This window comes from Aedes aegypti, chromosome 2 (assembly GCF_002204515.2).
Source record: "Aedes aegypti strain LVP_AGWG chromosome 2, AaegL5.0 Primary Assembly, whole genome shotgun sequence".
Classification (NCBI taxonomy): Eukaryota; Metazoa; Arthropoda; class Insecta; order Diptera; family Culicidae; genus Aedes; species Aedes aegypti.
In genome coordinates this window covers 336468315-336733995 of record NC_035108.1, presented here as the reverse complement: position 1 = coordinate 336733995, position 265681 = coordinate 336468315, and the positions used below count along the sequence as shown (strand labels likewise).

The window sequence follows — 265681 nt, the reverse complement described above, 5'->3', positions numbered from 1 at the left end:
TAGTATTGAGCCACGGATGTGGTAATGGACGTCGAGGAGCTGGAGATCGATACTGCAGAAGGGATGCGACGGGTTGTTAAGCCCCAAACACAATGTGAACGGCAGCACGGTACAACGGCAAAACAGTAAGCCCATCTTGATCTACACTCTGCTTGTCAAATCCATGTTGAATCTGATAGAGTCGACATAGATCAAAACATTTATATGTCATTCAAGTCGGTGTTGCCGTTTTGCCGTTCTTGCCGTAATGCCGTTGCATTGTGTTTGACCCTTTATTGCGGGCCGCCGACTGATGTGGCGAGATGAGTGCGGCCCTGGGCCCTTGATGATGCGAACTGCCGGTGGGAGCGGCCCTGCGTGCTGCCGCGATATGCTGGCTGGTGTAGCGGGTAGATTTTGGTCGCTGGTGGTGATGGTGGACCAACCCGGAATGGTGCTTCTTTCGGGGCTGCCTGTCCGGTGTGACGGGGAGGGAAACCACCTGGTGTTGGGCGGCGTGGCGGTCAGAGCAAAGCAGCTCTTTGATTTTGTTCGGGTGCGTAGCGGCTCCGATCTTACAGGCTTCCAGGATCTACCAAAGATGCCAGCCGATGGGAATTCGGCCCTTCGAAGCACTGTGGACCTACAACTGGGCGGTATTTGTCGAGGTCTACACGACCACGATTGCTATCCGGTCCGGTGACAGTAATTTCCGGGGATCGAAAAGGTGCTTTTGGAGATGCCACGCGGTGGCGAAAAAAACTTTTCCAACGTTTTGCACAAGCCACTTAATACTTCGAGCTCTAAACCACAACTGATCATCAACCACTGTCGACGCTTTCGCACCTTCCCTTCGGTTTTTCTGTTTCCGCGGTCATCTCAGCCAACTTCACGCGCTCCAATTACTAGGCCATTCATCCCGAACGCAATTTTCACAGTCGACATACAATTTTAAATCCACCGTTGACTGCTTAACAATTTCAACTCCCTAATTCCACACAAAAAAAAACTAGCAAAAACATTGCAATGGTACTCGCCGGTAACATATCCCCCCTCTGGTCGGGTAAAGTGAAGCGTTTACACTAAACATAATAACATTTGTAGTCGGCAACCTACGAGTATATCACTTTTTGGATATTCAGTAGAATTATCATTTAAATTATAACACCAAAAAAAACAAAGCAAAACACCATTCTCTCGAAATCAGTGGGCAACAATGTAACTGCATCATCATTAGAAACTAACTATATCGGAACAAAACATGCATTATTCTCTCCTCCAAATCACGAGTAGATTATATTTACTATATTGGTCAAAATCGCCAACCATCATCCAATCAAAACAATAGCACAAAATAAATTGGGGCTTTTTCGGAGAAGCTCCCAAACAAAATGAACAATACGCGACACTTATCTTTCCACGCAATACGCACTACTCCGACCGGGCCAGAGAACCAACGAATGCGCGCCGCGCCGGATAATCACATGTCGAGCGGACGACGGTGCCGAATAAACTAAATTGATAGCTCTTCCACTACTGTGGGCCTATCCTATCCATCGGAAAAAACTTTCTTGCCAACACCAATCCGTTGCGAGACCATGGACACTTTCGTGTTTTTCGTCTTTGTCCTGTGGATTGTTTGGACCAATTTCGCCCCACCGGGGCATTCACCAATACTTTGAAAACATTCAATTCAAATTGGACTTTCGTGCAGTTTCACGAATTGTGATTCAGGTTACTGACCTTTAGAATCTATATACGCTTTGACGCAGAAAATGATCAGTTTGCCGGTAATCCTTGATTGGTAAGGATCCAAGTGCGGTCGCGCGAGAGTAAGTTTTCGGACGTCTCCGTAAGTTTACTTTGATGTTATTAAATGGAATTAATTTACTCAGTCACGGTGTACTATATTTATTTATTTTGTTAATTTTTTATGCCGTGTTACTCAGTGATGCCTACAAACTCAGCGAGTCTCGTTCTTACTCCGCGGAAAGTAGAACAGACTAAAACGCTTATTTCAGGCCGAAGGTTAGATTCCAATGAAAAGGTCAACTTCAAGGGGTCATTAAAAGGTCAAATTTCAATTCAATATTTACAGCTCTACCATTCAGAGACTGGGGTCGTTACAGTTGCCCGAAGAATTGGAAGCGATTTAAGCCGACTTCAGTAAGCACGCCGGCCAAACACCGATGTTCTTTCCTCCCTGATCAACGAGCTCGTATGATGACGACCCATGCTTGGCCACAATTTTGCAAGGTAGGAACTGTGGCCCTAATTTTGCATTGTAAAATTCGTTGGCATTTGAGATTTTCGTATTTTTTTTTGTAAACGGTTGCCCCAACCGCAAATGGTTTAGCAGGCTGGCGAACTCTCAAATTATATGTGCGCGAAGCCTCTCTGTAGACTTTCTCGAGATTTTTTCGGACTAAATTGAACATTTTTGGTGACTCGTCTTTAATGCGTGCTAGGCACTAGAGATGGTCGGGTTTCACATTTTTCAAACCCGAACCCGACCCGTACCCGACTTATTTTATTCCTTCAAACCCGGACCCGACCCGAACCCGAGACAAAAATTTAAAAGCAAACCCGGACCCGACCCGAACCCGAAAAATTTTCGCTGTTCAAACCCGAACCCGACCCGAAACCCGAGAAAGTTTTCTAAGAAAAACCCGAATAGAACCCGAGATCGAAAAGATGAGAAATTCATCGGTTCTGATGCATAGGGAAGCTTTCCGGTTGTTACTTTGTGAACAATTATCCCCAAACCCGACCCAAACCCGGCAAAACCCGACTTTTTTCAAGCCCGAACCCGACCCGTACCCGATATTTTTTTAACCTTCATACCCGACCCGAACCCGAACCCGAAAAAATAAAAATTTTCAAACCCGAACCCGACCCGAACCCGTCGGGTTCGGGTTCGGGTCGGGTTTCGGGTTTGAAAACCCGAGACCCGACCATCTCTACTAGGCACGCCTCTAGAGACGTTTCGTCTTCATTTTCGTAGTTGCTGTGCTCGTTTCCGTCGAGAACTACTTCCTCTCCCCTCGCCACCCGAAACGGGGTAAAGCCAGTAGAGGAGTGAACTGTGGAATTAATTACCACCTCAACTTCCGACAGTCGCGTGTCCCATTCACGTTGGTTGTCTCGTGCGTATGAGCGAATAGACGTGTTTATCGCCCGATTCACTCGCTCTACAGGGTTGGCCTGAGAGTGGTGCCGGGACGATAGCCAGTGCTTGATCTTGAACCGATCAAGCATCGATTTAAACTCTTTCGAAGTGAAAGTTGTGGCATTATCGGATAATATTATCGCGGGAACCGAGTTCCGATGGAACCAATGACGCGTCAGTTCAAAGCAGAGCGTTTTCGCACTGATTTTAGAGAAGGGGTGCAGTTGAACCCATTTCGAGAATAGATCTAAGGTGACCAAGACATATTGGTTGCCCGATTTAGAACGCGGCAACGGACCGATGAAATCGATAGCGATTATTTGCCACGGTCTCGCTGGAAGTCGCATATCACCCATCGGGGGTGTCGTAGATGAATTGGGTGGCTTAATCATTTTATAAACCGTACACTTTTGAATGTAGGATCGAATTTGGCTAACCATTTTGGGCCAGTAGTAGTTTTGACGAACTTTAGCGAGTGTTTTGTCCGCGCCGACGTGCATGAAATCATCGTGACATGCCTTAAGTATCGCCGTTCGCGATTCAGGACTTGGAATAATTTTCCAATCGTATCGGTGATCGGAAAGATCGTGATTGAAGACGAATTTCTTAAGTTCATCTCCGTCAACTTGGAAATCGGGGTAATCGTCAGGTCTGTTCAAAACCGACAGTTTTAAATCACTGTACCAAGAAGATGAAGCACTGCTCGATATTGCCATTACGCTACGGGAAAGTGCATCGGGCACAACGTTGTCTTTTCCGCGGCGGTGTACAATCGTCATGTCGTACATTTGAAGTGAAAGGCTCCAACGACTGAGTCGTGAGGACGTCTTCCACTTTGTACGCATGATAAATGTTAGCGCGGAGGAATCGGTAACTAGGACAAAATGACTGCCCTCAATGTATCCTCGAAAATGTTCTATGGACAACAGAGCCGCCAGACCCTCCTTCTCGGTGGCATGATAGGCTCGCTCTTGAGTGGACAGCTTTTTAGAAAAGTACTCGATCACTCGCTCCTGGTTATTTACATTTTGGGTTAATACCCCAGCGACGGCGTGATCGCTCGCGTCGGTGTGTAAAATGAATTCTTGTTCAAAATCGGGACTACAAAGCACGGGGGACGTTATTAACTTCTCTTTTATTGCCTGGAAAGCCTCTTCCGCCTCCGGAGTCCATCTAACTGACTTCGATGTTGTCTTTAGAAGCTCTGTGAGGGCTGCGGTCGTCTTACTATAGTCGGGAATAAACCTCCGATAATAGTTTGACATCCCGAGAAAGCGGCGAAGTTTTGTGATCGTTGTAGGGCGTTCATATTCTACAATCCCCGAGCAACACACATGTTATAATTGTGTATTATCAACTTATATATGACTAGCTTTGGTCATATATCAGTTGATAATACACAATTATAACATGTGTGTTGCTCGGGTCGGTCTTATCTTCTCAGGATTTATTCTCAAACCCTGAGAGGAAAGAGTGTACCCCAAGAAGGGTATTTCACTCAGGCAAAAGTGAGATTTTTCGATTTTGATTGAAAGGTTCGCCTCTCTCAACCGTCTCGCCACCTCCTTGAGAAGCCGTAAGTGTTCCTCGAATGTCTCCGTTACTATAACGATATCGTCTAAGTAAACGAAGACATTCGGTTCCAGTGCACCATGACCTAACACTCGGTTCATCAATCGAGCCAGTGTGGCTGGGCTATTGATCAAACCGAATGGAAGCCGGGTGAACTGGAACCGGGTTCGCGTGAAATAAAATGTTGTGTAGTTCTTTCGTTTCAATAAACGTTTAAGTGTTTAAATGTAAATACGGATTTGTTAGTGCAGTGTCCGAAAGACCGTAAAGTGCGCGCGAACAGTGGGAAAAAGTTGATCATTTCTGTACACACCTTTAATATAGATATACTGCCCATATTCGCATAACAGTCCCATGTTTATAAGAAATCTCATAGAACATGATACCCTTATGCGAATAAGGGTAGGTCCTGTATAGTCTGACCATAGAGCTATACTGCCGTTCAACAAGTAGGCATAGAAGGGCAACATAATTCGATTTCAATTTTCAAAGTTATTAACTGTGATGTCGCATTTTCAAATAAATGCACTTGATTATCTCAAATTGAGATTTACATTGAACATAATTATACCTTGGAAAAATAGGATTTTCAGGAAATGTTCGATGAACTGTTGAATAGATCTTCTCTAAACAATTAACTTTTACCAAGGCCACATAAGGACACCATTCAAATAAACTGTCTTAAACATTCCAGATTTGTTTTCTGATTTCGAATTTGCAATAAGGATAAAAATCATTTACAGAGAATAAATAAGTTCTTTTCTTCACTTAAAGAGTACATTTGTATATATCTCTAAGATAAGTTTGGATAAGTTTGGAATCTACGTCACGCTCGAAAAGGTAGGGAGAGGGGGTTTAGTCAAGCGTTACAAGTACGAGGAAAAGGACGGGCCTGGGATTAAAGCCACGACCTTCTGCTTCTGAAGCAGAAGCGGTAGCCATTAGACCACCAGCGGAATCTGGTGCACTGAAGGTAATTAACACGCAGACTACATCAAATATTAAAAAGCCTTAACAATCAAAACATCTAACTTAAAGCACGTCATCACGTGACACGTTAAAATCAAAACTTCAGCACATATTTATAAATGCGCCATGATAATTTGTTTGTAGAATATTTTGAAGTCCATCAAACAATCAGGTTTCAGAAAAAAGATCTTACCTGAAATTATTCGAAGGATTCATCTACAGTTAAACTATTCTGATATTTTTTCGAAAAATTGGTCGAGAAATCTTTTCAGCGATAACTTTAAATATTTCCCCAGGAATTCTACATGAGTTTGTCTAATAACTACTTCACGTAATTTAAAAAAAATGTCTAATAAATTGAAAATTATATTTATTTATTGGTATTATTTTGTAAAACTGTGATGTATTATCATTATAAGCATAAACATAAGCATAGATGACCGTACAATTTATAGTTGTAACTCCGTGATTGACCAGAACAATCGAAGTTGCACAGAGATTCAATGAATGGGACTTGGGATTAGTTTACCATTCTCAATATGCACAAATCGAGAGTTCAAAATTTAAAAGTCAATAACGGCGCCGGTCACGGTCATCGGGGAAGGGAAGAAATGTTAGCTAGACAACTGTTGTTACTAAAGACCGATAACACCTCTGAATCTCCACAGTTACCATGAATAGATCGAACATTACTAACGATACGCGGCGCTTTTTCATTTCCCTACGTGAGTGACGCGCAACATGTTCGATCCTGCCCTCATCGCAGCTGTTTAACACGTTGGATGGCACAGAGCGTTTTTTGTCAAACTACAATCCTGAGAGAGATGAGAAACAGGCCCAAGTTCGGATGCAGGTTCTAGATGAGCTCGCAGTGGATGAAGAACCAGACGTGAAGGCAGAAGAAACTCAACAGGCGAAGAATTTGGAGACGCTGAGCAACTTTGAAGATCGTTACTTCATCGCCAAGGCAGAAATTCTGAAGTTGTTGGAGAAGAATGCGGTTCAAGTACCAGTGGAAACCGGTGCAGCTGCTCAGTGTAATGATCGGGAACCAGACTTTCGGAGAATAATACTGAGTGTTTCAAGATGTTTATAGTTAGCTATCTGAACGTAGAAAGACCTCATCTACGTGTTTATTTTCAGTTTTAAATCGTTTGATGGCGTTACACGCATTACATGTGATTTGAGTGAGATCGAACCTTTGTTCGCCATCTCTGTCATTGGACAGGGATACCACAGCTCTTCCTCCTTAAGAACTAAAATACACTTAAAATGAAATCTTAGCTTCTTCTTCTTATATAATAATCACCAATTCAGAATTCGATGTTTGAGTGTACCATTCAATATAATTCGACTGAATTTTTGATTCAATTAACTTCGAAAGAACATTTGTTCTAAAATACATGTAACAAATTCAGTTATAAACATAGTCTTTGTCAATATTTTCCTTCCGCACTCTTTTGGATCTCCGAGGTTCCGTCGATACTATTTCGGAAGATAACACACTTTTACGTTTTCTTCTCGGCTGCTCAGCGGCTGCAGGACTTCTCCTGGCACCCCCCGAACTGCCATCTCGATGATTCATTGGGCTTCGTGTCCTTTCGGCCGACGTAGTTATCATTGGCCGGATAGGAGATTCCGAACGTTTCGGTAATCTAAGTTGGTTTCGATGTAGCGTAGTTGGCACGCTTCCAATCATAATCTGGAATGTATTTTTAGAGAATCTTTTAACAAAATGTCCTTTGATCCATCTTGCTGGAACATGGGGGTTATGATTCTTGCACCATACTTCCTCTCCCTCCATTAGATTGTTAATGGGATCGTTTGCCAAATCAGCATTAAAATTAGAAATTAGACAGTTATCATTAGTTATAGCGTGTGGTTGGGACATTTGTCGCTTGTAATGTTTCTTAGGATTAATTAGGTCAATAAGTTGTTTAGGTACAAACGAGAAAATATTTTGTGATGGAAAACGTCCATCCTCCGTCAAGCAATTGTTTCTATAATTTAACAAAAATAAATTTATCTGATCCCCCAGATCCATATCTAAATAATCCTTATCCAATAGGAATTTTTTTAAAACGTCTTTAACTGTTCTGACCAGTCTTTCAGCTTGCCCGTTGCTAGCAGGGTTGTATGGAGGACTTTTCAACACCACTATTCCCTGCCTTTCTAGAAATTGTACAAAATTGATAGAATTGAATGGGGGACCATTGTCCGATACCAAAACATCTGGCAAACCGTACCGCGCAAAAAATTCAACTAAAACTTTCAAGACTCTTCCAGCATCCGTGCCTTTGTTCATCTTTTCCACTTCTAGCCATTTGGAAAAGCTGTCAACTATCAACAAGAACGTTTCATGCTGAAAGTAAAAAAAATCAACATGGATTCTACTGAACGGTCTTAAGGTAGGGGTCCATTGAAATGTAGCTTTAGGTTTCATATTTGCTGCCATACCATTACAAGCATCACATTTACTTACTAAATTTTCTATGTCTTTGTTGATTCCATACCAATATACTGTACGTCTTGCCAGCTGCTTCATCTTGACAGTTCCAGAATGATTTGCATGCAACAGTTTCAAAATTTCACTGTGCATTTGTTGTGGTACTATTACCCTATCCTGATACAATAGACACTCATCAACAATTTCTAGCTCTTGTTGATTTGAATGAACATCTATGAACTGTTTTTCTAATCTCTTTGGCCAGCCATTTTTCAAATAGTAAATTATATTTTGCAGATACTTATCAACCTTTGTCAACTCTGCTATTTTCTTATGATCCATAGGTAGTTCCTTACCAAAATTAATGCTTCTCACAACATCGGTGTCATATACTGCCGGAACACTCTGTTCTAAAGGAAATCTGGAGCAAAAATCTGCATTTCCCATTTTAGCCGATGGCCTGTATACAATATCATAATCATAAATTGACAATTCAAGTATGTATCTTTGAATCCTAGTAACAAATATTGAGTGTTTTCCAGATTTACCGAAAATTCCCACTAAGGGCTTATGGTCCGTATAAACAGTAAAGTGCTGGCCATATAAATATTTATGAAATTTCTTTATGGTGCAAACAAGAGCTAAAGCTTCAAGATGGAGAATAGGATACGATTTTTGTGCGTCATTCAACGTAAAAGATGTAAAACATATGGGCTTTTCTATGCCCTGGACCACATGTGCAATAACTCCTCCAAGGCCATATCCTGATGCATCGGCCACAACAATTATTGCCTTTTTAGGATCGTAAAACTCTAGAAATTGTGTATTCAATAATGCAGTTTTTGCTTCTTCAAATGCTTTTTCGCAATTTTCATCCCAAATAAATTTCACATCATTCTTTAGAAGTTTATACAAAAGGTAGAGCTTTGACGACAAGTGCGGAATGAATTTGTTGTAATAGTTTATTAAACCCAAAAACGATTTTAATTCCGTAACGTTTCTCGGAACTTTTGCCTTTTGAATGGTAGAAATTTTCTCCTCACACGGTAACAAACCTTTTTCGCTTATGATGTGCCCCAAATAGGGTAATTGTGAAACGAAAAATTTGCACTTTTCCCAGTTAATTTTTATATTTGCATTTGTTAATCTATTCAGTACCATCAATAATCGATCTTTGCATTCATTTAAATTTCTACCAGCTATAAGAACGTCATCGAGATAAACATACACGTATTCAATGCCCTCCAAAACTTTGTCCATAATTTGTTGGAATATAGATGCACTCGATGTTGCTCCTTGAGGCAGTCTATTATAAGTATAAAGCCCTTTGATTGTATTAATGACCATGAAACGCTTTGACTTTTCTGTTAACTCTAGCTGGGTGTAAGCGCCCTCCAAATCTAGAGCACAGAATACTTTGCATCCCGCTAAACCAGCGAAAAGGTCTTGAGCAACTGGCAAAGGGTAAGTATTAGGGATAATAACCTTATTAATGGACACTTTGCAATCAATGACCAATCTTATTTCGTTGTTCTTTTTAATGACAATAATCACCGGAGATGCCCATAGGCTAGTTTCAATAGGAGTAATTACTTTTTCCTTTTCCAACCGTTCCAAATAGTTTATAACTTTATCTTTTAAGCGGTAGGGAACATCATACGCTTTTTTGAAAATGGGTTCATCTGATTTCATCACTAAATCCGCTTGGAATCCCTTAATAGGAGTAGAAAAATCTTTCAAAAAAACATTAGGAAATTTCTCCTTGATCTCCATCGCTTCCCTTTCAGTTTCCGTCGTCATGTTATTTACAGTTAAGGAATTTGAGAAAAATTGTCTCCAATCTTTGAAAAAAATATCTAACCAAGTTCGTCCCATTAGTGGAAAAAAGTCATTACTACAATTAAGTACTAATAATTGTAGTTGAGCTTTCACACCTTTAAATTCAACTGAAACATTTGCTTCCCCTTCAACTTTCAGCTTTTCACCATTGACAACTATCAACTGTTTATCATACTTGGATAAAGGATTTTTGAAATGAGTAAAATATTTGTCCTTACTCATAACTGTCACAGAAGAACCACAATCAATTTCCATAACTAAGTTTTTATTTTCTATTGTTACTTCAACCAAGCATGGATCGTTAATTTTGTTAATTGAGGACACCATCATGCATTGTAAATCACCTGAGTTATTTTCCTCGTCATCAGACTCGTCCGTTCGCATCCTATTCATTAGATTACTCATCTGACAATCTACATTACGTCCGGTATCAACATCGTCCACCAAATTTATTGTATCTCTCCTCATATTTTTAAGCTTGAAGCATTTCCGCTTAACATGCCCTTTTACGCCACAAAAGCTGCATATAATATCCGCATAATTTTGCCGTTGCCTATTATCCTCCTTTCTCCAATCCCTAGATTTATATTGATCGTTATTATAAGCACTAAATCTCCTATCCTTGTATCTCTCTCCTGAATTTTCTCGTTCAGTTGCCCTAAATCCAAGCCTGTTTTTCACTGGCCCTCTATAGGAACCATTTTGCGTCGTCATTGTATTGCTGTTATGCGCCATCTGGAAAGTGTTCGCGAGCCTATTTAGACTGGAACCAATCGGTCCTCGTCCTCGATTTCTCAGATAAGCAATACTTTCCAAACCTACTGCTGTACCCGTAAGATTTCTATTGTTTGTACCTGCTAACTCCCACGTAGCTATGATTTTCTCCGCGGATTCTAGGGTTAAATTTTCTTCAGTTAATAGCCTCTGACGTAAAGAATTGTCTCTTAGCCCGGCCAAAATTCTGTCACGAACAGCAGTGTTTTTAAAAGTTCCGAAAGTGCAGAATTCTGCTTGCAATTTAACGGAAAGAATAAAATCCTCTACCGTCTCATCTGGTTGTTGAACTCTATTGTTGAATTTAAGACGTTGAATTAAATCGCTTTCTGTTTTATCTAGCCTTGATTTAAGTTTACTAGTCATTTCTTCATACGGAATCTCCTGAACACTCGTAGTAGGGAAAAGTAACTTTAACTCGGAAAAAATAACGGGTCCTCCAAGAGTTACAAAATATCCCCTCTTCATATCAGGCTGGACATTATTTACCGAGAAAAACAGCTCAATCCTTTCAAACCAATCCGCAAACGAGGTTCCTTTGCGGAAAGGTTCAATTGTAGTCGTTATATTTCTCGAAAACTTATTCATACAGACTCAAGTCAAAAAAGTATACAAACTTACTTTATCGATCCTACGTGTTAAGCAGGCGGAAATCTATACGTACCGCTTAGTACCAACTCAACTTTTCACTTTTAGAACGTTTAATTTCCGGATTTACAAAACGACGAAAGTAACATTTTCAAGTTTCGCAACCTAACCACTACTTTCGCCACCCCGCTGTATGGAGAGACAGAATGACTTAACCACGAATCAAAACAAAACACTACTTGAGCCGATTTTACACTGGTAGAAAAACGTCGAAAGTAACTGAATGAAACGGCTTATCATTTTCTTATAATTATTTTTGTGGGAAATAATAGAAACTACCTAGTTTTTGAACGTGAGCTGAGTGTATGCAAAATTTGAGCGAAGTACACGGCAAAAAAATGTTAAAAAGGTGATTCATTTTAAAACAGTTTTAGAAGATAGATTGTGATTTTTCCTAATTAATTTTCTCAAAACCGTACAAAAGTTACTTACGTCGGATTGAAAAAGTAATCGAGATTTGTTGCTGCCATTTTGAAGTACTAAACGCACCCCAAAAAAGAAAACCAAAAAAACCGCGGTTAACAAAGGCGACCAAAACTCTCAATGGGCTTTGTTAATATGATAATAAGCAACAAAAGAACTCACCAGGTCGTCTCGAAAACCGATTCTTTTAGGTTTTATCCTCTGGCCGGATAAGAAAAAGCCAACTTGTAGGCGTCAAACACACCGGAGTAACTGATACTCTCGTCTTGTCCAGCAGAAAATTGTTTCCCAGCAGCTAGATTACACTTCGTCCGAATTCGTCACCAGTCAGACCAAAACCACAATTTTCACTGCACTTCCTTGAAATCTGCACAAAATGGAAGAAAAACCACTCTTATTAAACAAATTCGGCGAAATTCTTGCTATATTACTTGGATTTAATTAGTAAAAAAAACGCACAATTACTTCAACTAAATAGAATGAGATTCTGTTTTGTTTTGATTCAATTTGCAAAAGCTTTTGTTATACCACTGTCAATACGCTTTGTCTTGACGTCTGAGCGAGAAAGCAAGTGATGCCGCCGGCGATGCTGTCAAACACAATGGCGATTTGCAACCCAAAATTGCGCCTCGTGCATATACGTAACACAATAGCTGTGATGTTAAAGTCACCAAAATAGCTTTGGTGAGCGAATTTGACGGATAGCGCCGACCATTTTTGTCGCATAGGATTCATCGAATGTAGCGCGGTTGTTGCACCATGGCCAGATTCATTTCCCGAGCGCGTGCACGGAAAGAAATAACAATTGTGATTTAAAAAAAAACAGTAGCGGAAAATCAACTGATGATCATTGTTGTTCTACTATTATCAAACATTTTAATAAAAATAAAATGCTTTTAGAAGTGCGCAGCAATGCTAAATCGGTCTGATGTATTGCAATTTTAGGGAAAACTTTCCGTTTTACGGTTCAACGAAAAGCTACCGCAGCTGTCACATCACTGATTTGCACTGGTAAATCATCAGTAGGCTTCAAGGTATCATTCAAGGTATCCAAGGGGATACCGTCTTGATGATCGTTGTTTGTTGCTATTTTTCATAGCGTTCTCTCTTTCAAGCATACTATGATTGAATTGTTTTCTTCAATGATGGAATGATTTCGAAGCCTGCGGTAGAACTTTGACAGCTGCGGTAGAAATCTGCGGCTACCGCAAACCGGAAAATTTTCTTAACAACCGTAATATTCTGCGCAGTTCATATGTATTTTCCACACGTTCTCCTATAATTGTTTTTAATCCACTTCGATACCGTCAATCCGCCCCCAAACTGGATGGCGTACACTCAGCTTAAGGTGATTATAAAACGAAGCCAAACAAGGGCACAAGACTGGAGAATCTGACAACAGTTTGCGTTGAAAACCAATCAATCTGCTTGCTTGCTGGTGGTGACTAATGGGATAAATTTTCAACGGTGAGAGCTGTTTGGTTCTCAAGTCTTGTGCTTTTGAAAATTTGAGGAGTGGCTTTGTTCTATAATCACCTTAACGCAATTTATAATTAAGTATTGAGTTGTAAATATTAGTATATATTAGTTGTGTTGCTAGAGGACATCTTGAAAATTCACTGAGATTCTTTCAGAAACCCTTCTGAAATTATTATATGTAGTTATTTCTTTGATCGCTCTGATTTTTCCAATAACCTCCTTGGGACTTCCTATTGGACTATCCCAGAAACCCATCTTGGGTTATTATGGAAATCCTTTCAGGATTCTGCTGTAAAATTCTGTAATTCTGCCGTAAAATTCTGGAATTCTGCCGAAAATGATTTAATGATTGCTTTCCAGTGTAATGGAATCTATTTTAAAAATCTGGGTTCGGGGATTCTCACAAAATTTCTCGGGATTTCTTCTGGAAATCCAATCGAAATTATTATTTAAATTCTGATATTTTCCTCGTAATTCTTCAGTATTTCTTCCGTGAAACTCTTTGAAAGTTCTTCAAAATCCCTTTGAGATTCTTTCCGAAAAATGTCTTAGATTATACCTATTATTCTAGAATAATCTCGGAAAGACGCCTGGGACTATAATCAAATAAATCTATTATTTCACTTCACTTTCTTTCGTGCAAATTCTTGGGATTCTTTCGGAAATTCCTCTGGAATTCATTTGTAAATCCCAATGGAATTCTCCCATAAATCCCTGTGGAATACTTCCGAAAATCCTGCTAAGAATCTTCCAGATGACGGGGATTTTTTTAAATCTTTATTTATGGAAATCATCCGAAAATTCCTCTGTAATTGTTTGTAAATCCTCCTTATATTCTTACAGAAATCCTTCTTATATTCTTACAGATTTATTGCTATTGATTTTATTGTTTCTGCCTGAGATAATTTTGTATATCCAGAATTATTCCGAAAATTCCTTCGTGATTCTTTAAAATTTTTTTCTAAGATTTTTTGAGAAAAAAAAACTCTGTAATTCTTCTGGAAATTCATAAGGAAGTGTTTTTGATTTTTTTTCGTGATTTATCATTGATTTTCCTTGAAAATTTTCTTAAATCCTTGGCAGAATTTTCTGAAAATCCCTCTTGACTTCAAATGGAAATCCTCCAAGAAAACTACCGGACAGTCACTGGGACTTTAAAAAAATACCTATGAGATTCTTTGATTACTGATTTCTTATTCTGAGCATCTTTTGAAAGTGACTTTTAAATGGTTCTGGAAATTCCATTTGAAATTATTCCGTAAATCTTTCTGGAGCTCTTCTGGACATCGTAATTATTCTGGAAAATATTCATGAAATCGTCTGGATGTCTGTGACTTTTCATTGAATCTTCAGGGGTTCTTGCGAAATAACTTCTGGGATTCTTTTGGATATCACTGTAAAAAAACATTCAAAATCCATTCGAAATTCTCCTGAGATTGTTTCAGGAATTTACGAGAATCCTTAAAATAATGCCTTTAGAAATCTCCCTGATAATATTTTAGTGATTTCTCTGTGGTTCTTCTGTAAATCGACCTGGGATTCTTCCGGAAATCCTCCTTTAATTCCAAAGCAATTTCCAGAAGAATTTTCAGAAGGATATTTTTAAGAATCCTGTATATTTTTCCCTAAGAATCTCAATGTATTTAAACAAAATACCAGGACAATTTACGGTTGAATCTCACAAAAACTTCCGGTGGAATTCTTGAATGCTTATCATTCAAGCAGAATTCCAGTCGTATTTCCGGATTAATTTCGGCAGGTTTTACGGAAGAATCCCAGCAGAATTTCTTGAAAAATTCCAGTAAAATTTCTGGAAGAATCTTTGAAAGATGTTTTGAAGTCCTCCAGCAGGATAACAGAAAGAAATCTGGGGGTATTGTAGAAGAATTTCCGAAAGAATCCTAGAGAGATAGTCGAAATAATAACAGTTTTCTTGAAAAATTCAGGAAACTCCCAGAGTCTAGAGGTAATTCGGGAAGAATTTCTGCAAGAATCCTTAACAGAAGGATTTGAAGGATCCTCAGAAAGATTTTCGAAAGTATCCCAGAAGGCTTCCCGAAAGAATGCTAGAAAGATATCTGGAAGATTTCCTACAGGATTTTTGGAAGAGACCCAGACAAATTTCAAGAATATGGACGTAAAAATCTCAGTGGCATTTCTAGAATAATTTCAGAAAGATTTTCGGAAGCATCCTCGAAAGTATTCTAAAGGGATTCCGAAAGCATCTAAGGTGATTTCCGGAAGAATATCAGAGGTATTCTCATAATAATCCCAGAAGTATTTCCGGAAAAAGGCCAGAGTTATTTTCGGAGGAATTCTCGACGAATTTGTAGTAGAGTCGTAGTACATTTTTTGGCAAAATCCTCTAAAAATATCCAGAAGAATTGCATCAGGATTTTTGTTAGAATCTTCCATTGAATTTCCGAAAGAATCTTCGAGAATTTCGATTCAGATTTTGATTTCCAGGATTTCAAAAGTAATCCTTAAGGAGATAAACGCAAACTCACATACAGATTTATGCAAATATTCCAATAAGATGTCCAGAAGAATCACAAAGGATATCCGAAAGAATCTCAGATATAGTACCGGAATGCTAAAGATTTTTTTAGATGAGTTCAAAAGCGATATCTGTAAGTATTCTGTGATTTCCAGAAGAACTTAGAGAAAAATCAGAAATAATCTTTAGATTTCCAGAACAATCCCAGAGAGGTTTTGAAGGATTCATAAGTGATTTAAGGAAGAATCCCAGGAGGGAAATTCCATAGAATTCTGGAGTAATTTCTGGACCAATGTCTTTTTATATGCTGTATCAATATTTACAAGTAATTATAATAAACAAGTATTTATGGAACAATAACAATTTTAATTTATCGCCATAATTGAACGACAATTTTAATTAGAATGTGCATCCACCACATCATCCCTCTCAGAAGGATTATGATTCTAAATATTTTTTTTGCGGTGATTCTGGATGTCTGTGAATATCCTTTAAATCTTCCAGGGATTCTGGCGAAATAACTTCTGGGATTCTTTTGAATATCACTGTAATTTGGATTTAGAATTCTCATGGGATTATTTCAGATATTAACGATAATCCTTCATACAGAAGTGATGTTTCTGTGAATCGCCTTGGAATTCTTCTGGAAATCCTTATATAATCCCAAAACAATTCTCAGAAAATTTTTCAGAAGGATATTTTTAAGAATCTCAATGGAATTTCTGAAAAATACCAGAACGATTTACGGTTGAATCTCACGAAAACTTCCGGTGGAATTATTGAATGATATCCGGAAGAATGACAGTCGTATTTTTGGATGAATCTTAGCAGGTTTTACAGCACAATCCCAGCAAAATTTATTGAAAAATTTAGAATAGAAAGATATCCGAAAAAAAAAACTCCAACAGGATTTTTGTAAGAGTCGCAGGAGTATTTCAAAGATATTGGCGTAAAAATCTCAGTGGAATTTCTTGAAGAATTTCAGAAAGATTTCCGAAAGCATCTCAAGTCATTTTTGGAAGAATACCAGAGGCATTCTCATAAGAATACCAGAAGTATTTCCGGATAAAAATCTAGAGTTATTTTCGGAGGAATTCTCGAAGAATTTCTAGTAGAGTCGTACATTTTTTGATAAAATCCTCTTTAAATATCCAAATGGATTGCATCAGGATTTATGGTAAAATCTTCCATAGTATTTCGAAAACAATTTTCAAGAATTTCAAAGAATTTAATTTCCTGGATTTCAAAAGTAATCCTTAAGGAGATACACGCAAAATCACATACAGAGTTCTGCAAAAAAAATCCAAAAAGATGTCCAGAATAATCGAAATGGGATATCCGAAAGAATCTCAGAAGTAATACCGGAATGGTAACGTTTTTTTTGGATGAATCCCAAAGCGATATCTGGACGAAAATTCAGAAATAATCTCAAGATTTTCAGCAGAACAATCCCAGAGAGGATTTGAAGGATTCATGAATGATTTAAGGAAGAATCCCGGGAGACGCTCCCAAAGAATTCTAGAGTACTTTCTGGAACATTTTTTTTTTCATATGATTTATATATAAAAATACTTTGATTCAAATATATTTCTTGTGTAGCATTAAGTTTAACTACAGACATAGCTCGTAACATCAATAATAAATTAAATTTATAAATCTTTTAAACACATCCAAATTAAGTAACAGTTCAAAGAGTAAAATACCATTCTCATGAGTTTTTGAGAATCATATGATCGGTGTTTAGACAGACCAGACTAGATGAATTTTGGAGCTCTAAGGATACGTAAAGAACTCCATGAATTTTAAATCTTCCATGTTATTTTGATACAAATGTATCATCAAATAGATAAGTTCCATTATTACAGTAAATATCTATAATATTTTGATGTTTCACAAGTTTGGGGTACATTTTTCTTACTCGATTGAAAAAAACACTTGGTTCAGTCTGTCTGAACACCGACCATATCTATGTTTGCTATTTGATATTTAAATACTTGAATTGTGCTGTATCAATATTTACAGGTAATTATAATAAATAAGTATGTATAGAACAATAACAATTTTAATTTATCCCCATAATTGAACGACAATATTAATTAGAATGAGCCTCCCCTACATCATCCCTCTCAGGAGAATTTTGATTCCCAATATTTTTTTTTTTTGCGGTGGTTCAGAATTGAAAATATCAAAAGTCTATTGTAATCACATCCTTTTTGTTCAATTGCATGTGGTGTTATTCGATATTTAAAATAAGATTCGTTAAGCCGAACATGTTGATCCTTCCACAAGAACCAACAACAAACATTGCTTATGTTAAGAGATTTTATCGTAATGCACAACCAGCCTAAACGTTCTTCCCCTTTTGTATATGTACTAATTATAATTTCAAATTATTTTAATTAAATTAGTTGTGTTGTCTACTATTGTACAGGCAATATGTTTCAAAATAAGTGGAGCTGCTTTTAAAACAAACTTTAACATCGATCAACCAAACCATAGAATATCCAATAGCGAAAAAATAATAATAATAACCGATCATTGCAAATCGAGCCGAACTGGCGCTCTTTCCGTGCGCACGCGTTTTCTGCAGAGCTGTCAAACAGACTTTTGTGCCTTCCTTCTTTCGCTCTCCTTCAACTCAACAACTCAGCACGATCCACCTCCTGGTGGATTGGTGAGCTGTCTGGTTGTTGCAGATGAACAATCATCGTGTAGCGCGACATCATCATTGACACTAAGCTTGCAACTCACCAGAAAATCGTGGTACAATTAACAACGGCCCTATGTCGGCTTACAACTCTCTCTGCATACACTTTTCTTTGATTTCACTTTCGTTTCAAAACTTTTCACGTAGCTATACTTACGATTGTGTTGGAATCTTTTCCCCGTCGAGGGAGAAATCAACCCTATACCCAAGTAAAATACCTAAGCCTCTGAAGAAAAGATCTGCCAGATTCAGTGGCCTTTCAAGTCGAATCCAGACTCCAACCACAAAATACTATCGCGATGGCACACCACGAATACTTTTTCCAGCTCCTTCCTTACTTTTTCTGGATGCACTTTAAAATTCCACTGATTTATCTCGTCGCCAACTGTAATGATCGGGAACCAGACTTTCGGAGAATAATACTGAGTGTTTCAAGATGTTTATAGTTAGCTATCTGAACGTAGTAAGACCTCATCTACGTGTTTATTTTCAGTTTTAAATCGTTTGATGGCGTTACACGCATTACATGTGATTTGAGTGAGATAGAACCTTTGTTCGCCATCTCTGTCATTGGACAGGGATACCACACTCAGGTTGCAACATTTCCGAGGGTGAAGCTACCGGAAATCAAACTGCCGACGTTCAGTGGGAAGGTTCGAGACTGGATCACCTTCCGGGACAGTTTCCTGAGCCTGATCGACAACAACACTCAGCTAATGGAAATTGACAAATTTAATTATTTGCGATCGTCCCTTTCTGGTGAAGCCTTACAGGAGATCAGTTCAGTGGAACTCTCCGCTGCAAATTACGCCGTAGCGTGGCAGGCACTGCAAGCACGCTACGAAAACAAGAAGCTGATCGTGAAGGCTCACATTGACGCTCTCTTCGCCGTGGAAGGACTCACAAAGGAGAGCTACGTCGGACTCAACCACTTGATAAGTGAGTTTGAGAAGAATCTTCAAATGCTTGACAAGATTGGCGAGAAAACAGCGAACTGGAATACTCTTCTGGTGTATATGGTGTGCAGTCGATTAGATCCTGCCACTTTGCGGAACTGGGAAACGCACCACAATTCCAAAAATGTCCCGACCTACCAGAATCTCATCGCTTTTCTTCGGAACCACTGTGCAGTTCTTCAATCGGTAGCTCCGCTGAAGTTAAGCTATGGAGATCAGCACCAAGGATCGCCCAATCCAACAGTTTGCCAAACTATCGTCAGGTCTTCCGGCAGATGCATTTTCTGCAACGAGTTCTGGCATTCTGCTTTTCAGTGTGCGAAGCTCCAGAGGATGAATGTTGCTGAACGGAACGAAGCAGTATCAAGAGCGCGCTTGTGTTGGAATTGCCTCAAACCCGGACATTTAGCTAGGACATGCGAGCCAGGAGAATGCCGACATTGTCACCTAAAGCACCACTTCATGTTGCATGGTGGAGAAATGCGATCCTCCGTTCCACACTCGCAGTCAATACCGCCGATGCAACCCCAACAGCAACAACAGCCACAATCCAGTTCAGTGCGACCAAACCCACAGACACAGAACACCAACACAGCTACCTCTGCCAGCTCGCAATACACGCACACACGATCAGCCACAGAACAAACCCCCACCTCAAGTCAAAATCTCGTTTCACTGCCTGTTATTCCCACACAAAACATACTCCTGTCTACGGCACTTGTCAAGATCCACGATCGCTATGGCAAGTCTATTTTAGCACGAGCTTTGCTGGACTCTTGTTCCTAGCATTGCTTGATGACCAAGAGCTTCTCGAAGAAGATGAACTTCCAAGAAAGTCCCTCGTATTTGTCGGTCCAGGGAATCGGACCCTCGCAGTCGGTGTCTTCGAAGTCAGTCACAGCGTTGGTGTGTCCACGATCCAGTATTGTTTCGGAGTACGCAGAGGAGATGCAGTTCCATGTACTGCCGACGCTCACTGTTTCGCTGCCAACTGCGGCTGTCGATTTTTCAAGATGGAATTTGCCTGAGGAAATGATCCTGGCAGATCCACGCTTCTATGAGCCTGGCGCAATCGACATAATCATCGGAGCCGAGTACTACATGGACCTGCTTTGCAACGAGCGACAAAAGGCGACGATAGGTGGTCCAACTCGGCAGAGAACAGTGTTTGGGTGGATAGTTTCCGGCCGTGTTTCGGAAAATTCAGTGCAGAGTCCAGTTTCCCTAGCACACGTGTGCTCTACAGCAACTATTCAACGGATGCGTCAGCCTGTGAAGAGATCTTCGACACGGTTCGAGATGAAGACGGACGTTGTTACTCTCCAGAAGAAGGAACAACCTTTCAATGCCAGACGAGGAGAACTAGGACTCCTCCAACGGCGGAGGCTAACCGGCCTCCGCATGCCAGTTAAGTTACGTTTTGTTTAAACTTGCAAAAAGTTAATCCAAACTCTTTTTCGCTGTCACGATCCGCCCATTTTCCCTCTCTGGAAGATTCGAGCATGAAACGCTGAATCTCGAGTTGTCTCTGAGCTTCTGAGGTAATCTGAGCTTCTGGAGAAAATCTACCGTTATCGTTTGCGGGAGTTCATCGACGCCAGAGGGCATCCACGGAGGCCACGAGGGCCTCCGTTCCGGGCAAGTTGTTTTTTGTAACATAAATTCAATTTAATTAGCACCCGCTCATCTGATTCCAGAGAAGCCACCACCAGTCGAACATCTGTTCGACCGTTCCGTCAGCCTTAGCCGCAGAGGCAGCTGATACCGCCGATCGTTCGATTCCGTCCGTCAGTCTGGCCACAAAGGCAGCTGAAAATTTGCACCCGATCGAACCATTCCGTCAGCCCTGCCGCCGAGGCAGCTGAAATCATCATCCGCAGGAAATACTATCGTCTCCGTGTCCTCATATGAAGTCGTCGTCGAAGTGAATACTGGACAACCCTGGCAGACTATTGAGGAAATTATCGTCAGGCAGCCAAAAAGGTCTGCCAGGTAAGTTGTTCCGGTTTTCTACTGCACATCCCCACGATATTACATCCTCTTTTTTATCATTCCGAGGAAAACCGTTACCGACGAGATGCACTACGAGTCAACCACCACCTACCAGTAGCAGAATCCAACTCAGCTGATCGAATGTAGGTCATGGTCAGTCCACTACCAGTATCAGCGGCAGCACAATAGCAGCCCAGCTGACCAATACCAGTAGTCCAGTCTGCCAACTACAGAGAAATGTGTCAGTTTTATATGTGTTTTTACATGTGTAGTATATAACTAAGTCAGAAATAGTTTAGCAAAACAGAAAGGCCGATAGCTAGAGCAGGTAGTAGTTGAAATCAGGGCATTTCAAGGCGGCCGGCAAATGTTGAAGCCAAAAAACAATCTACCACTGTTGCCCGACCGACGGGAATCGTGAGCGACCAGATGCGATCCACAACCACCGTTGATAGAGTGGTCTTTTTCTGCCGCACGCATCTGGTCAGTCCGTACCTATTGTTTGTGTATGTTCATATTTATGTTATGTATAATTCCCTTGCGATCGCTTCTCGATCGCCAGCCAGCCAGCAATCAGCTGGCAGTTGAAAATAAACCGTCGCGATCTGTACATCGCCGTGCGGCCGTATTAGACGGCAATAAATTACTGTTTAGTGTTCGCGTGAAATAAAGTGTTGTGTAGTTCTTTCGTTTCAATAAACGTTTAAGTGTTTAAATGTAAATACGGATTTGTTAGTGCAGTGTCCGAAAGACCGTAAAGTGCGCGCGAACAGTGGGAAAAAGTTGATCATTTCTGTACACACCTTTAATATAGATATACTGCCCATATTCGCATAACAGTCCCATGTTTATAAGAAATCTCATAGAACATGATACCCTTATGCGAATAAGGGTAGGTCCTGTATAGTCTGACCATAGAGCTATACTGCCGTTCAACAAGTAGGCATAGAAGGGCAATATAATTCGATTTCAATTTTCAAAGTTATTAACTGTGATGTCGCATTTTCAAATAAATGCACTTGATTATCTCAAATTGAGATTTACATTGAACATGATTATACCTTGGAAAAATAGGATTTTCAGGAAATGTTCGATGAACTGTTGAATAGATCTTCTCTAAACAATTAACTTTTACCAAGGCCACATAAGGACACCATTCAAATAAACTATCTTAAACATTCCAGATTTGTTTTCTGATTTCGAATTTGCAATAAGGATAAAAATCATTTACAGAGAATAAATAAGTTCTTTTCTTCACTTAAAGAGTACATTTGTATATATCTCTAAGATAAGTTTGGATAAGTTTGGAATCTACGTCACGCTCGAAAAGGTAGGGAGAGGGGGTTTAGTCAAGCGTTACAAGTACGAGGAAAAGGACGGGCCTGGGATTAAAGCCATGACCTTCTGCTTATGAAGCAGAAGCGGTAGCCATTAGACCACCAGCGGAATCTGGTGCACTGAAAGTAATTAACACGCAGACTACATCAAATATTAAAAAGCCTTAACAATCAAAACATCTAACTTAAAGCACGTCATCACGTGACACGTTAAAATCAAAACTTCAGCACATATTTATAAATGCACCATGATAATTTGTTTGTAGAATATTTTGAAGTCCATCAAACAATCAGGTTTCAGAAAAAAGATCTTACCTGAAATTATTCGAAGGATTCATCTACAGTTAAACTATTCTGATATTTTTCGAAAAATTGGTCGAGAAATCTTTTCAGCGATAACTTTAAATATTTCCCCAGGAATTCTACATGAGATTCCAATTAATATTCCTCCAGATATTTCTCCTGAGCTTCAAGGAGTTTCTCTAATAACTACTTCACGCAATTTGAAAAAAATGTCTAATAAATTAAAAATTATATTTATTTATTGGTATTATTTTGTAAAACTGTGATGTATTATCATTATAAGCATAAACATAAGCATAGATGACCGTACAATTCATAGTTGCAACTCCGTGATTGACCAGAACAATCGAAGTTGCACAGAGATTCAATGAATGGGGCTTGGGATTACCTACCTCCGGTAGCTGTTCTGTTTCCAAAACTGTGCCTATCAGCCGGTGCAGACAAATGGCCAGCCTCTCCGAGCCCATCTTTTTGAGTCCAGCTTCGATACCATCCTTACCAGCAGCTTTATTGTTCTTGAGCTGGTGAATGGCATCCTTCACCTCCCTCAAAGTGGGGGCTGGTTGGTTTCCATCGCCCGCAGTACTGACGAAGGCATTTCCTCCGTTGTCTCGTCCTTCATTGCCTGTGCTGTGCTCTCAGCGCCATTCAGGTGTTCGTCGAAGTGCTGCTTCCACCGATCACCTCACGCTCGTCCGTCAAAATGCTCCCATCCTTATCCCTGCAAATCTCGGCTCGTGGCACGAAGCCTTTGCGGGATGCGTTGAGCATCTTATAGAACTTACGCGTTTCTTGAGACCGGCACAGCTGTTCCATCTCCTCGCACTCCGTCTCCTCCAGCCGGCGTTTTTTTCTCCCGAAACAGGCGGGACTGCTGTTGTCGTTTCCGTCTATAACGTTCCACGTTTTGCTGGGACCGCTCGCGCTGCATTCCTCTCCTCCAAAACCTCCTGGCACTCCTCGTCGAACCAATCGTTCCGTCGACTCCGTCCCACGTACCCGACGTTGCTCTCAGCTGCATCGTTGATGGCTGCTTTTACTGTTCTCCAGCAGTCCTCAAGAGGGGCTTCATCCAGCTCACCCTCTTCCGGTAATGCAGCCTCGAGGTGCTGCGCGTATGCAGCTGCGACATCCGGTTGCTTAAGCCGCTCTAGGTCATACCAGGGCGGTCGTCGGTACTGTACGTTGTTAACGACGGAGAGTTTTGGGCGCAGTTTGACCATCACCAGATAGTGGTCAGAGTCGATGTTAGCGCCGTGATAGGTCCTGACGTCGATAATGTCGGAGAAGTGCCGTCCATCAATCAGAACGTGGTCGATTTGTGATTCTGTCTGCTGTGGTGATCTCCAGGTGTATCGGTATGGAAGAGTGTGCTGGAGGTAGGTGCTACGGAAGGCCATATTTTTGGAGGCGGCGAAATCAATTAGTCGTAAGCCGTTTTCGTTCGTTTGAACTCCTCCTCCTGGCCAACCTGAGCGTTTAAATCTCCTATGATGATTTTGACGTCATGGCTTGGGCAGCTGTCGTACTCGCGTTCAAGCTGCGCGTTAAAAGCGTCTTTATCATCATCAATGCTTTCGGAGTGCTGTGCGCGTTTATTATGCTGAAGTTGAAGAACCGGCCTTTGAGCCTCAACTTGCACATTCTTCCATTGATCGGCCACCACCCGATCACGTGCCTCTGCATATCACCCATCACTATAAAAGTGTGTTGCCGCAGCTCTGGTAGATGGTATGGTTACCTCTAAACGTTCGCACCATTGATCCCTTCCAACACACTTCCTGCAGCGCTACGATGCCGAATCCACGGTTTTTCAGCACGTCGGCGAGTATGCGTGTGCTCCCGATGAAGTTGAGAGATTTGCAGTTCCACGTACCGAGCTTCCAATCGCTAGTCCCTTTACGTCGCTGTGGTCTTCGCCGATTGTCCCGGTTTGTATTCTCTTGTTGATTATTCGTTGCTTGATGTTTTTACGGCTGGCTTGCAGGGCCTGACACCAACCCCCTAGATTTCCGGAGGATCATAGTGCACAGTTTAGCTTAGTGTCCTGCTCTGGCACTCGGACGATGATCAGCCGCCCCTGACATGGGGAACAGACGCTGTTGTGAGCCGCTCCTAACATGGAGTACAGACGCTCCAGGTTTGCAGAAGCAAAAGCAACAGCAATCCACCCACCCCTCCCCCTTCTTTCTTTTCTTTTATGCCAAACGTCCATTATGCCAAATGGCTTTATGCCAAACGGGGTAGCCCCCATCTAGCTGATTCCTCATGTTATGGCTTTGTTATTCCGCCCAATTTGAAGTTATTTGGGAATATTACAATGCGCAGCCACAGTAACCCACGGTTTGTATCAGGATCAGTTGCTCCATCCAAGATCTCGTCGATTACGATGAGGAACGGAAATTTCCAGTAGCAATATAGTAAGGGCCATTTCGGACAAAATCATCAACAACCCGGGTTTCTTTCCTTTCTCGCTTTTGATCATGCTCTTGCCAGTATCGGCTTTATTGTTTAACTGGGCACATTCATTTTAGCACAGTGTTTTCTTATTCTTTGCTTTTCTTATCTGTTCATTCATTGTTCTTGTCGGGGGTCACTCTATTTAACTATTGTAGTGACTTCCATGTTAATTTCGTTTGTTTTGTTTCATTTCAAACTGTTTTTTAATTTTTTGTTGCTGTGTATTGTAATTGTAGGTCAAAATGGTGTCTCACTATTTATGTTTGCTAGTATTTCGTTTGTTATGCATGTAGTTGTGACTTTTTTATATTTAGATACAATGAGTGGAATAAAATGATTGCGTTCAGCTATTACAAGTTATGTTTCACTTATTATTTTCATTCAGATGAATATTGCCGGCGGCCTTGCGGCCCCTAATATAACCAAACAGTTCAACATTTATTTCTGTTGTTTCAAAGACTTATTGCAGTTTATTTATAATCAACAATCAATCGATTTGTGTTCATTTAGATTTGTACCATGAAACAAAGATTCGTTCGTCTCTGCACATCGCCTCTAATCGGCACAACATATTTCAACATCAATTTTCAACTATAGAGATATTTTTTTTTTTTTCGTCTACCTGTTTAACTAATCGTAACTCAGTTTCTGGGAACTCGCCGATTGCAGACAGAAACAGACTTGCGCAATACTTCTAATACATGTGATTTATTGTTTTTAATTACTTTTGGAGGGTGAGTGGGATCCAGAGTAGTGTAACGATTTGCCAATCATGACAGTATAAGTCATCAAAACACAGAATTCCGCGTTCAGCCTGAAAACCCCACTCACAGTATTAACGTAACATTTAGTTGATGTTTAGCAAACTAAATACACTCTTCGATGAGAGCGTCTTCATTTGTTCTCCCTACCACACACTTCACGCGTTCTCATCTCTCTCGTTTTATATATATAAATATATGAATAGTATCTCAAAAATATATAGAATTTCATATTGTGTATGCTTGAATTTCTCCCCACTTGTCTGTGTATGTCTGTGTGGTTTTTCAAAAGTGATTATAATTACATAGCTCACTGGAGTGTGCTCGTGTGAGTGTGTGAAGTAGGAATTATTCATACATCTTGTTACTTTTCTGTTCTTTTTTTACTACGAGTGTGTGCTATTCTTCGGAAAAAATGTCCTTAATCCTATGATTCTATCTTGTAATCTTTTCTCTTATTTATTGTTTTTTTTTTATATTTTTAATTGTTCAGATACATTTTTATATACTGATCACAGTTAACTATAAGATATAATAGGTAGATACAGTAATTTATCATTAACTTAGCGGAAATCGAGACCAGCAGAAAGATACATAAACTCTATGATATTATTCCTACAAATCTACTGATTTACTGTGTTTATTTGTATGAGTGTATGCTTTGATTCTGTACTGTTCTGTTCAAAATGTGACAAAAATATGAAAATTAGACCTTAATATTCGATAAATAGAATAGTACTTATGAATGTGCTTTTTTTACTGTGCCACTTGGCACTTTTAACCAGCCACAAACGTAACATTTGTCTTATTAAAGAACGTTGAAGCGTATTTGAGAGTGTGTGTGTTTGATCAATTTCTTTTTATAAAAGAATAACCCTTTCTATCGCTGAATAAGCGTCAATACCAGTTTTAAACAATAGATCTTACACATCGAAGGAATATCCAGCTGGTGTTACGAAATACTAGGTAGATAGCCTCTGACAAGAGAGAAATAGATGGCTCACTAAAAACTGCGTCCTCCGAGCTTTGATAAAATGGGATTTATAAAAACTGGGATAACCATTCTTGTACTATTGTTTTGTAATATGCTGTGTCTCGGTACATCAACAAAAAAAATCTCCTGGGGGCATAAAATCCGTAAAGCTATTTCTGAATGCAACTGTGTGATAACTAAAATCAGTTCGGTACTTGTGATGACTACAAAACTAGTACATAATTACAGGACAACTATTGCTAGTAGTTTTGATTATTGAATAATTCACACCTACTAGTATGTGTGTGTGTGTGTGTTTTTTTGTGATTTTGTGCACTAAAATAATTAAAATTGTAAACAGCTTTGATAAGCGTCTTAACGGTTGACTTAATGTTTAGAGCACTGTTGAAAACTATATAACTATTTTTATGATATAATAGGTAAAGGTAAAGTAGGTAAACATTTTTATTTTCCATTCCATAGTGTATGCTCTCACTTGTTCGTTTTCGAGTCTAGCACAACTAAAAGTACGGATTTAATAAAGTTATCATTTTTAAAAGAAAGTTCCAAAAGCGTGTTTCCATGCAGAAATAACGAAGTAACAATTTAGGTGTAAATAGATTTGTAAGTTGTATATGTATAAATATAGCATCGTAATTGCGTAGTTTAAACAGTAAATAAGTTAACAGCACCGAAAGGTAAAAATAGGAAGATTTGAGAAAGAAAAAGTTTAGTAAGTAGTAAGGGAAGAGCTATATAAGAGAACTATCTTGATGAAGAATCAGTTGGCTTTGCGATACGTTGGTTTTCTGCAGGTTGTAGTTTTATGAAATTGTCCATTGCGCTATAGATTTACTGCCTTATTTCTAACGTCCATTATGTGGAATGGATCACCCCCGAAACTTCTCATGAAATATTGCAATGTTTCATCATTCAAACACTTAAAAATTTTGTTGTTTCAGTTTCGGCCAGATAGCCGCCTTTCGTCTGCTAAACAACTTTGCCGAAGACACCAACCTTCTAACTTATCAGGGTCTTAAAATATAGAAGATTGACGGAAATTTGTTACTAGCGCCGCCTAACGGATAAATTCCCAATTAGGTTTGTTACAATTGGAGTTTAGCCATTGAATTAATTATGACAACTGACTTTTGCCAAACGACGTTATGCCATTCGGGATAGTCTTTCTAGAGAAAGTTTTCACTATAATCTTAGGTGACTAAATCCGCAAAGCAAACAAATTGACTGGATCTGCTGAAAATCGTGCTTCAGTTGTTATACCCGGCTTTCTGCAAAACGCCTTCAAGCAGCTTAAAATCATAATATTAGTAAAAATGAGTAACATTATAAAGGTGTACATAGTTTAGCGATTCTATGAAAAAAAGTGTGTACAAACTTTACCGATCTCAGTCTCAGTTCCAAGCTAATCAACAATCACAGTATAGTGAATTCTAATCATATCAAAATCAGTACCAAACGACATAAACAGTCGAACAATATCAACTACAAGGCAGTAACCAACGTGTCGCAAACTTTTTCATCACATGCAACCAACAATGCTTAATGCTTAAACGTTAACAAACTATTCTGATGCTCTAGTAAGTTACTAAAATGCAAAACCCATCGGTTCAACGTTCCAGTTTTTTCCTCTGATTTAACAAACATCGAAAACAAAACATTCATTTTGATTATTAGGTATTCACACAAAATGGTTAGTTCTTTACTCGGCGCGCGCGCATTTACATCTTCGTTCTCGATTCCTGTCCCGATCATTCCATTTTGTTTTCTTCATTCATCATTTCTCCAATTTGATTCAATGCTTCTTCTTACTCCAGCCTCAATCATCGCACGTTTCTTCGACCAATCCGCGTTTCCAATTTCGATTCCATGTCCGGTCCAATGCAAAACTCAAACCAATTTAGACGGCGTTTTCAATTGTTTCTACCATTTGCTCTAGATTTGGGTAAGTGATAAATTTAATTTGCCTATTACAACAAGAGGGGCGAAACCATCTCGAGCTCTGTCGAGCGGGCGGATGTCCGTGTTGATTTTTTGTTAGGAGAAAATTTAGCAATTTCGAGTTTTTGTACTTTCAATTTCCGATTGTGTTCCATGATTGAGGTTGTTATTTCTTTTGTTATATTCAGATGGCCTTACTTTATCGAAAGTAAGGGCGGTTTGCGCTTTTGTTCATACATTTTCAACGGTTTACTCATTCGTTACGGTACATTCATTACTTGTATTCATTCAAAAAACGGGATGGAAAATTGATCTCGCTCGCTCATTCAAATCTCACGACTTTGATTCTATTCTGATTCGGCCGAAGATCGTATACCAGCAAGTTGATGATCCTGCTGATATGCTATCTTTGACTCAATTACAATTACATTAACACAGCGATGGACAAAACATTGCGACCACCTCACTCATATTTTCATAGTCACTGATTTCTTTTATGCTTAGCGTATTGACATTGTGATTTTTGGTCTATATTTTTTACTATTGTACATAATAATTATCATTTAGGTTTATAATAGTTTGATCAAAATAGTAGCTTTATATGGTTGATAATTGAAAAAGGTAATCAAAAATTCAAGCCGACTTGATTTTGACGTTGCGTTTGTATTGCGTGGATCGCCGCCGCCAAATTTAGATTTAATATGAGCACCGCAATACTTGTTCAATTCTATGGAATTTGCAGAACATAAAAATAGTAAAAAGAATAATTAGTTACAAGTGCGTGAAAACTTTGCGCCAAAAACAACCATTACTGGAAAAATAGTTTTCTTCCAAAAACTATATAAATTGCAAAGCCATCTAAGACTTCCTATAGAATATGCTTTATTTTCTAGCAGCACATTGCAGTTTCCCGAAAAAAAGTATGAGAATAAGACACACCTCAATACTTCATGAGCACAAATCTGGAGAACCAGATATCTGTTCAAGCTCAAAATTTAATCGATTGGTCACCCGCCGACTCCAACCAAGAACATAGTACCTACTTCCAGCACAGTCTACTGTATCGGTACACATATAGATCACCTTAACAGACTGAACCACAAATTGATCATATTTTGATTGATGGACGACATTTCTCGGATATAATCGACGTGAGAACCTATCGCGGCACAAACATCGATTCAGACCACTACCTTGTGTGATGATTCAAGTGCGCCAAAGACTTTCCGTTGTGAACAACATTCGGTACCGGTGCCCGCCACATTACAATCTCGAACGACTCAAGCTACCCGAAGTCGCAACTGATTACGCGCAAAGCCTTAGCCGAATGAGGGAGAGCTCACCGAAGCCACTTTTGAGGACTACTGGAATAGTGTTAAAACTGTCATAAGTTTTACAAGAAACTCAGTGCATCTTTCGAAGTCTTTGTGCCGCAAGTCGAAATTTGCCGGAAGAAAGATGGAGGTATCTTGACGGTCGAACGTGAGGTTATTGATAGATGGAAACAGCACTACGATGAACACTTGAATGGCTGTTAGGAGAAAGACCAAAGTAGCAGGAGGAATGGCTTCAACGGTGCCTTGGATGAGGGAGACGTGCCAACTCCCACAATAAGTGAAATTAAGGACGCTATTAAACAGCTAAAGAGCAACAAAGCAGCTGAGGAGGATGGTATTGTAGCGGAACTTATTCAAATGGTCCCAGACAGGAGGGCTACTCGTCTGCATCGATTGATAGCCAGCATCTGGGATACAGAACAGCTACCGGAGGAGTGGAAGGAGTGAGTAATATACGGCCCATAACGAGTTCGAGTGTTCGCTGCAGAAACTGGAAGATTCCAACTATCCCGTCTGGAAGTTTCGCATGGAGTTGGTGTTGATCCAGGAAGGCTTGAAGGCCACCTTGACTGCTAAGGACGCGAAGTCACGGGCGATCATCGGATTGTCGATTGAAGATGGTCAACTATCTCACGTCATTCGAGCTGCATCGACGAAGGACATGTGGGACAGTTTGAAGAAGTACTTCGAGTGGACATTTCTCTCAAGCAAGGTTCATGTGTCATGGAAGCAGTTACTAATTCGCAGCGGTTACTGGAAGGTGGAAGTATGTCAGAACACCTGAACGAGGTATCGGCGCTGGCGAACAGACTGACATAGGAGAAGGTATCGACCGTGATTGTTTTTATATTATTTTTGTTATGGCTCTAGCGGTCATGCGACTCAAAGGTAAAGGGAGTCTATAGAAGATTTTTGCAAATGATGGAAATGAATAGGTGGATAGGCGTCGCAAGAGAGCGATAAGATTGAAATTTTATTAGTTGATGAAAACCGCTATAGCCATAACAAAAATAATATAAAAACAATCACGATCGATACCTTCTCCTATGTATGTAAAATTTGGCAAATAAGAAATGCAGCTCTAAGTCGGTCATGTGGGGACTGGCGGGAAGAGCACACATGATAGAGACAAACAATTTCTGACTGCGTGTTAATTTCCAATATCAGTCATCGATCAATAGAACCGTTCGGGAGATTGCCGTCAGTATATGAACACATTGAAGCATCCTGTTTTTTTCTTGTGCTGGTAGCAAATCTCAAAGCTTTGAGCCAACCCTTCTCCAGTAGAGAAGCTAGGTAGAATACAGGACTACTTACATTAAAAAGGGCTTGCTCAATTTTCACCACCTAATTAAATTTCAATCTTATCGCTCCCTTGCAACGCCTATCCACCTATTCATTTCCATCATTTGCAAAAATCTTCTATAGACTCCCTTTACCTTTGGGTCGCATGACCGCTATAGCCATAACAAAAATAATATAAGAACAGACTGACTTCAATGGGAGATGAATTCAAGGAGCATCTGGTCGTAGCGATGCTGTTTTCAAGTCTATCGGAGTCATACGGGAGCTTGCCTATTCGTCTGCTGGATCGGAAACGTGCCTTGCTGCAGATACCGGTGATTCAGCTGGAAGACGATAGTGCCTCGACTCCGAAGCCGATGTGGCTCTGTCAAAGGGTGTCCACGATGAAATTGCTCTAACTTTTTAACCGTTGGGTAGAATTTAAAGAAAATTTGGGTGGATTTAGTTCATAGTGCATTATTGACGTCCTGCAAGTCCTGTGATTAAAACTCGCGGAAATGGAGTCGAAAGAACAGCTCGTGCGTGATAAAATCTTGCGCATTCATAACGAGAACAAGGATCTCTCGCATCGTTCCATCGCTAAAACGTTGGGAATCGCGAATTCCACGATGTCGCGAGTGATTAAGCGGTTCGAGGAACGATTGATCACCAAAACCCGAACGCCTCCGTTCGGGATGTGGCTAAGAGCCTGCAATTAAGCCGAAGTTTTGTCCAGAAGGCCAAAACTAAAGCTGGGCTTCGAACGTTCAAGATACAAAAGGCCCCTAATCGCGACGAGAAGCAGAACAAGTCCGCCAAAACCCGTGTCAGGAAGTTGTACCTCAACATGCTGACGAAAGTTGAATGCTGCACCGTGAACGACGAAACATATGTGAAGGCCGACTTCAAACAGATCCCCGGCAACCTGTTTTTCACGGCCAAGAATAAGTTCAGCGTTCCGGAGCATATCCGCACTCAGGAGATGTCCAAATTTGCGAAGGAATTCCTGGTTTAGCAAGCCATCTGCACGTGCGGGAAACGGAGTGCACCTTTCGTGACCCAGGACACGATGAACGGACAGGTGTATACGAAAGAGTGCCTCCAGAAGCGGCTGCTTCCTTTCCTGAAAGCCCCAACAATCTTCTGGCCGGATTGGGCCTCATGCCACTACTCCAAGGACGTGCTGAAGTGGTATGTGGACAATAAGGTCAGTTTCGTGCCAAAAATGTTCAACCCTCCCAACACTCCGGAGCTCCGCCCCTTCGAGAAGTACTGGGCGATTATGAAGCAGCACCTTCTTAAACGACCTAAGGTAGTGAAGACAGTCGAGGAACTGAAGAAAGTATAAGTTTACATGCAAAAAACGGTTGATTCACAGGTTGTGCAGAATCTTATGGCCGGGGGTTAAGGCCAAGGTGCGGGCATTTGCGTATGGACTGTAAATAAAATACGAGTAAAATGGTAAAATGAAGTTAAATAGTTATTTTACAATCCCTGAAAATTTAATGGCAATCGGATGAAAACTCGAATTTTGCGAATCAATTTATAGCTATTGAGGACTGCTGGAGGTATTGAACTACTATTGAATAATTTCACATTTACATGAAAATCCATCATGTATTATTTAGGTATTACAATACCTGATCTCATTATCAGCTTGGTATTTGTAGAATATGCTGAAGGTATTATTTGAGGTATTTTACCTCTTATGCAGGGTTCATTCATACCTCATTCAGGTTGTAAGTATTGGAAATTATCTGGTATGGAATACCTTAGTTCGGTATACAGTAGTTATTTTCTTCTGCAATCTTGAGGAGATTTACCTTCCCCAACCGCCTGGATTCACTGTGCGCGGACACTAGAAGGTGTATCGATTCAAGCAAAGTCTGTCCAGACTGAAGCAGATTGCGCGGCCCAGGAACCATATGCTACTGTGCCTGGGATTCCAGAGGTGTGATTTTGACCCGTGTCTCTATCGGGAGATGGAAGATAACCAGTGACGGGCGGACGCCATTTGGCATAAAGTCATTTGGCATAACGGTCGTTTGGCATAATAGTCATTTGGCATAATGGACGTTTGGCATAATCATTGAAAACAGCCAGGCAGTATGCACAAATTTATCCACTATGTTGATCTAAACTTGTTACAATTAATAGTTACACGAAGCAAAGGCTGAAGGAAAACTTTTGATATTTGAAATAATTGTAATTGTAATTGTAATTGCTCAATCCACACCCTGGCAGACAATTATCCGCCCATCTAGACACGGGCTGGGTGAGGACCTACCAAGCCTCCCCCGTTAACATGTCCTATACCGTTTAGCACACCGGGATCTTCCACAAGCAGGCGCCGGAATTAAAGCGGTCCCACAAGCTTCAGATACATTAAATAGATATAGTCCCTCTGGCACTAAACCGAATGGCGCCCTCCGCTTCACCACTAGTACTGCTTCCCCACACGCCAAGCACAATATCGAAAGTAGCGCGTTGTATAGCAAATACAGTACACCACCTCCGACACTATGCCAAATGTACAGGAAAAACAGCACCAGTAAGAAAGCGGAAGGCGCACCACTCGGTTCAGTGCCAGAAGGACTATAAGTATAACGAAGAAGAAATGAAAAGATAGTAGAGTTGGTTCGGTTATTTGATTGCTGAAACGAAAAAAACAGAAAAAAACAGAAACAAAGTGTTAACATTAAAACGGGGTTTTATAATTGATAAATGTATCGATAGTTTCTCATCTGTTACGTTTCCTTATCGTAGCGCTGTCGATTTTTTCCATCTCCAGGGTGTTCGTCTCCGCTCGAGCAATGAGGACCATGATGAAATGAGAATATAAAAATGTGAGCATTAGTGTTGATCTAGTAATAGATTAATTTAAACTGCTTTTCATGTGCTAAGTAACTTGTAAACTCCTACTCAATTATGTTTTGTTGGCCTACACGTTTTATTTAGACACAATTTTTATTTAGAAAACTATTTGGATCCGAGATTTTAGGTGCAGAGCATGTTTGATAAAACAAGCATCCTGTTTTCAGTTAAAGAATGTTCAAGAAGTTGATGATTCTGTTATTTATACTGGCTACATACAAGAATTCACTATTGATGTAATATATGGATATTGAAAGTTCCAACGCGCGATTATAATACTTCAGTTTTCGTGCTGTTGTATTGGTGTAAGTAGTGGGAAACCAATCAGTTTGGTGATTCTAACGGTAACAAATAGCAAGACGAAAGGAAAGTTGATAATCTATCATCATTATGATTTCAGTCCTAATTTCATGATCCGTTTAATAAATTCCGCATATGATTCGGCAATTTTAACAATTTATACATGTGTATTCGAAGAAAACAGACTACGAGCATTTATTACCTTGCAACACATTCCTAAGTGATCAGATATTTATCATTTTCTACAGCCTAATTTAATAATACCTACATTGGGTTGTAACAAAAATTTGATCTTGGGATGTTGATTTGCCTCCTAATCATAGTTTCGACAATAGTCACATGCATACTATCCCTTATGGCAGTGTTGTTGATTCTATTGTCTATCGCTCATCAGTTTCGCGCCACCCGGCAGGGACTTGGTCCTATGTACCCAATACTCTGCTGTGTCTTAACTTCACGCAATACATTCTGTAGATGTGTGATACAGTTTGCGGAATATTATGATTTATCACTTCGTTCAGATGGAAAATTCTGTTATGGTACCATATTCACATATCAGATAACTCCCACCTGGAGCGATGTACACCCGATTCTGTTTTTGCACGGGGGATGCGTACCGTGCAAAAAAAGTTTTCAGTTCAAAATTTCAAAAACCGTGTAAAAAAAAAGTAACACCATTTCTCGACGTTTCATGCAAAAATAAAGTTTTGGCGGAAAAAAATGTATGGAAACTTTTTTTGCACGGCCGTGTAAAAAAAATCCGTGCAAAAACAGAATCGGGTGTAATACATCGGAGACATGTAGATTCAGATGTATGTATACGATCTATGCCTAGTTCGGCTCTGATCGACAGGCAATCAGTGTATTCAGTTTTTCAACTAACTTGAAGCGATGAACGTTTCAAGACAAGCTCTCCACTATATCTGCTAGCAATCACCGGTCGTCGATAGACATTTCGGTTCTTTTCTGCTAAAGATAGATCCGATTGTATGCCAAAGACTATGGCTCATGCTTTTCAATACAGCTGGAAAAACAAGAACTACACCCAGCACCAAATAGTACGTAACTATGAGGCGGACCGGAAGGTTTGATGAGCAATCCCCACCAACTTTTGATATTTGAAATAATTTTGATAAAAAAAAATCATGAAAAATGTATAATTTATTCGTTTTAGCTACATTCCTTGCCGTTTTTACACTGTTTACCTAAAGATCTGCAGTGTACTGCTAAAAGGATGTTTTCCGAGAAATCATGGATGACATGGAATTCCATAGATTTTCGGTAGAACACTATTTTTCCAGTAGTTGTTTTATGTTTGACCACACGTTTTTTAAAGCTCTATATGTTCATACTTTCCTGCTAATTCTTTTTGCCTTTATTATGTTCTTAAAATGTGTAATGCGTGTTATGATCAGTGAAACCAATTTATAAACACAAAATCACATTGATAAAATGCTGAAAATCCCAAAGTAGTAAGGTGATATTAAAGTTTTGTCCATCACTGTATGTAGATATATAATATTATAGGTATAGTTCTAGGAAATAAAAGCGTTAAACATTTTACTTAGAAAAGACTGACCGTTTTTCAAGACTAGATTAAATCTGCAAAAGCCAGCCGTCACATTTTTTTTTTCATGTAAGAGAACGAAGCGAAGTTTTTGACATAGCTCAATGATAATAATAATAATGATAATGAAGAGTGAGCGGGGTCTAATCCTTCACAAGGAACCCCCGCCCGGCTCTCAACAACGAAGCGTTTCGATTCGCCGTACAGTTCACGGACGATCATAAATAGCAACTAATAGGATTCAGTAATATATACGATAGGTTAGGTATCAAAAACAGAATAAATTAACAGTTTTAAAAATATAAATAGGTTTGCTTTTCTAAAACAAAATGGCATCACAATGCTTGCTCTCGAGGATATCCTTAAAGGATAGAGGAGAAAGCTTGTGACAAATCTCAACCTTAGTATGGAATAAGTTTAAGTACGTCGCTTTGAAAGCAACGTTTCATAAAACAAAAAAACTTGGTTTGTATAATATAGAAGAATACCGGATAGCTAGGTACTAGAGTAAAAAAGTAAAATAAATTAATCACAAAATAGATCAAGCTTAAAATCAGGACTTTAGGAATGTTTAGCGTATTTCTGACGACCAGGGTCGTCTACTCCCTTCGGGCTCGCTTGGAACGGGTATTGGTTTCGTTCTCCTGCAGACCACCCGATTGCGCTCCCGTTTGGGAGCGGGACTTCTTACCACCTACCTGCACCTGGCTCTGGGCCGTAATCTGCAGCGAGATGGCGTTCGTGTTGAGCTTCTCCGCCAGCAGCAGATCCTTGAGACCCTTCATCTTCTGACTGTACAGTGTGATCAAGGGCCTCTTGGGACCTCCGTCTTCCGAATCCACCAACTGGAGAGACTCCCGTTTGGGTTCAACCTTCATCTCTTTCTTGATGGTAGCCTCTTTCTTGTCGCTGGGTTTCTCCTTCTTACCGTTCTTGACCGAACCGTTATTCTGACCCCCTGCTGCCAACTCGTTGTCCTCCGATGTGAACGGCTGACCACCTCCCTGAAGCAAAAAGTCCGGATTCAGCAGCTTTTCGCCACACTTACCAACCAAAGCCTCCAACGATTTGGGCAAACTGGCCTTATCCTCAACCTTGCCCCCATTCTCTAAATCTGCCTTAATGATGACGTTATTATTATTATTGACCACCTGCCGGCCTCCGTTCCTGGCCACCTTCTCCGCCTCGCCACCATTCTGATTTCCATTCACATGGAACTCACGAGGAGACTCATCGCTGCACTTGATGATGACCTGCGAGCGGATGTCGTGATCGAACTTGGCAATCGTGGCCACCAGCGGTTTGGCCCATCCGATGTGTAAGATCGGCGTCAGACTGCCCTCCTCCCACATACAGATCCCGTCGTAGAACCGGAGCAGGTTGGCGAAGCAGTGCGAATCTCGCAGGATGCTCCTCGCCGAGTGTCCCGAGCTTTCCAGCTTCATCACCTGGGGGATCAACTCGTTTGCGATGTCGAGGAACTCTTTGTAGATCTCCTCGTCGTCACGGGAGTAATTGTACCTGAAATTACGGAACAAATCGAAATTATGTTAAACATATTCTATTTCACAATTGGAAATGGGTGTAAAACGCGAATAAATTTAATAACTCTGCTCGGAATAATGTTTTTACAAAAATGCTTTAAGGATTCCGGAAATTTTCCTATGGTTCTATCGAAAATCTTTGAATAAATTTTTCCAAGGCTACCTCATAAGGCCTGCCTTAGTTGAGTGGTTAGAGTCCACGGCTACAAAGCAATGCAATGCTGAAGATGTATGGGTTCGATTCCCGGCCGGTCCAAGATCTTTTCGTAAAGAAAATTTTCTTGACTTCCCTGGGCGGAGAGTATCATTGTACCTGCCACACGATATACAAATGCGAAAATGACAAATTTGTCAAAGAATGCTCTCAGTTAATAACTGTGGAAGTGCTCATAAGAACACAAAGCTGAAAAGCAGACTCTGTCCCAGTGAGGACGTAATGCCAATGAGAAGAAGATACCTCTTAATTTTTTTTTCGGGGGTTCCTCGAACTATTCATCCACGAATTTATTCTAACACACCTACAAGGATTACTGAATGAAGCCCAGCATTCCTCCTTAGGTTGCCTCAGGAATTCTTACAAAAATATTCCTAATGATTTGGCCGGGTATTATTTGAAGAATTTCGAAAACAATTCAGCCAGCAATTGTACAAGAGATTTGTCCAGAAATGTTTCCAGGGATCATTCCAGTAATTTATCTTCCTAATAATACCTAATTCCAGGAATATTTCAATAGACTTCATCATTCTTCTAATAATTTCTCTAGAGATTCAGAGACTTCTTCAGTACTTCTTCTACGGATCTCCAAGAGATTCTTCGAGAGATATAATTACACATGTCTTCAGAAATTCTTTCAAGAAATTGTCTTAAAATTTCTCCATGGATTCCTCGAATAATGCTACCAAATCTCGCCTAATCTGAGATAACGCCCTAAAAACCATTGGTAACCGCGTGTGTAGCTCGTTGTTTCTAAGCAAATGAATGAATAAGCATCCAAACCAACACCACCGGCAGGTAGAGAATGATCCTTTCTTCACCATATACTTGTTAAATAACGTGTAAGGTACCGCGGGGCAAGTGGGTAAATGGGGTAAGTGAAAATAATTGGTATATTTTACTGAATATGTGAATTAATGTTTTAAACTCATGAGTAAACCTTTAAGGCCATTGAGAACATTAAGATAGGTAAGAGATTTATGAGATTTTTCAGCCATTATTGCATAATAGAGCGAAGGATTGTTAACCTGTCAACTATTACACCGTAACAGTTGACGGCGTGCAATCTCATTTTAAAATTTTCAGCGGAAAAACGTTGCGGAAAATAATTTTCTGTACCACTTTTAAGCTGTCCCCTCTGACAGTTTTAAACCGCAATAAAAAATATTTTAGAATTAATTCGAGATAGACCTAAAAATAACTAAATTAAAACACCGTCAATTTTCTAATCACGTGGGGCAAGTGAAAAGTATCTCATTAGAGATTGAATTTGTGTTTTCTCTTCAGGTACCTATAAGTATACAAGGTTCGCAATTATTATAGAACAACAGAACGTGCTAATAATTCAAGAAACACTATACTCAAAGCGTTTAAAGTTATTATCATGGCAAAATCATGGAACTTCTCTAATAAAAAGTTTGCCAAATATTACGATATTAATATGTTTAATTCGGACAGCCGATTCAAAGGAAGACGTTGATTGAAAAGTTCCAATATGAGAGAATGCACCTTGTGGAATGTCTGTGTAAAACTAGTTCAAAACATAAAAATGGGGTCTATCCACATAAAAAAGTTTCTAAAACATTATTGAAGGATTTCGTTTGATTTCTCTGGAAGAGTTTTCCGACGTCATATCCGATTTTCTTAAAAACAAATAACGAGCAGTGGAAATTCTACAGAGCAGAAATGCAACTGCTGTCCCATGATGTAAGAACTAACATTGGAAATGTAACAGTTATAATGTTGTCGAATCATTTCAACAAACATAACTGAATAGAAGAAAAATCAAGTAACAAGCATAAAATTTTCTTTGTTTACATGTTATTTATGTTATTGTTCATTGGGACGCAATAACAAATGTTAAAGGTAATAGAAATCGTGAATATAGCCGTTAGTTTTTGAATTTGTTATTCAAAACGATATAAGGTACCGTGGGGCAAGTGGGTAATGGAATTCGCATAGTTGAGATTCTTCAAATTCTAGAGACTTTAAATTGAAACAAATGAGGTCGTGTATATTTTTTAGCTTGACTCCCACCAAATATAAGCAGCATGCTGAAATAGATTTTTATGAAAAATTGAGGAAAAAAATACAGAAAATGTTTTTGAAAAATGTCTCTTTACTTTTCACTTGCCCCAAAAGTGGGGCAAGTGAAAAGTTTACCGTTTTGAACAATAAATTCAAAAACAAACAGTCATATTCACGATTTCTATTAGCTTTAACATTTGTTAAGACTTCCCAATGAACAATAACATAAGTAACATGTAAACAAAGAAAATGTTATTCTTTTCACTTTAATTTTCTTCTCTTCAGTTATGTTAGTTGAAATGATTCGACAACATTATAAATGCAACATTTCCAATGCTAGTTCTTACATTATAGGACAGCAAGTGCATTTCTGCTTTGTAGAATTTCCACCGCTCGTTATTTGTTTTTGAGAAAGTCGGATATAACGTCGGATAACTCTTGGGGAGAAATCAAACGGAATCCACAGACAAACAGACGTAACACTTAGAACAAATCTCGATCAAAATCATAGTCACGAGGACATGTACGCCCAATGCTAAAATCGGTTTGTTGGCCGACAGGCCAACAGATGGCGGTACTGTGTAAACGTCAAACGCGAACAAAAACGATACGAGCGCTTCTGGTGGCGGATTGGCCACCTACCATATTTTTGAATCAACCGTTAAAAAGGTGGTCGATGCACAATGATGACAGTGTGACGTCTGTTTGTCTGTGCGGAATCCTTCAATAACGTATTTAGAATCTTTTTTATGTGGATAGACCTATACCCCATTTTTATGTTTTGAACTAGCTTTACATAGACATTCCACGAGATTTCCATGTGTTCTCTAATATTGCAACATTTCAGTCAACGTCCTCCTTTCAATTGGCTGCCCGAAGTAGACATATTAATATTGTAATGTTTGGTAACATCTTTTAGAGAAGTTCCATGATTTCTTATAGCTTTTAACGCTTGAGTATAGTGTTTCTTGAATTATCAGCACGTTATGTTTTTCTATGATAATTGCGAACCATGTTAACTTATGGCTACTTAAAGAGAAAACACAAATTCAATCTCTAATGATAAACTTTTCACTTGCCCCACCTGATAAGAAAATTGACGGTGTTTAAATTTAGTTATTTTTAGGTCTACGTCAAATTAATTCTAAAACTTTTTTTATTGCAGTTTGAAACTGTCACAGAGGACAACTAAGAAGTGGTACAGGAAATTATTTTTCGCAACTTTTTTCCACTGAAAATATTAAAATAAGATTGTACGCCGCCAACTTGTTACGGAGTAACAGTTGACAGGTTAACAATTTTTCGCTCTATTATGCAATAATGACTGAAAAATCTCAGAAATCTCTTACCTATCGTATTGTTCTCAATGGCCTCAAAGGTTTACGCATGAGTTTAAAACGTTAATTCACATATTCAGTAAAATATATCAATTGTTTTCACTTACCCCATTTACCCACTTGCCCCGCGGTACCTTACTTTTCAATTGCCCCACTTGTGGGGCATTTCAAAAGTAAGGAGACGTTTTTCAAAAAAAAAATTGCTGTACTCTTTTCTTTAATTTTACATAAAAATCAATTTCAGCATACTACTTATATTTGGTGGGACTCAAGCTAAAAAATATACACGACCTCAATTGTTTTAATTTGAAGTCTCTAGAATTTGAAGAATCCCAACTATTCGAAATCCATTACCCACTTGCCCCACGGTACCTTAAATCTATTCAAATACTCAGAAACAACGAGCTACACACATGGTTACCATTGGCTTTTAGGTCGAGATCATAAGTTATGCGAGAAATGTAGGTACAGGAACTTTTTCCAAGGATTTTCTAATAATACTAGAATTCTAAAGAAAATTGTTAGAAATGTTATCGGAGAAAATTGTGCGTGGATTATGTGAGGATTATTTCCATATTCTGAGCATATTAGATCGTATGAATAAACTGAGCAAAAGCTTTTACTTTAATCAAATCAACCTGTCAGATGATTCTCTTGAGCATTTACTCAGATCGATATGATAAAACTGAGCACTTGAGCATTTACTTTTCGAACATACAATACAATTAATATAGCAGTTAAAACTGAGTAGATGCTCAGAAATCCTGACTCACCTACTGACCATGCTCAGTGGAAAACAAACAAGCGAGAAAGTTCGTGAAAGCGGTTCGCAGTAAGGGTTTGTGTAGATCAATCTCAAGGCTTTTCAGCTGGGGAATGTGCGGACGAGTCTGAAAGAAAATCAAGTTCTTGTTTGTTTGATGTAAATAAAATTTTTTTGGACATACACTCATACCATCAGTTCGAAGAGGATTGCGACAGTCGCCGCATTTAAAATCAACGCTTGGAATAGACATAGCAGGAACAACGCTGACTACAAAACGTTTGTTTCCCGAGCAAGAGCGTAGACAGGATTTTCATCAGGGTAGCGAACTGCTTCAAACATAATTTCAGAGTATTTCTGGTAAAACCGACAGTGAGGAATTCCCAGGGGAATTGCTGGATAACTCTTGGGAGATTCCAGCAGAATTCCCGGGAGCTTTTCTGGAGGAACACTTGGCGGGAATCCTGTAGGAACTGGTAGGATTCCTGGTGGAACTGCCTGTGGGATTCTTGGAGCAACTCGCGGGTAAATTCTTGAAGGAACTACGGTAGTTTTCCTGCAAAAACTCTGGATAAATTCCAGGACTGGAGGAATTCCGAAAGGTACATCTGAGGAATTTCCGATGTAGGTCCTGAAGGAATTCACCAAGCAACGCCGAAGGAGTACCTGGATGAACTCCAAAAAAATATCGGAAGAGATTTCTCGAGAAGAACAGCTGAGAAATTCCCCATGGGCTCCAGAGGAAGTTTGGAGGAATTTCTGGAAGAACTCTGAAGGAATGTTTGGAGGGATTCCTGGGGAAGTGCGGGGAAAATCCTGGAGGAATTCCAAAATCAACTCTGGAAGAATTCCCGAAGAAACTCTGGAGTATTTCCCAGGGGAAGTCTGAAAAAAATCTCAAAGAAAATCTTAAGGAATACCTGGAAGAATTCGTGGAGGAACTCCGAAAGAATTCTTGGAGAAAATCTGAAGGAATTCCTGGAGAAACTCTGGATGATTTGCTGGAGGAATTCCGGAAAAATTGCTGAAGGAACTCCAGAAGAATTCCTGGAGGAAATCATGGGGAAATTCGGAAAAGTTGCTAGAGGAATTCCTGAAAGAACTTCGAAAAAATTTAAAAGGAACTATGACGGGAATCCAAAGCAATTCCCGGTGGAGCTAAGGACGAACTTCGGAGGAAATGCTGGATAAATCTAAAACAATTGCTGATGGAACTCCTCAGGAATCTCTCGTGCAACCATGCGGAAGATGGAAACCAACCAGCTCCCACTTTGAGGGATGTTAAGAATGCCATTCACCAGCTCAAGAACAATAAAGCTGCTGGTAAGGATGGTGTCGGAGCTGAACTCATAAAGATGGGTCCGGAGAGGCTGGCCATTTGTTTGCACCGGATGATAGGCACAAAAATGTCGTGAATACCAGGTCCCAACGCATCACCTTTTCATCGATTTCAAGGCGGCATACGACAGTATCGACCGCATAGAGCTATGGAAAATCATGGACGAGAACAGCTTTCCCGGGAAGCTCACGAGACTGATAAGAGCGACGATGGAAGGTGTGCAAACTTGTGTGAAGGTTTCAGGCGAACACTCCAGTTCGTTTGGATCCCACCGGGGACTACGACAAGGTGGTGGACTTTCGTACCTGTTGTTCAATATTGCGCTAGAAGGTGTTATGCGGAGAGCCGGCCTCAACAACCGGGGTACGATTTTTACGAGATCCAGTCAATTTGTTTGCTTCGCGGATGATATGGACATTGTCGGCCGAACATTTGAAAAGGTGGCAGATTTGTACACCCGTCCGAAACACGAGGCAGCAAAAGTTGGACTGGTGGTGAATGCGGCCAAGACAAAGTACATGCTAGCTGGTGGGGCTGAGGGCGATAGGGCTCGCCTAGGTAGCAGTGTTACGATAGACGGGGATACTTTCGAGGTGGTCGACGAGTTCGTCTACCTTGGATCCTTGCTGATGGCTGACAATAACGTTAGCCGTGAAATACGGAGGCGCATCATCAGTGGACCGACTACTATGGCCTCCTCAAGAAGCTGCGGTCACAAAAGATTCACGCCCGCACCAAATGTACCATGTACAAAACGCTCATAAGGCCGGTAGTCCTCTACGGGCATGAAACGTGGACGATGCTCGAGGAGGACCTGCAAGCACTTGGAGTCTTCGAACATCGGGTGCTTAGGACGATCTTCGGCGGTGTGCAGGAGAACGGTGTGTGGAGGCGAAGGATGAACCACGAGCTCGCCCAACTCTACGGCGAACCCAGTATCCAGAAGGTGGCCAAAGCTGGAAGGATACGATGGGCAGGGCATGTTGCAAGAATGCCGGACAGCAACCCTGCAAAGATGGTGTTCGCTTCGGATCCTGTTGGTACAAGAAGGCGTGGAGCGCAGCGAGCTAGGTGGGCAGATCAAGTGCATGTCGATTTGGCGAGCGTGGGGCAGAAACGAGGATGGAGAGATGCGGCCACGAACCGAGTATTGTGGCGTGAATTTGTTGATTCAGTGTACAGATGATGTAGATGTTAACTAAATAAATGAAAATATTTATAGGAATCATTAAACTAAGCATTCCTTGAAGTAGTTCATATTGCAATTTTCAAAACTATTTCATAAAATTGATAAAGTAATTTTAAGACGCTTTTACAGAATTCCTAGAAGGCGCCTTCTAAGACAGTCCTTGTTATATAAGGTACCGCGGGGCAAGTGGGTAAATGGGATAAGTGAAAACAATTGATATATTTTACTGAATATGTGAATTAACGTTTTGAACTCATGCGTAAACCTTTGAGGCCATTGAGAACATTACGATAGGTAAGAGATTTCTAAGATTTTTCAGCCATTATTGCATAATAGAGAGAAAAATTGTTAACCTGTCAACTGTTACTCCGTAACAAGTTGGCGGCGTACAATCTTATTTTAATATTTTCAGTGGAAAAAAAGTTGCGGAAAATAATTTCCTGCACCACTTCTTAGTTGTCCTCTGTGACAGTTTCAAACTGCAACAAAAAAAAGTTTTAGAATTAATTCGATGTAGACCTAAAAATAACTAAATTTAAACACCGTCAATTTTCTTATCAGGTGGGGCAAGTGAAAAGTTTATCATTAGAGATTGAATTTGAGTTTTCTCTTTAAGTAGCCATAAGTAAACATGGTTCGCAATTATCATTGAAAAACATAACGTGCTGATAATTCAAGAAACACTACACTCAAGCGTTGAAAGCTATTAGAAATCATGGAACTTCTCTTAAAGATGTTGCCAAACATTACAATATTACTATGTCTACTTCGGGCAGCCAATTAGAAGGAAGACGTTGACAGAAAGGTTGCAATATTAGAGAATACACGGAAATCTTGTGGAATGTCTATGTAAAGCTAGTTCAAAACATAAAAATGGGGTATAGGTCTATCCACATAAAAAAGATTCTAAATACGTTATTGAAGGATTCCGTTTGATTTCTCCCGAAGAGTTATCCGACGTCATATCCGACTATTTCAAAAACAAATAACGAGCGGTGGAAATTCTACAGAGCAGAAATGCAATTGCTGTCCTATAATGTGAGAACTAACATTGGAAATGTTGCAGTTATAATGTTGTCGAATCATTTCAACTAACATAACTGAACAGAAGAAAATTCAAATAAAAAGAATAACATTTTCTTTGTTTACATGTTATTCATATTATTGTTCATTAGGAAGCCTTAACAAATGTTAAAGTTAATAGAAATCGTGAATATAACTGTTTGTTTTTGAATTTATTGTTCAAAACGGTAAACTTTTCACTTGCCCCACTTTTGGGGTAAGTGAAAAGTAAGGTGACATTTTTCAAAAACTTTTTCTGTATTTTTTTCTTCAATTTTTCATAAAAATCAATTTCAGCATGCTGCTTATATTTGGTGGGAGTCAAGCTAAAAAATATACACGACCGCATTTGTTTCAATTTAAAGTCTCTAGAATTTGAAGAATCTCAACTATGCGAATTCCATTACCCACTTGCCCCACGGTACCTTATTTGTAGTAACTTTTTAAAAACTCTAGGAAGCATTCATATATACATTTCCAGAAGAATTTGTGACTCTATTTCTGAGAAAATTCCCTTATGTTTTAGCTGTAATGAATTCAAGAATTAAAAAAATAGGATATTTATGACGGTGTTGTATACCTTGAAATTGATATACCTTGATTAATGATGTCGAATGACAGTTCATTTACCGCGCGTTCCCCTACGCGCGCAAGCGAACCGAAGGGTTCGAGCCAAAAGAAAAATATACGGACAAGCAGTCCACTCAGAAACACAACTCAGTGCAGACGTTTTAGCAGCAAAGGAAAACCCCCCTAAACTTCGGTCTTTAACCCCAGTATCCACCCGTGAAAGTTGAGTCGTAAGTTTCCACTTCTGCCATCAATCAAAAGATTTAAAAGTGACGACGAGGCAAAGTGGTGTTTTTTCTCGCGAGTGAGCAGAAAAAGTGCGCCGGCGTTCAGCACCATCAACCTGAACGGGTCGCAGGCAGGACAAAGCAGCGGAAAATTCCCATCTCTTCGCTACAAAATTGTAGAGGCGAAATTGCTGCCGTGAGAATCGGAGTTTGGGATTTGTGAGTATAAACTGACGCTACGAAAGTGAAATATATAAAGAAAACGTTTTCTTAGTGTTTCGGCCATCTTATCGGGTGGCGTCAGTTGGACGCTCACAAAGGCGAAAAGGCCTTTTCATTTCTATACCCAGTTAATGAATAGGGTGGTCCAAAAATCAATCTTTTGTTCCATTGAAAAAAAAAACAAAACGGATTATTATTCCTTTTAATTGTTTTCTCATACATTGTATTAAGAGTGGCTATTTTCTTTTTTTAGTTTAAGCAGGTTGAAATTTAGCGCAACAAAGGTGCGAAACATATTTTAGCTATCCAATATCTCCTATATAGCGCAAAGGTGCTTGGAAACAGCTGGATTGATACGGTTTCGTTGACGTTCGTTCCCGAAGGAAATCGGACACTCCCTGTGCGAGGAACTGGATCCTACCATTCATTCGCAGTCACAAGGAGTGGCATTGGAAGTATCGACCTAAACGTGAGTAATCTCAGGAGTTTTACTTAAAGTGGAGTTACAACCCTTATTTGGTTCACAATTAGAAATCTTACTGTATTTTTTTTCTTTCGTTCTCATTCCATAACTATTGATTTGTTGAAACTTTATGTGACTACACAACACGATTTTTGCCTTGTGAATTGTGGGATATTTACCTTGATTTTGATTCAATTAATTCTACGACTGTTATAATTTTTTAATAAGTGATTTTTTTAGTAATGGCTTCCACAAGTATGGCTTTTTCCTTGGAACCATACCGTAAAGGAACATCGTTTAACGATTGGTTCACACGGATGAAATATTTCTTCCGTGTAAACAAGATTAAAGATGAGGACAAAATGGCATATTTTATAACCATGAGTGGGCCGGTGATTTTTGCGGAAATTAAGCTTTTGTATCCGGCGGGTAACTTTGAAGATGCTGAGTTGGATGACATTGTGTCCAAACTCAAAAGCCGCCTAGATAAGACAGACCCTGATCTAGTACAGCGATATAAATTCAGCACAAGGGTGCAGAATCCAGACGAATCAACGGAAGATTTTGTGCTAAGCCTCAAATTGCAAGCCGAGTTTTGCGGTTTTGCAAATTTTAAGGAAGTTGCTATACTAGATCGCATTATTGCAGGTATTAAAGATAAAAATCTCAGGCAAAGGCTGTTGAGTGAGGAAAAGTTGTCGTTGTCAAACGCAGAGAAAATTATTGCGACATGGGAGGTAGCTCGGGCAAATGCCGGAACTGCCGAACCAAATAACAGAGATTTTCCAAATTTAGTGGCAATGGTGGAAGGTGGTTCAAGAGACCAAGAGGGAACGGCCATGAGAAGATTATCCAAGCTTTACGATTTAGCTAGACAGAATCAAACTTCAGGAAGTAACGATATGGCGGGAAATAGTAGAGGTCCAGTTAAGAGCCGTTTAGGTTTTAGGCCATATGAGAGAACACAGCATACATTCCGTGGTGGACGCATGGCCTATGGCTCTAGAGCTGGCAGCTCCCGTCAAGATGATCAAGTTTTTGGACAACGGCAATGGCAACGGCCAGATTACTCGCAAATGATTTGCAACTACTGCGGAGTAAAAGGACATATAAAAAAGAAGTGTTTCAAGCTTAAAAACCTGAACAGGGATGCAGTTAATCTGGTGGAATCATACAAACCGGGTCCATCAGCAGATAGACATATCACGGAACTATTGGAGCGCATGCGGACGCAGGATTCAGAGGACGAAGAAATCGGAAGCGATTCAGGTGAATTACACTGCATGTTAGTTACGTCTATAAACAAAATAAGTAATCCTTGTCTGGTACATGTCAATATTGAAGGTAAAGAATTAGAAATGGAGGTTGATTGTGGTGCATCAGTTTCGGTGATTAGTAAAAAGCGATATTTGTCGAAGTTTAACAATCCTTTGCGTAATTATAGTGAACAACTTATTGTTGTAAACGGAGCAAAATTGAAAATTGAGGGAGAGGCAACGGTCTTTGTTAAATATAATGGTAAAGAGGCTTTAATGCAATTACTGGTTCTCGATTGTGAAAATGATTTTTATCCTTTATTAGGCAGAACATGGCTGGACGTTTTTTATCAGAATTGGAGACAATATTTTACAAATTCATTGAAAATAAACAACTTAAATGATGATGGTGGCAAAATTGCTCTTGATGACATTCAAATGAAGTATTGCAATGTTTTTACTAAGAATTTTTCACGCCCTATTAACGGATTCAAGGCGGAATTGGTTATAAAGGACGAAACTCCAATTTTCAAGAAAGCTTATGACGTTCCTTATAGATTAAGGGACAAAGTTGGTAGTTATTTGGATAAATTGGAGAAAGAAAAGGTTATCACACCTATTGATACGAGCGAATGGGCCTCACCAATAATAATTGTAATGAAGAAAAATGACGAGATTAGATTAGTAATTGATTGTAAAGTGTCTATTAACAAATCCATTGTCCCAAATTCATATCCTCTGCCATCAGCACAAGATATTTTTGCAAATTTATCTGGTTGTAACATTTTCTGTGCTCTGGATCTGGAAGGAGCATATACACAGTTGGAATTGACGGAAAGGTCCAAAAAGTTTGTAGTCATCAATACCATGAAAGGCCTCTATAAATATAACCGTTTACCACAGGGAGCATCTTCAAGTGCATCTATTTTCCAACAAGTTATGGATAAAGTTTTGGAGGGAATTGAGAACGTTTCTTGCTACTTAGATGACGTTTTAATTGCCGGAAAGACCGTTGATGAATGTAAGACCAAACTACTAGCTGTGTTGGAGCGTTTAGCTAATGCTAATATTAAAGTCAATTTAGAAAAGTGCAAATTTTTTGTAAAAGAGCTCACACATTTGGGGCATGTTATAAGTGGAAAAGGACTCAAGCCCTGCCCGGACAAGATATTGACCATAGAGAAAGCAAAGGCGCCGAAAAATGAATCGGAATTGAAGTCGTTTCTTGGACTGATAAATTATTACCATAAATTTATTCCAAACCTGTCCGCTAAGTTATATTTTCTATACAATTTACTTAAGAGTAATGTTCGATACGTGTGGGATGACAATTGTCAGAAGGCCTTTGTGGAAAGCAAAAATCTGCTAATACAAGCCAATTTTCTAGAGTTTTATGACCCAAAAAAACAGATAGTAGTTATTTCAGATGCCTCAAGCTACGGGTTAGGGGGTTTAATAGCACATGTGGTAGACGAAGTTGAAAAACCTATAAGCTTTACGTCATTTTCTCTAAATTCAGCGCAAAAAAAGTACCCTATCTTACATTTGGAGGCACTAGCCTTAGTGTGTACAATTAAAAAGTTTCACAAATATTTATATGGGCAACACTTCACTGTTTACACAGACCATAAGCCCTTAGTAGGAATTTTCGGAAAAGAAGGGAAAAATTCGATTTATGTGACGAGACTACAACGGTTAATACTTGATCTATCTATATACGATTTCGATATAATATACAGGCCTTCACATAAATTGGGAAATGCGGATTTCTGTTCGAGATTCCCTTTGCCACAGGATGTTCCTAGAGAGTTAGACACAGAGGTAATAAAAAGCATAAACTTTAGCAAAGAAATACCAATCGATTCAAAAATGATAGCTACTGCAACTAAAGATGACGATTTTTTACAGCAGGTTATGAGTTACATGCAGAATGGCTGGCCTGATAGAGTTGATAAACCTTTCGCAGATGTCTATTCTAATTGTTTTGAGCTTGAATTGATTGACGATTGTCTTCTCTACATGGAAAGGGTCATTATACCTCAGATTTATCAAAAGCAAATTTTGTCACTTTTACATGCAAATCATGCTGGAGTCATCAAAATGAAACAACTAGCACGGCGAATGGTTTATTGGTTTGGAATAAATGCCGATATTGATAAATATGTAGCAGAATGTGATGCATGTAACAGTATGGCAACATCCCATGAGCAAACAGAGCAATCCAAATGGACACCAACGACAAGACCTTTCAGTAGAATTCATATAGATTTCTTCTTTTTTGAGCATCACACGTTTTTACTAATGGTTGATAGCTTTTCCAAATGGTTGGAAATAGAATGGATGAAAAATGGTACAGATAGCAACAAGGTTTTGAAGAAATTGGTTGCATATTTTGCAAGATTTGGATTGCCAGATGTAATAGTGTCGGACAATGGTCCTCCTTTCAACTCCTACAGTTTTGTAAACTTCCTAGAAAAGCAAGGTATTAGAGTGTTCAAAAGCCCACCATACAACCCATCAAGTAATGGACAAGCCGAAAGGCTCGTTAGAACGGTTAAAGAGGTTCTTAAGAGATTCCTAATGGATCCTGATATGAAGGAGTTGGATCTGGAAAACCAGATAAATTATTTCCTATTTAATTTTAGAAATTATAATTCGACGAAAGACGGACATTTTCCGTCTGAACGAATATTTTCGTATAAACCAAAGACTGTATTAGACTTAGTGAATCCAAAGAAACACTACAAAAAGCAACTAGATATACCACAACCAGATGATGAAACGGTTTCAGAAAATCAGAGCGGGAAAATTCCTGATCGTTCTTATGATGCTATTGACCATCTGATGGCTGGGGATGAAGTGTGGTATAAGAATAATAATCCCCACCATCATGCCCGTTGGGTAAAGGCCACATTTATTAAATGGTACTCTCATAATATTTTACAGATATCCATTGGAAGCGTCAGCGCAATGGCGCACCGGAAGCAAATTAGGATCTGTGGAGATGAGGCAACCAGGCAAAGGCCGAATGTGGTGATTACGAGAAGCGGTGGTAGCGAAAACCCGAAGGGGAATATGGATATAGCAAGGAGCGAAGGCCCACCGAATTCTAACGAGGAAGTGAGGCTACCCGAGGCTCCCAATGGAGTTAGAAAGCGAAAGAGACTGAATTCAGACAGCAGGGTCGGAACACCAGGTGAACTCGATCTTAGACGGTCTAAACGAGTGAGGAAAGCAAATCGTTCGGAAGATTTTTATTACTAGTTTCGGATGGTTATTCATAATTACAGTTAAAAAGATTTCATGTGAATTTGAAACAAATTTATTGTATAAGTTTTTTATTTTTGATTATTCATCAGTTCTGATTATATAGCATAAGCTCTCTAAGGGAGAAGAATTGTTGTATACCTTGAAATTGATATACCTTGATTAATGATGTCGAATGACAGTTCATTTACCGCGCGTTCCCCTACGCGCGCAAGCGAACCGAAGGGTTCGAGCCAAAAGAAAAATATACGGACAAGCAGTCCACTCAGAAACACAACTCAGTGCAGACGTTTTAGCAGCAAAGGAAAACCCCCCTAAACTTCGGTCTTTAACCCCAGTATCCACCCGTGAAAGTTGAGTCGTAAGTTTCCACTTCTGCCATCAATCAAAAGATTTAAAAGACGGGTGTTTGCCAAATTTGTGGTTTATGGGTGAAACTGGAGAATTAAGATAGGATCGAGTTCCTACGCGGTTTGGTCAATTCGGAGCTACACCGATATTTATCTTTGAACGAATTCGATAATTGGAACAATGGAACGGCAGGGATTAGATGCGAAACTCCTGGAGTCGCAGTACCCGTAATGCCATAGTGCATCACACGTTATCAGTGCATCTCACGTTATCTCACGTTACGGAAATTTCGTTCAGCGTCGCACTTTCCGGCGCATTCCTTTCACTCGCCGACCCACTCCCGACAGACGTGATGCCTTATCAGTTGCATTCCTCTGGGATCTGTAACTATCTGCTGCCGGCAGTAAACTGCTTATTTTACCCAAAACAAAAACAAAATTTTGACAAAGTAAAAGCTATGTTCGAATTTCGAATTTACTCTGAGTAAAATATCGTTTTATTCATACGGTTCTGAGTAAATGCTCAGAGAATTTACTTTGCTCAAATCGGGTTGAGCATGAGCAAGTACTTGGTTTTATTCATACGACCTAATTATTTTGAGCGGATTGAAAAAAATGAAAGCATTGAATAGTAGCGGCCCAATTGACTGGCTTTTCAGTTAGACGACTTAAAATCTACCTTAAGTATTTTCAATGAACAGTCACTCCAGCGATTTTTCAAATATGCAACAGCAACACCAGAGATTTTCCCTTGGAATTCATTTATTTACCTACACCATCAGCAACTTTAAAAAATCCTCATGACTTCCCGTCTAAGGAATTGCTTTTAATCTATGCGTACCCAACGTCTGTTTTTCAAGATTTTCAATCAGCTGTTAAAAAGTCATCTTCCAACCGGTTTTTCGAAATCAAAGACATGCGATCCAGATTTCTCTCAATTTGCAAAGACTGCAAAACAGAACCGGTTCACCTTATAGTCCCGGAGTTATTCCGGATTCCGTTTAGATCAAAACTTTTCGAAATACGATTTTTTAAGTCATTTCACTTTGCAGCTGGTGCTTTTCGATATTTTTGCACATAAAACACTATCGATGTATACAACGATAACTTTATATGGAGTCCGAATGAAATTTAAAAAAAATACCTTCTCTGGATCATTTCCTAATGCATCCTTAGTAGGATTCCTGGAAAATTGTTTGTAAGATCGTGGGAAATCTTTGAGAAATTACTGTATTATTTCTTGATATCTTTGCATCAAATGTTGGAAATTTTGTGGTATGAATCCTGGAGGAAATAAAGTCATAATACTCAAAGGAATACCTGTAGAGCTGAGTTATTGAACTTTTTCGTGTCGTACCTTTATCCTTAAACCTAATACAAAATCGATACTCACAATCTAATGACATCGCTGCTGTCGGCCCACGACGCAAACGCCTCCCGGTACTTGTTCCTCCGGTAGTAGAACCCGCCCTGGTACGTGTACGGATAGACATGATGGTTCCTGTAGTAAATCTGTGCCGATCTGACCGACTCGTTGTAAAGCTCCTCGCAGCTCTTCCGGCTCGGAGTTGGGGAAACTTCCTCCAGCTCTCCGAGGCAGCCCAAAGCCATGGGATACTTCTTCAGGTGTCCCATTTCGTACAGCTGCCAAAGAAGCTGCTGTTGCATTTCGGCTACTTCCAGACAAGCGCTGGTCGCCGTCAAGGAGGGATTTATCGCCGACACAATGGCCGCCACTTCCATGTACCGATTGCACACCACCGGATTTCCGGCCACGTACAACCAGGTTTGCGATTCGACTCCGGCCGCCACCGACTGGCCACGTTTGTCCTCCGCTCCCTTTCCGTGCCAGGTCACCTCAATAGTCTCGTCTCCCGTCTTGCCAAACACCACCCAAACGTGGTCCTCGGAAATGGCCAAATGCACATCCCTGTAGCCCAACATCTGGCAGCCGGCCACCACCGCAAACGCCACTCCGAAGCAATCGAGCTTGCTTCCGCACAGATAGCTGTACAAACTCTGCAGATGGGCCCGGTCCTTGTAGGAACTTCTCAGCAGCGAGTTCCAAACGATGTCCGATACCTTTTGGAAGAAGAAAAAGAGACAAGTGTAAAGCACTGTAGAATCATAGAATATGCATGTTGTTATTTTATATTTAGTCGTTCTAGTCGTAGCTCTACACGCAGCGAACTGAACTATCGAATTACATACTTTTTGCCTTATGAAAGGTGGAACGAATGCTTTATGTATCGTTTTAGCATCACTCCTCATCAAGGCGTCGATAGGCGTGTGGTGTACGCTCGGGCCTATCGATCGCAAGGTTCTTGGTACGATTCCAGGTTGCCGCGTACACGTTTTTTGTTTTCAAATTCTGGTTTCATAAGGCAAATTTATGAATTTCAACCCGATTTCTTTTGGCGAATTTTCATAAGGGGTTCCTATGTTTATCGATAGTTCATTTGCCTGAGTGTAGTTGTCGCTTATTTCTACACCATCTTTAGTTGCGGTCTATTGAAAACATTCAACATTGATTATGAAATAATAAAATTAAAGTGTAGAATAGTGTTAAGTGATGAAGTTTTGTTTTATCTCATTAAGAGCACAATCAGACCCTTGAATGTGCAATGTGGATTAGTATATGGGAAATGTCATTGACGGTTTGTAGTCTTCTACGAGGTTTTCCGAGACCGGACAGGGCGCGTGCATCGGGTTGCGGATAGGAGCAAAGGGTGATCAATAGCATCTACTTATAAAATAATATCTAATACTTAATAAGTACAAGTACAATATAATCAATTTTCTTGACAAGGTTTTGAAGACAATCAATGTGAGGACGAACTACCGATTAGAAAAGCCACATCAGCTAAATCTATACATATACAAATGTTGGTCATAGGGTCATGGCGAGCATTCGGTATGTATGTCTATAAATGATTAGATAAATAGGGGCACTAGAAGACCACGCGGACAATTTCGATACAAATTATTTTTATACATCGGTATTACGATCCGAAAGGCTCAGCTATGCTGTAAAATTTTTTTTGTATGGTATTCAGTTGGAGCTACCTGACAGCTTAACTTGTCAATGCTGAAACCTCGGTCTGGCTTTTGCCAAGTTTCCATTCTACAAGGACCAATACTCAATATGTGAATTAATGTTTTAAACACATGCGTAAACTTTTGAGGCCATTAAGAACATTACGATAGGTAACAGATTTCTGAGATTTTTCAGCCATTTTTGCATAATAGAGCGAAAAATTGTTAACCTGTCAACTGTTACTCCGTAAAAAGTTGGCGGCGCACAATCTTGTTCTAATATTTTCAGTGGAAAAAAGTTGCTGAAAATAATTTCCTGTACCACTTCTTAGTTGTCCTCTGTGACAGTTTCAAACTGCAATAAAAAAAGTTTTAGAATTAATTCGACGTAGACCTAAAAATAACTATATTTAAGCACCGTCAATTTTCTTATCAGGTGGGGCAAGTGAAAAGTTTATCATTACAGATTGAATTTGAGTTTTCTCTTTAAGTAGCCATAAGTAAACATGGTTCGCAATTATCATAGAAAAACATAACGTGCTGATAATTCAAGAAACACTATACTCAAGCGTTAAAAGCTATTAGAAATCATGGAACTTCTCTAAAAGATATTGCTAAACATTACAATATCAATATGTCTACTTCGGGCAGCCAATTAAAAGGAAGACGTTGACTGAAAAGTTGCAATATTAGAGAACACACGGAAATCTCGTGGAATGTCTATGTAAGCTAGTTCAAAACATAAAAATGGGGTATAGGTCTATCCACATAAAAAAGATTCTAACTACGTTATTGAAGGATTCCGTTTGATTTCTCCCGAAGAGTTATCCGACGTCATATTCGACTTTCTCAAAAACAAATAACGAGCGGTAGAAATTCTACCGAGCAGAAATGCATTTGCTGTCCTATAATGTAAGATCTAACATTGGAAATGTTGCAGTTATAATGTTGTCGAATCATTTCTACTAACATAACTGAACAGAAGAAAATTCAAGTGAAAAGAATAACATTTTCTTTGTTTACATGTTACTTATGATATTGTTCATTGGGAAGCCTTAACAAATGTTAAAGCTAATAGAAATCGTGAATATAACTGTTTGTTTTTGAAATTATTGTTCAAAACGGTAAACTTTTCACTTGCCCCACTTTTGGGGCAAGTGAAAAGTAAGGAGACATTTTTCAAAAACTTTTTCTGTATTTTTTTCTTCAATTTTTCATAAAAATCAATTTCAGCATGCTGCTTATATTTGGTGGGAGTCAAGCTAAAAAATATACACGACCTCATTTGTTTCAATTTAAAGTCTCTAGAATTTGAAGAATCTCAACTATGCGAATTCCATTACCCACTTGCCCCACGGTACCTTAGTGAATATTGAAGAGTAAAGTTACCTTGGGCTTCTATAACAGTCTCCTACAAGATTCACTTTTCGGTGGCAAATGCAATGCTTCACAACGCCTACTTCCTACTTGTAAATTTTGCGAAAATGAAGCTGGAATTAGATTATTTATACCGCTGTTACAAAAGGGGTATTTTTTATTATGGCAATGTAAAAACCATATTAAAATAAGATTGTCGCCACTTATTTCTACTCAGTGAATCTACTAGTCATTTTCCTAAGAGTTCCTAAGTATTCCCTACGTCGTATATGATAACGATGTGTCTAGGGGACCCTAACGAAAGGCGGAATCACAAAAGGCGGAAACTCAAAAGGCAGACTAACTTAGACGTGTAACAAAAGGCGGAAAATAACATAAGGCATAATCTAAAAAAGCGGAATCATTCAAAAACGATTTAAAAATGATTACTTTAGCTTCCAAACCATAATTAGACTGAGCTGTTTAGGTTCCTATTCATATCAGCGTTTTCAATATCACTAAGCGGACTTAGAATTTCTTTTGAAAAACGGGGTTTTTTGTTTTTCAATTTATATGTAGGTATTATACACAGATGATAGGTAAATACCATCAAATGCCCTCCATTACGTTACGGTGCCACTATAACCGAGAAATATCTTCTGTTTCTATTTATTTTATTTATTGTCGCCTGTTTCAGCCTTAAGTTTGCACTAAATTTTCGATAAATCTAGCCAATTTTGTTGCTTTTTCTTCTTGGCACTACGCTCCCACTGAGACGCAGTCTGCTTCTCAGCTTAGAGTTCAATGAGCACTTCCACCGTTATTAACTGAGAGCTTTCTTTGTCAAAGTTGTCATTTTCGCATTCGTATATCGTGTAATTCTACGTCACTAGCCCGAAAGGCACTTGCTCGAAAGTGACATTAGCCCGAATGATGGACAGTCTATTCTTTGAAAAAATATATCTAATACATTATCAGTGATTTGTCCTTCTTTTAATCATCGGCTATTCTTTCTGGACTTATCACCTTGAACATGTTTGGCGCCACGAGCCACTAAAGAGCCAGTTCAAATTGATTCTTCTTTGAAACATATATTGTTTCTTCGCCCAATTACTGCTGCTAGTGATATTCAAGCTGCTCATATTCGCGGTTATGTTATGGCACAGAAAAACAGACGTAACAGCTAGAACAATTACCCGTTTGAAACTTTGTCTCGCAAATGTTACTGTCCAATGCTAAAATTGCTGTGTTTGGCAAACCGAGAATCAGGTGGCAGTAGTGCGCAAAAGCGATACGAGCGCTACGACTGGCCAGTCGGCCAACCATAAAATATTAGAATTGTGCACAATTTTGCTGTACGATGCACATAATTCGAGTATTTGTCTGTTTGTCAGTGGTTATAGAATCCTCGCATTCCAAAATGCTTCATAGAAGTGCCTCCAATACGGTGTTATAATAGATTTACTACAAACTCTATAATTCGGACCATCGTATTGGCTCATAGAACATCGAGTCATGGAACAGAAATGCTTTGGAGAGTTGTACAGCATACAAAACTGTTAAGTCATATTGTTTACTAGTGTGAAAATCAAATTTGATTTGTTCATTCCTATCGTAGCATTACCACCCAAACAACTAGATCATTTTTTACGAATTTGTTCGAGGTGGATAGGAATGACCTAGGTAAAGTGTAACAGTTATGGCCATAGTGGTTCCCTATTTGGCCATATGATAAATTTCGAAATCATTCACATTTGGAATCTTTTTGAATAGTTTACCGTGACGGCATTTTAAATACCTCACAACTGAGACACAAAAAATAATTCAAAATTTGAAAACAATTAAATCAATACGTATAGCGAAATAGGGAACCATTACGTCCATCGCTGGTAGACCTACTCTATATCACCTTTTTAATATTGAACACCGTAAAAAACAGTTTGAGGGCACCATCATATTAACCATGAAATTTTAGTTTTAGTATGATATCGTGAGTCGTTATAAAGTCATGGAACATCGACACATGGAAGTTTCACTGTAAAAGCAAACCACAGAATCACATAAGGCTAATTTAAATTTGGCGGACTTTTTGAACCAGCAGAGCAAACGGCCGGCCGTTTGCTCTGCTGGTTCAAAAAGTCCGCCAAATTTAAATTAGCCTTATGTGATTCCGCCTTTCGTGTTTCCGCCTTTTGTGTTTCTGCCTTTCGTGATTCCGCCTTTTGTGCGTAGTCGCCTTTTGTTAGTTCTGCCTTTCGAAATTCCGCCTTATGTGTTTCCGCCTTTCGTGTTTCTGCCTAACGTAGGACACCCCCACTTATTTCTACTCAGTGAATCTACTAGTCATTTTCCTAAGAGTTCCTAAGTATTCTTAGCTAGCTTAATATAATGTGTCTAGCTAGCTAATAGTAAGAGTGGCTACGGATAATTCTGGTTAGCAAAAGGCAAACTGAACGTCACCAATAGTAGGGTCAGGCGGGGCAAGATGAGCACCCTAAGGATAAGCGCGATTTAAGCCTACTTAAACGTTATTATTTTGGTAAAATTGGTAACCATCCTTATCTTTTACATTATTACTTAGACCTCCAACCATTAAAAGTTTTAAAAAGTGATAAATAGTTTTCCAAATAACACGTTAAAAAATAGCTTTTTTATCATCGGTCAAAAAAACTGCGGGGCAAGATGGGCACCCCCATAAAAAGATGCAATTTACTAAAGAAAACTGTTATTTTTCAATGCTTGCAATATCCCAAGATAATATCTTTAATATCTGACAATATTTATCTTCAACTAGTTTAGTTTTTAAAACTTTTATCAGAAAATAAATAACTTTTCATAAATTGCTAAGATTTTACTTGAAAAAAAACGATTAAATTTGTTGTTTGTTTGTATATTTTTTAGAAAAATTGTTTTGTGCAAAGAAGATACCGTAAGTCAAGCTCACAGCTAAATGTGGTTCTATAATTTCACACTTTTACTTGATTTTGAACATGGTGCTCATCTTGCCCCAAGGGTGTAAATTTATTAATATAATCAAAACAATTAAAATATTTTTTAAATTTGATAAAAAGTTTTGCTCCTGATTATCTACAGAAGATTATTCTATAACTACCGTGGACGTACCATATTTGACGCGGTTAAGAAAATTCTAAATTCAAACTCTTGTCAAATCGTCTAAATCTATCCGATTTTGTTGAAATTTGAACTTATGCTAGCTCAACTATTATAAAATTAGGCAAAAATCAGTAAAAAATATTAAACGATTTTTTCTTCATGTTTGATTGACTTTTTGTGGAACACATTAGGTTCCTTAATTGACGCATCAATTCTTCAATGTGCCTAATTTGACGCACTATGTTCCTTATTTGACGCACTTACAAATAATTGCTAAAGTTTAAAATATAAAAGAGTTTCAGTATTCAATAGTTCAATTGAATGAAAAAAGCGTTTTAGAGAGGACATAAAAGTTAGAACCTTCGGAAAAAGTTTTGAATGACGTCATCCGGTAGTCACTTTTGCTATGCGTTTAGTTAGTGTAGAAAATAAAACCGGCGATTGAGTTCAATCTATAGGTAAGCATTATTGTTTAGTTTAATGTATTTTCGTCGTGATATCAAACCAGGGAAAATTTTGAAAACTACGTTGCGCTGGAACGGGGAAAGTAGTTGCTAAAATAAGGACAAATTGGTCAAAAACTAGAACAAAAACAACCGGTTCCAAAAATTACCGTTTGATAATCTTCGTTACTTATAACACGTGAACTACGCCTACTTGTCCCATCTTCTATGTCACCCTTATGGACCCCGGGACAAATATGCGTAGAACCAACGGCAGTATGGGCCTCGAAATAGATCGAGAACCATATATGGGTCATACATTAAGTACGTCATGTTATTAGGGGGAAGGAGGTGCTCTGCAAGATGTGACGAATCATACAAGTTTTTTGAAGGCTCCATATAAAAAGTGTGAAGTAGGGCGGATGGGCGGGGTTTTTGTAGAAAATAGTATGTTTTTGTGACACGTATCTCATGGACACCCCCATATTGTATAAATTATACGGAACAAACCATTGAACCTACACCTCACCTCCTGACGCATTTATTGAAGCTTCCTTGAAACATTAGGGGACGTCCATAAACCGCGATAAATTGTACAATTTTCAACCCCTCTCAACCTTGACCTCATTTATTTTATGAAAAGTGCGAATATTTTGTATGAATCGTTGCGTTTCCCTGAACCTCCTCCTCTTCCTAAAAACGTGACGTTATCTATGGATGATCCTTTACATGTGCTTACATAAAGCCTTGGGTTGTTCTGCGGACGGATTTTTTGAATGCAAGCCCCATAAATATTTATTTTCCTATTTTCGATTCAACAAAACATGCTGAACAAAATAGCAAATAATTAGGAACATTGTGTGCCTAACTTGACGCACAAGATTTTCATACAAAAATATGTCTTAAAGTTTAAAAGTAGAAAACTTTCGACGTCAATTCATGAATAAAAGAATATTACTGACTGTTGTTGATGATATTGATGTAAAACAGCACAATAATTTCACGAAAATTGATCAACAATAGTTAGCATATTCACTAAGGAATGAAAAAAATTGACGCACTTGTCGGATGCATTTTCAAATAAATTTTATTTTTTAACTATTATCAATGAAATATAAACTTTTTTCGATCGGAATTCATCAATAACATGTAAATAAAGATTAAGCAATACATTTTCGAGTGCTAGTCTGATCTAGAATTAATTTATGATAACATTAATTAGAAAATGCGTCAAGTTTGGACCCGCGTCAAATATGGTACGTTCACGGTATACGGCCAAAAACGAATGAATTAATTTGCTGACGCAACAAAAATATCACTTTTAAATTAACAAATCTTATATGAAAAGGTAAATTTTTGGACTTCTATGTACAGGGTGTCGACCCATTTTTGAAAATAAAATTCTCTGACTTTCCCTGACCTTCCAGTCGTTTTCCCGAAAAATTCCAGACCATGTTGATTTGTTTGTTTGGTAGAGTTTATGTTTTAGGTCGTATGAATAAACTGAGCAATAGTTTAAACTACACTGAAAACATTCTACAAGCTCGATCAATGTGTTTCTCACGTGAATTTTCACTAATTGTGAAACACAACAATCGATGGTGTAAGTCGGTATCAGCAATTCGAATTCAAAAGTAAAACACGTTAATTTACAAATTCTCGAAAAGTTTGCTGTCGAATTTATTAGCGATTCCTTCATTTGCTGATTTCAGGCACCCATTAAGGGCGCCCGGCTTCCTAAAAAATAACATGTCACGCTTGGATGGCAAATGTAAGCCCTTGTCATGTTAGGCAAACTAGTTGTTCTAGTGATTGATATCACAATTATAAAACACGTTGAAATTGTAAGTAAAAGCCTTTGCTATCGAACCAAAGTCAAACCATAACAGAATTACAAGTTTTACACGTTATTTCACCTTGCAATTTGACACGATAGATCCACTTTGAAAATAATATGGATCGAACGTGTAGATTATTTTCAGTTTATATATAATTTTATAATATATTATATATAATTTTATTCAAGATTATATATAATTTTATTCAAGTTGATATGATAAAACTGAGCACTTGGGTATGTACTTTTCAAACTTGATAATTCGTATTAATAAAGCGGTAAAAGCTGAGTAGAAGCTAAGTAAATTCTGAGTCATCTACTAATCATATTGAAATCTTCAAGCGCAAAAGTTACTTTTAAAATTGTAGGAATCGATGTATTCGGATATTGAACTACCTCAGATATAATTTCACAAGTTTCAGGCATAAAGGACAATTTTGGACACCTTCCGCAAGCTGAATATACCATTGTTCATACATAGGACGTCACTCTATTAAAATTATTACTATGCTTTTTTAATGGAAGAACTTTCTTCCTGAAATCGAACTACTTCTTTTTCAGGTAAAATTACAGTCATTGTCAAAGAACTTTCTTTGAAAATTTCATCAAGGAATTCAACCAAAAATTCTCAGAAATTCCAATTTAAATTCCTCAATGAATTTTTCCAAGTATTCCTCCAATACTTCTTTCTCCAGGAACTCCTCTAATATTTCTCCCAGAACCACCTCAAATGTTTTATCCAATGGCTTTAATATCACAAAGAATTATGTTTTAAGAACTCTTACGTTAGACCAAAGATTTTTAACTTGTTCAAGAATTTTATAATTACACCTCCAGTAGGTGAATTCTGGCGCGTATTTTTTTTGAAGAAAAGAAAATTTTCTTGCTGGAATTTTCTAATGGAAGGAAGTTTCTTCTCTTTGAAGAAATTGTTCACCGGAATTCACCTACAGGAATCTCTAAAAACTATTGAGAAATTTATTTCAGCAATTTTTTTATATAGGAATATTACAGAAATACTTTAAAAAAATGTTTAGGGATCACATAGACACTTTTTCCAAAATGTATTCATTTTTTTCTTAAAATTTTTCACCATGATTCTTGAGAGGTAATTAATGTTAGTTAATTTTTAGAATTCTGATGTGATTTTTTTAATTCCAACCGCAACCGTTTTTCCCAGAAATTTATCTAAATATTTTTAACGAAATGAATTCTGGAATTGAATAACGCGCCAATAATAAGTTTTCAGATGTTCGTTTTAATGTGTCGTGCCTGCAACAATCCTCGATTTAACTACACTAAGAATGAGTAATCAATGAGTATTTTCCAAGGCAAACATGGCAAACAATTAAAAAAAAATTAAATTTACCTTTTTATTCGAGCTTGATCTAGCCCATCTACGGGAAGATGTCCGACTAACCTTCCAAGTAATCACACAAACTATCAAAGGATTATCGAGCAGATTCCTTCAAATTAAATTCCTGAAAGTTCTGCTTCCAAGGATTTTATGGATTTACAAAGATATCTTCATCATTTTTGGAGAATTTCCTGTATATTCTCAGAACTAAAAACAAACTGGACATATCTGTAAGTAAGCTCCTGAATAAAATACTAAAGTAACGCTTGGAATTCACGATATTTTCATAAAACCCTAGAAAATTGAAATTGAAATAGATAGCAAAATGGACAAATATCAATATTGGAGAACTTTGCGGTATCATCTTCATTGTTTCCAGAAACGGCATGATAAAACATCCAGAAATTGTCTTGCAGATTTCTGCTCTTGAAATTTTGAGACACGGTTTTCATCTTCACCTAAATACGAGAATCTTCATTGGTTGTTTTCTATATTTCGTTTTATCAGTTTAACTTGGATATTTTGGGCAAACTTGTAAAGATTGGCATGATTTGATGAAGTGGATTCCATTTTTTCTTCGAGATTTTGAAGAAAAGACAATGATTTGATCTAGCAAACTTTAGAACTAAATTAATAATAAAAAAGCAAATTAATAATTAATAAAGCAAGCTACGCCAACTTTGAAGAAATTGCTCAGAGAGCACTGTTGATGCTTTTCATTTCAGAAAATTTTGGATTCTAAGAATAAGTATAGTTAGTAAAGTACCGCTCACTCTCATATGCATAAAAGCATCTTCTCAATCAACTTGTTTGATGTTGTAGTAATGAATATTTTTCCCTGACTTGTAGTGAAATTCCCTGACTTTCCCTGACTTTCCAGGTCAAAAATCGAATTCCCTGACATTCCCTGACTTTCCAGGTTTTTCCAGGTAGTCGACACCCTGATGTATTTTGGACAATATTTACGTTGTGCTGTTGATTTTTTAGCTGAAATTTATGGCCATCATATCAATTTAATGATATTCATCAGAACCCCAAATAATGTATTGCAGAAAATCGGTAGGAACGACACAAACTAGGGGTGCCCATCTTGCCCCGGGTGCTCATCTTGCCCCACATTCCCCTATTAATGTTCACTTCGTATAGATTAATTGTTTGAAATGGGCATCAATAGGGTCCTAAAGGCCTGTCCCAATTTTAATGCCAAACGTTTAAGTTTAGGCGAAAAACACATGTTTACTCAATTTTTTAATGTTTTTCTTTTGTTCAAGTCCAAAAAACATTTTTTTAGATTTTGTCACGCTCCTTGGCTTAAACTCAAATTTTGGGTGTATTTTGCTTTCCGTGTCCCTTCCGAAATGTCAGATAGGAACAACCCCAGTGTTAAAACTAAAAGCCCTGTGGTGTTTTTGTCGATTAAGCGAACGTCAAACATGATCAAAAGTGTCAAGGTTCATTTATGGACCCAATTTTTAATTTAAAGTTTAAATATGATGTAGTCGTTATTTGAGCGGGAAAAATTGCTAAAATAGTTGCAGTAACATGCTCTTTCGTGTCATTAAATAAAAACAAGATTTCATTAAACATTTTAGGACCCAATTCTATCAATGACGCAGAATGTCCGTTGGATTACATCCGAGATATTATTGCGTCTATGCCATATGAATTACGCGGCTTTAAGCAAAAAATGCCAAAATGTGATAGGGGAAGGGGTAGTAAAATGAACACCTTAAGGAAATCATCTCGTTTTTGATAGAAAAACGAGAAATTTGTATAGTTCTATCGCACAACATCAATAATAGGGATGTAATCTATAGCAGCGACATGGATTCAGACTAAAATAGCTAAATTTTCACATATTTTCATCGCTATCAAAAAGCGATGCAAATGTTCATTTTACCTGCACTCAGTGCCGTAGCGTGCGGTTGGCCAGGTTGGCACCCGCCAAGGGCGCCAGCCTTAAGGGGGCGCCAACACGCGTGACACAAATGATAAAGTTTGAAAATACATATTGAATTCAAACACAATCTCTATGAATCACAATATGGATCCTGAAAGAAATTTTCATGAAATACTGAGCATGAATCTAACATAGTATTTGACTGGATTCAACCAAAAAATTGTCGAGATTCTCAAATAATCATGGTCTTCTATATAAACTATGTGTGGTTATGATAGAACGCTTTGCGGTTCACCGACACTTTTGAACTTTTTAAACCATCTTGATGACATATTCAATCCAGGGTGTGGTTTTCTAAGAATTTAACTCCGGCCAAATCCGCACAGCATTCTGCGAATTATTCTTCCCAAATCAGTGGTACATTTTTAATAACACTTAAAAATATTGTACGCTAGCTGATAGCCATTTGATTTTACAAAAAAATGGAATCAGTAGGATTGATATACTCATTTTTGGTTTTCAGAAAGCTATAGATGACGTATCCCATTCCTTAAAAATTCATTTAAAATTACTTTTTTAAATGATACTTTATGAAAATGTCTTGGCCAAGACAACGTGAATTGAAAAAAAAAATTTTAGCACTATTTTTTTTTTATGAAAAATGATTTTTTTTATTTACGTTTTTAACACTTCAGTAGTCGTGCTGTTGTATTTTGTACAACACTGTTAAGAAAAGCTCGCAAGCCTTATACGGCAGCAGTGTGGTGAAAAGTGTAACACATAAGCGTATGGCTTTGGTTTTTTTTTCAAGGTTGTACTATTAGTGTCATATGATATAAATATCGGATAAAGAAGCTTTTATTTTGTTTAATCAATATTTTTAAAATGTTTAGAAGAATTTTTCTTCAAATAAACATTTTACTAAAAATGGCACCAAAAAATTGTTAGAACACCGATTTTTCATATTTGTTTCTTATTATATAAATTGTAATATTCTTGGGAATTTTTCAAATAACATTTAGGATAAATAGCAAAATATAGCATAGACTAAAAACACTCCAATTATTGCACATCCATAAGGAATACACGGGTTGTTCAATAATTGGCAGGTTTTTAGTCTGTGCAATAGTTGGCAATCTGCCCTAATAGATAAAAGAATTTCCGTTTTGTCCTGCAGGAATTAACTCAATAATCAAATATGTTCTAAATTTCTAGCATCCTACGATTCTTTTCTAATGAATTCTAATGATATAGTTCACGTTAACTCTCACCATGTTAAATAGATGTGTACAGTTTTGATTGAGAGGCGCTTAAATGGAAGTTCGCCAAGGGCGCCATGAACCCACGCTACGGCTCTGCCTGCACTATGTGGGTAAAATGAACAGCGGTTGGTGGTAAAACGAACACCATGCCAAAAACGTGTGCAAAACAAATATTTCTAAAAAAAATTATTGCCTCTCCGAAAATACATCCATTAATGATTGTAACCCATTCAAAAAGAATTCTAAAGGTATCAGATTTGACATCATATCATAACGATATTCACCTCACTAAAAACCTCAAGTCTTCCGAGCTAAAAGTTACGTCAGGTCTAATTTTCAAGCGTGGTTTTCTAAAATCTTAGTTTTTGTTGATATTTTTACTGCAATTGACCTACGTATCAACGCGAACACTCAGATTTATGCTCTAAATCGTCCGTGCGTGATAAAAAATCATCGAAATTCGTTTTTTCTCGGTAAAAGGCACGGTGTTCATTTTACCACCCCTGTTCATTTTTCCACCACTTCCCCTACCACCACTACAGGTTACGCCTTTGGTTTCCATCATATGGGCTAATGGATTATGCCCTCCCATTGCGGCAAGGTCGCATAACCAAGGGGAGGGTTACAGCTAATAACGTGCATATAGCAGTTATTACTGAAACATATTTAAAACCTGGTTCCAAACTAAAAAAACATCCTAACTTTTTTGTTTATCGTAATGATTGTCTTGATGGGGCATGTGGGGGAGTTGCAATCATTATTCATAGGCGTATAAAACATCAACTGTTTTCGTCATTTGAAACTAAAAATTTTGAAACTTAAGGTGTTTCAGTTGAAACACAGCTTGATAAATATACTTTCATAGCTGCCTATTTGCCTTTTCAATGCTCTGGACAGCAAGTAAATTTGCTCCAAACTGACTTGCGAAAATTGACTCGCAATAAGTCAAAATGTTTTGTCATTGGTGACTTTAATGCCAAACATCGGTCATGGAATAATTCTCAAAGTAATTCCAACGGCAGAATTTTATTTGATGAGTGCTCTTCAGGATATTTCTCAATTCAATACCCTGATAGCCCTACATGTTTTTCTTCTTCTAGAAATCCATCTACGATTGATTTGGTTTTAACCGACTCTAGTCATCTTTGTAGCCAACTGGTTACTCATGCTGATTTCGATTCTGATCATGTCCCTGTTACATTTCAAATATCCCAAGAAGCGATTCTCAATCCTATCAGCTCCACTTTCAATTATTTTCGAGCCGACTGGAATATATATGAAACATTTATTGACTCTAATCTTGATGTTAATATTCCTTTACAAACAAAACTTGATATTGACAATGCTCTTGAAACTTTAACAAATTCCATTGTTGAAGCCAGGAGCATTGCAATTACAAAATGTGAAGTAAAATTTGAATCCGTGATTATAGACGATGATCTTAAACTCTTGATCCGTCTTAAAAACGTAAGGCAGGATTTGCAGAAAGAAATCAAAAAACGTTTTTCACAATTAAAAAACGAAAATATTGAAAATAAAATTTCTCAATTGGACCCTGGCTCTAAGCCCTTTTGAAAATTATCTAAAATTTTGAAAAAACCTCAGCAGCCAATACCGGCATTGAAACAGGAAAACAAATCATTACTAACTTGAAGTTTGAAAGCGCGCACAATTTTAATTTAGGACTTACTAGTCCAATTGAAAATCAAGTTACTCAGGATTTCGAAAATATTCTCAATCAAGAGAACGTTTTCGAAAATTCCTGGGAGACTGATTTGAACGAAGTGAGAACTATTATTAAAAAATCAAAAAATATGAAAGCTCCTGGCAAAGATGGAATTTTGTACATCCTCATCAAGAAACTTCCAGAAAGTAGCTTATCATTCTTAGTTGATATATTTCACAAATGTTTTCGATTAGCATATTTTCCTGACAATTGGACAAAGGTTTTTTTTGTTAGTAGCGATAGGGGTAGTACTAGGACTTTTAATCTGCCCTAAGCTCCTGCCCAACATTTGCTTTTATAAGCCTCTATTACATTCATCACACAGACGTTCCTAAGCAATGTTGCTCAAATGGTCACTGTGTACCCCAGCAGCAATCAACCCTTGCCGTAGTTTTGCAGTTTAGTATTCCAGACTAAAACTATGATAATACTTGAATTGCTACTAAAGTGGTTGAAGTGGAGAACGAAATAGTTTTATTGAAAGGTCCTCATTCTCCATTTCATTTCATCAGTCACTGTCACATAATTACCACACTTTTGGTGTCGTCACTTTTGTAATACACATGATGTATGTATATTTTCCATTATATCACTTCACTTTCACAGCTACAATTTTTTATCAAAATTACCTCACACTACTTTCATAATAATTCATTATTTACCATCTAACCATCATAACTAAATAATTAAAAAAATAATCAAACTACGATTTAGCACTACGATCAATAAGGTTACAGTAGAAAAATAAAATCACTTTGATAAATTTTACTGCACTCACTGTCATTATGAACACTCTTTTCATGAATGTGTGAAGAACTAGGCAATAGTTTTTATATTCAGAGAAATGATTGCAGATTGTATTATAACTATCAATAATCTAGTAGCATAGACAAACAGACGTACTACTGAGGGTTCTCTTCATTAATCATTATTAGGACTCTCACAATCACCAATTTTAAAACGACGAATGCAACGCACAATTACACCAAACAGATATTCTTATGTTGTCTTATAAAACGATTGATTACACGTTAGCTTTGAAACTTAACTACCATTACTGATTAGTACAAAAGATGCTACAGCTCGTGTAAATCGAACTGAAGCATCAACAACCAGCACTGGTTTATAAGTAACTACTAAGCCCTGGCGGTCCCTCCGTTCAAAGAAGACCTGATAATATGCCGAACATATTACCAGATCTTCCGCCTGAATGCAGCCGTTTCATGAAAATCATGAACCGTTAGAGGTGTGCCAAAGTATTGGGAAGGTGATATGTTTCACAGACGGGTATTATTATGGTGCACCTTCTACTTTGCAACCGTCAAACCCTGTGATCGTGGCCAGGGATTAGCATATTTTCCTATATATTAAAACCAGACAAAAATCCTGCAGAAGCTTTTAGTTATCGTCCAATCAGTTTGCTTTCCTCCATCAGTAAACTTTTCGAAAAGGTTATTTTGAACATAATGATGGTCCACATCAACGAAAGTTTAATTTTTGCCAATGAACAGTTCGGATTTCGCCATGGACATTCGACCACTCATCAACTTTTACGTGTAACAAATTTGATTCGTTCCAACAAATCTAAAGGCTATTCTACTGGTCTTGCTCTTCTAGACATAGATTTTTTAATTCAAAAATATCTGTCAAATCGTACACTTCAGGTTAATTATCAGAACTCCAGTTCTGAAAGACTTCCTGTAAGAGCTAGTGTATCTCAAGGCAGCATTTTGGGGGCCAATGTTATACAATATTCTCACATCTGACTAACCTGAGTTACCTCAGGGATGTGAGTCACCTCAAAAATCCTTGTTTGCGGATGACACAGGCCTCTCCGCCAAAGGACGAAGTCTGCGTGTCATCTGTAGTCGATTGCAAAAAAGTTTGGATATTTTCATACTTGCAAAAATGGAAGATTTCTCCTAATGCTGTCAAAACTCAACTAATAATATCCCCACATAAACTACATACTAATACTAACCGACAAAAAAATGTTGAAAAAATGATTTCAAAAACAATCATTTTCAAAGGTTCGCGGGGTATTTGTAATACTTGAAAGGAAGCCGCATCTTCAAAAAGGTTGTAAACCACTGTTTTAGAGAGTTGAATTATAATGGAATATTTTTTTCAAAAGAAACCTACTATCAGCCCTGATTCATTAATATCTCAAAAAAGTATTTAAAAACTTTTGTAAGGACAACACAAACAAAGGGAGCTCATCTTACCCCACCTACCCCTACAATTACCTTTTTGATAATCTCCCGGCTAGCAAACTTGGAATCCATCGTATTCTTCACCAGCAGCTTCTCGATCGGGGCCAGCACCGCCTTGAACTTCTTGTACAGCCCTTCCACAACCTCGTACCGGATCACCGGGAAGTTGCTGATCACCTCAATATGCGGCTGCTGGTGCAGATTCCCACCGGGGCCATTGCTGGCCACTGGTGCCGTCCCCGATGACGATTCCAACACCTTGGTCGTCAGCGAGTGCTCAATCAAACCGGTCACGATCGACAGCAGCGTGAGGTCCGGTTCCTCAACCCGGTTGGTCAGCTGCTGCCGGAACAGTTTCAGGACATCCGGAATGGTCCGCAGCGGGAACAGCTTGATCACGTCGTCGCAGAACTCCGGCATCGTGGAGCGGTTCTTTCTGGCGCGGGCTAAACCCGGAAGCAATTTCCCCGGTCGATGCGTTTTGGGTCCGGGTCCGGTTTCTCGGAGCAATTGTGCAACAAATTTCGGGCCACAATTTACGCAAAATTTTGCCACTTTTTTTCTCACTTACGTCGCCGCAAAATTTTCTTCATTTGACGTTTCTCGCGTAACAATTCAAAAGGGCCAATCCTCAGATCGTTGACTCTGAGAAAATTCGATTTGAATATTATTCACCACATTTTCAATTCCTATTTTTCAGAATTCAAATCAATCAATGTAATTTCTTGCTAGTTGAGTGACGATTTACTATTACTACACGCTAATAATTGATTTTATTCTGAAAACTGACAAAAATGTGGAAAAAATGATGAGTTTAAATGCTTGGCCCATTTTCGATTTTCATCAAGGCATGGGCCTTTTTTATTAGCCAAAATAGAATTTTATTAGCGTGCTTGGCCCAAGGCTAGGCCTTTTCGGTTTTCAATGAATGAGCAAGAGAGAGTCATTGGCCTCTCACCATGCTAAGGCCAATGACAGTTTGCGAAATTTTCCGATTGTAGGCCCTCTTGATGGAGCGAGAACCAATCATTGGCCTTTTCGAGCGGGGGCCAATGAATGATTTGGAAAAAAGCGGTTATTGGCCGTTTTGAAAACCGAGTTTATAACGGTAAGATTTATGATTATGTTGACAATGTTTGCACAGTTTGTGGGTGTTGGGAGATGCTATCGAATGGTATCAAAACCCGATTTGTTTACAATTTGATTATTGGCCCTTTAGAATTGTTACGCGAGGTTTCTTGTGATTCACCTTTGTTTTCTTTTTCTCCGCTTCGGCTTGCGTGCACTTTTTTTCTGTTTGCAGTTTGCCTTTTTGCGCATTTTGCAAAACGATAGAGCCGCAGGGGTGTGGCGGAGTCGAGTAGTTTGGACTATGGGAAAATATGAATAAACATAATATTACGGTTGTTCAGAAAATTTTCCGTTTTGCGGTAGCCGCTGAGTTCTACCGCAGCTGTCAAAGTTCTACCGCAGGCTTCGAAATCATTCTATCATTGAAGCAAACAATTCAATCATAGTATGCTTGAAAGAGTAAAGGCCCAAACGCAATGATAGCGGAACGGCAACGGAATGCGGAACCGGTTCGCCAGCATGAATCACATCATCTCGACTGAGCTATCAACGAATGAAAGTGAACCAATACTGAGTCTACTTGCATGCTATAGTTCATCCTGGTGAACCGGTTCCGCTTTCCGTTGCCGTTCCGCTTTCATTGCGTTTGGGCCTTAAGCGCTATGAAAAACACCAACAAACAACAATCATCAAGACGGTATCCAAGGTATCATTGAAGTCTACTGATGATTTCCAAGTGCAAATCAGTGATGTGACAGCTGCGGTAGCTTTCCGTTGAACCGTAAAACGGAAATTTTTCTCTGAAATTGCAATATATAAAAATTAAAAATATTTTTCATGAGTAAAGTGCATTTAATTTTTATCTACGGATGGGTTGTTTTGCTTCTCTTGCAACAGCAAACAAAAAAAGAATCGTCAAATCAACGTTTAAGCGAAGTATGCACTTCAACAGAAAAGTAATCGCCTATCTCGATGCGTGGGAAATTTCTCGCAAGAAATGCTCAAGAAAAGCATTTTCTTTGATCGCAGTATGCAGTTGAAAAGAAATGTCATTTCAAATGGAGCTCACTGTATGAAATTTCTTGACCATTTCTTGAGCAGAAATTTTTACTTTTCTTGAGCGGAACAGCATACCTAGCTTTAGGCTGTGAACCGTTTCACCAGTTCGTTTAACTTTTAAGCCTGATTCGCTGCTGACAAGTAATTTCTAGGCCTATCTTGATGCATGGGAAATTCCTGCAAGGAATCGATCAAGGAAGCGCTTTTTTCTTATCGCAGTATAAGCTAGGTATGTTGTTCCGCTCAAGAAAAGTAAAAATTTCTGCTCAAGAAATTTCCTACAGTAAGCTCCATTTGAAATGACATTTCTTTTCAACTGCGTACTGCGATCAAAGAGAAATGCTTTTCTTGAGCATTTCTTGCAAGAAATTTCCCACGCATCAAGATAGGCGATTACTTTTCTGTTGAAGTGCATACTTCGCTATACAGTTGAAAAGAAATGTCAGTTCAAACTGGAGTCGCTGTAGAAAATTTCTGCAAGGAATCGGCGAGAAATTTCTTTAGCGATTCCTGTTCAGCAGCAAATCAGGCTTTAGTTAAAATTTGACAGCTCAATAGTTATTTCCCCTCCGGTTAGAAATAACCCTGCTCTGGAGCATGGTTAAACTTGACAGTTCGAAAGTCATTTTTAGCTCCCGTGAATTTGAGAATAACTAACCATCTGTCAACTTTGTTCTGAAATAACTACTCGACTGTCAAAGCTCAAATGGGTCGACTGCGATGTTCAATTTAACCATTTGAGGGGTAAATAACTATCGAAATGTCAAATTTTAACTAATAGTTAAACGAACTGGTGAAACGGTTCACAGCCTTAATGTCCGAGGAATAAGTCAAAGTAGGCTTTTCTCTAGGAAAATGTCGATATACTATGCGTGGCACGAAAAACTCTCGCGCCAACGATCTTTAAAAACGCTCGAAGATCGTCGCAATCAAATCGTTTTGGTGTGTTCTCAACTATTCCTGTTCTTGCCTACAGATATCTGTGATCACAGATCACAGATTTATGAGATAAAAACGATTTTTCAGATTTTAGGATAGTTCACGAGTTTATTACACAGTTTTGGAAAATATAAATCAGGGGCCAATATAGCCGTAGCGGTAAACACGCAGCTATTCAGCATGACCATGCTGAGGGTCGTGGGTTCGAATCCCGCTGGTCGAGGATCTTTTCGTAAAGGAAATTTTCTCGATTCCCAGGGCATAGAGTATCTTCGTACCTGCCACACGAGATATACACATGCAAAAATGGTCAATCGGCAAAGAAAGCTCTCAGTTAATAACTGTGGAAGTGCTCATAAGAACACTAATCTGAGAAGCAGGCTTTGTCCCAGTTGGGACGTAATGCCAGAAAGAAGAAGAAGAAAAATCAGAAATAAAATATAAAAATGTTGGCTATTTTTTGAGACACAGATTTTTACCAAGATTTTTTTAAATTGACTTACGATAAAAATGATTTTTTTCAGCCGTAAACACAGATGAGTCGGAAAAAAAGAGGCAACACCGGTCTTCTATGCGATCATGCCTTTGGGCAATCAGGAATAATCGCGCTGAAGACACCAAAACGATTTGAGGCAGCTGTGATGATTTACAAGCATTTTAAGAAGTTTTCAAGATCGCTAAATGCACAGTATCGTCGCAGTGATAATTGAAATCGCCAAAAGTTTCAGAAATTGGACCATTCACGGCCCTGAAGAACGATTCAATCCAAGCCTACTTGAATTTTGACGTTGCGTTTGAATTGTGCGCTTATCATCTGCGCGTTACCGCCACCGCTGGATGTGGATTTCAAATGAGCGCCACAATACCCTATCGAAGCTCATTTCATAAACAAAAATGGCTTCCAAAAGGGTTTCGCTAGTGTTTTCCAGCTTCGGTTACTCGGTTATATATTGAGTGCATGAAAAGGTGTTCTGGATCAAAATCAAAACGTACATATTGAACAACTACCGTTGGTTAAACTTCCACTCTGCTAGTTAGTCTTAATATCCCTGATAATTAAAAAGTATGCGTATATTATTTCAACATTTATCAAGACTTTTTAGATCGCCATGTCGAAATAGACCATTGCCGTCAGAGCTTAACCCAAATTTTGATATTGCTTTTGGAAAGACGATTATTTTTAATGATTATTGACGCTTTCAGATATTTTTATATGCACTCCAGATTTTCTTAATTTTTTTTTAATTTAAGAATTCACCAAATTTGAGGTGAATTCCGTCGTGCAGCACACACTGATATTAAAACTCCATTATAATTTATGTGCGAAAACCACATAAAAGCAGATTTTCTGCCTCCAACATTATTTTATGTGCCACTTTTGAATTTCATTTGTGAACAATAAAATTCAAAGTCTACGCATGTAGATACCACTAGCATTGCAATGCATTATGAAAGTTGTATTAGTACAACCTATTTAAGCTGCCAATATTTTTGAAAGGCACAAACCTGTATGCCAACGGTTGCAAAAATGTATCGCCATCTTATTTCTTTGCTGCTACTGTACGAGTTTTCCCATAGTATTATCATTTTTATAACAGTAATACACATCGCATTTCAGCTGAATGTTCAGTGAATGTTCAGTGAATTATATCTCGGATAGCAAGAGTAAGTTGTAAGTATTATAAAATGGTTGAAACAATACAGGTTAATAAGCTATTTCTTATGTTACAGCAGTCCCAAAAAATGCAATTGTGTCGGAACCAGATTCTAAGACGATGAACTCCAAAGAAAATGTATCCCGCTCGTGCAATGACTATTTGCCAAATCACGCGATGCGCTGGGTGGCGATGGAAGAACACAGTAGTTCCACATTCTCCAGCACCACTCGTACAGACTCCCACGCTCTTGTTGGTATCATCCCCGCAGCTGCTAACGACCAGATAATTTACTATTTCATGGATTTCTAACTCGGTCCCGTTAGAATATGTATTAACTTTTATTCTCTGCAATAAATGTGTATTACTGTATGCGTATTTGATTTTCATCATCATTTTTTTTACAAAAAGAAAAATAGGAAATTTATTTGACTAGTTCATTTATTTACTACATGCGATCAGAGATAAAATATATTAGCGTGACCGTTTGAAATAAGTTGCACCTGCATTTGCTTTATGTGTGCACTGCATTTAAAAATGAGCGTGACAAAACTTTTGTTTTTATGTGCGTGACTAATTAATTGCAAATGCCAAGCTTGATTGCAAAAATCTATTGGCGCTGCACATAAATTCCAATTGGAGATTGAGCTCAGTGCAGTTGTTTCAACCCTATCGGTATAGAAAGTGGAGATTTTTCCAAAACTTTTAAAACATCCCTCCATTGAATGTTTGTAGACATAACAAAATGTTAAGTACCGGGTGCACAAAATCGGCTTCTTTTCGTGCAGCATATTTTCTGCGCAAATAGGTCTTCTTCTTCTTGGCATTAACGTCCTCACTGGGACAGAGCCTGCTTCTCAGCTTAGTGTTCTTATGAGCACTTCCACAGTTATTAACTGAGAGCTTTCTTTGCCTAAGTGGTCATTTTCGCATTCGTTTATCGTGTGGTAGGTACGATGATACTCTATGCCCAGGTAAGTCTAGGAAATTTCCATTACGAAAAGATCCTGGACCGACCGTGATTCGAACCCAGACACCTTCAGCATGGCTTTGCTTTGTAGCCGCGGTTAGGCGCAAATAGGTTGTATTCATTATTGAGCAAGCGCTTGTAAATAAAAATGAATGGGTAAATTACGCACAGCGAAGGAACACTCGAAATGTGGAATTCGCTTTCATTTTTATTATAAAAAAATGACAATTTTTTGATGGTTTTTTTGAATAGCCAAAGCGAAAGCAATCAGAGAAACAAATTTCGTTTTTGCGACCATCTTCCAGCTTTTCAAATGGATCAAATGGAGCTGTCAATTTTCCGTACGGAAAAAAAGTGTCTCTTTGCTCAATCGGGATCCCTACTTCAACATTTCACTTAACTTTTGTAAATTAAAAAATAATAGGGTAGAAGCACCGGTTTTGGCCATACGCCAGTTGTAGCCATAGCGGATTATACACCGTTTTACATAGCCAATCAGCATGAAACCTTTTGTGTGCAGTAGATCACATTCATATGATAGAGCTACATTCATTTACTTGTCCAAATTGATTCAAATCATAAGAAAAACAATTAATTTTCCTTATAGTTTTAACTCCCATACACCTAATTTGGCCAGGGCACTTCTAATTTGGCCACTCTCATGAGAAATCAATGCAATTGGCCAATTTAGGAACCGAAGTTAAATCTCTGGCCGAAACTGGTTCCGTTGGCCTATATTGACCAACGGGATTTTCAAAGCGAAAAAATGGTGTTGGCTCAGTTTTGATATTTTACACATATAATATGAATTGAAAGCTTGCATTTGACATATTTTTTGTATAAATACGGCTTCCCATTCAGTTTTTATTGACATTTTCTCTTAGGCTGGCCAAAACCGGTGCTTTTACCCTAAATTTACTAAAAATCACTGCGACAGACTTTTTTAGTGCCAAGTGCTCGACTTTTTAAAAAAGTGTACACGCTTACTCGGAAGTACCCATTAATGGGTACTTTCGTACCCATTAATGGGTACTTTCGTACCCATTTCCGACTAAAGTGGTTTAACTCATTAAAAGAGTAAAGTCGATTTACTCATTAAAGAGTATTGCTTACGAACTTCAAACAATGGGTATTTTTTACTCTTGACCTCCAACATGAAAATGGGTAATTAAACCCCATTTTTTCGTTATCGATACAGTAGATTGAGGTTAGGGATTTAAGAAAATGCTCAAAAATATAAAACGTTATTAATAGACTTCACAAAGACACTTTTATTTCACATAATAATTATAATTTATATTACGATTAATATTCATACATGGAAGCTCCTGAACGCCAGTCAATGCTGATCAATGCTGGATTCCTTGATTTTATAAGGGTTCATTCATTTGTTTCATAACGCCGAAAATGGCCATTTTCGACACCCACCCACCCCCTCGTAACGCTTTTTGTATGAACACTCTACAAATTTTGTATGAGCCATCATGAGGTCACCCACCCACCCCCTTTAGCGTTATGAAATTTGTGAATGAGCCCTAACCTCCTTTCATGAACCGGAACAAGTCACGAGGTGATGAATCATTTCATCGGGAATCAATGCTTCGAGGTGTTTTGGTTTTAATTAGCTAGTCATTATAAACAGCAACCTGTAGGACTCGTAAGTATCTGCAATAAGAAAACCAAATTGTTAAAATCATGGTCATAGCATAGTGTCTAGTACTTACGTGTTAATATAGAATGCGGCTTGCATTTTTGGCAAAAGTTAAAGGATACCTTCTTCCATAAGTAGTACAAAACTGATATCCAACAGTTTGTTTTGATAAATCACGTAATTTTACCTTCAATTTTTTTTAATTCCTTGCTGCAACAAAAGATTCATGTAATGGCGATTTTTTGCTTTCCGAACAATTACGTGCAGTATTTACCCATTTTTACCGTTATGGATGCATCTTCGAAATGAGGTTAAAGTACCCTTTTTATGTCATCGGAAAATACCCTTTTTCTGACATTTCCATATTGGTCATAAAGATGGGTACATGATACCCATTTAATATGTACTTTAAAGTTAGCGTGTAGAGGTTATTTTCGTTTGACAACAGTGAAAAAATCAACTCATTGCCAAAAAAAATTCTACCCAGCGTTAGCTTTCGAAGTCTCCGTAATGGGTTAAAACAACTGCAATTTAGGTAAACTCGAAAGAACCCCAATTTCGAGGATCAGCGTACCGGCCAATAAATTTAAGTAATAGGGTCCTAAAATGATAGAGGGCCTAGAAATGGACGTTTGCTTTTAATCATCCCTAGATTGTAATTTTGCTATTTTTATCATTTTGCCCTTTACCTTCGTAGGCTGACAAATTTTTAAATACAGTTGTATCCAGTTATTGGCTATAATGTGGCTATCAAGAACTATTATGAAAATGCCTTCAATATGAACTAAGGCAGCGTTCATAAATGCGGCAACATTTTTTGGCCAATTTCCGACTCCCCCATCGTAGCCATACCTAAAACCGAGGGGGGTGACACTCACAGATCACCGGTTAGATGCACGTGTGGATAAAATCCGATTTTTTAGATCAGTGCATTATTCTAGATTTTACGTCCTTCATACGCTGACATCTTCTGCTGAACGATGCGCGTAGATTGATGAGATGCAAGAAGATGTGAATAGGTGGAAGGAGAATCAATGATGATGTTGATGATGGGGAGCGTAGTGCTACGGGTTTTTGTAAACAGTAGTAACGATTGTAACTTTCATTGTTGGATTTTCAATTCTGATATAAACCAAGCTAGGTGAAAAGATTGTGAACCTTTGCGTAAAAGAAGTAACAGCTAGCTGTTTGTTTCCAGAACGGCAAGCAAAATACTCACTTCCGGGAAATTGTATCGATCCATTCTATTCTTTTAGGAGCAGCTCTTCAATCCTGTAAGCTTCGCTATCTTGGCTTAAAGTTTGAGTTGATGTCCTGCAGTAAGACCTGAAAAATCTGTGATGGAATCCATGGGACCCCTAGCTTCCAAAAAGCAAGTAGTTTTGTTATATTGTATATTGTATGTTATATTGTAAAATAAAAGCCGAATTTGATAATCAATAAAATATGTTTTTATGGGTAAGGGAGTCTAGAGACTTTTCACCAATTGACAACATACACCAAAACACGGGCTGAAATTGGTTACAAAATACATCATATTCTCCGAGCTCCGTATTCTCCGCTGCCATTTCCGATTCAATTGTACTAGGAACACCAACTGTTTCGGGCCATCTCCACCCACTTAGCTTCTCGATCACAGAAATGATCCAGATCGTTTATTCATCTAGCCACATGCCTCTTCTCTCGGCCCTGGCATTGAACATGATACCTCTCCATTCGAAGGATTCAAACGATTCAAACAGCATTATTACCGATTTAATCGTACCGGAACCGCTTCCGTCGAGAAACTCAGCAAATCCCTTACGTTCTTCAACTTCTTTGGCTCTCAGTCAAGGTATCCGTCCTATCCATCCTTTCCCGTCGCTTCATGGAACCGATGATCAGTATCCTGCTGAATCCGGGACAAACTTCGGACCATTGGCAAACCCAGGAGAAACATTCCACCGATGATGCAGCTGCGTGCTCCCTCTTTGTTGTTGATCGACGAAAAATGAGTCAATCCGTCAATATGCTCATGTAAGATGCGGAAAAATAAGCTAGATTTTTTAAGATGGACAAAGACACACTAAGATTTTATTACCGAAGTCGGTAAAATTTTACTGGGTTTTTGAACAGCAGAGTTTTCTCGGTAATTTTCATAAGAACTGAAAACTCCGTAAATCGGCAAGATTCTCAAGCTGTCATAAAAAATGCTGGTTTAGTTAGTACTGGATTTTTCGGTAAATAAAACCTATTTGTTTACCACAATTTGCTGATTTTTTCAGCTTTAGAGCAGAGTCTCCCTTTTCAATTCATAGTTTTGTTGGTTAAAATCCCAATTCATCACCCTGAACATCCAAACCACTTCCATCAAGATTTTATATGGAGTAGCTCATTACTTCTAAAAAGGATTGAAAATCGGCAACAAATTATTTGTCTCAGGTTGTGCAGACTTGAGAACATCCCGGCGTCGTACCTAACCTCAACAAATTGATGCTGTAGTGGAGTATCGTAAGGCAAAGGTTTTTGGAACCTCAATGAATACCCTCGGTGTTTACTATCTTAAGCAGGGATTGAATCCTAAGAAAATTGAGAGAATCTCTCACGTATCGCTCTTCGTAACTATCATAACATGCTGCACATTATGAGAGACTGTTTATCGTATACTGCTACAACTTTGATCAGATTGGGGAGATAGTATTGCATGATAAAACCCCTCTAAACATGCTCCAAGCCTGGGGGACACTATTGCTGTTGGAAGTTCGTGGATTGTTTATCGTGCAAGTGAAGAAAAACACCTATCCCCAACGGTAAACAAGTGAGAAAAATAGATTTTATCATCGCTCTCTCTTTGGGGCTCTCACTCGCTGCTTCAATTTATCAGACTTGTTACACCTTGCGATACAATGACGATCGTGGACCGCAACAGATGGGATGTTTTTCTTTGCTTGCTTTGATCGTGCTTCATACTCAAATGAGAGCGAATCCTGCAATGCCTGATCTTAAGAAATAACAATCCACTGCCGATAATCAATTCCTTACCTTGCACCGAGCCCACAAAAATCAGCATTCAGAAAGTAAAACTTATTGGAATATTAATTTTTCATTATTTTGTTGTACGGTGTAAATTGTCGGTATAATGAAAGTCGGTGTAATTGGCAACACCCCCCGAAACATAAATAGAGAGCGAGAGCAAGAGCGCAGCTGTCATAATAAAGAAAACGAGAGCGAACAGCAGGTCGCGTGCGCGCGTAGGTAGGTAGCTAGTTAGACATCGCTAGTGTACAATGTTCAGTGAAGAGTTAGGTCGGGTGGGTGCACCAACCGAAATCATATTCTCAATCGGATGTGATCGGACCCCGATGGAAGTTCACTAATAAAGATTGCGTTAGGCAAATTTATTTGAGACTTCGAATATTTTTGACACCGATCCGAAACCCGAAAAGCCGGTTGAAGTTGAAGGAAGCCCTGCGGAAGCGGATTAGTTCTGGTGAGTATATAAGTGAACTTAGGAAGTGGTGACGACCCCTTCTGGTTGCTCGCTTTCTTGGTTCAAGGTTTGCTGGCTCTGCCAACAGGTTATGGGCCCAGGGCTAAGTGACTGTCTTGAAGAATTGTTTGGACGGAAATTTTCTCCGTAAACAATTGAATACAAGTTTGCTCAGTCGGAGACCTTCTTTTCTGAGGGGCAAGCTTAGAGATTAGGAGTGAGCGGTTGTTCAGACGGAGACCCTCTTTTCTGTGGGACAATCGTTTGCGCATTCGAGTTTGTTCTGTCGTTGATCTTTCCGAGGAGCAAGCTCAGGGGATACTTGAGAAAAAGACGGTTCAGACGGAGACTATCTTTTCTGTGGGACGCACTTTGATCAAAGATTTTTGGGTGTTCTAAGACAGTCTGATCAGTGAGTATACTTTCTTCCAGGAGGTTTACCTCAGATTACAAACATGGAGAATCGTCTCAAACGAGTGATTGTTCCTTTGTTTAAGGGGGACGAAAAATCGTTCCCATTTTGGAAGAAAAGGATGGAGCAACACTTCAAGTTTGAAGGTTTGTTGCATACCCTCGAGAAGACTCCCGAGGAAGAAGATTTCTTCCAACCGGTGGCTGGTGCCTCAGCCGCAGCAGAGACTGAGAGGAAAGACAAATTGCAAGCGCGTCTTAAGGAGGAAGATGCGGCAGTTAATGAACTGTTGCTTGCAATTGATGATGAGCCGATGGGGCACATTATGCATTGTGCTTATGCGAAGGACATAATGGATCGGCTAGGAGAGATTTTTATGAAGCGTGGCCCAATGGCTATGCTTGGGCTTCGAACGAAACTACTTTCGCTGAAGTCACGAAAGTTTACCTGTTTGAAGCAACTTTTTGCAACCCACCAAGAGATAATCAGGGACCTTGAAAGCATGGGTGAGGTTATTACAAGTACTGAAAAATTAACTTCTTTACTTGTCGCTATTCCTGATGAATTCCAACATTTAATTGGAGCTCTTTCCGTTTTGCGAAAGGACGACCTCGACACAATGTCACTTGAACAAGTGCAAAGGGTGTTCTTGGATGCTGAGGAGGGCAAGACCAAGCGGAACATGCCGGGACCATCTCAAGTTGCCATGACTGCACCACAACAGAATTACCGGAACCTGAAATGTTTCCAATGCGGACGGTATGGACACAAGATGCGCAACTGTCGAGAAGCGCGTCGCCGAAAGGAAGCATCGAAGCCGACGTTCCATACCCATCCGGGGGGCAAGAAACGCGATGTTGCCCTGGTAACACGACAGAATGGTGCATTCATGGTGCGTATTCCCCTCGATGAGCTGAATCCTGATCTCAGACGCGACTGCCGAGTGTTCCAAATGGATTTCAAGCGACTGCCGGTTCCATCGCCCACTTTCGGCGGCGTTACGCTGCTAGATTCGGGAGCCTCCAATCATATGTTCCGCGATGCACAAATGTTCAACGAGATGTGGGACTATGTTGCGAACATCGAGACGGCTAAAGAAGGGGAGATGATGCGAACACGCAGAGCCGGAAATGTAAATTTGCGGACAAATAAAAATTTCAACGTTCATTTGTATAACGCTCTTTTCGTTCCAAATCTGAACTTTAATATTGTCTCTGTTTCGCGTATTGAGTCCACTGGGAAGGCAGTCTTATTCAGGAATGGTGGAGTTGAAATTTTGGACAACGATGGAACGGTGATTCTTACTGGAAAGAGAGTCAATGGTTTGTATATCTTGGATATTGAGTTTGTTGGATACGCAAATAAGGTATTTGCAAGTAAAATGCTTAGTGATGCCGAGTTATGGCATGTTCGGTATGGACACTTGGGAGCCCAAAATTTAAACAAACTTGTGAGAGACAATATGGTAGAGAGGTTGGATGTAGAACTATCTGCCATGTCTGATTGCCCATTTGCATGTAAATCATGTATTTATGGAAGACAAACCAGAGAGGTTTTTGATAACTCGATCACTTCGAGATCGAACCGACCACTTGAGCTTATTCACTCTGACGTTTGTGGTCAATTACCGGAAGAAACCTATGATGGTTGTAGATACTTTGTTTCTTTCATTGACGATTACACACATTTTACAGTAGTGTATCTAATCCGGTATAAAAGTGAAGTCCTGGACAAGTTTCGGGAATATGAGGCTATGGCAACGGTTCATTTCAATCTTCGCATTGCCAAGCTTCGTACAGATAACGGTGGTGAATACTTTGGTGGAGAATTTGTAAGGTTCTGCCGAGAGAGAGGAATTCAAATGACACCCACTGCTCCCTACACACCACAGCAAAATGGTGTAAGTGAGCGAATGAATCGTACCTTAATGGAAAAAGTAAGGACGATTCTACATGAGAGTGGTTGTCCATTTATGTTTTGGGGAGAAGCTTTGTATGCTTCTACATATACATTGAACCGTAGTCCCACAAGTGCATTATCTGTTCCAAAAACACCTTATGAGATGTGGTTTGGAGTGAAACCTGATGTCAGTAAACTAAAGGTTTTTGGGTGTATTGCATATACACATGTGAACATGGAATACCGTACAAAGCTTGATAAGAAGAGTAGACGTCTTTGTATGATGGGATATGCACCGAACGGATACAGACTATGGGATGAAAACTTTGACAGGATCACGGTTTCGAGGGATGTCAAATTTGATGAACATCATTTTTATTTCCCTAAAGTTGATGACGAATTACAAGAGAATCCCAATTTCTGTGAGGTGGAGAAAAGACCTGAACTTGAGATCATTGAAGTAGAAAATGATTTACCATTAAATGAAAATAGTGAAGATGATTTCATGAGTGTAGGAGAGCCATCTGAGAATGAGTTTCAAGATATTCCTGAGCAAGAAGGTCGTCCCCAGAGAACCATTAGACCTCCTGCCTGGCTAAGAGATTATGAAACTGTTGCCCTCTCCTTGAATGGTTCAGGTGATATACCACAGAATATTGATGAATTGCGTAAACGAACTGACTGGGATCAATGGAAACAAGCCATTGATGAAGAACTTTGCGCCTTAAAAGAAAATAACACATGGACTTTGGTTGACGAATTGCCTGAAGGGCATAAAGCCATTAACTCCATGTGGATTTTTAACATCAAAGACGGAGAAACAGTCCGGTATAAAGCAAGGCTAGTAGCAAAGGGGTGCTCGCAACGCCCTGGTATTGATTTCAGTGATACCTTTGCTCCAGTTGCAAAGATGACAACTATTCGGACAATGCTTTCGATTGCAGTTAAGAAAAACTGGATAATACATCAAATGGATGTAAAAACTGCATTCCTTAATGGCAATCTAAATGAAGAAGTGTATATGAAACTACCACGGGACGAAAATGGAATTGTTAAGATATGTAAGTTAAATAAAAGTCTTTATGGTTTGAAACAGGCTGGAAGGAATTGGAACCAGCGTTTCAATGAAGTTGTAACACAACTTGGTTTTCAAAGGCTGAACAGTGATACATGTCTTTATAAATGTCCCGAGAAAGATTTGTTTATCATACTATATGTTGATGATATTTTGCTCTTTGGAAGTAACATATCCGGTATAAAATGGATCAAAGAAAAGCTTTCGGACTATTTCAAGATGAAGGATTTAGGGGACGTTAAAAACTTCCTAGGACTGGAAATTTCCAGAAATCTTGAAAGAGGTACAATAGAGCTTTCTCAGCAATCCTATGTTGATAAGATACTGGATACGTTTGGTATGAAAGATTGCAGAGCGGCATCTACTCCAATGGACTTAAACTGTAAATGGGTGAGATCAGAAAAGTGTACTGATAAACCATTTAAAGAACTGTTAGGTTGCCTTCAATACTTGACATTAATGTCAAGGCCTGACATAACCATTGCTGTGAGTATTTTGAGCCAATTTCAGAGCATGCCAGGAGACGAACACTGGGTTGGGTTGAAGAGGATTCTTCGATATCTCCATGGAACGAAAACGTATCGCCTGGTTTATTCTCGTGAGAAGGATGACAAACCACTCAAGGGATATGCAGATGCTGATTTTGCGAACGATATTGAAGAACGGAAGTCCAATTCTGGAAATGTTTTCCTGGTGTACGGTAACATCGTGTCCTGGAAGAGCAAGCGACAACAGATTGTGACATTATCGTCGACGGAAGCAGAACTGGTTTCGTTGTATGAAGCTGGTAAAGAAGGTGTTTGGATATCAAATTTGCTACAAGAGGTTGGAATTTCGTCCATTCCCTTTGTTGCGACGCAAGTGTTCATCGATACACCCCCCGACGTCGTTGACGTTCCGCGGGTCATTGTGTGAGACAAGAAGTCAAATTTGAACTCTCTGTCAAATAAGGATGATTACTTATTATTGGCAAATCATTGTTTTGGATGGAGCAAGCTTTATCAAGTGAATTAACTTCTTATAATATTTGTACTTAAGCTAATTGTTAAATTGAATTACAGGCAACTGTGCAACTAAAAAACATTAAATAATTATTGTATACCCAGGAAAATTGTTATCTTAACTGAGTAAGGAACCGATTGTGAGTATTGCCTATTATCTTATAATTGAATTGAAGCCTAACCAATAAACTATTAACAGCTTTGAGCTTATCACATCGGGAACAAAGGTGGATTTGCTTCAAGGAACTCCGAAAAGTTTCACCCCGTAACATTCTCAAAGAATCGTTACCAAGATGCAGCGATCATTCGTTCGACAGACTCGGTCCAAAACCCGAGCAACTCAAGAAGCAGCTAGAGCCAACTCCCCGTCCTGCAGTCATGCGGATAGTGCTGTTCCAGATAGAGTAGAACGAGTCAGCTTCGAGCCTTCGGTAATTGACCTCGAGCACGGGAATGACACGGATTGCGCGGAATGTAGGCGACCAAACAACGTCGAGCCTTATATGGTCCAATGTGGAAACTGCAAATGTTGGTATCATTTATCGTGCGCGAATATGGACGTAGCTACAGTGCAATCGAGAGAATTCGTTTGTGCAAGATGTTTGCCGAAAGTGCCTGCACCTCCTGCTCCATCTACGGCTGGACGATCCAGCATTTCGAGCTCGCGGAGAGCCCAGATCGCCCGAGAACTCCAACAACTCGAGGACGAACGGTGCTTGCGAGAAAAAGTGGAGGAAGAAAGGCTGCTGAAGGAAAAGTTGCTAGTGGAGAAGGCAATGAATGAGAAACTTGAACGTGAGAAGGAATACTTGGCCCGGAAACACGAATTGCTTCGCCAGCAGGATGAAGATGCGGCGAGCGTAAGAAGCGGTCGAAGTCAGGCAAGCAGTCGGCAAAAGGTGGAAGCGTGGTTCAAGCAACAACTAATGTCGGAAGACTCACCATCGGATGGACCGAATAAACGGAGCAAATTTCCGGACCAAACTACAGGACCTGTCGGTTCGTCCACTCCTGTGGAAATCAGTAAAACCGTCGATGTGGATCTCTCGCGAGCCCCGCGTTGCGCTAAGGAAAATGTTGATTCAATTCCTAGAACTACTGATAGTATTTCTATCGGGGATAGTTCGAAAATCGATGATGACGGTAATCAGCGAAATGTGCAACAGCAGTTGAACCCTGGGAAGCATTCCGATGTATCGAATCTAGCGCTGGTAGATATACGACGTTACGACAGAATTTTAGAAGAGGCCAATCCTACGAATCCTGATATCGCCCAGATTTCGAAACCATCGGACGCAGGCATGCTACCGAGGATAGTTCCTAAGCTGATTAGGAATCCTCTACCGTACACAATTTGGCAGCGTGAAACAAAAGAGATACGGGAGCAGCATGCCCGTGAACAGCAATATTCGGATAAGCGTGAAGACTTGCAGCAAAGGGAGCAACGTGAGAGAGAATTGTTTCAGCTTCTGAGACAATCAGAGGAACAACGTGAGCAGGACAGACAGCGGCTCCAGGAAATTGAAGCCATTCTGAAGCGGCAGCATGACATCGATTTGCAGCATCAGAAAGAAAATGATATACGGAGGAAACGCGAATTGGACCTGATCAACCGACTGAAGCTTTTCGAGCAGCAGTATGCCCAGGAGAAAGCGATGCGTGACGAGGAGAAGCAAAAATATCTTGCAACGGAACAGCAGCTAACTGAGCAGTTGGAGTTCATGCGACTCGGTTATGGGCAGATATCAACGTCGGGACAGCATACGAATTCCCCAGTGAGCGAACACCAAGACTTGGCCGTGAGTAACAACCCTTTGACGGCGACGGTAAGTGAGTCACAATTCGATCGAATGAAACCAAATCAGATGTACCAAGAAAATCCGAACAGAGCAACATCTAGATCGGGTATCGATAGCCATTATAAGAGAGTAGGGACACCCACTACACCTATTGTAACTCCAAAGATAGGGCCTCCCTTTGATTCCTTAGAGCAATCACATTTCGTAAATAATGCTCCGGCGAATATGAATCTCTTTGAACCTATCCACCCCCTACCGTTGGCCCAGGGTCCTACACCTCATCAGTTAGCGGCAAGACAAGTTATTTCAAGGGAGCTTCCAGTGTTTGCTGGAGATCCCATAGAATGGCCGCTTTTCATCAGTAGCTATAATCACTCTACTGAGGCATGTGGCTACTCTAATTCGGAAAATTTGTTACGTCTTCAACGGTCTTTGAAAGGTGCCGCCAAGGAAGCCGTTAGCAGTTTTCTCCTGCATCCATCCACCGTACCGGACGTCCTGTCTACACTTCAGACATTGTATGGTAGACCAGAGCAGATCGTTCATAATCTGATCGCTAAAGTGCGTAGCACATCGGCGCCCAAGGCGGAAAAACTGGAGACGCTAATTCAGTTTGGTTTGGCAGTACAAAATTTGTGTGGGCATCTGAAGGCTGTAGGAATGGAGAACCATCTTTCCAACCCCATTCTGCTACAGGAGCTTGTAGATAAGCTACCAGCTAACATCAAATTCAGCTGGGCGCTACACCAAGAAAATCTCGAGATTGTCGATTTGAACACATTTAGCGAATATATGAAGAAAGTTACCACAGCTACCAGCGGCGTTCTTACTTCTGCGACAAAACCTGCGAAGGAGGAGAGAAGCAGAGCAAAGGATAAAGCGTTCATAAATGCGCATGCTACACATGAGCAGAATAACACTAAGCAACTGAACATTCCATCTGGTGTTTCACGAGAACAGTACAAGCATGCCAAAGGTAAAGGAGAAGAAGCAATTAAAAAATGCCCTGTTTGCACCAGTCACGACCACACGGCTGCAAACTGTGCGGGTTTTAAAAGACTTTCGATCGACGGTCGATGGAACTACGTCAAGGAGAACAAGCTGTGTCGTCGATGTCTCATTTGCCACACGCGTTGGCCATGCGAAGGCGAGGTTTGCGGGATTAATGACTGCCAGAAACGTCATCATCGTCTACTGCACTATGAGCCCACTAAGAAACAGACCGTGAATACCACCAATGCCACTGTCACTATCCATCGTCAACCAGTATCGTCGACATTATTCAAGATCTTGCCGGTGACGCTTCACGGGAAGAATGGTGTAGTGAACACTTACGCCTTCCTAGACGATGGTTCTTCTGCGACACTGGTTGAACAGACGATCGCGAATGAGCTGGGAGTAACCGGGAGAGCGCACTCTTTGTGTATTCACTGGACAAGTGGTATAAATAAGAAAATCGCCACTACAGAACTGCAGACACTGAGCATCTCGGAGCCCGGTAGTCAAAAACGCTTCAACCTATCGGAAGTGTACACCGTAGAAAACCTTGGCCTTCCAGAGCAAACTTTAAATTACGAATCGCTGTCAGAAGAACATGGACATCTACGCCATTTGCCCATCAAGAGTTTCCAGAAGGCTGTTCCTGGGCTGCTAATCGGGTTGAGCAATTCGCATCTTCTAACCACGACGAAGCTTCGAGAAGGGAAAGATCAGGAACCAATCGCTGCGAAAACTCGTATCGGGTGGGTGATATGTGGCCGTGTACGAGGGGGAGAAGCGAATTTCCAACATCGACAAATGCATTTATGCACGGATACGTCTGATCGCGATCTCCAAGATTACGTGCGTGAGTTTTTCTCAGTAGAAAGTCTAGGCGTGTCCGTTGCTCCCCATTTGGAGGGCAAAGAAGAACAACGAGCTCGTCAGATCCTCGAGGAGACAACAGTTCGAACGGCAAGTGGAAGGTTTGAGACCGGTCTACTCTGGAAACAAGACTCTTTTGAATTTCCAGACAGTAGACCAATGGCTGAGCGACGCTTCAGATGTCTTGAGAAAAGATTAGAGAGTAATCCGGAACTTTACGACAGTATGCGGCAACAGGTAGCCGACTATGAATCCAAAGGCTACATCCACGAAGTCACGAAAGAGGAGATGTCGGAGTTTGATCCACGACGAACTTGGTATCTTCCATTAGGAATCGTGCTGAACCCAAACAAACCTGGGAATGTACGAGTTATTTGGGATGCGGCAGCAAAAGTAGGTGGAGTGTCGTTAAACACGATGCTCCTTAAAGGTCCCGATCTGCTGACTCCACAGCTATCCGTTGTATTCAAGTTTCGTGAACGGGAGGTTGCATTTTCTGGTGATATTCAGGAAATGTTCCTGCAAGTCAGAATTAGAAAGCAAGATAGAAGTGCACTGTTATTCGTTTACCGGAATTCATCAAGAAAGCCGATGGTGACAATGGCGTCTGACGTCGCCATATTTGGAGCAACTTGTTCACCCGCGCAGTCTCAGTACGTAAAAAACCTAAATGCTGCTGAGAATGAACAACATTATCCAAGAGCAGCCGAAGCGATCCAGAAAAAACATTATGTCGACGACTATCTCGATAGCGTCGACACGGAAGAAGAAGCCGTCAATTTGGCATTGGAGGTAGCGGCGATACATCAGAAAGCCGGTTTCCGCATACGGAACTGGGTATCGAATAGATCGTCAGTCCTAGAAGCAATCGGCGAAGTTAGTCCAGCTACAGTGAAGGACTTCGCTATGAACAGCCAGAGCGGGTTCGAACGAGTACTTGGGATATCATGGATACCAAGTGAGGATTTTTTCTACTTCACCCTCAGACTACACGGTGACCTTGAAACACTAGTAGACAGCGAGATCGTGCCGACAAAACGGAAGATGCTTAGCTTCATAATGAAAATCTATGATCCTTTGGGCCTAGTCGGTTCTCTAGTAATCCAAGGAAAAATCTTGCTGCAAGATGTTTGGAGAGCCAATGTAGATTGGGATGAGTCGATAACCGAAGAACTGTTCGTGCGATGGAAATTGTGGCTGCAGATTTTGAAAGAGATGGACAACATCAAAATTCCACGAGGATACTTTCCAGGATACGATCCAGCGTGCTATGAAGACCTTGAGCTCCACATTTTCGTGGATGCGAGTGCGCAGGCATACTGCTCAGTAGCATACTTTCGAGTTCGAGATCGAGGACAAGTACGATGTGCTTTAGTAGCTTCCAAAACGAAGGTAGCTCCACTGCAACTAGTATCGGTCCCTCGGATAGAATTGCAGGCAGCAGTAATTGGAGCACGACTACGCAGGACAATTGAAGAAGGCCATTCCATCGAGATCAAACGTACGTACCTTTGGAGCGACTCTAGTACTGTTATTTCGTGGATAAAGTCAGATGCGCGTCGATATCGGCAGTATGTTGCCTTCAGAGTCAACGAGATACTGAGCCTATCAAGTACCGAGGAGTGGCGTTGGTTGGGAACAAAAATCAATGTTGCTGATGAAGCTACAAAGTGGGGAAAAGGTCCCAACTGCAAGCCTGACAGCCGCTGGATGCGAGGACCTGCCTTTCTGTACGAGGAAGAGAGCGAATGGCCAAGAGATAAGTTCGCTGTGGCTGATGAACCTTTGGAAGAGCTGCGACCAGCATACGTTTGTAGCCACTTTCTGTCGGTTCCAATGATCGATGTGCTACGATTCTCCAAATACGAGCGACTGTTGCGGAGTATGGCATATGTCTACCGGTTCAGCGAGAAGCTTTTGCACCAAACTAGAAGCGAACACTACGATGATAGCGGAAACATTAGCTGCGAAGATTTGCGGAATGCAGAAATGGGTCTATGGCGGATCGCGCAGTCAGATAGTTATCCAGATGAAGTAGCAACGCTAAAACGCAATGTGCAATTGGCACCAGACGATCGACAACCATTAAGCCGGAGCAGTCCGCTAGCGAATCTACCTCCTGTATTAGACGAGCATGGAGTGATGCGAGTAGATGCACGACTTGCAGCCGTGGATTATGTGAATCATGATACTAAATTCCCAATAATTCTGCCTAAGGGACATCCGATCACAAATCTGTTACTTGATTGGTATCACCGTAAATTTCGTCACGGCAACAATGAGACTATCGTAAACGAAATTCGCCAACGATTCTACGTTCCGAAACTTAGGCTACAGATCCGAACTGTAGCTAAACGTTGCCAGTGGTGTCGAGTGTATAAGGCAACGCCTGCAGATCCAAAGATGAGTGAACTACCTCGGTTCCGTACAACACCTTTTCTTCGGCCCTTTACGTTTGTGGGTATCGACTACTTTGGGCCCTACCTTGTAAAAGTTGGACGTAGTGTAGTCAAGCGTTGGGTAGCCATATTCACGTGCCTAACGGTACGCGCTATACACATGGAGGTAGTTCACACTCTATCTACTGATTCATGCAAAAAAGCAATTCGAAGGTTCATTGCTCGGAGAGGGGCTCCACAAGAAGTATATACGGACAATGGCACCAACTTTATTGGTGCTAGCCGGGAGCTCGAGAATGAGTTGCGGGAGATCAATCTTGCAATCAGCAGTACATTTACTGACGCGAACACCAAATGGCGATTCAATCCACCATCTGCTCCTCATATGGGCGGATGTTGGGAGCGGATGGTCCGTTCCGTGAAGACCGCCCTAGGTACCCTACCTGTTTCACGAAAATTGGACGATGAGTCGTTCATGACGTTGCTGACCGAAGCGGAACATATGATTAACTCTAGGCCGTTAACTTTCCTGCCGCTAGACAGTCAGGAGCAGGAATCGCTAACCCCGAATCATTTCCTGTTGCTCAGCTCTAGTGGAGTTCAGCAACAAGTGAAAGAACCAATTGACGATCGAAAGGCTTTGAAGAGCAGTTGGGCGTTTATTCAAAATAGACTAGATTCATTCTGGAGTCGTTGGATCGTCGAGTACTTACCAGTAATATCTCGACGGTCAAAATGGTTCTACGATGTATCTCCGATCAAAGAGGGAGCGCTGGTTTTGGTGGTTGACGGAAAAGTGCGTAACCTATGGATCCGTGGTCGAGTGACCCAAACCTATCCCGGTAAAGATGGCATCATACGTCAAGCCGATGTGGAGACGTCAACTGGGATCTTAAGAAGGAGACCTGTTTGCAAACTTGCCATTCTGGATGTCTTCGATTGTGAACATCGGAAAGCTTTCGACTATGGCCAGGATGATAACGTTGAAAATCACGGAGCATGCAGTAAGAGAGGTGGTGCCAACGAACAAGTGTTCAAACGGCACGAGGGGGAGGATGTTGCGACGCAAGTGTTCATCGATACACCCCCCGACGTCGTTGACGTTCCGCGGGTCATTGTGTGAGACAAGAAGTCAAATTTGAACTCTCTGTCAAATAAGGATGATTACTTATTATTAGCAAATCATTGTTTTGGATGGAGCAAGCTTTATCAAGTGAATTAACTTCTTATAATATTTGTACTTAAGCTAATTGTTAAATTGAATTACAGGCAACTGTGCAACTAAAAAACATTAAATAATTATTGTATACCCAGGAAAATTGTTATCTTAACTGAGTAAGGAACCGATTGTGAGTATTGCCTATTATCTTATAATTGAATTGAAGCCTAACCAATAAACTATTAACAGCTTTGAGCTTATCACATCGGGAACAAAGGTGGATTTGCTTCAAGGAACTCCGAAAAGTTTCACCCCGTAACACCCTTCACCATATATGAAGACAACATACCCTGCATTCGGATTTCGGAGGAGCCGAGGGAACATCAACGAACAAAACATATTGATGTGCGGTATATGTATGTGCGAAATTTGATTCATGAGAAGAAAATTGTGTTAGAATACATAAGAAGTGAAGATCAGATTGCTGATATGTTTACAAAACCCCTAATGAAATCACGTTTCAACAAAATGTGCGAATTGATAAAAATGATAAATTAAGGGGACGTATTGGAATATTAATTTTTCATTATTTTGTTGTACGGTGTAAATTGTCGGTATAATGAAAGTCGGTGTAATTGGCAACACCCCCCCGAAACATAAATAGAGAGCGAGAGCAAGAGCGCAGCTGTCATAATAAAGAAAACGAGAGCGAACAGCAGGTCGCGTGCGCGCGTAGGTAGGTAGCTAGTTAGACATCGCTAGTGTACAATGTTCAGTGAAGAGTTAGGTCGGGTGGGTGCACCAACCGAAATCATATTCTCAATCGGATGTGATCGGACCCCGATGGAAGTTCACTAATAAAGATTGCGTTAGGCAAATTTATTTGAGACTTCGAATATTTTTGACACCGATCCGAAACCCGAAAAGCCGATTGAAGTTGAAGGAAGCCCTGCGGAAGCGGATTAGTTCTGGTGAGTATATAAGTGAACTTAGGAAGTGGTGACGACCCCTTCTGGTTGCTCGCTTTCTTGGTTCAAGGTTTGCTGGCTCTGCCAACAAAACTGCTTTTCCTTTGGAAGCAGCTAATCAGCTTCGCACATACCAACTTCTGATTCTGAATCTATCTGTAATTGTTTTTGTGTCAAATTGGGTCCTAAAATGTTTAATGAATTCTTGTTTTTATTTAATAATACGAAAGAGCATGTTATTGCAACTACTTTAGCAAGTTTTCCAGCTCAAATAACGGCTATAACATTTTTAAACTTCAATTTTAAAAATGGTTTCGAATATGAACCTTGACACTTGTGATCTTGTTTGACATTCACTTTTTCGACAAAAATGCAACAGGGCATATAGTTTGAACACTGGGGTTGTTCCTATCTGACATTTCGGAAGGGACACGGAAAACAAAATATACCCAACATTTGAGTTTAAACCAAAAGGTGTGACAAAAACATAAAAAAATGATTTTTGTACTTAAACCAATGAAAATCAATCAAAAATTGAGTAAACATGTGTTTCTGCCCTAAACTTAAGCGTTTGGTACTAAAATTGAGACAGGGCTTTAGGACCCTATTCTCACATGTGCTTTTTTGTTTTCTTTGCATTTTAACGAAAAAAGTCGGTAAAAATAATTATCAGTGAAACTCGGTACTTTGATTTTACTGTTTTTTTTTTTAATTTACTGAGTTCCTACGGTATGTTTAGAATATCACTGAAAATAGTTACCGAGTTCAGTAAAGTGACAAATATATTACTGAACATCAGTGAGTTGGAATAGAAAAGCTGAAAGTTCGGTAGTTTTTTGTAGTTTACAGTTCCGACACCGTAAAAAATATTAGGTACTGAACAGATAAACTGAGATTGAGTGTGGATGTTTTACAAGATGCCACAGATGAAAAAAGATAACATGCTGCAAAAAGATAAAAGGCCATCGCAAAAATTGTCTAAAGATATCCTAATAATCTAAAACTTCTGGATGTGTCGTCCCCCTCGGTTTTTGGCCTAAACATAAACGTTTGGCACTAAAATTGGGACAGGGCTTTAGGACCCCATTCTAAGACTATTTTTATTTCTGAGTTTGGGGTTGAAAACTGCTCGAATATCATTGAAGAGGTTATTTTGTACAACCCTGCGATAAACGATGATTTTTGACAAAACGATAATGTTGTTATCATTTTTGTTTGCTTGTTTGACCTTGAATTCGTTGTTTACAATCAAAACCTTGAGAATCAGATTGAATCGCGACTTCGTCCGAATCTTGAATCCTAATATTAAATAATATTTACAAATTAATGAGATAGAAATAACGTCCTCATGGAGCTGGTACGAAAATCCATCATAGAGTGCAATCAAGGAGCGGTTCGCGCCGTGCGATATAATGGTAAGTAATCAGAGACGAGAAAGTCGAACAAAATCAACTGAATTATAATATTGTCCTGTTCCAGTGGACGGTTCCTACTGCTTGACCTGCGGTTCGGACAAAAAGATCAAACTATGGAATCCGCGTTCCGGACTGCTCCTTAAAACATACGGTGGCCACGCCGGTGAGGTGATGGATGCAGCCGGTAGCTGCGACAGTGGCTTCATCGTGTCCGTTTCGGCGGACAAAAGCGTCATCTATTGGGACGTGACAACGGGACTGCCGGTCCGAAGATTGCGAGGCCACGCTGGAACGGTCAAGTGTGTCAAATTCAATGAGGATTCGTCGGTTGCGGTGTCCGGTTCCACGGACAATACCGTCATGTGTTGGGATGTGAGGACCCGGAAACTGGAACCGATTCAGACGATGCGAGAGGCCAAGGATTGCATTTCGTCGCTGGTCGTGACGGAACACAAGATTATTGCCGCTTCGCTAGACGGATCTATCAGGCAGTACGATCTGAGAGCCGGGGAATTGACCTGCGACACGGTTGGGGTTCCCATAACGCACGTGGTCCAAACTAGCGATGGACAGTGCCTGTTGGCGGCCTGTTTGGACAGCACGATCCGGTTAATCGACACGGACACTGGTGAATTGCTGTCCGAGTATCAGGGCCACCGGACGGAAGATTACCACATTGAGTGCGCGGTCATCAAGAGCGATTCGCAGATCATTTCCGGATCGGCGGAGGGTTGTGCCGTCGTTTGGGATTTGTTGGAAAGTAGTGAGGTTCGTCGGATACGGATGGATTCCGGGGGAGTGGTTCACTCGCTGGCACCACATCCGACGGGGAGTGATATTATGTTTGCCAGGCGGAGGCATGTCGAGATGTGGGGGTTGCCTGAGGAGGACGGAGAGGAGGATGAGATGATAGCAGAATAAATGAGATATAAAACTAGGTATTTCATTTATTTGTACATTAAGAAATTATTTTATGTAAATGTTGCGTTTATTATCCTGTTTATCCGATTATTCCGAGTTATCCCACTGTATTCTGCTAGTGGACTTACGTCAAGGTGACCTTTGATTGTTTTGTATTACCGCATTTGGGAGACGTTTAGCAAAGATTTGCATCTCAAATGCAAACAGCAAAACCTCTCAACGAATCTTCCACAATTTTACCTACGACGACGCATGCTTCTCAACCAACGATTCTTCTACGTGAGGAACGATACTACTTGTATCCAAAAATAATATGTTGGATATTATGTTCTATCTGCCTTTCTTTTATTCTGCTGTGATTTTTTATGAATTCTCTCTGCTCTTGAAAGTTTTCTTAAAAACTACCTAAAGCAATTCGCTCCCAAGACGACGATTCGTCCGGTGGGGTGTGCTGCTGTCGTCATGATGATGGTTGACGAGAGCAATGTCAAACCCATTCATGGTTTCAAAACATTCGGAACAAATTTTTTTTTCACCGTCTAAGTGAAGTAATGTATAAAATTGAATGAAATACAATGGTAGAGAATTCATTTCTCTTCCCAATGGTATTTTTAGAGGCAGCGGAGAATGTCCCGAAGCGTATTTTATTCAAGCGCAAAAATCACTCAGGCGAAAGTTCCAATGAAACTAACCTCACATATCCTGATTTTCCAACCTCAAACTAGTGCTCCACCAGCCGGATCTCAATGTTTTTGAAAGTAGTACAATAATACAAAAAACAAACGTATGTAGAGCATAGAAAATGGATATTTCTACCTTTGCCGCCTAACTGTTTCACTGTGAACCGTCTTATATCAGGAAAATAAAACATTTTTCCCCACAGCGGCATGTGATGGATGCGTGAAAAATCAAATCTCTCATCCCCTGACTAGTTGCGCTACCAAAGTATAGATGGCTAACAGTATGTTGCGTTTCTCGATTGGAGGCCTGTAAAACAGTACTTTTCAGTGCTCATAAACAGTACTTTTCAGTGCTAAAATTAAAAACGATACTTTTCAGTGCTACTAAAACAGTACTTTTCAGTACTATTGATCCCTTTACGATCCTTGTTAGGACCCGTGCCTTCGATTTTTCGTTGGACCCGTTGGCGAAAGCTAGCGGTGGTAATCCTTCTTGGACACCGTCTTGGAAAAAAAAAACCTCTCGAAGGTCACGTCTTCTTTCGTTTATTAATTAAACATGGTATCAACAACAAACAAAAGGAAGGGTGAATCTCTGAATTCGCAACTTCCTTCTAAAAACGTGGGAATTAAAACTGTCACTAAACGTGGCAAGAATGGAAGAAAGGCCTCTGCCTCAAATTTTAATTTTCTAACTGAACAATTAAATCTAATGATTGATGCAATGTTCAAAGCCACCACAATGACTGAAGCAGTCCAAGTAGGTGTAAAATTTTCAAATCAAATTGTTATTGGATTACGTTTTTCTAATGGATCCAAATAATAATTAAAATATTTTAAATTGGAATGTTCGTTCTTTGAATGGTAAAGAGGACGAGCTGTTTAATTTTCTTACGGTTAATAACGTGCATATAGCAGTTATTACCGAAACGTATTTAAAATCTTGATGCTAACCTTTCTTGATCTCTTGATCCGTCTTAAAAACGTGAGGAGAAGGCAATTTCAACTCACTCGCGATCCTGCTATGAAAATTATATGGCAGGATTTGCAGAAAGAAATCAAAAAACGTTTTTCTCAATTAAGAAACAAAAATTTTGAAAATAAAATTTCTCATTTGGGTTCTGGCTCTAAGCCCTTTTGGAAATTATCTAAAATCTTGAAAAAACCTCAGAAGCCAATACCGGCATTGAAAGAGGAAAACAAATTATTACTAACTAATTGCGAAAAAGCTCAAAAACTTGCTATGCAGTTTGAGAGTGCGCACAATTTTAATTTAGGACTTACTAGTCCAATTGAAAATCAAGTTACTCAGGAGTTCGAAAATATTCTCAACCAAGAGAACGTTTTCAAAAATGCCTGGGAGACTGATTTGGAAGAAGTGAGAACTATTATTAAAAAATTCAAAAATATGAAAGCTCCTGGCGATGATGGAATTTTGTACATCCTCATCAAGAATCTTCCAGAAAGTAGCTTATCATTTTTAGTTGATATATTTAACAAATGTTTTCAATTAGCATATTTTCCTGACAAATGAAAAAATGCTAAGGTTGTTCCAATTTTAAAACCAGACAAAAATCCTGCAGAAGCTTCTAGCTATCGTCCAATCAGTTTACTTTCCTCCAACAGTAAACTTTTTGAAAAGGTTATTTTGAACAAAATGATGGCCCACATCAACGAAAATTCAATTTTTGCCAATGAACAGTTCGGATTCCGCCATGTACATTCGACCACTCATCAACTTTTACGTGTAACAAATTTGATCCGTTCCAACAAATCTGAAGGCTATTCTACTGGTCTTGCTCTTCTAGACATAGAAAAAGCATTCGACAGTGTTTGGCATGAAGGTTTGATCGTAAAATTAAAAAACTTTAATTTTCCAACATACATTGTTAGAATAATTCAAAGTTATCTGTCAAATCGTACACTTCAGGTTAATTATCAGAACTCCAGATCTGAAAGACTTCCTGTAAGAGCTGGTGTTCCTCAAGGCAGCATTTTGGGACCAATATTATACAATATTTTCACATCTGACTTACCTGAGTTACCTCAGGGATGTCAAAAATCCTTGTTTGCGGATGACACAGGCCTCTCCGCCAAAGGACGAAGCCTGCGTGTCATCTGTAGTCGATTGCAAAAAAGTTTGGATATTTTTTCTTCATACTTGCAAAAATGGAAGATTTCTCCTAATGCTTCCAAAACTCAACTAATAATATTCCCACATAAGGGGTCATGCACAAATTACGTCACGCTCCAAGGTGGGGGGAGGGGGTCAAGCCAAGCGTGACAAGCCTAACAAAATTTTTGAGACTCATACAAAAAACGTGTCAGAGGGAGGGGAGGGGGTCGAAAAAGTCGAAATTTAAGATGACATAATTTGTGTACCATCCCTAAACCAAAAGCTCTTTATTTGAAACCTTCAAGTAGACATGTTGTCACGATGAGAGGGGTTCCAATAAATTGGTCAGATGAAGTTAAGTATCTAGGGCTCATGCTAAATAAGAATTTAACTTTCAAATGTCACATTGAGGGCATTCAAGCCAAATGTAACAAATATGTAAAATGTCTCTATACACTTATTAATTGAAAATCAAAACTTTGTCTTGAGAACAAGCTTTTGATATTCAAACAAATTTTCAGGTCAGCCATGTTGTATGCTGTACCAATATGGATTAGCTGTTGTAATACCAGGAAGAAAGCTCTGCAGAGAATTCAAAATAAAATTTTGAAAATGATTCTGAAGCTTCCTCCCTGATATAGTACCAATGAGTTACATAGAATATCCAATGTTGAAACATTGGACAAATGTCAAATAAAATAATTAATAATTTCAGGCAAAAATCGTTACAATCTTCTATTGCCACGATTAATGCGTTATATGATTAGGTTAAGTTAGGTTAAGTATATTCAAAGCGTTTTTTTTTTCTCTTATAAAGCTAAGTATGCTGTTCCGCTCAAGAAAAGTAAAAATTTCTGCGCAAGAAATGGTCAAGAAATTTTCTACAGTGAGCTCCATTTGAATTGACATTTCTCTTCAACTGCGTACTGAGATCAAAGAAAAATGCTTTTCTTGAGCATTTCTTGCAAGAAATTTCCCACGCATCGAGATAGGCGATTACTTTTCTGTTGAAGTGCCTACTTCGCTTAAGCAGGCGAAATCAACTCACCTGTAAAAAACTGCTACGGCAAATGAAATGTAATATGTTGTTAACAAAATGTTAATAAAATCTTAAATTTGTTTTACCAAATTAGGATGATAGTGTTGTCTAATAACACAGAACACCTACACTGAGAATAATCCCACTCTAGTTTTTATGTGCTGCACACATAGATTTTTGCAATCAAACTTTGCACATAAATTTGATTGTGAATGCAGATAGAACCAGGAACTCTGTTACTCTTATTTTTTATGTGCAATGCAACTACAAGAGAAGGGTAGATGCAGTTTAATTCATATGATCTTGCATTTCTATTTTATGTGCGTTCACAAATGGTAAACAAATGGCGCGCTTTTGAACTGTTTTGTTTTGTTTAGCATTCTCTTATAATAAAAAAAAGAAAAAGAAACAAAAATATTTAGTTTTCTTTGAAACCTTCAATATATTGTTGACTAAAGTGTATTTAAACATCAGTTTGACTTCAAATCTGAATAAGATTTTCTACTGCTGCGATTAGTGGAATCCGTTTTGGTGATGTCATTTTTAGCAATCAGGTTTGAAGTTTTCGTTTGTCGAGAGCACTCTGGCCGAAAATATCGCTTACATCCATGTGAGACCCAGTTGTGGTTGTGGTTGTAGCGTTCATCTTCCGAAACCTCCCGCTGGCCGCTAACGATATGGAAGATTTTTTTAAGTTTTGTTTTCAATCAATGGTAAATGTGAACTTACCGCTTTTTGAATATCCATGTGCCTATAATCGTTGCCATTCTAGACGATGTACTGCATCTACTTCCTGTTTAGAAGCTGATTATATGATCGTTGATCAAATAACACTTTAACTTCAAGACCTTTGAAAACTGAAAATCGATCAGTGGATTTCCAAACAGTTTTTTTCTGCTAGTTGTAACGCGTTGAACCACGTAAGTCCAACGTGTTGAAATATAATTGTACGCTCTCAAATCTTAAATGTGTGGCCTTGGTATTACACTGCAGAGCATGTCCCAACATACATTTTTGCTGAATAAGAGTTGAACAAATCACTCTAAAGCTTATTTCAGTTTAATAAACTATTGTTCAGCTACTATTGTTACTTGGGGTGGATAATATATAAAAAGACAGTAAATTTTATTGGAATCAACACGGAGAAAAAAATATGGTAACGACAAACAAACTTTAGTTTATTTCAACCAAAACTTCACTTTGAATTTTGCACAAACATAAAGTTAGTTTGCTTTTACTCAGCGCGTTGGTTGAAATAAACTAAAATTTAAAGTAAATGCTGTAGAGACCTTCCAGTTAAATTCAACCAAAATTTGTTTGCAATAACCATTCAATTTGTTGTTTCATTTTGACAGTTCCTAAAACAAACCAAAATTATGGTTGTTTCAAACAAATCGAATAGTTTGGATTGACCAATATTTGGATTGAATCAACTAACTTTGTTGTTTGAATCAAACAATGAACATGTTTATTGAAAAGCGCTCCCTCCATCTTTTGTTTTTTTTGTAAATGATTATGCAAAATCGATACTTCTTCATCATTTTATTTTTAAATCGGCATAAAAACTCATAATGAGAGCGTAAAAACATTAATTTTGATTTCAACATGAGTTTACATGAGAAATTCGATGTGTGATGCCCCGGCGGCCTTTATGGGAAATGTTGTTCTCATCTGAAATGCAATCGAAAAACATAAACATTATTTTCATATTAAAATAAAACAAAATATGCAACCAACCTTGTTCAGGGTTCAGGGTAAAATTAATTGGCCGGCACTTTCACGTGTTTTACCTCGAATTGGTGTCACAAGCCTGCTGCATCTTCATTCGGTTCCCTTCGGTTGTAACCTACGATAAATCATTTAAATTTACTATTATCGAATACAATTTTGGCTAGCAAGCTAAAAACTACTTACATGAAAGCAATTTGTTTTTGGTTTTTCCTCAAACTTCAATTATTATTCTAATTCTGGATCAGAGCACGCTATTCTTCAACACGAATTAAACATAACAAGTCGAATAAACCATATTAATGATACTTATAAAGAAATTGAAAAAAAAAAACAAAATTTTGTATTTCTGTAGTAGCATCTACCTACATTGCCTGACCCAGATTTGGTAACATATAACTTACGCCTTGTTGTCAAAATTGGGAAAACACTGTATTTTAATCTGATTTGAATTGATTTTGAAGATCTGACTAGTATTAGGTGTTTAGAACATTCGAAAAATAAGCAGCACCCTATGATGGGCATTGAGTGAGGAGAGAAGAGTGAGATGATCGTCTGACAAAAGCAAACGATGAGAATGTACTGATTCTCGTTCATCATCATCGTCAGTCATCAGCGCAGCCATCAACAAGAGGGAGAGATAGACGATTCAGTTTTCCATCGAGAGCAACACAAGTTTAGCAAAAAAAACTTGGCCAACTTTGTTCGTGGTGCAGTTTCGGATTAGGATTTTTTAAAATTTGAAACAATTTGTTCACATTTGGAATCCGATTGTTGCTTTTGATCGTTCTGAACGAAAAACAAAAAAAAATTTCCGGTTTTCAATTGACGGTGGTTAGTGAGAAAAGTAAAAAGAAAAGAAAAATAGTTGTTCCTGAAGAGCAAGCAGTTTCGGTCCAGTGGTTTGATGTGTTTGTTGCAGATGAAGGTGAAGAAGAACCATCAAACGAAAGATTGAGAAAATCTTCGTGCCTTACTGGCAAGTTCAAGGAAAAGTGTTCCAAAGTGCGTTGAATCAACAAGGGAATCGAATTCGGTGAATCGTACAGGAAGAATTTTGCTCCGCGAAATTGTGTTTCCGTTTTTGTTCGTCATTCGACGGGCGAACAATAAAGCCAAGGTTCGCTGCCTGCAGTGTATGAGAATCTCCCGAAATTGGGCTGTCATTGGTGTGAATCGAAGCAACCCAAAGCATAATAATTAAAAGGTAATTGACCGGAGGTTAATTCGCGAATTTCTCGGCCTGCACAGTAGGCAGTAGGAAAAGTACGAAAACTGTGTGGAACGGTAGATTTTATTTTGTGGAATACCTCGGACATCTTTACTTATAATAAGTTACGGGCCCTCCAATATCTTCAATCTCCCATCGTCAAGGTAAGCCAAAAATTTATTGATTTTCATTGACTAACTTCAATAAATACGTCCTGTTGAATCTTAGATATTTCCCTAAAAATTTCTTAAAGTCTTGCTTATGTTTATTCCCAAAAAAGTATAATTTCCGAACTGTCACTGCTCTATGCATGGGAAAGTACAGTCAAATCGTTATAAATTGACTGTACCGCATTGTGTTTTATGATGGTGTTGGTATGGTAGTAGGCCTTGCATTATTTTGTCCATGCCTGACATGATGCGAAACACGCAACCGTGTAAAAGGGTTGCTTGGTATTGGTGTGCAACCGCGGTTTGTTTTGTTCTTTTACTACATGTTGATCCGTCCCACTATCTGATGATGATGATGATGATAGTAATGATCAAAATTGTTGATAGTATTTATTTAGTGAAAGATGAGAACGTGCAATTCACGAGGTCGGTTTACAAACAACGTAATGGATCGAGAACAACACATTTCACCAACAAATTGTGTGTCGACATATGTGCAACCTATATAAATCAATCATACCAATCATCCATTACTATTACTATAACTGAGGACAGTTACTATCAATTTCAAATTTAGTTAGTTACAGGCGAATTTCAATTTATTTTTGTTAATTTTTTATTGAAAAAAATGCAAGGAAAAGTTGTCTCATGCCTTTCAAATCCCACTAAAATAAAATTGAACCAACTCCATGAAATACTGACATCCTAAGATTTCACAGTATTTTACACTAATTTGTTTATTACTATTAAACGACAAGAATTTCGGAATGAACTAAAAAAATGTACAAAAATAAACAAAGTATATTATGTCCTCAATTTTCCATTAGCTACTCACAAACTTTTGCCCTTAAAGCTAGGTATGCTGTTCCGCTCAAGTAAAGTAAAAAATTCTGCGGAAGAAATGGTCAAGAAATTTTCTACAGCGAGCTCCATTTGAATTGACATTTCTTTTCAACTGCGTACTGCGATCAAAGAAAAATGCTTTTCTTGATCATTTCTTGCAAGAAATTTTCCACGCATCAAGATAGGCGTTTACTTTTCTGTTGAAGTGCATACTTCCCATAACTATTTAAAAAACCCAAATTTCACTTCATGCAAAACAACACACTTCTCGCGTAACAATTCTAAAAGGCCAATCCTCATTCAATGTGATTTCTTGCTCGTTGAGCTATGGTTTACTATAACTAGGGTGACGTACAAACAACTTGGACATGTTTACAATTTGAACAGGCTGGTCGCGCTATGTTCATTTCCAATGAGATGGTGAGGAATATATGCATGTAGGGTTTCGTTCTACTTCGTCGTAAGCGCTATTATTCGTCATATCAAACTTCAAATGCTCAACTACGGCTAACATTCTAAATGCTCAACTACGGCTAACCTGCAACATAGATTCATTTTCCAAGTGTAATTTTGTAAAAGCTTTTATGGTTCGGACACTTGTGCACCAGGAGCTCGATGTGAAAAGGTCGTAAGTAACAAATGTAAAAAATCGCGTTTATTTCACCATTTGGTAGATTCTATTCAGCTTATCATGCTGGTAAAGTATCATATCGATATCATATTTCTTCTAAAATAAAAAAATAAATTGACACTTTGACGTAATTAACAAAAATTAGGAATAGTAAAAATTTGTTCATTCGTCCTATTGCGCATAAGGTCCAATGTAGCAAAAACACCAAAATTAAAAAAACGCGTATTCGACCTTTTTTCTTTCATCTTGGGTTTACAAAATCCCCCCATAATCAAAACCTGCTAGCTCAACACAGTTAACCATTTACTGGAGCTCGATTTGAAAAGGTCGAATGTGACATTTTTGACTATCTGAGATAACTCTCCATGAAGTTTCTCAAACAAAATTCAATTCCTATTTCAAGCAAATAGCTCAAAAGTGTTCAATATACGTATTAAGACACAAAATGAAATCCCCTTCAATAAACTATCGAACAAAACCATGAAAATACACTCAATTTATTGATTTATGATCATAAAAAAGCTTTCCGTCGATATAACATTGTTTGTTGTTCATTCGATCTAATCGATACGACCTAACGCTAGTCACCGCTGCACTTCGAACGGGTACGTTCAGACGTTTGACATCTGAAAATGTCCATACGTCAAAGTACGATCGGACTGATTGGTGTCCAGTGAAGTACATACGACCCACCGTTGTAAACAAAAATAGAGAATTTCAAAGAATTTCTGAAGTTTTCTGCATGAAGGTATGTATTTCGTGAAGTTGGCAAACGATTTATACGATCAGCGATGTTGCTCAGAGCAAATCCCCATCTGCGCTGAATGTCTACTGTAGAAAAAAGGCAACGGAAGCGATTATGGATGGGTTTGTCGGATGGATAATGGATTCATTGTATATGTTATATCGTTGCAGGAACATTCATAAGGCATCATTAGTACTTCTGCAGTAATGCTAATGGCCGAAAATTAAACCAAAGTTGAACGAAGAGTGCAAATTGTCACGGAATGGATCTTTAAACCTTTCTCTAAGGTCTTCCAAACAATCGGAAACGCTGTAACTTGATTTCCTAGGAAACGATACAGCACCAAGTGTTGCTCTGCCGTTTGCCAACATCTCAGTATAAATTTTATTTGCTACGATATAACATATACAATGAATCCATTATCCATCCGACAAACCCATCCATAATCGCTTCCGTTGCATTTTTTCTACAGTAGACATTCAGCTGCAGATGGGGATTTGCTCTGAGCAACATCGCTGATCGCATAAATCGTTTGCCAACTTCACGAAATACATACCTTCATGCAGAAAACTTCAGAAATTCTTTGAAATTCTCTATTTTTGTTTACAACGGTGGGTCGTATGTACTTCACTGGACACCAATCAGTCCGATCGTACTTTGACGTATGGACATTTTAAGATGTCAAACGTCTGAACGTACCCGTTCGAAGTGCAGCGGTGACTAGCGTTAGGTCGTATCGATTAGGTCGAATGAACAACAAACAATGTTATATCGACGGAAAGCTTTTTTATGATCATAAATCAATAAATTGAGTGTATTTTCATGGTTTTGTTCGATAGTTTATTGAAGGGGATTTCATTTTGTGTCTTAATACGTATATTGAACACTTTTGAGCTATTTGCTTGAAATAGGAATTGAATTTTGTTTGAGAAACTTCATGGAGAGTTATCTCAGATAGTCAAAAATGTCACATTCGACCTTTTCAAATCGAGCTCCAGAAATGCAATAAAACTACTGCATTTCGATAAATAATTTCAGTTCAATTATCCACTTGGCACTTTTTCACCGATATCGCTTGGACGAACACGAACACGAAAGGAATTGTTTTTATATGTTTGAGCTGAATTTGATGACGAACAATGTATTTTAAAGGAAATTAATATATTTCATCATGCTGAAGGAATTGAGGGAGATGTCCGTAGGTCCATATATTTTAGTAAAACATTTTATTATAGCGTTGATATGTTGTATTTTGCCAACCACTATATCACAGTGAGCCGTAAGTTGTGAGACGAATATGAAAACTGATTGCGACAGAAATGAAAACTATACGACGAATTAAGATTACGGCAAGATGCAACTTCATTGCATTATTTACAAAAAGACGATAAAGATTTAACAAAATTTTATTGTACAATGCGAAAGCCATTTTGGGAAATAATTGTTTATCATCGGTTTGTGTCAGCATCATTCACTGCTATACTAGGAAAATTGCAGGTTCTCACTGATCAAAGCTTTATACGATAGATACAAGCTTCTTCTTAGCATTAACGTCCTCACTGGGACAGAGCCTGCTTCTCAGCTTAGTGTTCTTATGAGCACTTCCAAAGATATTAACTGAGAGCTTTCATTGCCAGAGTTGCCATTTTTGCATTCGTATATCGTGTGGCAGGTACGATGATACACTATGCCCAGGGAAGTCAAGGAAATTTCCATTACGAAAAGATCCTGGACCGACCGGGATTCAAACCCAGACAACTTCAGCATGGCTTTGCTTTGTAGCCGCGGACTTTAACCACTCGGCTAAGGAAGGCCCGATACTAGCACATCACCCTACTATATGTACGGAAGATCATGTATTGCATTATTTAGACACTATGCTATTGATTCATGATGACCATTTTCATAATAATTATAAATTGGCTTCAAAAACATCCAACATTGTAAATTGAATTAACAGAACATGTGTGAGACTTACGACTACAAGAGGATGTACATTTCGAGGACAAACGCAAAATGCAGTAGGGTCGGTGTACAGCCGTTTTGTTATAAATCATTGTAAAAAAAATGTAACATGAAGGTCAGTTGCTATTTACTTAAGAACCATTGATTCACAGCTCGATTTTGTTCAAAAATGATCGAAAATAAAAATATCTAGGGCCTATTCACAAATTTCATAACGCTGAAGGGGGTGGGTGGGTGCCCGTTAGATGTTGCAGTTCGTACAAAATTTTAAAAAAATCATACAAAATTCGTCAAAAATTGTCATTTTTGGTGGTCTGAAATTTGTGAATGAATTCCTACGGTCATAATACTGCCCACCGATTCAAGCACTATCTACCTGTCATGTTCAATACGCTGAACGAAATCTCCCGCCATCAATTGAATGATTTTTGCCTCATCCAAGCCCCATACCTATTTTCAGTCACAAACGAGATGATTTTCATCGCTGTCAAAATCATTTGTTTACAAATAGCATCGTATGAAAATCATCCAGTCGGAAAAAAAACCTGGAATTCTCAGAGAATTTCGGCTACACTCAGGGAAATTATTTTGAAAGAGTAATAGAAGGTCGTTTTTGTGACACAAAATACCCTTAACAAAAAAATAAATGGTTAAGCAAAAAGCTAGTTGACATGTTCAGTCTTTTCAACGATTTTTCATTAATCAGCATAAAACATGCTTGGACAAGGAATCAGAACTAAATTGCCAAATTGGTAAAGCCAAGTACAATTCATAAGCAGTTGATAATTTGAAAACATTTAAAGTTTTTTTTACAGAAATTTTTTATCACCTATTATAAAAAAAAAATAATAAAATTTATAGGAAACGAGCATAAATTACAATAAGCACGAAAAATAATAATTTCCCAGGTAAGCATTTTTTTAGAGTCTTGATCACTATTTTAATGCAGTACTCTATTTTTGGCTCTGAAGTCTCTACTTTAATAAAAAATATCTCTAAAGTCACTTTTTAAATATGCTTTCAGTGAATCCTGGTGCAAACTTTTAGAGGCTCCAGAGAAACCTTCAAAAACTATTTGGCGACTATTCCTCAGGTATGCTAGTAACTTCTCCAGTGATTTCTTTTTGAATACTTTCAGAAATGTCTCCAGAGATGCTACCAGCGATTTGCCAATGGATACTTAGAGAAATTTTGGTTGAAAAATCCTAGAGCTTCAGAGTTTCCGAGAAATCCTACAATAATTCCTAAGCCGCTTTTTTCATTTATTCCAGGTATTTTCATAAGGATTTTTTCGAATATTCATCCACGTATTACTCTCAGCTTCAAAAATCTTCAGGATATAATGCCTTTCTAAACTTTTCCAAGAGTTCCTCGGTAAATTTGACATAGGATTATCCATTGAGTTTTTACAAAATTTTCTTTTGAAGTGTCTCCAACATATCATAAGAATATTGCTGCGGTTCAAACACTTCACTAATAATTTTTCAAATAAAATTTCCCAATCTCCATGGATTTTTTGAAACTTTATTCAAGATTTAGGGATTCGGTTCGAATTTCTCCAAAACGTTTGTAGGGCATTATTTTGAGATTTTACTCTGTTATCAAAAATTTGGATGAGTGACTGGAAAATATTTGAAGACTTCATTTTGAAATGTTTTCAGAAAATTGGAGAAATTTCTGACGGAATTTTGAATTCTTGAAGATGCTTCAAACGGGAATGCTGGAGGAAGACCTATGGAAATCAATGGAATAATTTTCGGATGGATGATTCCTGATGTAATTATCCTTATAAAAATTTCAGATTGAATTATTAAAGGTATCTAAACGAAAATCTTGGAAGAATTACTTAGAAAGTTCGTGAAAAATCTCAAATCAAACTTGTGAAGAGATCTGCGGAGTAATATTTGAAAGAAATCTAAAGTAAATTGTATGGTCTAGTTTTTTTCAAGCAAGAAGTGTCTGAAGTTTTTATTTTTTAAATGGTCATACAGTCGCCTCTCCACATCTCGATATAAATTTAGTCTAGTAACCTTTGATAATGAGCATATCGACATACGGAGAGAAAATTGGGAAAATCCTGAATCCAAAGTTTTACAAATATTATGGGTCCACTTTAAGATAGAACTTTCAGAATCGATATACAAAACTCCATGAGAAGTTATCATTCGGAATAAATCGCACATATTATTCGATTTGATTTAAGTTTCATTTGAATTAGTACGCACGTAAATATCTGCATATTGATTCGCGCTTAGAGAGCTTAATGCGTATCATTTGCAAAGTCATGAGACACTACCTGTCATAAATATTAAATACGGACTCACTAAAATAAGTATTGCAACACTCAGCTGAATATTGAATCACCCTAAAAAGTTTAGCATCACCTCAAACCAGGTAAATTCACATTGCTATATCTCGAGATCCTTACGGCTTGCAAATAAGCGATCTTCAGCAAAGTTGTTCAGGGTATCAAGGACATCCGGAAGACAAATAGTTTAGTTCGCGATTTTGCCGCTAGGTGGCGGTAGAGAGCATGTAAATTTTAGCATTTTAAACTAGTTCTAGCATATGATTCACAAGAGATAGAAAGTTCGGGTCTTCGGCAAAGTTGTTCAGAAGGTCATGGACATCCGGAAGACAAACGGTTTGGTTCGAGATTTTGCCGCTAGGTGGCGCTAGTGAGCATGCAAAATTAAGTATTTCAAGCTAGTTCTATCTCTTAATCCACAAGAGAAAGAAAGTTCGAGTCTTCCAGTTCAATCCAGATTTAATCGAAATTTTGCGTCTTCAGCAAAGTTGTTTAGAAAGTCAAGGGCATGAAGTGAATCTCACCTGAAACACTTGACTATGAATGAATTGGACATGAGTCACTGGGATATGGAGCTAATCAAATCTGAAACACTTAAATGTAAAGTGAATGAGCCTGAATGCCTTAAATTTTACATGCTCACTACCGCCACCTAGCGGCAAAATTGCGAACTAAACTATTTGCCTTCCGGATGTTCTTGATCCCCTGAACAACTTTGCTGAAGATTCTTTGCAAGTCGTAAGGATCTCGAGATATAGCAATGTGAATTTACCTGGTTTGAGGTGATGCTAAACTTTTTAGGGTGATTCAATATTCAGCTGAGTGTTGCAATACTTATTTTAGTGAGTCCGTATTTATGACGGGTAGTGTACATAAAATACAGAAGCAACGGCAACTGGTCAAAATATATGTGTGGGGCACATATACAGAGAAACCTTACTATGGTTACTATGATGATTCCCTCAATCGATTTTCAAACCATTTCTGTTTTATGACTCGATATTTCCATGAGTCGACGGTCCCTTCAGATATCGACTTATGGAGGTTTGACTGTATACAATGTGCTGATCTACAGTGATCTAAGTGTCTTTAGCAAAGTTGTTCATAGAAATCAAAAAGTTTGATTCAATATTTAAACCTAGATAAGGATCACCCTTTAAAATTGTTTTTTTTTTCTAAACTCAATCACATTTAAGTACATCATACGTCTAAATCAATGAGAACAGAGAAAAAACGTTTTTCCTGCTGAATTGTTGATTCGGACCATTGTGCAATTCCCTTTCAGAAATTCTCCCAAACTACTTTCACAACTGCCTTAATTTTATATTGTGATTGAGAGTATTTTAAATTTAAAATGAAATTTTTCCGATGGTATTTTTGCAGAACTTAATATTTTAAGAACTATTTTAAGGCATAGTTCAGCAAATTTGTGCAGGATTGTTTTTTTTTTCTAGCACCCTTCTTCTTCTTGGCATCACGTCCCCACTGGGACAGAGCCTACTTCTCAGCTTAGTGTTCTTATGAGCACTTCCACAGTTCCACAGTTAACTGAGAGCTTTCTTTGCCAATTGCTATTTTTGCATGTGTATTTTGTATGGCCAGTACGAAGATTCTTTATGCACTGGGAAATCGAGAAAATTTACAACCCGAACAGATCCTCGACCGGTGGAATTTGAACTCAAGATCCTAAGCTTGCTGAATAGCTGCGCGTTTACCGCTACAGCTATCTGGGAAACGATTTCATTAACCCTTATAAATTCATTATCCTATTCTGGTTTGGCTCGGGCATAAAAACGAAAACTATATTGTGGAAGGCTAGCCTTTCTCATGGTCTGTTTGCGATTAGGTTTTAAATTTATCCCCTAAGCATGCATTCCTAAGCACGGTAAGCAAAAATCTGCATCACAGCATAAATCACGTGTTACCTGTGAGATGGGCTTTGAAACTAATTGAAACAATCGCTACCGACTATGAAGAATTTTCTAGAACTACACAGTACGAACGAAACCTGTAAAATTATAGCGAGTCGAATGTAACAAAAGGATATAATTAGCTACCATAACTAGACTATAATTAGCTACCAAACTAGAAGAATGTATATGAAAAAGTTTTAAACGGGATTCGAATTCGCGACCTTTGGAGCGATAGTTGCACGCCCGAGCTTTCTTGTCTGTCTCACCACCTTGACAAGTGACTGACGAAAGCTGAACACCTTCTACGTAAAATAAGTGTATCGCAGAATCGCTTCCACGGTTGGCGGTTTCATCGAGAACTGATTGAAAGAGCAGTCAACAATGCGGTCATTCTCTCGGTCGCGTGATTCTTGAGCGTGGCTGGGTTTGTTTTGTGGCACATTCATGAAAATTTCTAGCGGATTAAACTGAAATATAGTTGGAAGGGCCCTGATTGGTTGACAGATGGTCATATTTGCTTCAGCTGTTGGCTAAGGCTTGTAATTTTCAAATGCCTGCCACAATTTTCCGTCGATGTCCAAATTGCGTGCTGCTTAATATTCACAAATTTTTGCTGTGTATAGTAAAACAGACTACATAATAGCGGAGTGAGCGACAAAATAAGCAGAATATTCTAGGCCAGTGATTCTTAAAGTGGGCGAATTCGCCCCCCTGGGGGCGATTTTCAGGTCCAGGGGGGCGAAAATTTGTAAAACTCAAATTGGGGGGCGAAAATACTGAAAAGGGGGCGAAAGTTGGAATATAGAATATAGATTCAAAGTTTGTAAGAGACAAACAAATTTTAGTGATGACACGTACAGGGTGATTACTATTTCCTGCCAGTAAAGTAAATGATCGTAGATAAAAAATGTTTGTATGAATTTTCATTTCCAGTGTACATCCACTTTTGTACATCTATAACGTTTGTTTAGACAAAGAAAAGGTTATGTCTTTTTTAATTTACCTTAGTTTTTAGTCATATGTATTGTTTTGAAGGCATTACACCTGGCACGCACGTTTTCCACAGATATGTATTTTTAACTTAACTCCGCTGAAAAGTTGGCCTGATTGAAAGAGTATGTTACCACCATCTTTTGGACTTACTAAGGAATAGCATAAGACTGATAATGGAACATTTGGCAATGCTTGAAATTTATTTCTAAGTCCAAAGTAAAGTTTGGTGGCTTTTTCTTAGGGAATCTTAAGAATAAGGCAGCTTAAGTTTTTATTATTTCTCACGCATTTGTTAAACTACTCATTTTGATGTTTTGGATCAAAGCTTCAGAAAAATCTTAATTGAACGTTGTGTTTCAGTGAATGTAGAGTTGAAAAATGTGTGATATTTTTCTATATTTTGTATGTAGATTGGGCTATTTCCAGAACAGTCGAATATGTATTACCTAAAATTTCGTAAATTTTATTTCAACAACTTAAAAAATATTAAAAAAGAAGACAAAAACGCAGAACGTGAGCTTTTTTGGTGATAGCAGATTAGCTAGGATAAAAGATTTGTTGAAACAAACACAATTGATGCATATGATAGATATTGTATGACTCTTTTATGGATCTTCTTCTTTCTGGCGTTACGTCCACACTGGGACAGAGCCTGCTTCTCAGTTTTCTTATGAGCACTTCCACAGTTATTAACTGAGAGCTTACTATGCCAATGACCATTTTTGCATGCGTATATCGTGCGGCAGGTACGATGATACTCTATGCCCTGGGAAGTCGAGAACATTTCCAACCCGAAAACATCCTCGACCGGTGGGATTCGAACCCACGACCCTCAGCTTGGTCTTGCTGAATAGCTGCGTTTTTACCGCTACGGCTATCTGGGCCCCTCTTATGGATATACAAGTAAATACACTTGTTTTGGGGTATTTTTATTGAAGCATTATGATTGACTGCTACACCGTTTCAATTTGACCAATCGGTAGAAGTATACCGAAAACTTCTGATATTGATCCATACTGCAACGTAAATTTAACGCGTAATACAAATTTACACTGTTACTTTAGAAGGGCCTAACTGACATGAGCGATTTCGCTTCATCGATCCTCTCTTTCACTGATAATTGCGCAAAATTTGATAAATCTGTAATATTCATTGTTAATGAAGTAAAATATAGTGATTCTTCATTTATCAGCACAAAAATATGTTACGAATAAAGCATCTGTTTTCTGCAATAATGCCAAGAGAGCAACTATGAAGAGAAATTTACGATTGCAGATAAGCCCTTATGAAAAAACTATGCTGAAATGTTTAAATTTCATACCAGGGGGGGCGATTCCAAAAAATATTGGTCTCAAGGGGGCGAAAGTCAAAAAAGTTTGGGAAATACTGTTCTAGGCTATCCTTACATTTCATTTTCTGCCAGAAGAACGTTCTAGAACTTTCTTCTACGAACTGAAGACCAATAAGAAATCAGTGAAGAATGTAGATTAAAAGAAAGCAGCAACAACAAACGATCCATCATACGTATGGCCACTGGCCAGTCGCTACATTGCACTGTGTTTGATTTTCTCGATTTCATGCGCTTTTTGAATAGCGCCCATACCTTTGATTTTAGCGATATAGTTTGTTCGGAGAAGTTTCTTGGTGTATTAAAGTGCATTTTTTGATGCAAAAAGTTTTGTGATCAATCCACCTAGCAGTGAGATAGAAAAAACTATTTTTTCAAAACATTTAGATAGACATATCGTGTCTTCGGCAAAGTTGTAGAATTGGCAATTTGAAACAACTTTGTCGAAGACACGATTTTTCTATCTCTTATTCTTTTTGAGATATGTGCCGTTGTATGTGAATGGCCCCTAAAAATCATATTTTTTATTATAACTTTTTTCCAAGATTTTTAACATTTTTTGTGTTTTCTACAAAGTTGTTTGTCATGAAAAAACCCGTGTTTTTGCTGAACAAGTTATTCATGAATTACTCATTTTTCAAGGGGTAGTTTAGGCCTCTATTACTGGCTTCGGCGCAAAATGGCGCAGACAACTCTTACAAATCATGAAAGTACCATATCTTCCCTTTCGGCAGTTGATAAAAACTTTTGTCTATAAGCGTCTTTGCATGGGTGTTTACTATAAAACAAATAAGCCTTATTAGAGCGAATTCGACTGATAATTCTTTTACTTCAAGAGATAGAGAGGTGCAATGTTCAGCAAAAACACGCGTTTAAAGATGTTTAACAACTTTGTAGAAGACATGAAAAATGTTAAAAATCTTGTAAAAGAGTTACGAATTTTTTAACATAAAGTACAAAATTTGTATGAAAAAACTCGTTTAAAATCATTTTTGTTCATAACTTTTCACTTAAATTTTTAACATTTTTCATGTCTTCTACAAAGTTGTTAAACATTTTAAAACGCGTGTTTTTGCTGAACATTATACCTCTCTATCTGTTAAAGTAAAATAATCATCAGTCGATTCGTTTTAATAAGGCTTATTTGTTTGATAGTAGAAACCCATGCAAACTGCTGTAGAAAACACAAAAAATGTTAAAAATCTTGGAAAGAAGTTATGATAAAAAATATGATTTTTAGGGGCCATTCACATACAACGGCCTATATCTCAAAAAGTATAAGAGATAGAAAAATCGTGTCTTCGACAAAGTTGTTTCAAATTGCCAATCCTACAACTTTGCCAAAGACACCATATGACTATCTAAATGTTTTGAAAAAATAGATTTTCTATCTCACTGCTAGGTGAATTGATCACAAAACTTTTTCCATCAAAAAATGCGCTTTAATACACCAAGAAACTTCTCCGAACAAACTATATCGCTAAAATCAACGGTTAGGGCGCTATTCAAAAAGCGCATGAAATCGAGAAAATAAAACACAGTGCATTGGGCCATGAAGTTCTAGCATAATTCGACTGTAGTTAGCCCTTCGTGAGTCGACATTGTAGCGTAATTTGCATCATGGTAATATCGAGCTATGGATCAGAACAGCTTTGGAAAGCTGATCGAAGGGACCATCATATACAGCATGAAATTTGTTTTCAGTATGCCATCATAGTTCATGAAACATCGACTTATGGAGTTTTTACTGTAATTGGTTTTTATTTATGTGTAGTACTATGCTTTGGATCTTCTTCCGACAGACACTCGCAAGTCACACAATAGGGGGAGATCCCCCAGTACCGGACACTTAAGCCACTAAACTCATAATTCGAAAACTATTGATTTTATGGGCTCGTGTTACCCATTTGTGATAAATATTATCATTTTTATAGTGTACAAAAATAAATTTGAAAATATAAATATGAATTTTGACAATGCATTTTGATGATGTTTTTTAGTACCAAATTGATCGATCTTGAAAGGTGGCACCCAATACCGGACACGATCTGGAAATGCCTCGAATTCTGCAAATTTGAACATCATTGAATGTGTACACTATAGGAATAGTTTATAATTACCAATTCAATGTATTTGCAACATTTACAAGAATAATTTGAGTTTTTCTTAATTTGCAAGATGCCCATCAAAAAACTCTTCCATATATGATGGAAAATAGCACATTTTACGATGTTGTTCTGAATGTTCATTCTTCTTAATTTTATTGCATGTTTGATACCATGATCGACGGAACCCATGAAAAATGAAAGTATTTTGAGACACTGACGCAATAATTACAAAGATATCATATAACAAATGAAGCTGTCCGAAACTGAGGGACAGGAGGTGCTTAACGAAAATTGTAATTTGTCCATATTTAGTTCAATTATGGTACAAAATACATTCATTCTATCAAATTAGGATCATGTTCGATCATGCTTGCGTGATCCAAAGTATTTTTTCACATTCAAAATAATTACTAAATAGGCTCAAAATTAAGAGAATACGTCAATTTTTTAAAGATTTTCAAACTTTTCTACTTTTTTAAAAAGGCATGCATATTTCAAGGGTTCGTTATTCTACGCAAACATTAGTCTACATAATAGCTTTCTTTTCTACTAATACACCATCTTGATTGGACCACGATTTCTCAATATTTCGACTTTGTCCGGTATTGGGTGCTGTCCGGCACTGGGGGATCTCCCCCTATCGTTTTACTTTTCATCCGTTGACGGCGCTCAGCAGCTGCCAGCTTATCTTGCCAATTGAGTTTGATTGGTTCGAATTAGTGGCGGGTGTCTGGATCGAGTTCTACGATGTGCGATATCGGCAACTTCATCTTCAAGCTATCCAACAGCCACGATATAATGATTTTTCTTCTTCAAACAACTTACGCGATAAATTAATCCAATTTCGAGTCGTAATTTTCAGAATCATTAGACGGGCTCCCATCCCATAGCATGCTTGGGCACCTCGATCAGTTGAGACTCCCTTCTTGTCACGACGTCTTCCTTCCATAACCATCCGCTCGACTTATTTCTTGCGTCGTCCATCCCATCATTCGCTCTGTCTCTTGATTCTCCGTAATTCATTTACAACGTGTCTTCCCGGCTTCCATCCGGTACCTTATACGGGTACCCTCCCTCAGTGTGGAAGCGTCGGGCACTTGCATTACAAGACCCAACTCTCGCACGTTGTTGCAGCAGGCGTCGTCGTCTCTAATTTTGTCAGCTTACTCAGTTCAGTTCAGTGCGCCATTCTCTCCGGATGCCACCGCACACAGGAGTAATTTGGGTCAATCATGGCCGAAATTGTTTTCTGCTCTTATATGATGGCCTCCTTATGCTCTAATATTGACTAATTAAACTGTAATCGCTTCATAGGATTAACACGGGGTTAGTAGTCTAATGGCTACCGATTCTGCTTCATAAGCAGAAGGTAATGGCTTCAATCCGGCGCCACTGCTGCCTACAAATAGAAGATCACCTGCACTATAATACATAATACATCTTGGAGCTTTCATTGGAATACCTGTAAAGAAGTGAAAACCTGAATTTAGTACTATACCATTTAATTCCACTAGAGTTTGTATCCTTTGAAAGATACGCGTACTTCGACCTCAACTGCAAGGCCGTCTTCATCAAGTACACGACACTGAAGACGAAATACGCGTATCTGCCATAGCATAGCATAGCATAGCATAGACTGACACTGAAGACGAAATACGCGTATCTGTCATAGTATACAAACTCTGGTCATTAAATGGTATAGTACTAAATTCGGGTTTTCATTTATTAATTGATATATTTTGGTCTATCATCAATGGAATTTGTGAAGAAATCACCACGTAACATCTTGTAACAAGGAAAATCATGAAGGAGTTTTTGGAAAAAATGTCAGAATACCTCAAGCGAAACTGTTGTGTGAAATCTTGAAGAAATGCTCAGAGAATGTTTACAGTTTCTCGATCGTCCCACGCTTCCAAGAGCCTGCTCCACTAGGTCACACCACCTAGCTCGTTGCGCCCCAGTTCGTCTTCTACCGGCCAGATTTGAGGTGAACACAATTTTTGCAGAATTTTTGTTTGGCATTTTCACAACGTGCCCAGCCCATCTCGATACTGGATACTGCGTACACTGTAGAGTTGCATAAGCTCGTGATTCTTTATTCTTCACCACTTTAACCATCACAAGGTAGTGATCGGAATCGATGTTATCAAGATATACTTGAGAGAACTTTTCCAGAATTCTTCTGTAGTACTGTAGTGATACTTCCAATATTTTCTGATTTTTTTTCTAGGATGTCCTTCAGACATTCTTCGAGGGATTCTCATACCGATTTCTACAGGAAATCTTCCAAAGATTCCTGAAGCATTTTTTCCAGGAGAACTCAAAACGGGTTACTCCAGGGTTTTCAATCACTTTGTTCAGGGATTTCTCTCAAATATACTACAAGAATTCCCCCGAGAATTGCTCTAAAAATTCTTGCAGATGTTTTGACAAAGGTAAATTATATGATATTTTTTTACTATCAAAGCTAACATTCAAAATGTGAAGTAAGTTCTATTATTTAAATATTTATTTAAATATTTTCCTTAAATTTTTCGTGAAAGAAATACTCCTGTAGTGTTTTCTAAAGATTTCTTATAATATCTCAAGTAATTTCTTCATGCGTGGTTTGAAAGTTTGTTTAGGTTTTCTAGTAAAGAATTTCATTAATTTCTTCGCCCGCTATTTTTAGTCATTCCTCTAAAAAAACTTGCAGAGTATTATCCAAAATTATGTTTGATAGTTTTTCAAATATTTAATTTGAAAAATCATCAGGAGAATCCTCTCAAAATTCCTTAACGATCTAAAAAATCCTAAAGACACCATTACAGGAGTTAATAAGGTATTTTTTTCTAGTGTTTTCTTCAGAAATATCCCGGGTATTCACGAATTTTTTAAACAAATTTTAAAGAAAAAAAAAATCATTTGCAGTTTTTTGGAAGTTCAAAAGGGCTTCCTATGAATTCCTGAACGAAATCCGTGGAATAAAGAATAGATGAATTTCTTGACAAATCCTATTAATTATTAGACAACTTTACTAGATTCTAGAAGACTGAGTTACTTTAACCTCTTCTGTTGCTTTTTTTATGTATGAAACGCTAGTCAAGGATATTGCTTTTCGATCTGTAGTGAAAAACTTCCCAAAAGCTTTAGTATTTCACTGTTATAATCGAAAGAGAGCGAAAGAGGAGAGAATCTCTCATTTGTACATAGGTCCCTTAGTAATGGTTCGCAAGAATTCTTGAGGTATCCTGATTCAAAATTTTATTGGAATATCTTGGGAAATCCGTTAGAAATCGATGATAGAGTACCTGAAGAAACTTCGGGTCAATGTCTGAATTACTATTTGATGAAATTTTCATAGGAAATCATGAAGAATTACATACACGTCAACATGGTTCTGCTCAAGTGTGAGTTGTTCTAACTCAATTACATAGTTGAGCTAATAAGTCAATTTTGGGTGAATTTAGGATGCTGATATCAGATAGTTTTCCTTTGATTCCTTAAGAAAAAAATACTCATATTCTTATAGATTTTACGCAAAATTGAGTTCTTTCATTTAAAGCACAAACATATTGATTTTCTGAAATTTTGGGTAACACTACCATCCTTAGTAAGGCGCAGCTTTTTTTTTATTTCTGAAAATTCGTAGACAAGATAGAAAGATTTCGGGTTGAAAGATCGATTCTACTTGATTTACTTGATTGTAGAAGTAATACCTTCTGATGCTACGACGAACCCCCGATGAAATTCTTAGATATACCTTAAGAGATATATTTGAAAAGGGCCTAGCTGCAAAACGTAAACATTGAGAAATTTTAGATTGGAGATTCAGTACCGTATTGATTATCCCTATTTCAAATCCATTCACTTGTTTACTAGTTTTATTCTTGTATCCGGCGCTTATTCTAGTGAGTGTTTTGGAAAGCCCGAGCAAGACGCTTCGTTTTCGGGACGCCGGGAGTTTGGTTTTTGTTTCACGTGTTCTGCTGGGCAGTGCTTCGAAAATCCCAAGCAAGACGCTTCGTTTCCGGGACGCCGAGAAGTTTTGCTTTTCGCGCTGTGTGAGTGCGAAAAATATTCGTGTTCAATCGAGGATGGATTACCAACTGGTGAGCTCGTTTCATACTTATGATAACACATTTTTTCATGAAAGCGTTAGTTTTATGTAATATCCAATCAAACTTTGTATGGTTCGTCACTACAAGTGTCGGCATTATGCCTGTTTTATACAATTCTAATATACATATAAAATTTTTAATATTACTTAAGATACTTTGAATTGTTCAACATTATGAATGTTGACGTATTTTTTAAAACTTCTATCAAAGACTTTTCTTCTTGAGACAAAAATGCACAGCAATACACTTATGTAATTTTCAAACAAACTATGTATGGTTCATCACTACAAGTGTCGGCATTATTCCTGTTTCATATAATTTATAATATATGCATATATTTTTCCCTTTCGCCATTAATAAAAACTTCTTTTGAATGGTTTGACATTATAGATGTTGACGTTTATTTTAAATCTTCTACCAAAAACTTTTCGAGACAAAAATAAAAACTAGCTTTAAGTATAATTCGTATTTTCCTCCTTATCCATGGATCGCATCACCGACCAAAGGTGACTCCCAGATATTTTCCTGTTCCACTAATAAACACCCTTCCCGTGATGATTGTGGAGATGTAGAGGTATTCTCGGTCTCTAGAAGCAACAATAATTACACCCTAACATTCCTTCCCCATCCCAACTGACTGTAAGGACTTGGCCGGCGTCGTTATTGATCAATAATATTAGATCTGCTAAAATTGCACTCCGAGAGTAAGCGGATACTCCCATCCCTTATTCATTTGGATTGCAGTGCAATTATTACCAGTTCCGATCAATCACGGAGTAGCAACCATTGACATGTACAGTCAGTCTATGCTATGCTATGCTATGTTTCCGTCGCTTATTCTAGTATATTACGTGGCCCATAAGGTTTAAAAATCACATAACACAAAAACTCGTGAAAATGGTTAAATTCAAACATCATCGGCAATTAGGCCCTTTTACGAATCATCCAACCAGTTGGGCCTTTTGATTGAACATGGTTTCATTTAAACCATTTTATATTTTTTTAATTTAATGGATGATTTAATGTTAAAAATATTTGTAGGAAAAAAAAAAATGAAAATGAAAAAATGCCACTTTTTCTTAACAAATTTCACCCTGTGTCTCACTTTCCGGCAGGGGTTCAGATAAATTTGAAATTTTGTGGTTACAAAATTGAGCATATGTGTAGTTTTGTGAAGAAAATTTCATCTCGATTGTTTGAAAGGGAAACAAAACTAGAGTATGCCAAAGTTGAGCATTTTGTATGAAAATTTACATGAGCTGCTATTATTCAACACGGCACTGTAGGTACTTTTGAAAATCAAGTAGCACAAAATCGGACTCTTCTGGACCATCCATGTGTGTTATTTTATATATCCTGAAAAATCAATTATGTGCTTGATTGCTGACACGAAACACAGAAAACCATAGTATTGTGCAGCTTCTTTATGTGTTTTTATAAGGGTATGCTTACCAAAAAAGGATAAAATCATCCCAGGAGCAGGTTTTCGTGAAAAATATACAACTGAGAGCTCGATTGTACTCAATTTAGCGGAACTTCGTTTAAGTTCGTGTTGCTTCGAGGCCCAGATCAAGGCTGGTTCATTGTACTCTGTAGCCAGAGTAAGGTTATCTGACTTGGCAAACACAAACATTACTGCCTGGCCTGGATAACGCTCAAACTGAAACTAACCGTGCTGGCAATAGTGCGAACGAAATAGTTAAAAAGAGAGATAAAAGTAGAGTATGCTACGCGCAGATGCGGCTGCATAAGAATAATTTCTGACATCAGTTTTTCTCCAACCAATCAGAAGTCATTACTGCCTGGCCCACAAGATGCTGAAACTAAAACTAACCGTGCTGCCATAAGTGTGGACGAAATTGTAGAAAAGAGAGAAAGAAGTATAGAGCACACATGAAGCAGGTGCGACCGTATTAGAATAATTCTTGATAACACTGTTTCTCCAACCAATCAGAAGTCAATTGTCCGACTACCTGTCTCAAATGTTTGTGGTTTTGTCCACAAAGTGAGCATAATGTATCACCTTAGGAGGAGCTGGACCCGCCTTGGCCCAGATAGCCGTAGCGGTAAACGCGCAGCTATTTAGCAAAATCAAGCTGAGCAGTGTTCGTACCCCTCCGGTATAGAATTTTTTCTTAAAGGAAATTTTTTCGACTTCCCAGGGCATAGAGAAGTATTTTCGTATTAGCAACATGTATAAATGGTTATTGACAACAACATGCATAATTGGTTATTGACAACGAAAGCTTTCAGTTAACAACTTTGGAAGTGCTCATAAGAACACTGAGCTGAGATGCAGGCTCGGACCCAGGTTGTACGTTATGCCAGAAAGAAGAAGAATAGTTATGAATGTAAAACCAAGTGATTGAAAATTGTTAATGATTTTTTTTTTCAGATTATAGGTTTAAGTGAACCTTAACAACCAATATTTGTCAGTTTTTTTTTCATTTTTTCTTATTTCTTAAACTATGTGGGTGCTTGAAATTTTCTGTCTATATATTTGGCAAAATATATTTTTTCATTGCTCTTTTTGATCTATTGTCACAGATAAACGATGCTAAAAATTGCTTCATTTAACAGCTAGACATATTTTTGAGACAATTGTGCTACCTACAGAGCAAACCTGAGGTGTATAGATGCATTGGTTTTAAAGTTATCATTGTTTGAATTTTACAAATTAAGTTCGCCTCAGTCCTTAGTTATGAGCTGAGAGAGAGGAAACAGCTCACTGACAGTTGGCATGTTTTCTTGCTCTTTCTTTAATTCTTGGGTTGTGCAAAACGAGCAGATGAACTTATTTTGGTCAAAACCATGTTCACTTCTTGTTGTTCACTATGAAAAAGAATATGAATATGAAAAAATCAACAGCAGTTTGCAAACACACAACTGTATTTTGGTATTCAACTTTTAGAAAGGTGAAATTATCGAAAAACACCTAGAAATTTTAATTACGTTGACTTGGACTTTGACGGTTTTTCACGCTCTGGCTCTACCCTTCGAATGTGCGGTTTTCCAGTGACAGTTAGTGACAGGTTCCCTTGACTTTTAAGAGCTCGCAATCTAAGCCTCCTCCTGTTTCCTCTCTTTCAGGTTATGAGCTAATATTAAAGTTATTCAAATATGACTAAAATTTTGTTAGCCGCGTAAATCAATATTGAAGGATCAAAAACCCCAATTTTCAAAATTTGTAATTATGACCACGAACTTGCTCTGGTTACTCCTCTGTGCCCCTGTTATTGCCGGTTGATTCATATTTTCTCCACCGAACGTCGTCGTCGTCGTCACCGTCATCATTTTGGTCGCACTCGTCGGTCTCCGTCCGTCGTCGCAACACTTTAGTAGCACTTCTACTTCCGTCGAGTCAAGACGCGCGCGCTCGTAATCTTCGTCATAGCCGCCTTTGTCGATGTGCCTTGCCAAGCGAGAGACCCCTCGTTCAAAAATCACCTTGGTGCGACGAATAGAATCCGTCGGTTGCTGTGTTGCGTTTTTTCTGGTTTTGGGAAACTCAAATTTCATCGTCTGGATTTCTTCGAATTAAGTTTGCGTGAGGCTTGCGATGTGGTTTTGCAGTGATCGAAAGTGATTTCGGTGCAGATTTCTTAATAATTGCGAAACGGCCTCGGAAAGTGAATGCGTTCTTCCTTTTTGGGTCATCGAAGAAAAGTGAAACACTTTGTGGGCGGTTCGACTACTCAGTCGGGGAAGCAAGTGGAAAAGTGTGGAAATTTGAAGGAAATTTTCGATTAACCGATAGACGATGCAATAATGCATGCGAGTGAGTGCATTGGAGGTGCAGTCTCCCAAGCTCTATGAGTCACGTAACGTTACATAAGGCCACCGGAGTGGACGGAAAGTGAATGCTGTTTGTAGGATTCTACTGGGCAAAGCTCTGAGCTCTGTCGATTCCGATCGTTGCGCGGGGCCAGTTTAATTCATTCATCAAGTAATCGTGGAAAGACACCTACGTACGCAAGGCCTACTGCTCTGCTCCTCCTCCTCCAGACTTCAAACTCCAGAGTGCATAGAAGTTGCTATTGAGAGATCACAGTTGGCGCGAGAAGTTGTTTACTTCGAAGGAACGTGGGCGCGCTGGAAAATAGGGCCGCTACTTGTGGGTGAAGAGTGAGAGTGTGAAACTCTGTTTGATCGGTTTGTTAGTGATTTGTTTACTATTTCCCAATATCACGTTGATCGGCGAGTAGTTTTGATTGGCGCAATCCGTTCGTAGCAGTTCCAGCATATAACGCAGACAGCGTTGAGTTTGGCGCCAGAGCCCCGGTTGGTCACCTCCACGGAGTAGTTGTTTTAGGAAGCAGTGAAGTTCTTAAGAGTGAAGCATCAAGATGGGGATCTTCAGCTTGTAAGTTACTAATTTCATTTTAATTTTTTGAAAAACCTCTACACAATATTATCATACAGACAAATCAACGTACCTTACTGGCTCAGTCACTATTTTAATGCAAGTTTCAACAGAAGGTTCTTTTTAGCGAAAAAACATAGTCTCATAAAGGCACTATGTGCATCAGTTTTTCGATGGAGTTGTCTTTTGATATTTGATACATACAATAACTCAGATAGAAACCCTCCAGAATCTTCTGTAAAGACTCCTAGTTAAATTTCTGGTATTCTCTAATTTCTGAACGAATGTCCTTGTAAGACTGAATAAATTTCTGGAGTAACCCCATTCTTTTTACTTGTTGGATAAACTCTCAAATAAATTTCCAGTGAAATACCGTTATCATCAACGGAAGTTCAAGATGAATAATTAGAAAACAGACTTTTATTGTTGAATAAAATATTCTAATGAAATCCCTGGATAAACGGAAAGAAAAAGTTTTGCCAATATTTAAATATATCTGAAATGTTGTACAATCTTGGATAATTTCCAAAAGAATTCAATAACATTTTATTTCAGTAATTACGATCGAATTTCTGCAAGAATTCATGAAAGAATCTTTCATAGGTTCTTCTGAGTTTTTTGAAATCTTCGAAAATATTTGTTAAGAAATCCTCTAGCAAAGGAAAAGATCTCTGCAAATTTCTGAAACATTCCTCTAGCAGCTCTTCCAGATATTTGTCTATATTTTGTTCAGAGATTTCATCCAAAGACTTCCTTCAAAGATTCTTCCGGTAATTCTACCATCGATTTTTTTCATTTAGGTAGGCTTGTTCTTTTCTTAGCAACTTTGTTCTCCTGGTAATGGTTGGTATTCCAAAACTTATTAGGCTCAAAATTTCTATCTATAATTTTTGGCATATAAACGCTTCTTACTGCCGAATTTCAGAACATTTAGCCGCAATGACGAAGAGAACAAAACTACCGAACATGCATAAGTAATGGGAAGTAATTGTAATAAAAAAATGTTCAAGCGATTTCCCCCTGAATTCCTTCGTAAATGTCCCAGAAATCGTTCCAAAACATCCTGCAGTGATTGTTCTAAGGTATTATGGATTTTAAATGTTTGGATTACCCAAGAAAATTTATTTAGCAAATTTTTAAGGGACTACAGACACCGAAATTTATCCAGGGATTCCTCCTAGAATTACCACCAGAATTCTGCCAGGAAGTATCCTCATTAGAAAAAAATTGTCTGAAATCCTAGGATTAAGGATCTTTGACAGATCGTGGAAAAAAACATTGTATTTGAAATCCTGTAAAGAATTTCTATAAAAAACGTCGAAAAAAAAATGCAAGAATATCTGAAGCAGTTTCTGAAAGTATCTGTGGTATTATTACCAAAGATATTGTTAGAAAAATTACTGTTTGTTTTTTTTATGGATCCTGAATAAAAGTCTTGAATATGTTAAGAAAATCTAGGGAATCGGATACATTCTTACAGGACTGAGAGCATTCTTGATCAATTTCTCAAAGAATCTTTTGATAAATCCCTGGTGTAGAAGTGTCCTTCGAAAATCCTGGATGAATTTTTAAAACAATATTGAAGGAATCCTTAGGGGAAACCCATAAAAGAATTACTGAATGAAATCCTGAAGCAATTTTCGGAGGAACCTTTGGGCACATATCTGAATCGATTTCTGGTAAAATTTCTAGAGAAAATTCTTAAACAGCAATTAGAGTAATACCTGCAGGCTGCATACTACCTGGAAAAACCTGAAAACCTAAAACTGTTAGAAATTTCATTCAACCTGAAAAGAAACCTGGAATTCTCAGGGAATTTAGACCACAATCAGGGAAATTATGTATATGCGATCAGAGGCGACTCGTAACCTCACTTTTTACCTGTTCTACGCATTTAAAAATGCATTTTTCGGCCAATTGAGATCATAAAGCAAATAGTTCCTTTCTAACAAAACTTCACTTGATAGATGCAAATTTGTTACGCAAAGTCAAGAATTTCTATTCGTGGAACAGGTAGATTTGAGGTTAGGGAATGGTCACTGTATGCGATGTTCAGTCCTTTGATTTTTCAGTCGTTTTTATTTATTCAGCATAAAACATATGTAGAACTTAAGATTTCCAAGCTAGTAAAGGCAAGTACTGTAACAGTTCCCAGTTCTGGTTGGGTGTCGTTCTTGAGCATATGAAACATAGTTGAGAGCATTCATTTTTTTTACTAAAATGTTTTTTACGTCTATTCTACAAAAATAATGAACTTTGAAAGGAAAAAGCAAAATATACAACAGGTGCGAAAAAAAGTACATTTTTCAGGTGCAATGTCTCTAAAAAGTTCTTGATGCAAGGTTTAAATATTACTGATGTAAGGTCTATTTTAATAAAAATGGTCGTTAAGCCACTTTCTAGTCTTAATCTGCTTGCAGTGCATTCTGGCGCAGAGAAGCCTCCAGAGAAGCCTTCAGAGACTATTCCACAAGTTCTTAATGATATTTTTCTTGGATCTCGAGGAATGCTTCAGGAATTCTAGCGAATTTTGCAGAGACATCTTCTGCAATACTTTCAGGTACTTCTTTAGGGTTGCTACCAGCGATTTCTCTAGGATAAGCTTGACAGTACTCCAAAAGATCCTAGAGCACTCCAACGCTACTACCTCCAGAAATTTTCCCAGAGATTACTCTGAAAAAATCCTAGCGATTATCCCAGAGTTTCTTACAGATGTTTTTTTATACGATTCTTTCAGCGATTTTTCCAGGTTTTACTTCTAGCAAGGGAAGGTCACGATGGTGTTACACGGGGTTTTTGACCGGAGTATTTTTGTTAGATTCTACATGTCGAAATATGAAAAACCCCCAAAGCCTTTCGGGTGATGGACCAGTGGTGTAGCCAGGAGGGGCTCTGAAAGGGTCGATTTTGTACGAATATAGTATTATTGAGTCAATTGAAAATGTGCCAAATTGATTTTTCTTAGTATTTATTGTGATAGTAATGACCACATGAATGCATATTTATAATGTTTTTTATGCCATCGGCGTAACTAGCACGGGATATGGACACCAAAACAAATTGGGTTTTTTTTATTAGAATAGTATACCAAGAAGAAGCCCATCCCGATTGTGCCTATGGCATGGAAAAAATACATCTCTAACATACATTAATGTCAATTCTGTTCTCTACCATCATAATAAATACTAAGAAAAATCTTTTCGGCAAATTTTCAATTGACTCAATAATATTATATTCGTACAAAATCGACCCTTTCAGAGCCCCTCCTGGCTACACCACTGGCCCATCACCCGAAAGGCTTTGGGGTTTTTCATATTTCGACTTGTAGAATCTAACAGGCCCAGATAGCCGTAGCGGTAAACGCGCAGCTATTCAGCAAGACCAAGCTGAGGGTCGTGGGTTCGAATCCCACCGGTCGAGGATCTTTTCGGGTTGGAAATTTTCTCGACTTCCCAAGGCATAGAGCATCTTCGTACCTGCCACACGATATACACATGCAAAAATGGTCAATTGGCATAGAAAGCTCTCAGTTAATAACTGTGGAAGTGCTCATAAGAACACTAAGCTGAGAAGCAAGCTTTGTCCCAGTTGGGACGTAACGCCAGAAAGAAGAAGAAGAATCTAACAAAAATACTCCGATTGAAAACCCCGTGTAACACCATCGTGATCTTCCCTTGTAAGAGATTTCTCACAGATAATATAGTAGCTCTTCCACAAAGGTTCATTTGAGAGTCTTGAAAAAAAATCGTTTCCACATTTTTTCAAGAAACCCTACAACAATTCCCGATTTTTTCATTAATTACAGGATTGATAAGGATTAATTTAACCTACCAGTCGCGCGCTTCGCCACCGTCTGTACCACCACGCTGATGTTGTGAACGGAAATCGGGGTATTTCCACCAGTGTTGTACAAAATACAACAACGCGACGACTGAAGTGTTAAAAAAATATCTACGATTACTCTCAGGAAACGATCCAAAAATTCCTTCAGGCATTATTTGATGAAATCTTATTTCAACTTTTTTCAAGAATTCCTCAATTAATTCAACCTGGTATTCCTTATTGAGATTCTCCAAAATTTCTCCCGGAATTTCTTTAGCATTTCATCAAAATATCATCGCTGCAGTTCAAACATTTCGCAAATATATTTTTTTTTTAATTTTCATATGTCCACGGATTCCACACTACTTAATTCAAGGTTCCAATACCAGTTAATACTACAGCAATTATTACAGTTATGGTTCCGATCATGAGAAGGACGGCATTACTTTAAAAAGTATTGTATAGAGTGTCCATTTCCCGGCCATTTTGCTCGTCCCGGGCTTCGGGACAAAAACCAATGCTTGTCCCGGGAAATACCGGGAGCCCGGGATTTATAAAATTTTCAATAGAACTAGTATTTTGGTCGAAATGGAAGTACAAGTTTAACAATACAATTTGTTTCAATGAAATAAAGAGATAATGTACCTTTTCACTAAAAGTTGCCTAATTGACTAATTACGGGTTTGCTATGGATTTATGAACACTTATGAATGAACGTATGATAAATCTTGATTCATAATTTCAACCCGTATAGGCCTGAGTGAAAGCAAAAATACTAAAACCCTCACCGCTCAGCAAATACTTAACGGATTTAAACATTTTTTTGTCAGTATACTGGCACACATATCTCGTTTCTAAAAGTGGCCAGAGGACCTCGGGAATATTCCTGTGGCCGGAGTTATTCCGGTGGGTCACTGGGTCAGGTCGGGTGAAAAAGTGCTTTTTTTTGGGACATGCCAAGTTATCTTTATTTGCTTGCAATGACAATCGTTACAAATTGCATGAATCATCATGATTTCATACGCATTTTACGCGCAGCTCGAACGCGAGTACGACCGCTGCCCAAGCCACGACGTCAAGATCATCATAGGAGATTTGAACGCTCAGGTTGGCCAGGAGAAGGAGTTCAGACCGACGATTGGAAAGTTCAGCGCCCACCGGCTGACGAACGAGACTGATAGATTTTGTCGCCTCCAAGAATATGGCCATTCGTAGCACCTATTTCCAGCACAGCCTTCCGTATCGGTACACCTGGAGATCACCTCAGAAAACAGAATCGTAAATCGACCACGTCTTGATCGATGGACGGCATTTCTCCGGCATAACCGACGTCAGAATCTATCGTGGCGCTAACATTGACTCCCACCACTACCTGGTGATGGTGAAACTGCGTCCAAAACTATCCGTCATTAACAATGTACGGTACCGACGCCCGCCCCGGTACAATCTCGAGCGGCTGAAACAACCGGATGTCGCTAATGCGTACGCGCAGCATCTTGAGGCAGCGTTGCCGGATAAGGGCGAGCTGGATAGGGCCCCTCTTGAGGACTGCTGGAGGACAGTCAAAGCAGCCATTAACGACGCTGCCGAAAGCGTTGTCGGATATGTGGAACGGAGCTCAAGAAACGATTGGTTCGACGAGGAGTGCCAGGAGGTTTTAGAGGAGAACAATGCAGCGCGGGCTGCAATGCTGCAGCATTATACGCGGCAAAACGTGGAACGATACAGACTGAAGCGGAAACAGCAAACCCGCCTATTCCGGGACAAAAAGCGCCGCCTGGAAGAGGTGGAATGCCAAGAGATGGAGTTGCTGTACCGTTCTCAAGAAACGCGGAAGTTCTATCAGAAGCTCAACACATCCCGCAAAGGCTTCGTGCCGCGAGCTGAGATGTGCCGGGACAAGGATGGGAGCATCTTGACGGACGGACGCGAGATGATCGAAAGGTGGAAGCAGCACTACGATGAACACCTGAATGGCGCAGAGAACTCAGGCACAGAAGGTCAGGACAGCGAAGGCGATGGCTACGTCAGCACAGCGGACAGCGGAAATCAACCAGCTCCCACGATGGGGGAAGTTAAGGATGCCATTCAACAGCTCAAGAACAACAAAGCCGCTGGCAAGGATGGTATCGGAGCCGAACTCATCAAGATGGGCCCGGACAGGTTGGCCGCTTGTCTGCATCGGCTGATAGTCAGAATCTGGGAAACGGAACAGCTACCGGAGGAGTGGAAGCAAGGCATTATATGTCCTATCTACAAAAAGGGCGACAAACTGGAGTGTGAAAATTATCGTGCAATCACCATCCTAAACGCCGCCTATAAAGTGCTATCCCAGATTCTCTTCCGTCGTCTATCACCTATAGCAAACGAGTTCGTGGGAAGTTATCAAGCAGGTTTCATCGACGGCCGCTCGACAACGGACCAGATCTTTTCCGTGCGGCAAATCCTCCAGAAATGCCGTGAGTACCAGGTCCCTACGCACCATTTGTTCATCGATTTCAAGGCGGCATACGATAGCATCGACCGCATAGAGCTATGGAAAATCATGGACGAGAACAGCTTTCCCGGGAAGCTCACAAGATTGATCAGAGCAACGATAGACGGTGTGCAAAACTGCGTGAAGATCTCGGGCGAACACTCCAGTTCGTTCGAGTCTCGGCGGGGACTACGACAGGGCGACGGACTTTCGTGCCTGTTGTTCAATATTGAAGGTGTCATGCGGAGAGCCGGACTTAACAGTCGAGGCACGATTTTCACGAGATCCGGACAATTTGTTTGCTTCGCGGACGACATGGATATTATTGGGAGAAAATTTGAAACGGTGGCAGATTTGTTCACCCGCCTGAGCAACAAGAGTCGGGCTAATGGTGAATGCGTCGAAAACAAAGTACATGCTGGTTGGCGGAATTGAGCGCGACAGGACCCGCCTAGGAAGCAGTGTTACGATAGACGGGGATACCTTCGAGGTGGTGGACGAGTTCGTCTATCTCGGATCGGCTGACAACAATGTTAGTCGGGAAATACGAAGGCGCATCATCAGCGGAAGTCGTGCCTACTATGGGCTCCAGAAGAAACTGCGGTCAAGAAAGATTCACCCCCGCACCAAATGCACGATGTACAAAACGCTCATAAGACCGGTAGTCCTCTATGGGCATGAGGCGTGGACTATGCTCGAGGAGGATTTGCAAGCTCTTGGGGTTTTCGAACGCCGAGTGCTAAGGACGATCTTCGGCGGCGTGCAGGAGAACGGCGTGTGGCGGCGAAGGATGAACCACGAGCTCGCTCAACTCTACGGCGAACCCAGTATCGTGAGTAAAGCTGGAAGGATACGCTGGGCAGGGCATGTTGCAAGAATGCCGGACAACAACCCTGTAAAGATGGTGTTCGCCACGAATCCGGTCGGAATAAAAAGGCGTGGGGCGCAGCGAGCTAGGTGGATTGACCCGGTACACCAGGACCTGGAGAGCGTGGGTCACAGTCGAGGATGGAGAGAAGCGGCCATGAACCGAGGGAATTGGCGAAATATTGTTGGCGAGGCTTTATCAAGATAATTGATGTAAAGCCAAATAAGTAAGTAAGTAATAATCATCAAGATTTGATATTCAACATTATAAATGAAGAGTTTTACACGGTTTAGAATGTAATGGATGTGGCAATTCTGACTTAATGCCCGGAAAAACCGGCTATAGATTTGTTGGATACTAAACCATTTCAATTCTGGAAAAGTAGATATCATCCGAAATCCGATAAGTATTTGCGGAGCAGTGAGAGTTTTAGTTTATTTTCTGTCACTTAGGCCTATACGAGTTAAAGCAATTTTCTTAAAACATTTGAAAAGTCATAAAACTTTAGAAAAAAAAAAAGAATAAAGATCATTGAAGGTACTGTAGATCATGATAAAAGTTAATTACTGAAAATTATTGACTGAAGTTTACTGCCGCAAGTTGGTCGAAATTGAGTTGATATCAGTTTTCATTATATCTTCTAATGATCTTTCAGCTGCACTTACGAGAAATCACTTTTTGTTCAGTAAAGTAAAGAAAAAGCAACAAGTCGAATTGTCCCATGATGAGAAGTAAACACATGTCAGTCCAACTGCAGATTTTGTGGTCATCTTTATATTTTTCTTGGAAAGGTAACGGAGTGAAAAGCAAATTATGAAAGTTTCATTGAGATCAAAACATGTTCCAATCTCCTGGATTTTTTTGAATATTTGTATGGAAAACGAGATTGAAAACTTCTCAGTCAATTTTCTCAATGCCTACTTTTTACAGATGGAACTGACTTGCGATTTGCGGCAGTTTAGGTGTACTTTCAGATTTGTTATCTCAGCATAGGCTTATAAAAAACGGCTAATGTTGAAAGGAAAAGCATTACAACTTTGCAACTAGACAAATAAAAATATGTGTTCTTACTTGGTAAACTGATCTTTTCATGGAAACAATTACTCATTTATTCTCTTTTTCATTATGCTTTTCTACTTTATCAAATAAGGTTGATAGTAAGTTATCTTAGTAATTTATTAGGAAAATCCTAGAAAGAATTTCATCAAGAATCCAGGAGTTTTTTTTCCATAGATCATCGTAGGAACTCATAAAAGCATACTTAGCACTCACACAAATTTCATCAAATCATATTCCTCGCGGATTTACCCAAAATTTTCTTTAAAAAATCACAAAACAAATTTAATATGTATCACAATTATGCCTAACGGCTATTATGTCAAATGGCGATTATGCCAAACGACCGTTATGTCAGATGACCTGAATCCCATTTCAAAAGAAAGATTATTTTTTGTTAAATTGGAACAAAGTATTTTCCTCATACCTGACTTCAATAATTGAAAGATTGTTTGCTAAGCATTCCTGGTTTTCGTGAAAATTAAATCAAAATCGCCATTTTTTCTAATGTTGTTTAAACATATCGAACAAAAAGATATGTTTTCAATTGAAGTGAAAAATACTTCGAAATTGATTGTTAGATTTGTTGTTTGTGTTTCGATGTCGAACTCCTATCTTTCAAAATAACGTTTAGTCATCTAAAATGAAAAATTCATCAATCATTTATGTTTTTTTGTAGATTTTTGTATAATATGGATTAATTTTTTAGACCTGGAAAAATCTGGAAATGTCACGGAATTCCATTTCTTGTAATGAGTAGACACCCTGACCTGGGTGTTATGAGGAATGTCCAAAGATATTCTAAGAAGTATCGCCAAAGAAATTTCTGGTCAGGTTTTATGATGAATCCTTATAAGAAACTCTTGGAGTATTTTTCGCTACCTATTTAGCTTCTTTTTTAGATATGTTGTATCTCTATTGTAATGGTCCAGAAGTTTTAGTAATGTAGAATTTCGATGTAAAATTTCGATTTTTTATTTATTTGATAATCATACAGATTAATTCACACATGATCTTTGAAATTGACACTACTCTCGGAACCTCAACAAGTTCCAGTTAGAGAATATCACTGGAGAATCGCCTTCTTCATTGGGTAGTGCCTGAGCAAGAATGCTCGTGTCGCCTTCCCGACATTGTGAAACAACAACTCGTTTACGATAGGTATGTACTTCTAGCGAACCGGCCGTGATTGTTTCTTTTGACCGCATTACCGGGCAATCATCATGATTGCGCTTCATTCCTTCCGAAGAAAGCGCATAATTACAAAACAACATTGCTCCGTTCCTTTGTACGCGCGCGCCCAGCTCCCGAAGGTAACCCACTCATCTCCAGCAGCAGCAGCCAGGCAAGGTAGTATCATGATTCTACAGTAGTGGTTCTCAACCTTTTTGAAGCTGCAACCCCGTTTGAAACCCTACAAACATCCCGTGCAGAGCCCTAAAAATGGAGTTCTCAAAATGAAAATTTATGGAAGCCTTCCAAGGTTCTCTCTATGATTCATTTGGGCCTGGCAAATACCAACAATCTACAAATATCTTCAAACACAAACCAAAAATAAAAAATGTGAACCCCGCTAAAGATGGTCTTTTCCAAAGGAAAATAATTTAAGGATTTCTCACAGTTATTCATCCATCGAGAGAAGCGACATTTACTTACAATTGCTTTGCCAACCCCCTGTGGGGTCGTCACAGCCCCCGAGGGGTACGTGGACCCCAAATTTGGGAAGCCCTGTTCTACAAGAAGATCACCGTCGGCGACGACGATGACGACGGCGAAAACAACCATTATAACTGTCGCCTCACCTCCCATCCGTCTTGCAATGATCGTAGGAAGGCGCGCCGGGCCCTGTGCTGGACATAACAACCTCAACACCGGAATCCGGTTCTCGAGCTTAGCATTCTCCTCATCGACGACCTCTTACGCTACATCCGGAAGAAATGGTGGAGCCATTTCCCTCCACCGCGCCCTACGCCACTAAAGATGTAAGTTCTTCTATACAATGTCGGCACTAGACGCGAACAGATGGTCGCGTCTTTGAAGGCCCCGGACTGGCGGGAGTCCCCATGATCGGCGCGCGACCCACGGCCGCCTCGACGCAATGACAGGGCTGGTAACGAATCATTGTAGTGACTTGCTATCTTTTTTAGAGCAAGTCACTTAAAAGTCGCTTCTGTTAAAGTGTTTCGATTTATGTCACTTTTTCCGACAAAAAATCTCTATTTTCAACTATTTTGAGTAAAAATTCCGAGAAAATAATGAATTACATTTATTTTTTCATGAAGTTAGGCCAAATTCATCCCCAATAAAACTTCATGGAAGTATCGAAGTATTGGTTTAAGATGTCATTGTAAAAAAAAATAATATCATTTGCTCATTATCAAAGTTCCTTCAAAATCGAAAAATTGATTATAAGTAAAAATATATAGGTACACTCAAAATTAATACAGTCATCTCTCCCTTACTTGATGTTTCGTATCTCGATATCGAGTTAGAGAACCATAAAAAAAAGTTGGTTTTCATGGCTACCTCGATAGTCCCTTGGATCGCAGTTGCACTGATTTTGTGTTCTGTAACTCGATACCTCCCTAACTCGATGGTCCCTTCAATATAGAGTTATAGAGAGTTGACTGTAGTAACGCAATATTGCAGAATATGCAGAAATTAAATAACAGGCATCCGAAAAAACTGTCAAACTTATTCCGTTTTACGGCAACTATTTTTGGCACCACTTTTCTCTACCAACCCTGGAGATCATTTCCCAACAGTACGACCACGGGAATCAGACGGGCAGCGACTAGCGACGCGACGCGACGGTGGAAAAAATCGACATAAGAACCGGGCACCTTCAGAAGAACACGTTCGCGATCGCTAATTACGAACATAAGCCCTTCCGCTCGGGATCATGATATGACGATGACGATGGCTAGGCGGATGAAGGTGCGTTTGGCGTCCGGTGCGTCTCCGCGTCCGTCGCGTTGGCCGTAGCTGTCGCCTATTATGCTAAGGCACGCACTCGTGTAGCACACTTTTAGCGGGCTTTACTTGGTCAATATCTGGTCTGCGTTTCTTTTTTTGTTTTCGTCGAAGCTCAAAGCTTCAAATTATATCGCAACTATTTCTTTTACGCACTTTTTTTTTGTTAACTGTCCGTACAAATGTAGGAAAATGTAGCAATCTCAAGAATCTGAGAAAGTGCTGAAATATGACCAATCGTTTTTCATATTAATAATTGCTTCACAGAACTGAGATGGCATGAGCATTAGAGTGATGCAAATTTTGAAATTTTGGCTCCCCTATGCTTAAACGATTTTTATTATGGTAAATAGCATCCTTCCAAAGTTTGAAGTAATTCGGAAGAAATTTGACTGTGCACACGCCATTTGAAGTTTATATGGAGATTACTATGGAAAACGCCAACCTTTTGTGTTCAGCCTTCCATCTCTTCGTCATAACATTTTATGGAAAGGTGAACACACTCATCTTATTTGAAAACTTCCCAGCTACAACTTTGCCGAAGACCACTTTTTGATTGGACGTCAGGATAAATTGTTATTCATCATCATAAACTTGGTTTGCATGGAGCATGCTTCATCAACTGTTCGGCAGGCAACAGTGGTACTCCTGGCGGGAAGAATAGATCAAAGTAATCCAGGCTACTATGTTCTACAGCAAAAAAGCAGTGTTGCTCTGAAAGTAATTGAATGATCATCTCAGCATGATATAGACTTTGTTATCACTAATAACAAATTATCCTTACGTCCCATCAAAATGTGGTCTTCGGCAAAGTTGTAGCTGGGAAGTTTTCACATGAGATGAGTGTGTTCACTTTTCCATAAAATGTTATGACGAAGAGATAGAGGGCTGAACACAAAAATTTAGCGTTTTCTATAGTAATCTCCATATAAACTTCAAATGGCGTGTGCACAGTCAAATTTCTTCCGAATCACTTCAAATTTTATGAGAATGATTTTCATCATAATTGACATCGTTTAAGCATAGGGGAGCAAAAACTTCAAAATTTGCATCAGTCTAATGAGCATTGATGACCTAAAATTCGTAGTTACTACTCCGTGATTGACTTCCTCAATGTCAATAACGGCGCTGGCCACGTCCTTACGGTCATCGGGGAAAGGAAGGATTATGAGTGTGACATCCGTTGTTACTAGAGACCGAGGTCACCTCTGCATCTCCATGGTTGTCATAGGAAGGAATATGTTAGAGGGGAGGTTTCAAAAGTTACATGGTCTGCATTCAAGTTGGTAAGTGATGCGATTCATGCAACTCCAGGTCAAAAAGTCACCAGTAAAGGAATTATTATAGATTCAGTCGACATTCGAACCATTCAATTTTTTTGTCGAAACATATAGTGACGAACCATTCATATTTAGTTGGATAAGTACAGCAAAATAACATTCCAATCCCATTCATGATAAAAGTGTGTTTCATAATATATTGTTCATTTAAAATAAAACCATAAAACGAGCTCGCCAAATTGATCATCCATTCGTGACTGAGCAGCCATAAGCTATTTCATCAACATGCTCGATACGCACAAAAAAAAACATTTCTGCGACGTAAAAATTATTTGGCCTGCTTATAAATTTGGTTCTGTCTGTGAAGCATTTGCATTTGTAAATTTGGTCTGTCTGTAAAGCATCCAGATTACTTTAATTCCTGTTATTCATTTGTTCCATGTCAAAATGTGTTAATAAATCTTCGAGATGTTTAGTAGAATATCTATAAGTAGATGAAAAAACCGAATTTAGTACTATACCATTTAATTCCACTAGAGTTTGTATCCTTTGACAGATACGCGTATTTCGACCTCAACTGTAAGGCCGTCTTCAGTGTCGTGTACTAGACTCGACTTGAAGAAAACCATCGTATGCACACATTATATATTAACACTAGGTATAAACGTATTTCCCTATCATTTTCTCAAAAATGTTAATTCTCCTTGGAAAAAAAATGGGGTGGGTAATGTCTATTACATTACCGCGGGGTTGACGTAGAACTACGATGATTAATAATTTGATTTGTCATGTGTATGAATTTGTAAGTGTACTAGTTTTGTGTTGTTATTGATCGGATGAAGTTTTCAGAAGTTAACTCTTTTTGGACTCATTTTGGTAGTCCTGAAAAGAACCATTTGTCGTTCTGTGGTTCCGAGAACCAGTGTTTGGTGTTCCAGGAATAATGCCAGATGATTGAATTTGTTTGTTTGGTCGTTGCTTCCTTGTGTTGCTTGGTTGGGTGATCGGTTTCTGGCTCCAGCTGTAGTTCGCCAAACTCCTCCAGTAGATTAGATGTTTGATAGCTCGGGTGCTTCGATCGTGAGAATCGATAGTATCGGTCCAGTGCTTTGGTCTGTAGCAATATCCATTGTATGAGCATTTAGGCTCTGTACATTGATACTCAACAAAATGCAGGCTGGGCCACTATGATCCAGTATTTCACGTCTCAAAGCGTCACTAATCGATGATTGCCTAAGCGCTTCAGCTCATTCCTCAAGTCAACCCTTGGAATTGCTGCCTTTGGCGTGATGGAACTGGGAAGAATTGGTGGAGTTTGTCAAAAATAGTCCTTGCAGTGAAGTAACCCGCGACAAACCAACATATACCAATTGCTGATCTTGGCTTTTGTCATAGTCGTACACGACCTCGGGGAAAGTTCCACCTTGCAACTTATGAACAGTTAAAGCACAGGCACTAACCATCGGGTACTGAATGCGTTTGCATTTGATTATGCCGCACAGTTTGAAAGTAAAATAAAATTTCTCTATACAGGAGTGAAATTGGAATTTCAAAACCAAGAGCCTTACGTTGGCATGAAATATTTTGAACTCTTATAACTGTTTGCTGGTTTACCGAAATTCCTTGAATGGCACCTCAATTGAAAGACAAGACATCAAAGGGTCATGTCGTTTACTTACTGAATCCCACATAACTGTCCAAATAGTTTAATAACTGTTTTAAAAGAGAACGTTGATTTCAAGCAAATTTATAAATAGGGGTGGCTAGAGAAAATTTGACGTCATTTGCTTTCAACTCTCCGCTTTTGATCGCAACAGTAGGCAACAGATCGTCTTGCTCTGACCGGGCGTGCTTCTCAGGCACAGACATCGATAGCGAGGGACCTCTCCGTTTGTCTTGCTTCGCTCAAATCAAACTGTCGAGCGATGCCGTCCGAAGCCAAAGTCATCACCGCCGCCAAGAAGAAGAAGAAGAAGAAGAAGAGGAAGCAGTCCACAGGAAACACACGGTCGGGCGAGTCATTCTCGCTTTGTGGTTCACCGCTTGTTTGCGTTCACCCAGCCATCGTCATCGCCGCCATCATCAGATTTTGACTTAAGCCCGGTGATCCACTACCTGTTACTGTTGTGCGCCATCCACGTCACGAAACTTTCGGTTCGTCGTATAAGCAAATAACTTGCTCAAATTTATACATTTGAGTTGAGGATTCCCCGTTTGACCATGGCAATCAACTGATAACATCCCGCAGTGTTATTTATCTGTAAGAGCATCAAAGCTAACAAAGCCATCGGCCCTTTTCAGGGTTATCAAATTAGTAGAAAAGAGTTAAAAGAGAAATATTTCCGACTTTATATATGACTTCTTATATTCTTAAATCAATTTCACAGCTTCATACAAAATTTCATTTGTCATGAATCATTTATGACTCAACATTTTGAGACTGTAATCGCGGACGCTGCTGCAGTGCCATCGGGGTGAGTGCTCAACATTCCACAACAATTGTAAAATAGAGTGGCATTTCCAACAGCGTTTTTGATGTTCCATATTTTGTGGGAACACTTTGATTAGCAAAATTATCACATGTAACAAAATTGCGACTTATTAAGAATGCTTTTGAAAAGACATTCTCATTGAACAATTGTAATAATTTTGGCACCCATGGATCAGAAATTTACCGTCACAATAAAGAAAACTATTGATTATCAATATCTCGTATTGAATATTTAGTTAATGTCAACCCTTCCAGCAATTCATGTTCGACCAATTTCTCACGCATTAGAATTCTCCGCAATTTTCAAGTAATTCTAAGCCCAACACATTATTGGCACATACCCATTTCCCAGATTGGTCGATCAGAAAGCGAAGAGCACAAAAGGGAGGAGCATCATCTGCTATTCTGAGGTTATAAAACATGCTTCCTTCGTCGGATTCAGTTTCATTCTAATTCCGCTTTCGAGCTGGTAAGAGCTCCTCCGAACTTGCTTAGCGAGAAGTACCTCGCTGCTAGAAATTTGCTGAGCTGTTATTCTTCAAGCTGCCAATCCAGCATCTGGTCTGTGAAATCGCTCAAGATTTCTAGGTTGACCGATCCGCGCTTCTAGATTTCGCCTCGTGGTAAACTCGTGGTCACAGCATCCAAGCTCAATCGGCCCTTTTCAGGGCCAACATACGTTCATAAAAGGGTTTATTGGATGATATTTACTGATTTATCTACAGTAAAACCTCCATGAGTCGATATTGAAGGGACCATCGACTCATGGAAATATCGAGTCATGGAACAGCAATCCTTCGGAAAGCTGTTTGAAGGGACCATCATAGTAACCATGAAATTTTGTTTCCAGTATGGTTCCATGAGTCGATATCGAGTCATGGAACATCGACTCATGGAGGGATCACTGTATAACGATCTAAATATCGCGGTATACTACAATTTGGTTCACATAATTTACCCCACATAATTACATGAATTTGAGAATTTACCACTGCAGCGCCGTCGGACCGTAATAACATCATGCTACTCAGCATTGTATGGTATTTCTAACAGCATCGTTGATTTATCATATAATGGGGGAACACTTCCTAAATTCTCGAGTATTAAATTGGAAAATGTATTAAAATTGCGACAGATTTTAAATACTGTTCAATAAACTGTTTCCTGACCAATTGTAATAAGCAACTATTGATCTGAAATTTTTCTACATGTTAGTCTATTGCGTTAATCTGAGAAATAGGCTATATGAAATTGATGTCTTGGCAAGGGATGTACAAGATGAGCATTATGTATTAATTTTCCAATTTCCGTACTCGAGAATTTTGGAAGCGGGGGCCGTGATGCTCGGGATGGATTGTCCTCCATGACTGGTCCTGGCTGGAAATATTCGTGGGGAGAAACTCGACCCTTTGCTGCAGGAATTTCATTAACAACTCTTTGATAAAGCAAAAATTTCTGATAAAAGTGAACTTTTTCAAAACAACTCTTATTGATTGGAATATTTATCAACAACTCTCTGTTAAGTAAAATCATCCTAAACAACTCTTTGCTCCATCGCCAAACCAAACCATTTCATTGAATTCATCAAGTACAAGAATATGAATGGTAAGGAGAGGCAGATGGTGTATATTTGGCGCTGACTACTAATCCGTCCACTGAATGATTTTCAGTTGTTGCTTTCGCTCTCTGGTTCCGTTCGCTACTCGCACACTGCTGTGGCTTTCAAGCGCTCTTCTTTGCTGCTTGATCCGTTCGTTATGCCGTTCGATTTGTGAATGAGCTGGGAGCAGAACAATCAGTGGTTTTATTTGCTCGAGCTCCGTTCACCGATGGCAAGTGGTGGGGCTCTCGCTTGGTTGTTTCGTCACTCCGTTCGCTACTCGCACGCGATTGGTTATTGCTTTCGCGCTATTTTCGTTGACGGTGTGATTCTTCGCTGAGAAATAAAAACTGCAACTCTTTTGATTTTTCATGCAAAATGACCAACTTTGATAAACTATATCTCAGTTATTTATGGACCGATTTGAATGAAATTTTAACAGAATATCAGACATAACTTAAATTTTAACACATGTTATTGAGTGATTTTTCCAATCACACGTTGAAAAGCAGTAACGGTTTGACTAAAGTGAAATTTTTGACGATGTTTTATGATTGACATAACTAAACATATTGAAGGAATAGCTTCATGGTATCTTCAAAAAAGTTGTAGATTTTGACGAGATGAATAAGTTTGCTGAAGACAGTTTTTGTGTAAGGCTATCAGATTTTAAGATAAAAAGTTTTGAATTTTTCGTCGAAAATTACAGTTTAGTCAAACCGTTATTACATATAAACTTGTGTTTGGAAAAATTATTCAAAAATATATGTGAAAATTCAAGTTACATCTGATGTTCTGTGAAAGTTTCATTCGAAAATATTTCCATAAATAACTGAGATCTAACTTACCAAAGTTGGTCATTTTGTATGGAAAATCGAAAAAGTTGCAAATGCATGTGAATAAGTTGGGGCCTTCCTTAGCCGAGTGGTTAGAGTCCGCGCAACAAATCAAAGCCATGCTGAAGGTGTCTGGGTTCGATTCCCGGTCGGTCCAAGATCTTTTCGTAATGGAAATTTTCTTGACTTCCCTGGGCATAGAGTATAATCGTACCTGCCACACGATATACGAATGCAAAATTGGAAACTTTGGCAAAGAAAGCTCTCAGTTAATAACTGTGGAAGTATCATAAGAACACTAAGCTGAGAAGCAGGCTCTGTCCCAGTGAGGACGTTAATGCCAAGAAGAAGAAGAATAAAAAGATGTGAATAAGTTCTCTGTTTATTCGACAAACAAGCTTAATATTTCATGGATACACAACAGCAACAGAGAAGCGCAGACAAACAGACGTAACACTTAGAACAAATGTTGATCAAAATAATAGTCACGAGGACATGTACGCCCAATGCTAAAATCAATGTGCTTGGCCGATAGGCCAACAGATGGCGGTAGTGTGCAAACGTCAAACACGAACAAAAACGATGCGAGCGCTGCGGGTGTTGAATCGGCCACCTACCATATTTTTGAACCGACCGTTTAAAAGGTGGTCGATGGCCAATGATGAGAGTGTGACGTCTGTTTGTCTGTGAGAGAAGCGTACACAGGGATTTAGTTGAAATCTGGAAACGTAGCTCAATCTTGAAATCTTGAGCGATTTCACAAACCAGATTCTGGATTAACAGCTCAGCAGGTTTCTAGCAGCGAGGTACTTCTCGCTAAGCAAGTTCGGAGGAGGTCTTACCAGCTCGAAAGCGGAAATGGAATGAAACTGAATCCAACGAAGGCAGCATGTTTTATAACCTTGGAATAGCAGATGATGCTCCTCCCTTTTGTGCTCTTTGCTTTCTGATCGACCAATCTGGGAAATGGGTATGTGCCAATAATGTGTTTTGCTTGGAATTACTCGAAAATTGCGGAGAATACTAATACGTGAGAAATTGGTCGAACATGAATTGTTGGAATGATTGGCATTCCCTAAATATTCAGTACGAGATATTGATAATTGATAGTTTTCTTTATTGTGACGGTAAATTTCTGATCCATGGGTGCCAAAATTATTACAACTGTTCAATGAGAATGTCTTTTCAAAAGCATTCTTAATATGTCGCAATTTTGTCACATGGGATAATTTTCCTAATCAAAGTGTTCCCACAAAATATGGAACATAAAAGGCGCTGTTGGAAAAGCCACTCTATTTTGCAATCGTTGTGAAATGTTGAGCACTCACCCCGACGGCACTGCAGCAGCGTCCGCGAGTACAATCTCAAATGGTTGAGTCATAAATTATTCACGACAAATGAAATTTTGGCCGTGAAATTGATTTAGGAATACTAGAAGTTATAAATAAAGTCGGAAATATTTCTCTTTTAACTCTTTTCCACAAATTTGATGGCTCTGAAAAGAACCGATGGCTTTGTTAGCTTCGATGTTGTTACGGATAAATAACACTGCTCGGACCAGCAAAACTCAGGGGGCTTCTGGTATTTGCTCCTAACGGGATTGCTTCTTGACCACCAATGATGATTTCATCACGAGTCGAAATTTTGAAGCGCGGGTCAACAGCTCCCCGGCCGATGAAATTTGCGACGGCGATGACGATAGCTGGGTGAACGCAAACAAGCGGTGAACCACAAAGCGAGAATGACTCGCCCGACCGTGTTCACAGTTCGACCGCAATTTCTCCTGTGGACTGCTTCCTCTTCTTCTTCTAGGCGGCGGCAGCGGTGATAGCTTTAGCTTCGGACGGCATCTTCTCTCGCTCGCTCGACAGTTTGATTTGAGCGAAGCAAGACAAACGGGGGCGTCCTTCGCTATCGATGTCTGTGCCTGAGAAGCACGCCCGGTCAGAACAAGCCGATCTGTCGCCTGCTGAGATGCGAGCCAATCGGAGAGTGAAAAGCAAATGACGTCAAATTTTCTCTAGCCACCCCTATTTATAGATTTGCTTGAAATCAACGTTCTCTTTTAAAACAGTTATTAAACTATTTGAACAGATATGTGGGATTCAGTAAGTAAACGACATGAAGCTTTGATGTCTTGGCTTTCGATTGAGATGCTAATCAAGAAATTTCGTTAAGCCAGCGAAAAGTTATAAACGTTTAAAATATTTCATGCCAACGTAACGCTCTTGGTTTTGAAATTCCAATTTCACTCCTGTATAGAGAAGAGAGACGTACTTCTACGTCAAAAGCTGATTTTGTAAACACCAGCCTTGTTTAGTGTATTCACCGGATCCTTGGTAGAGCCTAACGAAGTTCTAAGTTGGTTGTCTCTGCTGGAAAATACCAAATCGATTCCGAAATTCTTTAGCTTTGGGCGGAGCTGTTTGCTGATGTGTACGCCGTATGGGATGGAGACTCTCTTCATCAAAATGTGTTGTTGGATCCTTTAAAGAACCTTCTTCCTTGTATTTCAGCTAGTCCATATTACTACAGTATACAACAAGGTCGGCCTTGATATTTGTTTTAAGATCAAAAGTTCATTCTTTAGACAAAGTTTTGAATTTTTGTCAATCTGTGGATAAAAACTATTGTTTACATCATAATGCCCTCAATGTGATTTTTCAAAGTTCAGTTTTTGTCTAGAAAAAATCCTAGAAGACATTAAACTCATCTGACTGATTTATTCGAACCCCTCTCATCGTGACAACATGTCTACTTGAAGGATTCAAAAAACTTTTGGTTTATGTGGGATTAAGAATAAGTTGAATTTTGGAAGCATTAGGAAAAATCTTCTATTTTTGCAAGTATGTCTGTATTCTACTACAGATGCTACGCAGATTTAGTCCTTGGCGCAGAGATCCGTATTATTCGCCAACGAAGATTTTTGACATCACTAAGGTAACTCGGGTAAATCAGATGTGAAAATATTGTACTACATTGGTCACAGAATGCTGCCTGTAGGATCACCAGCGGAAAGTCAATCAGATTTGAAATTTTCATAATTACCCTGAAGTGTTCGATGCGATAGAATATCTTGAGTTATTCTAGTATACTATTCAATGTATGTCAGATAGTTGAAGTTTAGCTGGGATGGAATTCAGTGAGACTTGAGAGTATCTATCAATTATTGCTCTCTGTAACAATCATTATCCGCAACCAGTGAATCAATTGTCACCCAACACGCAGCAACAAAGAAATTGTCATCTCCTATTCTTGTTGCCACAATTTCGTTCCGCAACATCAGTTTATCATCACTTGAATAGAATATGACAATAATCGATCACCTCGTGGGCAGCGATTTTATGGGCTTTGTTGCAATTTTCGAGAACTTTCTCCGTGTTGGTAAACATTGACACATTATCGAACAACATCCATAAAACAAATTTGGTTTTGTGTTTAAAATAACTGATTATTCGCGAGTTGAAAAGGTTGCAACAAAATTGCGCTCTGTGATTGTCATGACAATTTTGCTTTTGATTGTATCCTTATCCGCAACAGTTGGGACAAACGGTTGTGAGCGAGCTTGCTTTGTTATTTGTTTTTTTGTCTGTTTTAATGACAATTTGATTCACTGTCCGCAACACATCATGCGAACCTGTTTATTTTCTGCTACAGCTCTGATTAAATCGGGGGGATAACTGCATGGTGAATCCCATTGAACCAAGCTTCAAACGTGGGGGACACTATTGCTATCGGATGTTCGAGGAGTGCTTATCATGCCAGTAAAATAAAACAGCGACAACGAGAAAAATGGATTTTATCGTGGCTCTCTCTTTGGGAGTTTCGTTCGCTGCTGTTATTTCTCATGCTTGTCACAACTTATGAATCATTTTCGATCATGTACCAATACAGATACGATTTCGTGCATTGAATTCAAATGAGAACGTATTCTGCAATGCCTGAAGTTTAGAATTAAAAAGTAGGGCTCAGAACTTTGGCATTTTTCCTTATTTTTTGAAATATGTCAATTGAAAAAAGAATTTTTAATCATCATGAAATTTGTATATAGAAGTTTCCCGATCCCCAAGGGCTTTTGTATATTTTAAATAATGGTTCTTATTTCTTACAAATCAAAGAATGGTCGAAATGTGTTGAGAATGCTTGTGAAATCTTGAGCAAATTGATTTTCAATTGGACTATCGAAGTAACCATTAGCCTACTAATTTAAGCTATTAATTAGGGCTATGATAGGCTAATATAAAGCATGTCAGCTGTATAATAGCTATATTAGTTTTAAAATTCTATACCTTCGTAATCGTTCGATCGATTTTAATGATATTTTCAGGGAAAACCACAAATGAGCTATACTTTTGATTCAGGCATTGAAAATTTCGAATTCTATGATGGTTTTCGACTTAGGTCCAAATTTGTTGATATTTTGTAATGCAAACTATCGAAGAAATGCAAAAAACCTCGTCAAAAACTTAAAAAATTCAATGTAACATTTCACAGTGGGCAAAAACCGACCCAAAATCGCACTTATTTCGTGCCGCTGATTTCAGGAGGTGGGAAGTAGCTATTTTCATTGAAAAACATGCGAGGAATCGAATGGCGCCATTTTCATTCACCGCACGCCTCATTTTGCCCCATTTTCCCCTTTCTGATATGAAAACTAGAGTTTTTAGGAGTTTATTTGCTTCTGCTGATTAAAATCGATGAATTATATAATTGAAAACCCATCGGCAAACCAAATATGTATATGAAAAATAATATTTTTGGACAAACTTGACCAATGTACCAGTTTACCCCTTTTTCCCCTATAATTTAGTCTTTTTGATAGTTTCAATAAATTCCTCAAAACTGACACTTGATTTACAATTAATAACTCGCAAACCCTTCCATTAAAAGTTTGCGAAATGGACTGAGGGATATATCGAACTATGCGGACCACGACGAATAGCTCATTTTACCCCTTTTCCCCTAATATTTCTTCATATATGGCAGTTTTACGATACTTCATACTACTGCCGCTAGATTTTCAATTCAAACTACCAAATCCTATTGTAAAACAGTAGTATGTGAAAGCGACATATGCGTGAATCATGGTTTATTAACCATGATAAATAGCTCATTTTGCCCCTTTTCCCCTATAATTAGCTTTATACGAAGATTTACTATTGTTCTGAATACTGCAGTTAGATTTTAAACTTTAAACATATAATTTATTTTGTAAAATAGTATGGGAATTTGACAGATGCAGATATCAAGCTTAGCGTACCATGGTGAATAGCCCATTTTCCCCCTTTTCCCCTACACTTCGATACATATGGAAGTTTAACGATATTTCACATAACTGCCGCTAGATTTTCAACTCAAACTACCAAATCCTTTCGCAATACAGTAAGTAAAAGCAGAAGTTTAATCAGCAGAAGCAAATAAACTCCTAAAAACTCTAGTTTTCAAATCAGAAAGGGGAAAATGGGGCAAAATGAGGTACTTCCGATGGCGTGCGGTGAATGAAAATGGCGCCATTTGATTCCTCGTATGTTTTTCAATGAAAATAGCTACTTCCCACCTCCTGAAATCAGCGGCACGAAATAAGTGCGATTTTGGGTCAGTTTTTGCCCACTGTGCATTGATTTACTTGACAGAATATGTCACCTTTTTGCTTTTTCAATTTGGAGACTATTGTGGTCGTTCCGGGAACATGATCACCGTATGTCGGTTTCGGTAGGAACCCTAATGAGACATTTCCAAAATATATCATGCACTGAAACCTTTCGATGGCTTCCATATGAGCAATCGGTGTGAAATTTTGGCAGTGAACTACAAATATACTCAATTTTATTATCACAAGATAAGAAAATTTTCACACTACCGGCTAAAAAGTTAAGCACCAGGTGAAATCGCTCAAAATAATAGTAATCTTTTGTAAATTATTGTTCAGCAACAATTTTGTAAAAAATTGGCTTGTTTATACATTTATAGATTGGGTGGAAATGGTTGAAACAATGAGTAAAGAAAAATTCAAAAGGTACCTTCGAAAAATATTTGTATGTAACGAATTATTTCGCAAAATTGGAAACTTTTTTCGAAAAAATATTTGGTACCGGTTGTACGTAATGATGATGGCTATCACGCCTACCAAATATTGTTTTCGATAATTGCTTTCATTTGCGAGAAATTCGAAGTTAGATGCCTTTTCCCATACAAAATAAAACGAGAAAACTTTTGCTGATCAACTGTGGACAAGAGCAAAACAGGTAATCTATTGTCTTTCGAAGAATCTGATAAGAAACTTTGAGAAAATATCTTGTCAAAATCCTGAAAAAAAAACGTTGGTCAAGATCCCAACAATGAATCTCAACAGTATTATTTCCATCCCAAATAACATTACTTTTTCTTTTTTCTTTTTTCTGGCGTTACGTCCCAACTGGGACAAAGCCTGCTTCTCAGATTAGTGTTCTTATGAGCACTTCCACAGTTGTTAACTGAGAGCTTTCTTTGCCGATTGACCATTTTTGCATGTGTATAACGTGTGGCAGGTACGAAGATACTTCTATGCCCTGGGAATCGAGAAAATTTCCTTTACGAAAAGATCCTCGACCAGTGGGATTCGAACCCACGACCCTCAGCATGGTCATGCTGAATAGCTGCGCGTTTACCGCTACGGCTATCTGGGCCCCTCCCAAGTAACATTAGTAAGCTTTATAAAAGTTTCTTCAGCCATCATATATTTAAGAGTAACTTAACTTTTATTCTGCAAAAATGTTTGTTAAGCAAAAGCTCGTGGAATATTTTCATGGCAAGCATCTTAAACGATTTACAGAAACATTTAAGAAATTTCCTCGAATATTCTCAAAGTATTTCACAAGAAATCCGGAAAGATCTAACAAAAAAAATAACATATTATTAGGTATCTATCTCTTGATGCTTTCATAAATATTTCAAGAAACTTGTAAATGTGCTTCTGAAGAGCCAACTATAGGTTGTGAAGTGAATTCGTTGAAAAAAATCTCCGGAAACTCTCCGAAACTTTGTCAGATATCTGTCTGGAATCCATGCAAAGATTCTGGTGGTTATCTGACCAAGTTTCTGCCGATAAATACTACTATAGATTCGAGTGGATTCTGCGAATAGTTTGAAAGATATGATAAAAATCGTATTACTGCAATCCCTTCAATAATTTACCAGGGTTCCAAAGATTGTCGAAATCGTCCCAAGGTCAACCAAAAATATGCAAGGAATTTCCTATTCATACCTCATTGGACGAGCTAAGATTGATTATCAAGCTCAAACTGGAAAAAATCGAACAAGACTGGAGACGAAAGTTTAGAGCAACCACACACAGAGTAATTAAACCTGATAAGCTCTAATAAACAAATTGATATTAAATGTATTTTATCAGTACTGGCGTTATTGAAAGTTAAATGAAATAAGTTACATTTTTGATATATTTGTATTATGAAAACAGCAACTAGACGCTTATTTGAAATAGCTTCGCGGACCCCCTGAGAAGCCGTCACGGCCCCTAGGGGTCCGCGGACCATTGGTTGAGAACCCTTGCCTTATAGTTTTCTTTGAAAATCCACCATTTGTCGTATGTGTATGCAATATTCTCCAAACTCTAAATATAGTTGATACATTCTGAAAAGCAGATCAATTTACTCTAAATTTATTAAATTATTGATAAAGTTCCTTGAATTTCCTCATAATTTCCATTTAGAAATACCTTATTTACCCCAACAAATTTGGACACCCTTAACCGCATTCGAAATTTTAACAAAAACATAACTCATTTGTTATTTTTCCTGAAAATTTCATAAAAAACCGATCGGACGGAAATGGAAGTACAAATTTAACAATACAATGTTTTTACAATGAAATTAAAAAATAATGTGACTTTCCAAGATAATATTTTAATTATAACAAATCACATTACACATAGGACTTTCTTATTCCGATGAAGTAAACAAACGAAGGTTGATTTTTCATTGGTTAATTACGATTTTGTTTGGCGTTTTTTTTTAATTCCCTGTATTACTTAAAAATGGAAGTATAGTAAACAATTTAGTCATAATCACCCTCATTCTTGTTTACGGTGGATCCAACTTTCGATCGAATCCTCTTCATTCGAATCCATAGCCCACTTGATTTTTCTGACGTAAATGGGAATGCAAATCTAGTTTCGATCGAAAGAGCATTCGAATCTAAACAAGAATAAAGGTGATTTGATTTTTAGATTTGCTTTTTCAGCCTAGGCTTATAAATATGGCTAGTGTAGAGAAGAAATGCAATGAAACTTTGCAACTAGACAAATAAAAAAAATGGATTTCTTGCTTGGTAAATTACTTTTTATGAAAATTGTGACCTATTTATTATATTTTTATGATGTTTTTCTATTTTGTTGAATAAGTGTTAATACTGAGGAAAAATGACATTGCTTTTCATTCAAATTTGGTAGTTTTCATCAAATTCTACGTTTATTTCAGGAATCCCGGGAACAGGAAATCCCGAAATTTGTCAAATGTCCCGGGATGGACACTCTAGAGAGAATGGAAAAGCAAAAAAACATAAATGAGATGGAAATGCGCCCAAATATACAAGTTTTTTTTTCATTTATAGTAAAGTGAGAACTGTCAAAACATTGCTTTTGTTTGCTGTGAGAAAGTAAACACAACAGAATAGCTGCCGAGCATTCACTTCCTTGTTAGACTGACGTTGACCAAAATCTCAAATGATGTCAAATAAACTTCGATACGCTTTTCAATCTGCGGAAATCAACTTGTGTAAGATTGATCGTGCTTTGGTATTCGTGTTACTTTGCTTGTAGACCTCTATAGAATGTTCAGGTACAATCAAAATGTTTTACAACAGAAGAGACACTACAACAGCATTTAAGGCTGTAATTCAAGCGTGTGCTAGAATAAGGACGTGATTAAAGGCGACAAGATGCAAGTTTATCAGCATTTTTTCACCTCAGGACACAAGATTGCATCGATTGTCACCTTTATTCACATTGCAAGATTGTCACCTTTATTCACAGAAGAGAAGATCGATGAAGAGAAATCGATTATGCGACTTACGTCCTTATTGTAGTTCGTATTTCGGATTAGAATATCACAGCAGCAGCCGCGTGCTCGATGCTGTATGATCAGAGTACAAATTTAATCGGTTTTGTGGTCATTAGTATCATGCGTGTCTATGACGGGTCATGGTAAAAAAATTGTCGCGTTCATAAGGGCGTAACTACTGTGATTGATTTCTCTTCATCGATTTTCCCTTGAACTACTTTCTTGGTCGAGTGACTGTCTTCAACCGCTATTTTGGATTCAATAGAAAGAGCCCATCGTCCTTCATCATACTGCATCGTGAAATGTTCCTATAATCGATTAAATTTCGTGTATTGATCCCAAAAGAAAATCGACGAAGAGAAATCGATCACGGCAGATACGCCGGTATGATACTCAACGCGAGTATTATAACCGTTGTGTTCTACTTTTGAAATTACATCTCCACTGGGACCGAATTTTCTTCATAGCTTATTCTTCACACACCACTTCCACAGTTATTAACAGAAATATGTCTTTATCAATGTTGTAATTTTGCAGTTGAACATAGACAGTATCAGTTTTTGCGAGATTATACTTCGCTTTGAAATTTCGTTGAACGACGCTAGCCACTTTGGGTAAGCTAGTATTACAATAACTGTTTTGAGGTAACTTCGGGTAGAATCGATGAAAATCTAATCGTGGTCAACCTCTTTGTTTTCAGTAATATTGCAAAATATATTTATGTGTAGAAAAGTTCTAGAAATATTCAATTGATGTTGCTCACATTGATTATTGAGCTGTATATGATTAAAAACATTTTCATGACAAATTCTTATGACAATCAGAAATTCACTACCGACATTTACCTCAGATTAGGTAAAAGTATGAAATGCTAACTTATCTGCGCCGTTAAACGACACTCCTGTTGAACATAACCCGAAAATCCAAACCCCAAAGTCCAGCAGTTCACGATTATCGGTGTATTTTATTGCCCCGGCAATAATCCCTCTCACCGCTAAATCGGGCTTTCACTCCCGTTCCGAGATGTTTGTTCTGAAAACAACGTCCCATTTTCTTAGACGGTTTTATGATACCATTTATTTTATCGAATTTCCTTTCACAACACAAATTAGGCTTCCACCCTTTCTTTCGTGTGCGAGGAAGAGGCTGAGGTTGACTTTCGATGACCAATATCGGATCCGAAGACGACGAAAAAATAAACAACTTGGTTTGGTGACTGGCCTCAAATGGTAGGACTTTTTTTGGAGGACGGTAGCAGTAGGGTAAGGTGGGGCAAAAGTTCGACATTAGTTGGAATAATCAATGACAAGAAATAGAACACAGTTCAACTTTAACATATTGGCTAAAAGTTTGCTGAACAAACTTGTATGCATACCCATTTATAGTTATAACAATTTCAAAATTGATTGTCCTAATAGAAGTTTTTCTCCAAAATCTCAATCGAATTTGGTGATATTTCAAGTAAAAATCTTTTACTTGGGTGGCATCCGAATCATCAAAATATTTATAACATTTCTCGCATAATCTGTGATCTCGCCCTAAAAGCCATTGGTAACCGAGTGTGTAGCTTGTTGTTACCAAGCAAACGAATGGATTTACACGTTATTCAACATTGCTACGATAAAGAGAAGATCCTTCTCTATCTCCCAGTGGTGATAGTTTTCATCCTGGGCCATTCATTTGCTTAGAAACAAGGAGCTACACATTCGGTTACCAATGGCTTTTAGAGCGAGATCACAGATTATGCGAGATTTGTTTGAAATCGAGCTAGAAATCAAGAAAAACAACTTTTGCCCCACTTTACCCTACACTGTTCCTTCTCCGTCTGAAGTTGTGTTCTCATTTCTTCATCTCCGAATCCGGCAGTTGGTGGTTTGCTGTTTCTGGCCTCAAACGTAGAAAAGAAGAGAAACACATTTTACGTTCGAAACGGCGCGTACTACAATGTTTATTTCTCGATTCCCTTTTTACGTTCACGTAATATTATTCTTCTTCTTATTTTCGGGGAGTGTTTGCTGCCTGTTTTTTACTGATCTTCTATCAACTTCTCTTACACTGACTGACGACGACTACCTTGAAGCACCATATGGTCCTCGGTTTTTTCGGTCGTATACAACAACAACAGAGTATAACAAAGCAGAGGGATCCGAGGCCTGGTCTGGTCTGGAGCAAGAGAGTTTTGGAAGGTCTGCACGCCATACGCGCGATGATGATCATTAGCGTCCAACCAGAGGGTAAGTGAATTTCCACAGCTGAATCTATACAGCAGAGCAGGAATGAAATGCTTACCGTTCTGTACCAGAATCGGGATGGTGACAGAATTGTGCCATGGTGTTAAATACAAAAAATGGGACGATAAATGGATAGGTACGACAAACTTTTTTAAAATTACAGTCAAAATTAGCGGATTTTTTCCTTTATTAGTATTGACATTTGTTCTAATATTTCAACAAAAGATATTATATGTAACTCTCTAGTACCAGGGAGGGAGCTTCAGAATCATTTCCAAAATTTTATTCTGAATCCTCTGCAGAGCTTTCTTCCTGATATTACAACAGCTAGTCCATATTGGTACAGCATACAACATGGCTGGCCTGAAAATTTGTTTGAATATCAAAAGCTTGTTCTTAAGACAAAGTCTTGATTTTCTATTAATAAGGGGATAGAGACATTTTACATATTTGTTACATTTGGCTTGAATGCCCTCAATGTGATTTTTGAATGTTAAATTCTTATCTAGCATGAGCCCTAGATGACACGCAGGCTTCGTTTTTTGGCGGAGAGGCCTGTGTCATCCGCAAACAAAGATTTTTGACATCCCTGAGGTAACTCAAATAAGTCAGATGTGAACATATTGTATAACATTGGCCCCAAAATGGTGCTTGGAGAAACACCAACTCTTACAGGAAGTCTTTCTGATTTGGAGTTCTGATAATTAACCTGAACGATTTGACAGACAACTTTGGATAGTTCTAACAAAGTATGTTGGAATACTTCCAGTGATTCCGGCAAGCATCCAAACCGTCCAAAAATTGACTCCCAACGGTACACGAGGCAGCAGGGCACACACAAACGCCAGACGAAGCGTTCCACACAAAAGTGAAAATGAGCGACCGGGGCATAGATTTTCGTTGAACGATAACAGAGTCCGTTCCGACGAAGGAACCGATAGAAAACGGACGAAGGAAGCCTGCGTAGTGTGTGCCTTTATACATGGTGTATATTGTATGCCGAAGACCCGACAGGTGTTACCGAAATTGTGTTTGACGCTGCCAGCCAGCTAGCCCAACCTTTGAGTAGCGAGCAGGCTTATGGTTCGGGATCTTGTTACATCGATTGTGTTGCCAAAGGATGTTGCTGGAATTTTTCTTCTTCTGTGGGGTATTTTGTGCCTTGGTCAGTTGGTGGAGATGATGAAATTTGGTCCATTAGTATGACTTCGAATGAATCCTTCTTTGACCAGAAGGTGAAATTTACGAACATCAAACTAATGCTAGTTGATGAATGATTCTGTATTACGTAACACCAAGCAAATCACTTATGGTATTATATTTTTTTTTTTATAATTATAATCTACAATTCTACATCGCCTTTGGGGCTAACAATGAAACCAAACTAAAACAAAACTCTAGAAAGATTGTTTGTTGGATGTATTATCATTCGTTTCATTATTGTTCGTAAATTTCGAGACCTTCAGTTACTTACACTTTTAAAAAAATTTCATATTTTATGAAAAATGTGGATAAGATTATATAAGAATGATACTCAGAATAATTTCTGAAATCTGCATTGAATTCTTCCCTAGATTCTGTAAGAATCATTTCCCGAATTTTGTCGGAATGATTTTGCTAGAATGTTAAGAATTTAATTTAAGAATGATAATTACTTCGAAACCTGCCAATATTCAACATATTTTTTGTTTTTGCACACACAAGATTCCCTTTCGCGATATGCTGGAAAAATATTATTTCAATCACAAATTTTCCCTTTTTTCGATAATAGACAGTGTACATCAACACTGCCAAAATATTTTCCTTTTATTGAATCGTTTAAAAAGTTTTGTCAAAGATACCCAATGTTTAGTGGTGTGAATACAGTGATCTCTACCTTACTCGATATTGAAGGAGTTAGCCATGAAAAACAACTTTTAATATGGTTCTCTAACTCGAAATCGAGATACGGAATATCGAGTAAGGGAGAGTTAACTGTGACATTAAATGTTATTCCCCAAAGATCTTCCACCAGACTCGTCACGAGTTTTATTTAGTTATGCTATCGAATGTCACTACAATTTATGACATTCATAGCTTGGAATATCTCTGAACGACTACCACGCTTGTTGAGAACCTACGGGCTTGGTGGTGTTGATCTCGGTAAAAGCTTCGAAAATGCCGATATTCATCCTAAATCAATTATTATGCCAAATGACTTTATGCCAGACGGGGTACAATCGGCGCAAGCGACTTGAAGGAGAATTTCCAAGTTAGAAATTCTTTGGGTTGTTGAGAGAGATCGCTGCGGCTGCGTTTTGAATTTTCTGTCACGTTCACTTCGGTTCCGCGATATGTTCAATAGAATCCGCTGATAATGCTATGGCACTTGTATATGCTCTAAAAAAGTTTTGTAAAGTGATAAGTATTTAATTTTTCACAAAGATTAAGACGGAGTGTCGCGAAAGGTTGTGTTTTGCACTTTTTTTTTGCATTTCAAATGATAAATTTTTACTTTGTTCCGCTGGTGTTCCGGCGGGTACTACGCCACCCGTAGTGTTTTTTTTTGTTTGTAAAAAGTGAGAACTCAATATAATTTATATCAGTTGTAGGTGTGAAATCTGCCGTCAAGTGCTTTTATATAACGAATGCTGGAAAATCCAAGTGTCAAGTGTGAACATAGCATTCTTTTATGATCATTGAGTTACACGAAGTTGAATATTTGAATCAAATGCACTGTCTGGCTTTTCACATACCATTACGTAAGCTGTTTCAACGAGGGCAAGGTTTATGCACGGTCGTTGAGATCTTTTAAGACACGAATCCATAGAATCTGGATCCCGTTTTCCAACAAAGGGATTGAAATTGCTTGTGGAAACTGCTTCTTCATTCGACGATAAGACTAATTGACTGATTCGGTGAGTTTGTTCCTATTAAACTACTTCATTTCAATGATATCAGGGGTATGTTTACATCACATGGTAGGGTCGTTATCGTTTCGGAGAGCGAGCAATGGCGCTTAAACCAAAGCTCATTAGCCAGGACACATGGTGAAAATATCTGTGTCCCATCTCTGGAAGACAAACGCGCATGGAGTAACATTAACTTTCTTAGCTACGTTCATCGTTGACAGAATCATTTCATTCACACTTGCACACAATTACAAAAAATATATACTAAAATAAACTTACACTGAATTTGAATCCGGTCGTATCACTCGCTTATAGTGAATCCTAGACCATTCCCTTCCCTATTATCCAACTTCTTGACATCTATGAGGGCGTCGGTGAGTCGCTGGCCTCTCTTTAAGTAGGTGTCATATCATCATTATCCTTCCCTTTCCTCGTAACGGAGAAGATGGGCGTGGCCGGCAATGTAAATTGTCATGTCTTTCCATCTCTGACTTCCGATTAAACAGCTATTTCATCCTCAATAGTTTTTCATAAGTAATTGGAATAAGAGTGGTAAAATAAATGACAGTTTTCAGTATGCAATCTACGAAATACTCCGTTACCACGCTACGCAACGCACATCAAATTTCTTTGGGTTGTTTCTTTTTGAGCCGGATATTACATTCTTAACTATTTGACTGGAGTTTACAAAACATCTTGTTATAACTACAAGTTAAAAAGTGCATAAAATTTAAGAAAAAAAAAGTTTTTAAAAGTTATTGCTAAGATGTTTTTAAAAGTTAAGCAAATAATATAAGGTTTATTATTTAAGGTTGGGCAACCTGTTTAAGTTTGAGTTTTGATGTTTAACTGGCAAAAAAATAAATGGTAGTGGCGTGGTATTTTTCATTGAAAGATCATGTTTTTGGGCAGTTTTTGTTAAACAACTTAGTTCAAACGATTCTATAATTAAATGTGCTGTAAAGACAGTTTTAAAACTTGATGTTCTGCATGTTTTTTTTTTTAATTTTGTAGAAAATGCTGCTGGAAGTTTTAAAATTGGTTAGAATACAGCGAAGTTATGGTGTCTTCACTAAAGGTCATTTTTATCAACTTGAAAATTCAAAGATGGATAAATTATTGGATGCCTCAACACTGTGAACTTTTAGGAAACAAAAAGCAGACTTGTTGGCAAAACTTGGATCATCTAAACCTTTCCTATGTCCAGAATTATTTTGTGGAGTATCAGAACGTACTCTCAAAATGGAATTAAAGAACTGGGAAAATAGAATGATCGATACGATGACAGCTTGACAATCAAAACAGATTTATATCACTCAATAAAAAAGTTACTCAGAAACCATGTTTTTTAAGTTTAAGTTTTTTGTTGTTGTTAACACATTTTGTGGTTTAATAACGGGACACTGTCATAGTAAATATTGTTTCGATCAACTAGGTCAATTAAACGGATGACGCCTGTCGATTATTTAAGAAAGCCAGGGAAGATGCAGAACATGTGTAACAAAAGGAGCAAATAATATCTAACAATTGGTCGCAGTCAGGGCAGTTAAGTATCATGGCCGGCTTGCGACACTGACGAAACGAGTTTTTTCACTGTCGACAGTCGAAGCTATATTTCATGTGCTCACTTCGTCAAGTCGCAATGACGGAGCTCTCACGAAAGCAATTTTAATGTTGTTTTGCTATTAATACCGTCAAGCTACCATTCACCGTGCATTTAAGAAAAATTTGCACTTCAATAAATTGTATAACTTTTCCAAATAATTTGATGCGTACTAGAATACCACTACGTAGCGTGCAATTATATAATAATTCAGGAAAAAATATAAAACTAGTGTTGGATATCAAAAAAATACTCTAAAAATATGTTTGAAAATGTCATGTTAAGGTCGCCTTGTACCGTTCTATGTCACCATTTACCGTGCACACTAGTGCACCATTCACCGTGCATATGGTTTTCGTCAGGATTTAATTTTGTATCTTGAAGAAACGGTGGTAATGGAGCAACTATGTTGCTAGTAGTGTGCACACTCATTTTTAAGAGTATTAAAATCTTCATTTATAATAAAATCCATAAAAAGTTTAAAAATTTACTAAACAAATAATTTTTCATTAAAATCGTTATAGGAGGTTTGACTGTATTGTCCAAACCATTTCATATTCACTCAAACACTCAATATGGAGTTTTTTAATCACGACATGACAATAAATCTAATATTACCGAATAATTTCAAGCTTTTTACAGTAATGCACGGTAATGGGAACCATACATATTGAAAAGGGTCCATTCACCGTGCATTTGGGTTTTGACTGAAACACAATAAAAAATTATAAATTGCATAAAATTTCATTGCTCATACTATGAAATACATCTAACTAGTAGTACCCACAGTGTAAACTTGTTGAAATTTTGAAAAATTTCATACTCTAACGTTAAAATGAAAAATGGTAATTTTTGGCGTTTCTACTAAGAGTGTTGAAAAATCTCATTATCAAACAGAATTCACATGATTTTGACTACATATACTAGGTTTTTCAAAATGCTTTGTGACAAAAACTACTTCATTTTATCAGTTTTATCTTATTTTGCTGACAAAAGAATAATTTGGGAAAATTGTATGAATATTCTGTAGGAATTTGTATATGTGCACGGTGCATGGAGCCCGCACGGTGACTGGTGACTTAACGGTATATCTATCTCATTTTGGAGCATTTTGGTAGGTAAATGTGATTGATACGTTAAGTGGATATCCTTTCTTGATTCCAGCGATATAAATAACAATTACACCAGATAAAGAACTAAAAATAGTCAAGTTTGCGATTCCGTTACAGGCCGTAGCGACGGAAAAATGAACGAGAATTTGGAGAAAATCTCAGTCATTGTCTCGCCGTCCGATGCCAGTGAGGGAAGCATCTATGTAAAAGTCGCGCGACACCCTCTATTAACATTGACGCTTTCCAGTAAAAAGTAATCTTCAGGAATGTTTCTGGGGTTTTCTTCTAGGATTCTTCCACAGTTTTCACCAGAAATATAACCCGGAATTTCCGAGGAATTTCTTTAGAAAAAAAAACAGAAAAATGCTCTTAATTTTCCAAATATTCTCCCGAACTCTTCTATGCCTGCCTACATTTATTCCTTTATAAAATTCTCTAGGGATTTCTTCAGATGTAATAACTAGAAATACTTGAAAATTCGTCCAGGATTATCACCAACAATTCCCAAGAAAATTATCAGCATTGATAACAAATCTTCAAGCTGTTTAGTGGAATACCTATGAGTAGATGAAAAACCGAATTTAGTACTAGAAAGTCGAGTCTAGTACACGACACTGAAGACGACCTTACAGTTGAAGTCGAAATACGCGTATCTGTCAAAAGATACAAACTATGGTGGAAATAAATGGTATAGTACTAAATTCGGTTTTTCATCTACTTATCAGCATTGTTGTCAAGAAATCCGTCAAGCCCAAACATTTTCTTTAGTAAACACTGTAATTCTTAATGAATCCTTGCGAATATCTGGTAGAATGCTCGAAGTAAATTTCGAAGTATATAGTGTAGATTTCTAATTATTGCGCAGCCCATGTATTCCTTATCGGTGTACAACGCAATTGGTAATCTACCCTACTTAAAATTTCTGAAATAATCTGCACTGAAGTTGAAATAAAGAACAAAATCTGAGTTCTTAGAGAAGAATTTTTAATAAAAATATTTGGTAACATCCTCATTGAAACCTAACAAAATCTCTTGCTGAAATTTTTGATGGAATGTATAGAGAAAATCGTGATTAAATTTTGTGACTATGGAAGAATTTGAGAGTATATAAATGTACCCATCAGAAGAATTCGTCTCTGCAAAACGTAACAGGTAAGAGAGGAAGTAATCGTAAAATTTGAGGCATATCGTGCTATTAGCTAAATTTCGCGAATTAGCGATTATTCATTGTCACTTGTTTAACTTCACCTCAATGATCAAGTGTTTAATCAGTTGCAAAACTAAGGAGTGCTCCATTCAGAGCAACATTTTTTACTCGACGTTTTGCCCATTGAATATAGTCCTTCTTCAAAATGGAAAATGTTCCCTGGAGTTAAGTCACATCCCGAGCAGAACAAAAGTGCTACTGAATACCAAACTAAGGTATTCCATACCAGATAATCTCCAATACTTACAAACTGAATGAGGTATGAGTGAGCCCTGCATAAGAGGTAAAATAACTCAAATAATATCTCATGCATATTCTACACGGAAAAAATTTATTCCTGGAATCATGAATATCCATGAATATCCATTTTGGAAAAGACTGCCATGAATATGGGTATTCATGATTTCATGAATAATATTCGTGGTTTCAGGAACACATTTTTACCCGTGTGCAAACACCAAATCAATAATTAGATCAGGAATTGTAATACCTGAACAGCAGACGTGAACTCGTCAACAAGCAAAAACACACCGTAAATTAGATCATGTTTATGTGAACGTTGGTGGTAGTTCATGGTGTCTTTTTGACTGTTCACGTTTTCCAGAAATCTTTTTTGAGCGTGTAAGACATGATGGATTTTCGTATAAAAGTGACAATTTTCAATAATAGTTCAATACCTCCAGCAGACCTAAATAGGTATCGAATACCAAAATGAAGTATTTTTAACTGTTTAAAACCATTTCTCCAATACCATTATGATTATGATACCAATAAATGGTATGATACCAAAATATGGTATGCATAGATTATTACGAGTTATTTGTTTCTCCTAGGGACATCAATGACCAAATCGAAACCTCGGTCAAACAAACTAAAATTGTTGCAGTAACCGTTCCATTGGAGTTCCAAACTGAATCGCGACGTCAAACGAAGCAGTAATGCAGACAGGTGCACTTTTGCCCGCATTTTCATGCGTAGGAAACTGCAATTAGTAATCTGTAGCACTGTTACTTTTCAGACACTTCTACGTTTGCACTTTCCCATGGTGGCAGTTTGTGAGTGATGACGCCTTTGGCATTTTCGCACAAGACTTTCGCAGCCTCAGCTGCTAACTGCAAAGTGATTATTAGTGTTTTTTCAACATCATCATCATCCAACAGCATCCAACAGTAGATGCTCTCTTAGCTGCAATTTCTCAGTTCTGCTGCGTCGCACAATGCATCGCAATGGTTGATCTATCCTTTCCGGTATTCGGGGCAGATGGTGCTGCGTATGAACCAGATTCTCTCAGGTTTAGTCAGTACCACTTGCAGCAATCAACGGGACTTTGAACGAAGCGGAAGCAAACGGTTCGCTTGATTAATTGTCGCATTGGCACCTGTGGAAAGTAGTTGTCGTACAATGAGTAAAATCGGTTTCAGAATCGGTGTTTTTTTCCTTTGTTAGTATCATTCCAGACATTACATTTATTTCTTATATTTAGTAACAATTTGACAACAAATGTATATTATTTCATTTGCCATAGCAATTACAACAGCCAGTCCATATTGGTGCACTATACAACATGGTGGGCCTGAAAATTTGTTGATAGATCTAAAGTTTGTTTTTAAGACACAGTTTCGAGTTTCTTCTAATAAGTGGAGACATACAATTTATGTATTTGTTACATTTGGCTTAAATGCCCTCAATGTGATTTTTGAAAGTTATATTTTTATCTAGCATGAGTTCTTGGTACTTTACTTCATCTGACCAATTTATTCGAACCCACCTCTCGTGACAACATGTCTACTTGAAGGTTTCAAATAAAGAGCTTGGTTTTATGTGGGAATATTATAAGTTGAGTTTTGGAAGCATTAGGAGAAATCTTCCATTTTTGCAAGTACGAAGAAAAAGTATCCAAACTTTTTTGCAATATACTACAGATGATACTATAGATCATAGACGAAGCCTTACGTCGTTTGGCGGCTTTCTTTGCGATTTGGAAGGAAACCTTGATTCCTCCAATCTCCTGCCTAAATTCTCCAAATTTGGAAATACTGACCACGTTTGATGACACCCTTTGCTTCCTCACTTGAATCAAAGAGCCTTGGCTAGAGGCTACTTCGATTTGAGGTTCAAAAATTAATTCATTCATGATTTTTTCACTGTGTCCCTCCTCGTTGCTTGTTTCCAAATATTTGTTATTCTTTCCGCCGATTCCCGAAGTCGGTTATTTTCCTATCTCGCCTTTCATGCATTGTTATTTTCTCATCTCCTAATTCTAATGAAGCGTCAACGCCGATACTCGGCGTCCAGTGGATAGTCTTCAGCTACTGTTTGGAGCGCGCGTAACACGGTTTGACGGTGCGTATCATGCGTACTTCCGTGGGCCCGCTGCTGGATCATCATTTCGATTCGTTTTGAAATAACACAGCAGCCCCGAGGAAAGAAAACATACATTGCTGCATTACAATTCCCTTTCTAGATGGAAGCCACACCAAGCAGAATTGTGGAAGTGTTCCACTATGGGCGATCAGGTGGCCAAAAATCGTAAAGAAGACTTGTTCTGATAGGGGTTTTGATCATCACTCCAAAGTGAATACTTCAGATATGCCTGAAAAATCAAAACAAGAACCTTAACGTTAAGTGAGTTACCCCAGGGATGCCAAAAATCTTTGTTTGCGAATGACACAGGCCTTTCCTCGAATTTTTGACCAACAGCTGCCCATAGTGATAGTCCCTCTCCTCTTGTTCGTCTGATCATCGTAAAAAGACTTGAATCGCAGTTGGTGGCAACCTCCAGCCAGCCAGCCAGCCAAATAACGCTGCTTCATTCATCTTCTCGCGCGACTCGTCTAGGCGTACAAACTCCGACCAAAACTTCCTTGTCTAATTTTTTTCCTTACCTTGGATGGATAGTGCTTTTTGGTGTTCCACTACACTCCACTCCATCATCGTAAGATCGCGCGCGCTGAGATAGAGATGATGATGATGATGATGACGATGGCTCCGTATGAAACAGATCAGTTCTCGCAATTCAATTTTCCAGACGTGTTAAATAGATTTAAGATCAATCAAACGTTTCCTGAAAACATTTCACACAGTAGCTTTGTTCTCGGTGATTCGGTGTGACGGAGTTCTAGGCGGTCCCGGAGTTGGGTGCTAGCAGGGGGGTATCAGGCATGTGTGTGGACGTGTACGCATTGCACCAGTTTCCAGTAGTGAATTAGTTTGGGATGAATTAGATTGTACGTGTCATGGGGGCTCAGTTCAGTTATCGAATCATGTTGCAGAAACGTGATACAGTGTACTGGGTTCGAGTTCCGATGTGGTTTATGATTTCTTCAAATAGATAATTTATCTGACTTTCAATAAATGTTCCTACTATTAAATTTCCTCGATTTCCCAGTGTCCAAGGGCATCTTTGTTCTTGCGACACAATAATACCTAAAAATAAATAGTTAATTGAATAAGAAATCAGTTCATAACTGTGGAAGTGCTAATAAGAATATCAAGTTGAGAGCAGGCTCTGTTTCTGTTTCTCTCACGATTGCCAGGATTCTCTTCAGAATCCTCTCAGGATTCTCATCGGAATGCTATCAGAATTTGCTTCACAAATCTCTTAGGATTCTCTCCAGAGCCCTCTCAAGATTCTCTTCAGAATCCTCCCAGGATTCTCTTCAGAATCCTCTCAGAATTCTCTGAGTATTATCAGGATTCTCTCCAGAATCCTCCCAAGATTTTATTCAGAGTCGTCTCAGGATTCTCTTCAGAAGCCTCTCAGGATTCTCTTCAGAAACCTCTCAAAATTCTCTTCAAAATCCTCTTAGGATACTCTTCAGAAGCCTTTCAGGATTCTCTTCAGAAACCTCTCAGGATTCTCTTCAAAGTCTTCTGAGGGTTCTCCTCAGAATCCTCTTAGAATTTGCTTCAGAATCCTCTTAGATTTTGCTTCAGAATCCTCTCAGGATTCTTTTCAGGATTCTCTTCAGAATCCTCTTAGCATTCTCTTCAAAGTCCTCTTAATCCTCTCAGGATTCTCACCAGTATCCTCTCAAAATCTTCTCAGGATTCTCATCAGAATCCTCTCAGGATTCTCTTCAAAATCTTCTCAGGATTCTCTTCAAAATCTTCTCAGGATTCTCTTCAAAATCTTCTCAGTATTGTCTTCAGAATCCTCTCAGGATTCTCTTCAGAAGCCTCTCAAGATTCTCTTCACAATCCTCTCAGGATTCTCTTCAGAATCCTCTCAAAATTCTCTTCAGAAACCTCTCAGAATTATCTCCAGAATACTCTCAGGATTCCCTTCAGAATCCTCTGAAGATTTTATTCAGAATCCTCTTAGGATGCTCTTCAGAAGCCTCTAAGGATTCTCTCCAGAATCCTCTCAGTATTCTCTTCAGAATCCTCTCAGGATTTTCTTCAGAATCCTCTCAGGATTCTCTTCAGAATACTCTCAGGATGCTCTTCAGAATCTCTTCAGAATTCTCTTCAGTATCCTCTCAAAATTCTCTTCAGAAGCCTCTCAGGATTCTCTTCAAAATCTTCTAAGGATTATCATAAGAATTATCTTAGGATTCTCATCAGAAGCCTTTTAGTGGATTCTCTTCAGAATCCTGTCAGAATTCTCTTCAGAATCCTTTCAGGATTCTCTGAATACTATCAGGATTCTCTGAATACTATCAGGATTCTCTCCAGAATCCTCCCAAGATTTTATTCAGAGTCGTCTCAGGATTCTCTTCAGAAGCCTCTCAGGATTCTCTTCAAAGTCTTCTGAGGATTTTATTCTGAATTCTCTTAGAATTTGCTTCAGAATCCTCTTAGATTTTGCTTCAGAATCCTCTCAGGAATCTTTTCAGGATTCTTTTCAGAATCCTCTTAGCATTCTCTTCAAAGTCCTCGCAATCCTCTCAGGATTCTCACCAGTATCCTCTCAAAATCTTCTCAGGATTCTCATCAGAATCCTCTCAAGATTCTCTTCAGAATCCTCTCAGGATTCTCTTCAGAAGCCTCTCAAGATTCTCTTCACAATCCTCTCAGGATTCTCTTCAGAAACCTCTCAGAATTCTCTGCAGAATACTCTCAAGATTCCCTGCAGAATCCTCTAAAGATTTTATTCAGAATCCTCTTAGGATGCTCTTCAGAAGCCTCTCAGGATTCTCATCAGAATCCTCTCAGGATTATCTTCAGAAACCTCTCAGAATTCTCTTCAGAAACCTCTCAGGATTCTCTTCAAAGTCCTCTCAGGATTCTCATCAGTATCCTCTCAAAATTTGCTTCATGAACCTCTCAGGATTCTCTTCAGAGTCCTCTCAGGATTTTCTTCAGAATCCTCTTAGAATTCTCTTCAAAGTCCTCTCAATCCTCTCTGGATTGTCTTCAGAAGCTTTTCAGTGTTCTCTCCAGAATCCTCTCAGGATTCTCATCAGAAGCCTCTCAGGATTCTCTTCAAAATCTTCTTGGGATTCTCATCAGAATCCTCTCAGAATTCTCTTCAGAATTCTCTCAGGATTCTCTTCAGAATTCTCTCATGATTCTCTTTAGAATTCTCTCAGGAATCTCTTCAAAATCTTCTCAGGTTTCTCATAAAAATCTTCTCAGGATTCTCTTCAAAATCTTCTCAGGATTCGCATCAGAATCCTTTTCGGATTCTCATCTGAATCCTCTCAGGATTCTCTTTAGAATCCTCTCAGGATTCTCTTCAAAATCTTCTCAGGACTCTCATAAAAATCCTCCTAAAATTCTCATCAGAATCCTCTCAGAATTCTCTTCAGAATTCTCACAGGATTCTCTTCAGAATCCTCTCATGATTGTCTTCAGAATCCTCTTATGATTCTCTTCAGAATTCTCTCAGGATTCTTTTCAAAATTCTCTTCAGAATTCTCTTCGGCTTCTCTTCAGAATCCTCTCAAAATTCTTTTCAGAAACCTCTCAGGATTCTTTTCATAATCCTCTCAGGATTCTCTTTGGAATCCTTTCAGTATGCTTTTCAGAATCCTCTCAGGCTCTCGTCAGAATCCTCTTAGGATTCTATTCAGAGCCCTCTCATGATTCTCTTCATAATCATTTCAGGATTCTCCTCAGAATCCTCTCAGTATTCTTTTCAGAATCGTCTCCGTGAACAATTCTGCCTGTTACAATTCTGGCTTTGGTTCATAGAAGCTAACGATACCACTATGAAAGAAAAACTCTCCAGTCCACCGCACGTCTCACCTGAAGCATATGACGCAACAGAATCAGAATTCAAAACATCTTAGTTGTTAATAAGCTATCATCCACCCAACAAAAAATCAGTACTTCCTTCCTCAACACTAGCCTTCGAGCTTCCCATCGTCGATCAACGTCGTTAGCACGGCATACTTACTCACACAAACAACCACACTTCCTTCCGGTTTTCTTCCGATTGTTCCACTTTTTTCAAGACTAACCTCAGCCTATGGTTTTTTTTTAATGTGCCCCATCGAAACATATTTCTGTCGACCTTACTTCTACTAGGGTAGTATCCAGAAAAGACGTTATGTTTTATTCCATCTCTCGATTTTTGGTTTAATTTTCATGTCTCTTTGAAAATATCAGTGTTGTGAAAAACTCACGATTGAAATTTTTCATGCGTGAGTTGTCTCACGAATCTCAGCATTCAAAAAAATCAACTCGCTCATCTGTTTGACTTATACAAAGCAATGATTTCTTGTTAGCCTTGTAGAATTATAGTAATCCTGCCTAACGTAAACAGCAGCATTCGGGTTTCACGAGTTTTTGATGGGCCTTAAGTTTAAATCATTTTTAACAGCTTGAGTGCGATTTAATGATTTTGCACGAAAAACTCAAGCATGAGATTTTCGAAGCAGATCGCTAATAAGTTTATTCTCGCGAGAGAGCTTATTGATTGAAATATGAGAGTGAGTCTGTCAACACTGTAATATATCTTGTTGAATTGATACTTCATTTATGAATGATGCCTTTATGTTTTTTTCCATACTCTATGCTCAACCACCAGCAGACGAGAGTCAGCAAGTTCGCTGCAGCAACATATTTTGGTTGGTGTTTTTGTAGGTCGTTCCGTTCGACAGTTGTTTCTTCCCGCACCGAACTTCTGCTCTTAGGCCCTCCGATTGAGGTGCACTTCCTCATCACCACACGGGGCTTGACCTTTTTGTTCCGGTTTTTTACACTTTCTTCCGTTGCTTCCTCAGTTCGTTATGCTTGCAGCTCTTCTCTGGTTGTAGCTTTAGTCGCATTCTTCCATTCTACCACGCGGCCGAGCTCGGATTTCCATGTTTTTCTTTAATTGTTTTTTATTTGGTGGCAGTTGTGTGAGTTTTCTAGCTGCATACGTGGTACCGTAAACTGGAGACAAATTGATTATAATTTTAGAACTTTTTGTTGTATTAAGCTTTATATTCCAAATTTTGTCAAACTAATTTGGACGAAATCAGTAGTTTGTCGATCTCTGTCAGCATAAGTAATTGATTTTTGATAAAACAATAAAAATCAATTCATAAACTAGCAATTCACTATCAATTTATGTGTATTTCGTGAATGATAAACTAGTCACAAAAATGATAATTGAAATTGACGGTCTGGGACGTTCTCTTGAAGAAAAAAAAACTTATCTACTATACTTTCTTTGTTAGAAAAACAAACATTTTAAGTCTATATTTTTCAAAAAAGAGATAAGTGGATCATGCTCAAGCAAACACAACAAATACACACAACTTGCATGTAGACTTAGCATCATCGGCTCGAAAACTTCGAATAATTTTATGCAAACCAAACTTTTTCAAAAACAAAAAAGTTTGAACTTATCATTAGGCATCCAAAAACTGGAAAACATTGAATATCTGTGATGTGAACAAAATATTTAGCATCCTTAAGATGAATTGTAATTCTATTTCTTGGCTAAACAGTGATCAATTTGTCCCCAGGTTACGGTACTTGATGCTCTAAAAAATACCGGACAAATTTGTTACGTTCCCTTCCGAAACGGAACTTCATTTGTATCATGGTTTTTGTTTTCTCAGCTTTGTTTGTCTGTGACTTCGGTTTTCGACGCAACCCATTATTGCGCCCCATAAAAATGCACCGGTCGCGCCGAATGCAGTGATTCCTGATAAATTGGTACCTTTCCAACTGAATTTTCCATCACATGACGGCGACGGGGCAGCTGTTTGTTGAAAGGCATGTAAAGGTACACAGTTGCGAGAGTCATTAAAAATGAATCAAACAACGTGTGGTTTTTCTAGGCTGAACAAAACTGATGGAATAATTCGTTAGAAACAGAATGTTCTTAGTTATTCACGTACGCCTTTTGCTAGAAATGTTTGATGCACTTATCGCACTGCTCACATTATTATTGTTAGTCACTTTTCAGTTCAGTTGAGAAATCAAAGGCAGACATGTCACCAGAAGTAAGCTCATTTCGTTGGTGAAGAGGTGGAATTGAAATTATGGGTACACGCAACAACATTGACGTAGATAGCACCATCTGAATGGACAACATTCGTTTGATCATCTCCAATTTATTATTCATAAATAATATAAAACGAGCTCACCATTCACAAATATTAGGGGGTGACATACATGTTGATTCTGTTTTCTCACAAAGACCAACTGCTGCAGTTACGAAAAATTATGCGATATTATCATTTATTAAATGCAGCTACTACCTAAAGACTCTCACGGTCTTCCGAAGTAAATTGCAGCAAAGAGTGCAAGTCGATGTGGGAAAAGCGCATTGCACTGCTCTTATCACGGCTTCAAGTCTGTAGCAGAAATTATTGAACACCGACAATTACCTGACTTCCGCAATAACACAGCATTTTGGAAAAGAACCAATCCAACCGATCGTAAAACGTAATTTCAAAATATTCCAAAAAACCTGTTTATCAATCTTATAGTAAAATGTCGCAAAAGATTGAATCGCCATCTCGGCGGAGCTAAACACCGGATGATGGTCATTAACCATTATCGGCCATCAATCTTTCACCCATTTCCATTCATTGTGACGACGACACCCGGACCCCGATACAATGGTGCCACTTCCTCCACCACAGGTCCCCTCTCCCTAACCCCTTGGCATCGTCGTTCTTCATCAATCTTATCCATTGAGTTGAGCGAACATTGGACAGGTCTCGGTATCTGTCCCTTTTGTAGTAGACCCTATCACCCGATCGAGTGAAGGTACTTATTAGGCAAAATACACTCGGCTAATAGCATCCCTTTGTGGTCCCGTTACCGTTCATTAGTGTCATCTGTCTTGTGCAAGCATTTACCCTCGACATTGCATTCGCACCACTTCGCTACTCAATCGATCGATGGGGTGCTACAGCTGATGTGCAGTTTTCCTTTGAATCTCGCACAGTGACGAGTCTTCTTACGAAAGGTTGGATAAATCCACAAAAGTGGCCTAAATTGATCGAAACGATAATTTAATAACTTTACTAAGCATAAGCATAAGCATTGATGACCGTACAATTCGTAATTGCTACTCCGTGATTGGCCAGAATAATAGAAAAGTCAATAACTGTGCCGGCTACGTCCTTACGGTCATCGGGGAAGGGAAGGAATGTTTGTTAGACAACCATTGTTACTAGAGACCAGGTATACATGTGCATATCTATAGATGTCATGGAAAGGATATTGGATTAATGGGATAAAGTAAGGATCCGGGAGTCACATGTGATGATTGGTGATGTGATCCATACATTCACTTCTATACCAGATTAGCGATATAATTAGATAACCGTATTGTCAACGAACAAGTGTTCAACTTGCATGCGACGTGATCAAAGGATCAAACACTACTCAATCAATAGTACAAAAATCTATAACACAAATGTTAACTGTTAACAAGAACTCTCATATGTTTAATTTATGTCTGGACATGCCCCACTGTGCCATCGATGATCGTGGCTGCCACAATAGACGAACAAGGGTGCTGCTGCCGTGTCCCAGATCCTCTGCCCGACAAGGGTACTTCACTGCGAAGACCTGACAACCGGTGAACAAGAGGACATCTGCATGAATAATGAAGGGCTTCACCTCGCTCTCTTTTGTATTGCTTGCTGTTGGTTGTTCGTTCGACTCTCAAGAAGGAAGTGTGAGGAATGCGAAACGGAATGTTTTTTTTTTTAGAGTAAGGTTCTTCACATGTATCGAGTGGCAGGAGGTAGCTGTTCGCTGTCGTACTCTATGGAACCCGAAAGGGTTTCGTTCTAAATTTTGAGAATGCTAATAAATGCGGAAGACTCGGATTTCATTGATAAATTTGTAAAAAAGGCCCACATAGGTACTACAAGATCTTCTTTGTATAAATTATCTTGATCAAAGCTAAAACTTTGCCACCGTCTCACAGTTTCAGGTCTTCAACTTTGTACACATGTTGGACTATCGTTGTATCGCCTTTCTAATGTAGAGATATGGTACTAGAGTCAACTCTCTGTAAAACGATATTTTAGGGACCATCGAGTTAGGGATTTATAGAATTAATAGAACACAAAACCAGTGCAAATGTGATCCAAGGGACCTTTAAGGAAGCCATGAAATCCAACTTTTATTTTGGTTCTCTAACTCGATATCAAATATCGAGTTAGGGAGAGTTAACTGTAGTTACTTTTCAACAAAACAAAAGAGTTTGATACGAATTGATTTTCTAATATCAAAATTCTCATAATAATCTAAAAGATTATTTCTTCGAACAAAATTTCCACAGAAAGCATTTTAAATACCCTTCAAGAAAAATACAAAAATATGAAACTATTTGTTTGCTTGAGATTTTCGAAGCAGATCGCTAATAAGTTTATTCTCGCGAGAGAGCTTATTGATTGAAATATGAGAGTGAGTCTGTCAACACTGTAATATATCTTGTTGAATTGATACTTCATTTATGAATGATGCCTTTATGTTTTTTTCCATACTCTATGCTCAACCACCAGCAGACGAGAGTCAGCAAGTTCGCTGCAGCAACATATTTTGGTTGGTGTTTTTGTAGGTCGTTCCGTTCGACAGTTGTTTCTTCCCGCACCGAACTTCTGCTCTTAGGCCCTCCGATTGAGGTGCACTTCCTCATCACCACACGGGGCTTGACCTTTTTGTTCCGGTTTTTTACACTTTCTTCCGTTGCTTCCTCAGTTCGTTATGCTTGCAGCTCTTCTCTGGTTGTAGCTTTAGTCGCATTCTTCCATTCTACCACGCGGCCGAGCTCGGATTTCCATGTTTTTCTTTAATTGTTTTTTATTTGGTGGCAGTTGTGTGAGTTTTCTAGCTGCATACGTGGTACCGTAAACTGGAGACAAATTGATTATAATTTTAGAACTTTTTGTTGTATTAAGCTTTATATTCCAAATTTTGTCAAACTAATTTGGACGAAATCAGTAGTTTGTCGATCTCTGTCAGCATAAGTAATTGATTTTTGATAAAACAATAAAAATCAATTCATAAACTAGCAATTCACTATCAATTTATGTGTATTTCGTGAATGATAAACTAGTCACAAAAATGATAATTGAAATTGACGGTCTGGGACGTTCTCTTGAAGAAAAAAAAAACTTATCTACTATACTTTCTTTGTTAGAAAAACAAACATTTTAAGTCTATATTTTTCAAAAAAGAGATAAGTGGATCATGCTCAAGCAAACACAACAAATACACACAACTTGCATGTAGACTTAGCATCATCGGCTCGAAAACTTCGAATAATTTTATGCAAACCAAACTTTTTCAAAAACAAAAAAGTTTGAACTTATCATTAGGCATCCAAAAACTGGAAAACATTGAATATCTGTGATGTGAACAAAATATTTAGCATCCTTAAGATGAATTGTAATTCTATTTCTTGGCTAAACAGTGATCAATTTGTCCCCAGGTTACGGTACTTGATGCTCTAAAAAATACCGGACAAATTTGTTACGTTCCCTTCCGAAACGGAACTTCATTTGTATCATGGTTTTTGTTTTCTCAGCTTTGTTTGTCTGTGACTTCGGTTTTCGACGCAACCCATTATTGCGCCCCATAAAAATGCACCGGTCGCGCCGAATGCAGTGATTCCTGATAAATTGGTACCTTTCCAACTGAATTTTCCATCACATGACGGCGACGGGGCAGCTGTTTGTTGAAAGGCATGTAAAGGTACACAGTTGCGAGAGTCATTAAAAATGAATCAAACAACGTGTGGTTTTTCTAGGCTGAACAAAACTGATGGAATAATTCGTTAGAAACAGAATGTTCTTAGTTATTCACGTACGCCTTTTGCTAGAAATGTTTGATGCACTTATCGCACTGCTCACATTATTATTGTTAGTCACTTTTCAGTTCAGTTGAGAAATCAAAGGCAGACATGTCACCAGAAGTAAGCTCATTTCGTTGGTGAAGAGGTGGAATTGAAATTATGGGTACACGCAACAACATTGACGTAGATAGCACCATCTGAATGGACAACATTCGTTTGATCATCTCCAATTTATTATTCATAAATAATATAAAACGAGCTCACCATTCACAAATATTAGGGGGTGACATACATGTTGATTCTGTTTTCTCACAAAGACCAACTGCTGCAGTTACGAAAAATTATGCGATATTATCATTTATTAAATGCAGCTACTACCTAAAGACTCTCACGGTCTTCCGAAGTAAATTGCAGCAAAGAGTGCAAGTCGATGTGGGAAAAGCGCATTGCACTGCTCTTATCACGGCTTCAAGTCTGTAGCAGAAATTATTGAACACCGACAATTACCTGACTTCCGCAATAACACAGCATTTTGGAAAAGAACCAATCCAACCGATCGTAAAACGTAATTTCAAAATATTCCAAAAAACCTGTTTATCAATCTTATAGTAAAATGTCGCAAAAGATTGAATCGCCATCTCGGCGGAGCTAAACACCGGATGATGGTCATTAACCATTATCGGCCATCAATCTTTCACCCATTTCCATTCATTGTGACGACGACACCCGGACCCCGATACAATGGTGCCACTTCCTCCACCACAGGTCCCCTCTCCCTAACCCCTTGGCATCGTCGTTCTTCATCAATCTTATCCATTGAGTTGAGCGAACATTGGACAGGTCTCGGTATCTGTCCCTTTTGTAGTAGACCCTATCACCCGATCGAGTGAAGGTACTTATTAGGCAAAATACACTCGGCTAATAGCATCCCTTTGTGGTCCCGTTACCGTTCATTAGTGTCATCTGTCTTGTGCAAGCATTTACCCTCGACATTGCATTCGCACCACTTCGCTACTCAATCGATCGATGGGGTGCTACAGCTGATGTGCAGTTTTCCTTTGAATCTCGCACAGTGACGAGTCTTCTTACGAAAGGTTGGATAAATCCACAAAAGTGGCCTAAATTGATCGAAACGATAATTTAATAACTTTACTAAGCATAAGCATAAGCATTGATGACCGTACAATTCGTAATTGCTACTCCGTGATTGGCCAGAATAATAGAAAAGTCAATAACTGTGCCGGCTACGTCCTTACGGTCATCGGGGAAGGGAAGGAATGTTTGTTAGACAACCATTGTTACTAGAGACCAGGTATACATGTGCATATCTATAGATGTCATGGAAAGGATATTGGATTAATGGGATAAAGTAAGGATCCGGGAGTCACATGTGATGATTGGTGATGTGATCCATACATTCACTTCTATACCAGATTAGCGATATAATTAGATAACCGTATTGTCAACGAACAAGTGTTCAACTTGCATGCGACGTGATCAAAGGATCAAACACTACTCAATCAATAGTACAAAAATCTATAACACAAATGTTAACTGTTAACAAGAACTCTCATATGTTTAATTTATGTCTGGACATGCCCCACTGTGCCATCGATGATCGTGGCTGCCACAATAGACGAACAAGGGTGCTGCTGCCGTGTCCCAGATCCTCTGCCCGACAAGGGTACTTCACTGCGAAGACCTGACAACCGGTGAACAAGAGGACATCTGCATGAATAATGAAGGGCTTCACCTCGCTCTCTTTTGTATTGCTTGCTGTTGGTTGTTCGTTCGACTCTCAAGAAGGAAGTGTGAGGAATGCGAAACGGAATGTTTTTTTTTTTAGAGTAAGGTTCTTCACATGTATCGAGTGGCAGGAGGTAGCTGTTCGCTGTCGTACTCTATGGAACCCGAAAGGGTTTCGTTCTAAATTTTGAGAATGCTAATAAATGCGGAAGACTCGGATTTCATTGATAAATTTGTAAAAAAGGCCCACATAGGTACTACAAGATCTTCTTTGTATAAATTATCTTGATCAAAGCTAAAACTTTGCCACCGTCTCACAGTTTCAGGTCTTCAACTTTGTACACATGTTGGACTATCGTTGTATCGCCTTTCTAATGTAGAGATATGGTACTAGAGTCAACTCTCTGTAAAACGATATTTTAGGGACCATCGAGTTAGGGATTTATAGAATTAATAGAACACAAAACCAGTGCAAATGTGATCCAAGGGACCTTTAAGGAAGCCATGAAATCCAACTTTTATTTTGGTTCTCTAACTCGATATCAAATATCGAGTTAGGGAGAGTTAACTGTAGTTACTTTTCAACAAAACAAAAGAGTTTGATACGAATTGATTTTCTAATATCAAAATTCTCATAATAATCTAAAAGATTATTTCTTCGAACAAAATTTCCACAGAAAGCATTTTAAATACCCTTCAAGAAAAATACAAAAATATGAAACTATTTGTTTGCTTGAGAATATACTTTGATTCTCATTATGAAAGTCGTGCCCCTACTTTCTGGGATATCTTATATGTCTGTTTGTCTGTGCTAATGGTAATGAAAAGAAAAACGTAATTAATAAATGTCTTTGTTAAGACAGCGTATTGCAGTGTTTTGCAAAAACACATATTTTTGTAAGGCAAACAACTTTGTAGAAAACATTTGCTATAGACTTTTTTTTTCTCTAGATTTAAGATTGTTCTGTTTTGTTATCGATTATCGGCAGTATCCTAACCCGTTAACGCCCAGCGTCCTCAATTGAAGCCAGTGATTCGCACAAATAACTTGAAAGCGATACACAATATAATGATATCATGTTTGGAGAACTTGATCATAGACCTGATATCTTCCATCAGTTGGCATTATATTTCGGAATTAGCACATCCAACCCCCTGAAAAACTTGGAAGTCCAACTTTTACAATGCATATCTCTGTTGTTTTCGAACCGATTTCAAAAATTCTGGCAGCAATTAAACCGATCGTAATTCAAGATCATCGTTTATTTTAATTGTCTCGAACTAAATGCGTCTACTCAAAGTTATTTAGCAACAGACGCTTCTTAACATTTTGGAAACTGTATTCAACAATAATACAAAATTCAAAGCGACTACATTTTAAACATGAAAGTTATTGTAGAAGTGCAGTAAAATCGCTTAAACAGAAAAAAGTTTTTGGTTACACTCAATTTTGTTTACTAAAAAATAATAATAAATACTCTTATTTTGAAACTGTTTGCTTATGAAACAAAATCCAATGGGATGACATCAATTTGACTAAATTAGTTCGGTGAATATTTTTTTTATTGAAAAATAAATTATTGATTGCACTCAAAATTTGATTTACTAAGAAAACTACGAGACATTTTAGATTTTCAATCTGTTTGCATGCGAATCAAAATTCGTAGCGATGATATCTAGTTTTTTCAGTATAAATTTGCTTGTACATGCCCAGCGAAAATATTTGAGCAGACATAGTTATTAAAGATTACACATGAAATATTTGTTACCAATAATTTACGAGACACTCTAACTTTTCAACCTTTTCGTCTAAAAATCAATATATAATGCAACGGCATATGGAAGAATTTAGAGAGAAATCAATGTAAGATATTTAAGTGAACCTATAACGAAATTTTTGAAGAATTACCGATTTTTTTTTGTAGATTCCTTAGAAAATTACTAAAAGTATTCACTAAGAAATACCTGAAGGAATTCCTGAATGAATATTTAAGGAAATTCTTGAAAGGATTTGAAGAAAAATCGTGGAGACTTCCTTGATAAATGTGCCCGAGAATTTCCGGAGAAGTTTCAGGAATGAATCTCAGGAGGAATCCTGATAGACATTAGAGAGAATTAGGTGAATCTATGACAATATATCTGGAGAAATTATTGAAGATTTTTGTAGATTCTCTTGAATATTACTGAAAGTATTCCAGATGTAAGCATTAAGAAATTCTTGTAGGAATTCCTGCATGAATCGTTAGTAAAATTCGTGGAGGGGTTTGAAAAAAAACCTAAATATCCTTGATAAACCTGTCGAAGAATTTCTGGGAGAGCCTAACGAGAAAACCCTGCAGAAAGCTCAGAAGAGTAGCTACTGGAAAAATCCTTGAGTAGAGTTCTTAATAAAAGGTGCGTTTGGAGAAATGCTTAGAGAATTCCTGGAAAATCCGCAGAGGAATTCTTGGAGGGAATACCGGAGAAATTTCTTGAATAATTTCTGAAGGAATCACAGTACAAATTCCCTGACGATTTCCGAATCCCCAGTAGGAATACTAAATAAGTATCCGGAGAAATTCCTAAAAAAAAAATACTGGATGCATCCTTTGATGGCGATTTCTTGGCGGAATATCTTAAGAAATCTAAGATAAGGAATTCTTGGCAGAATTCTTATAGGAATTTCTGCAAAAATCTGTTGAGGAATATCTTGAGGGCCTAGGGAGGACTTTCTGTAAGTCTGGAGAAACGTTTGGAAGATGTTCCGGATTCTCTCGTGTGGCAATCCCAGAAGGAATTTCTGGAGAATTTCATGATAAAAATCCCTAAAAAACTTTTTCAAACATTACTGAAAAAATGTCAGGAAAAAATAACAGGGTGAATACGATTTTTGTAGGTATTTCTATAAGAATCTCTTGAGCAATTACTGGTGGAATTCTTGGTGGAATTTCTAGTAAAATTCTCTGAAAATCCCTAGAAGAAGTCCTCGAGAAAGCCCTGAAAAAAAAACATGGAAAAAACAGAAAGAAATTTCCCAAAATGATTCCTTAGTGAAATTATTGAAGGTATTCTGGAGTAATCCCTTTGGAATTTAACGAAAAATCACTGGAGAAATTCCTGAAGAAAGCTCTGGAGGAATTCTTCTAGGAATCCCTAAAGAAAATCCTTAATCAATGTTTAGGAGAATTTCTAGCGAAGCCTCTGAAGGAAATTTTGAATAAAAGAAACCAATCACTGAATGGAGGTTTGATGAATTATTGGAGGAATTTCTGAAGGATTCTGAGGTGAGGTGTTCCAGACAGAATTTTGGAAAATTATCTGGACAGACAGAGGGGTTTTGGAATATTCTCTGGATTCCTTCGTAAAACAATCCTAGGGGGCATACATGGAGGTATTTCTAGACAAATTTCAGAATAAATAAATAGACTTTCAAGGGAAATTGTAGGAAAAATCTTTAGTTCATTAAAAATTCTTGGAAAAACTTAAAAAATGAAACATTACTGAATAAATGCGAATGATTTGGAGGTGTCGAAAAGATTTGCCTACAGTTCTTATGGGAAATGGCTTAGACTGCTGAGAATACGTAAATTCCCATACATATCAAAGGTTGCCTATGCCTGTATTCCAGGTCTTGGCCAGGATCCTTTCATTTAGGTTATCTCCTTTACTACCAGATACTTTGATTTATTGATTGACTGAAAAATTGCCGCAATGTATGCTTTAACGTAACCTTTAGCATGCTACATCAATGACGTTGTACTATTCTGTAGCCAAGTGTAAATGTTCGTATGCAAAATGGCCACTTCAGCAAATAAATTTATTTGTTTATAACTGTCAAATTGCTCTGAGAACACAAAACAGCAGTGGAAATGTCAATGAATAGAGGATAATGATTATATTTTTGCTATCATCATCCAGAATCGACATACGCATGGCCCCAGGAATGCAAAATTGCTTAAATTTATTCTCTTATCATGTTCCATAGTCCTTAGTGTTTCTTATTCTGTGAAACATTTCTAAGTTCCAGAACTAGAGAGAGGAATGTAATCGAAAATTCTCGAATATTTTGTTGTATAGCTGTAGTAGGCTTCTATAATTTATGTCGTAGAGCTTTATGAAACATTTCGATGGAACATTTTGAAGCGTTACTAACAGACAGACATTTCTGGAATTAAATATACATCCGATTATGTTTTTGCACGAATTTCTTTTACACAGCCGTGTAAAACAAAAGTTTCCATACATTTTTTCCGCCAATTATTTTGACATGAAACGTCGAGAAATGGTGTTACTTTTTTGCACGGTTTTTGAAATTTTGAACTGAAAACCTTTTTTCAACGGTACGCATCCCCCGTGCAAAAACAGAATGGTGTTTATACACGGAGAAAATAAAGTATTCAAAAGTGTGTTCATTCCACTCAATTCGGGGAGTTCGTGCGTTAACCTAAATTTGAGTTGATGTGGTAGAAGTTGTTTTCATTTGCAGCCATGTGAAAAAATACCTACTGGCTAAGTTCTTTTCACTCAACAGGCAGATCAAATAACTCAACTTCCAGTACTATGTCACTTGCTCAAATTTGAGGTAACGCATTAAGGTTCGGTTGTTGAGTTGTTTTTCTCGTTGCTCTCTGACAACAATAGAAGGAGCAAATGAAATAGAGAGAAAAATAACTCAAAAATAAGTTAAACAATACTCAAATATGGGTTTTCTATTTTCATCGTGTAGAACATATAGTCTCTGTTTTTGCGTTAGCCTAATAAAGGAATACAAATTATTCGATTCTGTTACTTGCTTCTGCGAGAGACGGAATCAGGATCAATCGTGTTCGGTTTCGTATGAGCATGAGCATGATTGGCCGCCCGCAGTTGCTACTCCGTTATTGCAAGAACAGCTGTACTTACACAGGGAACCAACAGGCACTACTCGGGATCAGTAGCATCCTCAATGTGTAAGTACTGGTGCTCTCCTTATTATAATAGGGACCATTCACAAATTTCATAACGCTTAAAAGGGTGGGTGGGTGTCCTCGTGATGTTACTGTCCATACAAAATTTATAAAATATTCATACAAAAAGTGTTACGAAGGGGTGGGTGGGTGTTGAAAATGGCCTCTTTTGGCGTTATGAAATTTGTGAACAAACCCATAAACAATACCGGCGTCGGCTGTGTCCGAATGCAGATCAATTTGGGAATGGGAGGGAAATGTTGACGTGTTACTTGCTTTACAGAAGCCGAGGAGTCCTCTGCACTTCCACAAGAAAACAGTGGGAGTTTGTATATGGGAAAGGATTCGTTTTGGTAAAGGACAAATATAAAATTCGAAATGAATACGTGAGCATATACACGAGTGACCGACACTGCACTATGGTCCAGGAATCAGTTTTACGCGGAAAGATGCATTTTGAGCTTTAGAATGAAACATTAGACAAAAACGGTCTTCTACAAAGTTGTTTGTATTAGTTGAGCCCTTTGTTTGGTTTTATTGAAAATTAGGGTGGACCACATTTTCATAGAAATTGTGTAACTAACTTTCTTATTTGTAGAAATTATATTATACATGCTTCAGCAAAGTTGTAGACCATTCAATTTCAAGCAACTTCGCCAAAAAAAGTTTTTTTTGTATCTCTTAAATTGACCGATTTAGAGCTTTTTTCCTGCAGTGACGTAGGGTGGTCCGAACAAAACTGGTTTTCTGGCTCTAGAGTTTTCAATTTAAATTTCTCATCAAAGTAGTCTATGAGACACTTTTAGAGCTTTAAAAAATGCGTAATTTGGTGAGTGAAGAAACTTGCTATCTCCTTCCGTTTAGGAGTTATTGTTGTTTTTCTCTCAAAAACATGCCTACTTTGATTGTGAATATCTCTGATTGGGGCAAACATAAAAAATATCTTTTGACGGCGTTCAAAAGACAAAATAAAATTGTATATTATATCAAAAAATTACAGATGTGTTATTTTTGTAACTCTTATAAAACGTCTTGAAAATCAAACATTTTTTATCACAAAAACTTTAATAACATTTGAACTAAAATAGATATCAACAATCTTTTTGCATGAAAATTTGCGTTTTATTAAGTTCTAAAAGTCGTCCATAGACAACTTTGACGAGAAAATAATATTAAAAAAACTAGAGTTGAAAAACTTATTTTTGTTGGACCACCCTGCGGTGATTAGGAAAAAATGCTCTAGATTGGTCAAATTTTGAGCTACAGAAAAACTTTTTTTGGCAAAGTTGATCAAAATTTCAAGTTCTACCGCTTTGTCTAAGAGCATATACCAGTATTTTTGCAAATAAAAAAGTTGATTTTATGATATGTGTGATATTGTGGACCACCCTAGTTTCAAATGACACAGTGTGAAAGCTTACATTTTTAGAAACAATTTTGTAGAAGATCATCTCTGTCTAAAATTTCATTTTCATGCTCAAAATGCAAAATTATAAAGAAATACATACTATGAAAATCTTCAAAATAGTTTTAGAGCCCTATCTTTCTTATTTCAGATTTCTCGTCAAAGCGGTCTATGAACGATTTTAAGAACTTAACAAAACGCAAATTTTCATGCAAAAATATTGATGATATCTATTTTAGTTCAAAAGTTATTAAAGTTTTTCTGCTTAAAATCCTTTGTTTTTCAAGGCATTTTATTAGAGTTACAAAAATAACACATCTGTAATTTTTTGATATAATATACAATTTTATTTTGTCTTTTGAATGCCGTCAAAAGATATTTTTTATGTTTGCCCCAATCAGAGATTTTCACAATCAAAGTAGGCATGTTTTTGAGAGAATAACAACAATAACTCCTAAACGGAAGGAGATAGCAAGTTTCTTCACTCACCAAATTACGCATTTTTCAAAGCTCTAAAAGTGTCTCATAGACTACTTTGATGAGAAATTTGAATTGAAAACTCTAGAGCCAGAAAACCAGTTTTGTTCGGACCACCCTACGTCACTGCAGGAAAAAAGCTCTAAATCGGTCAATTTAAGAGATACAAAAAAACTTTTTTTGGCAAAGTTGCTTGAAATTGAATGGTCTACAACTTTGCTGAAGCATGTATAATATAATTTCTACAAATAAGAAAGTTAGTTACACAATTTCTATGAAAATGTGGTCCACCCTAATTTTAAATAACACCAAACGAAGGGCTTAACTAATACAAACAACTTTGTAGAAGACCGTTTTTGTCTAATGTTTCATTCTAAAGCTCAAAATGCATCTTTCCGCGTAAAACTGATTCCTGGACCACTGTGCACTGATAGTGCGGTTACTACGCAAACCGGACACGATACTGATTTCGTTGCTCACTCGACAGTAGCATCCAACAGGTTCAACGTATCAAACTCTACTGACGCGTTTTTTTTTTCACCGGCACACTTCGTTTTTTCTTCCGCGCAACGCGAACCGGACACAATGGATCCGGATTCCGTCGCTCGTCCACAAAGGAACATGCAAAAGATTCAGCGGATCCAATACTACTGACGCGTTTGGTTTTTTTCACCGGCACACTTCGTTTTTTCTTCCGCGAAACGCAAACCGGACACAATGGATCTGGATTCCGTAGCTCGCCCACAAGGAGCATGCAACAGATTCAACGGATCCAACACTACTGACCCAATCGTGTTCGGTTTCGTATAATGTAGTTACGAAAAAGTATCGCAAAGTGCATGATACATCCGTTTTTTGTCAGCTTGCTTGTTTCAACCGGTCACTTGCCGCGGAGTTAGACACGCGTAGTGGCCCATTTAGTTTTTATCCGCGTTTTTTTTCGGTTTGTGCGTTTTAGATTGTTTGTATCATTTTGTGCGTTTAGGCTGTTTGTATCATTTTGTATTAATACTCTTTATTTTTTTGAGTAGTGTTTAGTCATCCGATTCTGTTGCTCCTACGGGGGCTAGTTCCATCACTAGCTCCTTCAATGATCACTCGGTCGCTTGTCGTGGAGTTGGCCATGCAATGTGCAATTTTTTTCCGGTCTGTTCGGTTTATGCGTTGTGGACAGTTTTTTTCGGCCGCTCAGTTTGTGCGATTTGAACAGCATTTTTTCATTTTTTTATGAATATAATGACTCTGGAGAGATCTATTCTTTTGCTTTTACCAAGCAGAACTACCGTCGGACGCCCAGATTATATCTCTTATTTACGGGAAAAAATATTATTCATACTGTAAATCAGTGGTGGAAAGAATCATGCCGTTTACGCAGAATGAACCAATATTAAGCAGGATCCACGCTCACACGCTCACGATCCAACAGTGACCGATTTGCTCACAGATTCTTGCATCGGAGAACCAGAACAAAACAAATGTAAAAAGAGCGTGATTGTTGGATGAGCAGAGTCTGCTCACAGCTATTTTTCCGTTCATAGCTGTTTTTGTGAAAAATTGGGTGGATTATGATTATAATAGATAGATTACAAACTAATGCACGACAGTATTGAGAAAATTGACCGATATATGGTGTTATTGTAGCATTATCACAGGGAATCGTACGCGTGATTGCATGTCAAAGTAAAATGATGCCGGCAATCAAAAGATTAAATTAAAAACAATTAAACATCAAATGCTCTGCGTCTATCGCCAGCTTTTCAGGCGAATCCTGACCTAATACCCTACCCAACCCCCAATTCCGTAGTTATGAGGGCGTCGCTGAGTCGGTAAAGATGGGCGTGGCCGGGAATAGCAATATTCATTGATTTGGTATTCTTGTTTCAGAGTAAATCAAGGTTAATTCCCAAGCCTTGTTCCTGGAAGCATTCTAGATGAGACTATCAAAGAAAAAACATGAATATAGTCAGTATCCAACCTACGAAGTATACCGTAACTACGCTAACGCTAAGCGTAAGATTAGGCAGTTAGTATAAGGCACCTAATTAACCTTTTGGTCTGCATGGGGAGAAGGGGTGCGTGTCTGCTCAAAAATCAATATCTCTGCAAATTTGGGATGGGAACGTGCGTGACGTGGAAACGTCCAGTATCAATAGTTTCTCGAATTGTCAATTATTTCAACTCTCTTCTTTCTTCCTCGATGCAAACTAATTGTATGGAGATTCCATATTCTTAGGAAGTTTTGCTAAGTTTTGCTGGATCTCTTCCCCCATAGCTTGTAACAGGGCCTTATCAATAGTTGTTTACTATAATCTGTACAATGTTATCGAGTTGGAGAGATAAAAGCTAATCACCCCTATACTTATTTACGTTAGAATGCGTTTTGGATCGAAAACCCTAGTCCATGGATTCGAACGGATAGAATTCGATCGAAGGTTGGATCCGTCGGAAACAAGAATGAGGGTGAATGTACAAAATATTATGGCGTCGACAGTCTTACAAAAAAATAAAATAAACTCGATCATGTCCCTTGCCATTGTCCATTTATTCGAGTTTATTCATTCCCATTCTTGAGTTCATTCCCATTTCCCAGGCATCCCTTATAACAAAGAACTTAAAATATGAGTCTCTCACATTCAAATCGAATTTCTATGATGCCATGTGATATAAGAAAAATGAGAGGTCTCTGCAACTCTATTAAGTACGTATTCAACTAGTTACAAATTCCAGTTGTTTCTTGGACGTGGACAGAGCAACTCTCGACTGTTGAAGCATGCGTCAGTTTTGTCCAACAGTCTTTGAAAACTCTAATTGATTAGCGAATAGGAAGGTGTCAAACATTATTGAATCGTATATGACTTGACACCTACCATGTAATCGTAGGTGCTCAACACTAACGTAATGTCGAAAATTCAACCCTAAGGCTATTGAAAAACATTTGAATTGCTTTAAAATAAGTTTTCCCTGGCCACGATCACAGGGTTTTACGGTGCCTAAGTAGAAGGTGCACCATAATAATACCCGTCTGTGAAACATATCACCTTCCCAATACTTTGGCACACCTCTAACGGTTCATGATATATCATGAAACGGCTGCATTCAGGCGGAGGATCTGTTAATATGTTTCGACATATTATCAGATCCTCTTCGAACGGAGGGACCGCCAGGGCTCATTAGTTACTTATAAACCAGTGCTGGTTGTTGATGGTTCAGTTCGTTTACCACGAGCTGTAGCATCCTTTGTACTAATCAGTAATGGTTGTTAAGTTTCGAAGCTAACGTGTGATCAATCGTTTTATAATGCAACATAAGAATGGGTGTTTGGTGGGACTGCGCGTAACACTCGTTGTTATTAAATTTAGTGATTGTGAGGGAGCTAATAGTGATTTTATAATAAAATCTATGGTGATGAAAATTTGAAAATGAAATTGGAAGTGATTCTGATAGTTTTGTTAAAAATATAATAATGATGATGTATAATGATGTTAACTCTACTAATTTAATAAAGGCCATAATACATTTTGTAATCATTTCTCTGAATATAAACATTATTGCCTAGTTCTTCAAACATGCATGATAAAAGTGTTAATAATGACAGCGAGTGCAGAAGAATGGATCGAAGTGATTTTGTTTTACTGTAACTTTGTTGATAGTGCTAACTTGTAGTTTGAATAGTAATGACTCTACAACAACAAAAATAATGAAACATTTAAATTGAATATCTTTTAATTACTTAGTAATACTAACAGATGGTGAATGGTCATAACAATGAATTTATATGAAAATGGTGTGATGTGAAAAGTGATGGAAAGAATATCTGAAGTGTATTACGAAAGATGATGAGTGATAATCGGTGATAAACGTGATAGTGTCGAAAATAAAAGTGACGATAGTGAGTGATGAAATGAAATGGGGAATGAGGACCTTTTAATAAAACTATTTCGTTCTTCACTTTAACCACTCTAGTAGCATTTCAGGCCTTATCATAGTATGACAGTAGTCTGAACTACTAGACTGCAAAACTACGACAAGGGCTGATTGCTGCTAGCGTACACAGTGACCATTTGAGCAACATTGCTTAGGAACGTCTGTGTGATGAACGCAATAGAGGCTTATAAAAGCAAATGCTGGGAAGGAGCTTAGGGCAGATTAAGAGTGCCAGTACTACCCCTATCGCTACCGACAAAAAAAAAAAAAAAAAAAAGAATTGCTTCAAAATAAGTTTTAAGTTTATATTCTAAGCATTTTAAGAAATAAAAAAAAATAATATTTTGTGTGTTGATAAAAACGCAATAATTTTTTGACGAAATCGGAACGTGACAAAATCGGAGCGTGACAAATTCGGAACGTGATAAAAATGGAACATACCTGTACTTGGAACAATCCTGCAGGGTTTCCCTATCGGAAACGGTTCTAGACACACATTATCCGTCAAAAGTCCTCATTACACGACTATTTGCGTGGTGTTTATTTGAATATGCAGAAAAAATCACACTTCTTCTTTTTCCTGGGATTACGTATCGCTGTAACAAAGCGTGCTTTTCAGCTTAGTTCATATTCCTATGAGAATTTCCACAGTTATTAAATGCGAGCTTGCTTTAGCGTCTGACCATTTTGCATTTGTGTATTGTGTGGCATACAAATAGATGCTCTACGCTTTTCATGCTTGAAGGAAGTTACACAAAATTGAGCACGCAAAAAATCAAGTTTTTCTGGACCAACACATCATGTGTGTACATTCTAAAAAATCTGCTTTGAGTTGATTTCTTTTATTTTTTGCAACATTAACACATAAAGAAGCTTTGCAATACTAAGTATCTCTGTGTGTCATAAAATTTCAGAAAATTAACAGAAAATTTATGTTTCAAGACAAATTAAAATTGCGCACATGGTTTGTTGGTACAGAAGAGCCCGATTTTATGTGGGTAACTTCGTTTTAGAGAGTGGGAAATCCAGACAATTACCAACCCGAAATGATACTCGATCAGTGGGATTCGAATCCACATACCTTAGCTTGGTGTTTACCGCTTTGGCTATGTAGGCCTCTGAACATTTTCTCATAATTAAAAGAAAATTTCAAGTCAAATCACGAAAGTTATCCAACAATCTGTTTGGACATATAAGTTTTTGAACCATTTTCACTCACGATGATGTTATACTCTATTAGAACCTAAATTCGTGCCATCCGTCTATAGAAGCAGCAAGTTAACCATTATTGTATCTCACAACATCCATCGACATTCGATCGTGCCGAATCTAACATTTCTCTCGATTCCTTTTCCCTTTACAGTTATGGAATGAGGATAAAGCAGGCTCCGAAGAAAAAGGACACAATGACACAGGGAGGAGGCCAACAGCAGAGTGGAACGACACCGGAGGACGCTGTGCACCAGCAGATTCCGAACATTGCCGGTACGATCACCGATACTCCCAATCACAAGCAGATTCACCAACATTCACAGCAGTTCCTCAACGGTGGCGGTGGGGGAGGAGTTGGCGTCCACCTGCACCAGCATGCCCATCTACCTCAGCTGCATCCGTACTCGTCGTCGGTAACCGGCGGAAGTAACGGACTGTTGGCCAACGCAGCCGGAGGAGGTGGTGGCGGTTCGGCCCCTTCGACGCTGACCAGTGGAGCAAAATTACCCGCCAAAACGTCTCCCATTGGACCGTCTCCCTTCCGACAATTGCTTCCGGTGGCCCTCTGCATCATCTCGTTCGCCACGGTGCTCAGCATACTGATCATCTACATGGACACGACAGGTAGGTGCATTTGATGGGATGGGAAGGTTATTAAAAACATTCTTCGCATTCTTGTACCAAGCACGGAGAAATTCCATAAAGTTCCCCCACGAAGAAGTGCACGAATTAGCCTTCCCAGGAAATCACCTTGGCACGATTCGGGTTGGTCAGATTTTTCGATGCAGTGGTCGTACTCCATATGAATCTTGACCAAAACAGCATATTTTTTTCATATCGTTCAAAACCAGCTTTGGGCCACTGTGCGGTGATGGAACAAATGGGAAGCAAGCGGGAGGCAGGGTATTTAATTTGGTTAAGTAGAATGCCGATGGTGTTTCCATGCGTCCAGGAGGCACAAAGCAGAGGAATAATGCCGCCGCCATAAAGCCGACCGGACCGTAATTGTTGGAAGCAGAAATTGTTGTCGGTTTTTGTTCTGTTTGTGGCGTATTCTTTAATACTCACGTTTTGTTTCGCCGTTTACCGACAGTTTGTTAGTCCAGTTGGAATTATCGGTCAAAGGCGCGTATAATGCGAGGGTCACTGACGGGTGAACTTACCGTGGACTATGCTGGAGATGGTTTGGGCCGTTAATCGAGCATAATTTTATTCAGGGCTAGGTTTTCCCAACTTTTTTAGTGCATAAACTATTACATAGTTACCGTAAAATCAAAATAGTCAGTAAACAAAGTTTCTCTTAAAGAAATTGAAGAAACCTTTTTTGCTGTTGAATGAAAGTCTCAAGTAACCGAAGTAAATTTGTTCGGTTACTTCTGAGAGTTAGAAGAAACAAATTTATGGCGTGTAATCTAAAGCTAAGTAGCCCGTCATGCAGTTTGGCAGCCATATTGAGTTTGATGCCAGCAATTTCATAGTAATAAAAAAACTTACTCGTCATAATATAAATGAACGCTTTTTGAACAATGTCAGTACAAAATCAACTGATCTTCATTAATTCTAATAAGCCAAGGCCTGATTAGTCCTTAGTCTATCTGAATCCTACTCAAAATTCTGTGTGAAATATGTAAGGGATCCTATCAAAACATCACCTACTATTATTTGAAAATCCTGCTCAATAATTTGTGAGAAGGCTACTGGTTTGATAGTCTACATAAAAACATTCGAAATTCATACGAAGTTTCTATAACTCAATAATAATTAAATATATAAAAATTTAGATGATGAATTGAGCATTTGAATTAGTTCTTGGGCCATTTAATCCCACTATGCACTGAGTTAGTGTAGAAGCGTCCATTCATGTTCATTTCAGTTTCCTGTAAGTTCCCACCCAACGCTATCTGATTTCAGAACCAATAATTCACAACCTCCTACATCCAATTGAACGTTACAACCACCATTACTTTAAGTTCTTCCAACCTCAACCATGATTCTTCGAAAATAACAAGTCCCGTTTCCAACATAATGAATGATACAAGAATTTGCTTTCTTACCTCATCCATCCAAATCGAAACCGAACCAGGCCAGAGTAGGTATCATGAAACATAACAATAGCGTCGTCGTCGTCTCCGTCATCGGCAGTGTTGTGTGACCGCGACGCGACCGGATGTGGTCATTATTCAAATCAGTTCTCGCTCGTTCGGTCCAATAAAATGTAGAAACTGAACTTCTTTGCACGTGCCCCCTTCAGACAGTGACCGACCCCCTTAAGAAAAGAATAGTACCTGAAGTTGCATAATTTCTGGTGATATCTACCGTTCTGGCTAGGAAGAGGCTAGAGCTAGGAGCAAGGGTTGAAGTTGTGCATTGCAGCGACGAGTATTTCAGTAAAATTCGATCGGTGAGCCAAGAATCATGGGGCGATACTGTGCGCCACACAGTGGTCCAAAGCAGGCCAAAAGTTAACGATTGAAGTTTGCTAACTCTTCGAATATTTTTGTTAACTAATATTTTGTCTTGCTTTTATTAGTATAGAATAGCAATTAGTAACCCCTTTAAAACTGCATATATTCTTGAAATTTCATCTGAAATAACATGCAACCCCAAAGCTGACAAGGAAATGAAGCAATAGACATTGGATTGTTAAAAAAAAAATGTTTTTGCTCCACACCATTCATTCAATTTAAGATCAAATTCTGAGTGTGCTCCCAAAATTTGAGCTCATTTGGATGAAAACTGAGATTGCACAAGCCTTTCAAAGTTTGTATGGGAAAAACTATGGGAAACAAGTAATTTATTCAATCGGTCATAGTGTTTGCCCATGTGCTCTTGAGGATTATAGCTACACTGATACTGTTAGATATATTCGTCAGCTACAACTTTGCCGAAGACTATTTTCAAATCCGACGTCTCACTCAGTAATTAGTTATAGATTTACCGGTTTGACTAATCGGAAAAAAAATTGAAAATCGTCAATGCTTTTTATTTTTTATGAAACATTTTGTATGATATAAAATTAAATGATGATTACTTCTGTATTCTTATATTTATATGTTCCATATCTTTCATATCTTCCTTTCTTCATATGGTATATCTTTGGTTTTTAAGCTATGTAAATCAAAATATAATCGGTTAGCCGCAAATGTGGGGTTTTGGTTACAGTTATTTTGATTGGAAAAAATCTATTTTATGTAGAATAAGGGGGGCAAGATGGGTAACCTAAGAAAAGGATCACCCTATCTTCTGATTTACAGATAAAATTGACCTTTCTCGAACAATTCACACACTAATAAGCTTCTTCTTATACTACTTCTTCTTAGCATTACTCCTCCACTGGCATTGAGCCTGCTTTTCAGCTTAGTGTTATTAACTGAGAGAGAGCTTTCTTTGCCTAAATAGCCATTCCCGCATTCATATATCGTCTGGCAGGTACGATGATACGATGATATTTTATGCCCAGGGTATTCAAGGAAATTTCCATTACGAAAAGATCCATGACCGACTGGGAATCGAATCCAGACACCTTCAGCATGGCTTTGCTTTGTAGCCGCGGACTCTAACCACTCGGCTAAGGAAGGCCCCTTTCCTCTACAGTAAACAAAATATGTTACAATTCAAACGAAAACATAACTCAATATGTTTTAAATTAATCAAAAATGAGTTAGTTGAGTTTTTTTTTCATAGCTGAAATATACATAAACACTCAATCACAGCTTTAAACAATTTATTGAAACATTTTCGACCGTTAGAAAATTTTCAAATGTATTTTTTTAATAGCATTTGACTAGAAAAACCTGTGATAATTGATTTCGAAAGTGTTTTAGAGTTAAATATATTCACTTTTGAATTAAAAAAAAAACTTTTACGCTTGAAATATTTCACTCCGTTGTGTTGTCAGGTCACCCCCAGAATCTTATAAGATCATCCCTCTAAGAAATTTTTCATGATATTAAAAGTAAAATGAAAAAAAAAAAAAAAAACAAATCTAGAGGAAAGTATTCAATATCGGCAGTTAGAGATGTGTTAGACATCAAACGTTATTATACTAAAGGATTATGTAGCCGTCGGAACCGCAAATTCCTTGCATATTTTGTTTTTTTTTTTTTTTTAGTTACAGCATCTCTAGGATCGTATAAAAAATCTACTAAAAATCATCTTCTAATTCGATTTAATATTAATAACACTTTCATTTGGAGTTCTTCATCAAGGAGATAAAAATGACTTTTACTCTATTTTTCCATAATTTTATAACGGATTCTTTCCACAAATGTTCCCATATCCCACAAACAGTTCTTAAAATTTATTGAATCTCGAAAACAAATGTTCACATATTTTCCTGGAAATTTCTATAAAACCACATAAAAACAAGGCGTGCTTAGAAACTATACAAGGATATTCTATTAGAAGTAAAAATTATAAGCTAATTTTTTTTTAAGGATTGACATTACTCAAAGTGTTCTACCGGTTTTTTTTTCAAGAAACTTCTCTCTGTATTCCTTTGAATATTTTTTTACAAATCCCACTAGAAAATCCTTCACAAATTTCTTCAACACTTCCAAAAAAAGATGTATCATAAATTCTTTCTTAGTTCCTACTATGCATGATAATTCAACAAAATACGCCGAAAATTCCTAGAATTTCCTGATAACAATTTGTTTACAAGGAATCCCTTCAAAATATTGTAGAAAATAGTATAATTATATTACAAATCTTGATATCAATCAAGACAAACAAACTTCAAAGGATCAAGTTATTGTCTAAATGGTTTGAATATACAGGGTGTTCGGTTCGTGAGTGCAAACATTTCAAGGGGTGATAGTGGACCATGTTAAAGGAAAAAGAATCGTTCTACGCATATTGTCAATTTTTAATCGTTACCGAGTTATTGCACTTTTTAAATTTTAGGCTATGTTCATCTTTAAATGGTAATAACTTTAGAATGGTTTAATGCATCTCAGTTGTCTTATTCCATTCGAAAGCCAATGATATTTCCAATCGATCTTCTTCTTTACATCTAATGGTCAACAGATAAATTCATGTTTAGGAGCAAATAAGTTCAAAGGTATTGATTTTTTTTGTTGTTTTTGTCCTTTTACTTTGGGAAAATGCTTAATAAATTTCATTATCGCCTCAAAGAAAGTTGTGCGGCTTAAGTTGTTCTACAATTTGTTCTTTGACACCAAATTGCTAGCGCTACTCGTTCTCTTGCAATTTCGATTTGAACACATCACTTTCGATTATAAATTTTCGTCCATTAAAGCAACAGGTTACATCTCATTTTACCCCACTGTGTTGCAAAAGTTGACATGTTGTTTGCATCGCGCGCATAGCACACTTAATTGAATCTATGACAAAAGGTGGAAAGACAAAAGGTCGAAAGGACAGAAGGTTGAAAGACCAAAGGGCGAAAGGATAAAAGGTCGAATGGCAAAAAAAGGAGGGACAAAAGGTCGAAAATCTATTTTCAAAGAAGGATAAATTTACCACCACTTTGAATGTATCCCAGTCTCAGTTGCAACTGTTTTGCAAACATCTAACAGTGCATGTTAATTTTAAGTATTTTTTACTGTAAATCTAATTTATTGGTTAACGCTCTGAATGATTAGCAGTTAGAACAAAATCCCTAAATTGGATGGATTCGATGGTACCGGGAGAATAGATTTAATGTTTCTAGGTATCATCAAATTTTATTAATTTTATGCTAAAATTAAAAGGCCATCGTAGATATCCAAATTTCAAGATGAATTCAGCAATTTCCAGGAATTATTTAAGGTACTTATTCCATAAATTTGTTTGGTTATTCCACCAAAAATTTCTCAATAGATTTCAACAATTTTCCACCATAGAACCGATGTGTCTGCAAGATTCTTCCAGAGATTTCCCAGGGGAACGACTAGAAATGAAAAGCTAAACCAAGGCTCAAAAGTCTTAGAAATCATGGCATGCATTTCTCCTTGATTTTCTTTCAGATTTGTTCAAAAATGCTCCGGAAATTTCTACACTGATATTTTTTAGGAATTCTTGTAGAAATTTCTCCAATGCTCACAACTATACTATGAACGCCTGCAAGATTGTAGCGAATCCTGTAGGTTTTCATCTATGCATTCGAACAGGAATTATCCCAGAGTTATATTTAGCATTTTTTTTCATAAAGCCCTAATAGTAATCTAGGTAATCCAAATGGAATCTCTGGGGATCGTTCAATGAATTTTGGAAATTCTTGAAGGAGTTAATCAAGATTTTTTGAAAAATATTTTTCTATTTTGAGAAAAATATATATTGAAGGGATTCTGTTAGACACTCCTTGAAGATTTTTTCAGCAATACACCCAAAAAAGCATTTTTTTTAAAATTTCCTCAATAATACCTTTGGAACAATCTTCTGAAGGTGAAGATGCAACAAAGCCAGACAACGAATTTTCCAGAGCACAAATATTGAGAGCCAAACTACCGATTGTGCTAAAATTTGATAGATTGATCACTCGCTAGTGGTGACCAATCGATCACTTATGGTTTTGTAGATTTGTGGTGTGTAAAATTCGTGGTTTGGCTCCGATTTATAATTTATTTTATTTGTTTGGCTTTACATCAATTCACTTAATAAAATCTCGCCAACAATATTTCACCAATTCACTCGGTTCATGGTCGCTTCTCTCCATCTTCCACTGCGACCCACGCTCTTCAGGTGCTGGTGCACCTGGTTAATCCACCTAACTCGCTGCGCCCCACGCCTTCTTGTTTTAACCGGATTCGTGGCGAACAACATCTTTACAGGGCTGTTGACCGGCATTCTTGCAAAATGTCCTGCCCAGCGTATCCTTCCAGCTTTAGCCACCTTCACGATACTGGGTGCGCCGTAGAGTTGAGCGAGCTCGTGGTTCATGCTTCGCCTTCAAACCAAACATCTTACTATTTTTCGATTAAATAAAAGAAATATCTCGACTACTTACAAAATTTTAGGTTATTTGTAGTTCGTCATTTGAATTTTAGCCATTTCGAATTACCAGAAGCTGAGATACAGAGCCTAAAACTTGGTCATTTCGCATGAGAAAATAGCAATTTGGTTACAAACTTATCACTGATTGTCTGCATGCTAAATTGGTACTTTACCAACTAAGCAGCTGAGCCTCTATACAATTTATAGTTAAAGAATGATCCCATGGGGTAAGACACTCATTAATATTAGTATTAATATCCGTTAATACGGATTAATATACATTATTTTCATGATATCATCGAGTTACCTACGATTTTCTTAAAGACATCTGACAGAACTATCATGAATTTAAGTCATTAATGGGGGCTTATAAACAAGAAGCTAGGGATCGTGGATTATATGTCTTGCCGATCTGATATACCATAGGAAACAAATTGCATCGGAAGCGAGTTGCGGAATGGCCCGGAGATCGTAGAAATATGTGGGGCATTGATGACAATGGAGCTTCACTGAATGTGATGCATCGTACAAGGTGCTAGTCTCCTTCTAGCCAGACTCCAGATGGATGTTGGCATCAAACAGTGTGGTCTATGTTGCATCGGACGGATTTCTTATATATTTTGCTCAGACGATCTGATGATAAACACAACTTGTTTTTTCATATAAATAATCAATTTGCCTTGGCAACTCCGGCAACAGGCAAACAGCAAACTCTATGCATACTTGATAATCTTCTCAATATCAATATTAATATCATTAATAAATATTAATATTTTAATACTGGATCTAGTGTCCTGCCCCATGAATGATCCTAAAGAATTTTCATTTTGCACTATGAATTCCATTTCATTTAAAACAACTTTTCATGCTTCTTAATTACCTAATAATACAAAGATTGAATAAATTTCATGATTTTACATTTTTCAATCAAAATAACAGATTACTGCTTTCTTATTTCACGAACAAAAATCAAGGATAAGATATCAGTGAATCAAATTATCATCGAAACAGACGAAAAATAAACAACAAAGCAAGCGTGTTCACAATCGTTTGTCCCAACTTTTGTGGAATTGGGATACAATCTTTGAACAAATGTCATGAAAAACTCAGGGGACAACATAAGGGATTCTGTATATGAGAGATTAGCGGAAATAAATGGAATGATTTGGTAACATACCGGCTGTGCTGAGTTTGCTTAGCGTCGAAGATGCTGTTGCAACACGAACATGACTTCCTCATTGCTGAAAAATGTGCTTTGTCTCGTCGAGAACATTTAAGCTACATTTCAAAACTAATAAACAGCGGAAAACATCAACATTTTAATATCGCAATAACAAAAATGTAAAGCCTGATTCGCTGCTGACAAGTAATTTCTCGGCCTATCTTGATGCATGGGAAATTTCTGCAAGGAATCGATCAAGAATGCGCTTTTTTCTGATCGCAGTACGCAGTTGAAAAAAAATGTCAGTTCAAATGGGAGTCCCTGTAGAAAATTTCTGCAAGGAATCGGCGAGAAATTTCTTTAGCGATTCCTTTTCAGTAGCAAATCAGGCTTAAAGGTACAATTTTATTTTTCTCTATGAAAAAACAAAAACTTACCAAAATAATTTCAATTAGATCACATTAGATCACAAGAAAAAGTTCAAAATAAACATAAGGCAAGTTACATTGGCTCACGCTTTGACAGGTCTCGCTTCTCAATTGGCTGAATATTAATTTTACCAACACAGAGAAAGTGCTCGAAAATTGCAATGCAAAGCATAGAAAATCGTTTAGCAGGTGGTGAGTGATCTTTGTCATATTCTGCTCAAGTTGTGATAAACTGATGCTGCGGAATAAGATTGTTGCAACAAGAATTGAAGAAGACAATGTCTTTGTTGCTGCATGTTGGTTGACAATTAATATAAATTCAAAAGAGCTTCGAATATTAAGGTGAAACAGTTTGGAATCAACTTCTAAGATTGCACTAAAACTTCAAAGGCACAAATCTAGCGTAAAAAGCATCCAATAACCGTGTCTTTTCTATTTTGGCTTTGTGCACTAGCAGAAAGTTTAAAATAAGAAGATCAGAAACGTGTTCCAACTGTTTCTCCAGTTTAGTGCCTTTGAAAACGTGAGTAGGGGCACAAGTCGGCCAATGTGCCGGCCATCTTTGGATTTCGAGATGTTTCACAAATCATTCAATAACCGAAAAAATGATCAACAATCGAGTTTTTGATTTTTTTTTCCAAAAATTGTCAAATTTTATATCCACGTTATCGTTTTACGAGCACAATGGTATATTTTCAGATGTTTTGCATCTCTAAATCACAAACATAATATTTCGCTCATTGAAAGACGGATAACATAATAACAGCACACTTTTTACCATAAAATTGCGTGGTTTCGGTTTACAGTTTATTTACGAATTGCAAAGTAGGCTATAGGGAGTAGTGTTGGATCCGTTGAATCTGTTGCATGAGCCTTTGCATGCCATAAAACGTTTGACTTTTACTGTGCGAGACATCACCAACACACGGCGCACAGTAAAAGTCATGAGAACAAAAGAATTTATGGCACGTACAGAGGCTCATGCTCCTTGTGGGCGAGGGGCGGAATTCGGATCCATTGTGTCCAGTTTGCGATGCGCGGAAGAAAAAACGAAGTGTGCCGGTGATAAAAAAAAAAACAAACGCGTCAGTAGTGTTTGATCCGTTGAATCTGTTGCATGCTCCTTGTGGGCGAGCGGCGGAATCCGAATCTATTGTGTCCGGATCGCGTTTCGCGGAAGAAAACACGAAATGCGCCGGTGAAAAATAAAAAAAATAACGCGTCAGTAGAGTTTGATACGTTGAACCTGTTGTATGCTCCTGTCGAGCGAGCAACGAAATCAGTGTCGTGTCCGGTTTGCATAGTAACCGCACTATCAGTGTCGGTCATTCGTGTATATGCTCACGTTTTCATATCGAATTATATATTTATCGTTTACCAAAACGAATCCCATTCCCATAACCAAACTCTCAGTGTTTTGTTGTGGAAGTGCAGAGGACTCCTCGGCTTCTGTAAAGCAAGTAACACGTCAACATTTCCCTCCCATTCCCAAATTGACCTGCATTCGGACGCAGCCGGCGCCGGTATTGTTTGTTATAATAATGAGAGCACCAGTACTTACACATTGAGGATGCTACTGATCCCGAGTAGTGTCTGTTGGTTCCCTGTGTAAGTAGAGCTGTTCTTGCAATAACGGAGTAGCAACTGCGGGCGGTCAATCATGCTCATGCTCATGCTCGAATTGCAAAGTAGGCTATAGGCTTTTTCACGAGATGTTTCAAATTAGCTGATTTTGAAGTACTTTGACAGTGTGGACTTCTGTGGAGATGACAATCCCGTGTTTGCACCGGTCCTCCACCGGTGAAAACAAATGCATAGATGGACCTGTCACATGAAAAGGCCTCTGGTGCGAAGATGAACACTAGGTTGTCTGAACGATTAAAAAAAACGTTCCTTGAAACCTGGAACTTGAAAATTTTATTTTAATAGTCAATTTTGAACGACAAACCTAAACAAGAAATTATCTCAACACTTCCCAAAAATCCTAATACACTGCGAAATCCGGGAAAAAGCGGGTATTCAAAATAAAGTTTCGACGGATACTTAATGTGTTGACAATATCGTTTATTTTTTGTTTCAACGACCAGGGAGATTTGTAGAGTAAAATAGGGCAAGAGTTTTTTTTTCAGAATTTCTAGCTCAATTCAAAACAAATTTACGAATGTTATGCTGGCTCGATTGCTTTTCAAGTAAGAGACTTTCACTTCGAAAATTATAGAAATAAATTGAGATTTTGAAAAGTTATGACTAGTTGTTGTTTGTAGACGTCAAAATTGTAATTTTCGGTCGAACTTCCATTACATGGAACAAAATAAAAATAAAACTTATTCCATTTTTCACGTAAGGGCGTTCCTAGGCCCATCCTAGGGATTGTTTAAGGTGTATTAGTTATTTGCTTATATGCTTTTAACTAATTTTAGCCCACAGTGGGGCAAAAGTTTGAATAAGCGGGGCAAATGTTCAAAATTTCACGTTATTACTTAGTGTTGTGAAAAGCTCTTATTTTTGAGTAGGTATATTACAATTAATACTGTTTTGGGCGATTGTTGATGTGAAATTAAGTGTGTATTTTTTTCCAAACATGAGATTATGACTAGTATAAAGTATGCCTGTCATAAAACTATCGGTATTTTGTGCTTCGGCCAGCGAACTTTTGCCCCACACTAAATTCTAACTTTTGCCCTACCGGTGGGGCAAAAGTTCGATTAAGACAATCAATTTTCAAACTGTTATAACTAAAAATGGGTAAATATTTTGACCCAAGTTTGTTCAGCAAAATTGCAGCCAATATGTTGAAGGTTCATTGAGTGGTATTTTATTTCATATGTTAATTTTTTTCTGGAAATATTGATTATTCCAATAAGGTCAAACATTTTTCCCACTTTATTCCACTTTTGATCAACATATGTGACTAGGGCGACCACTGCGCGCCATAGAGCTTCCCGATAGTACATAGTCCGAGAGTGTCGATCGGGCTGCAAGCAAATGCACTGCACGGTAATGGTCCATTGGAGCACGGGGCAATCTCGGCACGTCCGGTACCGGTCGTCGAGTTGCCGGCGCATTGGACATCATGGAACCCAATTATTGGACGTTTGTTATAAAATGCCACGCCATACTGGGACGTGGTGCCAGCTATAACAGTGGACTTTTGGGTGACTAATTGCACTGCTGTGCGGAATAATGGGTTTTGTTCCGGATGATCTGTTACTGCAGCAATTGTGGTAAACAAAGTTATATAAGGTTAGACAGTAATTCTGATGTCATTGGATTCATTACTCAAAATGCAGTATACTACGAGTTAGTCTTATACACAGTTAAATATACGATTCAATTTTGTCTGAAATTCAATATCCAGAAACATTCAGCACGCACGTCTTAATTATCAAACGAATTGCCTCTTTGATTCATCAACCACACGTTTATTACAAATTCATTACCATTACAGTTCGTTTGATTTTCCCATCCAAAATGGGGGACCCCCATTAACAAAACCATTATTAATAATTTATCGTCCCAACACAATCGATTTCGATTAACCTCCCAATCGTGCGCTAATATACGGTTGCTACTGAAGCGGACGGTGAAACTATTTGGAAAAGTCCGTAACACCACTGGGACTGGGCACCAAATGGAAAAGCGGATCCATACCTCTATAAATTGTTAATTTATGGAAATTGTTCCCTCGGTCTCTTATCGGACGATTAAGGTCGCATTCTGGCTGAATAATCCACGAAACTATTCCACGCTCAACAGCGGGTGTGGATTGAAATCGGTCAACAAACTCACTCCGCGCCGTCCTCTTCTACGGCTGTGCCACGAGGGCCCCGGATTGTGTAACCTTGCCAGGTAATTAGTGGATTAGGCGAGGCCACTACCTGGCGATGAAAGTTTGGTGGACGGATTGGCAAGAAGCGAGACAGCAGTGGAGCACTCATTAATTTAAAACCTCCAAAACTGGAATGGAAAGCTCAACCTTGCTGATCGTTCTCTGTAAGCTGTTGCGTGGTTTTGGGTAATAATGAAGAGTATGATAAATTGCCTCCCAAATCGATTGATTTACGATAGGTAGATGGTTTTGATGGAATAATTTTGCTAGTGTCACCAAAGTTAACGAATTAGAAACATTAGACTGTAAATTAAGGTAGCTGAATTTTAAACGAAAAAAAAAATAGTTACGCATTTTTGTAGCTCACGCTATGTCTAAACCAGCAGATTATGAAAATCGAATGTACCTCGGATTTTTTCCCGCTAGATATCAGTATTTGGTTTCTTATTTCATAATCGGAAGGTTTTAAAATATTCCATCGGAGAAATTTTGATTTTTTCCACTTTTTAGCAATTTTTTTATATACAGCCTAAGAAAATCAATGGAAATCACGTTTTTCTACACATTTCAGCACAATTTCACCGATAGAATATTTTGAATCCTTCCGATTATGAAATTATAGATCAAATATTGATATCTAGCGGGAAAAAAATGGTACATTTGATCTTTATAATCTGCGTGTAGGTGTTTTGACATAAAGATTTGTTGAATCTTGTTTACTAAATTTTTACTTAATCTCGTGACATTTAAAAAAAAATACACTTAGGAGCTTTTCTTATTGACCCAAATTTTAAATAATTGCGTCATTGAAATCGTAATTTCATATTGTTTGAAGAGCACTTGCAATAATTAGTCGGAAAAACTGAAAGCAATTTAATTATAAAAAGGCCCTTCAAGTCATCGTCTTAAAGTTTGGGGATTGCTACTTAGTATGATGTATGTATCGTGCAAAAGTTTGGGTTCACCTACGGCACATGCAAATAATTTTTGTTAATTTCTCTGCCGGTTTTCGACCAATTTCAATAGTCTTTGGCATATTTAAACGTAAATAATGGGAAGAACATAGTTGGTGTTTGATTTTACAGAATTTTCGTGTTTCAAGTTAGCAATATTTTCTTCTTCTTCTTCGTCGTCTTCTTCTTCTTCTTCTTCTTGGTAAAAATCGAACCAGGATCCAAAGTTTCTTAAATTTCCGTGCACTGGAACTTTTTTTAAAACACATTTGAAGTTAGTATGGAAATCACTTTTGATGATGATTTTTTTTTATTTCAAATCATGATATTGGATCACACTAATATTGTGTTCTACTCAGAAAAAAAGTGCTCATTTGATCAAGCTACAAAAACGTCCAAGATTCCCGGTCAAAACGTCATCTAAAATTCAACCAATAAATTTCTAGGGATTTCTTTTGAAATTGTGTGTTTAGGATTTATATACCTTCAGCTATTACTCCAGAGATTCTGTCGTCCAAGATTTCTACAAAAATTCCTCCAGTAATTCTTTGAGATTTTCTCGAGTAGGTTCTATTTTTGTTTTCAGGATTTCTTCTAAGAATGTCTACAAGGAAATGCAAAAGAAATTTTTCTGAGGGAGCAATCCAAGAGCTAAGGAAGTGCTTACAGACTTCTTCAGTGTCGAGTGCTTGACACTGAAGAAGTCTGTAAGTCGCAGACGCAATAGGCCTATCTGTCAAGATAATCAACACATATTAGAGTTTAAAGGTATTTGCTCGCCTTACTAGTGATTTTAGCATTTTATTTTTTGAAAAAAGTGAAGTGTTGAAGTTCAATTTGTAGTTTTAAACATACTCTAATAATCCCTCCCCTAAATTTAATATAAAAAAGTGTAGTCAAAATGTACGTATAATCAAATCACCTTTTACGTTATACGAGGCTTAGATGTGCAAAATTTCACGTGTGAGAAGACGCGAAAAGACCTTTTACGTACAGAAGTGGAGGCGATAACGTGTATATATTATGTGATGAAAAATGGCATACAATGCGAGAGTCAATTGTCTACCGAACAAGTCTGTGATCTTATGCGAATCAACTTATGATAACAAATGTTAATTTGACAGCTGCTACGGATTAATTCGACTTACTTTGTACGAGTGTACGGGATGAAACAAAATGTAACTCAGAAAATAGCGTTTTAAGCGAGGATACTCATTAAACTGACGATTTCATGCACCGTGTTTTGCTGGTTTGATGTAATTTGTATGATTAAATGAGTTTTTACGTTAAATTTTATGCGACTTCTGGTTGTCTGAGTATTTTGACGGAATGGATTTGTATCCGCCACCCACAGCGTGGTTATGCTGAATGAACCATGGTTTTTTTATTATATGCCTTGTGAAAAAAATCAGTAAAATTCTATAATTCATCAAAAATGTTGTTAGAGTTTCAAAACGGTTAAAATATTGTTCAAAATTATGTAAGGGCGAACTACTAAAACATGCATTGGATAGTTGAAGCTTTCGAATTTTAGGAAGCTTGGAGTATTACTTCTTTATTATATTGATGAAAGCTTTGCGTTCCGCAAGTGGATCGTAACACAAAGTGCGGTAGGAAAATCTAAGACAGTTCTTAATAGTTCGCAACAGTTAATAAATGACATATGAATCATCCTGCTATAATGTTCGCAACACGCTTGAAATAGCCAGGCTTCTGGCACCACTATACTACCCCATGGGAAAAAAACGAGCCACCATCTTCGGTTCCCACTGGGAAGTGGTTCCCCAAGACAGTTCAATGTTAGTAAACAAATACTCGTTTCGGGACAAACAATCTAAAATGGCGAAAAAACAATGTATGGGGGAAATGTGTTTAATACTACTTTATGCTGGTTTTAAGAGACACACAGTTGTAAACGCTTGAAACATTTGATTCTGAACAAAAACGTTTTTTTTTTATGGTGAGCTTCGAAAACGGTTTGATGAATGGGAAATTATTTTAAATTCGATTTGGCCAAAGTGTGTAATTACTCTTGAGTTTGATGCTCACTACAAAAACATGGCTACTTAGCAGTGGGCTGGAAATAGCTGTTTGTTTTCATCTTACATTAAACAAAAAGTTCTCATAATTCACTTCGCATGATTAGACATTTTTCCACAATACTATGTGCTATCATTAATTGAGAGTGCGCTTCGGACGCCAAAGCAAGCGGTTTTTTTTGTTTTCGCTGCAGGAGTGTATTTTTTCGGTTTTCTCGTTTTGTTGGGCAGTGCTGGTGACGAATTTCAAACTAATTGGCTACTGCACTATCAACGATGGATTATCAATTGGTGAGCTCGTTTCATGCTTCTATTTCAAATAAGTTATATGTGTAAAAACACATCTTTTTGTGATAACAGTTTTGTCGATGTGTTCTTTAGATACTTATAAAGGGCTATCTACTGAAACTATATGATGTAACTTATGAATCCTCCCTACTAAAAGAAGCCTCTCGCTGTGATAATCATAGAGAGTCACTCGGTTTCACTCACAAAGTCGTACTCGGTTTCAAATAATAACGGATATTACAAACATTTCTGTCTTCACCTAACGACGGTAACATGAAAATACAACACACATGTCTGTTAGTATTTACAAAATTTATGAATCCATAGTTGTCGACATATGTTTTATTCAGTCTTCATCTATGTCAATAGATGACTTTTTAAATTGAGGTTACATTAATCGCATCACTTACCAAGGTTAACCCAGATTGTGTAGCTTCTGAATCCTTCCCAATAAAACTCCTTCTCGTGACAACCATGAAGATGCAGAGGTATACTCGGTCTTTAGTAACAATGGATGCTACACTAACATGCCTTCCCTTCATCGATGACCGTAAGAACGTTGCCTGCTCCGTTATTGACTGTGTAATGTTTGGAATTCTAGAAACTGTACACTGATGATGGTAAGATACTCCCAAGCTCTGTCTGTTGATTTCTTGTGAAATCTTGATTGTTCTGGTCAATCACGGAGTAGCAAATACGAATCATCTGTGCTCATGTTCTTACTATGTGCTATCATTAATATGCGGTTTCATTAAGTTATTGTCTCTACTTTAATAAAAGTGATGATAAGAACAAACTAACAAAGTTGCGACATATCAAAATTGATTGACTGTACGAATCCCTTTTTCTACGTTTCCATGTCACAGTTTGAATAACGTACACTCTTAAAAATAATGAAAATTACTCTGGACGTAATTCTGGTTATGACTGAATGACACATGATGTAAGTGATGGAACGACCCAAAAACGTGTCCTTGAAGATGTATTGAACAAAAAATGTAATTTTACATGTTAAAGGACACGAAAACTATGGAACTGTGATCGACATTTCCCGAATCAGACACTAACGTATTTGAAATTGGACACAAATTTACGTCATTCGGCTCGCTTCTTTTATGTGCATCCCAAAAGACGTAAATCACATTATTTTTTGGTACTGTGTAGTACTCATCGATAGGTATCCATTTCAAGGTTAAACTTAACCGGATTAGGGCAAAATGCTTAGCAAGGCATCGGCTCCTATAGAAATTTCGAAAAGAAACAACGGGAAAGTTTACCGTCGGAGGTGATGACTACGAACCCGTTCCATGACGGTGACGACTACGATGATGGCGGGAGAATTGTAAAATAATCCACTACCGGTGTTAACCATTTTATCTTTCCCTTCATCAGGTTGTCGATGTTATTTTTTGTGGGTTGGTTGATCTTCTTCTTCTTCTTCTGTCGGGTGTGGGATCACTGCGTCCATTTTTTAGGACTATTGTGATATACCCTATTACTCTATGTACACAATGTTTTCCAGTAGCAAATGTGCCTCCGGAATACTTTGCGCATTTGACTGAACTTTGAACCATCTGCCATTGATGGGCAGAAGTCCTAGGTTGCAGTGTTGTAGTTCCCCCAATCTGGCGTGATCAGCCTAATAAAGCTAACCACCTCCCTGGGGGATGCGTTCCAAATATCAGCTGGCTGTAAGTAGTGCTTGCCAAATATTTTGAACCTACGATGGATGTGTGCACTGCAAGAGCAGAGAAGGTGTTGTGAGGTTTCGTCCGTCTCGTCACAGAAACGGCAATTTGTGTTTTGGACGACACCGATCTTGTATAAGTGGTATCTGCTTGGGCAGTGACCAGTTATTAGACCGATGTATGTTCTGAGATCCCTTTTGTTGAGACCTATAAGTTTTTGTGTTTGTGTCGTGTTTATTGTTACGAACCTTTTGGACTGATTCGCATTGGAAACTGTATTCCAATTTGATTGAATTTGACCGAACAACCAGTTGTTCAATTCCGTGTTTAGTGCAGAGTTTGAAATGCCAAGGAATGGCTCTGGACCAATGAACATATTGGTTGATCCATTCCTTGCTAGCTGATCGGCAATTTCGTTACCCTCTAGACCCGTATGTCCTGGGATCCAATATAGTTTAACTCGATTGCGTTCAGCTAGGGATTTCAGTGCAAGAATGCATTCCCACACAAGTTTTGAGTTACAAGTGAAAGCCTTCAAAGATTGAAGCGCTGCTTGACTATCAGAGAAAATACAGATGGTGGCATGTCTGTAATTTCTTTTCAGACACAGCTGCGCACATTCCTTGATTGCATAGACTTCTGCTTGAAATACTGTAGGCCACTGTCCAAGAGAGACAGAGATTTTGGTTTTCGGTCCGTATACTCCAGACCCTGTCAAATTATTCATTTTTGAACCATCTGTGTAGAATTTAATAGATCCCGGTGAAATGGTGGGTCCACCTCCTTCCCATTCCTCACGAGAAGGAAAGACCACCGTGAATGGCGAGTCATAGTTTACCACTTTTTCCATCCAGTCACTACATTTTTCAACAATAGGATTTATCGAAAATTCGTTTAATATACTGAGGTGACCTGTTAAGTCCCCTGACAGTAAGACTGTTGATCGTTTTAGCCGAAGAGCACTTTTCTCAGCATCCAGCTTTATGAATTGATCCAGCCGGGGCAGATTGAGTATAGCATCTAGGGCAAACGAGGGGGTACTACGAACTGCACCGGTTATGGCAATACAGGCAGTACGTTGAATTTTGTTCAGCTTAGCTCTAGCCGTAGCTTCCTTTGTCTTAGGCCACCAAACAAGGGACGCATAGGATATTCTAGGCCGAACGATTGTTTTATAGATCCACATGATCATACTGGGTTTTAGACCCCATGTTTTACCACAGGTCTTTGAGCAAACCCAGAGTGAATTGAGACCTTTATTTGTGATTGTTTGAAGATGGGTGTTCCAATTTAGTTTTGCGTCAAGTGTGATGCCAAGATACTTGACCTCATTTGAGTAAACTAATTGTATTTGGTTCAAGAAAAGAGGGTGGAGTTGTACCTTTCGTCTTTTTGTGAACGGTACAATTGTTGTTTTTGAAGGGTTTATTCCTAGTTTCTCTTTTTGACACCAGGAGAGTGTGTGATTGAGAGCAATTTGCATCCTTGATGAAATAACGCTGTCAAATTTGCCTCGTACAATAATGACTACGTCATCTGCGTATCCAACAACTTCAAAACCCCTTCTTTCTAAGCTATCTAGCAGTTCGTCCACTACTAATGACCACAATAAGGGAGAGAGTACTCCCCCTTGAGGGCATCCCCTTGTAGCCATTACAGTAATGCGCGAATCACTCAGCTCAGATGAGATCTGTCGATTTGCTAGCATAGCATGTACCCAGGTTGCAATGCATGGGTCGAAGTTTCTCCTCAACATTGCCGAACCTATAGACGAATAAGAAGCGTTATCGAACGCGCCCTCAATATCAAGAAATGCTATAAGAGCGATTTCTTTTGCATTAAAGGTTTTCTCGATCTTGTTCACTAGCGTGTGCAGTGCTGAGACCGTTGATTTTCCGCTTTGATAAGCAAATTGGGATTTAGAAAGAGGCATAGTTTTCATAAATTTAGAATCTATATACTCGCATAATACCTTCTCCATGATTTTAAGCATTACCGAGGATAGGCTTATCGGTCGGAATGCTTTAGGGTTGGTTTTGTCCTTTTTTCCTGATTTTGGAATAAAGACAACTCGAACTTGACGCCAATCATTTGGAATGTGTCCCAGAACTAAACTTGCCTTAAAAATCTCTACCATGTGTGGAATCAGTGTCTCTTCCTCTTTTTGGATAAGCGCTGGGAAGATTCCATCCATGCCAGCAGATTTGAATGGCTCGAAAGATCTCACTGCCCTAACAACCCTATCGCGAGTAAAAGCTTCTTTGGCAACCTTTATTGCGTCCCTTTTTGCTCCTGAGTCCCCTGATAGGAACCCGTGTGGAACTGAGACGTCAAGTCTGGCACCTTCAGCATTTAGACTCGTTTGTGGGATTGAATCAGGAAAGTGAACTCTTAGCATTTCACTCAGTGTTTCACGAGGTTCCACAGTGAGTGAACCGTCAGTCCTTTGAAGACTTCCCAAACCATTGGAGTGATCCTTCGAAAGAGTTTTATGAAGTCGAGCAGCTACGGGAGTTTTCTCAATGCTTTCACACATGAGAACCCATGATTTCCGTTTTGCTCGTCTCATTTCTTTGTTATACTCTGTCAGAGCCTTTCGGTATAGACTCCAATCAGAAGTGCGTTTGGCTCGGTTGAATTCCTTCCGAGCAGTTTTTCTGAGTTTATCAAGGTTGAAATTCCACCATGGAACATCTCTGTTCGAACTTACTGTTTTGATCGGACAGCTCTCTTGATAAGCATTTAGAATTTTGTTTTTAATAGAATCCGAAGCTGCTTCTAACTGTATAATAGTCTGAATATTCGGCTCTATTATATAGTCTTCAGAACGGAGAATAGCTGAGTAGGTTTCCCAATCAGTTTTCTTGGGATCTTTAAACGACTTTTGAATCATTAGACCCCCTTCCCACTCGAAGACTATATGTTTATGGTCTGACATAGATATTTCATTAGAAACATGCCAGTTTTTTATTTTATCCGAGATGGATTGACTGCATAAAGTCAGATCAAGGACTTCTTGTCGTAAAATGTTTTCAAATGTAGGCTTATCACCGACATTGCATATGTCAATATTTTTGGAGGAAAGAAACTGCAAAAGATGCTCACCTCTGATATTTGAGTTTGTACTTCCCCATACAAGGTGATGAGCATTGGCGTCACAACCGATGACGAAGGGGATGTTGTGTTTTTGACTGTAAGAGACAAGAGCAGCCATCTCTGGAGGAGGAATGTCTTCTGCGTCGCCAGGGAAATACGCTGAAACCATAATGATCTCAGTACTGCCCCTAGCAGTAGAAACCTCCATCCTGACCGCCACGATGTCCCTTTTGATGAATTCTGTAATTGGAAAACATTTAGTATCATTGCGTATTAGAATAGCTGCTCTGGGAGAGAGCTGGCTGTCATCATATACCAACCTATACGAGTTTAGTTGAATACCTTGTATTCGAGTTTTGTTGACCCATGGCTCTTGAATCAGTGCCACGGAAAGGTGTTCTTTTGTGAATCTCCTGCAAAGCACATCTGTTGCGCACTGAGCATGATGGAGATTCACTTGGAGGATTTTAATCATTGCTGAGGCATTCCGCATTTTCCGGACGTTTGCCGTCCTTCTTTGGATGTTGCGGATCATCAACTTTTGATTTTGGGGGATGTCTTAGATTTTGGTTTATGTCCTTTCCCTTACCTAGGCCTGCTGGCTTATCCCCTGTGGTCAATTTTACACTTTTGACATTTCCACTGCCCTTATTGGGAGCCATTGATGTGACACCGCTTGGGCCAGGAAGTGAGATCAAACATGCATCTTTTCCATCAGAGGAAGACAAGCTAGCCTGTATGGTGGGAGTTGGTTGTGGGATGCTACTAGAGGCCTCCTCAGATTTCTCTTGGGTCGGCTGTCCAGTTGGATTGTCATTGGAGTTTGGGGTTGTGCTCTTTACTTTCCTCAACTGTATTTCTCCAAAGCGGTAGTTGAGGATGAACTTGGATTGAATGAGTTTTTCCATGGACGGTCCATCTACATTAAAGACCCACACCACATGCTTGTTGTTAGGAGTGAGCCGTTGCATGACACGCCAGTTGTTGGTAATCAGATCGTTCTGACTCTCGATGAGAGCTTTGATACGATCATCGGTGTATTGTGCGCTTTGAGGGAAGAAGGCTCGAATCAGTTCTGGACGTTGAATCTTATCCTCATCCATTGCAACCAACTCAACGCCTTCCAGGGGATTTAATGCAGGTGTTATCTCCTTTACCCATTCCGCAGTCTCCTGATCCTTACAAATAAGAACCATATGGCCAGACTTGTAGATAAGGTTAGAGAACTTGGGCTTCATTGTCGCGTTCCGTTGTTGTTCAATCCGAAGCAGCAGTGCCTCCTGGAGAACGTCCAGCTGAGTCGTTGAAAGTTGGGTCGTGGGGAAGTCTTTTGGGATTATTCCGACTCTCCTGCGACTGGTAATTCCACCGTAGCTTAGACTAGTCTGTTTTTTATCTTCTGGTGGGGGTTTGTTCGTCGAGGCTGTTGAGCTGTTGGTTTCCTGTTGCCCAACGCGCTTTCTCGGATTCAGGTGTTGTTTCATCCGTTTCTGCTTATGTTCTTCTTCAGCATTTGTAGACTTGTCAAGGTCCTGCCGAGTGCGTTTCGAAGGAGTTGACACCATAGCCTCACCCCCCGTGATTCTGGATAGGGCCTCAGGGCGGCTTAAGCCACTTTGTCGGAGTGCTTTTAGCTGCTTCCTTTGGCTCCGAGTGATCTTTTTGGTGCCAGTAGGTTTTTGTTTGTTCGCGTCATCTGTTGGATGTTGATCGGTCTTCCCATCAATAGGACCCGAGGTGACGTTCGATCCTGTGATTGATGGCTGCGATCCTGTCAAGTTTATTGTGACTGTAATTCCATCCTCTTCGTCGTCCATTGGTTCAACCGAAGGATGGAGTCCTGGGTCGTTCGGGAGTGTCAGAGGGAGGTCGGTTTTCATGTTTTCATGCGAACTACTGAGAAGCTCATCTTCGGTCAGTCCAAGCTTACCAAAAGCATTCTCTGTTTCCGTTTCGTCCGACTGGGAGAGGCCTTTTTCGAACTGAGGGAGGCAGTCGACACCTTTTATTTTGGTTTGCTTATTTGCACTCATTTTTGGTCCCACGAGTCGCTGGGGAAAGACGGTCCGCTGCATCATTGCCCCGCCCTAATGCAGTAAGAGCTACATACTGGAGAGTTCGCCCTGGTGCTCTCCAGGCTCCGTTAGCGATTGAGCATATTTTAAACCCCCTCAACCATTCATCCATCAGCACGGGTCGCATCACACCTTGGGATTGGGGTTACCTGATTAGTAGATTTTTACTACAGGATCAGGCAATCCGTAGTGTTATTCTTAGCCAGTTGAGACAACCACTACCGACACTACACGGCTATCTAGGCTGCTTGGAAAAGAAGATAACATTGAATATTAACTTCTATGAACGACCAAGCAGCCGGGAAATGGTTGATGCTTCTCTTCTTTTTTTTTTCGTAAAAACCTGCCACAATTTGCCGCCCCAGGGCATTCCCACTCGGGCTGGAGCGCCGAAGGTTCATGGCTGCGGCGAGAGTTTGGAGACCTCTAAAACGTTCAACCTTCTTTGGTACCTGCTCCCTAGGGTGCGGCTTATTTTTGGAATGTTTTCTAAACTTGAATTATGAAATTCTCTTCTGGATTCAAATCACATGAAAAGATCATCTTCAAAATTTAAACTATTTTTTTTAAGATTTTTCCATACTCTTTTAACTAAAAAGTGAAATTTGTTTGACTATAACATCCATGAAGTTGTGGACATATAAAGTTTAATTTCTTTGTAGAAAGAGTAAAAATTCGGAGAAAATTACTTTTGACTTAGTCAAACTTAGTCAAAAAATAAGAAAGTTATGTAGATTTCACTGAAGGTCATATTCTTTCTACTTTAAATTCGCTTGCGCCATCTCTATAGCTTAATCGATTTTGCTCAAATTTTGAGGTTTCAGAAAAGCTCACGAAATTTTGGTTTAAAGAATTTTCGCAAATATGGCGCATCCTACTGCTCCCCTATCTGAATGCCCTAATGATTTTCGTGTGATTACAAGGCTACAAACTGTTGCAGACTATACCTACGGGAAGGAGGGCAAGGGCTCCAGAAACCACAACCACATAATGCGAGCGGCGGGATTTTTTTGATACATTTCGTCGTTTCTTCCCTTTGGTCTGACGACGACCTATGTAGCGCTCTGCGGTTTTGCGCCTCGGTTGTCGTATTGGGGACTCATTCACACACTACTTGGCTGGTTGGGATGGATGGAGTCTTTCGAAATTGATCGTCGTACCCCTGCGGGTACGTGTTTCTCAGCCGTGTCTAGGGAGGGTTTTGGGATTACCATACGGCAGTCAAACTGGTTGAGTTTGTGGTCGAAAAACAAAGGGCAACCTGTTAGGAGATATTTTGTGAACCGGATAATAAAAGAAACAACATGAAAACCATACAAGTATCAGCGAGAACGTCGCATTATTACGGATCATACGCATTTTTGGAACATTTACAATACATTAACCTCTCTAATCCATGCAAAATTACACATTATTGAGACATTGAAATGCTCTCAAGAAATCATTTTCGAACCGATTTTCATTTTTTTTTGCGAAAATAGGGCGCAAATAAATCCTCCAGGGAAAACTCCACAGATTCGTTCAAGAATTTCTCTCGGAATATCTCCAGAGACTATTCTAGAGATTTCTTCAGGAATTCTTTCGAAGGCTTCTCCAGGGATTTTACCATTAATTCCTCCAAACTCTACCGTAATCCATACAGCGATTTCTCCACGGATTCCACAAGCGGTTTTCCAGCTTCTTCCAGGAAAAAAAATTGTTCACTATCAGATTTCCTAGACCGGTGCCGTTAGGGCTCCAGAAGTTTTGCCAGGAGTTCCTCCAACGATTACTTCAAGGTTCCAGGAATTTATGCAGGGATATTTCTACAAGGATTCCCTTAGCGATTTCGCCAAAAGTTTCTGAAGGGGTTTTTTACGGAAAGCCTCTAGTGAATCCTTCAAAGATTCCTCCATTGAATATTTGCTGGGATTTATCCAGGAATTCCTCCAAGGATTCCTCAGAGAACTTTTCCAGGTATTATTGTAGATATTACTTCAAGGACGCCTCCAGAGGTTCGTCCTAAGATTCTTCAAGCGATTTCTCTTGATATTCCTCCAAAAATTTTTCTAGAGATCTCTCTAAAGATTCCACCAGGAAACCTCTGTAGGGATTTCTGCAGAGATGTTTTCAAGGCTTTTTTTCAGGTTACACTACGGCAACTATTTCAAGGATAACTTTAGATATTTCTCCAGTGATTTTCTTCCAGAAATTTCTCCTCTTGAGATTCCTCTAGAAATTATTCCTGAAATTTTCTCCAAGGTATCGCTCCTGGAGTTCTATCAGGAATTCTAGGGACCCTAGTAAGCCATCTAAGAATTCTACAACTCTTTTTAATGTATTCGAATCCTCTGAGCAGAATATGAATAGAGAAATTAAAAAGTACCTTGTACCTTTTAATTTTTTACCTTCGACAGGTACGCGTATTTCGACTACCGTCAGTTACTTGTATCCACTCGATTCTACAAAAAAAAAACTTCACTAGTTTAAAAAAGACACGGACACCGTCTTCAGCCATTTAGCTGCACAGACTGTAACTTAACACTAGACAACGGACAAGCATGCTCCAGTGGCTCAGCCGAGAAACATTTCTGACGAAAAGTTACAATGGCTGAAGCGGGAATCGAACCCACACTCTATGACACGATGCGCTTAAATGCCTGACGACACTAACCGCACGGCCACGAGGCCCACTGAAATATTCTTAGATTTTTTCCAGGTAATCCTACAAGGATTTCCTTTGATATCTCTGCAGAGATTATTAATGAGTCTTCAAAAAATCCTGCGGAGATTCCTCTAACAATTCCTCTAGAAATTCTTACTAAATTCACCCATAAATTCCCCAAGGGATTCCTTCTCGATTTTTTAGAGGTTCCTCCTTGATCTCCTTTGTTGAAGAAGTTTTTTGAGAAATCCCTGGAGCAATCCTTGGAGGAACTTCAGAAAAAAAGAGTAATCTCTTGAGGAATCCCCGGTTAAATTCCTTGAAGAATCCCTTTAGACTTTCTTTCAGAAGCCTATGGAGGCATTCCTAAGCTCTACGGGAGCCTTCATTCTCCAATCTGGAACATCAAATATGCTTTTCGGCTCCGCAGTCTTTGTTTTCTGATTATTTTTTTTATAATACTCAGTAGACGAAAAGCATATTTCATTAAAATATACAGTCGATTCTTTAGCAGCTCATCCCTGAAATCATTTCTAGAGGATGAGGAGATATTTCTGAAAAAAATCCCTGTAATAATCCTTCGAAAAATTTCTGGAGAAGAACCCAGGAGAAATCTATTAAGGAATTCATGTAGAAACTCTAATGGAGATATTATTGTAGAGATTTTTGTAACGTAATCTCTTAAGAAATTCTTAGGATAATTTCTGATGATATTCCTACGGCAATTCATGGGAGGAATTTCAATAGGAACTTTTTTCAGGAATCACCGGAGGAGTTGTAGTACAGCATGGAGTGATTCGTGGAGGAATCTCGGAAAAAAATCTCCGGAATAATTCCTGGACGAGTCTCGAGAGGACTACCTTGAGGATATCTATGTAGGTATCCGTGGAGGAATCCTTGGAGGAAATGCTGGAGAGAATCTAGAGAAATATCTTGAGTAATCCTTGGAGAGATTGTCCTAGTGCAACTTCTGGAGGAATTCCTGGAGAATGCCTTGAAGATAATTCTGCAAGGATCATTGTAGAGATGCAAGATTTTGTAGAGGAATCTCCACAGAAATTGCCTTAAAAATTCCCGGAGAAATTCCGGATTCCTGAAAGAATTACTGATACATATCCTGGAAGAATCCCTGTAGATATTTTCTTGCAGGATTCCTTTGAGGATTCCCATGTCGATTCCATGGAGGAATTTCTGAAGGTATTCCTAGAGCCCTATCAAAACCGGTCTAAAGGCCCTAGTGGAATCCCTAGAGGAGTCCTTGGAGAAACTCTTGTAGGAATCTCTGAAGGATTATCTAAGTTAATTGCTGAAGAACTCCTGGAGGCATCTCCGGAAGAATCATTGTACAGATTTTGCGGCTCCATCCCATTAGTCCGAACGCCATTAGCCCGAACGCCACTACCCCGAACACTACTATCCCGGAAACCATTACCCCGAAAGCCATTACCCCGAATGGATCATTACCCCGAATAGTATGTGACATAGTATAGTTTCTTGTTTTGCGGGTAAAAAAATAACCATACTGCTATAAAAGATTGGCTATTTATGTAGCTAGTTTTAGCATCATGTTATTCCTCATCCAATACCCTTTTATGTATGCACAAATAATTGCGGGGTCTAGCGGGATCCATAGCAGTTTGTTTAATTGAAAATTGTATTTCCTATAAATAAATACATATTTTTATCTATTTGGTATATATTTTAGTTTTGTTTTAACTTTGCTATGAAATTTTATATTGCTATTTCGTAGCCCGTTTTAAACGCTGCAAAATGTTATTTTTTACAGTTTTGTCAAAATTTTAACAGCTATAATTTTTAAAGTAATATTTATTTTTCCGTGTATCTGACAACGTTTTTGTAAGTGTTACAAAGTGTTAAATATCGCCATAATCTTTCATTGTAATGATTTGATTTTATATACTCAAATCTTAGTTATGAAAAATAATTGAATTGCTGAGAACTCTTTGCTCCTGAGAACATCAAAAACTTAGAAAGATACAAATATATTTTGATAGCTATCAATGACTTTACTTAGATATCTATTATAGCGCTGTATATCACGTTGACTTCGCTGTACATCATGTTGACAACAAGTGTCAGACGATACCTAATGTAGGAACGAAATTGAGTTTTTAAGGATTAATAATACTGTGTTTAACTATTAATATAAATAATACCATTCGATATTCTTGAAAAAATCCTGTAATTTGCACGGAAACGACAACTTTTCCTCTCCATGTCAAATTAAAACAGTAAACATTATAAATTTGACCTTCGTAAAATGGGCCAAGAATTGAATATCATATACAAAATATGCACAATATAAAAAAATAATAGATAGAAAAAAACAATAATTTAATATTGAAAAACATATATTTATTTATAGGAATAACAATTTTCAATTAAACAAACTGCTATAGATCCCGCTAGACCCCACAATTATTTGTGCATTTATTGGTTGGAGGTTGGGGAACAGCATGATGCTAAAATTAGCTGCTACTTCTTGCAACTTTACAAGATATGCACACTTCAATTTAATGTGAAAAATCAGAAAATCGTTCATAAATATTCAAAATGAAGCACTTCAGTGTCTTCGGCAAACATGTGTATTTTTAAACATTGTAGAACATTATAAAAATGTAGAAATTCAAATTTAGAAGTTATGGAGAAAATATGAGTTTTAAGGGGGTACCCATCATTTTTATCTCCTAACTTCGTCAGTGTAAAAGATGGAGCTTTTCCGTCTTCGACAAATTTTCATGAAATGATGTCGCCTACAATACTTTCTTAGACAGTTTTCAATTCTGACAATATTTTTTTTCTCAGTGTATATCACCTTAAATGAAAGTTTTTTCAGTGTCTATGATGATATGTGCCAAATCCTTCTGAAACAGGGTCTAGATGCCCTTATGCCCTTGTGCCCATATTAAAAAAAATGTCCATGGTTCCATTCTAATGTTCATTATCTTTCATATGAAGCTAAACTATCGAACATCTATGCAAAAATGAATTTTGGGAGCGTTTCAAAGTCACGGGCATTTTTTACCCTTAATGCATATAATGTGTCATTGTTTGTAGCGTCGCTCCTAGAGGTCGCTGAAAGCTGTAACTTTTTGTTCAGGAATGTTTCTCGGCTGTTCCACTGGAGCATGCTTGTCCGTTGTCTAGTGTTAAGTTACAGTCTGTGCAGCTAAATGGCTGAAGACGGTGTCCATGTCTTTTAAAAACCTAATACTTCGATTTGATAAATTTTGTTGGAGGGCAGATTTGAAATCAAAGGGCCAGATTCCAGCGAATGATTAAAGTTTGTGAAACACTGTTGCGAAGTGTATTCGTTACAAATCATGTTAGGCCTGCCCAACCTTTTCAAATCGCGGGCCAAATCTCAGAAACAATATTAAGCGGCGGGCCAAAATTTTCTGAACCCAGATTTTTTTTTTGCTAAACGCAATAAAAGTTAAAAAAGTTCGTTTTGAAGAACTTTAAAACAGACAGTTGCTTCTGTGATAATCTTGCCGGAAATTCTGTGAGGATTGTGCTCATGGTTTTGCCTCAATATAGCCCAAGCTTTTGGAAATTCCATCCTGAATCCTGCGAGATTATTGCTCAAAACTTTTAAAATAATTATTCCCAGGATTCTATCGGAAAATTTTGTAAAATTTTGTTTAAATTTTATCTAGTGTTATTTGAAAATCTTGTTCAGAGTTGTCTTAGATTAAAGTCCCAAGTTTTGCGTTAATCATGCTTAGCGTTTTGTGAAAATTGTTCTCAGAATTTCGTCAGACCCCACCCTTTAACTTATTCAAAAATCCTGTTCTAGAATATGTAGAAGTCTGTCCTACTCAGGATTCTGCAACATATTTGTTAAGGATTGTGTAAGAATCTTTCGCAGAAAAATATCCCGCATTCGGTGGCAGGCCTGTCTAGCATTCTGTTAAATCCTAATAAGATTGTGTGATAATCTTGTTCATCATTTTGTGTGAATCCTGCCTAAGTTGTTCGTGAAATTTATGTGAGAATTTAATCCTATAAGCTACTAATCTGCCCAATCTCGTGCTCAGAAATATGATTCTTGCTTGATGATTAATCGAGATGTGCCTTCAATTTTTTGTAGACAACATTTGTTCAAACTTGATATAAATTCATTGTCGTTGTCGAACTTGATATAAATGTTGAAAAAGAAAATTATTGGCGACATCCTAATGAAATCTAGTTTTTTTTGCAAACAAATTTTGGAAGATCCATAAAAAATAAAGAATCTTCAAAATAAAATAGCATAAATCAACTTTGGAATGTTCAAACGGTTCCGGGTCATTTGGCCGAATGTCATTTGGCCGAAAGGGTCATTTGGCCGAACGCCATTTGGCCGAATGCCGTTTGGCCGAAATTGAAAACAAAAGTGAACTACAGTTAGCATGGATTTATATTGAATTTCAAAGAACTTATTCAACTTATTCATAAAGAAGGTTACACCATCATTGATATACACATAATTTGCTCTTTAATAGTAGTTAAATAAACAGTTCGTGCTGAAAGAAGAACATCCTAAATTTATGCAGGAATTCACTTCTCTACTAGCGGCGACAGCCACCTGCAGAAGTTTTCGCATTGCGTTTGTAGTTAGCTTTTGACAGTAACTAAAGCGGTTTAAGACTTGTTCGTCCTTCTACTGGATCTGGTTGCTTTGATCCCTCGATTCGTACTAAGTAATATATGTCATGACTCTAGCAACCACAAATCTTGGCTTCTTCGACTTAAGTATTCCCCGAGTCGTTTATTGCTATAATCTTTAACTTGGAGAAGAATAATTTTTATGAATGGACGTTTGGCATAATGGACGTTTCGCATAAAGCAGTTTCATATAAGAACAGGTTGCATTTTAAAGAAGGCATATAATTCTCTTTATGCCAAATGTCCATTATGCGAAACGTCCATTCATAAAAAATATGCGAAACGTCCCTCCCACTCCTAGAGCTATTATAGAGTGACAAACATTACGTCCCGTCGCATCATAAAAATCGACAAATTAATTAGCTTATCAGTTATTGAGCCACACTTATGAATCCTACACATCAGCGGTGTTGCAATTTGATTTTTTTGTTCATGATTCGGCCAAATGGCGTTCGGCCAAATGGCCGGACACCGTTCAAACATCAAGTTTCTAGAACAGTGAAAAGGCCAGATATAAGAAAAGTTTTCAAGCTCTTCGCGGGCCGCACAAAATGAAGCGGCGGGCCGTGCGTTGGGCAGGCCTGAAGGTTTTAGAGATGTTAAATGTTAAAAGTTGTTAAATGTCACTAAATGATATTGTGCCCAATTTTACCTTTATTGGTATTATGACAATTTTAAAAATAACTTGGGGTAGAGTTTGTTCGGCCTATGCTCCATATCCCAATAGTCCACGTATTTCGTATATGCCCTTTATTGGAATTAACCCTCTAATTAATAAGAAGAGCCATCAAGAATAAATGAAAAAGACCAAAGATGTTTAAAACTACAAATTAGTTAAATCAAACCCCAAAATTCACGAAATGAATCAAGCCCTCATTTCGCTGACAGTCAAAGTATCGTTCCACCAGATACTTAGCTTTCGTTACTTTTCGCTAATTGATACGTCTTTTTACTCCCGCATACATCTTCCCAACCCCGAACAAAGCACTACTAAGCGACCGGTGGCGCGTGATGGCGACTTTGTGAATTTGTGTCGTTCGCTTCCTCCTGTTTTACCGGCACGGCGTTTCACATTGTTGTTTGCTTTTTGCGCCTCCTTCCGGTTCAGTTTAAAGTTACTCACTCATTCACCTTCCACTTGGGGCCGATCGGGTGTGTACAGTAAAATGCTTATGAAAGTTCTTTGTGTTTCTTGTTTTTATTTTTCTTCGGGCTTTTCGATTTCGCAGTTTTGTTCCGTGACAGAGTTGTCTTGTGTGTGCGGCGCGGAACTGAGGGCACTGCACTTTGTTGGCGTCCGCTATTGTGCTACGACACGTTTTTCCTGCGATGGTAGTTTTTTTTTTATATCATGACAAAAATTTGAGCTATTCGTAAACTGGACGAGTTGCTGGCTCAGCGTTACTTTTTGTTCAATGGAATTGTTTGTTGAAAACAAACAGTAAAAACAAATCGACAAATGAGAACTGACTGAGCTGACGCAATTCAGGTTCCTGTTTTACTTATATTAATAATCACCATCACTCAGGAAAATCATGCTGAAAACGGCTAAATATGAATCCCAGTCCGATGGAGATTATTTTTGGTAGAATTTTTGCTGAACTATCATAACCGTAGATAATCATCATACCTACCACACGATATACGAATGCGAATAGGTACAGCTATTCCTTAATGTAGCATGTAGGACGGTATCACATAATATTATTTTGAAATTGATCCCTCTACTAGCAGCCTTGTTTTTGCACCTCAAAAATATTAAACGGCACTATATTTTTTTTGTTTTTTTATAGTTTTGTTCCACTTTTTTTTTAATTTGAAAAAAAAACTTGCCTTTTTTAATTTGTGTTGATTTTGAATCATTAGTCAACTAGATCTGGAGATATTTCAAAGTAAATATCTAAGGCTACACTCTTAAAAATAATGAAAATTACTGTGGATGGTATTCACACTATGACTGAATGACAAATGATGTAAATGGTAAAACAACATAAAAATGTGCTCTACACGATGTATTGAGCAAAAAGTGCAATTTTACACGGTCAAGGACACGAAAATGATGGCACTACACAGCTAAAAAATGTTGTAAAATTAAGTTTATTTTGATGCACATATTTGGAGCATCAAAATAAACCTAAATTTCAACGACCAATCCATTATTTTTCAATCGAATTCACTCTAAATTTACACGATCATGTAAAATTCAACCAGTTTTGGTTGAAAATTGAATGTATATTTATTTAAGTTTACATGATGCTGTAAAAATACACGAATTTGATTTATTTTTACAGTAGACTTCAGTTTACATCAACAATGAATTTTAAATATTTTTTTCTGTGTATGATAGCCATTTCTCGAATCAGACGCTATGGTATTAAAAATACTACACAAATTTACGCCATTCGTCTCGCTTCTTTTATGTGCCTCCAAAAGACGTTTTCAGGTTTTTTTTCTCTCATGTTCGGTTATTTGCTTTTCTCATAACTCACGCTTGAGATTTTTCATGCGTGAGTTGTCAATCAAGCAACTCAACATTAAAAAAACCATGGATGAGTTGGCTCACTTTTTTGACTCATCGTCTCGTATTTCCACAGTTTACTCACACACGGCAATAATTTCTTGTTAGTCTGGTAAAATTATAGTAATCCTTTCTAACGTAAACAACAACATTCGGGTTTCACGAGTTTTTGACGGGTTTTACGACTGAATCATTGTTAACGGTTTGAGTTGATTGAGTGATTTTCCATCAAAATCTCAAGCGTGAGATTTGCGAAGCAGATCTCTAATGCGTTTGCTCTCACGGGAGAGCGTAATGATTCAGATTTGAGTGTGAGTCTATCAACACTGATTACAATCAGGGAAATTTCTTTGAGGCAGTAATTCATGGTAAAATATGTTCATGACACAGGATTTTTACGTCGAAACGCCCCAAAAAATGTTCCTTGAGCTGTTCAGTGAGGATCTTTTCAGGTAGGGTAAAAGCACCGGTTTTGGCCAGTCTAAGAGAGAATGTCAATAAAAATTATATGGGAAGCCGTATTCATACTACAAATACGTCAAATGCAAGCTTTCAATCCTTATTATGTATGTAAAATATCGAAACTGAGCTAAATCTATTTTTTCGCTTTGAAAATCTCGTTGGTCAAAATAGGTCACCAGCACCAGTTTCGGACAGAGATTCAACTTTGATTCCTAAATCACATTGATTTCTCATGAGAGTGGCCAAATTAGGAGTACCCTGGCCAAATTAGGTGTATGGGAGCTAAAATTATAAGGAAAATAATTATTTTCCTTATGTTTTGAATCAATTCGGACGAGTAAATGGATGTTGCTCAATCTTGTGAACGTGGTCTACTAAACACTAATGGTTTCATGCTGATTGGCTATGTAATACGGTGTTTAATCCACTATGGCTAAAACTGGCGTATGATGAAAGGTCTCTATTTTTTAACCAAAAAGTCTTTTTTTAACCAAAACGGTTTCTAAAGTAATTTTTTTCATATCTTGCTTACAGTGAATTCAGATGCAAAATTATGTAGGCTCCAGAGAAACTTTCAGAAACTGTTACGAGACTTTTCCAATAATTCATTAAAAATTTATTCTTAGATTTCTCGAGGAAAAGCTTCGGGAATTATCCTAGTGGTTTCTCCAGAGATTTCATCTGGAATACTTCCAGGGATTCCTACAGGGATCTCTCCAGAAATTGTTCTAGAGATTCCTCTACCAAACCAATTCTCTTAGATATTCTTCCAACGATTTTTCAAAGAATATCCTGAGTAATTTTTCCAAATTTGCTCCAGGAAATTGTTGAGCATTTCAGCGTTACTATCTCCAGTAATTTTCTCAGGGATAACTTATTTTTTACAAACACTATCTTAGAGACACACTATCTCTAGATATTTTTCCTTTAATCCTTCAACCGAGTTTTCCAGTTGGTTTTTCAAAGATTTTTACAGATTTCCTTTCAAGGACATCGCAGAAACCGAGTTTTTGAAAGAAATTGTTCAGAGTTTTTTTTTTCAAGAAACCTATCCACGGGAACTCCAGAGAATTTCTCCAAAATATTATACAGGGATTATTCAAGAAAATCTATTAAGAACATTTCAAAGCATTCCCCAAACTCGACCCTTTGTTTCATCATAGAGTTCTTTTAGATTTTATTCTACAAATTTCTCCAGCATTTCATCGAAGAATCACAACTGCAGTTCTTTCAAACAATTCTAAAAACATCATCTTACAAAAGTTTATTCAAGGTTCCATACTAATTTCACCAGAAAAGCATACACATTTTTTTTGCTTATTTTTTAATCATCCCAACAATTAACCTAAAAACTCTTCTGAAAATTATTCAAGGGTCTACGAGTCCTTCTAGTAACCGTATTCATCAAGCGTGACTTTAAAACTTACATAAGTTTCATCAGAGATTACTTAAAAAATTGCTTTAGAAACACCTCACCATTTTTTGGGACATTTTTCAAATTCTAAAAAAATAAATCCATAAAATTTCCATGGAGAAATGCCTAGAAAAAATATTGGAAAAATACCTGTACAAATCTTTAGACTTCTTTGAGAAATCTTTAAAAATTACTATAGGAAATAAAGAAATCTCTGAAAAATTCCTGAAGATAAGGATAGGAAAAATTCCTTGTTAAAATCTTAAAGAAATTATAAAGAACAATTTCTAAGAAATCCCTAGAGTCATCTTTGGAGAAACTTCTGGTTGAATTTTTGAAGAAGTTCTAAACGGAAGTCTGAAGGTGTCTGGGTTCGATTCCCAGTCGTAATAGAAATTTCCTTTTTGTAATGGAAATTTCCTCGACTTCCCTGGGTATAGAGTGTCATCGTACCTGCCACACGATATGCGAATGCGAAAATGGCAACTTAGGCAAAGAAAGTTCCAGTTAATAACTGTGGAAGTGCTCATAAGAACACTAAGCTGAGAAGCAGGCTCTGTCCCAGTGAGGACGTTTATGCCAAGAAGAAGAAGAATATGCAAAGAAATGCCTGACGAGTTAATTTATGTGATTATATTTGGTTAAAACCAGGTTGTATTTTTGAGCTATCTAAACAAAAATTCTTTCACGAATCCCTTAGGCAAATTCTCGAAGGGATTCTATGGAAAATAATCACAACATGAATTCCTGAGCTAACCTCGGGATGCAAATCTCTCAAATAAAGAAATCTATTCATCCATCCTAGCCTGAGTAAATCTTTGGAGTTATATCTGGATCTTTGGGCAAATACTTGAAATAATTTCTGATAAAATTCTTTGAGAAAATAGTTGAATAATTTGGCGTAATGTCTTGCAAATTTTAATGTGAAATATTGTCACAAGCATCTGTAAGTCATTTATTTTCACCCATTCAACTTTAGCCCATTTAAATTTAGTATCCAAACAGCCCATGGATAACAATTTGAGGTTTCTTCAGTGAACGCGGGCCAAAAATGAATACTGCATGATCTGTTCTCGCATGAATACGCAGTTGTTAATAGACTTTTATAATGAAGCATACTGGCGCACCTGAAAGCTCCGTTCAGTTCACAATGATGATCAGTGCTCTTACAAACGATATAAAAATGATGAAGTCTCATTATCAAATACTATTCAGTACTTTTATCGAATATAATTCAGTTGAAAAAAAAACCAAGCTTTGATATTGTTTCACCTTGAAATAGCTTCAACATGCATTAAATAAAATCTGGAAGCTTGAAACGCTATTGAATAAAATTATTTTGTCAATAACTTTTTATCTATCTGAAATTAGAGTATTCCTTTACCTGGAATTATTATGTAGATCCTGAAAAAAAAACCTGAAAATATTAGGGAATTTCATTTATGTAAACGAGAAGACACCCTGAGATGGAAAATCTGATTGAGAATTCTTCCGCTAGGTGGTGCTAGTGACAAGTTTTATTCAATCATTTGTATCTCAAGATCTTTATCAGCTAGAAGGTTGGCGTCTTTGGCAAAGCTGTTTGAAGAGTGTGGTGAAGAGTCTAATTGGAAATTCATCCGCTAGGTGATGGTATTGAAAACAAATCCTTAATCTTCACTACCTCAAGATCCTTATCAACTAGAAGCTTGGTGTCTTCAGCCAAGCCATTCATTAGATTAGAAGCTATCTGGTGATGGAAAATCTGATTAGAACCTCAGCCACATCACCTAGTAACAAATTTTCTCCAATCTTTTTGATTAAGAGCTATCTGGCCATGGAAAGTCTGATTGAGAAATGAACCGCTAGGTAACGCTAGTAACAAATTTTCTTCCAGTATCGCGATAAACTGGAAAAATAAAGGTTCGTGTTTAACGGTGGAATCTAATTCTGGAATATTTTGATATTTAGATGGCGCTAGAGTAATTTTCCCATAACTTTATATTCGTAGTTTATAAATTGAGTTATAGAAACATATCAAAAGTTGGTTCTCATGGCTTCCCTTAGTCTCTTAAAGTGCAGTTGCATTGATTTTCTGTTTCACTGTTTATGTGGCATATTTCATAACTATTTGAATAACGTATTGATAATAACTTCTGATCGGTCATACATTGGTGCCAATTTTTGGCCTGGTATCCCTTCTTCTTCTTTCTGGCGTTACGTCCCAACTGGGACAAAGCCTGCTTCTCAGCTTAGTGTTCTTATGAGCACTTCCACAGTTATTAACTGAGAGCTTTCTATGCCAATTGACCATTTTTGCATGTGTATATCGTGTGGCAGGTACGAAGATACTCTATGCCCTGGGAAGTCGAGAAAATTTCCAACCCGAAAAGATCCTCGACCGGTGGGATTCGAACCCACGACCCTCAGCTTGGTCATGCTGAACAGCTGCGCGTTTACCGCTACGGCTATCTGGGCCTCACTGGTATCCCTCTATCTGCTGAATAACTTTGCCAAAGGTACCAACCTTCTAGCTGATAAGGATCTTGAGGTCAAGAGGATTAAAGATATCTTTTTACTAGGGCAACCTAGCGGCTGAATTCCTGATCAGATAGCCCTTGATCTGCTGAACAACTTTGCCGAAGACACCAATCTCTATATAATAAGGATTTTGAGATACATGCAATTCAAGACAATTTAATACTAGGGCCACCTATCTGATAAGTTGTCAATTATATTTTTACCTCCAGATAGCTCTCAATCAGCTGAATATCTTTGCCCAAGGCACCAACGTTCTAGCTGATAAAAATCTTGAGATATAGATGATTGCATAAAATTTGTCACTATCAGTTTATTTCGAATTAATTGATCTACTGCTCTTCGAATTGTGGCCAGTCAAAAATTCAAGGTTTGTCCCGCTCCTTTATGGGTTAATATGTAAGGGATGGGTTTCGATCTCAAGTCCAGGGCGTTAGAGTTAGATGTACAACAGGCCCGCTTCCATCTGAAGTGAAGTGAAAATGTTTCAACCGTATTGTCCAGGGCTAGTAACAGGTCTCTTTTTAGAAACTTGATCTCTATTTCGATACAAACCTATAACAAGTCAAGAAGATACAAACCTATGACAAGTATTGAACTCATGGTCTCTACATATTTTTTTTTAAATCAAAATTGTCTCTAAAGTTCTTTGCAGTGAATTCTGATTAGCAGTATCTAACCAATTTTTTTTTCCAAATGCCATTCAAGTTACCAGTTGACCGAATTTTCTAGTAGTTACCATAGCCGATCTTCCAAAGATTCCTTCAGGAGTTCTTCGAAGAATATCCTTAAGGGTCTATTTTACAGTCCAAAAAAAATCCTATAAGAACGACTCAATGTTTTCCTACGACAATTTCTCCTACTATTTCTCCAGCCATTTTCATTAGGATTCTTTCATGAATTCATCCACGGTTTGTTTTAGAAATTGCTCTACAACTGCACCAGAGATCATTCCTGGAAATCTTGTCCAATATTTATGTTTCAAAGATACAAATTTGAGAAGATGTGTAAAGTCATGGATTTCCTCAAATTCTCAATTTTATAAGGTTTTCCCATGAACTATGGCATATAAATCAGTCTTTTAGTACACTCCCTTGTACCATGGGTTCACCCCCTCAAAAACATATAAAAGTGTTTATCAATTGTAATATTTTCGAAAAATGTTTCAATAGTTATCTTCCTTTCGTCTCAACCGAATTAGAAATCCTACTTTGGCCTCGTGGATACTTCATCCGCGGACGCCCCCCCATACAGTGGAGCCTTAGACGACCCCGTTCTTTACACACGCTGCACACACTGGCTGCACCCGCAGATCGATATCTCTGTTGCTAGCGAAGGCAGACCCAGCGGAAAGAAGCCCAATAAATTAATTTAAATACCGCATCCTCCGGGCTATAAAATTATATGTTTTGTGGTTTTCTGTATTTTCCCCCACGGCGGGCTCGTTTCTAAACAGCTTTTCTGCCGTGGGGTTGTTTTGGGTGTTGTTATGTTGCGTTTCCACCTTGTGGTTATCCGGGTCAAATTCTGGGTGTAATTTTCGCCGCTTTCCCCTTGGTTCTATCCAGTGGATTTTGGGGTAGGGGTAGGCAGGGCAATATGGTCACCCGAGAAAATTCGAGATAAAATACTTTGGCGGAATGTTGGCGTGATAAAACCGAAAACTGAGGAATCAAATTCTTATCTCCTGGTTTTTGTTAGTTATTTTTTTTCGTTTTCTTGATTTCTGTTTGGTAGCTTTCGGTTGTCTTTATTTCATTCCTGTTTTTTTTTCTTTTTTGCGTTTGGTCTTAGTGTTATTTGAAAAACTATTTCTAACTTTTGTAAGCCTTAGAAGGTTGGACATATAATAATGTCAAATATAAAGATGACTAGTAATTTAACCGAAATAGGAATGATTAAAATGGTTTGAATCGAGCTGATTCTTGGGGTGCTCATTTTGCCCCGTCTACTCCTAACTATGGCAAGGGCAACCTGCCGTATGCTCTGGAGATGGTATCGCTTTACGCAGCTCCATGCGTGGATTGGGCCCTATGGATTACGCTCAATTTACTGGATCAGATTGTGTATCGCTCGTTCCCCGGACGTTGGTGGTTAGAAGAACTGATTATTTGAAGTAGCTTGTATTATACGGTGTGTAGCAAGAACTGAGGCCGAGGCTCTGGTGGTCAAACAGCGAAGAAGGGTGAGGCCGAAGAACAACAACAAGTGTTAGTTCTGCCCTTTGGTTAATTAGACACCCGTCGCGAGCCGTCTGATTAGTCTGGAATGAGTCTGCAGAGTGCCGGCCGTCGAGCTAGTGAGGGATGCTTCAATGGAAAACGCCTCGGCGAAGATTCGATTGAGGTGCTTTAGAATGAGAAAAACATGTGCTCGGTGATGGGGTAAATCTGACACATTGGAAAATTTACCAGAACTGATTGAAATTTTTTGTTCCACGCTGTCCGAGACGGATGCCATTAGGCCTGAAAGAAGTCTTCTGCAGTGTAGACTGGACAGGCGTAGTCAGTCCCAAGAGTTCATCGACGAAAGTTCGTTTCGAGATTCAATCAAAGCGCGTGGTGATGGCCATTGGCGTAGCTAGGATTTTTTAGATCTAATGACCTGTATTCCATGTAGTTTTTGGATAACTTTAAACAGTCGTTGTACTTTTGATAGAATACAGTTGAATAAACCCGTATCCCGGGTAGAGGCGAATAACAACATAATGATAAAATAAAAACAAATTTTGCAATCATATCTAGTTTAACCTTTATTTTGTTATTAATATATGACATTAAATTTCTAATGAATAGCAAAACATACAGTCATAGCAAAAATTGTCATTGGTCTGTTATCTTTGAAAGTCATGTAATAACTAATCAATAACAAAACATACTATCATGGTAAAATATGTTATTTGTGCAAAAATACTAAAAAACATTCAATGTCTAAAGAATAACGAACTTCGTCATTACATAATGTCATTATTTTGATGTTTGAAAATTTTATTTAAATAATTCATGAGAAAAAATCAATATAAAATTTGGCCAAATAGCAGTTTATCATCTACTTATAGCTTATAGCTCGAAGATTTATTAACAGCAGAATTGTTCCATAGATTTAGTACTAATGAATATATGTGTTCATTTTTGTGTTGGGGAATCTGTGTCTCCGAATGAGGAATGCCTCACACAGCAATCGAATGTTCCATATTTGTACACAGTAACCTCAATCCCGACGACTGTAGTTATGAGTATGTTTTTGATTACAATATGGCTAATTATGACAATATCAGGTACAAAATAAATACAGTAAACTGGTAATCCAATCTTAATGAGGAAGTAAATCTTAAAAGTGCTGTTTAAAACTTCTACAAAATATTGTCGGAAGTAATTCAGGAGGTAGTTCCACTGAAACGTAAAAGACGAGGTTTTGGCTCAAAAAATCCAGTCTGGTTCAATAAGCAGATCATTAACAAAAAGCACACAAAACCTACAAAACAAGTAATAGTAAGTATTTGGAAAAGTATCTGAATATATGTGATCAACTAAATTTAACTATTTCTAATGCACTTACAGATTATAACATAAATACGGAAAGTCTTGACCAAATAATTTCTTCAACTAGGTATGTCAAATCTAAGATCATGGGCGAGATCATGGGCGAGCTCGTGGTTCATCCTTCGTCGCCACACACCGTTCTCCTGCACACCGCCGAAGATCGTCCTAAGCACCCGACGTTCGAAGACTCCAAGTGCTTGCAGGTCCTCCTCGAGCATCGTCCACGTTTCATGCCCGTAGAGGACTACCGGCCTTATGAGCGTTTTGTACATGGTACATTTGGTGCGGGCGTGAATCTTTTTTGACCGCAGCTTCTTCTGGAGGCCATAGTAGGCCCGACTTCCACTGATGATGCGCCTCCGTATTTCACGACTAACGTTATTGTCAGCCGTCAGCAAGGATCCAAGGTAGACGAACTCGTCGACCACCTCGAACGTATCCCCGTCTATCGTAACACTGCTACCTAGGCGAGCCCTGTCGCGCTCGGCCCCACCAACTAGCATGTACTTTGTCTTGGCCGCATTCACCACCAGTCCAACTTTTGCTGCCTCGCGTTTCAGGCGGGTGTACAGGTCTGCCACCTTTTCAAATGTTCGGCCGACGATGTCCATATCATCCGCGAAGCAAACAAATTGACTGGATCTCGTAAAAATCGTACCCCGGCTGTTAAGCCCGGCTATCCGCATAACACCTTCTAGCGCAATATTGAACAACAGGCACGAAAGTCCATCACCTTGTCGTAGTCCCCGGTGGGATCCAAACGAACTGGAGTGTTCGCCTGAAACCTTCACACAATTTTGCACACCTTCCATCGCCGCTCTTATCAGTCTCGTGAGCTTCCCGGGAAAGCTGTTCTCGTCCATGATTTTCCATAGCTCTACGCGGTCGATACTGTCGTATGCCGCCTTGAAATCGTTGAAAAGGTGATGCGTTGGGACCTGGTATTCACGACATTTTTGGAGGATTTGCCGTACAGTAAATATCTGGTCCGTTGTCGATCGGCCGTCAACGAAGCCGGCTTGATAACTTCCCACGAACTCGTTTACTACAGGTGACAGACGACGGAAGATGATCTGGGATAATACTTTGTAGGCCGCATTTAGAATAGTGATCGCTCGAAAGTTCTCACAATCTAACTTGTCGCCTTTCTTGTAGATGGGGCAGATTACCCCTTCCTTCCACTCCTCCGGTAACTGTTCTGTTTCCCAGATTGTGCCTATCGGCCGGTGCAGACAAATGGCCAGCCTTTCCGGACCCATCTTTATGAGTTCAGCTCCGATACCATCCTTACCAGCAGCTTTATTGTTCTTGAGCTGGTGAATGGCATCCTTAACCTCTCTCAAAGTGGGGGCTGGTTGGTTTCCATCTTCCGCAGTACTGACGAAGGCATTTCCTCCGTTGTCCCGTCCTTCATTGCCTGTGCTCTCAGCACCATTCAGGTGCTCGTCGAAGTGCTGCTTTCACCTTTCGATCACCTCACGCTCGTCCGTCAGAATGCTCCCATCCTTATCCCTGCACATCTCGGCTCGCGGCACGAAGCCGTTGCGGGATGCGTAGAGCTTCTGATAGAACCTACGCGTTTCCTGAGACCGGCACAGCTGTTCCATCTCCTCGCACTCCGTCTCCTCCAGGCGGCGTTTTTTCTCCCGAAAGAGGCGGGTCTGCTGTTGCCGTTTCCGTTTATAGCGTTCCACGTTCTTCTTCTTCTTGGCATTAACGTCCTCACTGGGACAGAGCCTGCTTCTCAGCTTAGTGTTCTTATGAGCACTTCCACATTTATTAACTGAGAGCTTTCTTTGCCAAATTTGCCATTTTTGCATTCGTATATCGTGTGGCAGGTACGAAGATACTCTATGCCCAGGGAAGTCAAGAAAATTTCCATTACGAAAAGATCCTGGACCGACCGGGATTCGAACCCAGACACCTTCAGCATGGCTTTGCTTTATAGCCGCGGACTCTAACCACTCGGCTAAGGAAGGCCCCGTTCCACGTTCTGCCGGGTCCCTTGCTGCAGCATGACCGCCCGCGCTACATTCTTCTCCTTTAAAACCTCCTGGCACTCCTCGTCGAACCAATCGTTCCGTCGACTCCGTCCCACGTACCCGACGTTGCTCTCAGCTGCATCGTTGATGGCTGCTTTTACTGTTCTCCAGCAGTCCTCAAGAGGAGCTTCGTCCAGCTCACCCTCTTCCGGTAATGCAGCCTCGAGGTGCTGCGCGTATGCCGCTGCGACATCCGGTTGCTTGAGCCGCTCTAGGTCATACCGGGGCGGCCGTCGTCGTCGTGTCACTTGAATCTGGTGAGTTTCGAAAGGAATGGAAAAAGTCAATGGATAAAAGTAACCATGTAGAAGCTCTTTATACTGATTTAAGTAAAGCATTTGATAAACTGTTAATTTTCAAACTGGGTATCGGAATAAAGCTTCTCAAATGGATCGAATCATATTTAACTGACCGGCAGCAAATAGTGATATTTAATGGCAAAAAATCTAAACCAATACAAGTCACATCGGGTGTTTCTCAAGGATCCCACTTAGGACCACTCCTTTTTATTTGAAATGCGAACGACGTATCTTTTATTCAAAAAAAAAAACACTTCTTATTCGTATATATGCAGATGACATGGAACTGTTTTTAAAAATCATGAAAGATGACGATTCCATAACATTTTATAATGAAATAGTTCTATTTAATACCTGATGCTTTAATAGTTTATTGAAGTTGAATGTTAAAAAATATAACCTAATAGCTTATAGCAGAAAGCGAAACACCCAGAATTTTACAATTAGTTTAGGAAACCAAAATGTTCTAAAATATGATAAAATTAGAGATCTATGAGTAATTTTGGACTCCAAATTAAGGTTCGTTGAACATTAAAACACAAAAACTCATAAAGCGGGCAATATGCTTAACTTTATAAAGCGTTTCGGATGTAATTTTCGAGACCCTTATACGATCAAAAACCTTTACGTTCCTTATGTGAGATCCACTTTTCATCCGACACATCCGACTTAAGGCCGCCATTGAAATTTGTACGCGCCGTTGATGATTGTTGCTAATTCATCTCACGATTTCAAATCAAAGAAAATCAGTTGGTTTAGCACTGACACAGCTGAAAAAGTATCAGCATGCTTTATGTATGTTGTCGCGTACAGTGATACTTTTTCAAGTCAATATAAACTATCAAGAATGAGCTTTATCACTTTGAAACTGCACGCTGCAAAGTCATCATTGCTGCCAAAACGAATGACGGGCTACTTCGCCTTAAGAAAACGCAAATTTACATGCAGAAAAATTGTTGATCTCTATTTTAGTTCAAAAGTTATCAACGTTTTTGTGATAAAATTCCTTTGTCGTTCAAGGCATTTTATTGGAGTTACAAGAATAACAGATCTGGTTTTTCTTGTATAATATTAATATATAATTTAGTTTTGTCTTTCGAACGCCGTCAAAACATATTTTTATACAGCCATTCCATGAAAAACCGATCTAGTGGGTCTCCGAATTCCGTGAAAATTTGCTATTTTGTTCCTTATCCGAAATAAGTATTTTTGGATTTTTTGATTAGGGTGACCATTTCCGAAATAGGGTGACCAGAAAAATCGCGATTTTGCAAAATTTTTATTTTTAAAAAATTTTTAACTTTTGAACCGTTTGACTGATTTTGGACGAAATCCATGAAATTTCACAAAAAATGTGTTTTTTACATGAAAAAACTCAATAGTTTCCGTTTTTTCGTGTTTTGAAGGCCTCGGGACCAAAGGGGCTATTGCTGCTCTCATTTTTTCTTAAAAGTTCAGAAAATTTTACGTAAACTGTCAAATTTTCAGCGATGTATGTTTTTTAGTTTTTGAGATATTTATTTTTGAAAATAAAAAATCAGTTATTTTTCATCGGCACACATTGTAGATCTCAGCGCATTAGATTTGTGTTGATTTTATAGAAAATCATAACTTTTGAACAGCTCAACCGATTTCCAATCTTTTTTTATGGAATGAAAGCTTAAGGTCTCAACTTTTCAGAAAAAATAGAAAAAAAAATAGAAAACTTTGAAAAAAAAAAAAATTTCACATTAAATATATGAAAATTTCTAAAAAAAACTTGAAATTTTTATATTTTTTCACGTTTAAACATATTTTTATCAGATTTTTCAATTTTGTCTGAATAGTTGAAATTTTAAGCTTTCATTCCATACAAAAAGATTGGAAATCGGTTAAGTTGTTCAAAAGTTATATTTATTTTTAAACATTACAAATCTAATGCGCTGAGACCTACAGTGTGTGCCGATAAAAAATGACTGATTTTTTATTTTCAAAAAATATATTTCAAAAACTAAAAAAATACATCGCTGAAAATTTGACAGTATACGTAAAATTTTCTGAACTTTCAAGAAAAAATGAGAACAGCGATAGCCCCTTTGGTCCCGAGGCCTTCAAACACGAAAAAACGGAAACTATTGAGTTTTTTCATGTAAAAAAACACAATTTTTGTGAAATTTTATATTTTTCCTGAAAAGTCAAAATCTTTAGCCTTCATTTCGTCCAAAAAGATTGAAAATCGGTCGAACGGTTCAAAAGTCATATTTTTTTTTTATAATAAAAATTTTGCGAAATCGCGATTTTGCTGGTCACCCTATTTCGGAAATGGTCACCCTAATGAAAAAATCCAAAAATACGTGTATCCTTATTTCGGATAAGGAACAAAATAGCAAATTTTCACGGAATTCGGAGACCCACTAGATCGGTTTTTCATGGAATGGCTGTATATTTGCACCAATCAGAGATATTGACAATCAAAGTAGGCGTTTTTTTTTGTGAGAAAAACAACAATAACACCCAAACGGAAGGAGATAGCGAGTTTCCTCACAAAATCACGCATTTTCAAAGCTCTAAAAGTGTTTCCTAGACTTCTTTGATAAGATATTTGAATTGAAAACGCTAGAGCCAGAAAACCTGTTTTGTTTGGAACACCGTATGTCACCGGCTCTAAATCGGTCAGTTTAAGAGATAGGGTAGATCAAAATTCAATGCGACCATGCTTCTTCTTCTTTCTGGCGTAACGTCTCCACTGGGACAAAGCCTGCTTCTCAGTGTTCTTATGAGCACTTCCACAGTTATTAACTGAGAGCTTACTATGCCAATTACCATTTTTGCATGCGTATATCGTGTGGCAGGTACGATGATACTTTATGCCCTGGGAAGTCGAGAAAATTTCCAACCCGAAAAGATCCTCGACAGGTGGGATTCGAACCCACGACTCTCAGCTTGGTTGCGACCATGCATTGTACACATTATGCATATGACGGGATTTACTTCACGCGAAAAATAAGTTTATCGCAGTACCTACGGCACGTCAGTGAAAAATAATACCTCCATCTATTGCTAATACCTCCATCTATTAAACATCTTTAGTTGTGGTATATTTTCAATTTGTGTTCCTATGTTGCGGTATCCGTTATTTTCTTATGGAATCCGCTATTACGGGAACACTTTAGCGGAACTATTGGAACTGGCGAGAAAACTTTAAGTAATCTTGTAAGTATTTAGTCAATTTTGAAGGAATTCCAACGTTGTTTTCTACTTTTCCCGGTCTCAAGAAGCTGGTCTATTGATAGGCAGTTCCAGCTCCGTAGCTTATTCAATGAAAACAGTATTAACGGCACTACCGCAACTATTTGTGGGCTTTGTGGCCGTGCGGTTAGTGTCGTCAGGTATTTAAGCGCATCGTGGGATGGGGTGTGGGTTCGATTCCCGCTTCAAGCCTGATTCGCTGCTGACAAGTAATTTCTTGGCCTATCTTGATGCGTGGGAAATTCCTGCAAGGAATCGATCAAGGAAGCGATTTTTTTCTGATCGCAGTACGCAGTTGAAAAGAGATGTCAGTTCAAATGGGAGTCGCTGTAGGAAATTTCTGCAAGGAATCGGCAAGAAATTTCTTTAGCGATTCCTGTTCAGCAGCAAATCAGGCTTCAGCCATTGAAACTTTTCGGCAGGAATGTTTCTCGGCTGTGCCAGTAGAGCATGCTTGTCCGTTGTCTAGTGTTAAATTACAGTCTGTGCAGCTAAATGGCTGAAGACGGTGTCCGTGTTTTTCATAGGAGCACCTACAACCATTGGATTATTTACCCTACAAACAAAACTTTTTTTGCAAAGTGCCAAAGGGCCTAACTAATGCAAACAACTTTGTGGAAAACCGGTTTCATCTAATGCCTCATTCTAAAGCTCAAAATTAATCTTTCCGTGTAGAACTGCTTTCTGGATTATAGTGGCAGAGGACCAGCAGTGCTGACTCGCAATGTGCGATGGACTGGATGGACTGCGTGGTGTCGAGTTGTCTTGTTTTAGCTCTTTGCGTTTTGTACACGCGTCAAAAATTCCACATGAATTGATTTCACTAATATGTGACTGTCAACACATTTAAACACGATAAACATAATTTATTATCACCTTATGTTTCGGACTCTACCAAATTTATTAATATCCACAACTGTAAGCTTTTGTCAGAGCATTTATTAAGCTTGTCCGTCTTCACAGCATACCTTGATGAAATTTTCCTAGAGTGATTTTTTTGTGCTGACACTAAAGAGATTGAAAGAGTAGAGATTGTGTTTGGCTTTGTCTAGCACGAAAACAAATTATCGTCTACACCTTCCTTTGAGTTTACTCGCAAAGAATGTGAGACGCACAATTAATTTCAGAGTGGCACGCATGTGTTTTGCACAGCACTGAGTTTTCAGGCATTCCCTGCTACCATGTTGTGCCAACATATTTACTCCTTTTTATTTATAACAGTTTCAAAATTGATTGTCTCAAATGAACTTTTGCCCCACCGGTAGCTTAACCCTCTAATACCCAAATTTTTATTTTCGATCTAAATATCATTTTCAGGTATTTAAAATCGTTCTACACACGTTTTGGACACATTTTTATTTTTATCCGCAAATCTATGAATTTCGGTTTTTGATTTTTATAATTTTTATTTTTGAACATCCCTATCCTTTTTCATTTTTTTGAAGCCTCTTTTAGTTACTGATTCTTAGCAATAATAAAACATAAAGTTTTGACGTTAACTACCTCTTACGGCAATATACTGGGTGTCAACTGAAAATCCAAAAAGGTCGCGACTGTCACGAAATTATGTAAAATTTTGAATACTAATAACTCAGCCATTTATCGGTAGATTTTCAATATTTTCCCACCAGCCGGTCGGAAATTTATACAACATTTTACTCAAATGGAGAAAACTTTTGATTTTTGACGATAGACTGTCGAAAATTGGGAAAATTTCGACTCCTTTCTTACGCAACACACTAATGGCCATAAAAGCCGAAGGTCAGGTTTGAAACATTATTTTTAGTATTCCATGCGATGTGGATGTTAACGAATGTGTGATTCTACAACGATTTCAGGTTAATTTGACAAGCGAAAGCACACAAATTTAATCATAAGCTAAGGGTGTCGGTTTTACCCCGATTTCCCCTACTCAGAAATACCAGGCATATTCAGCTGAAATAAATCTGAAACAATCTTGATCATTTATGCAATCCGATTATAAAAAATGCATATTTCTCCGCTGTCTTGAAATTTTTATAATAGTATAATAGTATTTAATCATACAAAACATTGATTTACATCAATTTGTATTATTTTTTTTATTTCCATGTGTGGCTTCATGGGAAAAATCTGGAGGTGGTCCGGTCCCCTTGGACCCCCGGCCCCTACGCCAATGGTGATGGTCAGGTGAAATGACACGGCACATATGTTATTTGAAAATACCCGGTCATATGTGTCGGTGGTGGCACGCGAGACATTCAACCGATCGTCGCCAGTTTTACCATCTGGGCTGGACTCAGACTATACAATTAATGGGGCTGGTGCCAACGAAAACAACCTATTACATATTTGACTGCGACGTATATCGGATCAGACATCAGGGGGGTTAATGAGTTCAAGGCAGTCGAATTGAATACGGATGTTCATTTCTCAATATGATTCTATTTTGATACAATCTAACTAAAGCATCATCATTGAGGAGATTCTAAATTAAAAGTTAAGTGATATTCAACCTCCCATATCTTCTTTAACGCCCTTAACATCCTTACCATAAAAATAGTGTTCAGTGAAATTGTTAGTTTTCTAAGTGATGATTTAAAGGTTATTCAAAGACAATGTAAGTTTATATGGAAATCATTATGGAGACATTTTGAAAAGTGTTTCAAACACGTTAGTACTGAAATGTAATTTCGAACTTATCATCTCATAATGATAACTCATTTTTTAAACAATAATAAAAAGTTTGCTGAAGATAGCAATTTAATCCGACGAATAGGAGAAAAGATATTCATGAGTTTGTTTGCCATTATTAAGCTTCACATGGGATTACAGCCCTGAAAATATCTACAAAAATCCCATACAAAATTAGCTCAGAGAGAATTTGTTTCTCCAGCAACTTCCTTCATACACATTGTGTATACATGTTTTATATTGTACAAAACATGAATAAGGGTTTCATGCCAACTCTAGCAAGGACGAACCATCCATAGTTTGTTTAAAAAAATGTTATCATAAGTATGGAATGAGCTCACCAGTTGGTTATCCATCATCAACTAAACACGAATGTTTTTACGCCCTCGCACAACGTCGCTCACCCCAGAATCAAAAGACCATGTCCTCGGAAAGACCACGATAGTCTCTAAACTTTTCCAAAGTTTCCAATTCTAAATCTACTGAATCAACTTATCCCTTCTAATCTCTCCTTGCAGAAATTCGACACCAACAGTTCCGGCTGAACATGTCCCGCGACTACGACCTGATGGGCGTTCCCCAGGATAACCCCGCCCTGGTAAAGTACGTCCGCGACATCCACATGAAGAAGTACCCGATGACGTTCATGCGCAACGCCAACACCCCAATGGAGCACCTGAATTTCACCAACCGGCACGAGCTTACCCCCGAGATGGCGCACTTCATTTCCGATCTGCTCGGCAAGAAGCGCTTCGGAACGTTCTTCCAATCCCTGACCGGCATCAGCGATTCCATGATGACGGCCCCCTGGCTGGCCGAAACCATGAACTGGGGCGGCTATCTGGTGGAACCCGATCCACGAAAGTACTTCTCGCTGCGCAAGCAAAACGCCTTCCGGCCCAACGTGCAGGTGATTCACGCGTGTCTATCGCCCAACACCTACCCCAAAGAGGTAATATTCCGCCGGTTGATGATTGATTGACGGGCCGGGTAATTTGAATCTCCCTCACCGTTCCCTATTCTGAACTGAATTTTTCACCGTAGGTTACGCTTCACCACGACGACGACAGCGAGGTGCGCATCAACAGCGTACTGGACGAGGAAACGGAATGGTTCCACCCACGTGTCAAATGCTTCCCGGTGTACACACTGATGTTGGCCGTCAACAGGACTTCGATTGATTTGCTCAGCCTCGGCTGCCAGGGACAGGAGTTGCAGGTAGGATTGATAATTGCTCTATAATGGATTGAATTAAAGGGCACACTTCAGACATTGATGATGGATTGGGTTTAATGTCGTGGACGAACCAAATACTGACAATTATAATTGTTCATATATCTATCGATTATCTTTTTTTTTCGATAAACGTTTTAAAATGGTACTTCTTGTCCTTTACGATAACGATAATGACGTGAAAGACATGTGCACGTGTTGCCTAATTGAGTTGTCGTTCATTATACGGTTTCGAAATTGACCAAGATCTGAATTGTTACAAAGCAAGTTTGCTGTTGAACCAAAGAATTAAAATTTCTGCTGCTTTAAAGCAATTCGAAGTAAGGTATGCATAGAAAAAGCTTCTCGCCCATAGGAAGCTTCTCGCAGAAGCTTTCGAAGCTTCTTTCAGAAGGTTGATGTACTTATCTTGATAGACTGAAACCTTCATCCAAAAGCTTAGGAAGCTTTTCTAAGAGGCTTGGAAAGCTTCTCCTAAATGCTTTATAAAATTTTCTCAAACCAGCTTTTTCAAGAAATTGTTGATGCTTCACCCAGAAGATTGTAAAGTAGCTCTCCGAAGCTTATGAAGCATGAGAAGGTTCTCCCAGAAGCCTTCACGATTAGCTTCGGTTTCACATTGATGAATATGATAAAAACTCGCAAAAATAATTTGAAAAATACTTGAAAGCTTACTGCTATTTTATTATATTGTGGGGAATATCCTCATTTCCAATAATACGGGACAATTTAAGCATTTTCAATGAAACGACGGGACAGCTCGTCAAGGTGGTGAAAACGGTACTGTCACGTGAAAAATGGAGGATAGATGTGCTCCCCAAAACACGGTCCTCCGTGCGGCGTCTGCTGTTGGCTAGACGGGTTTTTTTTTTGTGGAGGGGCTGTCAATCGAACCCATGACCTTCCGCTTATGCAGCGAAAGCGTAACCTCGAGTCTACGGATCCCCCTAAAGAAGCTTGTGGCATTTATCCCAGAAGTATGAGAAAGTTCTAACAGTAATGTGGGAAACTTTTTTTCTCCTAGATGTTTAAGCCTTGATCACTACGCGTGTAAAAATTGTTCAAAGTTCGCGCGAACTGTTCGAGCTTCTGTAAGAACGAACTGTTCGTCCGTATATTACACAGTTCGGGTCAGTTCAGTTTTCGTCAAAATGTCACTTCAATTGGCTGCTGTTACTGTATTCAAAGTATTTTATTCACAAACGATTTCTTTCAAGAAAGAAATTATTCAAAAGATTTTCTTTCTGAATTATTAATTAATTATTGATTCAATCTATTTTCCTTCTCTATGCAGGAATGTTCAGAAATATCGTTGGAACCTCAAGATCTTCCTTCTCAATCAATATGTCAGCAAAGCCTCTCAAAACCCATCTACAGATTTCATTTGAATTTTTTTCCAGCATTTCCTTCATGTTTGCTGTATAGCTGGGATTTTATATATTTTTCATGTGAATCTACCCAAAAATCCGTTAGAAATTTCCTCAGTAAATCCTCAAAACTCAAGACAATCTATGGCAGAACACTATATAAAATTTCATTCAAGGTTTCTTCCAAGAGATTTATACGGGAATATTTCTGCAAAATTCCAGAAGGAATTTGTTGCGTTTTTCATTTACGGAAAATTTTATAATATAAAAAAAGTTTCACTAGTAAATCCTTTAGATATTGCTCCATCGCACTCCTATAAAATTAACTCGAGTAATCTACAACGTTTTCAGCTATTTCCTCTAATGCTTTGCGCTGTTCTTTAAATGGATCTACCGCAAAAGGCCGAATCACAGAAGGCCGAAATTTTAAAATAAAATTGTATTGTAAACCACATACATTCCGTACATTTTATATAATATCTTGAACATTTTTACAGTAAGGTAAGGAGGGATAAGATAACCAAGTAACATTATTAGCTGAATAAGAGTTTATAAATGGAACATTTTTCTATCGAACCTAACACTTCAGTTGTCGCGTATTTTGTATTTGTAAAACACAGGTAAGGAAACCTCGTGACAACTGGAAGGGTAAATATACGATGAAATGTATTATTAGAAGCTTAGCGATCTCATGAGCATTTGAACACTTGTTACGCCCTATCCCAGCAGCAATCATTTTCCTGGGGCTCATTCACAAACTTCATAACGCTGGAGGGGGTGGGTGGGTGTCCTTGCGATGTTACGGCTCATGCAAAATTTGTAAAATATTCATGAAAAAACCGTTACGAAAGGGTGGGTGGGTGTCGACAATGGCCATTTTTAGCCTTATGAAATTGTGAATATGATTTTGTGATTCGGCCTTTTGTGGTAGGCTAGTATGTCATCGGCCTTTTGTGATTCGGCCTTCTGTGATGTGGGCCTTTTGTGATTCGGCTTTTTGTGATAATCCCGTTTAAATCGTTCCTTCTGAAATTTCTCCTAAATTTTTTTCGACGTATTAAAGTATTTCTCATAATCATCCCATAGTTTGCTATTGAAAAGCTGCTCTTAGAAATATCTAGATTTTTTTTCGTAGAATGTGACTCCTATTCAGGTACGGATTACTCACTTCCAAAATTCAATTCAAAATGTCTTGAGTTAATTTCTTTTAAAATGTTTTTGGAATAGAGAATAGGGTAGATGTACCAAAAGTGGAGGTACTAAGCACGATAGAACTTCATTTAACCGCCTAAATTAAAGAAGCGCAATCAATGTACATGTTAATGTTGTAACGGGAAGTGACGATCATTGACTTAATGAGAAAAATGACTTCGTCGCAGTAACCCACGGCATGTCAGTGAAAAATAATACCTCCACTATTGGTACACTGTTCCTTTAGTTGCGGTATATTTTTAATTTGTGTTGCTATAGTTGCGGATAGCACGGATATTTTCTTATGGGATCCTCCACTATAGGAACACTTTACCGCAACTATTGGTACAAGTAAGAAAAGTTTTTGTAATTTTAGTGATATATCATCAGTTTTAAAGCAATTTGAACGCTCTTTTCAACTATTGCGTGTATCAATAAGCCAATACGTCGATTGGCAGTGTTGGTTCTGGGGCTAATGAAACAAAATCAATGAAAACGGCACTACCGCAACTATAGGAACACCCACAGCTAAGGGAACACTTACCCTATATCATTTTTATTCCGAATTTTGGATGAATTCTTTCAAAAATTTATTAGGGAGTAGGATCCGTCATTAATTTTAGAACTTTTAGTAACAGTTTTTATTTTGGTTTGAAATCAACGTTTACAAGAAAATGTGTTCATTGTATATTATTCTCTTCAACCGAAACAAAGTGAACACATTTTCAGCAAACAAATGTCAGTTTTGAGCGAAGAAACTGCTTTTGAAGTTTCGATCATTACGACGATGGACTCTTGAACGTTAACGGATAACATAGTTCATAAGCTTTCTCAAAGCACTGCTTCAGGAATTCTTAAAAGTAGTTCTTCCAATTCTAAAAAATACTTCAGGCAATTCCTTAACCAATTGTTCTATACATTCCTTAAAGATTTTTTTTCAATAGTTGCTCGACATTTCCAAAGATTTTGTGGCAAATATTAGATTAATATTTCCAAAGATTTCATCAAGGATTTATCTATGAATTGTTGTTATTTAAAATCCCAGCATTTGCCTTCAGTGAATTTGTAATAAATTGCTCTTGAACATTTTTACTTGATTTTTTCAAGAATTTTATCGCATATTTTTCACATAATTTTACAAGTGAATTGTTCGTACATCTGGATTAAGTAAAGGAGCAACACAAAATTAATCTATCAAGAGAATCCTTCAAGAATTCCTACAGGGATTTATTCTGACATTTCTCAGGGATTTCTTGTCTGAAGGAATTTTCAAGGGATTTATGCAGAAATTCCTTCAGTAGATATTTCCATAAATTCCTAAAAATCTCTACAGTAGCGATATCTCAGGGATTCATTACATAATTATCCCAGTAATTTCTCCAAGAATTTCTTTAGGAAGATCTTTCAATGACAACCGTATTTTTAAGTTGTTCCGAAAGAACTCCATTTCAATACTCCTGAAATTTGTCTAGAGACACATCCAGGGATTCTTCCAGAGGCTCCACCGGAGATTTCTCCACAAAACATTCTACAGGGCTCTTTCCAAAGATTTCTACATTTGTTTCTCCAGAAATTTGGCAAATTTTCCAACGATTATTTCTAGGGTTCCTCTTGGGATGCATCCAGCATAGTCTCTACAGTGAATAAATTCTTCAGGTATTCTTTCGAAGATGCCTCCACGGATGCCACTGAGGATTCCTCCAACAATTTAACCAGAGATTCTTCAGAGATTCCTACAGTTTTTTTTTCAGACACTCCTCTAGGAATTCATCTGAGAAAATCTGCAAGGATTCCTTCTTAAGCCTTTTTTTCAGCAAATACTTCACAAAACTCTTCATGGGTTCCTTCGAAAATAGTTCCAGAATTTTTTTTCAGGAATTCCTAAACACATTTGCACGGGTATTATTTAAAAAGTTTTTTCCCAGTGCTTTTTTCAGATATTTAACCAGAGATTATACCAGAAGTTCCACTAAAGCTTTTCTAGAGATTCCTCAATGAAATCATACGGAGATTTCTCCATAGTTTTTTTTTTTCTAGAGGTTGCTCTAGACAAGGATTGCCCCAGGAGTCCTTTAAGATATTTTCCAGGAATCCATCCTAGATTTTTTTTTTATCAGGAATTCATCCAGGCATGTCTCCGAAAAAATCTTAAGAAAAAGAGTGTCTGGGAAAAATCTTGGAGGAATCTCTGAATTAATTCTTGAGGTTATTTCTGTTGCGATTACTGGAGGAATTGATGGAACAATTTCTAGAAGATTTGTTGGAGGAATCCTCGGATACTCAGAAAAATTCTCTAGGTGAATTTCTAGGTAAATACCTGCAGGATTACCTCGAAAATACTTGGAGTAATTCCTCTGGGAGAATTCATAGAGGATACTATTGAGGAAACCGTGCAGTAATTACTTGTATAATTCTTGGGAAAATCTTGGAGAATCCCTGGTAGAATGCCTGGAGCAAACCCTGCAGGAATTCCTTAAGAAATCTCCGGAATCATTCCTGCAGTAATTTCGAGAGTAGTACCTGGGAAAAACCCTGCAAGTATCCATTGAGGAATTTCTGGAGAAATATCTTTAAAAATCCTAAAGAAGTTGTAGGAATTCCTGGAGAAATCCTGTAGAGAGTCTTTGAAAGAATTTCAAAAGAAATCTGAAAAATCCTCGAAAGAATCTATGGAGGCATTCCTGTACCAGCTGCTGAAGGAATTCTAGGATGAATCTCATTAAAAATACTGCCGGAGCAATTTCTAGAGGGATCACATCACACTTTTGTAGGAACTCCTCCTCTCTAGAGATTTTCCTGGAGGAATCTTTGGAATAATTCTTGTTCTTACCTGGAGGTACTCCTAGTACAATTCTTAGAAGAATTGCTAAAGTACTCCTGGATCCCTATCTGAGCCGTTCTGAAAGAATCTGGTTGCGATTGAAAGTTCTTCTTGGAGGAATTCTTGAAAGTTTCTCCCAGAATCTTGGGAAACTTCTCCAAGTAGCTTGGGAAACTTCTCCCAGAAGCTTGGGAAGCTTCTCCCTGAAACTTGGGAAGATTCTCCTAGAAGCTTGGGAAACTTTTCCCAGAAGCTTGGAAAGCTTCTTCCAGATGCTTAGAAAGCTTCTTCCAGAAGCTTGGAAAGCTTCTTCCAGATGCTTAGAAAGCTTCTTCCAGATGCTTGGAAAGCTTCTTCCAGATGCTTGGAGGAAGCTTCTTCCAGATGCTTGAGAAACAACTCCCAGAAGCTTGGGAAGCTTCTCGCAGAAGCTTGGGATTCTTTCCCCAGCAGCTTGGGATCCTTCTCCCAAAAGCTTGGAAAATCTTTCCTAAAAGCTTGGAAAACCTCTCGCAGAAGCTTGGGAAGCTTCTCCCTGAAGCTTGGGAACCTTCTCCCTGAAACTTGGGAAGCTTCTCCTAGAAGCTTGGGAAACTTCTCCCAGAAGTTTGAATAGCTTCTCCTAGTAGCTTGGGAAACTTGAGAAGCTTTTCCCATATTCTTGGGAAGCTTCTTCCAGATGCTTGAGAAGCTGCTCCCAGAGCTTGGGAAGCTTCTCGCAGAAGCTTGGGATCCTTCTCCCAGGAGCTTGGAAAACCATTCCTAAAAGCTTGGAAAAACTCTCGCACAAGCTGGGAAACTTCTCCCATAAGCTTGGGAAGCTTCTCTCAGAAGATTGGGAAGCTTCTCTCAGAAGATTGGGAAGCTTCTCTCAGATGCTTGGGAAACTTCTTCCAGATGCTTAAGAAGCTTCTACCATAAGTTTTGAAAGCATCTTCCAGAAGCTTGGGAAGCTTCTCCCAAAGATTGGGCAGCTTCTCCCATACCTTGGGCAGCTTTTCCCAGATGCTTGAGAAACTTCTCCCACAAGCTTGGAAAGCTTCTCCCAGAAGCTTGGAAGCTTCTCCCAGAAGTTTGGGAAGCTTTTCTCAAAAGCTTAGGAAGCTTCTCCAAGAAGCTTAAACAAAAATTTTGGCAACTTTTACCAGAAGCTTATTCTTAAAGCTCAAAAAGCATCTCCTGAAACCTTGTAACGATCTTTCCAGATGCATGGGAAGTTCCTTCAAAAGTTTGTCAAGATTTTTTTTAGAAAAATGGTGAGCTTTTCCCTAGAGCTTGTGAAGATTCATCTAGAAGCATAGGAAGCTTCTCCTAGAAAATGGGGAAGCTTCTCCTGAAAACTAGGAAAGCTTCTTCCAGTAGCTTAGGAAGCTTCTCTCAGGAGCTTGGGTAGCTTCTCTCAGAAACTTGGGATTCCTTATTTTTTTTTTAGTGAAGCTGCACAAGTTTTCGTGAGAAGCTTTCCATTTTGCTGAAGCTTGGGTAGCTTCTCACAAAAAAAGCTTGTAAAGCTCCACTAAGAAATTTAGGTAGCTTCTTCCCAGGAGCATTGGTACCATTAAACAGAAATTTTAGGGAACTTTTCCCAGAAGATTTTTCTAAAATCTCGAATAGCTTCTCCTGAAAGCTTGGATCTTGTCATATGTTTGGAGAACTTCTTTAAAAGCTTGTTAAGCTTTTTTTGAAAAATGTAAAGCTTTTCCCAAGATCTTTTGAAGTTCACCGAGAAGCAGGGCAAGCTTCTGACGCATGTCTTTATAGCTTGTTTCAGAAGCATTTAAAGTTTATTTCCCGAAGCTTGGTAATTTTTCTTAGCAGTTCACTCGGCTCACAGGAGTGCAAATATTCGCTAGAGGTTCGAATAAAATGAAGCTAAGATTTTTTTCCCGGAAGTTTAATTTGGGAAGGTCTACTTCGAACAGAGCTTATTCAGAAGATTTCGAAGCTTCTTTTAAAACGTCGGGAAGCTTCTGTCAGATACTTAGAAAACTTCTTTTAGATATTTGGATAGATTCTTCTAAAGCTTGGGAGCTTCCTCCAGAAATTCGACACCTAGAAGTTTAGGAAGCTTGTCCAACAAGCTTGGGGTTTTTCACCGATATTCCTGCAAAAAATCTCCCAATATGTTTTTCGCAGAAGCTCAAAAGCCTTTATCAAAAGTTTGAAATGCTGCTCCCGGTGGCATTGGATTCTTCTCTCAGAAGCTTGAGAAGCCTCTAAAAGAAGCTGGAAAAGCTTATTCCAGAAGCATGGCGAGCTTCGCTTAGAAGCTTGCAGAGCTTCTTACAGAGGATTGGGAAGTTTCGCCAAGAAGCTTGAGAAATATGTCGCAGATTTTTGAAAGTTTCTCCCCTACACAACTGTTCGGGAAGCTTGCGAAACATTTTCCAGAAGCTTGATGAACTTCTCGCAGCAACATGAAATTTTCGCCCCAAAGCATAAGAAGCATCTCGCAGAGGTTATGAAAGCTGCTCCCAAAGCTTGTTAGGAATCTTGTGAATCTCCTGAAGATTCTTCCAGGTGCTTGTAAACCTTTCTTCGAAAGCTTGTAAAACCTCTCCCAGAAGCTTGGGATGTTTCACACGCTTAGGAAACTTCTCTGAAAGCTTTGGAAGCTTATCCATGAAGTTTGGGAAGCTGCTCTCAAATTCTTAGAATGCTTCTTCCAGCTACTTGGAAAGATTCTTCCAGAAGATTAGGACGTTTGGGAAGTTTCTCCCAGAAACTCAGAATGCTTCCCTCTGATGATCAGGAAGCTATTCCACAGATACTTGAGAAGCTTCTTTCAGATTATCGGAAAGCTTAGCGTTAGCGTTAGCGTTTGCGTAGTTACGGTATACTTCGTAGATTGGATACTAGCAACATTTATGTTTCTTTTTGATAATCTCATTCAGACTGCTTTCAAGAACAAGGATGGGGAGTGTTCCTTGATCCAATCTTAAACAAGGAGACCAAAACCATAAATATCGCTATTCCTGGCCACGCCCATCTTTACCGTAACTTGGGATAGGGGAAGGAAATGTTGATGTAGCACTTACTTAATGAGAGGCCACCGACTCAGCGACACCCTCATAAGTGCTACGGAGGTGGGGGTTGGGAGAGGTAAAAGGTCAGGATTCGCTTTGAAAGCTAGCGATAGACCCAGGGGGCCATCAAAAGACGATCTTCCCGTAGCTCACAACAAAAACACGTTGAAGATAGTTTCTCCTTTTATTTAGTGGCTTACACAATTTTTTACTCATTTACTTGCGCATTTCTAGAAATCGTGTAAATTTTGAGCAATAGCACACTAAAATAAATTCCATCATTATGCGCCTTACCCAGCTTAAACCCACGTTAATGAGTAGTTATAAGTTAACGTGAACAACCCAAAACTGTCAGATTTCCCAAAAGTGTCATTTTCCCAAAAGTGTCAAAATCATGTTGACCACGGTTCATGTATATGTGGTTGACAAGCTTGGAGGGCCCGTGGATAGACCCATGGCATTTATTGTTTTGGTGTTTTTTTAATTTAATCTTTTGAATGCCGGCAATCAAAGAGAAGATATTTTTCGTATTTAAGATATATGGTTAATTTAATTCCTCATAGTACTTTCCGTTTTAAATAATTATGTTTGCGACGAATCAAGTATGAGTATCTGCTTATTAATGATTTAAAAGCAGAACCGATCCCTCAAGGGTCATCGGAGGACAATAATAAAAAAACAAAATAAGAAACAAAATAAAAAAATAAAATAAAACCGCTACGCGTGAGATATACAAACCTAGTATGTTTTTTAACTATTAGTAAATTGAACATTGGAAACAAAAAAAAAAAACGTATTCAACTTATTGTGAAGAAATGGGGACACTTCTAAAAAAGCGCATTTTTATGTTGTAACTTAAAAAGCTCAAAACCGGAGAAATTGTGGAAATAGTGACAAATTCAAAACATATTTCGTTCCAACCGCGAACCACTCGATTATCCGTGATCCCGAACCGACGATGCATATATCAGAACAAAAAATCGAATCGTTACCGCGGCACTTATGAAGATTCAACTATTGTTAACAATATTTTGATAATAATTTGGAACAAACTCACCGGATCCCAATTGTTTATAGCTGGTGAAGATGCCCAATCCATAACAGTGGTTCGTATTACCACGCACACCAACCGTTAGGCTCAGGTAGAATAATTTCACTAGGCAGAAATCGGACGTCCCCAACGGCACACCACAACACATCACATTGCTTCTCCAGAAACTGATCTACTCGTCCTTCTATATACTAGTTATATGATTCACACTACATTTTTCACCATAAACACATTGCGTACATAATCCCATCAGCCAAACTTAAATTCACCAGCCGAATCCTTACTTATGATTGCATTCTATCAGTTGCTGAAAACGCAATTATGGATCTCTTTCGATGGAGACAAAGCTTGAATTGCATTGATAACACCATTCACCTCAAATCACACTCAAAACATGTAAAGAAAGCAAAAACTTATAGGCGAATTATTTTTTTCAAAAACTTCTACTACACAAAATTATAACAGCCGAAATTTTTTCACGTCTGCTCGCGCTCGCAGACTACTGCGATCCCTTTCAGATTATCGGAAAGCTTCTTCCAGAAACTTGAAAAGATTTTTGCAAAAACTTCGGCAGCTTTTCCTAGAAGCTTACGAAGATTCTCCCAAATACTTTAGAAAACTGCTCCCAGATACTTGAGAAGATTATTCCAGACACTCAGAAAGCTTCTTCCAGTAGCTTGTGAGGCTTCTCACCGAAATTTGAGAAGCTCCTCGTAAAAGCTTCGGAAGCTTCACCCAGAAGCTTGTGAAGCGTCTCTTGGAAGTTGCGAAAGCTTTTAAGATTCTTGGGAAATTTCACGGAGAAGCTTAGAAAGCTTATATCGGAAGCTTGAGAAGCTTCTATCAAAAATTTATTAAGCTTTTCCCAGGTAACATGAAAAGCTTTTTTCAAAAGCTTGTGAAATCTTTCTCCAGTAGTTTGGGTAGTTACCCCAGAAATCCCAAAATTCTTCTTCCAAAATGGCAAGCTTCTCCTAAAAAGCTGAAGAAACTTCTCACAGAAGCTTGGGTAGCATCTCCCAAAAGCTTCAATAGATTCTTCCAGAAGCATGTAAATATTATTCTAAAATCTATCGATTATTACAATCACTGAATCATACGAGGGACTGTTCATTACTTTTGTGTATTTAAAAGAATTGTTGTCGTGATTTATCAAAATTCTTCCACTATCCTATTTCTTCCGCAGATTCTCCAAACCATCCCGTTCGACCGGGTCCACGTGAAGGTGATTTCGATCCATCTGGTGCACTACTACGAGGAGGACGAGATGATCATCGACGTGGACGAGTACGTGCAGAACATCACCCGGTTCCTGCTGAGCAAGTCGTACAAAATGGTCCGCAGCTACGATCGCAACTTCATCTACCAGTACGTGAGCGTCAACAGTGGCCTGGGTGCCAGCATCAGTCGGGTGAACAGCGTGGCCGGACCGAGCGATGGCAGCGTGCCTGTTCCGGGCGGGGGCAACGGGGAAGGTGGTATCGGTGGCAATCTTGGTGTCGGGAGTACCAATAGCGGCAGTATTAGTAACGTGAAGACCACTAGTAATAAGATTAGCAATAGCGAAAAGGGTGAGGTCGTGCGGAAGGTGGTCACAACGACTTCGCCGACGGCCTCCGTGTCGACGGTGAAGATTGCGGTAGCCGCCGAAATGCTGCTGGAGGGTGGAAGTAGTAGCAGTATCAGTACTAGCAGCAGTGTGGTAAGTTCGTTGGTGAATGTGGAACGTGGAGCGATCGTGGTGGAAGATCTGGACGAACCTGAATTGCAGGCATCGCAGGCATCCAGCTCGCCACCGATGGTTACATCGCTTTAGGCGGACATGTCCGGGAAGCATCCGTTAGTTGCCTTTGTTGTATGACTTCGCGATATCTAGAACTGCGCGAATTAGGGTTGCAGTCTTTTAAACGAAACACAAAGCTACCGATTCATCATTCCAGAAGGACGGTTACTTGCTCTCTATTTTCTCTCAGTTGGGTCGTGGCTGGATGCGGGAAACGATTGGCGAGCAAGTGCGGCTGGCAGATTGTATTGTAGATATTCGAAAGTTAAGGAAAAGTAGAAGAGTTTAGCCGAAGAAATCCTATCACCGAAACACGGGTTCACAACATTTCCTTTGAATTACTATATGTTAGCATTTGTATGCTTCAGTTTTGCATTTCATTCAACGCTCTCTGTACGGACCTGAAAGCCGTACGCAAACGAACAGGAGATAGACTATATCGAAATATATTCATATTTATTGAATTCTAGCCCCTAGGACAAATATCATCTACTTATTTGTGTCTGCGGCGAACTGTTTCGCAGACATATTTTAACAGATTTTCATTTTGGAGAAACATAATTGCTCAAAAATTACGAATCATGAGAATAAATTTGTTGAATTCCTTCAATTCGAACTTACTAGGTTCGTAGATATATGAAATTTTGATTGGATTTGATAACAAACGTTCTGATTACTGCCCTTTATTGGGGCGCTCTTTTAGAAGTAGGTAAATTATGCAGCAAACTTAGAGTGAAGGGAGTCAAGATGAGTCATAGTGTTACAACGTTCCGAGCCATTTGTATTGTAGAAAATGATTTCCTGAAATAACGTTAGACACATTATATCGTAAAGCATTGAAATGCCTTCATACTTTTGTATCAAACAAACGAAAATGTAAAATGTTAGTCTCAAATTTATCTAAACTGCCCTTTACTCTAACAAAACGATGCATTTTCAACTAAAAATTAGTTAATAGAAAATTAAGTGAAAGATGCTTGAATTGAAGCCGCAAATAGTATTATTCTTCATACGGAAAGTGTATTCGAATTATTTCTTTTAATGAAATTGTGGCGATTTTAAACATAAATTCTACTTACTACTTAGAACCGCGCCTAACATTGGTAAAATAAAACCTTTTTCTTTGTTCATCAAACTAATAAAAACGGAACATGAATGTAGTTTTATACATTTATCATTACTGGAGAGCGACAAGTTTGGTAGCGAACCGCGAACGGACACTCTGAAACTGATTAACTATTAAGTACCTATCATTTTACCGAACTGTTGGAATTGAAATACATTGATGAACTATAATAGTGAAAACAGCGACTTATTGGAGCACTGCGTTATTGCGAAAGAAATCTCCTACTTTTTATATCCTGTAAAGAAGGTATAAAATAATTTATGAGCAAATTATCCACAATCCGGGAATTCTCCCTTCTGCATATTTAGCATCCAGTATTTATAGCATTGAAATCCTAATAGATATAATCAAGTAAAAAGCACCTTAAATTTAACCACTTCTCGTCCACGAATACTTTCAATTCAATTTTCAAAGAATTGAAGCAAGTTGTAAAATAAAAGTTGTTAGGTTTTAATAAATCTTCGAGGCTATCAAGCGGACGGAGCATCGATCTGATCTCTTCAGATCGTAAGCACTCAAAAAAACTTGGCATTTCTAAAGAAATTGCTGAAGGAAAGGCTAACACCCGTTAGCCATAGGATTAAGATGGGCCCCCATATTCCACAATATTTTGCGAGAACAGCAGAGAAAGTGTACATCACGGCATCGATTGAATCGCTACGCGAAACTGAACAAGCTGACGACGAAGTGCTATTTTCTGCATTTAAAATTGGCTCAGGAATATCTGGAAGGATTCCCATTATTTCTGACCAAGGTTAAACGAGCGGAAGAATGCGAAGCCGACAGGAAGAACAGGATATCGAAGATGACGGAAGGTAATCGCGTTCCTACTCCTATTGTAGAACCCATCGAAAATTTTGTAGCTAACCTTTCGACGCAGCAGTTCACAGTAGAACAATTGTCACACCTCAACAAGGGGTTAGTATATGCAGTGACTACGAAGCCTGACGTGGAGAAAATTATCGTAGACATGGAAACAGCGATTACCCAAACTGTACCAATAAAGGACCAGAACACAATAAGGAACATCGTACCGAAGGCCATTACAACAGGACAACGCAGCAGGGCTGACAAGGACGAGACGAGGATCGTGAAAGATCTTAAGGATAAACCAGTGCACTGCAGTGTTCTACATCAAGGCAAATAAAGGCAACGCGGTCGTCATCATGGACAAAACGGATTACGACGAACAAATGGCGAAGAAGATAAACGAACACTCCTACCGTTGAGAGTTAATCCACTACCCGAACTGCAAGGCGATCATTGGCGAGGCTCGTTTGAAAAAGTCAAACCCCATTCTTCCACGGATCAAAGGACTTCCGAAGATTCACAAGCCGGGAAACGAAATGCGAGAAATCATTTTGGCCGACGGATCCCCCACTCATAAACTGGCGAAATGGTTAGTCAAGGAATTCCAGAGTATGCCGAATCCATTCCCCACTAGGTCAGTTAAAAACTATTAGAGTCAGGGCATATCGAGGATGACGAGATGATAGTTTCTTTCGACGTAGCGGCTCTTTTTCCCAGCGTTCCAGTAAAGGATTCCCTAAATCTTCTCGAGGACTGGTTATTACCCCAAAGGACGGATGCAGCATGGTAAGGAAAGGCCAGGACATACATGAGGTTGGCAAGATTGTGCAAGGACGAGAACTACTTTCAATTTCGAGGAAATTCCTACAAGCAGGCGAAAGGAGCCCCCAGGGGAAACGCTTTCTCCTCGTTTTTGTGCTAATTATTCATGGAAAATTTTGAGGAAAATTTATAGAAACAGGGAGTATTACCGGATAAATGGTGGAGATACGTCGACGACATTTTCAGCTTTATCAAGCGGAACTATCTACAGTCAAACCTCCATGAGTCGATATCTGAAAGGACCATCGATTCAAGGAAATATCGAGTAGTGGAAACAAATGCTTTGGAAAGCTGTTTGAGGGGACCATCGTAGTAACCATGAAATTTTGGTTTTAGTATGGTTCCATGAGTCGATATCGAGTTATGGAACATCGACTCATGGAGGTATCACTGTAGCTAGAATTTTGGATACAATCAACAGCGTATACAAGGAGACACGAGGAGAAGAAGGATGGAAAATTACCGTTTTTGGATCTACTTGTCACCAGGGAAGAAAGCTCATCTTACAACTTCGAAATCTATAGGAAGCCTACAAACACCCGGCGAGTCATCCCCTACACATCGAATCATTCGTTCCAGCATAAGATGGCAGCATTTCACCACAGGTTGCAATGCAGACTCTACCTCTCAGCGAAGACGAAAAGACCAAGGACCTGGTATACATCTACGAGACGGCAAGAATAAACGGATACAAGGAAAGGACGATATAAGCCATAATCGACAAAAAACCAAGACAGCAAATTCGGAGTGCTTTGACGACACTATCACCGAACCCATGAAGAGAGTCTTCATCCCATACGACATCCACATCAGCAAACAGCTCCGCCCAAACTGAAAACTGAGATGGCACAAGCTATTCGGAGTGTATAAATGGGAATTAATATGGGAAAAGCAAGCAATGCTCGCGTAGCTTTTCAAAACGTCCTAAGTAAAAAATGTAAACGAATCGAGATTGTCATTACAAACCATTCGTTTTGCACCACTCAACATCACATTAGAACACTCATATTGATACATCTACCACAAATTAATTTAATAAAATTATGAAAAAATGTTCAATGTTCAAATCTGCATCGCTTTTAATAAACAAAGTCGCACTGCATCTCTAAATTGCAAACGCTCAAATAACCAAAGAAGAAAGAAGTACGTAAAATTGTATATTGGTTGTTTTGCCAAATCATGTTTTACTAGTTTTAGTGGATGGGATCGATTTTTTCTCAGCTTACACTCCTCTCTAGGAGAATAAAATTGTACATAATGATGTCTTTTTATTGATCCGATCCAGATCCAGTCATGACCAAGCCCAAGCATGTGATTCCCGGTAGAAACACGAGTTTACGAGTAATGCGCACGCGCGGCTGGACACACATTTGAAGAGCGAGTGATCACCCAAGAGAGATGAAGCTGCATTTGTTTGGCGTTGGCTGGTTCTTTCAGCTTCCTACTATCCACGTGCAGTTGGAAACTCGCATGTACACGAGCAAGTGTGAGCGAATCCGGCATCCAAACGGGGCGAAGAATGAGAGACAAACTGCGAGAAAGCAGAAAGTCCTATATAGGGTAACTGGGGGTAAAACGCGCCCTCTAAGGAAGGAAGCGTTTTTAGCTATAAATAATATTATTATAAACCTTTTTTTATTGATTATTTCGTAGATAAACATGTTTTCTATCAAATAGTAGAAACAGCTATCCATTTTCTTTTTTTCTGGAGTTAATAAATATTTTTTTATAAAATGCTTGCTTATCTGCATTTTTATTTTTTGCGGGGTAAAACGCGCCACCTGATCTCGGCGTTTGTCGTTCGCGCGCACGCATGCGCAATTATGCTTGCAACTACGTTGCATACATAAGGGCGTTTGATCAGATGTTATTGTTCGATTATACAGTCGACTCTCCACATCTCGATATCTCTCCCTATGTCGATGATTGCTTCGGTCCCTTCGTTCTGCATACATTTTCACTCTCCATATCTCGATATCCTCCTTATCTCGATATCTCCCTATCTCGATGTAATTTTTGTTCCCGATTTTATCTCCGTATGTCGATATGACCATTATCTAAGGTAACTAGACTGGATTTTAGGGATTCAAAACAATTTGCGCAGACAAAATGACGTCTATTTGTTTTCGATTTTCCTGGTAACGGAGTGATTTTCAATCTAGTATTCAATAAAAAATGGTTCTATGTCTCGATCTCTCCCTATCTCGATGGTCCCTTCGATATCGAGATGTGGAGAGGCAACTGTAGTATACATGCTGATTCGAAAAATTTCAATACGCTTTTTAAGACTAAATTCAACATTTTTTTCGCATGGAATACGAGCTATGGGAGTGCACAAGTCGATTCTAGGTGATAGTTTTGAAAGTTTTGTTGTTTATCGGCCTGAAAAATGGCCTAGAAAATAATACAAAATTACAACGAAAACAGCGAAAAACGTTTTTTGAGTTTTTCACGTTTTTTTTTCAGGAAAACACTTAAAAATATATATAGACAAGCATTTTGAAAGTTGGTTTTCTGTTTTAGGGTAACTTTGATAATGGAGTATAAATCGAACAAAACTGAATGAATTACAGGACATCTATAGGGCGTTGCATACCTCTAGGCGTTTAACGCCATGGAAATTTCTGGCTTGGATTACAAAAATGATCCTAGTTTGTAACAATTAGAATATTGAGATTTGAGACTGTATCCATATTCTACTATAACTAGGCTGTCAAGGATAAGTGACGAACTCACAATGACTTCATCAAATAGTGATCGTTGAACAGATTGTTTGTGAGTGTTTCAAACATGCTAAAATCTCATATTTTTTTAATATTTGCATAGAAATCCTCAAATATACTTGAGTTCAATGAAAATAGCTTTGACATAAAGTGTCATACTTATGCTCTTTACTTTCGCATTCGTTTTGCTTAACTGATTAACAGAAACTTTGTTATTTCGTTTAGTATGTAATGGGTCTCGCACTATCAAAGTTATCCGCATTATCAAAGTTACCCCGTTTTACGGTACATATTTTTGGTAAAAACGTCCTATCTGATGCTTTTGTAGATTTCACTGTAATTTACCAATAAATTGACAAAATGTCCATCCTTACGTTGAACTCAATTATACTGCTTACCTCTGAAGGCAAAACAGTGGGGAAAAACGGTTCAGTTTGATACAGTTTCAAAATATATTTTCACAACTTTCAATTTTGAAACGCGTACCCCATATATTTTTGTAAAAATAGAAACGAAATGAATAACTTACGATGTTCAACAGCAAATCATTCCACTATTTCCACTAATAATTCAATTGAGATTTCATAATTTTTGGAATGATACTACGACAGTTCCATTGTAAAATTTTCAAATTATTAAAATTAATTTTAGCCATTACAAGGCAAAAAAGGAACTGATGAGGGGTCCAAATGAGTTTACAGGGTGTCTACTACCTGGAAAAACCTGGAAAACCTGGAATTATCAGGGAATTTTATTCAACCTGGAAAAAACCTGGAATTCTCAGGGAATTTTGATTACAATCAGGGAAATTATTTTGAGGCAGTAATTCATGATAGAATATGGTCAGGACAAAGGATTTTTGCGTCATAACCCAGAGCTACAATTATTTGCCAGAAAACTCTCTTCATTCGAAAAAAAAACGGCTGCGCCGCTCTCAAAACACTATATGAGTTGTTCAGTGAGGATTCTTTCAAGTATCAAATTTCATCAGCTTACCAAAACATGATTAATGTTTTTAATGTCTCTTTATTTGTTTAGTAGAGGATTAACATATCTAGGGCTGGTAGCAAGTTTCTTTTTAGATACAATTTTTATGCAAGTCTCTGAAAAACCTCTATTTTTAATAAAAGGTGTCTAAAGTCTCTATTTTAATCAAAATAGTCTTTGAAGTCTTTTTATCCCTTGCTCGCAGATAATTAAGATGCAAAATTTCTTCTCATATTCCTCGAGAACAGTTTAAGGAATTGTCCTCGTGGTTGTCCAGAGATTTTATCAGGAATTCTTCAAGAAATTCCTCTACCAATTCCTTCAGCAATTTTTCATACACACCAAAAAAATCTTAGATTTACACGTAACGTAATGTTAGCCTCAATCATGCAAAGCCATTTCTCATGTATTATTCAATGATAAAACCCATAAACACATCTGTTTTATCCAACATTGTTACCAAAATCGTTAATATTGAACAAGAATCGTCTTCTCTTAAAGAATGTCGCATGCAAAACGGCTCGGTTTACATGATTTCACGCTGAAAATTCAATCATAAATAATGCACATGGAATGACAAGCCGTCGATCCATCCATGTGCATTATTTTGCACAGAATATTCAGCGTTGAATCATGGAAACCTAGCATTCTTGTTTGCAATTTCACTTTCAAGATGCAAGAAAGCATGCAACATTGGCAAATGTTGGATGTAAGATCATGAAATGCTTCAGTTTCACTCAAGATTGCAAGCATTTTTGAATACAAAGAGACCGTTTACATTATTTATCGTTGAATATTCAGATAAAATTCGTTTTACATGAATAACATAGAAAATTACGTGCCATGTAAATTTGAGATTTTTTTGCTGTGTAGGATGCTTACCGGAATTCCTCCAGTATTACTTAGACCAACGTCTAAACTAGGACTTCCTCTAGATATGTTTTCACTGACTTTTCAACCGAATTCCACAGACGTTAATCTAAGAGATATCCGAAGTTTCCCACAGAATTTCTTTCAAGAAAACCCGACAAGAATTTCAACGCCATTTCACGGTTATTCCAAAGAATAGCTACAAAAGTTCTTCGAGGGGTTATTCGTAAGAATCTAATAAGAACATTACAAATTCCTTCAATTCGACCTGTGTTTCATTATTAAGTTTCTTTAGATTTTGTTCTATAAATTTCTCCAGCGTTTCATCCAAGGCATTTTGGAGTTTTTCGATCAATTTCTCAAAAAATCCCCGTTGGAATATTGAAAAGTTCAATAAGGTTCCACACCAGCATTTTTTAATGAGATCCTACGATTGTAGTAATAATTATTCCTACACCTTTTTTTTAGAAATTTCGTTCTGTTTTTCCAGGAGCTCCTTCACAATATCCTGCGAGATGTGATTTTTTTCTTTTATATTTTTCAATTATCTTAGCAATAATTTAGCAATAATCTTGGAAACCTTCTAAAAGTTCTTCAAGAGTGAGTCTTGCTGAAAATCCTCTTTTATCAATGGTGACCTAAGAATTTACATAAAGAACTGTAACAGAAGGTACCCTAACATTTGCTTTAGGAGTACGTCACGATTTTTTCTGAACGATTTCTCAGCTTACTGGAAAATTTCATTCATATTTCCTTAAAGAACACTCCTGGAAGAATGCTCGAGAAAAAAGTTTTGAAAACTTTCTTGAAAAATCTCTTAGAATTGATGGAGAAATTTACGAAGAAATCGTAGGAGCAATCTCTGGAGTAATTCCTAAAGGTATCCTTAGAGAAATTTGCAGTTAAAATATTAAAAAAAATCTGAAGAACAATTTTGTAGAAAATCCTGAAAAATGCTTGAAAACATCTGGAGAAGTTTCTAGTTGAATATTATAACAAGTTTTAAACGGGAGTCTTGGAGGATGTTCTAGAAAAACTGGTTGGAGAATCACCGGATAAAATCCTAGAGGACCAAAGGCTTTTTCGGAAATATCTGAAATAATATATGGGTATTTCTGAAAGAAGCCCTGAGGTATTGTTGATGATATTTTTTGGAAAAATCCTGGTGCTATTTTGAGATATCCAAAACAAAATTTTTGGAGGTATTTCTTAGGAAATTCTTGGAGAGTGAAAATCTCAAATAACGATATCAATCAATCCCTATCGTAATGTCGTCATAATACATCAAAGAATGTTTGTCCTTTACTGGCATATACCAGATTTGTTGGTATGTCGTCGTAATGTCACGAGAAATTTGAAAAAAAAAAAGTTAAATATATTCTCAGAGAAATGTCTGGTCTGATCAAACTATTTCATCCTGGTTCCTGTTAGGTTTCCTTTTGTTTTTTGATTACTGTTTTGTCTTGTTTTGATTACTTTTTATTTTCTTTTTTTCTGGAAAGAGGTTTCTTAATTTCCTATTTTCAAGAAACTCAGACACTACCAGCCCTACATCACGCTCAATTTTTAAAATTATTGGAAAATATTTGATTTCAGAACAAACAGTTTTCGATAAGTTCTCTTGCATTTGAATAACTTTAAATTCAACACTTCGTAACAATCATCATTAATTTAGAACTTTTTCGAAGGAAATGCAAAAAAAATATTCAAATTACCACAGTTAAATGTTATACTGTCGAACGCGATTACCCACGGGCTTGATAATCCGTGTTACTATTATCCGAAAAAAAAAATGGACCGGGATCCAAAAGTTTTACGGATCATTTGTATCAATTTATATCTACTTAAATATGTAGCAGATGACACCACGCAAACAAATTTTATTGTATAATCTACCGATTCCATGGTAGAATTAAGAACTGCACCAACGATTTTCAACCGACTACAAAAATTTGTTAAGTTTACTATAATCTGGTACAAATCACTGAGCAGTGCAGTAAATTTGACCATGTCCATAGTAGCATCCACTACAAAGCATTGTATTTCAATCCGTGACACCGACCGTACAACACAGTGTGGTCAAAAGTACAATGCGAAACTTGTCAAATCAAGCATGTTTCTAGTCATAAATGCTGCAACTGTGGTAAAATACCGTTTTGTCTCAAATTCCGAACAGACTCATATTCCGAACACTCGGTTTTTGTATGGCAATTTGGTTGAAATATGTCACCAAATAACAAGGAAATGGTAGTCAATTGCAATTCAATTATAACGTTTCCAATACAATTTATTCCACGGGAGTAATGATGATTCTCTAGTTTGAGACCAGTAGAACAAGCTCAGATAAATTTATTTGCGAAATTATTCATTTGAATACGATTTATTCATGCTGTTCGGAATTTGAATCAAGGGGTTTGGAATATGAGACAGAATGAACACAGTGTTCGGCATTTGAATCAAAATGTTGTTCCATACCTTAACGTATAAACAATACTAAAACTAATTAAATCAACATTATTATCGGTACACCCAACAGCTAACAGTTAGGCTTTGCGAGGAAATTAAAATTTACACAAATATCTGCCAATTTATGCCAATCAGATGCATTTGAAGTTACTGTTGGCCTTAAGTGTTCGGAATATGAGTCAAAACGGTAAACCGAATATATTTTCTTGTGTAGTGATGTTGACTATGTTTTAATAGAGTTGACAGTATGATTTTGAAAATCGTTGGTGTAGTTCTTAATTTTACCATGGATTCAGCAATTTCAACTATAAAATTCGTTTCAGTGCATTAACACGATTGATTAAACTTGAGATATTTCAAAGAATTTGGCTTTTATGCAGGTCAGAACTGTATCTATTACTTGCTTACTTGCTAATACATCGATAAGCCTAGTATTTATTGTAAAATATTGCCACAAATCCAAATAAAGTTTTACTTTTGCGCCCATGAAGCTGTCTTAGTTTTATCCAAAAGACCGATGGAAATGAATGGTACATAATTTGTACTAAAAATACTTTCAAGAAGAAGCATACTGATGTACTTGAGAGTTCCGTTAAGTTCACTGAGCTCTTACAAATAAAATAAAAGACATCATTATTGACAAATACAATTCATTGAATAAAACTTAAGCTTTGGTATTGTTAGCATCTTCATAGTGTAATCACAGATAACATATGTGTATGTTAGAACAAAACTTTACCGAAAACCTGTGTAAATATTCAAATTGAAACTCCTTGCAATCACTAGCGCCGCCACACAGCGATCCGTGGTGAATATCAGTATCATGAAATATTTCATATTCACCACTGACATAGTCACGGGAGCTTAGGGATGACAGCGCAGCTAAGATGTTGCTACTTGTGTTGCCATTCAAAATTACCGTTAATTGTCTTACACAGTTTCACAATCGGACTTCAACGTCTGTTATCTGTGGTGTAATATTGGATATTGGAATAGCATGCTTTAAATAATGTTTAGAAGTTTACAAATAGCTGTTAAATTGAAAACATATTAAAATTTGTCATTAGTTTGTTTCACCTTTGCTTAAGCCGTAAACCATGTTTACCCATATGATTATACTATATTTAATACCTAAGTGGGGGTGAAGAAATCGGCCCTTAGATATATAAACTTAGAGTATTTATTGAACCTGGATTTTTTTTTTGTAAATCCTGAAAAAAACCTGGAAATATCAGGGAATTTAATTTTGGTAAACGAGTAGACACCCTGGTTTAACTTTTCAAGAATAGAGCTTAGCTTAGCTTAGCTTAGACTGACTACACATATCAATGGTTGCTATTCCGTGATTGACCGAAGTCAGTGAAAATGCACAAAGAATCAACTAGAAGTTCAGCTGGGATTGGCCATAATCTTCTTCAGTGTGCATAATTCAGTGCCTCTATTTATACAAGGTCAATAACGGCGCCGGCCACGTCCTTGCAGTCAGGTGGGATTGAGGGAAGGAATGTTAGTGTGTAACCTTTGCTATTTGGAGACCGTGTTTGCCTCTGCATCTCCACAAAGGTTACTGGGAGGGATGTTTGTTAATGGGGAGGATCGTTGGGTCAAAGGATTCACTTTGATAAGCGATTAGACCATGATAAACAATGATTTGTGAGATATATACATGCTTATACGTAAATATAATTGTTCATATAATTTCTATGTAGAGGAAAATTATGCCGACACTTGAGGTGACGAACCATTCAAAGTTTGTTGAACAAATACCTAAATGTAACATTTCTACAGCTGTCAGTACGAAAGCATGTGTTATTATATTTTACTCATTTGAAAAGAAACAAAAGACTCAATTAGTTGGGACATCATAGAACACTCTTATTCTTATGCCGACACTTACAGTGGCGAACCATCCAAAGTTTGTTGAATAAAGTGAACCTTTCGCAAGTCTACACTTGTAGTGTCGAACCATTATATGTTTTTTTGATTACAAAAATAAAGGTATATAAGGGGTGTTCTGAAAAAAAAATGTTAAACATAAATAAATCATGAATCAGAGTTTGTGTCGACACTCACAGAGACGAACCATCCATAGTTTGTTGAAACATCATATTTACATCCCACCATTGTAACGATTAAATGTGCAGTCATACATATTTTATAGATTAGAAATAGTAGCATGAAACGAGCTCACCAATTGATCCGTTATCCTTGACTGAGCAGCCACAATCCACTTTCAGCTTCACTCGTTTGCTCGACTAGCACTCAGAAAAAAAAATAGGCGCGCGACCCGAAAAAAAACACGGACGACAGCTCGGGCTTTCTTGACGCACTGCCCAGGAGCAAGCGTCAAGGTCGTCGAAAGATCAAAAAGAACGAACCGATCGCGGCACTTTTTAACTTACCCCAACCGAATTCCCCGATCACGCCACTTTTTCACTTACGAGATCGACGCGTGACATGTTTGATCCTACCCTCGTCGCTCGCTCCGGCAAAAGCAAGCGTCAAGGTCGAAAGATCAAACAGAACTCCCCTGGTTTAACTTTTCAAGAATAGAAACTAAAAATGGTAAAAACTTTTTTATTATTTTTTCCAAAAGTCACTCAAACCTAAAAAATCTCAAACCTTCCAAAATGCTCAAAATATAATTTTCGGATTTATTACTAGAACTAGTGTTATTTGTATTATCATTGTCATTTTTAGTGTATTTATTATCTTTCTTGAAACCAGGTATATTTTGAGAAGATTTAGTTTTACTTAAAGGGGGGAAATTAATATCGAAAGACGTTGATGGCTGTGGATCATGATTTTGATGTGACTTGTGAATCCTTTTTCTTTTACTGGGAGGTGTATAAATGAAGTTATTTTCCTCATGATTTAGATTGTGGCGATCCCGCCTGGTAACCCGGTATATCCGAACATCATCACCATCATCATCACCGTTCAGGTAACTCATTCTCAATCCACACACCCGATCTCGGAACCACACACAGTAACTACAACCGATCTCCGAATGTGTATCTACACCATCCTCTCACACCCAACACCACAATAGTGAAACCACAAGGTACCTTCTGTACATATCTGTAAATACCATTTAGTAATAAATTGACTACCGAAGATCGAACACGTGATTCTTCCCCGCTCCAGCGTGAATCCGAAAGGACCCCAAAATTTGGTGACCCCGACGGAAAAAAAGTTATAGTTTAGCTTCGAAAACGTTTTTTCAAACCGCAAGTTGCGATTCGCGTCTATAAAACCGCGCAAAAAACCACCGCGAAAGTGAACAGTTCGTCCCCAACAAAACCACGCGTGTGAACAATGACCGAAGAAAATCTCTTGGCCGGCAATGGCGGTGGTGTGACCAAAAATGAAGAGTGCGATAACGGCGCGGGCTCGTCAATGGCGTCGCAAACAGTGATCGCGAAAATTAATTACCCCGATTTCGATCCGGACGATGTGGACACGTGGTTCATTTGCCTAGAAGCCGCGTTTAGTGTGAACCAAATAAAACAGGACAGGCAAAAGTTCTACGCAGTGATTGTGGCACTTGGACCTCGTGCAAAATTCGTCCACACCGCCATTGCCAAGTGTAACGAAGCAGTGAACAATGACCGCTACGAAACGCTCAAAGCAGCCATCATGGAACATTTCCGACCCTCGGAAATGCAACGTTTCTCAAGCCTACTATCCGGAATGACGCTTGGTGACCGAAAACCGAGTGTTCTGCTCTCCGAAATGCGACGTCTGGGTGGAGATGGTTGTACGGACACGGTGCTCTCCAATCTGTGGCTACGTGCACTGCCCAGTACCGTCCGTTCGATCATCGCTTCGATGCCGTCCGCCCCGCTTGATGAGCAGGCGAAAGTCGCCGATAAGATCATGGAGGCACCCCACAACGATATTTCGGCGATCAAGTCATCCGAGCAATCGACCATTGCAAGCTTGGAGCAGCGCATCGAAGCACTTTCCCGCCGACTAGAGCAAGCTTTCTCCGGAAATTCTCGGAGCCGAGGACGTTCAGCAAGCCGCAACAGACAGCGTTCACCAGGACAGCGCGAACCATCCCGACCAAGAGCACCTCGCCGCTGGATTTGCTGGTTCCACTACCGCCATGGAGTGCTGGCAAAGAAGTGCGAGAAGCAAAAAGGTGAGAATGAACACATTCCTTGCATTTTTTACGACAATAAGATGCACGTGTACAAACGTCCCGAAAAAAACTAACGGCCGAGCTCTCGCCCGAACCAATAAATCTGCCTAAAATAACCAGCATTGCCCTGAACAAAACAATAAATATCCGAAGAATTCATGTCCACGATCAGCAAACCTCCCAGCAGTATCTCATTGACACCGGTGCTGACATTTCTGTTGTTCCTCCGTCTCCACGCGAACTCCTCCACCCAGTGAAATCCAACCAACTTTTCGCTGCGAATGGAAGCGCAATCCAAACATTTGGCACCAAACGTCTCACTATCGATATTGGCCTCCGCCGTCCCTTTGTTTGGGTCTTCACCATTGCCGATGTTAAGTCGCCAATCATCGGAGCAGACTTCTTGAGGCATTACGATCTGCTGGTGGATCTCAAGCGAGGTAAACTGATCGACAATCAAACCAGCCTGGAAATCAGCAACATCAACGCCGTCTCCGAATCAACAATCACCACCTTCGACGTGAACTCGCCTTTCGCTGATATCCTCAAGGAATTCCAGGACATTACCATCCTGAATATGAACCACCGTCCTACGAAGGCTAACACTGTCCACCAAATTATCACCACAGGGCCACCCGTTTTCTCCCGTCCTCGTCGACTGCCACTCGATAAGCTGAATGAAGCGAAAGCTGAGTTCAGGTTTTTGATGGAGCAAGGTATTTGCCAACCTTCCAAGAGTTCTTGGGCCAGCCCTCTACACATGGTCAAGAAGTCCAATGGGAAATGGCGTCCTTCTGGGGATTACAGGAACCTGAATGCCATTACGGTTCCCGACAAGTACCCAATACCGCACATCCAGGATTTTTCCAACATCCTACACAACAAAAAGGTGTTTTCTTGCATCGATCTGCAGCGGGCCTACCACCAGATCCCCGTTGCAGCCGAGGACATTCCGAAAACCGCGATTACTACGCCGTTCGGGTTGTTCGAATTTAAGTACATGACTTTTGGGCTCCGGAACGCCGGACAAACGCTGCAGAGGCATCTCCATGACATTTTAGGCGATCTAGATTTTGTTTTCCCATATGTCGATGACCTTTGCATCGCATCCGATAACATCGAACAACACAGGGAGCATCTTCGGCTAGTGTTTGAGCGGCTCAGAGCAAACGGCTTGACCATCAACGCTAGCAAGTGCCAGATAGGTCAATCCCATGTAACGTTTCTAGCACATCTTGTCACTCCAGAAGGCATTCAACCTACACCAGAAAAGGTCGAAGCCATTCTGAACTTCCCACAGCCAGTCGTTGCAAAACAATTGAAGCGATTTCTGGGGACAATCAACTTTTATCGCCGCTTCATTCCGCATGCAGCGGTGAATCAACAAATCCTCCAAGCCATGATCCAAGGAAATGTCCGAAACGACAGGACGCCCATGAAGTGGGATGAGACTACAATAGCCGCCTTCCAACAATGCAAGCAAGACCTGGCCAACGTAGCTCTTCTCGCTCACCCCTGTTCTGATGCCAAATTAGCACTCGAAGTCGATGCATCGGGTACGGCAATCGGCGCAGTACTACACCAAATCACCGAACAAGGTCGTCAACCTCTTGCGTACTTCTCTCGTAAGTTGAGTGCATCTAAGCAAAAAGCAAGCACCTACGATCGGGAGTTGTATGCGATGTACGAAGCCGTGAAATATTTCAAGGACCACCTCCTCGCTCGTGAGTTCTGCATATACACGGACCACAAGCCTCTCACTACAGCATTCCGGCAGCGACCCGAACGAGCGAGCCCGACTCAACAACGGCACCTGAGCTTCATCAGCGAGTACACGACGGATATTCGGCATGTTCCTGGCGAGGAAAACAAGGTTGCCGACATGCTGAGCCGAGTCGAAGCCATCACCAACAACAAAGAGCCAATTGACTTCGAAGTTATGGCCAAGCAGCAAAGGACTGATCCCGAGCTTACTGCTTTCCTCACTACTCCACCCACCAATACATCTTTGGCTCTGAAGGCACTACAATCACCACTGTCGACGACGCCGATGTATTGTGACATATCCACAACTGCAATCCGACCGTTTGTGCCGAAAAATTTCAGAATCCCGATCATCGAAAAGCTTCACAGCGTCTCTCACCCTGGTGTACGTGCTACCACTCGTCTAGTTTCCGACCGTTATGTGCACGCTTAGCCTGCTCAACGCAGCGCAAGTGTAAAAACTACACAGAATGAGGCAACCAATGCAGGACTCTCTGGCTGAGTGAAAATTCTGTGTAAGTCGCACTCATGCTGTGTGTAGCCGATGTGTTGGCCTTCGGCTGTGCGGGGATCGATAGAAATGGAACTGTCAATCTCTCCCGCGCGGCAGCAAACAGTTGGCCGTTGGTAAGATGGCGAGTTTTCTGTGATTTTTTCAGGAGAAAAGCCGGAAGATGGTCGCAAATGTGGAAGTTTTTTCCCCATTTGCTTCCGCTTCGGCTATTCGAATGAAAAAATCCCTGAAAACTTGAAAATTTGAATGTTTTTTTTTTATGTTTTCAGAAGCAAAACAAAAATGGAAGCGAATTCCGCATTCCAAGCGTTCTTTCTCTGTGCGCATTTCACTCATTCGGTTTGTTTACCACCGTTTGCTCAAAACTGTGTACAGCCCCTTTTGCACAGAATCTGTGCTGCATGAAGAGAGGCTGATTTTGTGTACTCGGCACTCATTTCTGAGCGTGACAAGTTTAGCGTGTGTGGCCTTCAATGAGACGAGACTGCAAAACTTTCGTCACTCGTTGCATCGCCTGCCAGAAGTCGAAGGTTCATCGATACAACAGAGCGCCAATCGTCCAAATCACAACCCCTGACGAAAGGTTCGCTCACATCCACATGGACCTCATCGGTCCACTACCACCCTCCCACGGAAACGCGTATTGTCTGACGATGATCGACAAGTTCACGCGTTGGCCTGAGGTGATTCCAATCCCCAACATGACGGCAGTTACAGTTGCGCAAGCCTTCGTAAGCAGCTGGATTGCCCGATTTGGAGTTCCAGTCAAGCTGACCACTGATCTTGGAAGGCAGTTCGAGTCCGAGCTGTTCCGAGAACTAACCAGGATTTTGGGTATCACCCACCTGAAAACGACACCGTATCATCCCCAAGCCAACGGGCAAATCGAACGGACCCACCGACAACTCAAGGCCGCGATCATGTGCCACAATAATAGCAAGTGGACAGAATCGTTGCCATTAGTACTCCTCGGAATGAGAAGCGCCCTCAAGAAGACCTGCAAGCCTCCGTCGCAGAAGCAACGTATGGAACAACCTTACGATTACCGGGAGAATTTTTCGCCGAAACACCAAGCAAGCAATCGTCACCGGACTTCGTCATCGAACTAAAGAAACAAATGGCCCGACTTCGGCCAACTCCAACAAGCAACCACTCGAAAACAACCACTTTCATCCAGAAAGAACTGAGCACCTGCAGCCACGTTTTTGTGAAGATCGGAGCAATCAAGCCACCTCTAACACAACCATACGCCGGACCGTTCCGAATACTCCGTCGAAAGAAGAAAGTTTTCATCGTCGACATCAATGGGAAGAAATCACCCATATCCGTAGACCGTTTGAAAGCTGCCTTCATCGAAGCCGACGAACCACCATCAACCACGAATGAAGATCAACCCGAAGCACCAACCTATCGAACCCGGTCTGGCCGGCATGTAAGGATTCCCCGCCGGTATTGGAATAATTAAGGGGGGAGTACTGTGGCGATCCCGCCTGGTAACCCGGTATATCCGAACATCATCACCATCATCATCACCGTTCAGGTAACTCATTCTCAATCCACACACCCGATCTCGGAACCACACACAGTAACTACAACCGATCTCCGAATGTGTATCTACACCATCCTCTCACACCCAACACCACAATAGTGAAACCACAAGGTACCTTCTGTACATATCTGTAAATACCATTTAGTAATAAATTGACTACCGAAGATCGAACACGCGATTCTTCCCCGCTCCAGCGTGAATCCGAAAGGACCCCAAAAGATCATTATCATCAATACTAGATGAAGGTACAAACATATTAACCTTTCGGTCGTCGCGCGAATTTTTGTAACGTGAGTAGTCGCGCGTTGTACTTTGTACAACACCCTTGGTTTTGCGAATATCCCAGGAGTCTGACCACTTAGAAAGATGACGTCTTCGGCAAAATTGTTCAGTAGCTTAAGGATTATTATTATTATAGCCAAGAAATTCGGGATTTTGCCACTAGGCGGCGCTAGTGAGCATGAATCTTTTGTTTCTCAGATCTCATGATCCTGACCACTTAGAGAGATGGCGTCTTCGGCAAAGTTGTTCGGTAACTCAAGGACTATCATTGTTTGAGATAGTTGATTCAAAATTTTGCCACTAGGCGGTGCTAGTGAGCATAAAACATTTGTTTCGCAAATATCTCAGGAGCCTAATTATTTAGAAAGATGGCGTCTTCGGCAAAGTTGTTCAGTAGCTCAAACTATTTCTTTGTTTAATCCTAAAAGTTCGAGATTTTGTAAAATAATGATAGTCCCTGAGCTTCTGAACAGCTTTGCCTAAGGTGTCTGTCTAAAAAGTCAAGATCCTGCAGTATCCGCAAAACAAAAATTTCATACTAACTAGCGCTGCCTGGTGGCAAAATATCCTATTTCTTGGCTCAA

At 38.6% G+C, this 265681-nt stretch overlaps 3 protein-coding genes and 1 long non-coding RNA gene across 5 annotated transcripts; 2 read left to right on the top strand and 2 right to left on the bottom strand.

Annotated features, from left to right (window-relative positions):
- Positions 1-6796: 6796 nt before the first annotated feature.
- Positions 6797-10357, bottom strand: LOC110676811. The gene is made up of 2 exons (XR_002500743.1): positions 10319-10357; positions 6797-7391 (listed from the first exon to the last, which is right to left on the bottom strand). It is a non-coding gene; the product is annotated as an uncharacterized LOC110676811 (long non-coding RNA).
- A 25820-nt stretch (positions 10358-36177) lies between these two features.
- On the bottom strand, positions 36178-71274 carry LOC5566912 (menin). The gene is made up of 3 exons (XM_021846037.1): positions 70714-71274; positions 53830-54518; positions 36178-38126 (listed from the first exon to the last, which is right to left on the bottom strand). The coding sequence occupies exons 1-3, from the start codon at positions 71098-71100 to the stop codon at positions 37205-37207; spliced, it is 1998 nt and encodes a 665-aa protein (XP_021701729.1). The 5' UTR covers positions 71101-71274; the 3' UTR covers positions 36178-37204.
- Positions 71275-95277: 24003 nt separating this feature from the next.
- LOC5566913 (WD repeat domain-containing protein 83) lies at positions 95278-96464 on the top strand. Its single transcript, XM_001651276.2, has 2 exons — positions 95278-95484; positions 95549-96464. The coding sequence occupies exons 1-2, from the start codon at positions 95418-95420 to the stop codon at positions 96403-96405; spliced, it is 924 nt and encodes a 307-aa protein (XP_001651326.2). The 5' UTR covers positions 95278-95417; the 3' UTR covers positions 96406-96464.
- Positions 96465-102582: 6118 nt separating this feature from the next.
- Positions 102583-248348, top strand: LOC5566914 (protein Star). 2 transcript variants are annotated; one of them, XM_021846036.1, is made up of 5 exons: positions 102583-103342; positions 186213-186685; positions 235084-235517; positions 235610-235783; positions 246441-248348. In XM_021846036.1, the coding sequence occupies exons 2-5, from the start codon at positions 186220-186222 to the stop codon at positions 247068-247070; spliced, it is 1704 nt and encodes a 567-aa protein (XP_021701728.1). In that variant the 5' UTR covers positions 102583-103342; positions 186213-186219; the 3' UTR covers positions 247071-248348. The 2 variants fall into 2 exon arrangements, with proteins under 2 accessions (XP_021701728.1, XP_021701727.1); XM_021846035.1 differs by lacking the exon at positions 102583-103342 and adding an exon at positions 123639-124665.
- The last annotated feature ends 17333 nt before the right edge of the window (positions 248349-265681 follow it).

Bases quoted from the DNA above. Each gene is read 5' to 3' on its own strand.
- LOC5566912 (XM_021846037.1), bottom strand. From the start codon at position 71,100: ATGCCGGAGTTCTGCGACGACGTGATCAAGCTGTTCCCGCTGCGGACC. The intron at 54,519-70,713 runs GTAATTGTAGGG...TTCTTCCAAAAG, and splicing joins GCCGGGAGATTATCAAAAAG to GTATCGGACATCGTTTGGAA. The intron at 38,127-53,829 runs GTGAGTATCGAT...CCGTAATTTCAG, and splicing joins AGCAGCGATGTCATTAGATT to GTACAATTACTCCCGTGACG.
- LOC5566913 (XM_001651276.2), top strand. From the start codon at position 95,418: ATGGAGCTGGTACGAAAATCCATCATAGAGTGCAATCAAGGAGCGGTT. The intron at 95,485-95,548 runs GTAAGTAATCAG...GTCCTGTTCCAG, and splicing joins TCGCGCCGTGCGATATAATG to TGGACGGTTCCTACTGCTTG.
- LOC5566914 (XM_021846035.1), top strand. The intron at 186,686-235,083 runs GTAGGTGCATTT...CTCTCCTTGCAG, and splicing joins CATCTACATGGACACGACAG to AAATTCGACACCAACAGTTC. The intron at 235,518-235,609 runs GTAATATTCCGC...TTTTCACCGTAG, and splicing joins CCAACACCTACCCCAAAGAG to GTTACGCTTCACCACGACGA.